This window comes from Ranitomeya variabilis, chromosome 6 (genome assembly GCF_051348905.1).
Source record: "Ranitomeya variabilis isolate aRanVar5 chromosome 6, aRanVar5.hap1, whole genome shotgun sequence".
Taxonomy (NCBI): domain Eukaryota; kingdom Metazoa; phylum Chordata; class Amphibia; order Anura; family Dendrobatidae; genus Ranitomeya; species Ranitomeya variabilis.
In genome coordinates this window covers 131,065,944-131,354,301 of record NC_135237.1, presented here as the reverse complement: position 1 = coordinate 131,354,301, position 288,358 = coordinate 131,065,944, and the positions used below count along the sequence as shown (strand labels likewise).

The window sequence follows — 288,358 nt, the reverse complement described above, 5'->3', positions numbered from 1 at the left end:
AGGAGAGCCAAGCAATCAACTTCTTACCTACACAAAAAAGTCTTCTACTAACAATGATCAAATGGGTAGATTTATTACTTCCTTCAACTCCACATGGACAGAGTACTAGAGGCCCTCAAGAAACAGTTACCTGGAGGAGATTAAAAAATCTCAAAGATTGAATTACTAGAAGCTACTATGTTGCCCCTAAAAAAACTTTCTTTATTGGTATGACAGGTCTCAGATGGGTTTCTTTTCAATGTGGCGATTATTCATTCACAATCACACACCATATTACATCTAAATCTGAGATGATTCGTGATTATGCTTGCTGCCCATGCAATCTTATTTATGTCAGTATGAGAACCCGCCAACTTAGAGTTAGAACATGAACGTCACATCCAAAATGCATAGTCTACCCTTAATTTGGAAAACCTAAAAAACATTCCAAGGAATTTCAAAACCCACCTTAACAGCAATCCAAAACATCTCAAGGTAAGAGAGATAGACAAAGTTCATCTAGGAATAAGAGGGGGGAATTACAAAAAAAGAACTTCTAAAAAGAGAATCAAAGTGGATATTTAATGATATTTAATTTACTTAATGAGATGTTGAGCTTCAAACCCTTTATTTAGAACACAAATTTTAGCTATTATTTTTTCATTGTATTTTTTTTTGTCTGGTGTTTGTTTCTTTGTTGTTTATTTTGGTGTTGCATATATTTTTGGACTCGCTTCTGTTTTGTGATTGTAGTGGTTCTCTACATGATAATTTGAGGACAGCTTATCCGGACTTAATATCGGCAGCAACTACTGTTCTTGATGGGTGATTCTTCCCTTTTTCTGTCTGTACCTGAGTAATTACGGGCTATTTTCAGTGTATGGAGACAAATATTCATGTGTGATATATTTCTTATTAATTCATTCTGCTTTTTAGCGGATATGATAGGTGCCAGTGATTTATATTGCTGATATATTACTCAATATCCTATGTATATTCCCTCAGTGGGTTATTATTATTTATTTTATTACACCATAGTAATTGCTAGTCTGCATGTCATTTTTTATTGGGCAAAACAAACATCATTATTAGTATTGATACTTTGGAAGTGTGGTAACATTATGGTATTATTCATGCTGCAACACATATTAATACTATTCCACCTTCCTTATGATGTATCATCACTTTATTACGATTCTAGATGATGTTATAATCATATTGGTTTTCTTCGCATAATACACTTTAAACATATTTATTCATCAGTATCACCAGGGCAGAAACATTATAATTTTTGTCTTATTTACTTCATTATTTCACTAGGATGCCATTTGTATACACTCTTAGATATCATGCAATATACATACTAAGCTCAATGACATATATTTTTTAATTTTATGCTATTATCAGATACTTATCTATAATAGGAAATAGGATTCTCTTCATGCATGTTTTATTTAATATTACTAAGAGTTTTTCCTCTTAGATATTGTCCTTTATATGAACAATTGTTAGTTATACCAAAATACAGTTGTGTGAAAAAGTGTTTGCGTCCTTCCTGATTTCCTATTCTTTTGCATGTTTGTCACACTTAAAATGTTTCAGATCACCAAACAAATGTATATATTAGACAAAGATAACACAAGTAAATAGAAAATGCAGTTTTTAAATGAAAGTCTGTATTATTAAGAGAAAAAGAAATCCAAACCTACAGGGCCCTGTGTGAAATGTGATTGCCCCTTAAACCTAATAACTGGTTGGGCCACCCTTATCGCAAACGCTAGATTGCAGTTGTTGCTGCTAACTGGCAATGAGTTTTGTACAATGGTCTGAAGGAGTTTTGGCACACTCATCTTTGCATTAGAGGGTTTCTGAGCATGAACAGCATCTCAATCGAATTAAGGTCAGGACTTTAAATAGGCCACTCCAAAGTCTTAATTTTGTTTTTCTTAAGCCATTCAGAGGTGGACTTTCTGGTGTGTTTTAGATCATTATCCTGCTGCATAACTCAAGTGCGCTACAGCTTGTGGTCAAGAGTTTTTGGTAGACTGCAGAATTCATGGCTCCATTTACTACAGCAAGTCTTCGAGGACCTGAAGCAGCAAAACAGACCCAGACCATCACACTACCACCACCATATTTTACTATTGGTATGATGTTCCTTTTCTGAAATGTTGTGTTACTTCTATGCCAGAAGAAATAAGACGTACACCTGCCATAAAGTTCAACTTTTGTCTCTTCAGTCCACAGAGTATTCTCCCAAAAGTCTTGGGGTCATCAAGATTTTTTCTGGCAAAACTGAGATGAACCTTTATGTTCTTGTGGATCAGATGTGGTTTTGCCTTGGAACTCTGCCATGTAAGCCAATTTTGCCCAGTGTTTCTTGGTGGAGTCATGAACTCTGACCTTATCTGATGAAAGTGTGGCCTGCAGTTCTATGGATGTTGTTGTGGGGTCTTTTGCAACCTCTTGGATGAGTCGTTGCTGCACTCTTGGGTTAATTTTCCCAGCAACTCCTGGGAAGGTTCATCACTGTTCCAAGTTTTTGCCATTTGTGGATAATGGCTCTCACTGTAGTTTGTTTTTTAAATGGCTTTTGCTCTACTTCATTCTGTCAGGCAGGTCCTATTTAAGTGATTTTTTGATTGAGAACAGGTATGGCAATAAATAGGCTTACGTGTGACAAGGGAATTTTAATGCAACTTCACAAAAATGTGATAAACCACAGTTAATTTATGGTTTAAATTGATGTATTTCACATACATTAATAAATGTTGATATTGTTGAATATGTTGGATTGTACTGCTCCTTCTTTATCTCTATAAGGCTTAAAGAGTATTCTTTTTAGTTCATGCTTTATTATTCCTTCTCCAGCCATACTGCTGAAACATTGGCCCAAAAAGTTCCAATTTTTTTCATTGCTCCAGGCAACAGAACCCAAAACTTCTATATCTTATTTATATGGTTTTGGGCATTTTAGAGCATACATTTCTTGTGTTTTGGGGTCACCAGATTTGGAGAAACCACTTGTTTTATTAGTTGGGTTCAGCTATTGAACTTATTGCATTTTAATTGTTTTATTGTAAACAACATAGATCTGTAAGCTATTCTCACGCTTGAAGAAATTGCATTACAAATTGTGTAGTGAATGATTTTACTCTTATTTCCGTGTCGGGAAAAAAAAACTAAAACCAAATATTTTTTAGGACCATATCTCTGGAATGGTGTGGCAGTTTAAAAAAAAAAAACCCTCCTAAAAATGACATACTAAGGAGAGCTGTGGAAATAAAATAAGAGCAGAAACTTCCCACTTCTAACTTGACAAGATCTATAAAGCCACAAACATGAAGGCTGGTGCAAACAAAAAGGGGTTATTGCTTGATGGCTAGAGTCGAATCTGATCTAGCAGCCATGTACAACTATCCCCCTTTAGTCTCCATGTTTTTATACAGAGCTGTAGCCTATCTGGATAAACTAATGTTAAGTAGATGCCTTAAGATCTAATTTTGCTTGTGTTTATATATTTAGCTGCTTTTTCTCCTGACTTGTAGAAGGCAGCTCAATGTTTTATTTGTCCACTGGGATAATGATAAATCGGTCACATTACACCGCCAGTGCACAACAAGCACTATACGCTCAATGATCCATTTCCAATACATCATCTACTCAATTAAAGTGTGTGTGATAGTTTACAACCTTCATTTAAATGAGCAGTAAATTCTGGCAGAGATCTGTAAATCAGCCACTGTTCATAGAAAATGGGAGAAGCTGATGTAAAACAACATCACATAAATGATGACATTTGAAACCATTGAGCTAATCATTCAATAGCCAGTGTATGCATGTATACAGCGTACCATACACCCTATTTAATGGGTGATTCAGTATGGAAATGAGATAACCAATGGTTAGATTTTCAGAAGCATAGTCTCCTATTGAAGGACACCAAACTCTTTAACATAGTATAATTTCAGCCCATTTTTTTAGGCTGAAATTTCCCCTCTCGGCTTATACTCGAGTCATTCCCAGGGTTCGGCAGGGGAGGGGGAGCGTGGGCTGTCTAATAATACTCACCTGCTCCTGGCGCGGTCCCTGCACATCCCTGGTTCTCTGGGCGCTGACAGTTTCTTCCTGTATTGAGCGGTCTCATGGTGCCACTCATTACAGTAATGAATATGGACCCGACTCCACTCCCATAGGAGTGGAGCCGCATATTCATTACTGTAATAAGCGGTACCATGTGACTGCTCAATACAGGAAGAAGCTGCCGGCGCCCGGAGAACCAGGGACGTCCAGGGACCGCGTCGGGAGCAGGTGAGTATGGCGGGGGCATTGCACGATATTCACCTGTTCCTCGTTCCACCGTCGGCACCACTGTGTCTTCTGCGCCCACTGCAGTGACGCTCCGGTCAGAGGGCACGATGATGCAATTAGTGTGCGCGCCGCCCTCTGCCTGAGCGTTAGTGCGGAGGACAGGGAAGACACAGTGGCACTCGGTGGTGGAACTGAGGACAGGTGAATATAGCAAGTGCCGGGGACCTGAGCAACGAAAGGTATGTGATTTTTTTTTTTTTAAATCGCAGCAACAGCATATGGGGCAAATATCTCTATGGAGCATCTTATGGGGCCATGTGCAGCGTTATATGGGGCATATATTTCTATGGAGCATCTTATGGGGCCATGTGCAGCATTATATAGGGCAAATATCTCTATGGAGCATCTTATGGGGCCAAGTGCAGCGTTATATGGGGCAAATATCTGTATGGAGCATCTTATGGGGCCATGTGCAGCATTATATGGGGGCAAATATCTCCATGGAACATTTTATGGGGCCATAATCAGCATTTGTGCGGCATTATATGGGGCAAATGTGTGTATGGAGTATCTTATGGGGCCATAATCAGCATTTGTGCAGCATTGTATGGGGCAAATGTCTCTATGGAGCATCTTATGGGGTCATGATCAACATTTGTGCAGCATTATATGGGGCATATTTTAATATGGAGCATATTATGGGGCCCCTTCATAAACTGTATGGAGCATTATATGGGGCGTATTTTGTATGGAGCATCTTATGGGGCCCATCATGAACTGTGTGGAGCATTATATGGGGCTCCTGATTCAATATGGATATTCAAAAACACTTAACCTACTGATGTCTCAATTAATTTTACTTTCATTGGTATCTATTTTTATTTTTGACATTTACCGGTAGCTGCTGCATTTTCCACCCTAGGCTTATACTCGAGTTATTAAGTTTTCCCAGTTTTTTTGTGGCAAAATTAGGGGTCTCGGCTTATACTCGGGTCAGCTTATGCTCGAGTATATACGGTAATTTACTGACAAGCAAAAGAAAATTGCAAGTGGGGTGAAATACAACTTTCAGCCATTATTTTTCGGTTTCATCATTACAACATTCCGTGAGGGGTTAAAAATGACCCAACAACATGATACTGTAGGTCAGTGTAATTTAAAGAATTCTGAACTTTAAAAAAAAATAAAAAAAATAATGCCTTTGTGTTGTTATTTTCCAAAACACAATACTTATTTATTTTCCACTGATGCTTGGCAGGCTGTAGGTTTTTATTGCTAATATTTTGGGTATATATGACTTATTTTCTTTAAGCAATTACTTTTTACGTTAAATAATTTTAGGTTTTGATATACTGGACTTTTACATACATGGCAATACAAACTATGCTTATTTTTAATTTTTTTATTTTTTGGAAAGTTTATTTAATTCATTTTAATATATATTTTAATATCTATATATATATATAATTGACTAAGGGGTACTTCTGTCTGTTTGTAAATTCCGTCTGTCTGTCATGGAAATCCCGGGTCGCTGATTGGTCGCGGCCTGCTGGCCGCGACCAATCAGCGACAGGCACAGTCCGGCTGCGAATTGGCCCCTCCCTACTCCCCTCCAGTCAGTGCCCCCTCCACACTCCCCTTCAGTCAGCGGCCACGTAGGGTTTTAGCACTCCATTACACGGAGTGCGTTACACCGTGGCATAGCACGGTGTAACGCAGTCCGTTAACGCTGCTAGTAACCCTGTGTGACCAACTTTTTACTATTGATGCTGCCTATGCAAAAAGATCTAATATTAAAAATGATAAAAAAAAATAAAAAATCATTATATTCTCACCTTCCGGCGCCTTTCCCGCTCCTTGCGATGCTCCGGCTCCAAGAATGCATTGCTGCAATGACTCGAGATCACGTAGTGGTCTCGCGAGATGATGAGGTCGCAGTCTGAGACTGCTACATGATCACGTGTTATTGCCGCAATGCATTCTTGGGACCGGAGCGTTGCGAGGAGCATCGCTAAACGCCTGGGCTGGATCCGGGGGCCGCCGGAAGGTGAGTATATAATTATTTTTTATTTTAATTCTTTTTTTAACAGGGATATGGTGCCCACATTGCTATATACTATGTGGTCTGTGTTATATACGACGTGGGCTGTGTTATATACTGCATGGCCTGTGTGATATACTACGTCTCTGTGCTATATACTTCGTGGGCTGTGCTATATACTGCGTGGCTGGGCAATATACTATGTGGCTGCGTGGCCTGTGTTATATACTACATGGGCTGTGTTATATACTACGTGGCCTGTGTTATATACTACATGGGCTGTGTTATATACTATGTGGATTGTGCTATATATTACGTGGGCTGTTATATACTGCTTGGGCTGTGCTATATACTACTTGGGCTGTGCTATATACTACTTGGGCTGTGCTATATACTACGTGGGCTGTGCTATATACTACTATACATATTCTAGAATACCCAATGCGCTAGAATTGGGCCACCATCTAGTATACATATACAGTATATATTTACTTTTTTTTTTACTTGAAGATGCAATTGCTTGCGCAATATACTGCAATACTTTAATAGCTGTAATAATTGTGTTGACAGGTCGGGACTATTGGTGTCATGTTGATTGACAGCTGGCTTCCTCCAGTTAGGCAGCACAGAGCCTCTGAGGTGTCTGATAGCAGAACTCCTCATAGGAAAGCTCATTTTACAAACTACACATCTTAATGAATGCATCTAGGGGTACAGTGAACATATTGACACCACATGTGTTTCCTAAAATTTTATACCATTGAGCAGTGAAGCAAAAAATTACATTTTTACCACTGTAATATTGTTTTAGCCCCAGATTTTACATTTTCACAAGGGGGAATAGGTAAAAATGACCAACTATTTTTTCTTCACAATATCTTGTGAATGTGGCAATACTAAATTTTTGGCTATACTGTACTGCTTGGCCACATGGTGAGACTCGGGAGGGATGGTGCGCTATTTGACTTTTAGAGAACAAATTTTCGTAAAATAGTTTGCGGGCTCCATATCAAGAGCCCCTAAGTGCCAGGAGAGCAGAATCCCCCCTCAAGTGATCCCAATTTGGAAATTATACCCCTCTGGAAATTTATCTACAGGTGTGGTGATGATTTTGCTACAAAAGGATGTTGCAAAGTGAAAATGCAAATATGCCATTGTAGTGCCCAGTACATTTTAGTGCCCAGTACATTGTGCCCAGCTTGTACTTCTGGGGATTCGCACCCCGTAAATTAAGTAGGCTCTCCTCGCTACTATAATGCCAAAATATGTGGATACTAACGGCGGTTTAGTCACACTATGGGGCTCAGGAGGTGGGGGCATTTGGACTTGGGAGTGCATATTTTGCTGAATTTCATTAGGTGGGAGCCACGTCACCTTTCCAGAGCCTTTGTGCTTCCAGTAATGTGGAAACACTCCATATTTTTGTTAACAGATGACGAACCTGAGTGAGGACTTTTTTTTGTGGGTTGAGTAGAAGCTTTTATTGATGGCATTTTGGGTACAGAACATTTTTGATCAGTTCACATTTAACCTGCGCCCTTCACTGAGCACTTACATTGGGGTTTCCATCTGAATCTACAAAATATGTGATTTGGATAAAACCCCCAAGGGATCCATTCACTAATGAGGCAGCAGAGTTACTCTGGACTCTGTGTGGCTTCTATTCGGCGGTATAAGGCTTTTAAGAGGTGCACACCTAAAATGACGAGCACTGTCATATCATAGGCCAGGCAGAAGTTCACATCTGCCTCATTATAGGGAATCTTCCACTGAGGGTTCATCTGAATCACGTATTTCAGAGATTTACATGGAAATCCTGGTGTATGCGCTGACCATAGAGCGTAGGATAAATGTGAGCCAAGCCTTACTTAGGGAGGCAGAATAAACAAATCCACAGCAGGTCAAGAATGTATTTTTTACACCGTTTCTCATGCGATATAAGTGACTAGAAGACTTTATTCTTCGGGTCAGTGCGATTACAGCGATATCAGATTTATATAATTTTTTATGCTTGGTTGTTGTCATACACTATAAAACACTTTTTATTTTCACAACAACGAGTTTTTGCATTGCCATGTTTTGAGAGTTATAACTTTTCTATATTTCTGCTGACAGTCAAGTGAGGGCTTTTTTTTTGCAGAACGAGTTTTCATTGGTATCATTTTCGGGCACATAACATTTTTTGATCACTTTCTATTCCAATTTTTGGTAGGCAGAATGAGCAAAAAACAGCAATTCAGGAATTGTTTTTGTTTTTTTTAATGCCCGTGTGGTAAAAGTGGTGAGACAGCTTTAGTCTTCAAGTCAGTACGATTACAGTGATTGTTTCAATAAAATTGTTTTTATTGTGTAAAAATGACAAAACATAAAAAAATGATATAGATGGGGTATCTATATCATTTTTTTATGTTTTGTCATTTTTACACAATAAAAACAATTTTATTGAAACAATATTGGTTTTGCATTGCTTTATTTTGAGAGCTTTTATTTTTTATTTTTGCACTCATTGAAAGTCAAGATGACGTTTTCAGCTATACCATTTTAATTTACATTGGACCTTTTGATCTTATTTTCTTCCAGTTTTTTCCCAGCGCTATGATGAAAAACCATACTTTTTTGCCACTTTTTTTTACAGCGTTCACTATAGGGGTTAACTAGTGGGACAGTTTTATAGATCGGTTCGTTCTGGACGCTGCAGTTTCAAATATGTTTCCGTTTTTAGTTTATTTTGTTTTTACATAAACGTGTATTTATTGGTGTAACATTTTTTTGTTCTTTCCTTTGTTTCGTTTTTTTCAATCATTTTTTTAATCATCTTCCTAACTTTTTTTTAAAACTTTTTTACTTAGTCCTTCTATGAGACATTAACTGTTACACAGCCAGGAGTGCTGCAGTCCCAATAGCAGGTATTTAAGCACCATCTATGTGGAATTAACACTGGATTGTGAGTTTGCAGATGTATTTAAGGTTTACATACACAATTGTTCACTTTCTTATGGTACTATCTAATGTATTTTGGTGTGACCAGTGCAACAATTGGTTATACCTATAACAGCCTCAGTATCTTCTATCCACACTTCATTCGCCTGCAAACAATAGATACGGGAATTGCGGCACCATCATATGGTCTCCCACTTTTTAATTTTTTTGTTTGTTTTTATTAAAATTTTTTATTGTTGACTAATAAAGATTAATTGTAGAATCTCTTGTATCCTGTGGTTGTTTGGTACAATCCTATCTATATGATTGCAGTCCTTCATGTACTGAACCTGATATAATGTCCATGTAATAAATGTAAAAAATTATTTTCATACTTTATGGGATACACTACAATGATGCTGTGTTTGTGGACTTCTATCTTGACATTAACTGTTAGTAGTCTGATCGCTGGTCTCATGCATTGCAATGCACAGGCACTGCAATGCATTAAACCTGTGAAATTACACAGGCAGATCGCCTGTTACACTCTGCCTATGGCTTTGTCAAACAAGCCACCATACCTGGTACATGAGGAGGTCACTGTTTATGTAGCGCCCCCACTGCCGCAGGGCCGAGGGGTACCCGGTACCGGGCCTGAGAGTCTCTGCTCTGGGGTTGTCACGGTGGCTAGGTCCGATCCGTGACACTGCCGTGGGGCGCACAGTAAACGGTGTGTCGGGTGTCGGTGGTGGTGGTGCGGTGCAGTAAATAACGAGGACACCAGGTTGCAGTCTCTTTACCTCTTTACTGAAGATCTCTGAGTCCACAGTCCAGAATACGGTTCACCAGGCTGCGCAAGTCCGGCCGGTCCGATGGCACCTCCAGAGTTCTCTTCACAGGTGGAAATCGGTGCCTTCCTTCTAGCGCTATGTGTTGCGGTCCTTCCCTGCTGTGCTTACGGAAAGTCCCCACAACCGTTGTGTCTGTTTCTTAAGTTCCCTCACAACTCGATTAAATGATGTTCTTCTAATCCTCCGTCCCTCCCTGATGTTCTGGTTGGGACGGCACCCGTTTGACGGGTAGGCTCGGAGCTCTTCCGGGACCCTAGAGTCGCCCCTCTCCACAAGGTGCCCCCCAAGACTTCATAGGTGATTTCTGTGAGACAGCCCGCCTTAGACTGACTGTCCTGCCGCTGTTTAGAGTATTGCTTGAAGCTGAATGTTATAATACTCCCTCGGCGTTCCGGCCACCGGTAGTGCGCCTCAGTAGGGTGTTGCTCCGGTCTTACAGCACGACCCCTACTGGTATTCTCCTATCGCTTGATCTCGTTTCTCACTCAGCACAATCTATCTCGCTTCTAGTCCTTTCTTGGGCACCGCCGCTACCCGGAGCAGGCGCGGTCCCGTTACGTTCGTTCAAGTTGCCAAGCCTCTGTCAGGATCCCACCCCTGACAGAGACCCTACTGTCTCTTCCTCCACAACACCCTCTGCCACCAGGTGTTGCTTCGTTCCAATCCAGTCAGCTTTCTCATCTAACTTCCTGCCTGACCCCCAGTTTACCCACTATGGTGGGGAGTGGCCTAATGAATAGAACCCTTAGCTCCCCCCGGAGGCCCAGCTGTGAAATGTATTGGTGTCTGTGATACCTGGTCAGATGAACTCCTTCAGTGCCATCAGACGCACCATGGCTCCCCATAGTGGCGGAGCCACAGTACTGCAACGACCAGGACTCTGGGGCGCTGCACTCCCCCCTGGTTAAACACAGTACTCCGGGACTGGGAAGAAAACAACAATACAAGTTAGCAAAAAGACATACAGTTTTGTTGAGTGCAATAACAATAAGTATACTTGAACAGACTTCCCTTTATGGGAGGTGAGGACACTTGAACGTTACAAACATGGTTAACATTATAAATTACAGGCTATAAATAACTCCTGTTACCCAACCGGGTATTCTACTAAGTGCAAAATTGTTGGACAATAATTTAACATCGCCTTTAAGGACATACACTCTGTATCCACTAAAGACCTTCCTATAATCACATTATAAGGTAAGTTAACTTTCTCATTCTCCTTTAAATCTGCAGGACCGCCTGTCCTATCGGCACCAGACCTACTGCCTCTCCTTTCGGTTACAGGACCGCCCCGTTCAGCCAGGGCCTACTGCCTTTTCAACTACTATACACCGTATAGAACATAACATTACTTTCAGTTTAAGAGCACTGAGCCATCTCTACATGACTCCTATGAGGACTCAGGGTTTACCTTCTATCCTAACTATCTGTTATCATTATCAAAACATTTTCTTTTGAACATTAAGCCTTCTCATTATCTTTCTTTCTATCATGCATGCTGGACACCACGTCTATCCCTACGGGCCCACTGCATCCTTCTTCTATCTTTCACTTTTTCTTTTCAGAGAACATCATCAGCATTTCTTCACAATTAACTAGTTGAATACATATAACTTTCTCGTGCAAACATTATCATCACTTTCCTTTTGTCAAAACATTATTGCTACTTGTCTTAAGCAATATCACGGTTTAAGCGCAACAAATGAACATCCCCTTTAGGAGGGGAACAAGTCTCTATGAGGTAGCATATCTTCTCAAGCTACCAGTCCATACTCAGCAAAGGTTCCAGTGTGGTATCTTCACAAAGAGTCCTTCTTTAAGTAAAACCAGTAAGAAGCCCCTTTAAGAAGTTGCAAACTATTTACAAGCAGTTTGTATCATGCACTGTTCATGATTCAGCAGTTCTTTTCAACAATGAGGAAACAGGAAACAAAAGCAAAAGCAGAGGAAGGGATCCCGGGTAAACAAAGGGATCCCTTTAAGAGTTGACCCTAGTCGGGCTTAAAGCAGCAAAAGGCAGGGAAACAAACAGTTAACTATGTACAGTTTCAGGTTTCCGAGGTTTAGTTGGATGGCTTCCAGGGCTGCACCTGGCACTTAACCCTTCTTGGCCTGGGAAGAGTGAGGTCCAGGGTTACACCCAGTGCTGGACAAACGCCGTTAATCCGTCTTGCATGTACTGTTAAATCATGCGCAGCGATGGAGGTCTGCGCAGCTTGAGTAGGGGCATTTGCTGCAGCAGAGGTAGCGGCTGCTGCAAGATCAGTCACTGGAATGGAATCAGCAGCTGTGGCACTAGCAGTCACTGGAGTGGTGTTGGTCGTCAGGGCAGGGTCGTCCTTCATACCTGCTTCAGACGTGGTCCCTCCGGTGCCGGTCTGCTCCGTCTCTGCTGGTGTCTGGAACGCTGGTTGCAGGGCCTTGCGCTGCGGCGTTGTCATCTCCGTTTGCAGCATCTCGCTTTCCAGCAGGGCCTTGCTTTCTGGCTTCGGAGCGCTGGACCTTCTTTCCTGCCCCGGACCAGACGAGGCTGCCGACAGATGTCTGGTGAGGCTCCCGTTGATGGTCTTCTTCCACCCAGCCTCAGTGCTCAGCTGCGTCCGCAGGAGTTGGTGGATCAGCTCGTCCGCTCCGGTCTGCAGGAATTCAGCATCAGCGGTGGAGGCCTGGTTGCGGTGCCCCTCCGGGTGGCTGGGGGAGTCCTCTGCTCCGACCCCACGCTCCGGCTCCGGGCAGCTCGCCATGGCGTCCTCCATGTCGCTCACTTCTTCTTCCCGCGGTCTCTTTCGTGGGCGGCTTCGTTTTCTCTGTCTCTGCCCACCATTGAGGATCAGGAGGCGGATCTCGGCTGCTGACGGACACGTCCTCAAGGGGCCGAGATATTTAGACTGGGCGGCCATTGTCTTTCGCGCTCTTCAGCTTGTTCACGCCCACTTCCACGCCCTTCTTCTTCTCCTGCGCTCTCCTTAGCGCTGTAATGGCGGCGGTTTTGGCGCGAACTTTTGGCGGCAAGTGACAATCCACAGTCTTTGCAATAAAGTACAGTCCAAGCATAATAAATCACAGTTCCAAGGCACACATGACCTGATTCTTCAGGCTTAAGTAGATCCTGTTCGTGACGCCAAGTTGTAGCGCCCCCACTGCCGCAGGGCCGAGGGGTACCCGGTACCGGGCCTGAGAGTCTCTGCTCTGGGGTTGTCATGGTGGCTAGGCCCGATCCGTGACCCTGCCGTGGGGCGCACAGTAAACGGTGTGTCGGGTGTCGGTGGTGGTGGTGCGGTGCAGTAAATAACGAGGACACCAGGTTGCAGTCTCTTTACCTCTTTACTGAAGATCTCTGAGTCCACAGTCCAGAATACGGTTCACCAGGCTGCGCAAGTCCGGCCGGTCCGATGGCACCTCCAGAGTTCTCTTCACAGGTGGAAATCGGTGCCTTCCTTCTAGCGCTATGTGTTGCGGTCCTTCCCTGCTGTGCTTACGGAAAGTCCCCACAACCGTTGTGTCTGTTTCTTAAGTTCCCTCACAACTCGATTAAATGATGTTCTTCTAATCCTCCGTCCCTCCCTGATGTTCTGGTTGGGACGGCACCCGTTTGACGGGTAGGCTCGGAGCTCTTCCGGGACCCTAGAGTCGCCCCTCTCCACAAGGTGCCCCCCAAGACTTCATAGGTATTTGTGTGAGACAGCCCGCCTTAGACTGACTGTCCTGCCGCTGTTTAGAGTATTGCTTGAAGCTGAATGCTATAATACTCCCTCGGCGTTCCGGCCACCGGTAGTGCGCCTCAGTAGGGTGTTGCTCCGGTCTTACAGCACGACCCCTACTGGTATTCTCCTATCGCTTGATCTCGTTTCTCACTCAGCACAATCTATCTCGCTTCTAGTCCTTTCTTGGGCACCGCCACTACCCGGAGCAGGCGCGGTCCCGTTACGTTCGTTCAAGTTGCCAAGCCTCTGTCAGGATCCCACCCCTGACAGAGACCCTACTGTCTCTTCCTCCACAACACCCTCTGCCACCAGGTGTTGCTTCATTCCAATCCAGTCAGCTTTCTCATCTAACTTCCTGCCTGACCCCCAGTTTACCTACTATGGTGGGGAGTGGCCTAATGAATAGAACCCTTAGCTCCCCCCGGAGGCCCAGCTGTGAAATGTATTGGTGTCTGTGATACCTGGTCAGATGAACTCCTTCAGTGCCATCAGACGCACCATAGCTCCCCATAGTGGCGGAGCCACAGTACTGCAACGACCAGGACTCTGGGGCGCTGCATTTGACCTCCGCGTGCCATTACAACCATCGTCTCCCCTCGATTTCATCATGGGGGTGCTGATGGGGTAAGAGAGGGAGCCCTCTCCCTCTGACAACCTTCCAAATCTCATGATAGCTATCAATTGCAGCATCTGGAGGGATAATCAGCCAGCAGCAGTGTGGGCACCGGCCCTGGCTGATACCACAGGAGCTCGGCTGCATATTTCAGCACCTCCTGCATGATCATGCTGTGATCGGTCAGAGAGAGGGAACCGATTAAATGGGTCCCTGCATCTCTGCCTGTGCTGCTCAGCTGTCAGTGACAGCTGTCGGCACGGAGCTGTCACTGTATGTTTTCACACAGTGACAGCTTAAAGTTGTGATGAACATAGCACGTCATGATGAGGGAACTGACACCAGCTCATGACATGCTATGTCCATCATTTGTTTTTAAGTGGTTAAAGCAAGCAGAGATCTTGAAAGAACTCTTAGGAATTGCTACATTAAGTGATTGACTGATACCTTAATACTTATTACATTAAAAATGATTACTGGAAACAGCCTAGAGAAATTCGCTTCTGTATGCATAGTTTGCTGTAATGCCCATAACTCCCATAAAATAATATTTAACGATAATTAATTAAAGTGATGAAACCACAGACAAGTATTTACTAGCAACTAAACAAACTGAGCAAACTGCCAAAGTGAAAGGAAAAAGTACACAAATTAATACCAAAACTAACCGTCAGTGTCAACATACAACATACTGCCTGCATACACAATAAGGAGTGTTTGATCTCTTTCAAAGAAATGAATCAGCACAAGTTACAAACACGTGTACATATGACGTTAAGAAACTGTCACTTTTTCTTTTTATTCCATGATTGGATTTTAAAGATTTTTTTCCCAAAACGCAATATAGTCTAACATTCACATCCTCCTTTTGAAAATCTACTTAGCTGGCTCCTATGAATTTTCCCCAAAAATGTATTTTCCGGAGTATAAATTCACAGAAATTTATAATCGGAATTGCTCAGAAAATACACGTGGGAGAGAAAAGAAACAGAGAGGACCCCGCTGACCATAAGACCATATTCTGTACAGAAGAGGGAGACTTACCCAATGATTCTGGAGATGGCAAACGACTCTGCCGTACAAACAGTCCTCCGCTAGGAACTGCTGATCTGTGATGGCCCAGGTACTGATGACCACTGTACAAGGTATGATAATCCGTAAGATGTGTCATACCTGCAGGGCATTATGGGGAAGCCCACATGACCACACAGAGCGTAATCTGGCTGCTCTCTGATCATTCAGCAGTGTGAAACGGTGCTGGGCAAGGGGTTTTTTTTGCAAACCATGAATCAAATGTGGGACTCTTGAGACACTGTTTCTATGGGCGTCACTGTACCAGTACTCACACGAAGCACTTCGTTAGACAGCTTAACTTAACGGCAGGAGGTACTTATGAAAATTCCAGAAGTAGGTTTATTTCCAATCTGAATTCTTGTAATTATGCACAATTACAGTTTGTAAAAAGGACAATTCTGAACCAGAATTGCAAAGACGTGATCCTCTTAATATGGCTGACATACATGGAGAAGAGGGGAGAGATTACTGACATCACAGCAGAGGAGACTGACAGGGAAAGAGACAGGACAAACTTCTGAGAGACAAGCCATGTTGCATAGCAATGTAACATCAACCATGCAATGACAATACAATACTGTATGACTCGCAAGTCGTGGGACATGACAGTTTGAACTCACATTAAACCACACATTTCAGGAAATTTACATCAAATTAAATTCTGCATTGATCAATCTACTCATCCCTTATATCAAGTGTTAAAAAAGAAAAGTTCCCTTTGTTTGTAGTTTTCATGGCTTTTTTTGGTCATAAAACTATCTATGGCATATTGATTTGGACATATTTTATCTGGTAACTATAAATCAGTAGCTGATGCCAAGTGCCAATATTTATTTTGACTCCATTTTGTGCTATTTAGACACAACATATCTTTTCTAGGCATTGAGTGGCACTGTTCTCTACCCTAGCTTTGTCGATTTGTATGACAGTTTACTAAGTTAAATCTGACGGATATCTATTCTTCAACTGAATCCTAAAGTTTCTATTTAGACCAATAGCAAATTTACATCAGATATTTTCAGAAACAGATTTCATCTGCTTTCTTTTTTTCAGTGTATTTACATGATAGCTCTTATCTACTGTTCAGCTGCTTCTGACAATTACAAGCCAATTTTAAATTCACCATATAAAGATAAGTTATATGTTAAGTGTCAGATTTAGTATTGCATTTGCGCCTGTTTTTTTGTCTTGTTTTTGGTGATTTTCTCCTGTTTTTCATTTGTACCTTACTCTTCTTTTAATTTGCACCTTCCTTGAAGCCTTTGGTATGTGTTCGCCTGTTTCTGGGTTTTTTTTCTTTACCATTGTGGGCAGGACTTGGGTTTTCCAGGTGTTTTTGGCTGATTCATCAATTGCAATTTTTTTTAAAAAAGTCGCAAAATGTTTGAGCAAATGTGTTCTAGTCCTTTTCCCCCAACCCAGAATAGTTTTATGTAAGTCTAACATTTTTGAAAAATTTGCCGCAAATACCAGATATCAAAAGAAAAAAAAGTAAATTAGGAATCGGGCCCTTATTATTGTAGAAAACATGTCTGCCGAGCTGCTACAATTAGTTTACTTTGTTTGAAATTTTATAAAGACTAATACGGCATAAAGAATAGATCACAAATTATGACTGAATGATACCAGCAAAAAATGTCATCTGCCCTGAAAGTATGTAAATTTATTATAGTACGCCATATTTAAAGGGAACCTGTCAGCAGTTTTGGCCGATATAAGATGTGGCCACTGCCTTTCAGGGCTTATATAGAGCATTCTATAATGCTGTAGATAGGCCCCCAGTCTGACCTGCAAGTGAAGAAAAATAAGTTATATTATACTCGCCAGGGGGGGCGGTCCTGTGCGGTCCAGTTCGATGGGTGTCGTAGGTCCTGGTCCGGCACCTCCCATCTTCTTGCGACACCGTCCTCCTGCTTCTTCATTGCTCCCCGGCATCGGTGCTCCTGTGCAGGCGTACTTATCTGTCCTGTTGAGGGCAGAGTAAAGTACTGCAGTGTGCAGGCGCCGGGGGCCTATCTGACCTTTTTCGGTGCCTGCGCACTGCAGTACTTTACTCTGCCCTCAACAGAGCAGAGAGGTACGCCTGCGCTGGAGAGCGATGAAGAAGCAGGACGGTGGCATCACAAGAAGATGGGAGGCGCTGGTCCCATCGGACCGGACCGCCCCCCCCCCGGTGAATATAATATAAGTAATTTTTCTTCACTTGCAGGTTGGACCGGGGGCCTATCTACAGCATTATAGAATGCTGTAAATAAGCCCTGAAAGGCAGGGCCATAACTCGTAGCGCCCAAACCTGGTGACAGGTTCCTTTTAGCCCAGTTTATTATATTCAGCCCATTTTGAGGGTTTTGTGTGAAATTATGTCCAATTTTCCCTTTTTTCTGCTTTTTTGTATTGTTCCAATACACACAAAGGAAATAAACATGTGTCTAACAAAACATGTGTTATTGCAATAATTTTCTCAGATAAATGCTTCCTTTTCTGAAACAATTTCAAGGGTGCCAACACATTCAGCTATGACTATAGTTATTTAGAGTGGAATTACTTGCTCTTTAAGATTAAACTGGTACAACACAATATTTTCTTTGTGAGAAGAGTATATCAGTGTCTCCTACATCAGAATCTATTCTAAGAGCTAATCGATCCAATGATCATTATATGTATTTATAGTAACATTACAAATTACTGAAATAGAAAAGCTTTGTGGTTTTGTGAATGACTCCAGGGAAAACTCTAACAATCAGATGATAGAATCATAAAATAGACCATACAAAGTCAGCTAATTCGTTTCCAAATGATTGCAATAGATACTGCCTTCATGAAGGAATAGTTTTAGGATAGAAGCCTATGTATTGCTTACATGTAAAATCTTTCAAAACATCAACAAATCTTTCAATTTTTTAAATGATCCATTACTGAGTGATAATTGGGAATAGTTCTCCTAGATAGAGACTCCTGCTTGCATGATAGTGAACAGACAAGTAGATTATACAAACTTTATTCATTGACCTTTTCTCCATTGACTACACCCTCTCAGCTTCTAAATCACCTATTTTATTGCATTGTACTGTCATGCATCTGGGTTCATACCCTTGAACCTTTGCTTTGCAGTTGACTTCTCTTTCCGACAAGCAGATACACCTTTTCTCCAGGTATTTAGTTTTCGCTATTCTTGTTTCAGCCTTTTTTGGGGTAACAGCTGTTTTCATTTACTAATTTGTCTGCCCTATCCCTTTCAGTTGTGGCTTTACTTTCCCCATGCTGATATTTACTGCTGGTGAGAGTGTCATTTGGATGTCCAGTCATACTGCTGTAGTTTAAGCCAGTCAGTGAAAGATGAGCTAGGGTTTATCTCTTTGCGGTTTATGTTCTTTTGTCTGCACCTATCTTCTGTTTCTTTTTAGGAAGTATGCGGCATATTCTCTAACAGTATGTACTTAATCCTTTATTTTGTATTTCATGGTTTGTTTTATCTACTCTGGGATCTCTCTCTATTATAGCACACTTTACCTTCTATAGGTAATTTGCGCTCTGCTCTGCCCTCCAGTTCTTTAAAAGGAACGTTAAGCACTCAATGGTCTTTCAAGTAGCATAGGTCCGAGTTGCCATCCTCTAGTCTGTACAGGAACCGGCAGGGTCAGTTGCAGTTTTTAGTGTTATCTATTTTCCTGAGTGAGTTGCCACACTATCATAACAGGTACCCTCTGGCAGCTGTCAATAAAGTGAACAAATCTTCCTGCAAGTGTTCTGTGCCTACAAGTGGATTTCTACTCACTGAGATATACAGTGTTACCATATCTTCCTATGCCTATAGCAACACAGTTTAGAACAGATATATTTGCCTGGAATATGCATTCAAAAGTTCATTATTCTACAGTATATTCCTAAGACAAATGAATCAGCTCAAAATTATCTTCTACAATTCTGTTATGATCCGGTGACCTTGGAGCCGCATGAGACGTTCTCTGGAGTAGGTGGTACCTGTACTGACCACAAACCCTAAACTGACACCGCAACTAGAAGTAGCCGTGGGGTGTACCTAACACATCCTAGACACCTCGACACAGCCGGAGGACTAAATACCCCTATAGATGGAAATGGGAATTCTATCTTGCCTCAGAGCAGAACCCCAAAGGATAGGCAGCCCCCCACAAATATTGACTGTGAGTATAAGAGGAAAGACACATGCAGGCAGAAAACAGGATTTAGCAAAAGAGGCACTTCTAGCTAAATAGAAAAGGATAGGACAGAATTCTAAGCGGTCAGTATTAAAACCCTACAAATATCCACAGCAGATAATACAAATATTCTACATCTAACTAAAGACATAGAATGTATATCTGCATCTCCAGAGAATCCAGCATGACTGAAAAATCCAAACAAAGTCTAAGCTGGACAAAAACACAATGAATTGCACTGAATTGTAAAGCACACTGCATGTGTGCTGCAGAGACAAAAAAACAGACACTTATCTTAGCTGAATTGACAGCAGGGCATAAGGAGCCAGACAGAGATGCAATCCCTCCAAAAACAAAGGACAACTGGCAAGGACTAATGGATCCTGCACACCTAAATACCTAGTAGAGCTGCAATCAGCAGAAACACCTGCCCTGGATTACAACCCAGAGACAACTGCACTACCACCAACAACCACCGGAGGGAGCCCAAGAACAGAATTCACAACACAATTCACTTTGTACTGGCCACCAAAGAGACTTAAAAGCTCACAGATATTCTCCCTATGCTTCTACAGCAAGCTTGGCCAATTAATTTTTCTGAGAGGCCACATGGGAGACCGTGATAGTTGCAGAGGGCAACCTATATGCTAAAACAAATTTTATTAGATTCTAATTTTACTATATTATTGTACTACTATTAATTTTATTGCTTACTATTGAACAGATCAAACCAATATAATGCACTGCTTTTTATAAAATCTATAAATAGCAGTAAATCTTACTGCTGCTGTTATTCAGCCCGTGTTCCATGAGCAACAGCTCCCCCAAAAACAATTCTGATGTCCCCACACATAGTAAGATGCTCCTAGACATTCCCTGACAAAGTATGGTGATCCCACAGCTCATATAGTATGCTGAATCCTACAGCCCCACTCACAGTATGATGCCCGCACACACAATGAGATGCCCCCCAACACAGCATGATACCCCCAAAGTCCCTCAATACAGTATGATGGCCCAACATACTATTTGCCCCACAACGGATGATTGACAATTAAAATAAAACATTACTCTTCTAGCCCCGTTCCACAGGCAAACTGCTTCAGTTTTTGCTCTGTGCAAACTGAGGCTCCACAGCAGGTGCGATCTAGTGACATCATCGCATCTGCTGCGCTGAAACTCTCAGTTGCACAGACTGAATGGTGAAAGAGGGAGTCGATGTCTCACTCTTCCACCGTTATATTCACTGGTATCTGTGTCATGATTCTCAATGGCGAGAGAACATAGCCCAGCATATATAAGAACTAGCTCTTGGAAGATGGAATCTAAACTGACCATGAACTAAACCTGCCGCACAATTAACAGTGGCCGGGTAGCGTGCCTACGTTTTATCCCTAGACGCCCAGCGCCAGCCGGAGGACTAACTAATCCTAGCAGAGGAAAATACAGTCCTGGCTCACCTCTAGAGAAATTTCCCCAAAAGGCAGACAGAGGCCCCCACATATATTGGCGGTGATTTTAGATGAAATGACAAACGTAGTATGAAAATAGGTTTAGCAAAATCGAGGTCCGCTTACTAGATAGCAGGAAGACAGAAAGGGCACTTTCATGGTCAGCTGAAAACCCTATCAAAACACCATCCAGAAATTACTTTAAGACTCTAGTATTAACTCATAACACCAGAGTGGCAATTTCAGATCACAAGAGCTTTCCAGACACAGTAACGAAACAGCAGCTGTGAACTGGAACAAAATGCAAAAACAAACTAGGACGAAAGTCCAACTTAGCTGGGAGTTGTCTAGTAGCAGGAACATGCAAAGAAAGGCTTCTGATTACATTGTTGACCGGCATGAAACTGACAGAGGAGCAAGGTTATATAGAGACTCCCACATCCTGATGGGAACAGGTGAACAGAGAGGATGATGCACACAAGTTCAATTCCACCAGTGGCCACCGGGGGAGCCCAGAATCCAATTTCACAACAGTACCCCCCCCTCAAGGAGGGGGCACCGAACCCTCACCAGAACCACCAGGGCGATCAGGATGAGCCCTATGAAAGGCACGGACAAGATCGGAGGCATGAACATCAGAGGCAGTCACCCAAGAATTATCCTCCTGACCGTATCCCTTCCATTTGACCAGATACTGGAGTTTCCGTCTGGAAACACGGGAGTCTAAGATCTTTTCCACAACGTACTCCAACTCACCCTCAACCAACACCGGAGCAGGAGGCTCAACGGAAGGCACAACCGGTACCTCATACCTGCGCAATAATGACCGATGAAAAACATTATGAATAGAAAAAGATGCAGGGAGGTCCAAACGGAAGGACACAGGGTTAAGAATCTCCAATATCTTGTACGGGCCGATGAACCGAGGCTTAAACTTAGGAGAAGAGACCCTCATAGGGACAAAACGAGAAGACAACCACACCAAGTCCCCAACACAAAGCCTCGCATAGCAGCGTGTTCAGGCACAGACAGATTAAATAAACGACCCTTAGGGTATTTACTACCCGGGATCAAATCTATGGCACAATCGCACTCCCGGTGCGGAGGTAGTGAACCAAGCTTGGGTTCTTCAAAAACGTCACGATAGTCAGACAAGAATTCAGGAATCTCAGAGGGAATAGATGATGAAATGGAAACCAAAGGTACGTCCCCATGAGTCCCTTTACATCCCCAGCTTAACACAGACATAGCTTTCCAGTCGAGGACTGGGTTATGAGATTGCAGCCATGGCAATCCTAGCACCAAAACATCATGTAGATTATACAGCACCAGAAAGCGAATAATCTCCTGGTGATCCGGATTAATACGCATAGTTACTTGTGTCCAGTATTGTGGTTTATTACTAGCCAATGGGGTGGAGTCAATCCCCTTCAGAGGTATAGGAGCTTCCAAAGGCTCCAAATCATACCCACAGCGTTTGGCAAAGGACCAATCCATAAGACTCAAAGCGGCGCCAGAGTCGACATAGGCGTCCGCGGTAATAGATGATAAAGAACAAATCAGGGTCACAGATAGAATAAACTTAGACTGTAAAGTGCTAATTGAAACAGACTTGTCAAGCTTCTTAGTACGCTTAGAGCATGCTGATATAACATGAGTTGAATCACCACAATAGAAGCACAACCCATTTTTTCGTCTAAAATTCTGCCGCTCGCTTCTGGACAGAATTCTATCACATTGCATATTTTCTGGCGTCTTCTCAGTAGACACCGCCAAATGGTGCACAGGTTTGCGCTCCCGCAGACGCCTATCGATCTGAATAGCCATTGTCATGGACTCATTCAGACCCGCAGGCACAGGGAACCCCACCATAACATCCTTAATGGCATCAGAGAGACCTTCTCTGAAAATCGCCGCCAGGGCGCACTCATTCCACTGAGTAAGCACAGACCATTTACGGAATTTTTGGCAGTATATTTCAGCTTCATCTTGCCCCTGAGATAGGGACATCAAAGCTTTTTCCGCCTGAAGCTCTAAATGAGGTTCCTCATAAAGCAACCCCAAGGCCAGAAAAAACGCATCCACATTGAGCAACGCAGGATCCCCTGGTGTCAATGCAAAAGCCCAATCTTGAGGGTCGCCCCGGAGCAAGGAAATTACAATCCTGTCCTGCTGTGCAGGATCTCCGGCAGAGCGAGACTTCAGGGACAAAAACAATTTGCAATTATTTTTAAAATTTTGAAAGCAAGATCTATTCCCTGAAAAAAATTCAGGCAAAGGAATTCTAGGTTCAGACATAGGTGCATGAACAACAAAATCTTGCAAATTTTGTACCTTCGTGGCGAGATTATTCAAACCTGTAGCTACACTCTGAAGATCCATTTCAAACAGGTGAACACAGAGCCATTCAAGGATTAGAAGGAGAGAAAGAGAGGAAGGCTGCAGTATAGGCAGACTAGCAAGTGATTCAATTATGAGCACACTCAGAACTAGAGAAAAAAAAAAAAAAATTTCAGCAGACTTCTTTTTTCTCTCCTTTCTCAGCCAATAATTTAACCCTTTTGGGCCGGTCAAACTGTCATGATTCTCAATGGCGAGAGAACATAGCCCAGCATATATAAGAACTAGCTCTTGGAAGATGGAATCTAAACTGACCATGAACTAAACCTGCCGCACAATTAACAGTGGCCGGGTAGCGTGCCTACGTTTTATCCCTAGACGCCCAGCGCCAGCCGGAGGACTAACTAATCCTAGCAGAGGAAAATACAGTCCTGGCTCACCTCTAGAGAAATTTCCCCAAAAGGCAGACAGAGGCCCCCACATATATTGGCGGTGATTTTAGATGAAATGACAAACGTAGTATGAAAATAGGTTTAGCAAAATCGAGGTCCGCTTACTAGATAGCAGGAAGACAGAAAGGGCACTTTCATGGTCAGCTGAAAACCCTATCAAAACACCATCCAGAAATTACTTTAAGACTCTAGTATTAACTCATAACACCAGAGTGGCAATTTCAGATCACAAGAGCTTTCCAGACACAGTAACGAAACAGCAGCTGTGAACTGGAACAAAATGCAAAAACAAACTAGGACGAAAGTCCAACTTAGCTGGGAGTTGTCTAGTAGCAGGAACATGCAAAGAAAGGCTTCTGATTACATTGTTGACCGGCATGAAACTGACAGAGGAGCAAGGTTATATAGAGACTCCCACATCCTGATGGGAACAGGTGAACAGAGAGGATGATGCACACAAGTTCAATTCCACCAGTGGCCACCGGGGGAGCCCAGAATCCAATTTCACAACATATCTGCTTCCTGGAGATATAATACACTCCTCAGTCCTCCATATAGTATAATACACTCCTCAGTTCTCCATATAGTATAATACACTCCTCAGTCCTCCATATAGTATAATACACTCCTCAGTCCTTCATATAGTATAATACACTCCTCATAGTCCTCCATATATTAAAATACAATGCTCAGTCCTCCATATAGTATAATACACTCCTCAGTCCTCCATATAGTATAATGTACTGCCACAGTCCTCCAAACAGTATAATACACTCCTCATAGTGCTCCATATAGTATAATGCACCGCCATTGTCATCCATATAGTACAATTCACTCCCCATAGTATAATGCACCCCATAGTTCTTCATATAGTATAATGTATTCCCCATAGTCCTCGATAGAGTATAATGCAGCCCACATATAGTATAATGATGCCACTCCAGTGTATAATGCAGCCACCCCACAGAATATATTGTAGCTCCCTGAGTATAATGTAACCCCCCAGAGAATATAATGCAGCCCCCTCATATAGTATAATGCAGCCTCTGCATATATGGTAGCCCCCTCATAGAGCATAATGCAGCCCCCCATAGAATATAATATAGCCCCTCCATAGAATACAATGCAGCCCTCCTCGTATAGTATACTGCAGCTCCCCATAGAATATAATGTAGCCCCCTCATAGAGTATGATGCAATTGCAGCGCCCCAGAGTCCTGGTCGTTGCAGTACTGTGGCTCCGCCGCTAAGGGGGGCTATGGTACATCTGATGGCACTGAAGGAGTTCATCTGACCAGATATCACATACACCAATACATTTCACAGTCTGGCCTCCAGGGGGAGCTAAGGGTACTATTCATTAGGCCACTCCTCACAGTCTGGTAAAACTGGGGGTTAGGCAGGAAGTTAGGGAGAAAGCTGACTGGGTTGGAACCAGGCAACACCTTGTGGCAGAGGGTGTTGTAGGGGAAGATTCAGAGGGGTCCCTGTCAGGGGTGGGTGTTGTGGATTCTGTTTGCGGGCTCCCTCTGGTGGTTACTGCTGGTACTGGGTGACTTTGGTGGGTTGCGGCCTTTGGTTTCCATCTGTCCATCAGAGGCTGGGTGTTTCCTATTTTACCTGGTCTCTCTGTCATTTCCCTTGCCGGCTATCAATGTGTTCAGATGTGCTCTGTTTGGTTCCTGCCTACCTGCTCCCAGATCTTTCAGGATAAGCTAAGTGCTGATTTTCAGTTGTTTGGTTTTTTGTCCAGCTTGCTTAGAATGTCTCTTTGTTAGCTGGTTGCTCTAGTGGACTGAGGTTCTCCCCATGTGCCATGAGTTGGCACATGGGTTCTTGTAATCTCAGGATGGTTTTTTTGATTAGGTTTTTTTGCTGACCGCTCAGTCCCCTTTTGTGTCATTCTGCTTTCTAGTTTTCAGCGGGCCTCTATTTGCTAAAGCTATATACATCATCTCTATGTATGTGCCTTCCTCTCATTTCACCGTCAATACATGTGGGGGGCAACTATATCTTTGGGGTTAATTCCTCTGGAGGCAAGTGAGGTCTTTGTTTTCTCTGCAGTACTAGTTAGCTCTTAGGCTGGTGCGTGGCGTCTAGAACCAACGTAGGCACGCTCCCTGGCTATCTCTAGTTGCGTTTGTCAGGCGTAGGGCAGCGGTCAGCCCAGGTTCCATCACCCTAGAGCTCGTCCGATATTTATTATACTTTGCTTATCCTGTGCTATCCCTAGCCATTGGGGATTCATGACAGTATAGCCGGCCCACAAAGTGTTAATTGTTTGGGCTGAAGCAGGAGGAATAGAAGTGTTCAAGGAAAATTTTTTTTTTTTTTTTTCCTTCAGAGTTTTGCTGCCTAGCCCTTAATTGCTGTCTAGCTGCTTCTTACCTCCTCTTAACCCTTGAATGGCTCTGATCTTAGCTGTTTATCATGGATGTCCAGAGTTTGGCTTCCAGCCTGAGTAATCTCGCGGCAAAGGTTCAAAACATACAGGATTTCGTTGTTCACACTCCCATGTCTGAACCTAGAATTCCTATTCCAAAGTTTTTTTCTGGAGATAGATCTACTTTCCTGAATTTCAGGAACAATTGTAAATTGTTTCTCTCTTTGAAATCTCGCTCCTCTGGAGACCCTGCTCAACAGGTCAAGATTGTTATATCGTTCCTACGGGGCGACCCTCAGAATTGGGCATTTGCATTGGCACCAGGGGATCCTGCATTGCTCAGTGTGGATGCGTTTTTTCTGGCATTGGGATTGCTCTATGAGGAACCTAACCTAGAGATTCAGGCTGAAAAGGCTTTATTGGCCCTCTCTCAGGGGCATGATGAAGCGGAAATATATTGTCAGAAATTTCGGAAATGGTCGGTGCTTACTCAGTGGAATGAGTGCGCCCTGGCTGCAAACTTCAGAAATGGTCTTTCTGAGGCCATTAAGGATATTATGGTGGGGTTCCCTGCGCCTACAGGTCTGAATGAGTCTATGGCTATGGCCATTCAGATTGATCGGCGTTTACGGGAGCGCAAACCCGTGCACCAGTTGGCGGTGTCTTCTGAACAGGCACCTGAGACTATGCAATGTGATAGAATTCAGTCCAGAAGTGAACGGCAAAATTATAGGCGGAAAAATGGTTTGTGTTTTTATTGTGGTGATTCAGCTCATGTTATATCAGCATGCTCTAAACGCACAAAAAGGGTTGATAAATCTTTTGCCATTGATACTCTGCAGTCTAAGTTCATTTTGTCTGTAACTCTGATTTTTTCACTGTCTTCCATTTCCGTCGATGCCTATGTGGATTCAGGCGCTGCCCTGAGTCTTATGGATTGGTCATTTGCTAAACGCTGCGGTTTTAGTCTAGAGCCTCTGGAAGCTCCTATTCCTCTGAAAGGAATTGATTCTACACCATTGGCTATGAATAAACCACAGTATTGGACACAAGTGACCATGCGCATGACTCCCGTTCATCAGGAGGTGATTCGCTTCCTTGTACTGTATAATTTACATGATGTACTAGTGCTTGGTCTGCCATGGTTACAAACTCATAATCCTGTCCTGGACTGGAAAACAATGTCTGTGCTAAGCTGGGGATGTCACGGGGTTCATGATGATGCACCTCCGATTTCTATAGCTTCATCTACTCCTTCGGAGATCCCTGCGTTTTTGTCGGATTATAGGGATGTTTTTGAGGAGCCTAAGCTCAATTCGCTCCCTCCCCATAGAGAGTGTGATTGTGCTATAGAATTGATTCCTGGCAGTAAGTTCCCTAAGGGTCGTTTATTTAATCTGTCACTGCCAGAGCATACTGCTATGCGGAATTATATTAAGGAGTCCTTGGAAAAGGGACATATTCGTCCATCTTCGTCCCCTCTGGGAGCAGGTTTTTTTTTCGTGGCAAAAAAAGATGGTTCCCTGAGGCCTTGTATAGATTATCGCCTTCTGAATAAGATTACAGTCAAATACCAGTATCCATTGCCATTATTTACTGATTTGTTTGCTCGCATTAAGGGGGCTAGGTGGTTCACTAAAATAGATCTTCGTGGTGCGTATAATCTGGTGCGGATAAAACAGGGTGATGAGTGGAAAACCGCATTTAATACGCCTGAGGGCCATTTTGAGTATTTGGTAATGCCTTTTGGACTCTCCAATGCTCCGTCAGTCTTTCAGTCCTTTATGCACAATATTTTCCGTGAATATCTGGATAAGTTTATGATTGTGTATTTGGATGATATTTTGGTGTTTTCTGATGACTGGGAGTCTCATGTTCTACAGGTCAGGAAGGTGTTTCAGGTTTTGCGGGCCAATTCTCTGTTCGTGAAGGGCTCAAAGTGTCTCTTCGGAGTCCAGAAGATTTCTTTTTTGGGGTACATTTTTTCTCCTTCTACTATTGAGATGGATCCCATTAAGGTTCAGGCTATTTGTGACTGGACACAACCTACATCTGTTAAGAGCCTTCAGAAGTTCTTGGGGTTTGCTAATTTTTATCGTCGGTTCATTGCTAATTTTTCCAGTATTGTTAAACCTTTGACTGATTTGACTAAAAAGGGTGCTGATGTTGCTGATTGGTCTCCTGCGGCCGTGGAGGCCTTTCGGGAACTTAAGCGCCGGTTTTCTTCTGCTCCTGTGTTGTGTCAACCAGATGTTTCACTTCCTTTCCAGGTGGAGGTTGATGCTTCCGAGATTGGAGCGGGGGCGGTTTTGTCACAGAGAAGTTCTAATGGCTCGGTGATGAAGCCATGTGCTTTCTTCTCTAGAAAATTCTCGCCCGCCGAGCGCAATTATGATGTGGGTAATCGGGAGCTTTTGGCCATGAAGTGGGCATTTGAGGAGTGGCGTCATTGGCTTGAGGGTGCTAAACATCGCGTGGTGGTCTTGACTGATCACAAGAATCTCATTTACCTTGAGTCTGCCAGGCGTTTGAATCCTAGACAGGCTCGTTGGTCGTTATTTTTTTCTCGTTTCAATTTCGTGGTTTCATACCTGCCAGGTTCAAAGAATGTGAAGGCAGATGCTCTTTCCAGGAGTTTTGTGCCTGACTCTCCTGGAGACACTGGGCCTGCTGGTATCCTTAGGGATGGAGTAATATTGTCCGCCGTATCCCCAGACTTGCGACGCGCATTGCAGGAGTTTCAGGTGGATAAACCGGATCGATGTCCACCAGAAAGACTGTTTGTTCCGGATGATTGGACCAGTAGAGTCATCTCCGAGGTCCATTCTTCTGTGTTGGCTGGTCATCCTGGAATATTTGGTACAAGAGACTTGGTGGCCAGGTCTTTTTGGTGGCCTTCCTTGTCTAGGGATGTGCGTGCCTTTGTGCAGTCTTGTGAAGTGTGTGCTCGAGCTAAGCCTTGCTGTTCACGGGCTAGTGGGTTGTTGTTATCCTTGCCCATCCCGAAGAGGCCTTGGACGCACATTTCCATGGATTTTATTTCTGATCTCCCGGTTTCACAGAAAATGTCCGTTATCTGGGTTGTGTGTGACCGCTTTTCTAAGATGGTTCATTTGGTGCCCTTGCCTAAGTTGCCCTCCTCCTCTGAGTTGGTTCCTTTGTTTTTTCAGAACGTGGTTCGTTTGCATGGGATTCCGGAGAATATCATTTCTGACAGGGGATCCCAGTTTGTGTCTAGATTTTGGCGGACGTTTTGTGCCAAGATGGGCATTGATTTGTCTTTCTCGTCTGCATTCCATCCTCAGACGAATGGCCAGACGGAGCGAACTAATCAGACCTTGGAAACTTATTTGAGGTGTTTTGTTTCTGCTGATCAGGATGACTGGGTTGCTTTTTTGCCACTGGCCGAATTTGCTCTTAATAATCGGGCTAGTTCGGCCACGTTGGTCTCTCCTTTTTTTTGTAATTCGGGGTTTCATCCTCGTTTTTCCTCTGGTCAGGTGGAGTCTTTGGATTGTCCTGGAGTGGACGTGGTGGTGGACAGGCTACATCACATTTGGAATCAGGTGGTGGACAATTTGAAGTTATCTCAGGAGAAGACTCAGCAGTTTGCTAATCGCCGTCGCCGCGTGGGTCCCCGACTTCTTGTTGGGGACTTGGTGTGGTTGTCTTCTCGTTTTGTCCCTATGAAGGTCTCTTCTCCTAAGTTCAAGCCTCGGTTCATCGGTCCTTATAGGATCTCGGAGATTCTTAACCCTGTATCTTTCCGTTTGGATCTCCCAGCATCGTTCGCTATTCATAATGTGTTCCATCGGTCATTGTTGCGGAGGTATGAGGTGCCTGTTGTTCCTTCAGTCGAGCCTCCTGCTCCGGTGCTGGTGGAGGGAGAATTGGAGTATGTTGTTGAAAAGATCTTGGATTCTCGTGTTTCCAGACGCAAACTCCAGTATTTGGTTAAGTGGAAGGGTTATGGTCAGGAGGACAATTCCTGGGTGGTCGCCTCCGATGTTCATGCGACTGATTTGGTCCGCGCCTTCCATAGAGCTCACCCTGATCGCCCTGGGGGTTCTCGTGAGGGTTCGGTGACCCCTCCTCAAGGGGGGGGTACTGTTGTGGATTCTGTTTGCGGGCTCCCTCTGGTGGTTACTGCTGGTACTGGGTGACTTTGGTGGGTTGCGGCCTTTGGTTTCCATCTGTCCATCAGAGGCTGGGTGTTTCCTATTTTACCTGGTCTCTCTGTCATTTCCCTTGCCGGCTATCAATGTGTTCAGATGTGCTCTGTTTGGTTCCTGCCTACCTGCTCCCAGATCTTTCAGGATAAGCTAAGTGCTGATTTTCAGTTGTTTGGTTTTTTGTCCAGCTTGCTTAGAATGTCTCTTTGTTAGCTGGTTGCTCTAGTGGACTGAGGTTCTCCCCATGTGCCATGAGTTGGCACATGGGTTCTTGTAATCTCAGGATGGTTTTTTTGATTAGGGTTTTTTGCTGACCGCTCAGTCCCCTTTTGTGTCATTCTGCTTTCTAGTTTTCAGCGGGCCTCTATTTGCTAAAGCTATATACATCATCTCTATGTATGTGCCTTCCTCTCATTTCACCGTCAATACATGTGGGGGGCAACTATATCTTTGGGGTTAATTCCTCTGGAGGCAAGTGAGGTCTTTGTTTTCTCTGCAGTACTAGTTAGCTCTTAGGCTGGTGCGTGGCGTCTAGAACCAACGTAGGCACGCTCCCTGGCTATCTCTAGTTGCGTTTGTCAGGCGTAGGGCAGCGGTCAGCCCAGGTTCCATCACCCTAGAGCTCGTCCGATATTTATTATACTTTGCTTATCCTGTGCTATCCCTAGCCATTGGGGATTCATGACAGGTGGGATCCTGACAGAGGCCTAGCAACCAGAGAGAACGTTACGGGACCGCGCCTGCACGATATAGCGGCGGTACCCTAAGAAAGGACAAGAAGCGAGGTTTATTGTGCTGAGTGAGAAACGAGATCAACGCAACAAGGAGAATACCAGTAGGAGTCGTGCTGTAAGACGAGGCAACATCCTATTGAGGCGCATAACCGGTGGCCGGAACGCCGAGGAAGTATAAAGCTCCAAGCCAAACTTCAAACCTACGGCAGGACAGTCAGTTACAGGCGGGCTGTCTCACCCAGACCCAGGAAGACACAGGGGGGTAACAACAGGAGTGGGGCGACGCTGGAGTCCCGGAAAAGCTCCGAGCCTCCCCGTCATACGGGTGCGTCCTAACCGTAAGATCAGGGGGACGTAGAGGGAGAACATCAGAATCGAGTTGTGAGGGAACACGAGAAACAGGCACAACAGTTGTGGGTGCTATCCCGTAAGCACAGCAGGGGAGGACCACAACACACAAGCGCAGGAAGGTAGGCACAGATTTCCACCTGCAAAGGGAACTCTGGAGGTGCCATCGGACCGGCCGGACTTGCGCAGCCCTGTTAACCGTATTCCAGATTGAGGACTCAGAAGCCTTCAGTAAAGATGTAAAGAGACTGCAACCTGGTGTCCTCGTTATTGACCGCGACCGGCACTACACCGCACCATAACATCAGCACCATACCATCACCTTTCATTGTGCGCCCCTCAGCAGGGTCACGGACCGGGTCTAGCCACCGTGACAACCCCAGAGCAGAGACTCAGAGGCCCGGTACCGGGTACCCCTCAGCCCTGCAGCAGTGGGGGCGCTACAACTTGGCGTCACGAACAGGATCTACTTAAGCCTGAAGAATCAGGTCATGTGTGCCTTGGAACTGTGATTTATTGTGCTTGGACTGTGACTTATTGCAAAGACTGTGTATTGCCACTTGCAGCCAGAAGTTCCCGCCAAAACCGCCGCCATTACAGCGCTAAGGAGAGCGCAGGAGAAGAAGAAGGGCGTGGAGTGGGCGTAGACAAGCTGAAGAGCGCGAAAGACAATGGCCGCCCAGTCTAAATATTTCTGCCCCTTGAGGACGTGTCCGTCAGCAGCCGAGATCCGCCTACTGATCCTCAATGGGGGGCGGAGACAACGAAAGCGAAACCGCCCACGAAGGAGAGAGCGGGAAAAGAACCAGGAAGAAGAAGTGAGCGACATGGAGGACGCTATGGCGAGCCACCCGGAGCCGGAGCGTGGGGTAGGAGCAGAGGACTCCCCCAGCTACCCGGAGGGGCACCACAACGAGGCCTCCACCGCTGATACTGACTTCCTGCCGGCCGGAGTGGATGAGCTCAGCGACCAACTCCGGCGAACGCAGCTGAGCACTGAGGCCGGGTGGAAGAAGACCTTCATCGGGAGCCTCATCAGACGTCTGTTGGCAGCCTCGTCTGGTCCGGAGCAAGAAAGAAGTTCCAGCGCTTCGAAGCCAGAAAGCAAGGCCCTGCCAGAAAGCGAGATGCTGCAAACGGAGATGACAACGCCGCAGCGCAAGGCCCTGCAACTAGCGTTCCAGACCCCAGCGGAGACGGAGCAGATCGGCACCGGAGGGACCGCATCTGAAGCAGGTATGAAGAACGACCCTGCCTCGCCAGCAGAGGACTTGCTGATAGGCCCCGTCATGGTACCCCCTCTCCCTGGGACCTATAGACTCTGGCGCCCTACACCCTGGGATCGGGCCACGGGTATGGAGCACTTCTTAAAGGCCCCGATCTCGCCGATCACCTTGCCGAGCGAGGTCTATGCGGAGCTACGGCCGCCAGAGCGAGAGTAAACCTCGATGCCATGGATATGTAAATAGTTAACTGTTTGTTTCCCTGCTTTTTGCTGCTTTAAACCCGACTAGGGTTATTCTTAAAGGGATCCCTTCGTTTACCCGGGATCCCTATTGCTTTTATTTTTGCTTTTATTTTCCTTTTTGCTCCCTGTTCACCCATGTTATAAAGACTACCTAATCATGGACGGTGAATGATTCAAAAAATAATATTGTAAATAGTTTGCACCTTCTTAAAGGTGCTCTCTACTGGTTTTATACAAGAAAAGGACTCTTTGCGAAGATACTGTTTTTGAAGGCATTACCGGAGTCCTTACTGCAAACAGACTTGCAGCTTGAGAAGTTGCACTACCTCATAGAGACTTGGTCCCCTCTTAAAGGGGATGTTCATCAAAAGCACTTAAAGAATGATGATGTTTTGAAAGAAAGTACTGATAATGCTGATATGTGAAAGTTAAGTGTAGCTAACTAGTTGATTGTAAGAAATGTTTAATAATGTTAATAGAAGAATGAGGACAGGAAGTGAACCCGTAGGGGTTAGTGGTGAGTCCTCTTAGGAGCCATATAGAGATGGCTCAGTGATCTTTAACTGAAAGAAAAATGATATGTTCTATACTGTGTATAGTAGTGGAAGGACAGTAGGCCCGGGCGGAAAGGGGCGGTCCTGTACAGAAAGGAGAGGCAGTAGGTCTGGAGCAGTTAGGACAGGCGGTCCTGCAGATTTAAAGAAGGAGAATGCATAAAAGTTAATTAGCCTTATAATGTGATTATAAGAAGGTCTTTAGTGGATTTAGCGAGTACGTCCTTAAAGGCAATGTTAAATTATGGTTCAAAGTTTTGCACTGAGTAGAATCCCCGGTTGGGTAAGAAAAGTTATTTATAGTCTGTTATTTAAAGTATTTAACCATATTTGTAACGTTCAAGTGTCCTCACCTCCCATAAAGGGAAGCTCTGTTAAAAAAGTTTACTTGTACTTGCATTTTCAAAATTGTATGTCTTTTTGCTGACATGTATTGTTGTTTTCTTCCCAGTCCAGGAGTACTGGATTTAACCGGGGGGGAGTGCAGCGCCCCAGAGTCCTGGTCGTTGCAGTACTGTGGCTCCGCCGCTAAGGGGGGCTATGGTACGTCTGATGGCACTGAAGGAGTTCATCTGACCAGATAGCACATACACCAATACATTTCACAGTCTGGCCTCCAGGGGGAGCTAAGGGTACTATTCATTAGGCCACTCCTCACAGTCTGGTAAAACTGGGGGTTAGGCAGGAAGTTAGGGAGAAAGCTGACTGGGTTGGAACCAGGCAACACCTTGTGGCAGAGGGTGTTGTAGGGGAAGATTCAGAGGGGTCCCTGTCAGGGGTGGGATCCTGACAGAGGCCTAGCAACCAGAGAGAACGTTATGGGACCACGCCTGCACGATATAGCGGCGGTACCCTAAGAAAGGACAAGAAGCGAGGTTTATTGTGCTGAGTGAGAAACGAGATCAACGCAACAAGGAGAATACCAGTAGGAGTCGTGCTGTAAGACGAGGCAACATCCTATTGAGGCGCATAACCGGTGGCCGGAACGCCGAGGAAGTATAGAGCTCCAAGCCAAACTTCAAACCTACGGCAGGACAGTCAGTTACAGGCGGGCTGTCTCACCCAGACCCAGGAAGACACAGGGGGGTAACAACAGGAGTGGGGCGACGCTGGAGTCCCGGAAAAGCTCCGAGCCTCCCCGTCATACGGGTGCGTCCTAACCGTAAGATCAGGGGGACGTAGAGGGAGAACATCAGAATCGAGTTGTGAGGGAACACGAGAAACAGACACAACAGTTGTGGGTGCTATCCCGTAAGCACAGCAGGGGAGGACCACAACACACAAGCGCAGGAAGGTAGGCACAGATTTCCACCTGCAAAGGGAACTCTGGAGGTGCCATCGGACCGGCCGGACTTGCGCAGCCCTGTTAACCGTATTCCGGATTGAGGACTCAGAAGCCTTCAGTAAAGATGTAAAGAGACTGCAACCTGGTGTCCTCGTTATTGACCGCGACCGGCACTACACCGCACCATAACATCAGCACCATACCATCACCTTTCATTGTGCGCCCCTCAGCAGGGTCACGGACCGGGTCTAGCCACCGTGACAACCCCAGAGCAGAGACTCAGAGGCCCGGTACCGGGTACCCCTCGGCCCTGCGGCAGTGGGGGCGCTACACAATCACCCCTCATAGAATATAATACAGCCCCCCATAGAATATAATGTAGCCCCCAGAGAATGTAATACAGCCCCCATAGAATATAATACAGTCCCCCATAGAATATAATACAGCACCCCATAGAATGTAATACAGCCCACCTCCCCACAGAATATAATACAACCCCCCATGGAATATAATGCAGCTCCCATAGAATGTAATACAGCCCCCCCATAGAATGTAATATAGCACAGCCCCCATAGAATGTAATACAGCCCAGCCCCCATAGAATGTAATACAGCACAGCCCCCATAGAATGTAACGCAGCCAGCCCCCATAGAATGTAATAAAGCCCCCCAATAGAATATAATGCAGCCAGCCCCCATAGAATGTAATGCAGCCAGCCCCCATAGAATGTAATGCAGCCAGTCCCATAGAATGTAATGCAGCCAGACCCATAGAATGTAATGCAACCAGCCCCCATAGAATGTAATGCAGCCAGCCCCCATAGAATGTAATGCAGCCAGCCCCATAGAATGTAATAAAGCCCCCCATAGAAAGTAATACAGCCATAGTGCAGCCAGCCCCCATAGAATGTAATGCAGCCAGCCCCCATAGAATGCAATGCAGCCAGCCCCATAGAATGTAATGCAGCCAGCCCCCATAGAATGTAATGCAGCCAGCCCCCATAGAATGTAATACAGCACAGCCCCCATAGAATGTAATACAGCACAGCCCCCATAGAATGTAATACAGCCCCCCCAATTGCCCCACAATCCAATTATCACTCATTGATATATTTAAAAAAAAACCACTCTCCTCACCTCTCCTCGTACCCTGCGCTGCTCCTGGCTCCGGTCTCAGCAGCTGCAGTCTGCCTGGCCACACAGCAGGTGTGCGATGATATGACGTCATCGTGCACCCGCAGTGTCATCGCAAGGCAGAGCGGGGAATGATGGGAGAGGGAGCGACAGCAGACGCTCTCTCCTCCATCATTGTATTCAACTGTACCGGCATCATAGATGCCGGTATAGTTGAATGTAGGGTGGGGCGGGTGATCGGGGGGGTGAGTCGTTGCTGGCGGGAGGAGTCGGCCCTGGCGCCGCTGATAGCAGCAGCGGCCCACTCCTGGCACCGGCCCCTCTGGCATTTGCCAGAAGTGCCCGATGGCCAGTCCGGCCCTGGTGGGTGTGGTGTCTTGGGAGAGGAAGTAATCCCATGTAGCTCCAAGGAGGAGTGGAGGACATTGCCTGGTGAAGAAAATGTCCAGCTTCACCGAATCCGTGAAAAAAAGTTTCCTTTATTCACAAAGTTAAACATGGAGGATACAAACTTCAGCACAAACCATATGGGTAAGAATCTCAATACGTTTCTGGAGACTAAGCTCCCTTAATCATGACAATTCGACATTGCCTGGTGCCTGCAGGTTGAGACCTGCAGCGGAAAGGACGTGGTTACCATTGATCTTTTTTATATTTTTTCCCTTAAGCCAAAAAGGCTCTGTTTTGTTTTGTGAACCCTGCCTTGGTGTTTGCTGACTCAAATAAAGCAGGTGCTTCACCACCAAAGTGTACCGTGTATACCTGAAGAAGCAGCTAAGCGTGTCAACCCCTCACAATCTGCACATTTGGTTCATGAATAACAGATGAGCGTTCAGAGCGAAGGTGAGGAGGCATTTGTAACCATTACAGGTTAATGCAAAAATACAGGATGCACATTGTCATGCCAGGGAACTAGCCTATGGTCGGAAACACATAATTACATCCCAGGTGAATGTCTCTTTTCTTGGATTAGATTACACAATGACGCAATATCTATACATAGATACATAATGTTGCCTAGCAAACAAGAAGATTCATTGAGTAAAGGAGCAGCAGATGCCTCTGCCTGAAGTTACATTTTTTAGAATTATCTGCTGTATTTAGATTAGGTGTATTCCCTTCATGATATGCTCTTTATTTCTCTCAAGACTTCCACTCATAGTGTGGGCCATAATATTAATTTATATAACTACAGCCATTGGATGACAACATTAAAGGGAACCTATCACCCCGTTTTTTTCGGTATGAGATAAAAATACTGTTAAATAGGGCCTGAGCTGTGCATTACAATAGTGTAGTTTGTGGACCCCGATTCCCCACCTATGCTGCCGAAATACGTTACCAAAGTAGTCATTTTCGCCTGTCAATCAGGCTGGTCAGGTCGGATGGGCGTGGCTTCTTCCCCCAGATATTGCGTAGTTTTCCGTTGGTGGCGTAGTGGTGTGCGCATGTCCAACGTCCCCAATCCTGCACGGGGGGGTGAAAATAGCAGCGATGTCCGTTATTCCATTGGTGGTCGGTGGGCGCGGCCATCTTCCTTTGGCCGCGCGTGCGCAGAAGCGGCGCTCTGCTGGCCGCGGCTTCAGGAAAATGGCCGCCGCGATCTCCATCTGCGCACGCGCGGCATCCCGCGGCCATTTTCCTGAAGCCGCGGCCAGCAGAGCGCCGCTTCTGCGCACGCGCGGCCAAAGGAAGATGGCCGCGCCCACCGACCACCAATGGAATAACGGACATCGCTGCTATTTTCACCCCCCCGTGCAGGATTGGGGACGTTGGACATGCGCACACCACTACGCCACCAACGGAAAACTACGCAATATCTGGGGGAAGAAGCCACGCCCATCCGACCTGACCAGCCTGATTGACAGGCGAAAATGACTACTTTGGTAACGTATTTCGGCAGCATAGGTGGGGAATCGGGGTCCACAAACTACACTATTGTAATGCACAGCTCAGGCCCTATTTAACAGTATTTTTATCTCATACCGAAAAAAACGGGGTGATAGGTTCCCTTTAAGCTTTACTGATATGGTTATTTTCAATGGATTACTGAAAATCCAAATATTGGACTTTTAATTAAAAAAAATCAACTTATTTGTGTCCCAAGTTCTATAATCTCAAGACAGCAATTATTAAACCTTCACCTCTTTACTAACCAGAATCCCGCAATGTCTGTCCTTTATTTCATCCTTCTTCTCTGCTCGATTTCTAAAATTTAACAAGGACAAAACAGAATTTATTATCTTTCCTTCATCTGTAAAAATATTAGTCCATGCCTTCATCATCTTCCGCCTCGACTATTGCAACCTCCTGCTCTGTGGCCTCCCTTCTAACACTCTCACACCACTCCAATCTATCCTAATCTCTGCTGCCAGACTAATCCACCTGTCCCACAGTTATTCCCCGACCTCTCTTCTCTGTCAATCCCTGCACTGGCTCCCCGTTTCCCAGAGACTCCAATTCAAAACCCTAACCATGGAATACAAAGTCATCCACAACCTGTCTCCTCCATACATCTGTGACCTCGTCTCCCGGTACTTACTTGCATGCAACCTCTGATCCTCACAAGATCGCCTTCTCTACTTTGATCTTATCTCCTCTTCCCACAATCGAATACAAGATTTTTCCTGTGCTTTCTCCCTACTGTGGAACTCTCTACCCCAACATATTAGGCTGTTGTCTATGGTGGAAACCTGGAAACCTGCAAAAGGAACCTGAAGACTTACCTCTTCCGACAAGCCTACAACCTGTACTAACCCTTGCTTCACTATACCGCTGCATGACCAGCTCTACCCTCACCTACTGTATCCTCACCCATCCCTTATAGATTGTGAGCCCTCGTGGGCAGGGTCCTCTCTTCTGTACCAGTCGGACTATTTAAGATTATAGTACTTGTCTTCCATTATTTATACCCTTTTTCACATGTAAAGTGTCATGGAATAAATGGCACAATAATAATAAGCAATAATAATAAGTATTGTCTACTCAAAAGGGTTTTTCGAGAGTTAGTCAGATATATCTGGCAACAGGAAATCTAAATAAAAAAGTCACACATTATTCATCTGTAAAATTCCCCACTGCTCGAAAGATGATTCATGCGTGGTCCTCGCTGTGTTATTTTTTTTACATCCTCATGTTCGTTGCAACCACAGCCAATCACTGGCCTCATCAGTGATGCTAGCATGAACAGCATGTCATCACAGTAATTGGCTACAAATGTATTGCATAGGCATGTCATCTCTGAAGTTCAATATTGTTACTATTTGTTATTTTATGGCATTTCCTGCTTCCAGATTAATTTGTAATATTCTCAAGACAATGCCTTAAAAAGTTCCGGAAGACGAAAACCATGTGCTAAGCTTGGCTTTTTGGTGGATATAAAACATACTGAGCTAATGTGTTCTATTCTCTCGTGCTGCCCCAGTATGCACTAGTGGATCGCCCCCAGGTGCAGGGCAATGGGGTACTCATACCAGGTCCCTCTGTCTCGGTTCTGGGGATGTCACGGTGGCCCGACCCGGTCCGTGGCCCTGCTAAGGGACACCCAATTAAAAGGCGGTGTAGTTTGTCAAGTGTTCGTGACGCCACCTGTGGTCTTCGGTCAGGGTGACCGACACTGCTGAGGGGTCCACTGGGGTGATGTTATAGCAGCTAGATGGTGTACCTTCCCACAGGTGAAGTATGTCCCCAGGGCTTCCCAGTAAGGTCGATGGTGATGATGTAGGTCGCAGTAAATAACGAGGACACAGGGTTGCAGTCTCTTTACCTTTTACTGTAGACTTCAGCGTCCACAATCCAGAGCACTGCTAACAGGGCTGGCTGAATCCGGCCAGTCCGAAGGCACATCCAGAGTTCCCTTTGCAGGTGGAAATCAGTAGCCTTCCTACTAGCGCCTGTGTGTTGTAGTACTTCCCTGCTGAGCACCACGGGATAGTCCTCACAACTCTCGTGTATGTTTCTGATATTCTTTCTCCGTCCCCCAGTTGGTATGGATAGGACAATCCGTATGATGGGGTAGGCCTGGAGCTATTTTATAGGGACCCTAGAGACGCCCCTCTCCCACAATTTGCCTCCGTTGTCTTCATTAGGTTAAAGGTTGGGCAGCCAACTTGGAATTAACTGTCCTGCCGTTGTTTGAAGTAATGCGTAGAGCCTATTACTCCCTCGGTGTTCCGGCCACCGGCTACGCGCCTCAGAAGGATGCCGCCGATCTCGGGGCAGACCCTCCTCCCGGTGTTATCTCCTTGTGCTGTGATCTCGTTTCTCACTCTCCACAGTATACTTCGCTTCTTGTCCTTTCTTAGGATGCTGCCGCAATGAGGTGCGGGCGCAGCTCCGTAACGTTCTATCTCTTGCTATGTCTCTGTCAGGATCCCACCCCTGACAGGGACCTCTGTCTGCAGCTCAGATGTTCCTCCTTCTCTCCCTGTCTGCCTGACAGGTCTTCCCTGGGTCTCACCCAGGCAGCTTCTCTCCTAACTTCCTATCCAACCCCCAGTTTTACCCGAGTGTGAAGAGTGGCCTAATAGATAGAACCCTTTGCTCCCCCTGGTGGTTGGAGTGTGAAGTGTAGTGTGTGACTGTGATACCTGGTCAGGTGAACTCCTTTAGTACCATCAGACGTACCATCACTCCCCCTGGTGGAAGAGCGACAATACTGCAACGACCAGGACTCTGGGGCGCTGCACTAGCCCAGACAATCCTTTTAATTCAGAGTACCCACAGTTCCAAGCATGTCTTAAAAACACATTTCTTTAGACTGGACTATCACTTCACCTCCCTAATCTAAATAATTATCCCCTGTTCTCTTTTCCTTGCACTAAGTAGCACTATGTACTGTATGTGTGCTTATACACATTCCGGTTGGTGACCCGTTTATGCAGTGTTATTTTACTGTCCCTATTTATTATCCTGATGGCTGGCCCTTAAATAACAAGTACTTTATTTTTTCCTCTTGGTATATGGTGAACTATGTGTTACTTTGTAATGTATTATGTTGTTTGTACAAGTTCCCTTTGAATTGTAAAGTGCTTCAGAATATGTTGGCACTATAGAGATACAATTTTGTTTTTTTATTATTATTATTATTATTATTATTATTAATCTACCATAGCCAACGTTTAAAAATTTCATAATGAAAATTTCCTAATTTTAGGAGTCATTCAAATTCTCAATTTTCATCATGTTCTCCTTCCTTTTTTCTGAAAAGTTTTTTTCACTTTTAGATTTAAGCTATGAAGTATGTGAACCAGTTATTGAAAAAAATTCTCCTCTGAGTCCTACCATGGTGTAACTCAAAATACATGTTTACAAGTCATTAGTACGCATAGTCCTCTAGACGTAGTGTAAAAAGATCATTAGAAAGAACTCTGTACTGTCCCCTCATATACTTCTACATTTTAATAAGATCACCCCTAAGTCTTCGTTTTTCCAAAGTGAATAACCCCAAGTTTAATCTGACTATGCCTATCGATCCTCGTTTTGCCCTTGATGTGACCTCTCGGCTCTGACCTTGCTTGGCAATCATTCCTACCATGGTACGGGAGCCTTTCCATGGTAGCATTTCACTGGGTCCTATTGTAAAACCAGATTCCTGTACAGGGGTTAAAGGGTATTGTGATTTCTCTGGAGTCTGCCAGATGGAGTGGCTTGTGCCACGTCAGTCTGAGGCAATCTTCTGAGCCTGTGGCCTCAGGCAGACATTACAGTATAGAAAACCAGAAAAAATTGGAGTACAAGTCCAGTAAAATATACCAAATTTTATTAGATTAAACAAATAACAAAACAAAACATGTCACAAGACTTTAGAGACACAAGTATATAGATTCAGTTACGGTAGGTAGCACAGACCAAAAACAAACAGTGCTGTCCATTACCAACGCCATATGTATACAGAAATCACTTGCATAATGCAAAAAAGTGTATAAGAGGAGACTGAGTCAGATGTAAAGTTTGTACAGAAAAGAGAGCCGTGCAGCCCTGTACACAGGCTGTCACCCACTTAGGTATATAGTCAGACCCATCCCAATGCTCTTACCTCAGTATTGGCGTCAGACCTGGACAGCACCGTTGCCCCAAAAGACATTACAGTATAGAGGTAAAATTATGTTCTCCTCATGAGCATCTATGCCTCTTTTAATTCATTCCATTATTTTATTTGCTTTGGTAGCAGCTGCCTGACACTAATCACTAAAGTGGAGTTTGCCGTTCACCCATACATCCAAGTCCTTTTCAGCAACAATTTTACCAGTGTTTTACAATTTAGTACATAATTATACATTTTATTTCCTCTTCCCAAGTGCAGAACCTTACATTAATCTACATTAAATTTCAATCGCCATCTGCAAATATTGCAATTCTACTCTGTATGCTTCCTACAAGGTCATTAATATATATGTTAAAAAGAAGAGGGCCCAATACTAACTGTTGTGGTACCTGCACTGTTAACTGTGACCCAATCCGAGTGTGTTCCACTGGGTCATGAGGTTATTCTTATTGAGATACCTCAGGATAGCATCTACCCACAGTCAAGGTTATACTTACCGACCTATAATTTCTAGGCTCAGTTTTTGTCCCCTTTTTGAATATTGACAGCGCATTTGCTATGCGCCAGTCCTGTGGTACAGACCCTGGTATTATGGAGTCTGTGAATATTAAAATTAATGGTCTGTCAACCACTGTACTTAATTTCTGCAGTACTCGGGGGTGTATGCCTTCTGGGCACAGGGATTTGTCTACTTCAGTGATTTTGAGGAGGCACCATACTTCCTGTGGAGAATTTAGCAGAGAATTTAGTGGAGAAGTTTGTGAAGAATTTCTAGCATCCGTGATCATGTCATCCGTCTTGGGATTTTCCTGTATAAATACTAAAGAGAAAAAGGAGTTTAGCATATTGGCCTTTCCCTCATCCTCTTCCACCATTTCACCCAAACTATTTTTGAGGGGGCCAACAATATCATTGATGGTTTAACCAAGTGACAGGTTATGAACATGATATCCCCAGACAACCTCTTTAAAAGTTGAGCTAAAATCTAAAAAAAATTAAGAAATTAAAAATATAAGGTATTTACGAATCACATAGGACATTATGGCTTGTGTGGATCCTATGTGCTTAAAACAGGCACAAAGTACTGACAAATCAAATACCTGCTGGTCACCTAAATCCTAAAGCACAAAGCCTCAAGTGATGATATTCTAACATAACAACACCACGCAGACCTACACCATAAAAAAGCATAAGCATATAAATTATGAAGCATTATCTGATATTTTGGCAGAAAAAAACCCTCAAGAAAATAATATCTGGATTCCGGAACATGAATAAGACCATATTAATTTAAATGGAACCTGTCATGTGAAAAAACGCTATTAACCTGCTGATATAGGGCTAATCTGCAGGTCAATGGTATTCTGAACCTGCCAGGCATCGGCACTTAGGGTACCGTCTCACAGTGGCACTTTGGTCGCTACGACGGTACGATCCGTGACGTTCCAGCGATATCCATACGATATCGCTGTGTCTGACACGCAGCAGCGATCAGGGACCCCGCTGAGAATCGTACGTCGTAGCCGATCGTTTGGAACTTTATTTTGTCGCTGGATCTCCCGCTGTCATCGCTGGATCAGTGTGTGTGACACCGATCCAGCGATGCGTTCGCTTGTAACCAGGGTAAACATCGGGTTACTAAGTGCAGGGCCGCGCTTAGTAACCCGATGTTTACCCTGGTTACCATTGTAAATGTAAAAAAAACCAAACAGTACATACTCACATTCCGGTGTCCGTCAGGTCCCTCGCCGTCTGCTTCCCGCACTGACTGAGTGCCGGCCGGAAAGCAGGGCACAGCGGTGACGTCACCGCTGTGCTCTGCTTTTTCTTTATGGCCGGCGCTCACAGTCAGTGCGGGAAGCAGACGGCGAGGGACCTGACGGACACCGGAATGTGAGTATGTACTGTTTGGGTTTTTTTACATTTACGATGGTAACCAGGGTAAACATCGGGTTACTAAGCACGGCCCTGCGCTTAGTAACCCGATGTTTACCCTGGTTACCCGGGGACTTCGGCATCGTTGGTCGCTGGAGAGCTGTCTGTGTGACAGCTCCCCAGCGACCACACAACGACTTACCAACGATCACGGCCAGGTCGTATCGCTGGTCGTGATCGTTGGTAAATCGTTTAGTGTAACGGTACCCTTAGACCCCTGCTGTTGGGAGGATATGAACTTTACTTATCCTGGCAGCATTCACATTGCAGTCATGGGGTTGACGCCGGCACAGGTTCAGTCATCGCTCTGTGTATTAATGGCAGCTGGCCCTAATTCTGAGCTGTTGTCAGTCAATGCCAGGGTATCGGTTACAGCCGCTACATAGGTGACTGAACTCGTGCCGGCACCAACCCCATGACTGAAACCTTAAATAGTGTTAATTTCCTCCCGACAGCAGGGGTCTAAGTGTGGGCACCGGGCAGGTTCAGAATGCTATTATTCTCCAGATTAACCCCATATCTGCAGGTTAATAGCGTTTTTTTCATTTGACAGGTTCCCTTTAAGGAAAGAATGGATTAGATTGCTTCCTTGATTATAGAAAGTGCCTCTGAATAATGAAAGGTTGGGCCTGATTGTTTGCTATGAGCACCTGCTCCACCTTTTTTGCACCAGTTTTCATAAGTCTTCCCTAATAGGGCAGATTTGCTAAAACTGTTTAATTGTTAGACTTTCTAATCTGAGATTATACAGTTAAAAGGGTTAAATTTAACACAGTGGCACATGCCGTTACTTAGGCTATCTAGTTTAAGGTCTAAGTTTACATCACCTACGTTCTTAGCATCCGCCCAGCAACTATGTTTGAAAACTTCAAATAAAGTTTTTAAAAGGAACCACTTGGCGGACCCATAGACTCTACTGGTGAAATATGCTTACATATGACCAGCTTTATGGTAGATATGTCATTTTAGTGGTATAGAAACGTGTGGGTGTGGTATGCTGTACTTTTCTACCATTCTACAAAAATAGTATACACAACACAAAAAGTAAGAATAGTTTAAGTTGGACCTAAAGTATATGAGTCAGCTGAGCGGTATATTTGAATACCATTTTGGGGAAGCTAAGACTGTGATGTGAATAGCCCACTAGTTGGCTCACTTTGCACTATTACAGTATTTTTTCGAACTATAAGACACACCGGACCGTAAGATGCACCTAGGGTTTCAGAGGAGGAAAATAGGAAAAAAATATGGTAAAATATTTAATAACATGTCTGCTGACACTGTTATGGGGGATATCTGTTGCTGGAGGTCCACAGGTTGTGCAATGCTCTTGTATGGGGACAGCAGTTTTGCACAACATGTGTGGCACTGCAGCTGTTGCCAAACTACAGCTCCCATTGTCCCAACCTGTCCAAGCATGATGAGAGTTGTAGTGTCGCAACAGTTGCACGGCCAGGTGACCCTGCAGTGGAATTTATAAATGGAGGCTCATACAAATTGTGATGACACAATAAACTTGGTATGCATTCTCAAACCAAGTTTAAGAACCCATGTAGCATTCGAAACGTGTCTGGTAATAGCAATTTACCCATGTTCCACCCTTTTTTCTACACCATGGACTGGTGCTATACATGTCTTTGATACTCATCTTATTGTAACAAATTTGGAATAAAGAATCGTATATTTTATCAAGCTTTGCAGCTCTGGGAGCTGGATCCTTCTTCCTTCTAGTATACACAGAAAGCTGCCCATCAGTGGTGTTGGCGGGGTTATACAGGGCTCAGCATTCTGAGCACTGCTAGATCTGCAGAAGAGAAAAATTGTGATTGTATCAAACTAACACTTTGCAGACCAGCAAATGGCACATCACTGGAATCAAGGTCTGTGACAGTACATCATGCTTCTCTCAGATTACATAGGACAAACCTGGTGACAGATTCCCTTTACAAATAGATATTAACATGCAGTTGTTCACTTTTGTACTAAATGACCTTGGCATGCTCTGGAAAATGATAATAATATTAGCATTTAATTACTGGCAAGAAATATAAAAATAAATTTAATTTCTAAAAAATATTGCAGTGGGGAGGTTTTGCAATTAATATATGTGTATTATTTATTCTATTACCTGTTTGGAGGAAATGTCATAAACAATTTCGCTGTAATGAGATAACAAGATGTTAGTATCAACAGAGAAGATGGCAAATAACATCTAATTAGTGAACTGAAGCTTGCAGCCAAGGCTAATACAATATTGTGTATGATGGGCAATGTTTTTATAAATGTCCACAGCTGCCATACTAGGAAATTATATTACTCATTCTTTGCGCAATATTGAGCTGACAACATAAACAATCAGAAAATCTTTGAGAGGTTCCTTGAGTGCAATCAGCCTAAATAGCTAAGAGTAAAAATTAATTGACTTCTGTACTTGTCAGAAAATGACGGCACAAACCAGATTTTTTTTATTTTACAAAATTCAAAATCTTTGCACCACATAAATTTTAAAAAATCTATGGAAATTTGGTATCGCCATAATCACGCTGACATGGAGAATCATGCTAAAGGGCCATTTTTACCACGCAAGGAGTAACGTAAAAACAAAAATAAATAGCAAAATTGCAAAAAACCCTTATATGACTATTCTAAGAGAGCGCTTACTGCTTGTGTTGGGGACACTCTCTTATCAAGGGGATTCAGTCACACAGGCACGATTTTCTCCATTAAACAGTCCATGCGGTTTATTTCACGTCATAAACCGCCATGTTACACATCACACACATAGTTCATAGTACACGGCTTCCTTCATTTGACAGACACTACTCCCGCCAGTCCTCTTCTGACCAGTTCTCGGGGTTGTCCGTGCGCCGTATCAATGTCTACTCACATAGCATTACACGAAATAAGGTTGCAGTCTCTAAACAAGTCAGACCTCACTTTGTCCAGTTACCGTTGGAGACCACACAGTTCATTAACTTCCATGGAACATCATAGGCACTAACAGTCTGTTCCACTGGCAGATACTCATCCGCCCATAACCTCCTTTATCTGGAGTTACCTTACAGGAGCTCCTGCTCCACACGCTGACTCCTCGTCAGTCCTCTCTCCCAGGGAAGCTGCCTAACTGGGATCACCGTCCCAGATCATGCCTTGCTCACCAGGCCACCCAAAAGTTCCAGACCCACAGAAGGATGGTAGCTTCCCCAACACAGTAGCCATCACAGGTTCTGCAGGACCATGGCCTCACCCTGTGCTCTTTAGGAATCCAGTCCTACTCCCAGGACATTCCAACACAGAGGCCATCCAGGTCCACGGCCTCTCAGTGTGCTATTCAGGACATTTGTCCACTCATAGGACCATCCAACACACAAGCCTTCAGGTATGTGGCCTCTCCGCGTGCTATTCAAGGATCCGGTCCACACACAGGACCTCCCAACACACAAGCCTTCAGGTCCATCCGGGACCTTACACACCAACCATGTGACCACACCTGTCACATTATATCACAGTAGCCACTCCCACAGGTGGGAGGTGTGTGTGGTTAGTCAGACCCGCCCAGCTCTCCGACTAACCCTATAAGCCTCCTTTTACAACTACACAAACACTTGTGGGACTACAGGTCCCAGAACAACAACATTACTGGCTTATAGCGCAGAGGATCTCCTCTGCGACACATACCGACCATTTACAATAATGCCGGTCACTTTCTCACTATCACAGTAACGCTTGCAATGGCTATGCACTCCCATGGCCTCTATACGCCTCCATGCATGTTCTGAGGAGAACATACAGTGCCCCCTAACTGTAACAGGGGTCACTGCATCACACTATGTTGACAGAAAAATAAAATAACTACGGTAATAGCTTTTGTAAGACGCCAAGGTAAAAAAGGAAATTTGAAAATCCTACCGGACTTTTAGGAGGTAAAAAAAATTAAAGCTAAGCTCTGATGGGCAACTTGCTATGGGCAACCAATTTTCTTTAAGACGGTTTTGATAAATGAGACCCAATGTGTCAGATTTTAAGATATAATAAATTGTTGCAATCTACCAGTAACCAGATATCCTGAATAACCGGCAATTCACTTCTGTCCCCAATGGGTCCTTTTCCGAACAACCATTTCTTTGATACAAAGTCTATTGTGACGTCACCACAACTCGATGTGGCCTATAAATATGCATACATTACTGTGGGACATCAGCACTATAAAGCTCATTCCCTTAACAATCACACATATATTATTGTGAAATCACATCATGGTTTAGATTTGCTGTGTCACTGCTTTCATTGTTCTACTGACACCAAAAAGATTTATTCTTCTTTGAAGTAACAAAAACACAAATCAATATGTCTCTAGTAGCTTTTACTGTTGAGTCATTTCTTATAATCCACTTTTATTTATTATGCTTGCTTATACAGCACCATCGTACTCCGCAGCGCTTCACAGACATTATCACTGTCCCCATTGGGGCTCACAATCTACATTCCATATCAGTATGTCTTTGGAGAGTGGGAAGAAATCCACCTAAACATGGGAAGAACATACAAACTCCTTGCAGATGTTGTCCTTGGTGGCATTTGAACCCAGGACCCCAGCGCTGCAAAGCAATAGCGCTAACCACTGAGCCACCCTTTACTGGAATTCAGTGACAACTAATACAGCCACCATTAAGCTCCAACTTAAAGGGGTTTTACCATGAGAGTATATGCATTCTGTGTTAAGGACTTTGGAAAAACAATACACTTTTCAAATACAATTCATCTTCCTATTACAGGCTGCTAATGACATAAGCAATCTATAAGCAGAATTCTCCTGTGGTTGAGCATGCGCTGATGTTTATTCTGTAGTAAATGGGTTATGTGCACACAGACTGATAAGCACCTATCTGGTGCATGCACACACAAACCAGCAGTCACAGTCACAATAGCGCTCATTATTGGGTATTGGCTATAGTACAGGCAGACAGCTGCATAGGACAACACTTTCTCCCTCACATAATTCACTGATTTCCTGTCTGGGCAGTATGATGAGCGCTTCTCACAGTGGGTGATAGGTGCTCCTCATAACCCACTTATTTCAGAATAAACATCTGCGCAAGCTCGACCACAGGAGGAGAATCCTGCTACTAGACAGCCTTGATCAACAGCCGCCTGTAATAGGAAAATAATGCAATTTTGAAAATGAATGGTATTTGCAAAGTTTATTGTTTTTCTAAGATCATTCGCAAAGAACGCATTTACTATCATGCATAAGATAAACCCTTTTAATTCCAGACACATGTTTTCCAATATGATAACTAATATAGCTTGTATAATATGCAAGAAATGGCGCATTGGACAAAGTGGTAGTATTGGGACTCAACTAGTACGTGTAACAATATTTGCTGAGCCATTGGTCATGTTAAAGAGAAACACATATGGGTGCCATGTCACTATTTTATAAGAATTTGGAATAAAGACAAGCTTTTTTATCAGCTGGACTCATCCTGCTTTTTTTTCATGTTAAAGAGTGCTTACAACTAGTGATGAGCGAGTGTGCTCGTTACTCGAGATTTCGGAGGATGCTCCGGTGTTCTCCGAGTATCTTGGGCGTGCTCGCAGATTATGTTTGTGTCTCCGCAGCTGCATGATTTCTGGCTGCTAGACAGCCTGAATAAACGTGGGGGTTGCCGGTTTGATAGGGAATCCCCATATGTATTCAGGCTGTCTAGCAGACACAAATCATGCAGCTGCGGACACAAAAACATAATCTACAAGCACATCCAAATACTCGGAGACCACACGAGCATGCTCCGAAATCTCGAGTAACGAGGATACTCGTTAATCACTACATACAACCTGTCGATCTCTAGATTTCTAGATCTTTATTTATTACAAAAATCACTACTTATTCCTCAGTCTAAACATTTTTTAGATATGTGATTAACCCCTTTACAACCCCATCTTTCGTTTTTTTTTGCTCCCATACTTCCAGAGCCATTTTTCCGTCAATATGGCCGTGTGAGGGCTTGTTTTTTATGGAACGAGTTGTACTTTTGAGTGACACCATTGATTTTACCATTTAGTGTCCTGGAAAACGGGAAAAAAAATCCAAGTGTGGTAAAATTGCAAAGAAAAAGTGCAATTCCACAATTTGTTATTTCACTAAATGCTAAAACTGACCTGCCATTATTATTATCCAGGTCATTACAAGCTTGTACAGTGAAGGAAATAATTGATCCCTTGATGATTTTGTAAGTTTGCCCACTGACAAAGATATGAACAATCTATAATTTTAACCCCTTCACCCCCAAGGGTGGTTTGCACGTTAATGACCGGGCCAATTTTTACAATTCTGACCACTGTCCCTTTATGAGGCTATAACTCTGGAACGCTTTGACGGATCTTGGCGATTCTGACATTGTTTTCTCGTGACATATTGTACTTCATGTTAGTGGTAAAATTTATTCGATATAACTTGCGTTTATTTGTGAAAAAAATGGAAATTTGGCGAAAATTTTGAAAATTTTGCAATTTTCCAAATTTGAATTTTTATGCCCTTAAATCACAGACATATGTCACGCAAAATACTTAATAAGTAACATTTCCCACATGTCTACTTTACAACAGTACAATTTTGGAACCAAAATTTTTTTTTGTGACGGAGTTATAAGGGTTAAAAGTTGACCAGCAATTTCTCATTTTTACAACACCATTTTTTTTTAGGGACCACATCTCATTTGAAGTCATTTTGAGGGGTCTATATGATAGAAAATACTCAAGTGTGACACCATTCTAAAAACTGCACCCCTCAAGGTGCTCAAAACCACATTCAAGAAGTTTATTAACCCTTCAGGTGTTTCACAGGAATTTTTGGAATGTTTAAATAAAAATGAACATTTAACTTTTTTTCACACAAAATTTATTTCAGCTCCAATTTGTTTTATTTTACCAAGGGTAACAGGAGAAAATGGACCCCCAAAGTTGTTGTACAATTTGTCTTGAGTACGCTGATACCCCATATGTGGGGGTAAACCACTGTTTGGGCGCATGGCAGAGCTTGGAAGGGAAGGAGCGCCATTTGACTTTTCAATGCAAAATTGACTGGAATTGAGATGGGACGCCATGTTGCGTTTGGAGAGCCCCTGATGTGCCTAAACATTGAAACTCCCTACAAGTGACACCATTTTGGAAAGTAGACCCCCTAAGGAACTTATCTAGATGTGTGGTGAGCACTTTGACCCACCAAGTGCTTCACAGAAGTTTATAATGCAGAGCCGTAAAAATAAAAAATCATATTTTTTCACAAAAATGATCTTTTTGCCCCCAATTTTTTATTTTCCCAAAGGTAAGAGAAGAAATTGGACCCCAAAAAATGTTGTGCAATTTGTCCTGAGTACGATGATACCCCATATGTGGGTGTAAACCATTGTTTGGGCGCATGGCAGAGCTTGGAAGGGAAGGAGCGCCATTTGACTTTTCAATGCAAAATTGACTGGAATTGAGATGGGACGCCATGTTGCGTTTGGAGAGCCCCTGATGTGCCTAAACATTGAAACTCCCTACAAGTGACACCATTTTGGAAAGTAGACCCCCTAAGGAACTTATCTAGATGTGTGGTGAGCACTTTGACCCACCAAGTGCTTCACAGAAGTTTATAATGCAGAGCCGTAAAAATAAAAAATCATATTTTTTCACAAAAATGATCTTTTTGCCCCCAATTTTTTATTTTCCCAAGGGTAAGAGAAGAAATTGGACCCCAAAAAATGTTGTGCAATTTGTCCTGAGTACGATGATACCCCATATGTGGGTGTAAACCATTGTTTGGGCGCATGGCAGAGCTTGGAAGGGAAGGAGCGCCATTTGACTTTTCAATGCAAAATTGACTGGAATTGAGATGGGACGCCATGTTGCGTTTGGAGAGCCCCTGATGTGCCTAAACATTGAAACTCCCTACAAGTGACACCATTTTGGAAAGTAGACCCCCTAAGGAACTTATCTAGATGTGTTTTGAGAGCTTTGAACCCCCAAGTGTTTCACTACAGATTATAACGCAGAGCCGTGAAAATAATTTTTATTTTTTTTCTCAAAAATGATTTTTTAGCACCCAGCTTTGTATTTTTACAAGGGTAACAGAATAAATTGGACCCCAAAATTTGTTTTCCAATTTGTCCTGAGTACGCTGATACCCCATATGTGGGGGGGAACCACTGTTTGGGCGTATGACAGAGCTCGGAAGGGAAGGAGCGCCATTTGGAATGCAGACTTAAATGGATTGGTCAGCAGCCGTCACGTTGCATTTGCAGAGCCCCTGATGTACCCAAACAGTACAAACCCCCCACAAGTGACCCCATATTGGAAACTAGACCTCCCAAGGAACTTATCTAGATGTGTTTTGAGAACTTTGAACCCCCAAGTGTTTCACTAAAGTTTATAGCGCAAAGCCGTGAAAATAAAAATTCTTTTTATTTTCACAAAAATGATTTTTTAGCCCCCAGTTTTGTATTTTCACAAGGGTAACAGGATAAATTAGACCCCAAAAGTTGTTGTCCAATTTGTCCTGAGTACGCTGATACCCCATATGTGGGGGGGAACCACTGTTTGGGTGCATGACAGAGCTCGGAAGGGAAGGAGCGCCATTTGGAATGCAGCCTTAAATGGATTGGTCTGCAGGCGTCACGTTGCATTTGCAGAGCCCCTGATGTACCCAAACAGTACAAACCCCCCACAAGTGACTCCATATTGGAAACCAGACCTCCCAAGGAACTTATCTAGATGTGTTGTGAGATCTTTGAACCCCCAAGTGTTTCACTACAGTTTATAATGCAGAGCCGTGAAAATAAAACATATTTTTTTTCCCACAAAAATGATTTTTAGCCCCCCAAATTTTTATTTTCCTAAGGATAACAAGAGAACTTGGACCCCATAAGTTGTTGTTCAATTTGTCCCGAGTACGCTGATAACACATATGTTGGGGTAAACCCCTTTTTGGGCACACGGGAGAGCTCGGAAGGGAAGGAGCACTGTTTTACTTTTTCAACGCAGAATTGGCTGGAATTGAGATTGGACGCCATGTCGCGCTTGGAGAGCCCCTGATGTGCCTGGACAGTGGAAACTCCCCAATTCTACCTGAAACCCTAACCCAAACACACCCCTAACCCTAATCCCAACGGTAACCCTAACCACACCCCTAGCCCTGACACACCCATAATTCTAATCCCAACCCTAATCCAAACGTAAATGTAATCCAAACCCTAACCCTAACTTTAGCCCCAACCCTAACTTTAGCCCCAACCCTAACTTTACCTCCAACCCTAGCCCTACCCCTAACCCTAACCCTAAACGTGACTGAAATACGTGGCACTGAAATACGTGGCACTGAAATACGTGGCACTGAAATACGTGGCACTGAAATACGTGGCACTGAAATACGTGATACGTGGCACTTAAATACGTGGCACTGAAACACGTGGCACTGAAATACGTGATACGTGGCACTGAAATATGTGGCACTGAAATACGTGGCACTTAAATACGTGGCACTGAAATATGTGATACGTGGCACTTAAATACGTGGCACTGAAATACGTGATACGTGGCACTGAAATACGTGGCACTGAAATACGTGGCACTGAAATACGTGGCACTGAAATACGTGGTACTAAAATATGTGGCACTGAAATACGTGATACGTGGCACTGAAATACGTGGCACTGAAACACGTGGCACTGAAATACGTGATACGTGGCACTGAAATACATGGCACTGAAATACGTGGCACTGAAATACGTGGCACTGAAATACGTGGCACTGAAATACGTGGCACTGAAATACGTGATACGTGGCACTTAAATACGTGGCACTGAAACACGTGGCACTGAAATACGTGATACGTGGCACTGAAATATGTGGCACTGAAATACGTGGCACTTAAATACGTGGCACTGAAATATGTGATACGTGGCACTTAAATACGTGGCACTGAAATACGTGATACGTGGCACTGAAATACGTGGCACTGAAATACGTGGCACTGAAATACGTGGCACTGAAATACGTGGTACTAAAATATGTGGCACTGAAATACGTGATACGTGGCACTGAAATACGTGGCACTGAAACACGTGGCACTGAAATACGTGATACGTGGCACTGAAATACATGGCACTGAAATACGTGGCACTGAAATACGTGGCACTGAAATACGTGGCACTGAAATACGTGGCACTATGACTGTCAGAAAATGTTCATTAAACGGTTAGGGGTGAGGTTAGGGGTAGAGTTAGGGTTAGGGTTTGGATCCCTTTATCACCTTGATGGTGGTGGGTGGCTTTTCAGTGTGTTTTCTGTTTTTTTTCGATAAAAATGCATGCGTTTTTAACGCAAACGCATGTGCTTAAAAACGCAAGAAAATACTGCAGGTTGTATTTCTGAAAATGAACGCATGCAGAAAAAAACCGCATGCGTTTGAAAACGCGACCAAACGCGTACAAAAAAACCGCATGCGTTTTCAATGTTAAATATAGGGAAAAAACGCATGCGTTTTTTTGTGCAAAAAACGCTGCAGACAAAAACGCAAGTGTGAAACCAGCGACGCTTTTTATAGCAAAAAAGTTTTTGCGTCTCCACATTTTGAGACCTATAATTTTTCCACATTTTGCTCCACAGAGTCATGTGAGGTCTTGTTTTTTGCGGGACGAGTTGACGTTTTTATTGGTAACATTTTCGGACACGTGACCGTTTTTGATCGCTTTTTATTCCGATTTTTGTGAGGCAGAATGACCAAAAACCTGCTATTCATGAATTTCTTTTGGGAGAGGCGTTTATACCGTTCCGCGTTTGGTAAAATTGATAAAGCAGTTTTATTCGTCGGGTCAGTACGATTACAGCGATATCTCATTTATATCATTTTTTTATGTTTTGGCGCTTTTATACGATAAAAACTAAAATATAGAAAAAATAATTATTTTGGTATCGCTTTATTCTCAGGACTATAACTTTTTTATTTTTTTGCTGATGATGCTGTATGGCGGCTTGTTTTTTGCGGGACAAGATGACGTTTTCAGCGGTACCATGGATATTTATATCAGTCTTTTTGATCGTGTGTTATTCCACTTTTTGTTCGGCGGTATGGTAATAAAGCGTTGTTTTTTGCCTCGTTTTTTTTTTTTTTTTCTTACGGTGTTTACTGAAGGGGTTAACTAGTGAGGCAGTTTTATAGGTTGGGTCGTTACGGACGCGGCGATACTAAATATGTGTACTTTTATTGTTTTAGTTTTTTTATTTAGATAAAGAAATGTATTTATGGGAATAATATATATTTTTTTATTATTATTATTTAGGAATTTTTTTTTTTTTTTTTTTACACATGTGGAAAAAATTTTTTTTTACTTTTTTACTTTGTCCCAGGGGGGGACATCACAGATCATTGATCTGGCAGTGTGCACAGCACTCTGCCAGATCGACGATCTGCTGTGCAGGGCTGCAGGCTTACCAAGTGTCTGCTCTGAGCAGACACTCGGTAAGCCACCTCCTTCCCTGCAGGACCCGGATGCCGCGGCCATCTTGGATCCGGGACCTGCAGCCAGGAAGGAGGTAGGAGACCCTCGCAGCAACGCGATCACATCGCGTTGCTCCGGGGGTCTCAGGGAAGCCCGCAGGGAGCCCCCTCCCTGCGCGATGCTTCCCTATACCGCCGGTACACTGCGATCATGTTTGATCGCGGTGTGCCGGGGGTTAATGTGCCGGGGGCGGTCCGTGACCGCTCCTGGCACATAGTGCCGGATGTCAGCTGCGATATGCAGCTGACACCCGGCCGCGATCGGCCGAGCTCCCCCCGTGAGCGCCGCTGATCGGTGATGACGTACTATCCCGTCGGTGGTCATACGGGCCCACCCCACCTCGACGGGATAGTACGTCTGATGTCAGGAAGGGGTTAAGGGTAGGTTTATTTTAACATTGAGAGATAGAATATCAAAAATAAAACCTAGAAAATCATATTGTATAAATTATATAAATTAATTTGCATTTTGCAGTGAGAAATAAGTATTTGATCTCTCTGGCAAAGACTTAATACTTGGTGGCAAAACACTTGTTGGCAAGCACAGCAGTCAGACGGTTTTTTATAGTTGATGATGAGGTTTGCGCACATGTCAGGAGGAATTTTGGTCCACTCCTCTTTGCAGATCATCTCTAAATCATTAAGATTTTGAGGCTGTCGTTTGGCAACTCGGAGCTTCAACTCCTTCCATAAGTTTTCTACGGGATTAAGGTCTGGAGACTGGCTAGGCCACTCCATGACCTTAATGTGCTTATTTTTGAGCCACTCCTTTGTTGCCTAGGCTGTATGTTTTGGGTCATTGCCTTACCCAGCCATAACCCATTGTTAATGTCCTGGCAGAGAGAAAGAGGTTGCCACTTAGGATTTTAGGGTACATGGCTCCATTCATTCTCCCATTGATGTGGTGAAGTAGTCCTGTGCCCTTAGCAGAGAAACACCCCAAAACATAATGTTTCCACCTCCATGCTTGACAGTGGGGAGGGTGTTATTTGGGTCATAGGCAGCATTTCCCTTCCTCCAATCACGGCGAGTTGAGTTAATGCCAAAGACCTCAATTTTTGTCTCATTTGACCACAGCACCTTCTCCCAATCACTCACAGAATCATCCAGGTGTTCATTGGCAAACTTCAGATGGGTCTGCACATGTGCCTTCTTGAGAAGGGGGACCTTGTGGGCACTGCATGATTTTAAACCTTTCCGGCGTAATGTGTTAGCAATGGTTTTCTTGGTGACTGTGGTCCCAGCTGCCTTGAGATCATTAACAAGTTCCCCCGTGTAGTTTTAAGCTGATCTCTCACCTTCCTCATGATCATGGATACCCCACGAGGTGAGATCTTGCATGGTGGCCCAGATCAATGTCGATTGACAGTCATTTTGTATTTCTTCCATTTTCTTACTATCGCAACAGCAGTTGTCTCCTTCTCACCCAGCGTCTTACTTATGGTATTGTAGCCCATTCTAGCTTTGTGCAGGTCTATGATCTTGTCCCTGACATCCTTAGAAGGCTCTTTGGTCTTGCCCATGTTGTAGAAGTTAGAGTCCGACTGATTAGTAATTGAGTCTGTGGACAGGATTCTATTATAAAGATGACTATGCAAGACAGCTGTCTCTAATGCTGGTAATGTGTTGATTAGGAGCGATCTTCTGATTGCTTGTGTTACACATAGCAGTGCTTCAGCTCTGCTATGTGTAGCAGAAATGCTCATCTGCTATGAATGCTGTTCGCAGGGCCCGGAAGCCATTAGTTGCAATTTGCACATGTGATGAATGGGGAGCACTGTCTGTGGAGATGTAAGACGGTGAGCCAGGCCTGGCGGTGGTACAAAAATTAACTTAATTTTTTTAACATGTACCCTTGCCACCTCCCTAATTTTTATGTGTTCCAAAAAATGCTGATCCAGCTACTTGGGAGAGGGAGATAAATATTCGGGATGCACAATTTGCACATTAGTGGGGGAGGGCTATAAATATTCTGGATGCAATTTGTGCACATTATCCCCCTCTTCCTGTTGTGTGCAAACTGTGCATTCAGATATTTATCCCCTCCCCCTTTAATGTGCAAACTGTGCATCCAGAATATTTATCTGCCCCCAGGGGTGGATAAAGGGTAGCCAGGGCCCCGGGCTGTTCAGACACTGTGGACCCCCCGGTCATGTGATGGGGTCATTTGATGGGGTCATGTGACGGGGTCATGCGACTGGGTCATGTGACGGGGTCATGTGACGGGGTCATCATATACCTGAACCAGATTATTCCAGAAAAATAGTTGCTGTGTGAAACTATAACCTGTCAAACATCCATTGATCTAGTCAATTTACCCTTCAGTTAGGAAGAAAAAAAAAACACAATACTATCACCATAAGTGCCAGTATTCACAGGAGATCTGTACTTAGTATGCTGTGTCTGTGTAGAGGTAATTCGGTGATCACCGGTGACATTGTGCACAAGACCTCTGCATATAGTATACAGTATATATAGTATATATATATATATATATATATATATAGTGTCAATGTATAGGTAACACTGACTCACCAGTGACGTCTCTAGGTGAAGTCCTTCATCTTTCATCCAGCACAGACCGCCATCACTTCATCCAGCCAGGACTCGTCTCTGCAGGAAATAACACAGTTATCTCGAGCTCCGCTTGCAGAACACATTACTTAATTTTTCCCAACTTCTACATTACACCACATGAATAAAAAGAGGCAACATAGTGTCACTCTACACAGTAACAGGAACGCCCCACCATTTAAAACAGTGTCCTCAAAAAATAAAATAAATACATCACTGCAGTAATAATATCCCTTAATTAGTCCATATGGTAATAATAATACCCCCCATCCTGGCCCCATATATCTCATTCCCGGCTCCAGCTATATGTTCTCCCATCCTGCCCTCATGAGTATCCATCCTGCCCCATATGATCTCCCCATCCTGCCCCATCAGTCTCCATCGTATCCATCCTACCCCATGATCCGGCACGATCTGTCTCCAATCCTGCCCCATGTCTTTCATTCTGCCCCGTGTCTCCAATCATGCCCCATATCTACATTCTGCCCATGTCTCCAATCCTGCCCCATCTGTCTCCAGTCCTGCCCCCAGTGTCTAGCATCTCTGCCCCCAATGTCCAGCATCTCTTCCCCCAGTGTCCAGCATCTCTGCCCCCAATGTGTCCAGCATCTCTGCCTCCAGTGTCCAGCATCTCTGCCCCCAATGTGTCCAGCATCTCTGCCCCCAATGTGTCCAGCATCTCTGCCTCCAGTGTCCAGCATCTCTGCCCTGTTGTGAATTCCGCTCTTGGGCTCCCTCCGGTGGTTATAAGTAGCATTTTTGTGAGTTCTGCTCTTGTGCTCCCTCCTGTGGTTTTGAGTGGTATGGCTGCTTCTTGGATTTAGCATCAGCAGCTGTTTTCACTGATCGTCTTTCTGGCTCTGCTATATTAGTCTGGCCTTTTCCCTAATTCAATGCCAGTTGTCAATTGTTGAGCTTGGAGTCATGGCTCGCTGAGGATTTCCCTGTCACTCTGACCATTTCAGCAAAGCTAAGTCCTTGCTTGTCTTTTTGCAGTTCACTTGTTGTGGACTTTGTTGTTTAGCACTTTCTATGTTTTGCTCATTTGTCCAGCTTATCAGTATGTATCTAGTCAGCTAAGCTGGAAGCTCTGGGCAGCAGAGTTTGCCCTCCACACCTTTAGTCAGGTGTGGAGATTTTTGCATTTCTCTGCGGTGGACTTTTTCTAGTTTTTATTACTGACCGCACAGTGTTCTGTCCTGTACTAATTCTTTCTAGCTAGTAGTGGCCTCCTTTGCTAAATCTTGTTTCATACTACGTATGTCATTTCCTTCTCCTCTCACAGTCATTATTTGTGGGGGGCTGTCCTATCCTTTGGGGATTTTCTCTGAGGCAAGATAGCTTTCCTGCTTCTACCTTTAGGGGTAGCTAGATCTCCGGCTGTGACGAGGTGTCCAGGGAGTGACAGGAACATCCCACGGCTACTGCTAGTGTCTGTGTTAAGATCAGGAACTGCGGTCGGTATAGTTACCACCTGCTCAGAGCTAGTCGCATGTCGCTCCTTAATCACCAGACCATAACACTGCCCCCAATGTGTCCAGCATCTCTGCCCCCAATGTGTCCAGCATCTCTGCCCCCAATGTGTCCAGCATCTTTGCCCCCAGTGTCCAGCATCTCTGCCCCAGTGTCCAACATCTCTGCCCCAGTGTCCAGCATCTCTGCCCCAATGTCCAGCATCTCTGCCCCCAATGTCCAGCATCCTGCCCCAGTGTGTCCAGCATATTGCCCCCAGTGTCTCCAGCAATCTGCCCCAGTGTCTCCAACATATTGCCCCCAGTGTGTCCAGCAATCTGCCCCAGTGTCTCCAGCATATTGCCCCCAGTGTGTCCAGCATTCTGCCCCAGTGTGTCCAGCATCCTGCCCCCAGTGTGTCCAGCATCCTGCCCCCAGTGTGTCCAGCATCCTGCCCCCAGTGTGTCCAGCATCCTGCCCCCAGTGTGTCCAGCATATTGCCCCCAGTGTGTCCAGCATATTGCCCCCAGTGTGTCCAGCATATTGCCCCCAGTGTGTCCAGCATATTGCCCCCAGTGTGTCCAGCAATCTACCCCAGTGTGTCCAGCATATTGCCCCCAGTGTGTCCCCAATGTATAATCTCATGCCCCTCCACCTGTCCTTTTGTATGTGTTGAGTTTGGCGCAGGGGATTTCTCATTTGCTATGTTTTATACCTGTTATTAGTAAATAAAGTTTTGCACGTTTGTAGATTCTGGACATCATGACTGCTTTCTTGGTGTGAATTTATTTCCAGGTAATGATTTTAGTAATAAAAACTGCAGTTATAGGAAGGTGATGGGTGCTCCCTAAATTTCCTCTTTTTACACGGGAATTCCTGTTGTGTGTAGTTTCAAAGGCAGAGAGTCTGCACGGCCTGCTATTCTGTTAAATTGCTTCTAGGTTTCTGACTATTGCATTGATGGTAAGTGCTATATAAATTTTAACACTAATATCTTTATTCCACTGCTCTTGAGTTGCATGACATGGTTTTATCTTCCATGTTATAAACTTAGGCAATTTTTCAGTTTTATCCAATTAAAGCTTAATAACTGTACAAAGTAAATACATGCACAGTTCACTTTCAAGCACATCTTGTTAAGAGTTTATGATCATTCCATTTTTTATTGTAATTTCAGACTGTGCCTTTCAGTTCATGATTAAGGTTTGGTCTGAACTCTTGAAAGAATTCACAATCCACCCAATTACTTCCATTAGAAGATGCCAAATTTTACACCCACTAATTTTCATACTTGTTGGGCTGCAAATATTCTGCCTGTCTGTTAAAATCAGTATCTAAAATTAATCTGTAGGATCAACCCTATTAAATCATCTCTAAGGGTATGAAGGTCATAGAAAGTAAAATAAAATTATATCTTGATATCTGCAATCTGATCTTATTCCAGAGAAATCCATTCTTTTCTAAATACATAAATGATCTGTTAAGATCTCTGGGCCAAACAAAGAGCTCCCCAAGAATCTGCCCCCAGATTCTCATCAGTGTGAGACATATAATGACTGACTGTCTGCTCTCCTGATCTCACTACAGAGCTGAGCCTGATTACAACCAACACTTCTTCAGCTTCCATCTCACAGGCAGCCAGTGTGGAGGAGAAACAGTATAGCAATGCTGACAGCACTATGAGAAGACAGCTACAACTGCAGATGTGTTAGTAATGAGAAAGGGAAGGTGCCGCATTTCATTTTTTGTATTAAAAATAATTGTTTATATAAACAATTATTTTTCATACAAATTTCCTTTTTTTAACTAACATTTTTTTTATTATTATTTTTTTTTCAGCCACTGGGCGCCACCATTTTGCTTTGCAGGAGTGTAAGTGAAGCTGCACGACACTTACACTCTGCAAATACGGCAGCCCTGGGCATAGGAGTCTGTGGTCGGCTCCCGACACTATACCTAGCATTATAAGCTGCTCCCTGCTGTGTTCTGGCCACACCCCCTGAGCCGTCCACATCACAGCAGAGGCAGGAGATCGGCGCCATCTTCCTGGAGCTCACACTGCCTCTGTGAGCTCCAGCTCCCAGGATAATCGCAGGAGCCCTGCAGCTATAGGAGGAGGAGGAGGAGGAGACCAAGGAGGGAGAAAGGACTCAGCAGGGAGCTGTAAGTATCAGTGGGGAGGGGGAGAGGTAATCTAATCCTATCCCTTGTGGTGCTGACTCTGAGCAGTGTATCTCCTCCCATGTGTGTTACTGTCTGCTGAGCTGTGTATCTAATCCTCTCCTGTGTGATACTGACTGAGCTGTGTATCTAATCCTCTCCTGTGTGATACTGACTGCTGAGCCATGTATCTAATCCTCTTCTGTGTGATACTGTCTGCTGAGCCATGCATCTAATCCTCTCCTGGGTGATACTGACTGAGCTGTGTATCTAATCCTATCCTGTGTGATACTGACTGCTGAGCCATGTATCTAATCCTCTTCTGTGTGATACTGTCTGCTGAGCCATGCATCTAATCCTCTCCTGGGTGATACTGTTTGCTGAGCCATGTATCTAATCCTATCCTGTGTGATACTGTGTGCTGAGCTGTATATCTAATCCTCTCCTGTGTGATTCTGTGTGCTGAGTCGTGTATCTAGTCGTATCCTGTGTGATACTGACTGAGCCATGTATCTAATCCTCTCCTGTGTGATACTTTGCTGAGACGTGTATCTAATCCTCTCCTGTGTGATAGTCTGCTGAGCCATGTATCTAATCCTATCCTGTGTGATACTGACTGCTGAGCCATGTATCTAATCCTATCCTGTGATACTGTGCTGAGCTGTGTATCCAATCCTCTCCTGTGTGATACTGTCTGCTGAGCCATGTATCTAATCCTATCCTGTGTGATACTGTCTGCTGAGCCATGTATCTAATCCTATCCTGTGTGATACTGTGCTGAGCTGTGTATCTAATCCTCTCCTGTGTGATACTGTTTGCTGAGCCATGTATCTAATCCTATCCTGTGTGATACTGTGCTGAGCCTTGTATCTAATCCTACCCTGTGTGATACTGTGCTGAGCCGTGTATCTAATCCTCTCCTGTGTGATACTGACTGAGCTGTGTATCTAATCCTATCCTGTGTGATACTGTGCTGAGCCGTGTATCTAATCCTCTCCTGTGTGATACTGTGCTGAGCCGTGTATCTAATCCTCTCCTGTGTGATACTGACTGAGCTGTGTATCTAATCCTATCCTGTGTGATACTGTCTGCTGAGCCGTGTATCTAATCCTATCCTGTGTGATACTGTCTGCTGAGCCATGTATCTAATCCTATCCTATGTGATACTGTGCTGAGCCTTGTATCTAATCCTATCCTGTATGATACTGACTGAGCTGTGTATCTAATACTGTCCTGTGTGATACTGCATGCTGAGCTGTGTATCTAATCCTCTCCTATGCACTCCTCTCCCCCGTTATGTGTGATCTATATGGCGGTATTATGTGAGATCTATATGGCGTCGTTATGTGTGATGTATATGGCGGTGTGATGTATATGGCGGTATTATGTGTGATCTATATGGCGATATGTGAGAACACTGGTGGTATTATGTGAGATCTATATGACGGTATTATGTGTGAAGTATATGGCGGTATTATGTGTGAAGTATATTGCGGTATTGTGTGCTCTGTATTATGTGTGCTCTATATGGCGGTATTATGTGTGCTCTATATGGCGGTATTATGTGAGAACACTATGGCGTCGTTATTTGCGATCTATATGATGGTATTATGTGAGAACTATAGGACAGTATTATGTGTGCTCTCTACGGCGGTATTGTGTGATCTATATGGCGGTATTATGAGTGATCTATATGGCGATATTATGTGTGATCTATATGGCGGTATTATGTGAGAACACTATGGAAGTATTATCTGCAGAAAGGGGACCCAATCTAGGGTGGTTCCGGTTGAGCAGCTGCACGCGGGTCTGGGGTAATAGAGGGGGCAGCATGACCTCCAGTTAGGTGCCTTCAGGGGAGGGCTGGTAAGGCAGCTGAAGAGAGGGGTCTCATGTTTATCGTTACTATATGGCTACATTTCGTTCCCAGCATCACCCTGTACTGCGCCTGTCACCTTGCTTTCACACATTTCCAGGACAGGATCTGAGGAGGGGATTGGGGTCTTTGCATGCAAAGTCTGGATCAGAACATGCCATCAATCAGCAGAAATGTTTCCTGGATTTCTGAGGAGACGGTCCATCCATGTGTATAAAAGACAGCACTGTATGTAAATCCCTGGCTGCTCCGCGCACTGAACATGGTGCATCCATACACCAGCACACTGCTCTCCTGAAATACTCTGTGCTGCTGTCACCCTGCTCCCTCCACCACATATCTCCCAGAATCCTTCCTGCCTGCCATCCTCGGTGACTGTCTACTTGTCAGTATAACTTTGCAGTCACCACAAAATGGCTGCACAGTGTGTTCCTGAATCCTCTCATCCCCTAGCAAACACCAGAAGGGGAGGAGAGGAGTGACATCACACCCATGTCAGCAGACTCCACCCATAATTACTGCAGTGCAGTAATGTGATCTAGTTGTACACTAGGTTTTTGTGAAATTTCATTAGCTGCTCCCCCTAGTGTTTAAAAGTGGAAATGCCAAACCTTTTAAAATTATTTTTCATATTTTACTAAATTAAAAACAAATGATAATATTTTTTAAGAAAATGTAAACATTAATTCTTTACATTTTTTCAATCGCTGGAAAAAAAAATTTTTTGATGGCACCTTCCCCGTTCAGCTCTCGTGTATTATGATAGCTATAATCATACACAGCTCTGCAGTGAGATCAGGTGAGCAGAAAGCAGCCATTACAATATTACATGCCTCACACTAGTAACTCTACCTTTTTAAAATAAGCACTGGAGGCAGATTCTTGGGAGATCTATGTTCGGCTATAGACCTTACAAGCTCATGTACATAAGAAAAACATGAATTTCTTTGGAATAAGATATTTGGTCACAGATAGGTATTGTTTTATTGAACTTTTTATGAACTGTATGTCAATTTAGATGGCTTAGACCACGTTTACATGTTCAGTATTTGGTGACTTTTTACCTCGGTATTTCCTACCCAAAACCAGGAGTGGAAGAATCAGAGGAAAAGTGTAATAGAAACACGTGCACCACTTTTGCATTTTTTTCACCACTCCTGGTTTTGTCTTACAAATACTGAGGTAAAAAGTCACCAAATAGTTAATGTGTGCACATGGCCTTGAGAGGATTGACCCTACTGACAAATTCCCTTCACGGAATACTTTTATAGGTTTAAAAATGATCACAATTGAAGTAGTTGCAAACTATGGTTTTATTTCATACACAGTACATTAATGATGAGGCTACTTGGCTTTCTTGCAAATTTATCTCTGTTTTGTGATTTCTGGTTTTGAAAAAAATGCTCAAGAAAATCACTTGAAAACCATGTAAGAAAACTGTCACATGTGGCCAGCAAATCTTTGGTAGATATTTCAACTAGCCAGTAGTTCAGGATTATCTTCACTATTATAAGATCATCCATTGATAGTGTCAAATACTACCACCATAGTGTCCAAAAGACAATCATATTATTATGAATTGTATGTGGGCCTAGAAAAAAAGTTGGAATCAGCCCTAGAACTTTGCGGTTTTTTTTAGCTATCCCAAACTTAGCTGAGCAGAATAGGGTTTCTTTGTGTCTACCGCCTTGCAGTCATGTTTGCTCATCTCTGACTTAAGTTCCGGTCTAGCTTAGACAAAATACGTGTCCAAAAAGGATAAAGGCAGCACTCCAAGGTCCAAAAGGATTTTATAGTTTATTGACACAAAGTCACGATGGTGATGTTTCGTTCCAAGTGAGGAACTTTCTCAAGGCCAAATTCATGTCTGTGAAACACGGTCTTCATGTGTCAGGACTCTGAACATTTTGATTACCTTTTGTGCATTACTGCCCTTTTCCAAGATGGCGTCTTTGGTCTCATGTGCACTGTGTCTTCCTGCTATATAACTCCACCCCAGCCTTTAGTCTGTGCTAGAGTATTCTGCCTTGCATCCAGCTCCTGACGACTCCCTGGCTTTGCACCTGCACCTGCTCCTGTGAACCTGTGTGGAGATCCTGCTACTCAGCTCTGAGTTTCTGCTGCATACATTGGTTTCCAGTAATCCTCCATCTGGCTGCTTGTGTTTGTTTCCATCTGCATTTGCTGGACATGTAAGCTGTTGCTGCTCTGCTTAAACCTGAGACTTTTACCCAGGCCTCCCTGGTTGTGCTAAGATATTATTTGAACTGCCTTATAAGCATATCTATCTGTGTTTGGACTACCAAGGACTTATTCGTGTCAAGTATCCTCAAGAATAATTGTGCTTCATAGACTTTCTGCTTGATTGCATTTTCCTCTGAAGTTTCCTATAGACTCTTAAGCTGCGTTTAATATTTACACCAAGTGTTGTGGACTTGAGTTTCTCTCTGCACCTGTTTGAATCACCGTGTGATAATATAGACTTTACTACTTATAAGACTGTGTCCTGTAGTTGTCTTGTTCCATGCAAAGAGTCTCCTGAGTTATCCCTTATAATCTTTACATCATGAGACCAACCATTAGTCAAACCTTAGCCAAACTCAACAACCTGACATATGAATTTACCATTTAGCAAGACTCTTTATTGCAGCCAATCACTGCTTACTATTCTACAAGGAATTCCCCATGTCTCCAATGAGGAATTTTGGGCCAGTATTTTATGTGGATTTGGCTGTAGAAACCAGATATAAAGTAGCTAGTAATCACACAGTATCTATATGTTTGCATTCTGCTGCTCATGTCAGACTTTGTTTTTTGCTACTAAATACTTTTTCCTATCTGAGCTATTACCAATATTGCTGGCTGGCTGTAAGGGTACTGTCACACAGTGCAATTTTCGTCGCTACGACGGCACGATCCGTGACGTCGCAGCGTCGTATGATTATCGCTCCAGCGTCGTAGACTGCGGTCACACTTTGCAATCACGGCGCTGGAGCGATGCCGAAGTCCCCGGGTAACCAGGGTAAACATCGGGTTACTAAGCGCAGGGCCGCGCATAGTAACCCGATGTTTACCCTGGTTACCAGCGTAAACGTTAAAAAAACAAACAGTACATACTTACATTCCGGTGTCTGTCCTCCGGTGTCTCAGCTTCTCTGCACTGTGTAAGCACCATAGCCGGAAAGCAGAGCGGTGACGTCACCGCTGTGCTCGCTTTCCGGCCGGCAGGCGCTCACACAGTGCAGAGAAGCTGAGACGCCGGGGACAGACACCGGAATGTAAGTATGTACTGTTTGTTTTTTTAACGTTTACGCTGGTAACCAGGGTAAACATCGGGTTACTATGCGCGGCCCTGCGCTTAGTTACCCGATGTTTACCCTGGTTACAAGCGAACACATCGCTGAATCGCTGTCACACACAACGATCCAGCGATGTCAGCGGGTGATCAAGCGACGAAAGAAAGTTCCAAACGATCTGCTACGACGTACGATTCTCAGCGTGATGTCTGATCGCAGTAGCGTGTCAGACACAGCGATATCGTAACGATATCGCTAGAACGTCACGAATCGTGCCGTCGTAGCGATCAAAATTGCACTGTGTGACAGTACCCTAAGGCTTATGTTTTCTTTGCTTGTGTATCTTACTTACAGTAACATAATTGAATATCCCTGTGCTTGCCTGGAAACCTGCCAGTACAAGCATAGCATCAGGAGTCAGTGCTAGATAAATAACAACAATTAATTTCCTGAACAAACACAACATGTTTATTTCCTTTCTGCTAAATAAGATAAGATGGGAAAACTGATCAAAGATACAAAACTTGCAGTGATTAACTCATCTTCAATAAAACCTGATCAGAAAGTCAAGCTTCGCACCTTGCCACAAATCTTACTCAGTGATTGGAGTAAGATTTATGCCGTAAGGAACGCTGCCTCTCATCATAACTTTGACGAAAGGGGTTCACCATCATCCCTTGACTTGTCAATGCTTTATAAGCCAAAATTCTGGCATAAAAGCTTTGATGATTCTGGTCCTATGTTTAAGATGCCTATGATACTGTCCTACGTTCCTCTTAGTCCATGTTCACAAGTTCAGTATCTGGTCAGTATTAGTAAACCAAAACCAAGAGTGGGTGAAAAATACAGAGGTGGTGACGGGTTTTTTATATTATGCGGGTGATGGAATCTTAGTAAACTTTTAAAAGTCATCATTCGTTAGAGTTTAGACACTGGACCTTTCAGGCTCTTGACCTTATCGTATTCCATTGCTCTATTTTATGAGCCCTCAAATGCACAAAGATCTTTTTTTCTATCAATTTCCACAAAAAAAATAATTGTGGCATGTTTCATCAGACTCAGTACATATGGAAGAACTCACTATCACTTCTATGGAAGAATATTTCTGTATCGGCAGAGGGCAGTTTCTGATGGAGTCTATATGGTGGTACATAATGCTCTGTGCACTGGATGCTTGTTTTCCATCCATCTCCATCCTTCTCTGGCCCTATGAAGCCAGAGCTGTCAATCAAATAAGAGGGGAGGTGGAAATTGGAAAACAAGAAGGTGTATATGAATGATTGACCCCTCTGTGAACCACTGAGCGGCGGGACTTAAACAGTTATTCTGTGCTGACAAAGTCCCTTTAAGACCTCCACATACATTTGGTTAAGGTTTTCTGAACCCGCTGATTTCAATGGGATCAACCAACCATGTTTCTGGGGTACTCACAACTCTCCTTCAACAGGTGATGTCGGCACATGAAGTAAAACGGCCGCTCCTTTGTCCTCCTGGGAGATAAATCTCGTAGAGCCAGGAGGACCCTCTGCTATGGCCCAATACAGATGCTATAAACAGAGATATATTATAACCAAGTGAAACTGTTTCATTATGTGTTTATATAATTACTACTTTACCACTAAAACTGAAACAAAGAAATACTGTAACAAACTGTACATGATAGGCGTAATTGACAGTCTGCGTGTTTCTTACATCTTAAAATCAAAGATTATTCTTTATTGAAATGTGAATTACAGCTTGGAAATCAACAGAAACTCCAAGTTAAAAAAAGATGAAAGGAAAAGATCTCAGCATGAGTTTCTTTATAACTTTATGTAAGCTCGGATAATTGACTAAGATTAACGAGAAACAATTAAATCCAGGTGTGATCTATATATAGGGATCTGTACCAGAAGGAAGCAGCTTGCAGTGCAGGGAGTTCTGATTCTGTATAATGGTGGCAAACAATGATGTGGTGCGTATACTGAGGCTACGTGCACATGCTGCGGAATGGTGTGCGGATTTTTCCGCACTGATTTTGGTAAATCCGCAGGAAAACAGCACTGCGGATTTACCGTGGAATTACCGCGTTTTTTCCCTGGTTTTTGTGTGGATTCCACCTGCGGTTTTACACCTGCGGATTCCTATTGAGGAGCAGGTGTAAACCGCTGCGGAATCCGCACAAAGAATTGACATGCTGTGTTTCCGCATGTTTTTTTCCGCAGCATGTGCACTGCGGATTTTGTTTTCCATAGGTTTACATGGTACTGTAAACTCATGGAAAACTGCTGCAGATCCGCAGCGTCAAATCCGCTGCAGATCCGCAGCAAAATCCGCAGCATGTGCACATAGCCTGAAACTTCTTGTTGTTCATTGAAGTCAACAGTTTTATGTCACAATCTAAAGCGCCATAGAGTTATGTTTATTGTTAATACACCTATGACGTGGAGAAGGTAGAGCATTAGAAAGGCCAGGACATGTCTGTTCTCACACCTGTAGGTTAGCTTCACACATTTCTGTAATCTGCTGCAGCTACAAGTTTTTATAGCATAATAAAAATAAAACATGAATCCATTGCGAAACTGATGCAAATTAATACATTTTAAAGCAAACATCCATTTAACATGAATGTTGCATCCATTTGCAAAAAAAAATCCAAAAATGTAAAAAAAAACTGTTTCCATAGATGTTAATGTTGTTCTTCTATTTTTTTTTATAGATTAAATTCAAAGCAAACCAAGCTATTTTGATCCGTTAAAAAATTAGATTCAATAGGAAATATGAGGGAGAGACCAATAATGATAAAGTGAATCAAATTAATAAATAACTTTTTTTGAAAAAAAAAAGATTAAAACTAAAAAAAAATTAATAATGATAATTGTCCCAACACAGAGGACACAATTGACACGTGTTGGTGGGTAAATGAAACGGGGGAAAAAAAACCCTAGAAGTAATAATCCAAGTAGAAAAGATAAAATGTAATCAATTAATAAAAATGGCATGCCAGGGGAAAATTGTATTGAATTAAAAAGTCAATCAATATATGAATGTATTACACTGTGTTCCAAATTATTATGCACAAAGAGTTTAGGAGTGATAAGGTTAGAATTTTTTTGTTTGTCATTTAAACTCATTGATGGTGATGTGTGTCAGGGCTCTTTACATCACTGAAAGCAATTGCAGATACCTGTGCAAATTAGTTTGGCAGGTGTGTCCAAATAAAGGCAAGACTACTTAAGAAGGCTGTTCCACATTATTAAGCAGCCTACATTTTTTTGCCAAAATGGGAAAGAAAAAGATGTGTCGGCTGCTGAGAAGCAACAAATTGTGGAATATTTAGGTCAAGGCATGACTACAATCAACATTGCCAAGAAGACACTTCATCATAATCATCGCACAATCAAGAAGTATGTAGCTGATTCCCAGCACACACGTGTGCGTGCTGATAAGGAAAAATTGAGGACTCTTTCCAACAGGCAATTGCGTAAGGTTAAAAGAGCAGCTGCAAAAATGCCTCGTCATAGCAGCAGACAAGTTTTTGAAGCTGCTGGTGCCTCCAACGTCCCGAGAACAACAAGATGCAGGGTCCTTCAGAGGTGCGTAAGCCATCCTGTCGACCACTTCTATCCACTGCACACAAGCAGAAATGGCTCCAGTGGGCCAAACGATACATGAAGACTGACTTCCAAACTGTTTTGTTCACCGATGAGTGCTGTGCAACGCTCGATGGTCCAGATGGATGGAGTGGAGGATGGCTGGTTGATGGACACCCCATGAAAACACGGCTAAGGCGCCAACAAGGAGGAGGTGGAGTAATGTTTTGGGCTGGAATCATGGGGAGAGAGATTGTCGGCCCCTTTATGATCCCTGAAGGGGTAAAGATGAACTCCCTAATCTATGTGGAGTTTCTAAAACAACACTTCCTGCCATGGTTCAAGAGGAAGAACCGTTCTTTCCGCAGCAAGATCATTTTCATGCATGATAATGCACCGTCTCATGCTGCAAAAAACACATCTGCATCTCTGGCTGCTATGGGCATAAAAGAGGACAAACTTATGGTGTGGCCACCATCTTCCCCTGACCTTAATCCCATTGAGACCCTCTGGAGCATCACCAAAAGGAGTGTCTATGATGGCGGGAGGCAGTTCACATCTAAGCAACAGCTCTGGGAGGGTATTCTGTCCACATGCAAAACAATTGAAGCAGAAACCATCCAAAAACTGACAAATTCAATGGACGAGAGAGTTCAGAAGCTTCTTTCGAACAAGGGGTCCTATGTGCAAATGTAACATCACCTAGAATAAAGTTTTCACTTGAAAACTGTTTGATTTCATTTTGTAATAAGCTGATAATGCTTATAACTTCACAATTGACCATTTTTTGTTCAAAATAAAAAAAAAAAGTTGAAAACTCTGCTGTGCATAATAATTTGGAACATGCATTTTGAGTGTTTATTTTTTTTTAAAAAGATACTGTTTTTATGGGCAGTTTGTTCCAAAACATTGCGATTATACTAGAATAGTAGATGACTGGAAAATAACAATGACTGCAATTCAGATAGGTAATTTAGAGAAAATATGAGGAAATATTATTTGCATAATAATTTGGAACACAGTGTAGTTACTAGATGGTGGCCCGATTCTAACGCATCGTGTATTCTACAATATGTATGTATGTACGTCGCGCTGTGAGTGGGGGTTAAATCCCATGCCAATATCGCTGATTGGTCGCGGCCGGCCGGGTGCAACCAATCAGCGAAGCGTGGTTCAAATCCCGCGCCAATTCGTGGCCAGACTGCGCCGGTTGCTGATTGGTCGCAGGATGTTGGGGGTTCGGGGCACAGGATGTCGGGGGTTCAGGGCGCAGGATATAGTACAGCCACGTAGTTTATAACACAGCCACGTAGTATATAGCACAGGCACGTAGTATATAGCACAGCCCACGTAACACAGACAGCCACGTAGTATATAGCACAGCCACGTAGTATATAGCAGCCACATAGTATATAACAGCCCATGTAATATGTAGCACAGCCCACGCAGTATATAACAGCCCACGCAGTATATAACACAGCCCACATAGTATACAGCAAAGCCACGTAGTATATAACACTGCCCACGTAATATATAGCACAGCCCACACAGTATATAACACAGCCCATGCAGTATATAACACAGCCCACATACCACGTATTTTATAACACAGCCCACGCAGTATATAACACTGCCCATGCAGTATATAACACAGCCCACGCAGTATATAACACAGCCCACGTAGTATATAACACAGTCCACGCAGTATATAACACTGCCCACGTTGTATATAACACAGCCCACGTAGTATATAACACAGCCACGTAGTATATACCACAGCCATATAGTATATAACACAGCCCACGCAGTATATAACACTGCCCACGTAGTATATAACACAGCCCACGCAGTATATAACACAGCCCACGTAGTATATAACACAGCCCACGCAGTATATAACACTGCCCACATAGTATATTGCACAGCCCACGTAGTATATAACACAGCCATGTAGTATATAACACAGCCCAAGTAGTATTTAACACAGCCCACACAGTATATAACACTGCCCACATAGTATATAGCAGCCACGCAGTATATAACACAGCCCACGTAGTATATAACACAGCCCATGTACTATATAGCAGTGTGCGCACCATATCCCCATTAAAAAAATAATTAAAATAAAAAATAGTTATATACTTACCCTCCGGCGTCCACCAAAGCTGTCCCGACCCACGCGATGCTGCCACCAGCTTCCGTTCCCAGTGATGCATTGCAAAATTACCCAGATGACTTAGCGGTCCCGAGACCGGCAGCAGCATCGCCCCCATTCGGTGGACGACGGAAGGTGAGAATAGCACAATTTTTTATTTTTTGTAATTATTTTTAACATTATAATAGGCATTATAATAGGCAGCATCAATAGTAAAAAGTTGGTCCAGGATGGGGCGACACACTGGCACTGGAGGGGAGTAGGGAGGGGGCACTGACTTGAGGAGAGTAGAGAGGGGCCAATTCGCGGCCGGACTAAGCCTGTCGCCTGCCGGCCGCGACCAACCAGCGACGCGGGATTTCCGTTACAGACAGACTGACAGACAAACAGATGGAAGTACCCCTTAGACGATTATATAGATAGATAATAGTGTATATCCATTCCTGGCAGCCAAAATGAAAGGGGCTCACCCATTAAACACACCCGACACGGGTTTCACAATGCCAGTCAGGGGCAGTCGAAAACATGCATAAATGGATATCAAACAGATGTCCATTCAATATATGTTGCACCCATTACAAGCTATGTAAACAGCAGTGTATCCAGTTAAAGGGGTTGTCTAGCCTAAAATGAAAAGTCTACAGTCACTCTGTGTGTACACTTGTATTGAGCGAGTCTGCGCCCACTAGACTGCTTCTGCCCAGGAGTATGCATATCTCATGCCTGACCGCCGTTACCGGGGCAGAGAACGGCCTATCTTTGCAGCGTACAGTGCGTGCGCTGGGAGGATTCACAAGTCTGAATTCACACCAAGTGACTGCAGAATTTTCATTTAAGGGTATGTTTCCACGTTCAGGAAACGCTGCGTGTTTGACGCTACGTAGAGCCGCAGCACAAACACGCAGCATCCAGATGTTACAGTATAGTGGAGGGGATTTTATGAAATCCCGTCTCCACTATGCGTGGTAACACACATCCGGCGGCCTTGCGATTCCGGACATGCGGCGCGTCTTTTTAGATCGCAGCATGTCCGTTTACCTTGCGGCGCCGCTGCGCCACCGCAAGGTAAAACACAGGGCCCTATGTGTGGGGTGCGATGATGCCGGATGTGTGCAATGAACACATCCGGCATCATCGCGTCTACAGAAGAGGGCGGAGCGGGTTTTGCGCTCCGTCCAAAGCACCGGCCATCCGGAATGTGGACACGTACCCTTAGACTGAACAATCCCTTTAAATACATTTTTGTCTGATTCAAGAGATATATCCAGAACACCACTAGCCTTACACATATGAGCAGTTACAAAACCATGCATGAGCAAGTGCAACACAAAACACATTATTTTATATATACGTAAATGAATAACCCTAACAATAAATAACGTAGACATATATGGTATTTCCATAAAGTTTCAGTCAGTGTCAGGAACACACATCAGGAGGATCTCCCATTGTATACCTCCTCCAGTGTACACTATCGTATAGTACAGTAGCATACGTTACCCAAAGCTACAATAAAAGCTTATAATGTGCAGTATTCTTTTTGGAAGGATGGATAGAACAGCGCAATCTGTTGGGTCATTATATACAACTGAAAAAATGTATCACAAATTATACCAGCCAGGAAGAGGGCAAAATAAATATACATTTTCTATTCCAACTATGGTAATGTTAACCCTAGAATGCGTGACGTCTGAAATATACACTTTCACATAACCCAGGCCTTTTAGGCCCTTGTGCAAATCATATGGAGAAACTCAAATAAATAACTTTCACAAGTTTATTTCAAAATTGCAAAGTAAGATATGAAAAAAGCACTGAAGTAGTTTTGCAGAAAATAGCAAAAAAGTAAGTATGCATTCTAGGGTTAAAATAAAAAAAAAATGTATAGCTGTTTGAATATGGGAGAGAAAAAAAACATATATAAATACGTTCTGGCTGCCAAACATTTGCAGTATCCACATTTTCAAACAGTTAAAGGGGTAATTGCATATTCAAATAGCCTCTTTAGTGATCTCTATTGTATGTAGCAATCTTAAAAATCAATATCAACCCTCTAACAAGTCTTGCCATATGGCTTAGGGTAAGATGGCAATCCAGACACTCCACTTCCGGATACGTATTTCAGGATGTTTGGCCCTCATCAAATGCAACAGATAATATAGGATTCACCATTCACTATAAGTGATGCCACAGCTGACCCCGCTCACGCTCCCTTTACCCAAATTTATGGGCATACAGCTCTTTTGAATACCTCAATGAGTCAGAGCCAGTTTATCTCTGCCTTGTCCATGCGGCTCCTGAAAAGAACAAGAAATATAATATTACAGTCTAACATCAAGCTTATTGGCCAGTGTGAAAAATTGCAAGAATTCTAATTTCTTTTTAGAACATATGATATTGCAAACATAAATTACCAATTTTCTTTGAAATACATTTCACACAAAAACCTGATTAAAACAACAGGTCATTTTCTGGTATCACATTCTCTTTAAGAACCTTATTGATAAAAATAAGTACTCTTTCTCTTCCAAAAATAGGACCACATTCTCTTTGCAACTTATGTTTGATGCCTTTGACGATCTGACTCTCAAAGTGAAATGATTTTTCTGATGACGCAAGATGAGCACTTTGGCTTAAATCTAATCAAGGGCTGTGACTTCTAAGTAAAATTTTGTAGAATTCCAATTAATGTAAAGCTTCTCTTTAAACCTGACCTAGAAATAAAAATGTTGCTGAAAAAAAATGCATGCTCGCTCCCAGAATGGCCTTCCAAAGGAGAACAAGAATTAGAATTACTTTGCAATATTATAAGCTTGAAATACATAATAATAATTCTTAACAATGTAGGTGTAGCAGTCAAAAAAAGAGGTGTAAAGAGAGAGGTGGTCTCATAAACTTAGTAACACCTTTGCTTTACTCAATAAATACTCTGGAGAATCTATCACTCCCTCTACGCTAAAAGTAGGTGCAAGGGTTAATTTTTAACATTTTGGGACTTTTTGTCTGTATACTGTAGCTCAATATTTTTTTTTAAAGAAGTGGGTAGGGCTCAGCAAAAGGGTGTGACCAACAAGACAAAAATGTTATAATGCACTCCATAAGATTTGGAAAAAAATTGTATCTGCAATTTATAGCTTTATTTATTGTAGTTTCTGAGGGAATTCATCAAGTCTAACGTTTTATAGGCCAGTCTTAAACCAAAAGCCTGCCGGAGTAATGTGCGCAATATTTACTAAGTGGCGAGCCTCTTAATAAACCTGGAACTTCTTTGTGCATTAGAGCATCTGTAAACCAGAAATTGAAATCTACACCAACTATGAGCTGGAGTAAATTTCAGCTGCAACTCAGTCCAGTATTCTATTGCGTATTATACTAAAATTGTCACACAGTGGTTATCTGCTCCCAATTTTTGGTAAACCCTGCTTTTTTTTGCTAGGGGATTAAGATTGGTTTTAGTTATTAGTTTTGAACCAAAAGCAAATCAGACGATTACAGCTTCAAGTCTCCTATGGGGACTAACAAGAAGAATGAGAAGTTAAAAAAAATGTTGTAAAAAATATGAAAAAAATAAATAGAAAAATATAAAAGTTCAAATCACTCCCTTTAAAAATAAAGATATTTAAAAAATACACATGCGGTATCGCCATGTTCGGGAAAGCCCTATCTATCAACATCTAAAAATAATGAGCCTGATGTAGGCACTGTGGACGATGTCTGACCTGTGATCCAGTGGTGTTCGTCTTTATAGGTTACTGTAAAAGTGCAGTCCGCCACAATTTTGTGCACTTGAACTGCTGAACAGAGGCCAAACGGAGTCCAGAGTAACTCTGATGCCTCACTATAATGAATGGATCCCTTGGGGGTTTCATCTGAATCACATCATTTGGAGATTTAGATGGAAACTGCAAACTAAGTGCTCAGCGTAGAGCGCCAGATAAATGTGATCCTAAATGCTATGTAAAATGTTCCCAATAAAAGTTTCAACTCAATCCACAAAAAAAAAGGAAGTCCCCATTCAGGTCCGTCATCTGTTAATGGAAATATAGGGGGCTTCCACATTACTGGTAGCACAAAGACTCTGGAAAAGCGAAATGGCTTCTTGCCTCTTAAAATAAATTCAGTAAACTCTGTGCTCCAAAATCTAAATACTCCCCTCCCTTCTGAGCCCCAGTGTGTCTAAACCACCTATAGCGCCCACATCTTTGGCATTTCTGTAGTGATGAGAGCCCTCTTAATTTACAGCAGCGAGTCTGCAGAAGCATGAGCTGGGCATAATGTATTGGTCACTACAACGTACTAGTCACTTCAACATACTGGTCACTACAATGGCAGGTTGCAGTTTTCACTCAGCAATATTCACTGCTGGGGTATCATTTCCAAAATGGGGTCACTTGTGAGGGGATTCTTGCTTTTCTAGCACTTATGGGCTCTGTATAAGGAGTACGCAAACTATTCTAAGAATTCAGTTGATTCATGTGAAGCATCTGAAGGGTTAATAAACTTCTTGAATTATGTTTTGAGCATCAAGAGGGGTGCAGTTTTCAGAATGGTGTTACTTTGGGGTATTTTCTGTCATATAGGCCCCTGAAAGTCACTTCAAATGTGAGGTGGTCCTTAAAAAAATGTTTTTGTAAATTTTGTTGTAAAAATTAGAAATCGCTGGTCAACTGTTAACCCTTATAACTTCCTAACAAAAAAAATTATGTTTCAAAATTTGCGCTGACGTATAAACTATTTTGTGTGACACGACTCTGCTTTAAGGACATAAAAGTTAACTGTTTGAAAATTGCAAAATTTTTAAAATTTTCGCCAGATTTCTTATTTTTTTCATAAATAAACGTAAGTCATGTCAAATAATTTTAACCGGTACCATGAAGTACAATGTGTCACAAAAAACTGTCTGAGAATCAGTGGGATACAATGAAGCATTCCAGAGTTATTACCACATAAAGTGACGATGGTCAGAATTGAAAAAATGGCCTGGTCAGGAAGGTGAAAACAGGCTTTGGGGTGAAGGGGTTAAAGGTGACAACTGATAGAATTTATCCAAGAATGGCATTTTGTGTAATTATTTTCTTAAAATGATGAACACCACAAATTTGATGGGCTCAAAAATCAAGGTCTGTCTAGAGCTGTGGATGTCTCTCATGTGACAAATCCTGAATTCTAGTTTAAACAGAACCTTTCAACTTTTTCAATACATAGGGTGGAAACTATGACAAAATGCAGCATGAAATATTTGAGCATTTGGCTCAGGACCCACAACAAAATCTGTGACAAAATGCTCAATATATTTCCCATCTTTAGGTTACAGGTGTACATACTTTTTAATGACATTATAAACTTAGAGTCAAAGGTGTTGGTTAGAACAAGGTTAGAAAGAAATTATTCCCTGGTTCGAGCTGCATCACTTATTCTAGACATTTCAGGGAAACGGGGATACATCATGAGTTGAGCAGTTCTTGATCAATAAACACAGCCTGAAGTGACCTAATTCTGTTCAAGAGGAAAAAAGATATTACTGTGGTATAAACACACCCGTTTCTCTTTGTAAGTAGGGAGTGGTCAGTGAGTCACCAGCTTTCAGAATACTAACTGCATACATTACTAAACAGATCTGACAAGTATGCTGTGTTTACTTTGAAAATCCATGATTATGATTATGGGAAACTCCAGTTTCACAGTGTGTACAGTAATCCCATGCACATTGAAAGTGTAAAGTAAGGCTATGTTCACATATGTATTTTTTTTTGCTATTTGCCTGTTCGGTCATAAGGGAAGGGAACATAGCCCGGTCCTGGAGCCAAGACAGGAACAACTTTTTTTTTTTCCCAGGCTCTCTAACCCTTCTCATTGGGTCCGGACAGCACAACATTCCCTTTCCCTGAACCCTACAGGTAGTATTCCAACCTTCCTCTCCCCTTTTCCCTCCCCATTCCCATAGCCTTCCTCCTTTTACCCTCCCCCTCTTTTCTCCACCTTCCCCTCCTCCCCTTTATCCACCTTCCCCTCCAATCATTTAGGCCCACTCCCCTTTAACATGCTACTATCTTCCATATTTTCCATTTCTCATGATTCTTTATAATTTTCTACATCTTACATTCACTCATTCACTTTATTTTTTTTCATAATATTTATTATATAATTATTGTTTATTTTTATATTTTATTTTTAGTTTCTATTTTCCATCTCATGTTTTGACACACACCTTTTCTCACAACTATCTATCATTTTCTTGGTCTTCTTCATACTTAGTTCTGTTGTTACCCTAAGAATCTCATTTTGCTCCCTTCCCTATTGTTAACGGTTGCTCCGTTCTTTTCCTACCCTCCATTTCCAATCCTACAGACTCATATATACTATCCTAAATTTCACATTATCATGAAGTACACATCAGTAACTACACCCATCTACATTCCCTTATAGTGTCACTGTCAACTACTCCAGCCACTCCCATCTGTGATGCTGAACCCACCCCTCTACACCGACACCCACACCACATGCTGTTTTGCTTCCTTGGTTACACCAACATCCCTTCCGGTGCAATGTACGGCATACATGATCCTGCAACCCCTCCCATTACTTGTGACACTGCACAACTACGCCGATGTCACACCCACCTGTGAGGCGACACCTTCGCCACTTCCGAGTTTGTAATTCACCCCTAACCAGAGTATAAATTTGCCAGGTCACAGTGAGCATCGGGATCGTGGCATTATGATTGTCATGTCTGTCTTTTATTTAATTATGTAAATTTTATTTGATCCCCACTTTTCTCCTTCTTGCTTTCCACCATATTTTTTTCATTTGTTAAATTATGTCCTGTATATTTTGTACATAGCCGTATTTAAATGTACCTATTGTGACCCCGACACGACTGTTCAAAATGGGTCGCCTCCTCTCGTCATATTCCTTACGGTGTCATACACATGATGCAGACTTTATTCACATGATTTGGAGGTGCCCGGTAGTTCTACTAGAAGAAGAGGGGACGGGAAGAAAAACATTAGACTCGAACAAAGAAGACCCAGGAAAACATACTCAGAAGGGAGGTAAGAACATTTCTAAAACAATCCACAGCGAGGAGATTGGAACAAAACTAAATTCTCTAAACTGCATGCTCGCAAACGCCAGAAGCCTGACAAACAAGATGGAAGAACTAGAAGCAGAAATATCTACAGGTAACTTTGACATAGTGGGAATAACCGAGACATGGTTAGATGAAAGCTATGACTGGGCAGTTAACTTACAGGGTTACAGTCTGTTTAGAAAGGATCGTAAAAATCGGAGAGGAGGAGGGGTTTGTCTCTATGTAAAGTCTTGTCTAAAGTCCGCTTTAAGGGAGGATATTAGCGAAGGGAATGAGAATGTCGAGTCCATATGGGTCGAAATTCATGGAGGGAAAAATGGTAACAAAATTCTCATTGGGGTCTGTTACAAACCCCCAAATATAACAGAAATCATGGAAAGTCTACTTCTAAAGCAGATAGATGAAGCTGCCACCCATAATGAGGTCGTGGTTATGGGGGACTTTAACTACCCGGATATTAACTGGGAAACAGAAACCTGTGAAACCCATAAAGGCAACAGGTTTCTGCTAATAACCAAGAAAAATTATCTTTCACAATTGGTGCAGAATCCAACCAGAGGAGCAGCACTTTTAGACCTAATACTATCTAATAGACCTGACAGAATAACAAATCTGCAGGTGGTCGGGCATCTAGGAAATAGCGACCACAATATTGTACAGTTTCACCTGTCTTTCACTAGGGGGACTTGTCAGGGAGTCACAAAAACACTGAACTTTAGGAACGTAAAGTTTGACCAGCTTAGAGATGCCCTTAATCTGGTAGACTGGGACAATATCCTCAGAAATAAGAATATAGATAATTAATGGAAAATGTTTAAGAACATCCTAAATAGGCACTGTAGGCGGTTTATACCTTGTGGGAATAAAAGGACTGGAAATAGGAAAAACCCAATGTGGCTAAACAAAGAAGTAAGACAGGCAATTAACAGTAAAAAGAAAGCATTTGCACTACTAAAGCAGGATGGCACCATTGAAGCTCTAAAAAACTATAGGGAGAAAAATACTTTATCTAAAAAACTAATTAAAGCTGCCAAAAAGGAAACAGAGAAGCACATTGCTAAGGAGAGTAAAACTAATCCCAAACTGTTCTTCATCTATATCAATAGTAAAAGAATACAAACTGAAAATGTAAGCCCCTTAAAAAATAGTGAGGAAAGAATGGTTGTAGATGACGAGGAAAAGGCTAACATATTAAACACCTTCTTCTCCACGGTATTCACGGTGGAAAATGAAATGCTAGGTGAAATCCCAAGAAACAATGAAAACCCTATATTAAGGGTCACCAATCTAACCCAAGAAGAGGTGCGAAACCGGCTAAATAAGATTAAAATAGATAAATCTCCGGGTCCGGATGGCATACACCCACGAGTACTAAGAGAACTAAGTAATGTAATAGATAAACCATTATTTCTTATTTTTAGGGACTCTATAGCGACGGGGTCTGTTCCGCAGGACTGGCGCATAGCAAATGTGGTGCCAATATTCAAAAAGGGCTCTAAAAGTGAACCTGGAAATTATAGGCCAGTAAGTCTAACCTCTACTGTTGGTAAAATATTTGAAGGGTTTCTGAAGGATATTATTCTGGATTATCTCAATGAGAATAACTGTTTAACTCCATATCAGCATGGGTTTATGAGAAATCGCTCCTGTCAAACCAATCTAATCAGTTTTTATGAAGAGGTAAGCTATAGGCTGGACCACGGTGAGTCATTGGATGTGGTATATCTCGATTTTTCCAAAGCGTTTGATACCGTGCCGCACAAAAGGTTGGTACACAAAATGAGAATGCTTGGTCTGGGGAAAAATGTGTGTAAATGGGTTAGTAACTGGCTTAGTGATAGAAAGCAGAGGGTGGTTATAAATGGTATAGTCTCCAACTGGGTCGCTGTGACCAGTGGGGTACCGCAGGGGTCGGTATTGGGACCTGTTCTCTTCAACATATTCATTAATGATCTGGTAGAAGGTTTACACAGTAAAATATTGATATTTGCAGATGATACAAAACTATGTAAAGCAGTTAATACAAGAGAAGATAGTATTCTGCTACAGATGGATCTGGATAAGTTGGAAACTTGGGTTGAAAGGTGGCAGATGAGGTTTAACAATGATAAATGTAAGGTTATACACATGGGAAGAAGGAATCAATATCACCATTACACACTGAATGGGAAACCACTGGGTAAATCTGACATGGAGAAGGACTTGGGGATCCTAGTTAATGATAAACTTACCTGGAGCAGCCAGTGCCAGGCAGCAGCTGCCAAGGCAAACAGGATTATGGGGTGCATTAAAAGAGATCTGGATACACATGATGAGAGCATTATACTGCCTCTCTGTAAAAATCCCTAGTTAGACCGCACATGGAGTACTGTGTCCAGTTTTGGGCACCGGTGCTCAGGAAGGATATAATGGAACTAGAGAGAGTACAAAAGAGGGCAACAAAATTAATAAAGGGGATGGGAGAACTACAATACCCAGATAGATTAGCGAAATTAGGATTATTTAGTCTAGAAAAAAGACGACTGAGGGGTGATCTAATAACCATGTATAAGTATATAAGGGGACAATACAAATATCTCGCTGAGGATCTGTTTATACCAAGGAAGGTGACGGGCACAAGGGGGCATTCCTTGCGTCTGGAGGAGAGAAGGTTTTTCCACCAACATAGAAGAGGATTCTTTACTGTTAGGGCAGTGAGAATCTGGAATTGCTTGCCTGAGGAGGTGGTGATGGCGAACTCAGTCGAGGGGTTCAAGAGAGGCCTGGATGTCTTCCTGGAGCAGAACAATATTGTATCATACAATTATTAGGTTCTGTAGAAGGACGTAGATCTGGGGATTTATTATGATGGAATATAGGCTGAACTGGATGGACAAATGTCTTTTTTCGGCCTTACTAACTGTGTTACTATGTTACATTACTGGAAAGAGGTGACGACACTACTAACATCTTTATTGTCGATTCCTGTCCCACCTTAGCCATTGACCTGCTTATTCGGGGTGTGGGATGCGGAAACTTGGGATCATTATACTTGGATCTTCCTTCGAGAGACACTCTTCATAGCACGGAAGGTGCTGGCGTTAAGGTGGATGGGTGGTTCCCCCCCGACTCTCAGGGCTTGGATAGATTTGGTGAATTCGATTATCCCGTATGAAAAAACACTATACCAAAATAGAGGATGTCCAGGTAAATTTGAAAAGATCTGGGGTAGATGGAATTCCTCTTATCATACTCTATAGTCTACACTGACTAGATATATGCGCGAGGAGGTGGATGGGTGGTTTTGGGGGCATCGTTTGCAGAGCAGGATTCACGTATGATTTTCCTTTTGGCGACTTACTATAGATGGTTAAAGTAGTTAAAGTTATATAATAGGTATTTTATAAGGTACTAGTGATTTAACATGCACAGTGTATTACCCCTATAAATTTTGGATAGGATATATCTCTGTAATTATTTGTATCCTATAGTATAATTTACAATGACAAATGCAAATCTGTGTAATGTTTGTTTTATTCTGAAATTAATAAACAAATTAAAAAAAAAAAAAAAAGTACCTATTGTACTGTTAAAAATCTGTTTAGTTTGCTACTATCTGCCATTTTCATGTGTATTTCTGGCTGCTGGTCTTTTTCCTCTGGTGCTGGGTTTGTCTTGGGTCAGGTGTTTGTATCACTCTTTATTAACCAGCAACTGCCTCCCAGTCCTTGCTGGACAACAGTGGTAATCTGCTTGAGCTCTAGCTTGGTGCTTTGCTTTGTGTTCTGTGTGTGCTATTTGTGCAGTTCTGGTACCTCTGGTTCTGCTAGCCTTAGTTTCTGTTTTCTATTGGTACCTGCAGCCGTCTCTGTGTTTTCTACTAGGAGGTAAACCGTTTTTGTACCCAGTACTTAGTTCTTTTAGGGAACCCCTTCCCCTTATCTATAGGTCTTCGCTTGAGATTAACCTAAGATCGTCGGTGGGACTATTCAAAGGAATGGGTCGCCCACTCCATCGTAGGGTTTCAGCCTACTCATAGTGCAGGGTCAGTTTTTCCCCTTCTACCTTAGTCCTGTGTTGCAGATCCGTAACATGTACACTGCTCAAAAAAATAAAGGGAACACTTAAATAACAGAATATAACTCCAAGTAGATCAAACTTCTGTGAAATCAAACTGTCCACTTAGGAAGCAACACTGTTTGACAATCAATTTCACATGCTGTTGTGCAAATGGAATAGACAACAGATGGAAATTTATGGCAATTATCAAGACACACTCAATAAAGGAGTGGTTCTGCAGATGGGGACCGCAGCCCACATCTCAGTACCAATGCTTTCTGGCTGATGTTTTGGTCACTTTTGTATGTTGGTTGTGCTAGCATGAGACGTACTCTACAACCCACACAAGTGGCTCAGGTAGTGCAGCTCATCCAGGAAGGCAAATCAATGCAAGCTGTGGCAAGAAGGTTTGCTGTGTCTGTCAGCGTAGTGTCCAGAGGCTGGAGGCACTACCAGGAGACAGGCCAGTGATGTTCGTCCTTCGTTTTCGAAGATGACCATGACTTCAGGGTTAGAAGAGAATTAGTAGTTATGGGTCCGGAGGTGGCTGATGAGTCCAATCCGGGCACTGAAGGTTCGCCCACATACTTGACATAAGGAAGCAGATGTGGTCAGTACACCAGATTCTACTTGTGCCTTGCGTACAGTGTGCTTTCTTTTTGCGTCAAAGATTTTCCTATCTTCAGCTGCACGTGGTCCTGAGGTGATCCTGCCGTGCCAACCTGGACGATCCAGGGCAAGCTCTTCCCATTCATTGGTGTTGACTTCCAGGTTTTTGAGAGACACCTTAAGGCAGTCTTTATAGCGCTTCTTCTGCCCCCCAACTGCTTGCTTTCCTTGGCACAGTTCTCCGTACAGCAGTTGTTTCGGTAGTCGGCTGTCAGGCATTCTAACCACGTGTCTAGCCCACCTGGCTTGGACTTTCAGCAGGAGAGTGTAAACGCTGCAGAGCCCAGTTTGTTCCAGAATTGCTGTGTCCAGAACATTGTCTTGCCACATAATGGGGAGGAGTCTGCGGAGGCAACTCATGTGGAAATGATTAAGCTGTTTAGCATGCCGGCTGTACACTGTCCAGGTCTCGCTAGCATAGAGAAGTGTGGTGAGGACCCCTGCGCAGTAGACCTTCAGCTTGGTTGGTAAGGCTGAGTCCCCTTCATTCCCAGACGTTCTTACGCAGTCTCCCGAAGGCGGCACTGGCTTTGGCGATTCTGTTATTAACCTCAGCATCTATGGTTACTTCATGGGAAAGTGTGCTGCCTAAGTAGGTGAAGTTATCGACTGCTTTGAGGTTTTGCTCCTTCACTGTGATACGTGGCTCCTTGTACAGTTTTCCTGGAACCGGTTGATACATGACTTTGGTTTTTCTAATGTTGATCTCGAGACCAAAACTGTCGCAAGCTTGCGAAAAACAGTCCATTTCATGCTGCATCTGCTGTTCCGTGCTAGCGTTAAGTGCACAGTCATCAGCAAATAATAATTCATGGATAACAGTCTCATGCACTTTCGTAACCGCCTTCAGGCATTTTGGTTTGAATAGCTTGCCATCAGTCCTGTACCTAACCTGGATTCCATCTTCACAGTTGTTAAAGGCATCACTTAACATTGCAGAGAACAGCATACTGAAAAGGGTTGGAGCAAGCACACAGCCTTGTTTTACGCTGTTTGTTGCTGGGAAAGCCTCAGATACGTCTCCATCGTTCAGAACCTTCACCATCATGCCATCATGGAACTGCCGGATGACTGAGATGAACTTGCTCGGGCAGCCGAATTTTGCCATGATCTTTCACAGGCCGTCTCTACCGACTGTGTCAAAAGCCTTGGTCAAATCAATAAAAGTTACATAAAGGTCACAGTGTTGCTCCTGGCACTTTTCCTGAAGTTGACGTGCTGAAAAGACCATATCTACTGTTCCACGTTTAGCACGGAAACCACACTGGCTTTCAGGTAATAGTCCTTGCTCAAGGTGATGTAAAAGGCGGTTGAGCAAGAGACGAGCCAATATCTTGCCCACAGTGGACAGAAGGGAGATGCCTCGATGGTTGTCACAAGATTGGCGATTACCTTTCCTTTTGTATATGTGAACTATGCTGGCATCTTTCATCTGTTGTGGAACCTGTTCCTTTGTCCACATATATTGAAATAGTTTGGTCACCGTTTGCATCAGAACAGGGCCTCCAGCTTTATATACCTCAGCAGGTATAGCATCATTTCCGGGTGCTTTTCCACAAGAAAGTTGTTTTACTGCTTTCCTGACTTCATCTCCACTTGGAAGAACATCAAGCTCCTTGTTGACTTCTACCTTGGGCAGGCGAGCAATAGCCTCATCATTGATATTGGCAGGGCGATTAAGAATATTATTAAATTGCTCAGCCCACCGTTCCAGAATTTGTTTCTTTTCTGTCTGCAGCTTAGTTCCATCAGCGTTAAGCAGAGATGAAGAGCTTGATGACTGGGGTCCATATACAGCTTTGAGCGCATCATAGAAGCGTTTCTGGTCATGGGTATCTGCATAGCCCTGAATTTCGTCGGCCTTCTTGCTAAACCAGATATCCTGCATCTCGCGTAGCTTGATTTGTACCTTTCTTTTTATGTTGGTAAAGGCACCTTTCTTAGCTAACGACGTGGGGTCATTTTGATACACCTTATACCGCTGATGTTTCTCTTCTAGGAGTGTCTTTATTTCCTCGTCGTTTTCATCTAACCAGTCTTGATTATTTCTGGCTGCTGATCCGAGATGCTCCAGAGCATTATTATAAACAGCATCTCTCAGAATTGTTCACTGTTCCTCAACGCCAATCTCCTCTGCCTGTAGTGTATTTAACAGTCTGCCATCAAGGTCATTGGCAAATTCCCTTCCAATTCTTTTATTTTGCAGCTTATAGATATTCAGCCTCTTTGTCGTTTTCTGCCCTTGGGGTCTCCTCGCAGGCAGGATGCGGAGCCTGCACTTAGACACAATGAAGCGATGGTCAGTCCAGCAGTCTGCACCGCACATGGCCCTCGTCACTCTAAAGTCCATCTCATTCCTTTTCCTGGCAATGATGTAATCAATGAGATGCCAATGCCTCGAGCGTGGGTGCATCCATGATGTCTTCTTGCGTGTGGGTAAGCGGAATAAAGTGTTGGTGATGACAAGATCATGTGTGGCACACATCTTGAGGAGCAGCAGGCCATTACTGTTACACTTGCCAGTGCAGTGTCTCCCAGTTTTGATGGTCTGTTCCCACTCTGGCATTAAAGTCTCCAAGTATAATGAGCTTGTCTGCCTGTGGGATTGCTGAAATAAGTGTGTCAAGTTCATAGTAGAACTTATCTTTAATGTCATCCGTATTAGTCATCATGGGAGCATAGGCACCGATCAGAGTCGCGTGTTTCTTCTTTGTAAGTGGGAGCTGAAATGTCATCAGACGGTCGTTGATGCCCTCCGGAAGCCTGGTATGTTTACGAGCAAAATGAGTTTTGATAGCAAATCCCATGCCTGCTTCTCGTTTTTCAGTGCTGCCTCGACCACTCCAGAAAAATGTATATCCACCACTATGCTCTGTCAATTGAACCTTGTCTGCCAGGCGTGTTTCGCTGAGAGCTGCTATATCAACCTTGTAACGAGCTAGCTCCCGAGCAACCAATGCCGTTCTTCTCTCTGGTCTGTCTGCCTTGGTATTATCCAGCAGAGTTCTCACATTCCATGTGCCAAGGTTGAGTACCATCATTTTCTTTTTCTTTATTGTGTGTCGACCACTGTATGGGAAACCCGCCAGCTGCGGTAGGCTGGCCAGGTGAAATGAAGCAGACTATGTTTGAGGCACCTTTTCTAGCCCCGTCCTCGATTGAGGTGAGCAGAGTGATCCTGAACAGGACTGCTCAGACACCCAGGAGGCTGCGGAACGCCACTGCTGCTTTGGTCCAGTGGAGAGCGACCATATAGCCTGGGCCGCCTGCGTGCAGGTTCGTGACTACAGCTTCTGCTTTGCCACTCTCCCATCGCCACAGGAGTTTTGATACGCAGTGGTTGAAGTCATTACTTGCCCTTGACTTGGTTTAAAATGAGGAAGAGTTGCGCAGTTGTCAACCTCACTCTCGCCCGTACCTATCGAGCCCCAGTGGCAAGAACGAGGCGAGACAACTGGAGATAGGTCAGGGTGCAGTGGATAGCCAGCAGTGTCCTATATGTGCCTCGCTGCGCCCTCTCAGCGCTCCACAACGCTGTGCTGGAAATCGCTTGTCTGTCCGTTGAATCTTGGTTTCTTCCGCACAGTCTGCCATACCCAGTCTTCACATGCAAGGGTAGGCAAACCCTTGAAAATCACTGTAGGTCTCAAAGAAGCCCAACAGCTACCCTCACCTGGTTTGGTCCGCCTGCCAAGGCGGTGTTTCGGGGTGTACCTGCTGCCACATGCTAGCAGCTACTTGGAGGTACAGGTGAGAGTTGAGCATCAGATGAGGACCAAAGATGGAACAGCTGTCCAAAAAGGACACGGCAAGCACCCGACCAGAGGTGCTACCTCTATCTAGATATCTAGATACCCCATATACCCCATATACAGACAGGCCAGTACACCAGGAGACATGGAGGGGGCTGTAGGAGGGCAACAACCCAGTAGCAGGACCGCTACCTCAGCCTTTGTGCAAGGAGGAACAGGAATGCACTGCCAGAGCCCTGCAAAATGACCTCCAGCAGGCCACAAATGTGCATGTGTCTGCACATACGGTTAGAAACCGACTCCATGAGGATGGTCGGAGTGCCTGACTGTTGTGAACTCTGTTTTCGGACTCCCTCCTGTGGTCGTGAGTGGTACTGTGTGAGTTCTCTCTTTGGGCTCCCCCTGGTGGCTCTTTTGTTATTCTGCGGGTCTGTGGCTGGGATCAGCTGCCTCGTCACCTGCTATTCAGGCTTTCTATTTAAATCACCTGGACCTTCATTTTTTGCCTGCTGTCGTATTCAGTGCTGGTTTTGTTCTCTCCTGACTTCATTCGTGATCTGGCTCTCCAAGAGAAGCTAAGTTTTTGCTAGTTCGTTTTTGTTCATCTTTGTTCAATATGTTTTCTCAGTATATGATGAGTTCAGTCCAGCGTGCTAATATGTGACCTTTTCGCTTGCTGGTAGCTCTGGGGTGCTGAGGTTCTCCCCTCACATCATTAGTTGGTGTGGGGGTTCTTGCATCCTCTGCGTGGATATTTTTGGATAGGGTTTTGTACTGACCGCATAGATTCTTTACTGTCTTCTTTGTATCTAGTGATTAGTGGGCCTCCTTTGCTGAACCTGTTTTCATTACTGCGTTTGTGTTTTCTCCTTTGCTCACCGTTATTATTTGTGGGGGGCTGTTCTATACTTTGGGGTTATTTCTCTGAGGCAAGTGAGGTCTTTATTTCTCTCTAGGGGTAGTCAGTTTCTCAGGCTGTGAAGAGACGTCTAGGATTTTAGGAACGTTCCACGGCTGCCTATAGTGTGTGCGGTTAGGATCAGGTTTGCGGTCAGTCCAGTTACCACAACCCCAGAGCTCGTCCTATGTTCAATTACTTAGCTGGTCATATTTGTGATCTTAAGCCACTAAGGATCATAACAGTACAGCAGGCCCGAAAGTGTTAAATGCATCGCAGAAGCGGGATAAGAGAAGTCATGAGTGCATTTTTTTTCTTTGCTGCAGGTTGTCTTGCTTCTCTCCTCCCCTTAATCTCTGGGTGGCTCTGAATTCAGCTGCAGACATGGATATTCAGAGTTTGACTTCTAATATGGATCAGCTTACTGCAAGGGTACAAAGCATTCAGTACAATGTTGTTCACAGTCCTATGTCAGAGCCTAAAATACCTATCCCTGAGTTGTTTTCTGGAGATAGATCTAGGTTTTTGAATTTTAAGAATAATTGCAAGTTATTTCTTTCTTTGAGACCTCGTTCCTCTGGTAATCCTGCTCATCAAGTTAAAATTATTATTTCCTTGTTACGTGGTGACCCTCAGGATTGGGCATTCTCCCTGGCGCCAGGAGACCCCGCATTGCTGAATGTGGATGCGTTTTTTCTGGCGCTTGGTTTGCTTTATGAGGAGCCTATTCTTGAGGACCAGGCAGAAAAGGCTTTGCTGACCCTTTCTCAGGGTCAGGATGAAGCAGAGATTTACTATCAGAAATTCAGGAAATGGTCAGTGCTTACTCAATGGAATGAGTGTGCCCTGGCAGCAATTTTCAAAAGGGTCTTTCCGAAGCCCTTAAGAATGTTATGGTGGGGTTCCTGTCATGAATCCCAATGGCTAGGGATAGCAAGGGACAAGCAAAGTAATACAAAATATCGGACGAGCTCTAGGGTGATGGAACCTGGGCTGACCGCTGCCCTACGCCTGACAAACGCAACTAGAGATAGCCAGGGAGCGTGCCTACGTTGGTTCTAGACGCCACGCACCAGCCTAAGAGCTAACTAGTACTGCAGAGAAAATAAAGACCTCACTTGCCTCCAGAGGAATGAACCCCAAAAGGTATAGTTGCCCCCCACATGTATTGACGGTGAAATGAGAGGAAGGCACACACATAGAGATGATATATATAGGTTCAGCAAATTGAGGCCCGCTGTAAACTAGAAAGCAGAACGATACAAAAGGGGTCTGAGCGGTCAGCAAAAAACCCTAATCAAAAAAACCATCCTGAGATTACAAGAACCCATGTGCCAACTCATGGCACATGGGGAGAACCTCAGTCCACTAGAGCTACCAGCTAGCATAGAGACATAATAAGCAAGCTGGACAAAAAAACCAACAACTGAAAATCAGCACTTAGCTTATCCTGAAAGATCTGGGAGCAGGTAGGCAGGAACCAAACAGAGCACATCTGAATACATTGATAGCCGGCAAGGGAATGACAGAAAGGCCAGGTAAAATAGGAACCACCCAGCCTCTGATGGACAGGTGGAAACCAAAAGCCGCAACCCACCAAAGTCACCCAGTACCAGCAGTAACCACCAGAGGGAGCCCACAAACAGAATCCACAACAGTACCCCCCCCTTGAGGAGGGGTCACCGAACCCTCACGAGAACCCCCAGGGCGATCAGGGTGAGCTCTATGGAAGGCGCGGACCAAATCAGTCGCATGAACATCGGAGGCGACCACCCAGGAATTATCCTCCTGACCATAACCCTTCCACTTAACCAAATACTGGAGTTTGCGTCTGGAAACACGAGAATCCAAGATCTTCTCAACAACATACTCCAATTCTCCCTCCACCAGCACCGGAGCAGGAGGCTCAACCGAAGGAACAACGGGCACCTCATACCTCCGCAACAACGACCGATGGAACACATTATGAATAGCAAACGATGCTGGGAGATCCAAACGAAAAGATACAGGGTTAAGAATCTCCGAGATCCTATAAGGACCGATGAACCGAGGCTTGAACTTAGGAGAAGAGACCTTCATAGGGACAAAACGAGAAGACAACCACACCAAATCCCCAACAAGAAGTCGGGGACCCACGCGGCGACGGCAATTAGCAAACTGCTGAGTCTTCTCCTGAGATAACTTCAAATTGTCCACCACCTGATTCCAAATCTGATGTAGCCTGTCCACCACCACGTCCACTCCAGGACAATCCGAAGACTCCACCTGACCAGAGGAAAAACGAGGATGAAACCCCGAATTACAAAAAAAAGGAGAGACCAACGTGGCAGAACTAGCCCGATTATTAAGAGCAAATTCGGCCAGTGGCAAAAAAGCAACCCAGTCATCTTGATCAGCAGAAACAAAACACCTCAAATAAGTTTCCAAGGTCTGATTAGTTCGCTCCGTCTGGCCATTCGTCTGAGGATGGAATGCAGACGAGAAAGACAAATCAATGCCCATCTTGGCACAAAACGTCCGCCAAAATCTAGACACAAACTGGGATCCCCTGTCAGAAACGATATTCTCCGGAATCCCATGCAAACGAACCACGTTCTGAAAAAATAAAGGGACCAACTCAGAGGAGGAAGGCAACTTAGGCAAGGGCACCAAATGAACCATCTTAGAAAAGCGGTCACACACAACCCAGATAACGGACATTTTCTGTGAAACCCGGGAGATCAGAAATAAAATCCATGGAAATGTGCGTCCAAGGCCTCTTCGGGATGGGCAAGGATAACAACAACCCACTGGCCCGAGAACAGCAAGGCTTAGCTCGAGCACACACTTCACAAGACTGCACAAAGGTACGCACATCCCTAGACAAGGAAGGCCACCAAAAAGACCTGGCCACCAAGTCTCTAGTACCAAATATTCCAGGATGACCAGCCAACACAGAAGAATGGACCTCGGAGATGACTCTACTGGTCCAATCATCCGGAACAAACAGTCTTTCTGGCGGACAACGATCCGGTTTATCCACCTGAAACTCCTGCAATGCACGTCGCAAGTCTGGGGATACGGCGGACAATATTACCCCATCCCTAAGGATACCAGTAGGCCCAGAGTCTCCAGGAGAGTCAGGCACAAAACTCCTGGAAAGAGCATCTGCCTTCACATTCTTAGAACCTGGCAGGTATGAAACCACGAAATTGAAACGAGAAAAAAACAACGACCAACGAGCCTGTCTAGGATTCAAACGCCTGGCAGACTCAAGGTAAATGAGATTCTTGTGATCAGTCAAGACCACCACACGATGTTTAGCACCCTCAAGCCAATGACGCCACTCCTCAAATGCCCACTTCATGGCCAAAAGCTCCCGATTACCCACATCATAATTGCGCTCGGCGGGCGAGAATTTTCTAGAGAAGAATGCACATGGCTTCATCACCGAGCCATTAGAACTTCTCTGTGACAAAACCGCCCCCGCTCCAATCTCGGAAGCATCAACCTCAACCTGAAAAGGAAGTGAAACATCTGGTTGACACAACACAGGAGCAGAAGAAAACCGGCGCTTAAGTTCCCGAAAGGCCTCCACGGCCGCAGGAGACCAATCAGCAACATCAGCACCCTTTTTAGTCAAACCAGTCAAAGGTTTAACAATACTGGAAAAATTAGCAATGAACCGACGATAAAAATTAGCAAACCCCAAGAACTTCTGAAGGCCCTTAACAGATGTAGGTTGTGTCCAGTCACAAATCGCCTGAACCTTGACGGGATCCATCTCAATAGTAGAAGGAGAAAAAATGTACCCCAAAAAAGAAATCTTCTGGACTCCGAAGAGACACTTTGAGCCCTTCACAAACAGAGAATTGGCCCGCAGAACCTGAAACACCTTCCTGACCTGTAAAACATGAGACTCCCAGTCATCAGAAAACACCAAAATATCATCCAAATACACAATCATAAACTTATCCAGATATTCACGGAAAATATTGTGCATAAAGGACTGAAAGACTGACGGAGCATTGGAGAGTCCAAAAGGCATTACCAAATACTCAAAATGGCCCTCAGGCGTATTAAATGCGGTTTTCCACTCGTCACCCTGTTTTATCCGCACCAGATTATACGCACCGCGAAGATCTATCTTAGTGAACCACCTAGCCCCCTTAATGCGAGCAAACAAATCAGTCAATAATGGCAGTGGATACTGATATTTGACTGTAATCTTATTCAGAAGGCGATAATCTATACAAGGCCTCAGGGAACCATCTTTTTTGGCCACGAAAAAAAAACCTGCTCCCAGAGGGGACGAAGATGGACGAATATGTCCCTTTTCCAAGGACTCCTTAATATAATTCCGCATAGCAGTATGCTCTGGCAGTGACAGATTAAATAAACGACCCTTAGGGAACTTACTGCCAGGAATCAATTCTATAGCACAGTCACACTCTCTATGAGGAGGGAGCGAATTGAGCTTAGGCTCCTCAAAAACATCCCTATAGTCAGACAAAAACGCAGGGATCTCAGAAGGAGTAGATGAAGCGATTGAAATCGGAGGTGCATCATCATGAACCCCCTGACATCCCCAGCTTAACACAGACATTGTTTTCCAGTCCAGGACAGGATTATGAGTTTGTAACCATGGCAGACCAAGCACTAGTACATCATGTAAATTATACAGTACAAGGAAGCGAATCACCTCCTGATGAACGGGAGTCATGCGCATGGTCACTTGTGTCCAATACTGCGGCTTATTAATAGCCAATGGTGTAGAGTCAATTCCCTTCAGAGGGATAGGAACTTCCAGAGGCTCCAGACTAAAACCGCAGCGTTTAGCAAATGACCAATCCATAAGACTCAGGGCAGCGCCTGAATCCACATAGGCATCGACGGAAATGGAAGACAGTGAAAAAATCAGAGTCACAGACAAAATGAACTTAGGCTGCAGAGTACCAATGGCAAAAGATTTATCAACCCTTTTTGTGCGTTTAGAGCATGCTGATATAACATGAGCTGAATCACCACAATAAAAACACAATCCATTTTTCAGCCTATAATTTTGCCGTTCACTTCTGGACTGAATTCTATGACATTGCATAGTCTCAGGTGCCTGTTCAGAAGACACCGCCAAGTGGTGCACGGGTTTGCGCTCCCGTAAACGCCGATCAATCTGAATGGCCATAGCCATCGACTCATTCAGACCTGTAGGCGTAGGGAACCCCACCATAATATCCTTAATGGCCTCGGAAAGACCATTTCTGAAGTTTGCAGCCAGGGCGCACTCATTCCACTGAGTAAGCACCGACCATTTCCGAAATTTTTGACAATATATTTCCGCTTCATCATGCCCCTGAGAGAGGGCTAATAAAGCCTTTTCAGCCTGAATCTCCAGGTTGGGTTCCTCATAGAGCAATCCCAATGCCAGAAAAAACGCATCCACATTGAGCAATGCAGGATCCCCTGGTGCCAATGCAAATGCCCAATTCTGAGGGTCGCCCCGCAGGAAAGATATTACAATCTTAACCTGTTGAGCAGGGTCTCCAGAGGAGCGAGATTTTAAAGAAAGAAACAATTTACAATTGTTCCTGAAATTCAGGAAGGTAGATCTATCTCCAGAAAAGAACTCTGGAATAGGAATTCTAGGTTCAGACATGGAAGTGTGAACAACAAAATCCTGTATGTTTTGAACTTTTGCCGCGAGATTACTCAGGCTGGAAGCCAAACTCTGGACATCCATGTTAAACAGCTAATATCAGAGCCATTCAAGGGTTAAGAGGAGGTAAGAAGCAGCTAGACAGCAATTAAGGGCTAGGCAGCAAAACTCTGAAGGAAAAAAAAAAAAAAATTTCCCTTAAACACTTCTTTTTCTCCTGCTTCAGCCCAAACAATTAACACTTTGTGGGCCGGCTATACTGTCATGAATCCCAATGGCTAGGGATAGCAAGGGACAAGCAAAGTAATACAAAATATCGGACGAGCTCTAGGGTGATGGAACCTGGGCTGACCGCAGCCCTACGCCTGACAAACGCAACTAGAGATAGCCAGGGAGCGTGCCTACGTTGGTTCTAGACGCCACGCACCAGCCTAAGAGCTAACTAGTACTGCAGAGAAAATAAAGACCTCACTTGCCTCCAGAGGAATGAACCCCAAAAGGTATAGTTGCCCCCCACATGTATTGACGGTGAAATGAGAGGAAGGCACACACATAGAGATGATATATATAGGTTCAGCAAATTGAGGCCCGCTGTAAACTAGAAAGCAGAACGATACAAAAGGGGACTGAGCGGTCAGCAAAAAACCCTAATCAAAAAAACCATCCTGAGATTACAAGAACCCATGTGCCAACTCATGGCACATGGGGAGAACCTCAGTCCACTAGAGCTACCAGCTAGCATAGAGACATAATAAGCAAGCTGGACAAAAAAACCAACAACTGAAAATCAGCACTTAGCTTATCCTGAAAGATCTGGGAGCAGGTAGGCAGGAACCAAACAGAGCACATCTGAATACATTGATAGCCGGCAAGGGAATGACAGAAAGGCCAGGTAAAATAGGAACCACCCAGCCTCTGATGGACAGGTGGAAACCAAAGGCCGCAACCCACCAAAGTCACCCAGTACCAGCAGTAACCACCAGAGGGAGCCCACAAACAGAATCCACAACAGGTTCCCCACGCCTGCGGGTCTGAATGAGTCAATGGCCTTGGCCATTCAGATTGATCGGCGGTTGCGGGAGCGCAAACCCGTGCATCATCTGGCGGTGTTTTCTGAACAGAAACCTGAGTCTATGCAATGTGACAGGATTCTGACCAGAATTGAACGGCAAAATCATAGACGTCAGAATGGGTTGTGCTTCTACTGTGGTGATTCTGCTCATGTCATCTCAGATTGTTCTAAGCGCACAAAAAAGTTCGCTAAATCTGTCACCATTGGTACTGTACAGCCTAAATTCATTTTGTCGGTTACTTTGACTTGCTCTCTGTCATCCTACCCTGTAATGGCTTTTGTGGATTCAGGTGCTGCCCTGAATCTGATGGATTTGTCATTTGCCAGGCGTTGTGGTTTTGTCTTGGAGCCTTTGCCGTTCCCTATTCCATTGAAGGGAATTGATGCTACGCCATTGGCCAAGAATAAACCTCAATACTGGACTCAGGTGACCATGTGTATGACTCCTACACATCAGGAGGTGATTCGCTTTCTTGTGTTATATAATTTGCATGACGTAGTCATGTTGGGTCTGCCATGGCTGCAGGCTCATAATCCAGTCTTGGATTGGAAAGCAATGTCTGTGTTAAGTTGGGGTTGCCAGGGAATTCATGGTGATGCTCCGTTGGTATCAATTGCTTCCTCTACTCCTTCTGAAGTCCCTGAGTTTTTGTCGGACTACCAGGATGTATTTGATGAGCCCAAATCCGGTGCCCTACCTCCTCATAGGGATTGTGATTGTGCTATAAATTTGATTCCTGGAAGTAAGTTCCCTAAGGGACGACTGTTTAACTTGTCTGTGCCGGAACATGCCGCTATGCGGAGTTATGTAAAGGAGTCTTTGGAGAAGGTACATATTCGCCCGTCCTCGTCCCCTCTTGGTGCAGGATTCTTTTTTGTGGCCAAGAAGGATGGTTCTTTAAGACCTTGTATAGATTATCGCCTTGTAAATAAAATCACGGTCAAATTTCATTACCCTTTGCCATTGTTGTCTGATCTGTTTGCTCAGATTAGGGGGTCCAGTTGGTTCACCAAGATAGATCTTCGTGGTGCGTATAATCTTGTGCATATAAAGCAGGGCAATGAATGGAAAACAGCATTTAATACGCCCGAAGGCCATTTTGAGTACTTGGTGATGCCTTTTGGACTTTCTAATGCCCCTTCTGTGTTTCAGTCCTTCATGCACGACATCTTCCGAGAATATCTGGATAAATTTATGATTGTGTATCTTGATGATATTTTGGTCTTTTCTGATGATTGGGAGTCCCATGTGAAGCAGGTCAGGATGGTGTTTCAGGTCCTGCGTGCCAATGCCTTATTTGTGAAGGGCTCAAAATGTCTCTTCGGGGTCCAGAAGATTTCCTTTTTGGGCTTTATTTTTTCTCCTTCTACTATCGAGATGGACCCAGTCAAGGTCCAGGCTATTCATGATTGGACTCAACCTACATCGGTTAAAAGTCTTCAGAAGTTCTTGGGTTTTGCTAATTTTTACCGTCGCTTCATCGCTAATTTTTCTGGTGTGGTTAAGCCTTTGACGGATTTGACCAAGAAGGGTTCTGACGTGACTAACTGGTCTCCTGCGGCCGTGGAGGCCTTTCGGGAGCTGAAGCGCCGATTTTCTTCGGCTCCAGTCTTATGTCAGCCAGATGTCTCTCTTCCCTTCCAGGTCGAGGTTGATGCTTCGGAGATTGGAGCAGGGGCTGTTTTGTCGCAGAGAAGCTCTGATGGCTCTGTGATGAAGCCATGTGCTTTCTTTTCAAGAAAATTTTCGCCTGCCGAGCGGAATTATGATGTTGGTAATCGGGAGTTGTTGGCAATGAAGTGGGCATTTGAGGAGTGGCGACATTGGCTAGAGGGAGCTAGGCATCGTGTGGTGGTCTTGACTGATCACAAAAATTTGATTTATCTCGAGTCTGCCAAGCGGTTAAATCCTAGACAGGCTCGATGGTCGCTGTTTTTCTCCCGTTTTGATTTTGTGGTCTCGTACCTTCCTGGTTCAAAGAACGTGAAGGCGGATGCTCTTTCTAGGAGTTTTGTGCCTGACTCTCCTGGAGTGTCAGAACCGGCTGGTATCCTCAGAGAGGGGGTAATTTTGTCTGCCATTTCCCCAGATTTGCGACGGGTGTTACAGGAATTTCAGGCGGATAGACCTGACCGTTGTCCACCAGAGAGACTGTTTGTCCCAGATAGATGGACCAGCAGAGTTATTTCCGAGGTTCATTCTTCGGTGTTGGTGGGTCATCCTGGGATTTTTGGTACCAGAGATTTGGTGGCTAGGTCCTTCTGGTGGCCTTCCTTGTCGCGGGATGTGCGTTCCTTTGTGCAGTCCTGTGGGATTTGTTCTCGGGCTAAGCCTTGCTGTTCTCATGCCAGTGGATTGCTTTTGCCTTTGCCAGTTCCGAAGAGGCCTTGGACGCATATTTCTATGGATTTTATTTCGGATCTTCCAGTTTCTCAGAGAATGTCTGTCATCTGGGTGGTTTGTGATCGTTTTTCTAAAATGGTTCATTTGGTGCCCTTGCCTAAGTTGCCTTCCTCCTCCGATTTGGTTCCGCTGTTTTTTCAGAATGTGGTTCGTTTGCATGGCATCCCTGAGAACATTGTGTCTGACAGAGGATCCCAGTTTGTGTCCAGATTTTGGCGTTCCTTTTGTGCTAAGATGGGCATTGATTTATCTTTTTCGTCGGCCTTCCATCCTCAGATGAATGGCCAAACAGAGCGAACTAATCAGACCTTGGAAACTTATTTAAGATGTTTTGTTTCTGCTGATCAGGATGACTGGGTGACTTTTTTGCCTTTGGCTGAGTTTGCCCTTAATAATCGGGCTAGCTCTGCTACTTTGGTTTCACCTTTTTTTTGTAATTCTGGTTTTCATCCTCGTTTTTCCTCGGGTCAGGTTGAGCCTTCTGACTGTCCTCGGGTAGATTCTGTGGTAGATAGGTTGCAGCAGATTTGGAACCATGTGGTGGACAATTTGACGTTGTCACAAGAGAAGGCTCAGCGCTTTGCTAACCGCCGTCGCTGTGTGGGTCCCCGACTTCGTGTGGGGGATTTGGTGTGGTTGTCTTCTCGTTATGTTCCTATGAAGGTTTCTTCTCCTAAGTTTAAGCCTCGTTTCATCGGTCCTTATAAAATTTTGGAAATCCTCAACCCTGTGTCATTTCGTTTGGACCTACCAGCATCGTTTGCCATTCATAATGTGTTCCATAGGTCTTTGTTGCGGAGGTTGTTATGATCCTTAGTGGTTGAGGATCACAAATTACTCCAGCAAGGTGACTAAACATAGGACAAGCTCTAGGGAGGTGGAAAACTGGACTGACTGCAAAACTGAACCTATCCAACCACACTAGAGGCAGCCGGTGAACGTGTCTAAAATCCTAGACGTCTCGAGCCAGCCTGAGGAACTAACTACCCCTAGAGAGAAAGAAAGACCTCTCTTGCCTCCAGAGAAATAATCCCCAAAAGATATAGAAGCCCCCAACAGATAATAACGGTGAGGTAAGAGGAAGGCACATACACAGGGGTGAAAGCAGATTCAGCAAAAGAGGCCCACTAATTCTAGATAGCAGAAAATAGAAAAGGGGTCTATGCGGTCAGTAAAAAACCCTTACAAAATATCCACACTGAGATTTCAAGAACCCCCACACCAACTAACGGTGTGAGGGGGAGAAACTCAGTCCCCTAGAGCAACCAGCAAGTAAGAAATCACATTTTAACAAGCTGGACAAAAAAACATGATGAACGCTGATAATCAGAAACTGAACAAACAAAAACTTAGCTTGTCTTGGAGAGACTGGGAGCAAGGTAGTCACCAGGAATCTGAAGAGCACTGAATACATTGATAGCAGGCAAGGAACTGAGTATCCAGGTGAGCTAAATAGGAAACCAACCAAGGATAACGAACCAGTTGATGAAGCCAACCTGCAGAAAGACAACACTACACAGTACCGCTTGTGACCACTAGAGGGAGCCCAAAAATAGAGTTCACAACAGTACCCCCCCTTGAGGAGGGGTCACCGAACCCTCATCAAGACCCCCAGGGCGAGCAGGACGAGCTGCGTGGAAGGCACGAACCAAATCGGCCGCATGAACATCAGAGGCGACAACCCAGGAATTATCCTCCTGACCATAGCCCTTCCACTTAACCAGATACTGAAGTCTCCGTCTAGAGATACGAGAATCCAAAATCTTCTCCACCACGTACTCCAATTCACCCTCGACCAGCACCGGAGCAGGAGGCTCAACAGAAGGAACCACAGGTACCACATACCTCCGCAACAAAGACCTATGGAACACATTATGGATGGCAAACGATGCCGGGAGATCCAAATGAAAAGACACCGGGTTAAGGATTTCCAAGATCTTATAAGGACCGATGAAGCGAGGCTTAAACTTAGGAGATGAAACCTTCATAGGAACATACCGAGAAGATAGCCACACCAAATCCCCAACACGAAGTCGGGGACCCACACAGCGGCGGCGGTTGGCAAAACGCTGAGCCCTCTCCTGTGACAATTTCAGATTGTCCACCACATGGCTCCAAATCTGCTGCAACCTATCCACCACAGAATCCACCCCAGGACAGTCAGAAGACTCAACCTGACCCGAGAAAAAACGAGGATGGAAACCAGAATTGCAGAAAAAAGGCGAAACCAAGGTAGCAGAACTAGCCCGATTATTAAGGGCAAACTCGGCCAATGGCAAAAAAGTCACCCAATCATCCTGATCAGCAGAAACAAAACATCTCAAATAAGTCTCCAACGTCTGATTAGTTTGCTCGGTTTGGCCATTAGTCTGAGGATGGAAGGCCGACGAAAAAGACAAATCAATGCCCATCTTAGCACAAAAAGTTCGCCAAAACCTGGACACAAACTGGGATCCTCTATCAGACACAATATTTTCAGGAATGTCGTGCAAGCGAACCACATTCTGAAAAAATAGAGGAACCAAATCGGAGGAGGAAGGCAGCTTAGGCAAGGGCACCAAATGGACCATCTTGGAAAAACGATCACACACCACTCAGATGACAGACATTTTCTGAGATACTGGCAGATCCGAAATAAAATCCATGGAAATGTGCGTCCAAGGCCTTTTCGGGACAGGCAAAGGCAAAAGCAAACCGCTGGCACGAGAACAGCAAGGCTTAGCCTGAGCACAAATCCCACAAGACTGCACAAAGGAACGCACATCCCGCGACAAGGAAGGCCACCAGAAGGACCTAGCCACCAAATCTCTGGTACCAAAAATCCCAGGATGACCCACCAACATTGAAGAATGAACCTCAGAAATAACTCTGCTGGTCCATCTATCCGGGACAAACAGTCTCTCTGGTGGACAACGGTCAGGTCTATCCGCCTGAAATTTCTGCAGCACTCGTCGCAAATCTGGAGAAATGGCAGACAAATTCACTCCCTCTCTGAGAATACCAGCCGGCTCAGAAACTCCCGGAGAGTCAGGCACAAAACTCCTAGAAAGTGCATCAGCTTTCACGTTCTTCGAACCAGGCAGGTATGAGACCACGAAGTTGAAACGGGAGAAAAACAACGACCAGCGAGCCTGTCTAGGATTCAGGCGCTTGGCAGACTCGAGGTAAATCAGATTTTTGTGATCAGTCAGGACCACCACATGATGTTTAGCTCCTTCGAGCCAATGTCGCCACTCCTCAAATGCCCACTTCATAGCCAACAACTCCCGATTACCAACATCATAATTTCGCTCGGCAGGCGAAAACTTTCTTGAAAAGAAAGCACACGGCTTCATCACAGAGCCCTCAGAGCTTCTCTGCGACAAAACAGCCCCTGCTCCAATCTCGGAAGCATCAACCTCGACCTGGAAGGGGAGAGAGACATCAGGCTGACATAAGACTGGAGCTGAAGAAAACCGGTGCTTAAGCTCCCGAAAGGCCTCCACGGCCGCAGGAGACCAATTAGTCACATCAGAGCCCTTCTTGGTCAAATCCGTCAAAGGTTTAACCACACCAGAAAAATTAGCGATGAAACGACGGTAAAAATTAGCAAAACCCAAGAACTTCTGAAGACTCTTAACAGACGTGGGCTGAGTCCAGTCATGAATAGCCTGGACCTTGACTGGGTCCATCTCCACAGTAGAAGGAGAAAAAATAAAACCCAAAAAGGAGACCTTCTGTACTCCGAAGAGGCTTTTTGAGCCCTTCACAAATAAAGCATTAGCACGCAGGACCTGAAACACCATCCTGACCTGCTTCACATGGGACTCCCAATCATCAGAAAAAAACAAAATGTCATCCAGATAAACAATCATAAATTTATCCAGATATTCTCGGAAAATGTCATGTATGAAGGACTGAAACACAGAAGGAGCATTAGAGAGTCCAAAAGGCATCACCAAGTACTCAAAATGGCCTTCGGGCGTATTAAATGCTGTTTTCCATTCATCTCCCTGCTTAATGCGCACAAGATTATACGCACCACGGAGATCTATCTTGGTGAACCAACTGGCACCCTTAATCCGAGCAAACAAATCAGACAATAGTGGCAAAGGATACTGAAATTTGACTGTGATTTTATTCAGAAGGCGATAATCTATACACGGTCTCAAAGAACCGTCCTTCTTGGCCACAAAAAAGAATCCTGCACCAAGAGGGGAAGAGGATGGGCGAATATGTCTCTTCTCCAAAGACTCCTTTATATAACTCCGCATCGCGGCATGCTCTGGTATAGACAAATTAAAAAGTCGTCCCTTAGGGAATTTACTACCAGGAATTAAATTTATAGCACAGTCACAATCCCTATGAGGGGGCAGGACACTGGACCTGGGCTCATCAAATACATCCTGGTAGTCAGACAAAAACTCAGGGACCACAGAAGGAGTGGAAGAAGCAATAGACACCAATGGAGTATCGCCATGAATTCCCTGACAACCCCAACTAGACACAGACATAGCTTTCCAATCTAAAACTGGATTATGAGCCTGCAGCCATGGCAGACCCAAAACGACAATATCATGTAAATTATGCAGAACAAGAAAGCGAATCACCTGCTGATGAACAGGAGTCATGCACATGGTCATTTGCGTCCAATACTGAGGTTTATTCTCAGCCAATGGCGTAGCATCAATTCCCCTCAGAGGAATAGGAAATTCCAAAGGCTCCAGGACAAAACCACAGCGCCCGGCAAATGACAAATCCATCAGATTCAGGGCAGCACCCGAATCCACAAAGGCCATAACCGAGTAGGACGACAAAGAACAAATCAAAGTAACAGACAAAATAAATTTAGGCTGTATAGTACCAATGGTGACAGGTTTAGCAACCTTTTTTAAGCGTTTAGAGCATGCTGAGATAACATGAGCAGAATCACCACAGTAAAAGCACAACCCATTTTGACGTCTATGACTTTGTCGCTCAATTCTGGTCAGGGTTCGATCACATTGCATAGACTCAGGTCCCTGTTCAGAAAATACCGCCAAAGGATGAGCAGATTTGCGCTCCCGCAAACGCCGATCAACCTGAATGGCTAAAGCCATAGAATCACTCAGACTTGTAGGCACTGACCATTTCCGAAATTTCTGACAATACACCTCTGCTTCATCCTGCCCTTGAGAGAGGGCCAGCAACGCTTTTTCTGCCTGATTCTCAAGATTAGGATCCTCATAAAGCAATCCAAGAGCCAGAAAAAACGCATCCACATTAAGCAATGCAGGATCTCCTGGCGCCAGAGAGAAAGCCCAATCCTGCGGGTCGCCACGCAACAAGGAGATAACAATTTTTACTTGCTGAGCGGAATCACCAGAGGAACGAGGTCTCAGAGATAGAAATAACTTACAATTATTCTTAAAATTCTGAAACCTAGATCTATCTCCAGAAAACAACTCAGGAATGGGTATCTTTGGTTCTGACATAGGGCTATGAATAACAAAATCCTGAATACTTTGCACCCGTGCAGCAAGATGATCCACACTAGAAGTCAGAGTCTGAACATCCATGTCTGCAGCTGAGCTCAAAACCACTCAGAGTTCAAGGGGATGAAAGAAGCTAGACAGACTGCAGCACAAAAAAAAAAAAATGTACTCAGGTCTTCTTTTAATCCCACTTCTGCGATACAAAAAACACTTTTTGGCCTGCTATACTGTTATGATCCCTAGTGGTTGAGGATCACAAATTACTCCAGCAAGGTGACTAAACATAGGACAAGCTCTAGGGAGGTGGAAAACTGGACTGACCGCAAAACTGAACCTATCCAACCACACTAGAGGCATCCGGTGAACATGTCTAAAATCCTAGACGTCTCGAGCCAGCCTGAGGAACTAACTACCCCTAGAGAGAAAGAAAGACCTCTCTTGCCTCCAGAGAAATAATCCCCAAAAGATATAGAAGCCCCCAACAGATAATAACGGTGAGGTAAGAGGAAGGCACATACACAGGGGTGAAAGCAGATTCAGCAAAAGAGGCCCACTAATTCTAGATAGCAGAAAATAGAAAAGGGGTCTATGCGGTCAGTAAAAAACCCTTACAAAATATCCACACTGAGATTTCAAGAACCCCCACACCAACTAACGGTGTGAGGGGAGAAACTCAGTCCCCTAGAGCAACCAGCAAGTAAGAAATCACATTTTAACAAGCTGGACAAAAAAACATGATGAACGCTGATAATCAGAAACTGAACAAACAAAAACTTAGCTTGTCTTGGAGAGACTGGGAGCAAGGTAGTCACCAGGAATCTGAAGAGCACTGAATACATTGATAGCAGGCAAGGAACTGAGTATCCAGGTGAGCTAAATAGGAAACCAACCAAGGATAACGAACCAGGTGATGAAGCCAACCTGCAGAAAGACAACACTACACAGTACCGCTTGTGACCACTAGAGGGAGCCCAAAAATAGAGTTCACAACAGGAGGAATGTGGTGCCTGTGGTTCCTTCGGTTGATCCTCCTGCCCCGGTGCTGGTTGAGGGAGAATTGGAGTACATGGTGGAGAAGATCTTGGATTCTCTTATTTCTAGGCGGAGGCTTCAGTACTTGGTTAAGTGGAAGGGCTATGGTCAGGAGGATAATTCCTGGGTTGTCGCCTCTGATGTTCATGCGGCCGATTTGGTTCGTGCCTTTCATGTGGCTCATCCTGATCGCCCTGGGGGTTCTGATGAGGGTTCGGTGACCCCTCCTCAAGGGGGGGCTACTGTTGTGAACTCTGTTTTCGGACTCCCTCCTGTGGTCGTGAGTGGTACTGTGTGAGTTCTCTCTTTGGGCTCCCCCTGGTGGCTCTTTTGTTATTCTGCGGGTCTGTGGCTGGGATCAGCTGCCTCGTCACCTGCTATTCAGGCTTTCTATTTAAATCACCTGGACCTTCATTTTTTGCCTGCTGTCGTTGTATTCAGTGCTGGTTTTGTTCTCTCCTGACTTCATTCGTGATCTGCCTCTCCAAGAGAAGCTAAGTTTTTGCTAGTTCGTTTTTGCTCATCTTTGTTCAATATGTTTTCTCAGTATATGATGAGTTCAGTCCAGCGTGCTAATATGTGACCTTTTCGCTTGCTGGTAGCTCTGGGGTGCTGAGGTTCTCCCCTCACATCGTTAGTTGGTGTGGGGGTTCTTGCATCCTCTGCGTGGATATTTTTGGATAGGGTTTTGTACTGACCGCATAGATTCTTTACTGTCTTCTTTGTATCTAGTGATTAGTGGGCCTCCTTTGCTGAACCTGTTTTCATTACTGCGTTTGTGTTTTCTCCTTTGCTCACCGTTATTATTTGTGGGGGGCTGTTCTATACTTTGGGGTTATTTCTCTGAGGCAAGTGAGGTCTTTATTTCTCTCTAGGGGTAGTCAGTTTCTCAGGCTGTGAAGAGACGTCTAGGATTTTAGGAACGTTCCACGGCTGCCTATAGTGTGTGCGGTTAGGATCAGGTTTGCGGTCAGTCCAGTTACCACATCCCCAGAGCTCGTCCTATGTTCAATTACTTAGCTGGTCAGATTTGTGATCCTAAGCCACTAAGGATCATAACACCTGACGTCCACAGATGGGGGTTGTGCTCACAGCCCAACACCATGCAAGACGCTTGGCATTTGGTACAGAACACCAGGATTGGCAAATTCGCCACTGGTGCCCTGTGCTCTTTACAGATGAAAGCAGATTCACACTGAGCACATGTGATAGACGTGATAGAGTCTGGAGACACCACGGAGAGCGATCTGCTGCCTGCAACATCCTTCACCATGACCAGTTTGGCAGTGGGTCAGTAATGGTGTAGGGTGGCATTTATTTGGAGGGCCGCACAGCCCTCCATGTGCTCGCCAGAGGTAGCCGACTGCCATTAGGTACCGAGATGAGATCCTTAGACCCATTGTGAGACCATATGCTGGTGCGGTTGGCCCTGGGTTCCTCCTAATGCAGGACAATGCCAGACCTCATGTGGCTGGAGTGTGTCAGCAGTTCCTGCAAGATGAAGGCATTGAAGCTATGGATTTGCCCGCCCATTCCCCACACATGAATCCGATTGAACACATCTGGGACATAATGTCTCGCACCATCCACCAACGTCACGTTGCACCACGGACTGTCCAGGAGTTGGCGGATGCTTTAGTCCAGGTCTGGGAGGAGATCCCTCAGGAGACCATCCGCCGCCTCATCAGGAGCATGCCCAGGCATTGTAAGGAGCTCATACAGGCACATGGAGGTCACACACACTACTGAGCATCATTTCCTTGTCTTGAGGCATTTCCACTGAAGTTGGATCAGCCTGCAACTTCATTTTCCACTTTGATTTTGAGCATCATTCTAACTCCAGACCTCCGTGGGATATTAGTTGTGATTTATGTTGATCATTTTTAGGTTTTGTTGCTCAACACATTCCACTATATAATGAATACAGATTTACAACTGGAATATTTAATTCAGTGATATCTAGGATGTGGGATTTTAGTGTTCCCTTTATTTTTTGGAGCGGTGTATTTTGCACACAACAGATGTCCCTGAGAAAGATCATTATTTGGTGAAAACATTGAACATATCTTTGTATTTTCTTTGGTACCTGATTATAATAAACACATTTGCAACTAGAACTTCCACTTTTGTCTCATTGGTGCTGAGGTCCTCACTACAACAATTCTTTTTCCCATCATTCAGATACAGGTTGAACTTAGTTTCATCTGTCCAGAGAATGCTTTTACAAAATTAGGCTGGCTACTTTAGATGTGTTTTGGCGAAGTCTAATCTTGCCTTTCTATTTCTGATTCTGATTAGTGGTCTGCACCTTGTGATGAACCCTCTGTATTTTTTGTATGACGTCTTCTCTTTATGGTAGATTTAGATACTGAAATACTTTCTTCATGGATGATTGTTGTGAAGAAGATTTTCTTCATCATGGTAAAGTATTAGGCCTCTTTCACACTAGCGTCGTGCACTGCACGTCGCTATGCGTCGTTTGGTTAAAAACCCCTTCCCGACCTTTGACGCCACGTAGGCGTCATGAAAGTCGGTGCCAATCTGACCCATGACGCCTATGTGGCGTCATGGAATGATCGCATCCCTGCAGATCGGGTGAAAGGGTTAACTCCAATTTCACCCGATCTGCAGGGACAGGGGGAGTGGTTCTTCAGCCCAGGGGGGGTGGCTTCACCCCCCCCCCGTGGCTACGATCGCTCTGATTGGCTGTTGAAAGTGAAACAGCCAATCAGAGCGATTTGTAATATTTCACCTAAAAAACTGGTGAAATATTACAATCCAGCCATGGCCGATGCTGCAATATCATCGGCCATGGCTGGAAACCCTGATGTGAGCCCCCTCCACCCCACCGATCGCCCCCCCAAGCCACCGATCTGTCCCGTAGTCCCCTCCGTCCTGGGCTCCGCTCCCCCGTCCTCCTGTCCGCTCCCCCCTGCTCCTATGCCACCCCCCCGTGCTCCGACACCCCCCCGTGCACCGATCTCCCCCCCCCTTATACTTACCGAGGCTCCCGGTCGGTCCGTCTTCTCCATGGGCGCCGCCATCTTCCAAAATGGCGGGCGCATGCTCAGTGCGCCCGCCGAATCTGCCGGCCGGCAGATTCGTTACAAGTACATTTTGATCGCTGTGGTAGGTTCTATCACAGCGATTAAAATAAAAAAAATAATAAATAAACCCCCCTTTATCACCCCCATAGGTAGGGACAATAATAAAATAAAGAAAATATTTTTTTTTCTTTTTCCACTAGGGTTAGGGTTAGAACTAGGGTTAGAACTAGGGGTAGGGTTAGGGTTAGTGTTAGGGTTAGGGTTAGGGGTAGGGTTACGGTTATGGCATGTGATTTGGCTGCGGATCCGCAGCGGATTGGCCGCGGATCCACAGCGGATTGGCCGCGGATCCGCAGCGGATTGGAATTCGTAGCAGTTTTCCATCAGGTTTACAGTACCATGTACACCTATGGAAAACCAAATCCGCTGTGCCCATGGTGCAGAAAATTCCGTGCAGAAACGCTGCGTTGTATTTTCCGCAGCATGTCAATTCTTTGTGCGGATTCCGCAGCGTTTTACACCTGTTCCTCAATAGGAATCCGCAGGTGAAATCCGCACAAAAAAACTGTGGAAATCTGCTGTAAATCCGCAGGTAAAACACAGTGCCTTTTACCTGCAGATTTTTCAAAAATCGTGCGGAAAAATCTCACACGAATCCGCCACATGGGCACATAGCCTTAGGGTTAGGGTTGGAATTAGAGTTAGGGTTGGAATTAGGGCTAGGGTTGGAAATAGGGTTAAGATTAGGCTTGTGGTTAGGGTTACGGATAGGGTTAGGGGTGTGTTGGGGTTACAGTTGTGGTTAGGGTTGGGATTAGGGTTAGGGTTGGGATTAGGGTTAGGATTAGGGTTAGGGTTGGAATTAGGGTTACGGGTGTGTTGGAGTTAGGGTTGTGGTTAGGGGTGTGTTGGGGTTAGGGTTGTGATTAGGGTTATGGCTACAGTTGGGATTAGGATTAGGGGTGTGTTGGGGTTAGTGTTGAAGTTAGAATTGAGGGGTTTCCACTGTTTAGGCACATCAGGGGTCTCCAAACGCAACATGGCGCCACCATTGATTCCAGCCAATCTTGCGTTCAAAAAGTCAAATGGTGCTCCTTCCCTTCCGAGCCCTGCCGTGCGCCCAAACAGTGGTTTACCCCCACATATGAGGTATCAGCGTACTCAGGACAAATTGGACAACAAAGTTCGTGGTCCAGTTTCTCCTTTTACCCTTGGGAAAATAAAAAAAATTTTGCTAAAAGATCATTTTTGTGACTAAAAAGTTAAATGTTCATTTTTTACTTCCATGTTGCTTCTGCTGCTGTGAAACACCTGAAGGGTTAATAAACTTCTTGAATGTGGTTTTGAGCACCTTGAGGGGTGCAGTTTTTAGAATGGTGTCACTTTTGGGTATTTTCAGCCATATAGAACCCTCAAACTGACATCAAATGTGAGGTGGTCCCTAAAAAAAATGGTTTTGTAAATTTTGTTGTAAAAATGAGAAATCACTGGTCAAATTTTAACCCTTGTAACTTCCTAGCAAAAAAAAAATTTGTTTCCAAAATTGTGCTGATGTAAAGTAGACATGTGGGAAATGTTATTTATTAACTATTTTGTGTCACATAACTCTCTGGTTTAATAGAATAAAAATTCAAAATGTGAAAATTGCAAAATTTTCAAAATTTTTGCCAAATTTCCGTTTTTTTTTCACAAATAAACTCAGAAATTATCGACCTAAATTTACCACTAACATGAAGCCCAATATGTCACGAAAAAACAATCTCAGAATCGTTAGGATCCGTTGAAGTGTTACTGAGTTATTACCTCATAAAGGGACACTGGTCAGAATTGCAAAAAATGGCAAGGTCATTAAGGCCAAAATAGGCTGGGTCATGAAGGGGTTAAAAAAACGCATCCTGCAAAAGTGCTTGCAGGATGCGTTTTTTCACCATTGATTTGCATTAGCGTCGCATTGCGACGCTTTGCCACACGTCGTAACCGTCGTGCGACGGTTGCGCCGTGTTGTGGCGGACCGTTGGCTGCAATAAACGTTACAACGTTTTTTGCTGCCGACGGACCGCCATTTCCGACTGCGCATGCGCGGCTGGAACTCCGCCCCCACCTCCCCGCACCTCACAATGGGGCAGCGGATGCGTGGAAAAACAGCATCCGCTGCCCCCGTTGTGCGGCGCATTCACTGCTAGCGTCGGTACGTCGGCCCGACGCACTGCGACGGGCCGAATACGACGCTAGTGTGAAAGTAGCCTTATGCGATTATCCACCACTGTTATCTTCCGTGGAAGTCCAGGTCTTTTTGAGTTCCCAAGTTCAACAGTGCACTTTTTTTTGCAGAATGTACCAAACTGTTGATTTGGCTACTCCTAATATTTCTGCTATCTCTTTGGTGAATTTATTTTTTACATCAGCCTAATGATGGTTTGTTTTTCTTAGATTGAGAGATCCTTTGACCGCATGTTGTGAGTTCACAGCAACAGCTTACAAATGCAAATACCACACCTGGAATCAGCTCCAGACCGTTTACCTGCTAAATTGATGAATGACTTATGAGGACATAGCCCATTTAACCCATTAACCCTTTAAGGACCAAGACACTTTGTAGGTTAATGACCGGGCCTCATTTTTTAAATCTGACCAGTGTAATTTTATGAGGTAATAACTCTAAAACACTTCAACAAATCCAAGTGTTGTTTCGTGAAATATTGTACTTCATGAGAATGGTAAAACTTGTTCGATAAGACTTGCGTTTATTCATGAAAATATCGGAAATGTTGCCAAGATTTTGAAAATTTCACAATTTTCAAAATTTTCTTTCTTATGCCCTTAAACCAGAGAGTTGTCGCATAAAATGGTTAATAAATAACATGTCCCACATGTCTACTTTACATCAGTACAACATTTGAAATATAATTTTTTTTAGGAAGTTAGAAGGGTTTTTGTTGATCAGCAAACTTTCGTTTTTCCAGCAAAATTTACAAAACCATTTTGTTTTGGGACAACCATTTGAAGTGACTTTGGGGGGCCTATTTGACATAAAATACCCAAAAGTGACACCATTCAAAAACTTGCATCCCTCAATGTCCTCAAAACCACACCGTGGAAGGTTTTTTTTACACAAATTTAAATTTAGCCCCAAAATTTTTATTTTCCCAAGGGTAACAGGAGAAAATGAACCTCATAATTTGTTGTGTAATTTCTCCCAGGTATGCCGATACTCCATATGTGGAGGAAAACTACTTGGCTCGAAAGAAAAGGAGTGCCATTTGACTTTTTTAGCACAAAATTGGCTGGAATCTGTCACGGTCAGCTGCGGCCGCCAATGCAGCCCAGCCCCATAGACGCCCCCAAGCCGGACAACCTCAGAAGGTGTGGGGCGCGCGTCCCCCGGGGACGAAATACGGACCCTTTAAACCACAGAGGGGGACCCGGGCCTACCCAAACTAGGGGAGGGCAGAGACCGGGGTTTTGTGGCAGCTGAGCATGTGGACAAAGAAAGAGACACGTAGGACTTGATTACACCGCACAACTTCAGGTATAGAGAAAGTAAAGTTTACTAAAGTAAAGTCACACAGTACATAAACAAAACATGACGATGTCAGGCTCCCGATTCCACACCTCCAGAAGGGTATCACCCAGTGGACCCCAAGGCACCAACAGATCACCGAGGCACACATAGGCAGGACATCAGGACCCAGGCAGGACATCAGGGTACACGAGGACATGAGTGCGCAGGCAAGACATCAGGATATAGAGAGGACATCAGGACATCTGGACTCAGGAAAGACCTCAGGACACAGGAATACTGGATAGACATCTGGGACACTGGCGTGGCAGCCCAGGTCATCAACTGGGACACTGGCGTTGCGCCCCAGGTCATCAGTTACATCAGGACATAGGACACAGGAAGGACATCAGGACATCAGGGAACACGAGGTCATCAGGATGCAGGTAAGACATCAGGACACACGAGAACATCAGGGTCCATGAGGTCATCAGGACATAGACAGGACATCAGGGTACAGACAGGACATCAGGACATCTGGACCCAGGGTCACCGGCAGACATCAGACAGGAGTCGTTCGGTTCCGGACATCCGACACGACCTACAGGCACCACCAGTCATCAGGCTCCAAGCTCCAGGCAGCGGTCATCAGGTTCCAGACTGCGGTCATCAGGCTCCAGGCATCGGACCTAGGAAGGAACTCAAGCGTGATGGTGCAAGCACCGCCGTACTGGACGTGAGCCAGAGAGGGTTAACACCGCATGATAGTCAGAGCACAGAGTAGTAGATGCTTAGTAGAAACACTGGTTTCAAGAGACTCAAAGTCACAGGGAGTGAGGCTCCAGATGCAGAGGGATTCCAGGAACATAATCACAGCAGACACAGTTCAGACAGGTTCAGGTACAGGACAGGTACAGTATCAAGGATTCGGGCCTGGATATACCGCCTCCAGGACAGGCGCCAGAACAGGACAAAACAGGAATCAAGGCAAGGACTTTGGTACCAAAACATAGACAGGAGAGGTGCAGGAACACAAACACACATAGCAAAGTTCAGGAGCTTTGTGAGTAGCTCAGTCCCCGCCCATAGGGCAGGGGAACGTTATATAGGAGCTGCCGCTCAGCAACTGGCTGGGGACAGCATTTCAAGTACACACCCTAACCAGGGGCTGGCTGGCAATTTTCAGCCTGGGGGGCAATCACAAGGCAGTGGCCCTCGTGTTGCGGTGGCCCTCCTTTTCCCTGCTTATATCTGGCCACTGCATTAAAGTAGCAGAGATAACAGGCTTTAAAAACAGGCTGGTACACAGATATGGGAACTGAACGGAGCTTGCTGCATAGATATGGGAGCAGAATCGAGCTTACTCCAGAGATATGGGAACAGAACGGAGCTTACTACAGAGATATGTGAGCAGAACAGAGCTTACTACCGAGATATGGGAGCAGAACAGAGCTTATTATAGAGATATGGGAACAGAACTGAACTTACTAGATTCAGAGATATGGGAGCCGAACCGAGCTTACTGCAAAGATATGGGCGCAGAACCAAGCTTACTACAGAGATATGGGAGCAGAACTGAGCTAACAACAAGGATATGGGAGCAGAACCAAGCTTACTACAGAGATAGGGGAACAGAACCGAGCTTACTACAGAGATATGGCAGCAGAAACGAGCTTACTACAGAGATATGGGAACAGAACCGAGCTTACTACAGAGATATGGACGCAGAACCGAGCTTAGTGCAAAGATATGGGAGCAGAACCAAGTTTACTACAGAGATATGGGAGCAGAACCGAGCTTAGTGCAGAGAAATGGGAGCAGAACCGAGCTTACTGCAGAGATATGGGAACAGAATCGACCTTACTACAGAGATATGGGAGCAGAACCAAACTTACTACAGAGATAAGGGAGCAGAACCTAGCATACTACAGAGATAAGGGATCAGAACCAAGCTTACTAGAGAGAGAATGGAGCAGAACCAAGCTTACTACAGAGATATGGGAGCAGAACCGAGCTTACTGCAGAGATATGGGAGCAGAACCGAGCTTACTACAGAGATAAAGGAGCTGAACCGAGCTTAATAAGTCTACTACATGGAAACAAGTCTGCTACATAGAAACTGGAGCAGAACTGAGATTACGACATACATACAGTACCATAATCTAGATTACTACATTGATAGAGTACCAGAACCAAGCTTATTGCTTAGATATGGTGCCATAACGGAGCTTACTTACAAACATACAACAATACAGCTACACAGTGCCTAGTACTATCACCACTACACAGAGAATTCATAATATTATAATATCACCATTACCTCTACATGAAACTACATTCTATACAAAGACCAATGATGCCACCATACACTCCCTGACAGAAGTTATGTCGCTTATCCATGTTATGTAAATAAAAGCTTATAACTTGATGTTAAATTCATCCATTGGTTGTATAAGTTATTCTTTTGAAAGCTGGAACCCTCCAAAATGTGATTTAGGTTAAGAAAATAAATTGTTATCAAAGCAGAAATATTGATCAGTTAATGGACACAGAATGGACAGATTTTGGCAAGACAACATTTTTGTTGCCCACAGACAAATAATTAACTTAAAATACAAATATATGTTGCATAACATTGATGAATGAAGTTGTGGTGCTCATCTACATTCTTTGGTTTTGTCTTCCAAGCTTCCTCTTTCATCCTTTCCCAAACATGCTCAATGATGTTCATGTCTGGTGACTGGGCTGGCCAGTCCTTGAGCACCTTGATCTTTTTTGCCTGGAGGAACTTTGTTGTAGAGATGGATGTATGAGATGGAGCACCATCCTGCTGCAGAATTTGACCTCTTTTATGATTTGGAATATAAGCGGTAGCTAATACTTCTTGATATTTTAGGCTATTGATATTGCCTTCCACCTTGCAAATGTTTCGCACACCCCCATACTGAATGTAACCCCAGACCATGATCTTTCAACCACCAAATTTAACTGTCTTCTGGGTGTATTTTGGATCCATACGGGCTCCAGTAGGTCTCCTGCAGTGTTTGTGGCAGCTGTGGTGTAATTCTACTGAAGAGAAATCCATCTTCTGCCACTTTTCCAGCGTCCATCTATTTAGCAGGCTGTGGGAGTTTGCAAATGCCACACGGTTTTTTATTTGCCTTTTGTTAGTGCTGGCTTCTGGGCACTGATTCGACCATGGAGGCCATTTTGAGACAGAATCCTACAAACTGTTCTAGTTGACACAGGTAAAGGTTTAGGTGTGCACTCAGCCTTAATATGGTGAGGTGCTGGTGTAACGGACCAATGGCCCAGAATAACAGTAAAAGTTAAATTCACTGCACTCTCTCTAGGTTTCTTATGCAAAGTCTGGTATAAATTTATTATACATAAACTGGGAGTGTAACAGAATATTACAGCATCTGCGATTTTCTATATACAACGTTTCAGCTCAACCAGAGCCTTTGTCACGTAATCGCTTGTTCCAGCTAAGATAGTGATACACAGAGAAGGCGGAAAGTCCCAGCGGTGCAATATAAGCTCTATTGTAATCTAAATGTCCGCCTATGGAAGATCCTGTCCAGTAGTGTGGACCTGCAGTGTCTGTTATGACAAGCGGCGCTCCCGCACCTTGCTAATGATCGGCGTGTCACGTGCGGTGAATTTAACTAGTTGACACAGGGACTTGAGGTGACCAGACCTGTTGGAGCTCTACTGCTGTGGAAGAGGGGCTTGCTTTGGATTTTCTAACCAACAAACATTCCTCGTGAGCAGTTGTCTTGCGGGGTCCGGGTAATCAGCTGTAGTCTACCCAGTACCCCCGTGACATCCAGTCTCTTCAAATCTTTTTTTTAATTCTTTGTACTTAACGCTGATACACATTAAAGGTGCCCGCCACCTCTGCAGTGGATCTGGTCTTCAGCCTCTTGATAATCCAGGCTTTGGTCGCAGGGTTTATTTTTGGCATGTTGTCAAGAGCTCAAGTTGCAGTGCAAATGAAGGTCTGGGGTGCTGGGTTTCTTTTTATACACACACACTAAATAACCGATCATTTACTGAGCACAGGTGAGGATGTAATCTAGGATTGGGTGCATTATATGACCAGGCGACAAAACTTTTGTCTTGCTAAAATCTGACCATTCTGTGTCCATTAACTGATCAATATTTCTGCATTGATGTCAATTTATTTTCTTAACCTAAACCACATTTTGGAAGGTTTCAGCTTTCAAAAGAATAATTTATGCAACCAATGGATGAATTTAACTTCTGGTTATAAGCTTTTATTTACATAACATGGATAAGCGACATTACTTCTGTCAGGGAGTGTACAACTTTTACTACTTGTATACTACAATACTGATCATTAATTTTAAAAAAGCACAACACTAAGTGCCATTGTATACAGGAACTCTGTATTTACGGTCAGTGTAAAGATATTACAGTGATCACTGGTGACATTATACACAGGAGATCTGTATAAGGTGTCAGTGTACAGGTAATACAGTGATCACCACTGCCAGTGACATTATACATAGGAGCTTTGTATATAGTATACAGTGTATAGTGTCAGTGTACAGGTAATACACTGACTCACTAGTGACGTCTCTAGCTGAAGTCCTTGATCTTTGCTTTTCATTTTCATCCAGCACAGACTGCCATCACTTCTTCCAGCCAGGACTCGTCTCTGCATAAAATAACACAGTTACCTAGAGCACGGCTTCCAGACCACATTCCCCACTTTTTCCCTTTCTTCTACACCATGTTCCAAATTATTATGCAAATTATATTTTTCTCAGATTTTCCTAAATGGTCGGTGCAAATGACAGTCAGTCTAATAAAAGTCATCAACCTTTAGAGTATACATCGAATTTTATTGGAGAAACCTCCCAATGATAACAGTATAATCTCCAAAATGAATAAAAACTCAAAATGCACTGTTCCAAATTATTAGGCACAGTAGAATTTCTAAACATTTGATCTGTTTTAAAGAACTGAAAATGATAATTTGTGGAATATGCAGCATTAGGAGGTCACATTCACTGAACAAAAAAGCTATTTAACTCCAAAACATCCTAACAGGCCAAGTCACATGTTACCATAGGAACCCTTCTTTGTTATCACCTTCACAATTCTCGCCTCCATTGAACTTGTGAGTATTTGGAGAGTTTCTGCTTGTATTTCTTTGCATGAAGTCAGAATCGCCTCCCAGAGCTGCTGTTTTGATGTGAACTGCCTCTCACCCTCATAGATCTTTTGCTTGATGATACTCCAAAGGTTCTGTATAGGGTTGAGGTCAGGGGAAGATGGTGGCAATACCATGAGTTTATCTCCTTTTATGCCCATAGCAGCCAATGACTCAGATTTATTCTTTTCAGCATGAGATGGTGCATTGACATGCATGAAGATGATTTTTATACCATGGAAGAAAGTTGTCAGTCAGAAACTCTATATACTTTGCCGAGGTCATTTTCAAACCTTCAGGTACCTTAAAGGGCCCTTCCAGCTGTTTCCCCATGATTCCAGCCCAAAACATTACTCCTCCATCTCCTTGCTGACGTTGCAGCCTTGTTGGGACATGGTGGCCATCCACCAACCATCCACTACTCCATCCATCTGACCACCCAGTGTTGCTCGACACTCATCAGTAAACAAGACTGTTTGGAAATCAGTCTTCATGTGTGTCTGGGCCCACTGCAACCGTTTCGGCCTGTGAACACTGTTTAGGGGTGGCCGAATAGTAGGTTTATGCACCACAGCAAGCCTTTGAAGGATCCTACACCTTGAGGTTCGAAGGACTCCAGAGGCACCAGCAGCTTCAAATAACTGTTTGCTGCTTTGTAATGGTATTTTGGCAGCTGCTCTCTTTATCCAATGAATTTGTCTGGCAGAAACCTTCCTCATTATGCCTTTATCTGCATGAACTCTGTCTGTGCTCTGTTTCAGTCACAAATCTCTTCACAGTATGATGATCACTCTTAAGTTTTCGTGAAATATCTAATGTTTTCATACTTTGACCAAGGCATTGCACTATTTAATGCTTTTCAGCAGCAGAGAGATCCTTTTTATTTCCCATTTTGCTTGAAACCTGTGGTCTGCTTTATAATGTGGAACATAATTTTTAAGTAGTTTTTCTTTAATTAGAATCACCTGGAAAACTAATGATCACATGTGTTTAAGATTGATTTCAGTGATCCATTGAGCCCTGAGACACAATACCATCCACGAGTTTATTTGAAAAACAAAACAATTAAATCTTTATGACACTTAAATCCAATTTGCATAATAATTTGGAACATGGTGTACACTAGACATCTGAATACAGAGGTGCACCCACAAAATATATAATTGGTTATTATGCAACCTCATAGATTGTAAGCTTGCGAGCAGGGCCCTCATTCCTTTTGGTATCTGTTGATCTATGTGTTTATTGTTATGCTTAATGTCCATTGTCTGTACAAGTCCCCTCTAAAATGTAAAGTGTTGGCACTATAGAAATAAAATTATTATAATTATTATTATTAACTGACCATTCGAAATATAAATTATAATCCACCACTGTGGACCCACTAACTATAAATAGCCACTTTCCCCATTTAATATATAAATTAATTAGCACCTGTACTCTTTCCCCCAATGCATTACCAGTCACTTCATCCTCAACGCCCTGCACTATGTACCACTCTAACCCTAACCCCGATTCATTATAGTTACATGCCCCTCCCACCCCAATTCATTGTCATGTCTTTCTCTCTCACTCTCTATTCATTATCAACTGCTCTACCCCACATTCAATACATCATTTACTTCCCCACCCTTAAAATTCATTATTTGTTCTTCCCCTAGATCATCATTTGCTCTCCCCACCCTCTTCAATTGATCATTTGCTCTCCCCACCTTCAATTAAATTGCTGTCCCCTGTCCCTCACACTGAATTTATAATTTTGCAGTCCCCCCACTTTAATTTGAAGTCCCCTTACTTCATTCATTGCAGTCCCCGATTACCCCCTCACTTCATCTGCAGTGACCCTTCATCATTTGCAACCCCCTATCCCCCTTCCATTTCATCATGAGCAGTCCCACATCAGACACACTTCATCATGTGCAGTCCTGCAGTCCCCTTCTCCCACTTCATCATGTGCAGTTGCAGCGCCCCAGAGTTCTGGTCGTTGCAGTACTGTGGCTCTGCCACTAAGGGGAGCCATGGTACGTTCGATGGCACTGAAGGAGTTCCTCCAATCAGGTATCACAGACACCAATATGTTTCACAGCAGGGCCTCCGGGGGGAGCTAAGGGTGCTATTCATTAGGCCACTCCCCACCATAGTGGGTAAACTGGGGGTCAGGCAGGAAGTTAGATGAGAACGCTGACGGGATTGAACAGAGCAACACCCTGTGGCAGAGGGTGTTGTGAAGGGAGAGACTGTAGGGTCTCTGCCAGGGGTGGGATCCTGGCAGAGGCTTGGCATTGAGAGAACGTAACGGGACCGTGCCTGCTCAGCTTAGCGGCGGTGCCCAAGAAAGGACTAGAAGCGAGGCAGATTGTGCTGAGTGAGAAACGAGATCAAGCAGAAGGAGAATACCAGCAGGGGTTTTGTTGAAAGAGGCAGCACCCTGCTGAGGCGCAATACCGGTGGCCGGAACGCCGAGGGAGTGGATTAGAATACAGCTTCAAGCCATACTCCAAACAGCGGCAGGACAGTCGGTCTCAGGCAGGCTGTCTACCACATATCACCTATGAAGTCTTGGGGGGCAATTGCGGGAGAGGGGCGTCTCTAGGGTCCCGGAAGAACTCCAGGCCGACCTGACAAACGGGTGCCATTCCAACCTGAATACAGGGAAGGGGTGGATTACAGAGGAACATCAAATCGAGTTGTGAGGGAACTTAAGAAACAGACACAACCGTTGTGGGGTCACTTTCCGTGAGCACAGCAGGGAAGGACTACAACACATAGCGCTAGAAGGAAGGCACAGATCTCCACCTGAGAGGAGAACTCTGGAAGTGCCATTGGACCGGCCGGACTTGCGCAGCCTGGTGAACCGTATTCTGGACTGAGGACTCAGAGATCTCCAGTAAAGAGGTAAAGAGACTGCAACCTGGTGTCCTCGTTATTTACCGCGACCTGCACCCCACAACTGCACCGCTACACCACCATTAGCACCACTTATTTCACCGGACGTCCCCCACTGACGGACAGGGCCACGGACCGGGTCTAGCCACCGTGACAACCCCAGGACTGAGACCTAGAGGCCCGGCTCCGGGTACCCCTCGGCCCTGCGGCGGTGTGGGGGCGCGCCGCAACTTGGCGTCACGAACAGGATCTACTTAAGCCTGAAGAATCAGGTCATGTGTGCCTAGAGACTGTGATTTACTGTGCTTGAACTGTACTTTATTGTAAGACTGTGCTGCGCCATTAGCCGCCAAAAGTTCCCACCAAAAGGCGCCGCCATTGCTACATCCAAGGGGAAGGAGGGCGTGTTATGGGCGGAGACTCCCAGTGTGGCGCGAGAAATGGCTACCGCCCCTGCACTTCTGGTTGCAGAGGAATGGCCTGCCCCAAAACGGAAGAGAAACACCCCTTGATATGCAACAGCGAGGGGCTGGGGACGGAGAAGCCCGACCTCGGAGAAATGGCGGAGTTAGGTGCATGCACTGCCACCGACTATCGGGCAGCGATGATGAACAGCGAGTGCCTGAGCGAGGAAGGAGCAGTTCCGGCCTGCCCTTCTTCACCAACGATGGACCGGAAGCCTGCGGACCCGACAGCGGGGCTACGTCCACCAATCCTGACTTCGGAGTTAGAGGAGGAGGAACTACAGCAAGCGGAGCCGAATCCGAGAATCCTATTGGAGGGGCCGCAGTCCGGGCTGCAGCCGACTCCAGCACCCTTGTTAATGGACCGGAGCGACACCGATGGAACCACATTAGGCGCAGGTATGGCCGACGTCCCTGCTCCCCTTCACGAGCCCGATTTCATGACCCACCTCCGTCTCAGTAGGGAGCGACTTATCTCGGCAGGGCTAATGGTGCTCTCCCCCGATGACCTGGAGAGGATGGTGCCACCGCTGTCGACTGGAGTGGGGGAGCCCGTGGATGTGAGCTTAGATGGAGTAGTTCTTCGGTGGGACACCCCCTGGTTTAGAGCAGATGGATCCCGGGAGAACGGGTCCACTCTTGCGGTGCTTACATGGGAACAATATAGACAGTGCTTGATTCTGCAGTGGAAAGGACGGAAAGGGACTGAGTCGATGGGCCCATCGAAAGTACGACAACCCCCCCAGACAGGGGATGACAGAGACGCGGTAAGGCGGGGCACTGTGTTGGCCTACCATGTAAAAAGGGGGTGGGGCCTCATACACGAGACGGGACTGGATACTGATGTTTTCGTTGCGCATTGTAACGTGAGGGCTCCCTGTTGTGGCCGAAGCGGAGAACCCTTACAAAAGGGGGATCCAGTGACCTACAGCCGCCACTTGAACCCACTCGGGTGGTATGCACGGAATGTTCGGCGGTGTATGTCTGGAGCCGCGGCACTAGCTACCCCAGACCTGGTCCCGGGAGTACCCGAACTTGTCACCATTGCAACGGTACGCCTAGTGGCAGCCCCAGAGTTGGCCAATCGAGTTCATCTGCATGTTCGAACCGCGGACACTGGCGCTACAGTGGCCGGGGTCCCGGAACCAAAGCCACCTGAAGAAGAATAAACCTCGGAAACCTGAAAAAATGTAAATAGTTTTCCTTTAACTGTTCCTGATTGTTTGTTGCTAAACCCGTCCAGGGTAAACTTTAAAAGGTGACCCCTTTGTTGACCCGGGGTCACTATTGTTGTTTTCCAGAAGTTTTACACAAACTGCAGTAATCATGGACTGTGCATGATTCAAACTTCCTTGTAAATAGTTGCACCTTCTTAAGGGTGCCTCCTACTGGTTTTAGTTAAAAGACACTTTGCGAAGATACCTTTCCTACTGGTTTTAGTTAAAAGACACTTTGCGAAGATGCCATTCCGGAGCCTTTGCGTGGACTGGTAGGCTGAGAAGACGAGCTACCTCAGAAAGGCTTGGTCCCCTCTTAAAGGGGATGCGTGGAATTGAACTTGAAAGCGATACTGTTTTAGAACGGTAATATGATGATGCTTTGAGAAAGAATGTAACTGTTTTACATGAAAAGTTATATGTGTTTAAATTGTTTGAATTGTGAAATCTGAAAATAATGTTTTGTGAAAGGAAAAGATGCAGAGAGCCCGCAGGGGTAGAAGTAGAGATCTGCGTAGTTGAAAGTAAAGAAGTAATGATGAAGGTGAGGATAGAAGGTAAACCCTGCGTCCCCATAGAAAGTTACTTTGTTACTAAGGACAGAAAGCGAACCCGTAGGGGTTAGAGAGTGAGTCCTTAAAGGAGCCGAGTAGAGCTGGCTCAGAGTTCTTTAAACGAAAGGAATGTTATGTCTATACTATGTATAGTAGCGAAAGGCAGTAGGCTCTGGCTGAACGGGGCGGTCCTGTAAAAGAAAGGAGAGGCAGTAGGTCTGGTGCCATAGGGACAGGCGGTCCTGCAGGTTCAAAGTAGGAGAATGTGAAGTTACCCTACCCTGTAATGTGATTATAGGAAGGCCTTTGGTAAACTAAGAGTGTATGTTTCTTAAAGGCAATGTTAATTTATTGTTCCAGAATTTGCACTAAGTAGAATACCCGGTTGGGTAACAGGAGTTATGTATAGCCTGTAATTTATAATGTTGACTATGTTTGTAACGTTAAAAGTGTCCTCACCTCCCATAAAGGGAAGCCTGTTCAAGTATACTTATTGTTTTGCACTCAACAAAATTGTATGTCTGTTTACTAATCTGTATTGTTGTTTTTCTTCCCAGTCCCGGAGTACTGTGTTTAACCAGGGGGGAGTGCAGCGCCCCAGAGTTCTGGTCGTTGCAGTACTGTGGCTCTGCCACTAAGGGGAGCCATGGTACGTTCGATGGCACTGAAGGAGTTCCTCCAATCAGGTATCACAGACACCAATATGTTTCACAGCAGGGCCTCCGGGGAGAGCTAAGGGTGCTATTCATTAGGCCACTCCCCACCATAGTGGGTAAACTGGGGGTCAGGCAGGAAGTTAGATGAGAACGCTGACGGGATTGAACAGAGCAACACCCTGTGGCAGAGGGTGTTGTGAAGGGAGAGACTGTAGGGTCTCTGCCAGGGGTGGGATCCTGGCAGAGGCTTGGCATTGAGAGAACGTAACGGGACCGTGCCTGCTCAGCTTAGCGGCGGTGCCCAAGAAAGGACTAGAAGCGAGGCAGATTGTGCTGAGTGAGAAACGAGATCAAGCAGAAGGAGAATACCAGCAGGGGTTTTGTTGAAAGAGGCAGCACCCTGCTGAGGCGCAATACCGGTGGCCGGAACGCCGAGGGAGTGGATTAGAATACAGCTTCAAGCCATACTCCAAACAGCGGCAGGACAGTCGGTCTCAGGCGGGCTGTCTACCACATATCACCTATGAAGTCTTGGGGGGCAATTGCGGGAGAGGGGCGTCTCTAGGGTCCCGGAAGAACTCCAGGCCGACCTGACAAACGGGTGCCATTCCAACCTGAATACAGGGAAGGGGTGGATTACAGAGGAACATCAAATCGAGTTGTGAGGGAACTTAAGAAACAGACACAACCGTTGTGGGGTCACTTTCCGTGAGCACAGCAGGGAAGGACTACAACACATAGCGCTAGAAGGAAGGCACAGATCTCCACCTGAGAGGAGAACTCTGGAAGTGCCATTGGACCGGCCGGACTTGCGCAGCCTGGTGAACCGTATTCTGGACTGAGGACTCAGAGATCTCCAGTAAAGAGGTAAAGAGACTGCAACCTGGTGTCCTTGTTATTTACCGCGACCTGCACCCCACAACTGCACCGCTACACCACCATTAGCACCACTTATTTCACCGGACGTCCCCCACTGACGGACAGGGCCACGGACCGGGTCTAGCCACCGTGACAACCCCAGGACTGAGACCTAGAGGCCCGGCTCCGGGTACCCCTCGGCCCTGCGGCGGTGTGGGGGCGCGCCGCACAGTCCCCTTACCCCCCACTTCATCATGTGCAGTCCCCTTACCCCCCACTTCATTATGTGCAGTCACCCTTACCCCCCACTTCATGTGCAGTCCATCTTACACTCCACTTTATCATGTGCAGTCCCCATTACCCCCACTTCATGTGCAGTCCCCCTTACCCCCCACTTCATCATGTGCAGTCCCCCTTACCCCCCACTTCATGTACAGCCCCACTCCCCCTTCATCATGCACAATCCCCCTTCATGTGCTGCCCCATTCCATCATGTACAGCCCCACTCTCCCCACTTCATCATGTGCAGTCTCCTTTATCCACTAAACTATCATGTGCAGCACCACTCCCCTTCATCATGTGCAGCCCCACTCCATGTACAGCCCCACTCAACCTTCATGTGCAGCCCCACTTACCCCCTCACTCCATCATGTGCAGTCTCCTTTAACCCACAAATTCTATCATGTGCAGCCTCCTTACACCCCCCACTTCATAACTTGCAGTTACCCACCATTAAATTTATTTTATAAAGAAAACAAAAAAGTTCTTCATACTTACCTCACCAGTCGCTCCCATGCAGTGCCTCTCTGCTCCTAGCATCCGGGTCATGTCGGCGTGTGCGTGAGGACGCCATCGCGCATGTCCAACAGCTAACCTGGAAGTATAAGAGAACATGAAGGGAGCAGTAGCTGCGCAGCCGTCAAGGTGACAGCCAAGCATAGCTCCTGGCCCCAGCGCAGACGTGTGTGCTAACTGTGATGCGGCTGTGTCTGCTGCCAGCCACGTCACAGTACAGCAGACATGGCTGCGCACAATTTGCTGTGTGGCTGTAGCCACCACCAGGCAGCCGGCCCTGAACAGCTGCTGGGGGAGCGGCCCGGGGGGCATTTGCCTCTTTGCCACCTGGGCCAGTCAGCCCCTGACCCTAACCCTGATAAAAGCAGGGGAGGTGTGGCCGCGCACGCCCTAAGCACAAACAGAAACCATTACAGCACAATCAGTGCAGGATCTGAGGCTCAAGGCACCTGACTGAGACTGCAAGCACTGACCCATGTGGAAAGTCATGCACCAGCTGCAAATGACCTCACAACCCACAGACAGCTTCTACAGAGGCAACCAGGGACCGCACATGAGGAAGGTAAAACAATAGAGAAGACTTAACCACCATGTACGGCTGCACAGCAGAGCAGGGAACTGAGAAGGCACCATTCAGGTAATAGCCATCAGTATCCCAGCTCAAATTAGGGGGAAAAGAGTAAAGGGTTAAAGCAAACATATGCATTGTCATGCCGAAAACCAGAAACAAACAGAACGGCATGACAGAATCATTAGCAGACGCCATGTTGCGTTTGGAGAGCCCCTGATGTGCCTAAACAGTGGAAACCCACAACCCCCCATAAGTGACCGCATTTTGGAAACTAGACTCCTCTAGGAATGTACCTACAGTAGATGTGAGCACCTTGAACCCCCAGGTGCGTCACAGAAGTTTATAAGGTGGAGCCTTATAAATAATAAAAAAAAATCACAATTTTCCCACAAACATGCCCTTTCAGCCCCAATTTTGTTTATTTTCACAAGGATAGCAGGAGAAAATGCACTATACAATTTTTTCTGCAATATCTCCTGAGTACATCAATAAGTCATATTTGGTCAAAATCTACTTTTGAGGCACAGTGCAAAGCTCAGAAGGGAAGAAGCGCCATATTGAAGTTCAGATTTTGTTAGAATGCTTTGATCAGTGGCGTACCACTAATGGCGGAAGACTACGTAACTGCTATGGTGCCCCGAGGGGTGAGGCCCACCAGAGTCGGACTGCAACAGCTGTGTGTTGTGCCGTGTGCCTTTAATTAAATGTGCATGCCGCCATCACTCTGTACCTGGCTCCTCCTAACTTCTCTTTTCTAGTCCTGCACTGCTCCCGGTTGAACTCTCTGGCTTGATTTGCATAAGGATGCCACACCTCCTGGCTGACGCAGTTTTCCAGCCAGCGAGAGCAGTGTATACTGGGCCCGACCTGAAGTAGTTGCACATGTGAGGGCGGCTACCGGCTGTTGGAGGCGGAGCGTGAGGAATTGGGGCTGTGTGGAGACGCAGGACGGTGAGCTGGGACTGGCGGTGAATTTTTTTTTGTGGGGGGGTACCATTCAGACTTTTGCTATGGGGCCCCATGATTTCTATGTATGCCCCTGAGTTTGAGGGTGCCATATATGGCAGAACTTCTGAGGTGGCAGAAGAGCAGAAACCCCCCATATCTGACCTCATTTTACAAACTATATCTCTCAATGAATTCATCTATGGGTTCAGTGAGCATGTTGACACCACATGTGCCCCACATTTATACCATTGAGCGATTAAAAAAGAATAAATAAATAATTACATTTTTTACATTTTTACAGCTAAAATGTTGTTTTAGCCCCAAAATGTTTCATTTTTATAAAGGCTAATAGGAAAAAATTGAATTCTCAGTTGTGCAATTTCTCCTGATTGCGCCAATACCCTACATGTAATCAGAAACTAGTTTTTAGGTTCAGTGCAAAGCTCAGAAGGGAAGGAGAGCCATATTATAGTGCAGATTTTACTGCTATCGTTTGCGGGTGGCATGATGACCCACTTTAAGGTCATGGTACCCCTGAGGTAGCAGACTCCCCCGCCATAAATGACAACATTTTACAAACTACACCTCTCAATTAATTCATCTAAGGCTGTGTTAGGGCTAGCGGAACGCACCGAGTATAGAAAGGAAACAACAAGGTGCGTTTGCAGCCCGGGGTCCACCGAGCAGAGATGTCTGCTGCAAAGTACACTATGTTCCAAATTATTATGCAAATTACATTTTTCTCTGATTTTCCTAAATGGTCGGTGCAAATGACAGTCAGTCTAATAAAAGTCATCACCCGTTAGATTATACATTGAATTTTATTGAAGAAACCTCCCAATGATAACAGTATAATCTCCAAAATGAATAAAAACTTAAAACGCACTGTTCCAAATTATTACGCACAGTAGAATTTCTAAACATTTGATATGTTTTAAAGAACTGAAAATGCTCATTTGTGGAATTTGCAGCATTAGGAGGTCACATTCACTGAACAAAAAAGCTATTTAACTCCAAAACCTCCTAACAGACAAAGTTACATGTTACCATAGGAACCTTCTTTGAGATCACCTTCACAATTCCTGCATCCATTGAGTTTCTGCTTGTATTTCTTTGCATGAAGTCAGAACAGCCTCCCAGAGCTGCTGTTTTGATGGGAACTGCCTCCCACCCTCATAGATCTTTTGCTTGATTATTCTCCAAAGGTTCTCTATAGGGTTGAGGTCAGGGGAAGATGGTGGCCACACCATGAGTTTATCTCCTTTTATGCCCAAAGCAGCCAATGACTCAGAGGTATTCTTTGCAGCATGAGATGGTGCATTGTCAGCATGAAGATGATTTTGCTCCTGAAGGCACATTTCTGCTTTTTATACCATGAAGGAAAGTTGTCAGTCAGAAACTCTATATACTTTGCAGAGGTCATTTTCACACCTTCAGGAACCTTAAAGGGCCCTACCAGCTGTTTCTCCATGATTCCGGCCCAAAACATGACTCCCCAACCTTGCTGACGTTGCAGCCTTGTTGGGACATGGTGGCCATCCACCAACCATCCACTGCTCCATCCATCTGGACCATCCAGGGTTGCTCGACACTCATCAGTAAACAAGAATGTTTGGAAATTAGTCTTCATGTATGTGTGGGCCCAATGCAACCATTTCTGCTTGTGAACACTGTTTAAGGGTGGCCGAATAGTAGGTTTATGCACCACAGCAAGCCTTTGAAGGATCCTTGTTGTGAATTCCGTCTGGGCTCCCTCTGGTGGCCTTTAGCGATACTGCGGGTCTGTAGCAGGGCTCAGCTGCCTCATTTCCTGCTATGCTGGTCCCTATTTAATTCCACCTGGACCTTCACTTGTTGCCTGCTGTCGTTGTATTCAGTACTGGTTCTGACCTCTCCTGGATTTCCCTTGTGACCTGTCTACTGCTGGAGAAGCTAAGTCTTGCTAGTTCTTTTGCTCATTGTTTCTTTGAAAATGTTTCTCAGTATATGATGAGTTCAGTCCAGCTTGCTTATATGTGATTTTTCGCTTGCTGGTAGCTCTGGGGTGCAGAGTGCGCCCCTCACATCGTGAGTCGGTGTGGGGGTTCTTGTACTTTCTGCGTGGATTGTTTTTGATTGTTTTTGTACCGACCGCACAGACTCCTTGCTATCTTCTGTCTATTTAGTGTTAGCGGGCCTCATTTGCTTAAACCTGTTTTTCATTCCTACGTTTGTATTTTCCCCTTAACTCACCGTTATTATTTGTGGGGGGCTGTCTAAACTTTGGAGTTATTTCTCTGAGGCAAGTGAGGCTTTGCTTTCTCTCTAGGGGTAGCTAGTTTCTCAGGCTGTGAAGAGGCGTCTAGGTTTTTAGGTAACGCTCCACGGCTGCCTTTAGTGTGTGTGGATAGGATCAGGATTGCGGTCGGTATAGTTTCCACATCCCCGGAGCTTGTCCTAATATTCAGGTTTACCTATCAGGTCAGTTTGGTGATCCTACCACCGGATCACAACAGTACAGCAGGCCAGTAAAGAGTTAATGCATCGCAAAAGAGGGATAAGAGAAATCCTGAGTTCATTTTTTTTTTTTCCTCTGCAGTGTGTCCAGCCTCTCTCCTCCCCTTAATTTCTGGGTGGTTCAGAATTCAGCTGCAGCTATGGACATTCAGAGTCTGTCTTCTAGTGTGGATTGTCTCACTGCAAGGGTACAGGGCATTCAGGATTATGTGGTCCACAGTCCTATGTCAGAGCCTAAGATACCTATTTCTGAGCTGTTCTCCGGAGACAGATCTAGGTTTTTGAACTTTAAAAATAATTGCAAATTATTCCTTTCTCTGAGACCTCGTTCCTCTGGTGATCCTGTCCAGCAAGTTAAAATTATTATTTCTTTGTTGCGTGGTGACCCTCAAGATTGGGCATTCTCCCTGGCGCCAGGAGATCCTGCATTGCTAAATGTGGATGCGTTTTTTTCTGGCGCTTGGATTGCTCTATGAGGAACCAAATCTGGTAGACCAAGCTGAAAAGGCTTTGCTGGCTCTCTCCCAGGGTCAGGATGAAGCAGAGATTTACTGTCAGAAATTTAGGAAATGGTCTGTGCTCACTCAGTGGAATGAGTGTGCCCTGGCAGCGATTTTCAGAAAGGGTCTTTCTGAAACCCTTAAGGATGTTATGGTGGGGTTCCCCACGCCTGCAGGTCTGAATGAGTCAATGTCTTTGGCCATTCAGATTGATCGGCGTTTGCGGGAGCGCAAACCTGTGCGCCATCTGGCGGTATTTTCTGAACAGAAGCCTGAGTCTATGCAATGTGACAGGATTCTGACCAGAATTGAACGGCAAAATCACAGACGTCAGAATGGGTTGTGCTTTTACTGTGGTGATTCTGCTCATGTTATCTCAGATTGTTCTAAGCGCACAAAAAACTTCGCTAAGTCTGTCACCATTGGTACTGTACAGCCTAAATTCATTTTGTCTGTTACTTTGATTTGCTCTCTGTCATCCTACTCAGTTATGGCTTTTGTGGATTCAGGTGCTGCCCTGAATTTGATGGATTTGTCCTTTGCCAGGCGCTGTGGTTTTATCTTGGAGCCTTTGCAATTCCCTATTCCACTAAAGGGAATTGATGCCACGCCATTGGCCAAGAATAAACCTCAGTACTGGGCTCAAGTGACCATGTCCATGACTCCTGCACATCAGGAGGTGATTTGCTTTCTTGTGTTACATAATTTGCATGATGTTGTCGTGTTGGGTCTGCCATGGCTGCAGGCTCATAATCCAGTCCTGGATTGGAAAGCAATGTCTGTGTCAAGTTGGGGTTGCCAGGGGATTCATGGCGATGCTCCTTTGGTGTCAATTGCTTCTTCTACTCTTCTGAAGTCCCTGAATTTTTGTCGGACTACCAGGATGTATTTGATGAGCCCAAGTCCAGTGCCCTACCTCCTCATAGGGATTGTGATTGCGCTATAAATTTGATTCCTGGTAGTAAGTTCCCTAAGGGACGACTTTTTAATTTATCGGTACCAGAACATGCCGCTAAGCGGAGTTATATAAAGGAGTCTTTGGAGAAGGGGCATATTCACCCGTCCTCGTCCCCTTTGGGTGCGGGGTTCTTTTTTGTGGCCAAGAAGGATGGTTCTCTGAGACCCTGTATAGATTATCGCCTTCTAAATAACATCACGGTCAAATTTCAGTATCCTTTGCCACTGTTGTCTGATCTGTTTGCTCGGATTAGGGGGGCCAGTTGGTTCACCAAGATAGATCTTCGTGGAGCGTATAATCTTGTGCGTATAAAGAAGGGCGATGAATGGAAAACAGCATTTAATACGCCCGAAGGCCATTTTGAGTACTTGGTGATGCCTTTTGGGCTTTCTAATGCCCCTTCTGTGTTCCAGTCCTTCATGCACGACATCTTCCGAGAATATCTGGATAGATTTATGATTGTGTACCTGGATGATATTTTGGTCTTTTCTGATGATTGGGAATCTCATGTGAAGCAGGTCAGGATGGTATTTCAGCTCCTGCGAGCCAATGCCTTGTTTGTGAAGGGCTCTAAATGTCTCTTCGGAGTCCAGAAGGTTTCCTTTTTGGGCTTTATTTTTTCTCCTTCTACCATTGAGATGGATCCAGCCAAGGTCCAGGCTATTTATGACTGGACTCAACCTAAATCGGTAAAGAGTCTTCAGAAGTTCTTGGGTTTTGCTAACTTTTACCGTCGCTTCATCACTAATTTTTCCAGTGTGGTTAAGCCTTTGACGGATTTGACCAAGAAGGGTTCTGATGTGACTAATTGGTCTCCTGCGGCCGTGGAGGCCTTTCAGGAGCTGAAACGTCGGTTTTCTTCGGCTCCTGTCTTGCGTCAGCCGGATGTCTCTCTTCCCTTCCAGGTCGAGGTTGATGCTTCTGAGATTGAAGCAGGGCTGTCTTGTCACAGAAAAGCTCTGATGGCTCTGTGATGAGGCCATGTGCTTTCTTTTCAAGAAAGTTTTCGCCTGCAGAGCGGAATTATGATGTTGGTAATTGGGAGTTGTTGGCAATGAAGTGGGCATTTGAGGAGTGGCGACATTGGCTTGAGGGAGCCAAACATCGTGTGGTGGTCTTGACAGATCACAAGAATTTGACTTATCTCGAGTCTGCTAAACGGCTAAATCCTAGACAGGCTCGATGGTCGCTGTTTTTCTCCCGTTTCGATTTCGTGGATTCATACCTTCCGGGTTCGAAGAATGTGAAGGCTGATGCCCTTTCTAGGAGCTTTGTGCCTGACTCTCCGGGAGTTTCTGAACCGGCTGGTATCCTCAGAGAGGGGGTGATTTTGTCTGCCATCTCCCCTGATTTGCGACGGGTGCTGCAGGAATTTCAGGCCAATAGACCTGACCGTTGTCCACCGGAGAGACTGTTTGTCCCGGATAGATGGACCAGTAGAGTCATTTCCGAGGTTCATTCTTCGGTGTTGGCGGGTCATCCTGGGATTTTTGGTACCAGGGATTTGGTGGCTAGGTCCTTTTGGTGGCCTTCCTTGTCGCGGGATGTGCGTTCCTTTGTGCAGTCCTGTGGGATTTGTGCTCGGGCCAAGCCTTGCTGTTCTGGTGCCAGTGGATTGCTTTTGCCTTTGCCTGTCCCGAAGAGGCCCTGGACGCATATTTCCATGGATTTTATTTCGGATCTTCCAGTCTCTCAGAGGATGTCTGTTATCTGGGTGGTTTGTGATCGTTTTTCTAAAATGGTCCATTTGGTGCCCTTGCCTAAGCTGCCTTCCTCCTCCGATTTGGTTCCACTGTTTTTTCAGAATGTGGTTCGTTTGCATGGTATTGCTGAGAACATTGTGTCTGACAGAGGATCCCAGTTTGTGTCTAGATTTTGGCGGTCCTTTTGTGCTAAGATGGGCATTGAATTATCTTTTTCATCGGCCTTCCATCCTCAAACGAATGGCCAAACCGAACGAACTAATCAGACCTTGGAGACTTATCTGAGATGTTTTGTTTCTGCTGATCAGGATGATTGGGTGACTTTTTTGCCATTGGCTGAGTTCGCCCTCAATAATCGGGCTAGTACTGCTACTTTGGTTTCGCCTTTTTTTTGCAATTCTGGTTTTCATCCTCGTTTTTCCTCAGGTCAGGTTGAGCCTTCTAACTGTCCTGGGGTGGATTCTGTGGTGGATAGGTTGCAGCAGATTTGGAACCACGTGGTGGACAATTTGACGTTGTCACAAGAGAAGGCTCAGCGCTTTGCTAACCGCCGTCGCTGTGTGGGTCCCCAACTTCATGTAGGGGATTTGGTATGGTTGTCTTCTCGTTATGTTCCGATGAAGGTTTCCTCTCCTAAGTTCAAGCCTCGTTTCATCGGTCCTTATAAGATTTTGGAAATCCTCAACCCTGTGTCATTTCGTTTGGACCTCCCGGCATCGTTTGCCATTCACAATGTGTTCCATAGGTCATTGTTGCGGAGATATGTGGTGCCGGTGGTTCCTTCTGTTGATCCTCCTGCTCCGGTCTTGGTCGAGGGAGAATTGGAGTATATGGTGGAGAAGATCTTGGATTCTCGTATTTCGAGACGGAAGCTTCAGTACTTAGTTAAATGGAACGGCTATGGTCAGGAGGATAATTCCTGGGTTGTCGCCTCTGATGTCCATGCGGTCGATTTGGTTTGTGCCTTTCATTCGGCTCGTCCTGATCGGCCGGGGGGCTCTGGTGAGGGTTCGGTGACCCCTCCTCAAGGGGGGGTACTGTTGTGAATTCCGTCTGGGCTCCCTCTGGTGGCCTTTAGCGATACTGCGGGTCTGTAGCAGGGCTCAGCTGCCTCATTTCCTGCTATGCTGGTCCCTATTTAATTCCATCTGGACCTTCACTTGTTGCCTGCTGTCGTTGTATTCAGTACTGGTTCTGACCTCTCCTGGATTTCCCTTGTGACCTGTCTACTGCTGGAGAAGCTAAGTCTTGCTAGTTCTTTTGCTCATTGTTTCTTTGAAAATGTTTCTCAGTATATGATGAGTTCAGTCCAGCTTGCTTATATGTGATTTTTCGCTTGCTGGTAGCTCTGGGGTGCAGAGTGCGCCCCTCACATCGTGAGTCGGTGTGGGGGTTCTTGTACTTTCTGCGTGGATTGTTTTTGATAGTTTTTGTACCGACCGCACAGACTCCTTGCTATCTTCTGTCTATTTAGTGTTAGCGGGCCTCATTTGCTTAAACCTGTTTTTCATTCCTACGTTTGTATTTTCCCCTTAACTCACCGTTATTATTTGTGGGGGGCTGTCTAAACTTTGGAGTTATTTTTCTGAGGCAAGTGAGGCTTTGCTTTCTCTCTAGGGGTAGCTAGTTTCTCAGGCTGTGAAGAGGCGTCTAGGTTTTTAGGTAACGCTCCACGGCTGCCTTTAGTGTGTGTGGATAGGATCAGGATTGCGGTCGGTATAGTTTCCACATCCCCGGAGCTTGTCCTAATATTCAGGTTTACCTATCAGGTCAGTTTGGTGATCCTACCACCGGATCATAACAGATCCTACACCTTAAGGTTTGAGGGACTCCAGAGGCACCAGCATCTTCAAATATCTGTTTGCTGCTTTGTAATGGCTTTTTAGCAGCTGCTCTCCTAATCCGATGAACTTGCCTGGCAGAAATCTTCCTCATTATGCCTTTATCAGCACAAACACATTTGTGCTCAGATACAGCCACAAATCTCTTAACAGTACGATGATCACGCTTAAGTTTTCGGGAAATTTCTAATGTTTTCATCCCTTCACCAAGGCATTGCACTATTTGATGCTTTTCAGCAGCAGAGAGATCCTTTTTCTTTCCCATGTTACTTGAAAACTGTGACCGGCTTAATAATGTGGAACATCATTTTTAAGTAGTTTTCCTTTAATTAGAATCACCTGGAAAACTAATTATCCCATGTGTTTAAGATTGATTTCAGTGATCCATTGAGCCCTGAGACACAATACCATCCACGAGTTTATTTGAAAAACAAAACAATTAAATCTTTATCACACTTAAATCCAATTTGCATAATAATTTGGAACACAGTGTAATTGGCGGCACTATATGGCGGTGTAAGCGAACTCTGTTAACTTCACAGAATCGCAAAGATATGAAAACACTGTACCCTGTTAACCTCAGAGGATCACAGCTACCTAACTGAGCAAAACAAAGAGTGGTCATGGAGACAGCATAGCACACAAACAACTCCTCACCGGAGGTGCCGGTATTCTAGGGGCTTATTTCAGCCGGGCCCTGAATCCAAGCATACAAAACTCCTCACCGGAGGTGCCGGTATTCTAGGGGCTTATTTCAGCCAACCCTAACCACATGCAGACATGACCACCAAGTAGCAAAGCTCATAGCATAGGTTGATACTAGCACATGGCTGTGTGGCCATGCGAACCTTATATAGCTGCAGCAGTCAAGGACCTTCCTAGTGGTCCAATTGGAGCTGCTAGAGGACCTGAGCATGTGACCCCTGACCTCCAATGAGAGATTCTCCCGTTGGCATGCTCAGTGTGTGCAAAGCAGGACTTAGTCCCAAAAAAGTCTGCTCGCCGCTGACCAGAGCTGGCTACAAAAGCAGAGCCTGGAAAGGCAGCAGTAACCCTTTGCACAGTATCAGGCTGAGCGAGACGCTGGGACCGATGTCTCCACTGAGCAGGCTCCACTGCGGCTGATGCAGAATGGGAGACCGCAGCAAACATGGCTCGAAATTCCCCCTGTGCAGCGGCGGGAACTTGACCCCTAACATTACCCCCCCTCCTAGGCCCCCCTCCTTGGGCCTCGCTCAAAGCGCAAAGGCTGCAATGAGCAGCGGAGCCCGAATGTGCTCCACAGGTTTCCAGGTTCTGTCCTCTGGGCCGTGACCCTTCCAGTCCACTAGATAATATTTCTTGCCACGTACCACCTTGCACCCCACGATAGAGTTCACCTCAAACTCATCCGTGGACGAACCCGATGTCCCGGCAGATGACTGGGAAAACCGTGACAAATAGACGGGCTTTAAGAGGGAAATGTGAAAGGTGTCGGAGATACCAAGGTGCGGAGGAATAGCCAAACCGTAGACCACAGGGTTGACCTGTTCCAGAGCCTTGAAAAAGCCTATGTAGCGAGGCTCAAATTTAGTGGACTCAACTCGCAGCCTGATGTTACTGGCAGAGAGCCACACTAAGTCTCCAGGAGCAAAGGTCGGAGCTGGGCACCGGTGTGCATCAGCAGAAACCCTCATTCTCTCCTTGGAGGCTCGGATAGCATCCTGTGTGCGGTCCCAAATGTCACGTGCCTCCACCGCCCAGTCTGCCACTCTAGAATCGGTGGATGACACAGGCATGGGCACAGGGACACGCGGATGCTGGCCGTAATTAAGGAGAAATGGAGTCTGCCCGGTAGAGTCAGCTACGGCGTTGTTCAAGGCAAATTCCGCCCAAGGTAGCAAAGATGCCCAGTCATCCTGCCTGGTGGAGACAAAATATCGCAAGTATGTGACCAGAGACTGGTTGGCCCTCTCTACCAACCCATTCGTCTCGGGATGATAAGCAGAAGAGAGATTCAGCTCAATGCTGAGTAAATGACAGAGCTCTCTTCAGAACCGAGACGCAAACTGAGGACCCCAGTCACTGACAATTTTGTCAGGCATGCCATGTAGACGGAAAACATGTTTGACGAACAACGCCGCTAAAGACCATGCAGAAGGTAACCGTGGAAGCGGAACCAAGTGCACCATCTTAGAAAAATAGTCGGTGACTAGCCAGATAACTGTACAGCTACGAGACTTGCGTAAGCCTACCACGAAGTCCATCCCGACCATTTCCCAGGGCCTGTCTGCCACCGGCAGGGGGTAAAGTAGCCCAGCAGGCCACTTCCAAGGAGACCGATTCTTGGCGCAGGAGACACATGCCCGAATATAGTCCCCGACGTCACGGGCCATATGCGGCCACCAGTATGTCCTCGCTAAGAGCTCAGATGTCCTCTTGGTCCCAAAATGTCCACCCACCCTGGACGAGTGAGCCCAAGAGAGAACCTCCGGTCGCAAATTAGATGGAACAAAAGTCTTGCCTGGGGGCACAGACTCTAGCGAAACCGGGGCCACAGTTCTCAGGCTCTCTGAAGCGACAATAAGCCGAGGCTCCTCCTCCTCCTCTGATGACACTACAGAGCGAGAAAGAGCGTCGGCACGAATGTTCTCCCCAGAAAGAAAATGGAGGGTGAAATGGAACCAGGAGAAGAACAGGGACCATCTAGCCTGGCGAGAATTTAGCCGCTGGGCTGTCTGTAAATACACCAAGTTCTTGTGGTCTGTGAACACTTGGAAGGGAAAACGAGCTCCCTCCAGGAGGTGTCTCCACTCCGAGAAAGCCAACTTCATGGCTAGCAACTCCCTGTCCCCGATGGAATAATTCCTCTCCGCTGGTGAAAAGGTCTTGGGGAAGAAGAAGCAAGGCTGCTTCTGACCCTGAGCATTCTTTTAGAAGAGAACTGCTCCAGCACCAACGGATGAGGCATCCACCTCCATAATAAATGGCTTATATACATCGAGGCAATGTAGGATGGGAGCGCTAGCGAAGTGTGACTTAATCGAGAGAAAGGCCTTAGAGACCTCCTCCGACCACAACTTGGGATTTGCTCTCTTCTTGGTGAGGGCAACCAAGGGAGCTACCAAAGTTGAGAAGTGGGGAATGAACTGGCGATAGTAATTAATGAGCCCCATAAAGCATTGCACCGCTTTGAGAGAATGGGGTTCCTGCCAGTCCATCACAACCTGTAGCTTGGCAGGATCCATAGCCAATCCCTGGGCAGAGATGATATAGCCAAGGAAAGGTAAGGACTCCTGCTCAAACACACACTTCTTTTTTAAAGATGGTGTTATGTTTGCATTAAGAATTTGTTGAAATTTCATTAAATCCATTCTTCTCTCTACCTGTGAATTGTTCCCCGTGCCATTGGCTGCAACACAACCTCAAAGAATGATTGATCCATTCCCATGCCTTATGGTTGGCAAGATGTTCTCTTCCTGAAATTCTGTGCCCTTTTTTCTCCACACATACCTTTGGTCATTGTGGCCAAAGAGTTTTATTTTAACATCATAGGTCTACAGGACTTGTTTCCAAAATGCATCAGATTTGTTTAGATGTTCTTTTGCATACTTTTGACGCAGAATTTTATGATGAGGATGCAGGAGAGGTTTTTTTCAGATGATTCTTCCATGAAGGCCATATTGGTGCAGGTGTCTCTGAACAGTAGAACAATGTACCACAACACCAGAGTCTGCTAAAGTTTTCTGAAGGTCCTTTGCATTCAAGTGGGGTTCTGATTTTCCTATCTAGCAATCCTACTGGCAGCTCTAACTAAAATTTTGCTTGGTCTTCCCGACCTTATCTTAACCTCCACTGTTTCTGTTAACTGCCATTTCTTAATTACATTTCAAACTGAGGAACGGACAACTTGAAAAAACACTTTTCTATCTTCTTATAGCCTTCTCCTTCTTTGTGGCCCTCCACCATGTTCATTTTCAAAGTGCTAGGCAGCTAGGGGTGTGTTAGAGTTAGGGGTGTGGTTAGGGTTGGGATTAGTGTTAGGGGCATGTTCGGGTTAGGGGTGTGGTTAGGGTTATGGTTAGGATTGGGATTAGGGTTGGGGGTGTGTTCGGGTTAGGGTTGGAGTTAGAATTGGGGGGTTTCCACTGTTTAGGCACATCATCAGGGGATCTCCAAACGCAACATGGCGTCCGATCTCAATTCCAGCCAATTCTGCGTTGAAAAAGTAAAACAGTGCTCCTTCCCTTCTGAGCTCTTCTGTACGCCCAAACAGGGGTTTACCCCAACATATGAGGTATCAGCGTACTCAGGACAAATTGCACAACAACTTTTGCGGTCCAGTTTCTCCTGCTACCCTTGGGAAAATAAAAAATTTGGGGCGAAAAGATCATTTTTGTGAAAAAATATGATTTTTTATTTTTACAGCTGTACATTATAAACTTCTGTGAAGCACGTTCAAAGTGCACACCACACACCTAGATAAGTTCCTTAGTGAGTCTACTTTCCAAATTGGTGTCACTTGTGGGGGGTTTCACTGTTTAGGCACATCAGGGGCTCTCCAAACGCGACATGTCATCCTATCTCAATTCCAGTCAATTTTGCATTCAAAAGTCAAACGGCGCTCCTTCCCTTCCGAGCTCTGCCATGCTCCCAAACAGTGGTTTAACTCCACATATGGTGTATCTGCGTACTCAGGACAAATTGTACAACAACTTTTGGGGTCCAATTTCTTCCGTTACCCTTGGTAAAATAAAACAAATTGGATCTGAAGTAAATTTTTTGTGAAAAAATGTTAAATCTTCAATTTTTTTTTTAAACATTCCAAAAATTCATGTGAAACACCTGAAGGGTTAATAAACTTCATGAATGTGGTTTTGAGCACCTTGAGGGGTGCAGTTTTTAGAATGGTGTCACACTTGGGTATTTTCTATCATATAGACCTCTCAAAGTGACTTCAAATGTGATGTGGTCCCTAAAAAAAAATGGTGTTGTAAAAATGAGAAATTGCTGGTCAACTTTTAACCCTTATAACTCCCTAACAAAAACAACATTTGGTTCCAAAATTGTGCTGATGTAAAGTAGACATGTGGGAAATGTAACTTATTAAGTATTTTGTGTGACATATCTCTGTGATTTAAGGGCATGAAAATTCAAATTTGGAAAATTGCGAAGTTTTCAAAATTTTCGACAAATTTCCGTGTTTTTTACAAATAAACGCAAGGAAATTTTACCACTAACATGAAGTACAATATGTCAGAATCACCGGGATCCATGCAAGCGTTCCAGAGTTATAACCTCATAAAGGGACAGTGGTCAGAATTGTAAAAATTTGCCCGGTCATTAACGTGCAAACCACCTTTGGGGGTTAAGGGGTTAATAGGATTTTTTTTATATAACAAACTGAAGTCCAATTTTTCCTGAGTCCACCAACAGACTATATGTGATCAGGAAGTATTGTTCAGGCACAGTAAAAAGCTCAGAAGGCAAGGAGCGCCATATTGAAGTGCAGATTTTACTGTTATGGTTTCCGGGTGCCATGACCCACTGGGAGAGCCCACGAGGTACCAGAACAGCAGAGCCCCCCATAAGTGACCCTATCTTACAAACTACTCCTCTCAATTAATTAATCTAGGGGTGCAGTGATCATATTGACATCACAGGTGTGTCACTGAATTTTATACCATAAGGCAGTGAAGAAAAAATAACTACATTTATACCACCAAAATTTGGCTTTAGCCCCAGATTTTACATTTTCACACAAGAAGTGGATAAAATTTGCACCATAATTTGTCCCACAATTTCTACTGAACGTGGCAATACCCCACAGGACTACTTAGCCATACGGAGTGACTCAGGAGGAACGGAGCAATATTTGCCTCCTGGAGCGCAGATTTTCCTAGAACAGTTTGCTGACTTCATATACAGAGCCCATAATTGCTAGAACAGCAGAATCCCCCCTCAAGTGACCCCATTTTGGAAATTATACCCCCTTTGGGAATTTATCTACAGGTGTAGTGATCCCATTTTGACTCCATGGGTAACAAGCAGCAATGAATGTGGCTGAGTTAAAATTGCAAACTGCCGTTGTAGTGACCAGTATATTGCAGTCACCAGTTAGTTACGCCCAGCCTGAGGTTCAGGAGACATGCACCCGTTAGATAGGTGGGCTCTCACCGCTTCAGAAATGCCAAACATGTGGTCAAGACACACTGTGAGGCTCAGAAGGGAGGTAGGCATTTGGAAGCACAGAATTTGCTGAATTTCTTCTGGAGGGTGAGGAGCCATTTCGCTTTTCCAGAGCCTTTGTACTACCAGTAACGTGGAAGCCCGCTATATTTCCATTAACAGATGACAGACCTGAGCGGGAACTTGCGTTTTTGTGGATTGAGTTGAAGCTTTTATTGGGAACATTTAACATAACATTTGGGATTACATTTATCCGGTGCTCTACCCTGAGCACTTACTTTGGGGTTTCCATCTAAATCTCTGAGTCACGTGATTCAGATGAAAACCTGAGGGATCCATTCACTATAATGAGGCAGCAGTGTTACTCTGGACTCCGTCTGGCCTTCTCAAAAGGGCACAAAAGTGTTGGCGTATGGCACTTTTATGCAATCCTAAAAAGACGGATATCGCCGTATCACAGGTCAGATTGCGTCCACAGTGCCTCCATCTGCCTCATTATAGGGAATCTTTCGTCCAAGGTTCCGCCTGAATCAATTTCAGAGATTTACATGGAAACTCCGGTGTAAGCACTCAGCGCAGAGCGCAGGATAAATGTGCGCCAAACCTTACTGTGATCTTTGGGAGGCAGAATGAAAAAATCAACAGCAGGTGAAGAATTGTTTTTGTTTTTTTTTTGTTTATGCCTTTCCTCGTGCAGTATAAGTGATTAGGCGACTTCTGCGGATAGGTGCGATTACAGCGATACCAGATTAATATGGGGTTTTTATGTTTAGCTGCTGTCACACACTAAAAGACTCTTTTTTTGCAAGAAGAAGTTTTTGTGTCGCCTTATCTTGAGAGCTATAATTCTTCCATGTTTTGACCCACAGAGTCATGTGAGGGCTTGAGACACATGACACATGTGAGACACATGACATTTTTTGATCGCTTTCTATTCCGATTTTTGGGAGGCAGAATGAACAAAAAAGGTCATTCAGGATTTTGTTTTTTTGGGGGGAGGGGTATGTTGTTCTGCGTATGGTAAAATTAATAAGACAGTTTTATTCTTCGGGTCAGTATGATTACAGGGATACCACAGTTATTTTTTTTGTGATTTGGTATTTTTGCACAATAAAAACTATTTTATAGAAAAACTAATTATTTTTGCATCGCTTTTTTCTGAGAGCTATAACTTTTTTATTTTTCTTCTGATGCACCTGTATGGTGGCTTGTTTTTTTGCAGGACAAGATGACGCTTTCAGTGATACCATGTTTATTTCTATCTGTCTTTTTGATTGTGTTTTATTCCACTTTTTGTGTGGCAGTATTATGATAAAGCATTGTCTTTTGCCTTGTTATTTTTTTTTTTATGGTGTTCACTAGGGGTTAATTAGTGGGACAGTTTTATAGGTCGGGTCGTTTTGAACGCGGTGATACCAAACGTGTACTTTTATTGTTTTTTTTTTTTTCATACAAATATTTATCAATAACTTTTGATTTTTTATTATTTTTACAAAAATGGATCAGATTGCACTCATCTGCAATTGTTTTCTCAGCTGAAATCTGACTGAATAAATTGCAGAATGTTGCGATTGTCCTCATATATCGGATGAGACTCACCAATGCAAGTCAATGGTTGTGAGAAAAAAATCACACAGCACACGGACCATGTGTGTGCAGTCTGATTTTTCATGCACCCATCTCCATGAAAACCCGACATTTTATCAGCCACATACAGAGAAATCACAGCGTGACTGTCAGAATATATACATGTACATAGAATAGAAAATTATAGATGGGTTAAAGAGGTTGGGTACATGAGTGTGCTTATCTTCCCTGTTACATAACAACACTGATGTGGTTAAATGGGTGTGTAATTTCCGCTGAAGATTTTGTTGTGAAATAATCACAGATTTCAGCCTTTGCATTGAACGTGAACATCTAAAACATAATGAATGTGCTGCAGATTTAGAAATCCACAACATACTTTGAATTCTGCCTGGATTTTTCTGTTAGGTGTGGATAAGGTTTTGAAAATCCGTGCACATTTAAATTCTCAGTCTCAGATTTTTGGTTCAAAACCGACAAAGAACATTTGTGATATTTCCACCATATCTCTCATCTTGTTTGGATACCTTATAAATTATAATGTAATCATGCTTCACAGTGCTGTTATTTTAATAATAAAAATGTTTTAGGCTCAGTTCAAGCTATTGTAAAGTCTTCCATTATTACTGCTATATTATTCATAATAGGTCTCTCAGGTTTCCTTTTTTATGCAAAAAAAGAATAGGGAATACACTATTGTAGGCAATAAAAGCACCAGGAACTGAAGGATACAGTCGCTAAGGCCAATATGAACATACTCTTATTTTGTTGGTGTTGGTGAACTAACCCTCAGCAAAACCATCAGTATATAATATAATAAATTACTATTCTTTACAGTGAGTATTTCAGGTAGCGACTAATTTTGTGTCTAGTATTGAATCTGGAGTCTGAAGCTGCATCTATTTCTTCTGTGCATGCCATATAATATTAATAAAGAGAGCTGTCAAGAAGAGTACACATGACATTTTCCAGGCACAGATTTGGCGTCACATGGCTTTGTTCAAGTGTAGATTTCAGTGCTGTCGACATTGCTTATTTCGGTGTCCCTTTACACTAAGGCAATTAGTGACAGTTCTGAGGAATTCATATTGAGGTTCAGACTGCAGTCACAACAGAAAGGAATAATTCCTCTTACCCACTGGGATTTGCCCCTCATTAGAGATCTTATAGATCTCCTGTGATTGGTTTAGAAGCTCTTGTTGACAGGGAAGAAACACAAAAAAGCGCCATTCATAACGCTTCTAGTTTTGCTTGATCCTCAAACCTCTTTGAAGAAAATAAAACGAAGATCTTCATATGTGATGTTTAGTAAAATATGGATTTGTGGAAATGTAACACATTGTTAAGATATAAAAATTTTCATGGAGACCAAAAAGATCTTACCACATCAAAATAGTCAGGATTCACTGTAAGCAATGTAACAAAGGAAAGGGAGGGTTTCTCACGAAGAGACAACAAGAGGATTGGACATTGAAAAATGAATCTGGACTTAATCGTAAAGTGTGGCTTATATATGGTTAACAGCTGAGAACACAACGGCTGGTGGGAAAATTCATGTATAAAGTCCCTCCTTAGCAGCATAGACATAAAGGGATTTTACTCATCTTAGCATAATCACCGCAAGCAAATGGTTACAATGAAGCCTAAACATGACATGCACATGTGATAGAAGAAGCTCCATTATTAGAAATAGTGCAGTAATCATGAATCTTTTTTACTTTCACGTTTTTTCAATATAGTATGATTTTCTAGTATCTCGCTGTGTAAGGGTTGGTCCCACTTACCCGGTTGTGTCATGACAGTGCCAATTGCCTCAGCTTTCAAATGGATCACAAGAAAATGAATATAAGTTGATCACAAGTTGTTAATTTACAGCCCTATGACCATTAACAATAAGCACTCAATTTACACTAAGTCTCTAAGAATCTGTTTTAACAAGAACAAAAGAAACGAATTCATGAATGAAGAATTCTGCATTTGGCACCTCTTCTTCCCAGGTGCTGTAGATAGCAGCGGGCAGGTAGACATTCGTAAGATACAGTTGTGGCCAAAAGTATTGACACCCCTTCAATTCTGTCAGATAATACTCAGTTTCTTCCTGAAAATGATTGCAAACACAAATTCTTTGGTATTATTTTCTTCATTTAATTTGCCTTAAATGAAAAAACACAAAAAGAATTGTCCTAAAGCCAAATTGGATATAATTCCACACCAACATAAAAAAGGGGGTGGACAGAAGTATTGGCACTGTTCGAAAAATCATGTGATGCTTCTCTAATTAGTGTAATTAACAGCACCTGTAACTTACCTGTGGCACCTAACAGGTGTTGGCAATAACTAAATCACACTTGCAGCCAGTTGACATGGATTAAAGTTGACTCAACCTCTGTCCTGTGTCCTTGTGTGTACCACATTGAGCATGGAGAAAAGAAAGAAGACCAAAGAACTGTCTGAGGACTTGAGAAACCAAATTGTGAGGAAGCATGAGCAATCTCAAGGCTACAAGTACATCTCCAAAGACCTGAATGTTCCTGTGTCTACCGTGCGCAGTGTCATCAAGTATTTTAAAGCCTATGGCACTGTGGCTAACCTCCCTAGATCTGGACGGAAAAGAAAAATTGACAAGAGATTTCAATGCAAGATTGTGCGGATGTTGGATAAAGAACCTCGACTAACATCCAAACAAGTTCAAGCTGCCCTGCAGTCCGAGGGTACAACAGTGTCAACCTGTACTATCTGTCAGTGTCTGAATGAAAAGGGACTCTATGGTAGGAGACCCAGGAAGACCCCACTTCTTACCCCGAGACATAAAAAAGCCAGGCTGGAGTTTGCCAAAACTTACCTGAAAAAGCCTAAAATGTTTTGGAAGAATGTTCTCAGGTCAGATGAGACAAAAGTAGAGCTTTTTGGGCAAAGGCATCAACATAGAGTTTACAGAAGAAAAAAAGAGGCATTCAAAGAAGAGAACACGGTCCCTACAGTCAAACATGGCGGAGTTCCCTGATGTTTTGGGGTTGCTTTGCTGCCTCTGGCACTGGACTGCTTGACCGTGTGCATGGCATTATGAAGTCTGAAGACTACCAACAAATTTTAAAGCATAATGTAGGGCCCAGTGTGAGAAAGCTGGGTCTCCCTCAGATGTCATGGGTCTTCCAGCAGGACAATGACCCAAAACACACTTCAAAAAGCACTAGAAAATGGTTTGAGAGAAAGCACTGGAGACTTCTAAGGTGGCCAGCAATGAGTCCAGACCTGAATCCCATAGAACACCTGTGGTGTGGAGAGATCTTAAAATGGCAGTTTGGAGAAGGCACCCTTCAAGTATCAGGGACCTGGAGCAGTTTGCCAAAGAAGAATGGTCTAAAATTCCAGCAGAGCATTGTAAGAAACTCATTGATGGTTACCAGAAGCGGTTGGTCGCAGTTATTTTGGCTAAAGGTTGTGCAACCAAGTATTAGGCTGAGGGTGCCAATACTTTTGTCTGGACCATTTTTGGAGTTTTGTGTGAAATTATCAATGTTTTGCTTTTTGCTTCATTCTCTTTTGTGTTTTTTCATTTAAGATAAATTAAATGAAGATAATAATACCAAAGAATTTGTGTTTGCAATCATTTTCAGGAAGAAACTGAGTATTATCTGACAGAATTGCAGGGGTGTGAATACTTTTGGCCACAACTGTAATGTCACCAGTCCCTGCTTCCTTGAGTTGTCTTACCAACATGTCACAATCTGGTATAGGCAGTCTAAGGGTACTGTCACACCGTGCAATTTTCGTCACTACGACGGCACGATCCGTGACGTCGCAGCGTCGTATGAGTATCGCTCCAGCGTCGTAGACTGCGGTCACACTTTGCAATCACGGCGCTGGAGCGATGCCGAGGTTCGCTGGTAACCAGGGTAAACATCGGGTTACTAAGCGCAGGGCCGCGCTTAGTAACCCGATGTTTACCGTGGTTACCAGCGTAAAAGTAAAAAAAAACAAACCGTACATACTCACCATCTGATGTCTGTCAGGTCCCTTGCAGTCTGCTTCCCGCTCTGACTGAGTGCAGCCGTACAGTGAGAGCAGAGCGCAGCGGTGACGTCACCGCTGTGATCTGCTCTCACTTTCTGGCCGGCGCTCACAGTCAGAGCGGCTGTCACACACAACGATCCAGCGATGACAGCGGGAGATCCAGCGACGAAAGAAAGTTTCAAACGATCTGCTACGACGTACGATTCTCAGCAGGGTCCCTGATCGCTGCTGCGTGTCAGACACTGCAATATCGTAACGATATCGCTAGAACGTCACGAATCGTACCGTCGTAGCGATCAAAATTGCACTGTGTGACAGTACCCTAACACTTTCTTTTAAAGCTCATGAAGACGAGCAATAGTATGAACGCCCCTAGTGCAACTCCCTACTGTACAAGAACATGACATAAAACTATTCAGGTTCTGATATTTTATGCAATGTGTCTGTCAGAAGGGTCATTTACTCAAGGCTCCTGTAATCAGCTGATTGCAAGAGGGGGTTCTGAGACTGACTCAGTTGTTATTGCTGGTGGAGATGATCATTATCTGATCATTTCTCTTGTTAAAAAAAATTACATGGAAAATTAGGTTTTCCATGAGCTAAGAATACTGGAAAATGTTTGCACACCAATGGTCCTCCACAAACTAATTTTTGGAAGTGGATCTTGGGTCGGTCAAGTGGCCTCCTCTATTAGCTCTCTTGATAGCCTGTTTTAATAGTTCTGGAGCATCTTATCTTAGTAGTCCTAATAACATTGTTTCTGCTGAAAAGGAAAATTTGGCAACTGGATTTCACCATTCCAACAGTGAGGCTATGTGCACACGTTGCATTATTTCCGAAGGCAAAACCTGCTCTCTTGGCAGTAAGAAACCTGCTGCCAAAAAGCAGGTTTTGCTAAGTTTTTGTTGCATTTTTTCCTACACTTTTGTCATGGAACATTTGCCCCTTGTGGATGCTGATAAAGGTTAGAGCAAAAAAAAATTTGATTCTACTTCACCAGGTTTTGGCACCAAAAATTCAGCAAAAGCAGATACCTGTGGTTTTTTGCACCACCGTTGCTTTCAATGGGTGAAAATCACTGAAAGAAGTGACATGCTGCATTCTGCAAAAAAAAGTTTTGCACAAAATACTGAGGACAAAAAACAAGGTGTGTGCATGAGATTTTTGAAATCTCATAGACTTTGCTGGTACTGTAAAACGTAGCTGAAAATTTGCATTAAAAAAAAGCTTAAAAAAGTAACGTGTGAACATAGCCTTATGGAGAATGTAAGTATTAAAAAAAAAATGTCAGTACTGCCTACTGGTCCTCTTTACTTCCATAAGCTCTAAGGCATGCACATGGGATCAATGCTACAAGATTGATCTGTAAAAAAAAACATTTTTCTGCAACAGGGCACCTTAAATGGAATAACCTGTCACAAAAGTGTACTTTTTATTTAAAAAACCGTTATAAAGTGACTATACACAGTGCTACACTGCTACTTTCTAAGCACATGTCCTTTTAACAAAGATAATGCTTTTCAATACATGGGAGAAAAAATGAAGCATCTGTAATCCAGAATTTGCAAGAATTGGCATGATATTTCAGATACAAATCTGGCAAAAATCAGGACTGTCCCAAACTGAAATGAGGTGGGTTTAGTTATGAAAAAAAGTTGGTGATCCCAACCTGTTTGGCCAGTTTCACACTTCAGACATTCACAGTCTTTGTGTGGACTGTGGGTCTCCTAAGGCTGTTGACTTCGGATCAGGAGACCCACAGTCGGTACACACATAGCAGTATGTGCTCAGATCTCAATTTTCAGACAATTAGAACTGACCTTATTGAGGGAATAAGGGACATTGCCAGGCGGGATGTCCCTGTATTACCAGAAGTAATCATGGCAAGTATGTAGATATGAAGCGTCCACGGTACAATTATACAAGAAAAGCCTATAAGGTAAGGTTGTGCACCTAATGCTATGTGCCCATGCTGCGGATTCGTTTGCAGATTTTTCCGCACCGTTTTTGCAAAATCCACAGGTAAAACGCACTGCGTTTTACCTGCGGATTTACCGTGGATTTCCTACAGTTTTACACCAGCGGATTCCTATTGAGGAGCAGGTGTAAAACGCTGCGGAATCTGCACAAAGAATTGACATGCTGCGGAAAATACAGCACAGCGTTTCCGCGTGGTATTTTCCACACCATGTGCACTGCCGATTTGGTTTTCCATAGGTTTACATGGTACTGTAAACCGCATGGAAATCAGCTGCAAATCCGCAGCGGCCATTCCGCTGTGGATCTGCAGCCAAATCTGCAACGCGTACACATAGCCTCACACTGTCATGTGCAGCTATACAATATGGAGCATATTAAAGGGACTGTCAGTAGGATCAACCCTCCTAAGCCATCTATATGGGCATGCAGGTCGCAGAAAACCAGTTAAAATGATACCTTGATATCTGTGATCTGATGTCTTATCCCAGAGAAATCCTTATTTTTCTTAGGCCAGTCTCACACGTCCAGATAATTCCAGTACCGGAAAAATCGGTACCGGAGTTATCCATGTCCGTGTGTCTGTGAGCTCACGTGGCACATCAGTGTGGCACACGTGCGGCAGCCGTGTGCCGCCTGTGTGCCGACTGAGTATGGGAGGTGGAGCCGCATATTCATCACTGTTATGAGCAGCACCACGTGACCACTCATACAGGACTAGCTGCGGCGCTGAGAGGAAGCATCGAGGGAGCTGGGTGAGTATTTTAATGCCAGCGGGCGGGCGCACAGGGGGTGGGAGGGGGGAGGTGACAAGAAACTTGATTTTAAAGACAAAAATAATTAAAAAACATTGATTTTTCATTCCTTCTCTCCAGCGAACGCTGCTGGAGAGAAGAAATGAATGGCGGCTTCAGCACCACAAGCTGGGGGGACAGCGCTTACTGTAGTGCTGTCTCCTGCACGGCACACGGACGGCACACGGACAGCATCCGTGTGCGGTACGTGTTTTACACGGACCCATTGACTTTAATGGGTCCGTGTGATCCGTGCGCTCCAACGAACACTGACATGTCTCTGTGTTTTTCAAACGGACACACGGTCGGTGAAAACACGCTGACATGTGCAGAGACACATTGATTTTAATGTGTCTACGTGAGTCAGTGTCTCCGGTACGTGAGAAAACTGTCACCACACGTAACGTACCGGAGCCACTGCCGTGTGAAACAGGTCTTATATGTAAATAAGCTATTAAGATCTATGGGTCGGTCACTGATCTCCCCAAATCTTGTGCTAAAAATCTCATGTTTTTTCATAAAGTTCATAAGCCAGTATGCTATTCCTATCTCCTATATATTTCATATTTCACCATTTTGGTGTAGATATGATCTTTTGATCGCCCGTTATTGCATTTTATTGCAGTGCTGCGGCGACCGAAAAAATTTAATTCTGGTGTTTTGACTTTTTTCTCATTATGCCGTTTAGCGAAGGGGTTAATTCTTTCTTATATTGATAGATCGGGCGATTCTGAACGCGGCAGTATCAAATATGTGGATGTTTGATTTTTTTATTGTTTTATTTTGAATGAGGCAAAACGGGGGTGGTTTGAACTTTTATTATTTTTAATATTAAACAGGGCATACGGGGATACCGTGGGGTCGGGAACACTCCCTCACACAGGGCAGCGGAGGGCACCGTGGGGCCGGTCACACTCCCTCACACAGGGCAGCGGAGGGCACCGTGAGGCCAGTCACACTCCCTCACACAGGGCAGACGTGGACACCGTGGGGCCAATCACACTCCCTCACACAGGGCAGCGGAGGGCACTGTGGGGCCGGCCACACTCCCTCACACAGGGCAGCGGAGGGCACCGTGAGGCCGGTCACACTCCCTCACACATGGCAGACGTGGACACCGTGGGGCCAATCACACTCCCTCACACAGGGCAGCAGAGGGCACTGTGGGGCCGGCCACACTCCCTCACACAGGGCAGCGGAGGGCACCGTGAGGCCGGTCACAGTACCTCAAACAGGGCAGAGGAGGGCACCGTGAGGCCGGTCACACTACCTCAAACAGGGCAGAGATGGATACCATGGGGCCGGTCACACTCTCTTAAACAGGGTAGAGGTCGGACACCGTAAGGCCAGTCACACAGGGCAGCGGAGGGCAGCGGAGGGCACCGTGAGGCTGGTCACACTACCTCACACAGGGCAGAGGCGGGCACCGTGAGGCCGGTCACACTCCCTCACACAGGGCAGAGGCGGGCACCGTGAGGCCGGTCACACTCCCTCACACAGGGCACTGTAGGACACCGTGAGGCCGGTCACATTCACACAGGGCAAAACTGGGCACCATGGGGCCGGTCACACGCCCTCACACAGGGCAGAGGCGGGCACCGTGAGGTCGGTCACACTCCCTCACACAGGGCACCGTGGGGCCGGTCACACTCCCTCACACAGGGCAGAGGAGGGCACCGTGGGGCCGGTCACACTCCCTCACACAGGGCAGAGGCGGGCACCGTGAGGTCGGTCACACTCCCTCACACAGGGCACCGTGGGGCCGGTCACACTCCCTCACACAGGGCAGAGGAGGGCACCGTGGGGCCGGTCACACTCCCTCACACAGGGCAGCGGAGGGCACCGTGAGGCCAGTCACACTCCCTCACACAGGGCAGACGTGGACACCGTGGGGCCAATCACACTCCCTCACACAGGGCAGCGGAGGGCACTGTGGGGCCGGCCACACTCCCTCACACAGGGCAGCGGAGGGCACCGTGAGGCCGGTCACACTCCCTCACACATGGCAGACGTGGACACCGTGGGGCCAATCACACTCCCTCACACAGGGCAGCAGAGGGCACTGTGGGGCCGGCCACACTCCCTCACACAGGGCAGCGGAGGGCACCGTGAGGCCGGTCACAGTACCTCAAACAGGGCAGAGGAGGGCACCGTGAGGCCGGTCACACTACCTCAAACAGGGCAGAGATGGATACCATGGGGCCGGTCACACTCTCTTAAACAGGGTAGAGGTCGGACACCGTAAGGCCAGTCACACAGGGCAGAGGAGGGCACCGTGAGGCTGGTCACACTACCTCACACAGGGCAGAGGCGGGCACCGTGAGGCCGGTCACACTCCCTCACACAGGGCAGAGGCGGGCACCGTGAGGCCGGTCACACTCCCTCACACAGGGCACCGTGGGGCCGGTCACACTCCCTCACACAGGGCAGAGGAGGGCACCGTGGGGCCGGTCACACTCCCTCACACAGGGCAGAGGAGGGCACTGTGAGGCCGGTCACACTCCCTCACACAGGGCAGAGGCGGGCACCGTGAGGCCGGTCACACGATGTGTGTGAGGAGGATACGTGAGCTGCGGGAAGCACCGGCGTGAAGGAGACACAGAGGAGACGTAAACACAGAAAGGTGACGAGTGAGGGCGCGAAAACGGGGCGGAGTCTGAGGGGAGGAGCCGCCACTGACAGGAGGAGGAGACACAGGCAGAGCCGCCACTGACTAGGGACACCGCGGAGACAGAGGAGGAGGCGGCGGCGCTTCTCAGGACAGGGGCGGAGAGAGCGGCGACCAGGGAACACGCTACATCCCCGTGCACACGTCCTGGTACACCGCGGGCTGCAGTGGGCGTGACGCCGCCATGTCTGCCTTCCTGTCACGCTGGGCTGCTGGAAAGTTTCTGAGTTGTCCCCCGCTGCCGTGCGCTGAGTGCACCGTGTGACCGAGGACGGAGCCCCGGGCTGTACGGCTGGAGAGAGTGCACCATGGCGCCGGGCACACGTCCTGTCAGCTGCTGCTGGAGGTAACACCGGACCCAGGACACGCAGGAGCCGCTCGCAGACACGGACATGGCACTACAATGTAGCGGACACCACTGACCGGAGCACGGGATCCTGTCCGCAGTACACGTCATATTCACGGTGACCCGGCCGGGTGTGTGCTGGGGATGGGCGGCCGGCAGAGCAGCAGCCCGGCCTCGGACGGTCGGACACGGGCGTACTCGGGGTCGGATATCCCTTCTAGCACCGGCCGGGGACCGATCAGGGGCCCAGCAGGGGTGGCCGCCTCCACCTCCTCCCCCCTGGCCAGGTACCCGTACACACACGCAGGACACTCGGCTGCAGCGGGCGGTGGAGCCGGAGGCTCGGAGCACACGCCGCCAACATTGGGTTCTCGGAGCCGATCTGTGGGAGGAATTCGCAGCCAGGCCCAGCTCGGTATACCGGGGGCAGCGAGAGACTCCGGCAGCAGCACACCCGAGGAGGGAGGCAGAGAGCGGGCACCCGGGGGAGGAGGCGGCGGCTCCAGGCTGCTGATCGGATCGCTGCCGTCTCACCTGTCCCCGCACCTCTTTGGAGGTGAGTAGTGACTTCACGTGAGAGCGATGACGACATAAAGGATCACGTGTCTGCTGAGCCAAACTTCAGTCCCCACACACAGCTGTTACCTCATACAGGGCAGACCTCAAGTGTGAGCGGATAGTGCTGCCCACTGGTCCATCTGTGAGCGGATAGCGCTGCCCGCTGGTCCAACTGTGAGCGGATAGTGCTGCCCGCTGGTCCGGCTGTGCGGGGATAGTGCTGCCCGCTGGTCCGGCTGTGCGGGGATAGTGCTGCCCGCTGGTCCGGCTGTGCGGGGATAGTGCTGCCCGCTGGTCCGGCTGTGCGGGGATAGTGCTGCCCGCTGGTCCGGCTGTGCGGGGATAGTGCTGCCCGCTAGTCCGGCTGTGCGGGGATAGTGCTGCCCGCTAGTCCGGCTGTGCGGGGATAGTGCTGCCCGCTAGTCCGGCTGTGCGGGGATAGTGCTGCCCACTGGTCCAACTGTGAGCGCATAGTGCTGCCCGCTGGTGCGGCTGTACGCGGATAGTGCTGGTGCGGCTGTGCGGGGATAGTGCTGTGCGCGGATAGTGCTGCCCACTGGTGCGGCTGTGCGGGGATAGTGCTGCCCGCTGATGCGGCTGTGCGCGGATAGTGCTGCCCACTGGTCCAACTGTGAGCGAATAGTGCTGCCCACTGGTGCGGCTGTACGCGGATAGTGCTGCCCGCTGGTGCGGCTGTGCGGGGATAGTGCTGCCCACTGGTCCAACTGTGAGCGGATAGCGCTGCCCGCTGGTCCGGCTGTACGGGGATAGCGCTGCCCGCTGGTCCGGCTGTGCGCGGATAGCGCTGCCCGCTGGTCCGGCTGTGCGCGGATAGCGCTGCCCGCTGGTCCGGCTGTGCGCGGATAGCGCTGCCCGCTGGTCCGGCTGTGCGCGGATAGCGCTGCCCGCTGGTCCGGCTGTGCGCTGCTCCACATTCATGTACAAGTGTCCTTATTAGCTTTTATGTTCTTTTAATTGGTTATAGAAACCCTTTTCCTATTCTCTAGTTTGGTGTCAGTGGACGTCAGCCCGTACAGCTGCTACAGGACCTGTCGCCAGTGATGTAACTATGATGGGTGCAGGATCTGCCGTGGGACCTGAAGTTTAGGAGGCCCAAAAGGCCGTTTAGGTCCATCTGGGAAGGCCAGTGCTACACCACTGCCTTTCATCCACACTCCTGCCTGAGGAAATTCTGCCAATATGGCTTTAAAGAAGGCAGAAAGGTCTTCATAACTCCCTCTAATCATTACTGCTATAGCTATGCAGATAAGAGTATTAAAGTCTCTGTGGTTAATCATTATAGGTTGTTACAGTTCTGAGGTCTCTCTGTTCTAAGCAGGTTTTCTGGCTTAGGAAAACCCCTGTTCCCTGGATGCAGTATGTCCTAAAAACAAACTGTGCTTTTCTCACTTTCCCGGGCTCCAGCACTGACTCTCCACCTCTGCTTCTCGTGTCTGTTATTGTCTGCAGCGCTGGTGTCACGTCGGCATCACTGCATCCAGTCTGTGAGGACTTCTGCTCTGCTAAAGTTAACGGCACGAGGCAATGAGTTCAGTGATTGGCTGCAGCTTTTCGACGTTATCGCTGCGGACAATGACAGGCCAGTGGAGCAGCGCAATAATCTCAGCACTGGACCTGGTGACGGTGAGTAAAACAGTGTTTCTCTTTAACTAACAGCAGCTGAGGATAACAGAAACTTCCTTCAAGGATATTTGGCAGAGGGGAAGATGCACATTGATGGATCACGTAAAAATAAAGACTAGTGGCTGTGGCAAACCTCTGACCCATGGAAGCCATGAATGGGGATTTCAGTAATGGACAGTTCCTTTGGCTACAGCTGCTTGTCTTCTGTGTTGGGGAGTATGAACACTGGTGTCCGCTGGCTAGTAGTTTTCCTTTCCTTGGTTACGGGAAGACTGCTCCATAGGTATGGGGAATCTGCATTCCTTGTTTATGGATGATATGGATGGAATTTTATCCCCAAAGTGAGAGTGTTGTAACCATAAAGTTTTCGTTAACTTTTTCCATTGGTCTAAAGTGAAATTCACAACTTGGGTCCTATTGCAAGTGAACTGTACATTTTGGGAGCTTAAGTGGCAGCAGCACATGGTAGTTATACACATTAGACTAGCGTTGGCTATACTTGTCTGCTTCTGTCCAGTCGCGATTAAAGGGGTTGTCAACTACTAGGACAACCCCTTCTTGAATTAAATGCTTGGCCCCAATAAAATGAAAAAACCTATACTCTCCTCCCTTGCCGCTGCTGTTCCAGCGGTGTTAGCACTCGCGGTCCCAGAGCTCTCGTGCGCTTGTTATGACACGTGGTGCCCGGCGCCCAATCAGCCCTGCGGTCACTGTCCGCTCCTTCGTACAAATTGAACATGAAGAGGAAGTCCGAGATCAACTGCAGCCCAGACTTCCTCTTCATGTTTAATCCGTAAAAAGGAGGGGGCATTGACACTAGGGCTGATTGGGCACCACGTGTCATTTCAAGCTGGAACGGCGCCAGCACGGGAGGTGAGTTTAGGCTTTATTTTATTGGGGCAAGCCAAGTTCAAGAAGTGATTGTTCTAGTAGTTGGCAAGCCCTTTAAGTACACATGCAAACTAAGCAGAGTGTATGGGGATGTTTAGCCGTCCTTAATCAAACAGAATATATGGTAACCGCTGGCTTTTTCTAAGCAACTTCCAAATCTTCGAATGCTTCTTAGACTTATGAAATCCCGGACTTGTATGTTCCCGGTATTGCTAAAAACACAGAAACCACGCCATTATAAAAGGTTTCCAACAGAGTTGAGCAAAAGACTTAGCAGGACTGGTTTAGTTTCCGTGTCGGTAATTTGTGGCTGCTGGAAAAAAGACCTGCTAACCTCGTACCTGGCGGCACATCTTGTGATTAGTAGATGTGCCGCAAACTCGTGTGAGTCACGCTGTAACAATGCCTGGGCCACTAATCAGAAGAGGCGCCACCACATAGGTGGAACAAAGGGCTCTGGTCTTGACGGTCGTGAACTACTGATGTGGCTGCTGGACCAGGATTTTGTGAGACTTTTTGCTACTCTAATTTCCAAGTATAAATGGGGTTTATTCGCGCATGTTCATCCAACATGGTGATTCATCCCACATCTCATTGTAAAGTCTACATGAAAAGAAAATTCTGATTTAAGGGACCTCCAGTGATCAGGAGAATAGGGGTCATCTCATGGGCATGCATGACTGCCGTTTTATCTATTTAATCCCAACCGCAGTGACACATAACATGGGATTAGATTGCTTGTCATAAGTGCCGTGGATTCCCGCAATCAAACTTTTATCATCTATCCCCTGGTTAGGTAATAACTAGTGCTGAGCGAATATACTTGTTACTCGAGATTTTCCGAGCACGCTCGGGTGTCCTCCGAGTATTTGTAAGTACTCGGAGATTTAGTTTTCAGCGCCGCAGCTGCATGATTTACAGCTGATAGACAGCTTGAATACATGTGGGGATTCTCTAACAACCAGGCAACCCCCACATGTACTTATGCTGGCTAACAGATGTAAATCATTCAGCTGAGGCGATGAAAACTAAATCTCCGAGTACTTACAAACACTCGGAGGACACCCGAGCGTGCTCGGAAAATCTCAAGTGCCGAGTATATATTCTCATCACTAGTAATAACTGCCTCTTATGGGAGAACCCTTTAGGGCACGTTCGCATGGGGCGAGCTAGCAGCACACGTAGCCAATGTGTTGTGTATAAAGTGTTAGGGTATGTGCACACGTAGAATGGTCCACTGCGGCTTTTTCCGCAGCGGATTTGATAAATTCGCAGGGCAAAAACACTTCGTTTTTCCTGCGGATTTATTGCGTTTTTTGTGCGGATTCCACTGCGGTTTTACACCTGCAGTTTTCTATTATGGAGCAGGTGTAAAACCGCTGCGGATTCCGCACAAAGAATTGACATGCTGCGGAATGTAATCCGCTGCGTTTCCGCTCGTTTTTTGCCGCAGCATGTGCACTGCGGATTGCGTTTTCCCATAGGCTTACATTGTACTGCAAACACATGGGAAACCGCTGCGGATCCGCAGCAAAATCCGCAGTGTGTGAACATAGCCTTATTCTTCCTGGGACCAGATAAATTGTGCCTGCGGTGGATTACGCATTACAATGGTTTGTCATGAGATCAATGAAAAGTAGTAAGATTGCATTATAATGAAATTGTTGGTATGGCGCTGTTGTAAGCATTGCATTTATTCTGGACGACACTATCAATCTATGTACAGCTTCAGCTCAGGTTATTGTTAGTAAACTGGAGCACAGACGGTCTGGTAAGTAAGCTGTGCTAAGACTCTCCGTGGCCGGCAGCCTGTCTGACAGAAATGAGGCATCATTAAGTGGCTTAGCACCTCCAGTAAACAAGGCCCAGCTCTTCGTTTCCCGTTACTTGTTTTCCTGATGTACTTGTTGATCTGAATTTTAAACAGTGTGAAGAGGAGTTTGGGCGATCGATCCTTGGGTGGTATTACTCAGCAGTGTTTGCTGTTAGAGCATGTGAAGCCTCAATGGAAAGATGTTTGTAATTTTTATATCTAAACAATTTAACAAAATGTTAATGCAGTATATTTGATTAAGGTTTTGAGAATTAGAACATTTTCCTTCCTCTTTTTGTGCATAAACCATGCACAAAAGGAGGAAGGAAAATGTTCTAAATTTCAAAACCTTACACCAATTTATTACATTAACATCACTTGATAAATCATCTGCCAATGTTCTCAGCCAGTCTTTGGTTGGAGAAGTCACCATTCCATAAAAAAAAAACAAAACAAAACAGTGGCCCATTAGACCAGTGCCATACATGTTAGCATCATCTCGGAGGCCAGTTGGCAGCAGAAATGGTCGCATGTCGTTGTGGCACATCTTTGCTCCAGGTGGGTAAAGAGAGATTGGCAGTGATCATTGAAGCATTGGTGCCAGAGCATCAGGGACATTATCAGCCAAAACGAACCTGTTACCTGATTTGTGTTGCCCAAACTATGAATCAGTGTGACTGCACAATTTCAGCCCGGTTTAATTTTCATGAAAACATAGCGGTGTTTCAAAGAAATTATCTTTCAATTTTCGGCCAGGGTCCAGGCTAGTCTGCTGCTATCCATACCCGGCTTCTCTCAGCACTGCAGTAGGTGATTGACAGGTCTCTCCCATAGCTTAAGACCAGTGCCTAGAGTGGCACTTGGAAAAGTTATCCAGGAATGGACCTTTAAAGTATATGCTTTCTGAAATGCCGGCGTGTTTCAGAGCAAAATATACCTGGTTGCACTTGTACAGCCTGTCTCTGATTCATGCTGCCTGTGATTTGGGCTGCATGAATCAGGTGACAAGTTCCCTATAAGTATTTTTTTTTATTAGTAAATGAAGAAGTTTTTGTGCCTGAGATGATTAATGTGTAATCATTTTTGTTAGTAATTGGTGTAAATAATAAGATCGACCTTTACCTCTTCATTTTGTGTCTGGACTTTTGTCATTTAATTCAGTATACAGTACATAGTTATCCTTGTAGTTTATGGATCGCTTAGAGGTGGCTCTCTCAGCCAGACCGCAGGACTCCTGACCAAAACTAAAAGTCTTGTAGGCATGTAAATAGCTATTGGCTCAGATCAGGAGACCTGCAGACAGGCTGGTATTTGCAATTGTAACAAAGACAAAAAAGTACTACTATAAACAGACACGATTGGGCTGGCAGAGGATTCATGAGCCGAAAGACAAGCTTCTGCCCGGATGCCAAATGCATATTGACATTATTGATCTCCAATTCATGTTTCCGCTGATTCTGCTGGTGGTGCGAACAAGTTAGCCAAAAACTGGATCAAAATACAGAATGTTAAGGCCTAAGATCTGTGACTTGTTTGAGGGCTCTTTTCGCTGCATTTCTCTTTTGAATTGGTGAAATGTGGGGAAAAAAGAAACAAAATGGTAATTCTTATGTTTGGCAAGTTCTACATTTAAATAAGTTGCCAAGAGCTAAAAAAAAAGAAACCCACCCAAATTGTCATTGCTCTGCCACTATAATGAAGCGTGAAAAAGAGAGAGAACGGTGTGAACAGAGTCTGTGTTGGATTCCTGCGCTGCGGTTTGTGTCCCCATGATGGTGTTCCTTGGATTGACCAGTGGACATGTGGCCAGTCACCAGATGCCGTTGTAATGACATAATTGCTGCAGCTATCAATGGCGACTGATGAAGCGTCTTCATACAATGGAGATAATAAAATGTGGCGAAGAATTTTAGAATTGAAATAGTTTTTGTCTCTCAGCGTTTAGTAATAATAATAATAATCTTTATTTATATAGCGCCAACATATTCCGCAGCGCTTTACAGTTTAACAGTTTCAAACACAACAGTCATAGGTATCATCGTTAACAATACAGTAATAAAGCAAAAATAAGACAAAATAAGACGACCCTGCTCGTGAGAGCTTACAATCTACAATGAGGTGGGGAGATACAAAGCACAGGTGTGTATTTACAATGGTGTATTTACAGTGATGGTCCAGCCATCTTCCGGGGGTGGGGGTAGATGGAAGTAGTGAATGGGTTACACACGCACAAAAACATAAAATGAGTTTGATTAGGGAACGTGATAGGCCGCTCTGAACAAATGTGTTTTGAGCGAGCGCCTAAAGCTATGCAAGTTGTGGATGGTCCTAATGTCTTGGGGTAGAGCATTCCAGAGGATTGGCGCAGCACGGGAGAAGTCTTGGAGTCGGGAGTGGGAGGTACGGATTAGTGCATAGGTTAGTCGAAAGTCATTTGCAGAGCGCAGAGGTCGGTTAGGCCGATAGACAGAAATGAGGGAGGAGATGTAAGCGGGTGCCGCACTATGGAGAGCTTTGTGGGTGAGAACAAGTACTTTGAATTGTATCCTGTAATGAATGGGCAGCCAGTGTAACGACTGGCGAAGAGCGGACACGTCCGAGTAACGATTAGCCAGATGGATGACCCTGGCTGCTGCATTAAGGATAGACTGGAGAGGGGAAAGTCGAGTGAGGGGGAGGCCAATTAATAGAGCGTTACAGTAGTCCAGACGGGAGTGGATTAGGGCGACAGTGAGAGTTTTTGTTGTCTCCATGGTTAGAAAAGGGCGGATTCTAGAGATGTTCTTTAGGTGTAAGCGGCACGAGCGGGCAAGACATTGTATGTGGGAGGTGAAGGAGAGATCGGAGTCAAACATAACACCCAGACAGCGTGCCTGCTGCCGGGGTGTTATGATGGTGCCACCCACGGAGAGGGAAATGTCAGATTTAGGGAGGTTAGTAGAAGGCGGGAGTAGAAGAAGTTCAGTTTTGGAGAGGTTGAGTTTCAGATCGAGAGCGGACATGATGTTGGAGACTACAGACAGTCAGTGGCGTTCTGTAGTACAGCGGGGGTAAGGTCAGGGGATGACGTGTATAGTCCAGCATAGTACCAGCATAAAGATGGTACTGAAAACCAAATCTGCTGATGGTCTGTCCAATTGGGGCCGTGTAGAGGGAGAAGAGAAGGGGGCCAAGGACTGAGCCCTGGGGTACCCCGACAGTGAGAGGAAGAGGAGATGAAGTGGAGCCAGAGAACAGAACACTGAAGGAGCGATCAGAAAGATAGGAGGAGAACCAGGAGAGAGCAGTGTCCTTAATGCCTAGTGACTGGAGCCTAGAGAGAAGGAGAGGGTGGTCAACAGTGTCGAAAGCTGCAGAAAGATCGAGGAGAATGAGCAGAGAGTGGTCACCGTTACATTTTGCTGTCAGAAGGTCATTGGTCACCTTGATGAGTGCAGTTTCTGTCATTTTACTGGAAAAATTAGTTTTACCATCGCTAATTTTAATCCTAGAGACAGCAGATTGAATATCCCTAACTCCCTGTAAGCTAAAAGGGAAAAATATAATTTGAACGTTCTCCAAATTCTCTTGTAGATGTTTAGATGACTTTGCCTGAAGTGCAATTTATGTTGTCTGCTAGAAATATCCCCATTCTAATCTCCAGTTTTAGACCAGTCAGGACATTTTCTACATACCAAAATACATATTTGTGCTTCTTTTAACAGAAATGTAGGTTTTATAAATAATCTTTTCTGACAGCAGGCTGACAAATAAAGACATCAGCTGATAATGACAGTCTGTTACCCCATCTGAGAGCTACATGATGTAGGGGCAGAGACCCTGATTCCAGCAATGTATCACATACTCGGCTGCTTTCTGCAGTAAAAATAAGTGTTTTATCTGCTGCAGATGTACTAGTTCTCTGATTGCTGATCTCTGTATAACCCCGCCCACACCACGCAGCATTCTGTGTACACTGTGCATAGGCAGAAGGTTGCCAATCAGTGGAGGGGGCTGGGTTATACAGAGCTCATGAATATGAAGAACTATGTGGCAGCAGGTTTACTAATCCACTAGTGATAATATTGTGCTGATAACACAGTAATGTTATCAAAACTATAGCAAGCAGCCCAGTAAGTGACACATCACTAGAATCAGGGTGTCTCTGTACATTATGCTGCTCTTAAATTAGGTGGCAAAAATCTAGGGAGAGATTCACTTTTAAGTATTTGGGGCCCTTAATATTTCATGATTCATTTTTAACAATATAATACAGTACTTGTCAAAAGTATATTGAAAATGTGCAGATATTTACAGTAATATACAGCAAGGGTGCCTCTGCTTTGCAGCCTAGAATCGGGCCGCAAAACCATCCAGAATTTTACCACAAATTTAGTCTATGGCGGTAAAGAACAAAGCGTGCCAAAAAAAGATTATTACAAAACTTCTGCAATTAGTGTTTAACGTCTTGCCTGGTGCTCAGCTGCAGGTACCCAAACTGTAAGGCTATGTGCATTCGTTGAGTGAATGGATGCAGATAGTTCAGCACCATTTCTGTATCTCTTGGCAAGAAAAACGCAGCTGCAAAAATGCTTGTTTTTGACTGATTTGAGTGGAGCACATGGTGAAAAACGCACAGAGAATTGATGCCGCAGATTAATTTCTGCACCAAATCTGCATATAACAAATAAGCAACGTGTGCATGACCCTTCAGGTTTCTCATTCACTTTGCTGGCATCAGGATTGCTTCAGGGTTTGCTAGTAAATCTGTATGGCAAAAACGCTCTAAGGCTACGTTCACATTTGCGTTGTGCGCCGCAGCGTCGGCGCCACAACGCAAACAAAAATGCAGCAAAACGCATGCACAACGCTGCGTTTTGCGCCGCATGCGTCCTTTTTTTAATTGATTTTGGACGCAGCAAAAATGCAACTTGCTGCGTCCTCTGCGCCCGGACGCGTGCGTCGCAGTGACGCATGCGGCGCAAAACGCAAGTGCGACGCATGTCCATGCGCCCCCATGTTAAATATAGGGGCGCATGACGCATGCGGCGACGCTGCGGCACCCGACGCTGCGGCGCAGACCGCAAATGTGAACGTAGACTTAGGGTAAGGTCACACAGGGTGTTTTTGCAACGTTTTTTTGCTTCTTTTTGTATGCTAATTTTCAGCTGCTTTTTACAGTACCAGCAAAACCTATGAGATTTCCGAAATCCCATGCACACACATTGGGTTTTTGTGTGATCAGTATTTTGTGCTTTGCTGTGTTTTTTTTTTAAATAGAGCATGTCACTTCTTACCGCATTTTTGCTGTGTTTTTTCAGCGTTTTTCACCCATTGACTTGAATGGGTGCTGAAAAAACGCAGCAAAAACGCAAGTATCATTATTTGCTGCATTTTTGTTGCTGAAAATTCAAGGACATTAGCGTGGACAAAGGGAAAAAAAAGCACCAAATATGCAACACAAAATGCAGCTAAATCTGCTTTTTTGACGCAGCTTCTTTCCTGCCAAGAAGATCAGATTTTGCTGCAGCGAAAAAAAGCAGCCTGTGTGAACTTAACCTTAATCTGCAATGTGTGCACAAGCCTCAATTTCACATATGCTGGCGAATCTGCAGCAAAATATGAACTTGTTACATGCAGATTGTGCTGTTGAATCAGAATAGTTTTCAACCAGGAGGCTATTTAGCTCAGGACACTTGTGGTCAGGCCAGTAGTCGCGGTTTGTATGCTGGCTGTGAAATACTGATGTGTGAAGCTAGACTTTAGAGTAGGGCGGCAGAGATGGAATGGGCAGGAGGGTTATATGATGGACAGCTGTCAATATAGTAGAGCGGATTCTCGGGTGACTTGGCCAGCAGGCTGTGGGGGTTGAATTTAGTATTTGGACACTACAGATTGTTTTTGAAGGCTGCATAGAAGCTCCGTGTGCACAAGGCTGTGGCTTCTACTCTGCTCATTGTACCTCAAGTGTGTTAGGAAGCATGAAGTTAATTCTGTATATTTGAATACTAATGTAGCACAGCCCACGCAGTATATAACACAGCCCACGTAGTATATAGCACAGCCCACGCAGTATATAACACAGCCCATGTAGTATATACGGTAGCGCAGCCCACGCAGTGTATAGCGCAGCCCACGCAGTGTATAGCGCAGCCCACGCAGTGTATAGCGCAGCCCACGCAGTGTATAGCGCAGCCCACGCAGTGTATAGCGCAGCCCACGCAGTGTATAGCGCAGCCCACGCAGTGTATAGCGCAGCCCACGCAGTGTATAGCGCAGCCCACGCAGTGTATAGCAATGTGGGCACCATATCCCTGTGAAAAAAATAATTAAAATAAAAATTAGTTATATACTCACCTTCCGGCAGTCCCCAGATCCAGCCCAGGCCTTTAGCGATGCTCGTTGCAACGCCCTGTTCCCAGTAATGCCTTCTGGCAATAACCCGTGATCATGTAGAGGTCTCGCGAGACCGCTACGTCATCTGGGGTCATTGCCGCAATGCATTTTTGGGACCGGAGCGTCGCGAGGAGCGGGAAAGGCTGGCGCGGGCGCCGGAAGGTGAGATTGTTTTTTTTTTTAAATTGTTATTATTTTTATCATTTATATGTTTTTACTATTGATGCTGCATAGGAAGCATCAATAGTAAAAAGTGAAGCGGTGTTTAAATCCCGCCCCAATATCGCTGATTGGTTGCAGCCGGCCGCGACCAATCAGCGACGCGGGATTTCCGTGACAGACGGAAGTTACAGACAAACAGACGGAAGCGGACCCTAGACAATTATATATATATATATACACTCACCGGCCACTTTATTAGGTACACCTGTCCAACTTCTTGTTAACACTTAATTTCTAATCAGCCAATCACATGGCGGCAACTCACTGCATTTAGGCATGTAGACATGGTCAAGACAATCTCCTGCAGTTCAAACCGAGCATCAGTATGGGGAAGAAAGGTGATTTGAGTGCCTTTGAACGTGGCATGGTTGTTGGTGCCAGAAGGGCTGGTCTGAGTATTTCAGAAACTGCTGATCTACTGGGATTTTCACGCACAACCATCTCTAGGGTTTACAGAGAATGGTCCGAAAAAGAAAAAAAATCCAGTGAGCGGCAGTTCTGTGGGCGGAAATGCCTTGTTGATGCCAGAGGTCAGAGGAGAATGGGCAGACTGGTTCGAGCTGATAGAAAGGCAACAGTGACTCAAATCGCCACCCGTTACAACCAAGGTAGGCCTAAGAGCATCTCTGAACGCACAGTGCGTCGAACTTTGAGGCAGATGGGCTACAGCAGCAGAAGACCACACCGGGTACCACTCCTTTCAGCTAAGAACAGGAAACTGAGGCTACAATTTGTACAAGCTCATCGAAATTGGACAGTAGAAGATTGGAAAAACGTTGCTTGGTCTGATGAGTCTCGATTTCTGCTGCGACATTCGGATGGTAGGGTCAGAATTTGGCGTAAACAACATGAAAGCATGGATCCATCCTGCCTTGTATTGAGCATCTTTGGGATGTGCAGCCGACAAATCTGCGGCAACTGTGTGATGCCATCATGTCAATATGGACCAAAATCTCTGAGGAATGCTTCCAGCACCTTGTTGAATCTATGCCACGAAGAATTGAGGCAGTTCTGAAGGCAAAAGGGGGTCCAACCCGTTACTAGCATGGTGTACCTAATAAAGTGGCCGGTGAGTGTATATATATATATATATATATATATATATATATATATATATATACACACATATACACATTTGATTTGGTGTGGCAATATTATGCAATGTTTCGCATCACAATTGTAAATACAATTGTTTTTTCGGAAGGAAAAAATTTAGCAGTCACTGTCGGGCAAACCTGAGCACTGCACTGTCTTCTCCAGCAGTCCCATGGACACGTAATAGGGCAGAGGTCAAGCGTGCACACCTTTACTCCATACAAGACAGCTGCAGCCCTGTTTTCAGGATCACTGGGGGTCTCAGAGGTCAGAACCCCACTAATTGTTTCCTTTTCCTATGGATAGGTCATAACTTGTTGTTTTGGGAAAAGCCTCTACATTAGAGTGTCACTGTAAGGATTACACGTGTATTTTATAGATGACTAGGCAGTCCATTAAAGGGAATGTCACCCCAAAAATCGTATATGAGCTAAGCCCACCGGCATCAGGGGCTTATCTACAGCATTCTGTAATGCTGTAGATAAGCCGACGATGTAACCTGAAAGATAAGAAAAACGAGTTAGATTATACTCACCCAGTGGCGGTCCCGGTCCGATGGGTGTCGCGGTCCGGGTTCGGCGCCTCCTAGCTTCATATGATGACGTCCTCTTCTTGTCTTCCTGCCGCGGCTCCGGCGCAGGTGTACTTTATATGCCCTGTTGAGGGCAGAGCAAAGTACTGCAGTGCGCAAGCATCGGGAAAGGTCAGAGAGGCCCTGCACCTGTGCACTGCAGTACTTTGTTCTGCCCTCAACACGGCATATAAAGTACACCTGCGCCGGAGCCGCGGCAGGAAGACAAGAAGAGGACGTCATCGTAAGAAGCTAGCAGGTGCCGGACCGCGACACCCATCGGACCCGGACCGCAGCGGGATCGCCCCTGTGTGAGTATAATACATAACCTCTCTCATCTTTCAGGTTACATCGGGGGCTTATCTACAGCATTACAGAATGCTGTAGATAAGCCCCTGATGCCGGTGGCCTTAGCTCATATACGATTTTTGGGGTGACAGGTTCCCTTTAAGAATATTTGCTTTCATGTTTTCGTCATAAACCGGAAGATGTTGTATTACTGTTTTCTATGTGGCTGTTCAAAGGTCGTGTTTGATTTTGCGTTTAGGAGACAATAAAAGCCCCATCACGTGAATATTTCTGTGATAGTTGTAGAGAAGATACATTTCTCTGCAAGGTCTTTTTGGCACAGGTCTCATTTCCTTTATGGATTCATGTTTCTGTTGATCTTCTTTGTAGCACTCAGACTTCCGTCAGGCTCGTTTCCTTTTAATCTTGCAAGTCTGGTTCACAAACTGTTCTGTAATTCCGCACAACTCCATCATCTGTGTCATTTTCATTGTAATTCAAATTTGGCATCAACACATCATTTTCAGGAATAGCTATTTGGAAAGACGCTTACTTCTGGCTGTTATTTCTAGATAAATGATGGTTAGCTTTTATATAATGCATATTCTGGACATTAGGGAACTAAGTGAAGATGACTGAGAGGAAATGATCATTCTGTTTCTGCAGTTTTGAGTTGGAAGGGCTGACCAATTCACATGCAGTTCTTTTGCCTTGTGTGTTTCATTACTCCCAGGCTTTATGGCTTGAAGAGAAGGAATAAGGGTTCATATGTAGTCATTGGTAGATAGTGTTACAATGACCTTTTGTTGTAGTTATTCATTGATTTGTCTACAAAGACATTAAACCTATAGAAAAAGACTAGACAAAGTTTATTTCTGAATGCTGTCACAGGTTATTTACTGCACTAAAAGTATTTGTCCCATGTCCTGAAGTAGGACAGCACCGCACTCTAGCCTCCTGGCTTCCTGGTCGCTGCGGGGGCTGGCGCTCCTACCTGAATGACAGGTTGCTATTCTGCCTGCCCAAACTTTGCACTTCCCATGCTGCTGTATGAGCAGCGTTGTCTCTGCAGCATCCGAAGCACACTAGCACTGGCGGATGGAATTAGGCGCTAACAGCGCTCTCCAGCAATCCCGGCTGTCCAGTGTTTACAAGAGCTTGTAAGCCCTGCGCAGATTCGGCCTCCACTGCTAGACCACAGCAAGTGGCTGGTTTCCCTGGTGTAGTGCAGTGGGGTTGGTTCAGTGTGACACAGTGGCCACAGGAAAAGTTCACAGCAAACGTTTTTAGGCCACGTGCACACGTTGTGGAAAGTGGTGCGGATTTTGCCGTACTGATTTTGGTAATTCCGCAGGTAAACCGCACTGCGGAATTACCGCAATTTTTTTTTTGCGGATTTTGTGCTTATTGCACCTGCGGTTTTACACCTGCGGATTCCTATTATGGAGCAGGTGTAAACCACTGCAGAATCCGCACAAAGAATTGACATGCTGCAGAATAAACAAGGCTACGTTCCCGCTTGTTTTTTTTCATGCTGCGGATTTTGTTTTCCTTAGGTTTACATGGTACTGTAAACTCAAGGAAAACTGCTGCGAATCCACAGCGGCCAATCTGCTGCGGATCCGCAGCAAAATCCGCAAAAAAATCCGCAATGTGTGCACATACCCTAAATGTCCACACTCACACAGTGTACAGCACATGGTATCCTCCGGATCGCAGCCGGGAAGCAAAACAGTCCATGGGAGTCCGGTTGCCGAGGGTGATGGCCCCACCGTGTCACGCTGCGAGGTGTCAGGAGTTCGCTCTGCTGGCTCTGTGTTAACTCACACAGGCTGAGCTTTTGCAGAGCCGACTGCTCCACAAGTTGCAAACTCCAAACTGACACACCCAAACCCTTCCTGCAGGTTTTTTTTTTCTAACCTGGAATCTGTGGTCATGGGCCACTTATAAGACCCCGCCTGGAGGAAACGGACCGGCCCCACTACCTTCTTGCAGTCCATTTAAAAAATAAAAGCCCATAACGGGTTTTCTTGAAAATGCCTTGGTGAAATAGCTTGACCAGGTTCACACTTAGGGTACTGTCACACTCTGCAACTTTCCAACGATCGCGACCAGCGATACGACCTGGCCGTGATCGTTGGAAAGTCGTTGTGTGGTTGCTGGGGAGCTGTCACACAGACCGCTCTCCAGCGACCAACGATGCCGAGGTCCCGGGTAACCAGGGTAAACATCGGGTTACTAAGCGCAGGGCCGCGCTTAGTAACCCGATGTTTACCCTGGTTACTAGCGTAAAAGTAAAAAAAAAAAAAAAACGTACATACTCACATTCCGGTGTCCTTCAGGTCCCTTGCCGTCTGCTTCCCGCTCTGACTGAGTGCCGCCGTAAAGTGAAAGCAGATCACAGCGGTGACGTCACCGCTGTGCTCTGTACTGCCTTACGGCTGGGAGTCAGTCAGAGCGGGAAGCAGACGGCAAGGGACCTGAAGGACACCGGAATGTGAGTATGTACTTTTTTTTTTTTTTTACTTTTACGCTGGTTACCAGGGTAAACATCGGGTTACTAAGTGCGGCCCTGCGCTTAGTAACCCGATGTTTACCCTGGTTACAAGCGAACGCATCGCTGGATCGCTGTCACACACAACGATCCAGCGATGACAGCGGGAGATCCAGCGACGAAAGAAAGTTCCAAACGATCTGCTACGACGTACGATTCTCAGCGGGGTCCATGATCGCAGTAGCGTGTCAGACACTGCGATATCGTATGGATATCGCTGGAACGTCACGGATCGTACCGTCGTAGCGATCAAAGTGCCACTGTGTGACAGTACCCTTAAGGTACCTTCACACGAAACGACATTATAACGATATCGCTAGCGATCCGTGACGTTGCAGCGTCCTCGCTAGCGATATCGTTTAGTTTGACACGCAGCAGCGATCAGGATCCTGCTGTGATGTCGCTGGTCGCTGAATAAAGTCCAGAACTTTATTTGGTCGTCCGATCGCTGTGTATCGTTGTGTTTGACACCAAAAGCAACGATACCAGCGATGTTTTACACTGGTAACCAGGGTAAACATCGGGTAACTAAGCGCGGGGCCGCGCTTAGTAACCCGATGTTTACCCTGGTTACTAGCGTAAAATGTAAAAAAAACAAACAGTACATACTCACATTGCGTCCCCTGCAGTCTGCTTCCTCCTCTGACTCAGCACCGCAAAGTGAAAGTGAAAGCAGCACAGCGGTGACGTCACCGCTCTGCTCTCACTGTACGGCGCTCAGTCAGTCAGGAAGTGGACGCAGGGGGACGTGAATGTAAGTATGTGCTGTTTGTTTTTTTTACATTTTACGCTGGTAACCAGGGTAAACATCGGGTTACTAAGCGCGGCCCTGCGCTTAGTTACCCGATGTTTACCCTGGTTACCAGGGGACCTCGGCATCGTTGATCGCTGGAGAGCGGTCTGTGTGACAGCTCTCCAGCGACCAAACAGCGACGCTGCAGCGATCGACATCGTTGTCGCTATCGCTGCAGCGTCGCTTCGTGTGAAGGTACCTTTACTTTTGCTTTGCCTCCTGACTCACAGGCATCCTGCTGTGAATACAAGCCACTCCAGCAGGTCAAATAGGACTCTGTCTGCTTCCTGGGGGATATATATCGACACCTAGCATGTGATCCCCTCACTGCCTCAGCTCTAAATGGCAGTGAGCTCTAAACAAGAGTCTTAAATTTTATCTCAAGACTTCAAATTTTAATGAATAGTCAATTGAAAAAGTGCTTGTTTTAGCTATAGTTATCTGATAATGAAGATGGAAATTGCTTTTTAACAGCCTTGGCTAAGGCCATTTTCACACACCAAGATTTTGATGCAAGTTTGTAGCTCAACATTGGGAAAACAAGAGGCATAAATCCCCCTATAATGCTTTTCCTGTTTTATGTTCAACTATTCGCTTTGGCTTCCATGCAGAATACTAGTGGCCTAAGGGTATGTTTCCACGGTCCGGAAGCTCTGCGCTTTGGACGCCCCCCCTTTATACGCGCAGTGATTCCTCATGTGTTCATTGAACACATGCGGAATCACCGTATCCTAAAAATAAACTGGTATTTATCTTGCAGAGACGCTCCGTCTCCGCAAGATAAATAGACATGCTGCGATCTATAAAGACGCGCCACATGTCCGGATACGCAGGGCCGCCAGATGCGGCCCTTCGCACATAGTGGAGACGGTATTTCATAAAATCCCCTCCACTATGCTGTAACATCTGGATGCTGCGGCTGTGCGCAGCGTCCAATCCGCAGCAAATCCTGAACGTTTCCTGACCGTGGAAACATAGCCTAAGGGTATGTGTCCACGTTCAGGATTGCATCAGGATTTTACGCAGGTAAAATCCTGACCAAATCTGCACCTGAGGTCACTGGCAGGTCACCTGCGTTGTTCGTGCGTTGTTTCAGCATTGTAAGGACATGCTGCGTTCTTAAAAGACGCGCCGCATGTCCGTTTCCGTGGGTATGCCGCATGCGTCATTTAATGCATAGTGGAGATGGGATTTCATGAAACCCCCTCCACTATGCTGTAACATCTGCACGCTGCGTGTTTGACGATGCGGCTCTATGCAGCGTCAAACACGCAGCCTTTCCTGAACGTGGAAACATACCCTAACGGTTTATCCACATGGCCACAGTATGAAAGGTTCTCTTGCATCCCCCCACCCCAAAACAGGTTTCACTCTCCACTTATATATTTACTATATAGCAAATAAACTGTTAAAGCGTCATCATCACAAAGATATAATCCGCTTAAAAACAATGACACAGGTTTTACATTGTATGTTCTTTTTTGATTCAGCCAGACCCAGTAATGTTGGTGGGGAAACGTAGGTTGTTTGTCCTTATGTGGGCTGTATGTAGAGAGTGCAGGACAGCCAGCCTAATCTAATAGTATGGACACATATCCGTGCGACTGGCACCTTATACTAAGCATCCACCACCCTCAAAGCTGTGTGAGTGTGTGGTTGTTCTTCACTATTTTCTATTTGTACCCCATATATCACTAGGACTTGACTGCATCCTGTATTACACTGATATTGTAACCACGTATTGGTATATATGGCTGCTCTTTGATGCAAGATCACTATAGCTGTTAACTATAACCACAGTTCTTCTCTTATGCTCGTACCATGCAATTTTTTTTTCTTAATATTCCTAAATTTACTGGTATTTTGTATTTGCATTTAAACTATGGGAACTTAGAAATATTGCAAATCTGTATTATGAAATGCTCTAGGGTTAGTTCATGTGATCTGTGTGGAGCATCCATTTCAGATTCTTTATGTAAAAAAAAACAAAACAAAAAAAAACCTTACATCATGCTGATATTATAGAGAAGACGTAACATTTATTTGGTCACTTGAAATACACACAATCAACATACAGACAACTGTGCTGAACTGATATATCCCTCACACTTTAATCCTGATTGAAACTGCCTATCAGCGGAGGTTGGCACCCTACAATAAGCACGAGATAGGCACCCTTGGTTATCAGTTAATCTCTAGGGATTTCTAGGGTGAGCCGCCGCGCAGTGGGGGCGCCATATCCGCTGAACAGTAGGGTGCCAACCCCCGCAGTTAGGCAGGCTGTTCATATCAGCAGGGAACAGTTTTAGTGCGGTATTATATGTGTACTAGATGGTGGCCTGATTTCTAACGCATCGGGTATTCTAGAATATGCATGTCCACGTAGTATATTGCACAGCCCACGTAGTATATTGCCCAGCCACGTAGTATATTGCCCAGCTACGTAGTATATTGCCCAGCCACGTATGTCACCGGTTAAAAAATAAACATATACTCACCTTCCGAGGGCCCCTTGTAGTCCTGTCGCCTGTGTGCGGTGCACGCGGCAGCTTCCGGTCCCAGGGTTGGTATGAGTGCAGGACCTGTGATGACGTCGTGGTCACATGACCGTGACGTCATGGCAGGTCCTTTTCGCATACCATCCTTGCCACCGGAACCTGCCGCTTGCATGGAGCGGTCACCGGAGCGTCGCGAGGAGCGGGAAAGGCGGCGGAAGGTGAGTATATAATGAATTTTTTTATTTTTTTAAATTATTTTTAACATTAGATCTTTTTACTATTGATGCTGCATAGGCAGCATCAATAGTAAAAACTTGGTGACACAGGGTTAATAGCAGCGGTTATGGAGTGCATTACCCGCGGCATAAAGCGGTCCGTTACCGCTGACATTAACCCTGTGTGAGCGGTGACTGGAGGGGAGTATGCGGGCGCCGGGCACTGATTGCAGGGGAGTAGGGAGGGACTAATCGGACTGTGCCCGTCGCTGATTGGTCGCGGCAGCCATGACAGGCAGCTGGCGAGACCAATCAGCGACGTGGGATTTCCGTGACGGAAGTTGCCGACAGAAAGATGGAAGTACCCCTTAGACAATTATATATATATATATATATATATATATATATATATATATATATATATATATATATATATATATATAGATTATGCACTTTTGCACTTTTTGTTATCATGTCATTCACTCCTTTTCACACTGTTTAATGACTGCTATGCATCATTTCTCCATTGGCAATTGCTGTCCGTTTCATCTTCCTGTCATGTCTAAGGCTACGTTCACATTTGCGTTGTGCGCCGCAGCGTCGTCGCCGCAACAAAACGCATGCGTCGTGCGGCCCTATCTTTAACATTGGGGCCGCATGGCGCCGCATGTACATGCGTTGTCATGCGTTTTGGTGCGTCGTACGCCGCACCTGTCAGGGCGCGGCAAACGCAACATGTTGCATTTTTTTTGCGGCGCTGACTTTTTAAAAAACGCATGCGTCGTGTTTGCGTCGCTTTTGCGTCGTCGATGCGCCTTTTTTCCCATTGATTTGTATTGACAACGCAGACGACGCAAGTACTTGCGTCGTGGTGCGTTGTACGACGCATGCGTTTTCCAATAAATATGCAAAACATTGTATAGATTTTGGGGGGGCGCATGCGGCGCAAAATGCAGCGTTTTTTGTTCAAAACGCAACTGCGTTTTTGTTTGCGTTGTGCGTTGCGGCGCCGACGCTGCGGCGCACACCGCAAATGTGAACGTAGCCTAAATGGTGGTTTATCAGACTCGCTTTTTTTTTAGGTGATACATAGGAGATTTAGGGACAGCCACCGAGGAGCGGGGGCGCCTATCTCATGCTAATTGTAGGGTGCCAACCTCCGCTGATAGGCAGTTTCAATCAGGATTAAAGTGTGAGGGATATATCAGTTCAGCACAGTTGTCTATATGTTGATTGTGTGAAATTCATGATTTTAAAGTGACCAAATAAATGTTAAGTCTTATCTATAATATCAGCATGATACAAAGTTTTCTTTTTTTTAGCTTTTCTTGATTTTATGACCTTATTTTGCCTATTTTCTTCAGTTTTTTCAAAACACAAACAAACAAAAAACGTAGCCAAAAATAGTGTAGCAGTAATGGACACGATAAGATAAATCTCACAGAAGCCAATATAATCAATGAGTTATAATCTGTGACTGATCTGGCTCTGCAGGTATTTTAACTTTTCAGTTCTTGTTCATTGCTTTCTCTGTTTTCATATACTATGACCTGATTTCCATTGTCATTCTAATGGATTCCAGTTAATCTGGAGAATTCCCCGATGAAATCTGCAGCAGTACTATTGTGTTCTAGTTATTGCTATTATTTAGCTTTTTCCTGCATCCATTGATCAGAAACTAATGCCGTGTAATTATCATAAGGCTGACGCTGGTATTATAATTTGTTCCCATATCTTCCAGTAAATCACCCAGTGTTGTGGTTTATAATGTGTTACTTTCTTGCAGTGTGTTGTATTATTTTCCTCTAGTCTGTCGTTGGCATAAATAACGCACTATTGTACGTGATAAATATATATATATATAGTCCATATGACAAAGAAGAGAAGGTAGCACTCACCGATCCTTAAAATGGTTTGTCCCTTAATCAGCCACAAAATAAAACCTTCATGGCTCGGGGGGTGTGAAGATAGGAGTGTGCAGGTTCTGACGACAGCCGATTCGCGCTGGTATAGCGCTTCTACGGGTAGACTGGCTATACCAGCGCAAAACGGCTGTCGTTAGAGCCTGCACACTCCTATCTTCACCCCCCCGAGCCATGAAGGTTTTGTTATGTGACTGAATAAAGGACAAACCATTTTAAGGATCGGTGAGTGCTACCTTCTCTTCTTTGTCATATGGACTGAATTTCAATGTTTTTTTAGAGGAGCACCCGAGATCCGGAGGCTATGCTCCACAGCCAGTACTGTGTGGTTTCATCAAGCTGAAATCCGCTTCCTGTTCATACTATGAGCCCTGGTGGTAAATACTTCTCAGCTTGCATTTTATTCTTTACAGATAAACGACTGGTTAAAATGTAATTGGATCCTTATCTCGCAGTTATGTTATTGTCTTGTTCTTTAGACCAATTGACAACCCTTGGATTCTAGTTTAACAGCTGTGACCTCAAGTCTGGGGGGAATTTTGCTGAAAATGAACCTTGCGCTTTACCTACAGTAAGCAAATCTGTGCCTGACAATGTTAACCCTTCTGAGTCTGTTACTATGAGTTGTAATGAAACCAGTAAAACTGAAGAAAAAAACTCACCAGGAAGAAGTTTTTCTTTCTAGTTTAAAAAGTGACTCATTCATGAACCCAGACAGACCCTATAATGGTCAATGGCTTTCCTCTGCTTCTGTTTGCACCATTATTGAACAAATCCGTGTTGGAAATTAACTCTGCCTGCCAAATGAAGTCTGAATGGAAGTGTGAATGCAGCTTTACCCAAGAGGCATATGTGTGCTTACTGCTGTCCGGGAGCCAGTTACGATTACAGATTAGCGAACCTTTTAAGGTTCAGATTGGCGAACGTCCCAATGTTTGTCGAACATATCTGAACCCCATTGTGGTCAATGGGAGGCAAAACCAAACACATAGACAACACCTTCAGGGGTGCCAAGAATTGCTCAAATTAGGGGCAGTCCCCAGGAAAAGTGGCGTGTACACCTGTTACTGATCAATGTTTAAGCCAGAAATGCTGATCCAAGCCCCGTCCCATGCATCCATGCTGCACAAGTATACTAGTTCTACTCTGGGTCAGTTGGGTAATTGTAGAGTTGTGACACGGAGGGGAAACGAGGGTGATTGGGGTGCCACCTCTGAAGAATGTACGGTGTGTAATGTTAAGGTTGAGGAAGAGGAGATGTCACTTGAAGCAGCGCTTGACATCGACTGGAGCACATGCTCTTTCTGGCCCTCCTCTACAACGCGCACCGCTTAGAAAAGGAGTCTAGTAGTCCATCCAGTAACAGATGTTGTCAGTGGTCTTTGGATAGCACGAGAAGGTGTTTGTTCAGTAGTTCAGTAGAGCTTTCAATAACATCCCAACCCCCCCCCGTACACATTTTTCCGTCAATATGGCCATGTGAGGGCTTGTTTTTTTGCGGGACGAGAGGTACCTTTGAACGACACCATTGGTTTTACCATGTCGTGTACTAGAAAACGGGAACAAAATTACAAGTTCGTTGAAATTGTAAAAGAAGTGCAATCCCAAACTTGTTTTTTTTTTTTTTTGGCTTTTTTGCTAGGTTCACTAAATGCTAAAACTGACCTGCCATTATGATTCTCCAGGTCATTATGAGTTCATAGACACCAAACATGTCTAGGTTCTTTTTTTATCCAAGTGGTGTGAAAAATTTTTCAAACTTTGTTTAAAAAAAAAAAAAAAAAAAAAGCAAAAAAAGAAACTGCGCCATTTTCCGATACCCGTAGCGTCTCCATTTTTTGTGATATCGGTTTGGGTGAGGGCTTATTTTTTGCATGCCGAGCTGTCGTTTTTAATGATACCACTTTGGTGCTGATATGATCTTCTGATCGCCTGTTACTGCATTTTAATGCAGTGTCACAGCGACAAAAAAAAAATAATTTTGGTGTTTTGACTTTTTTCTCGCTACACGGTTTAGCGATCAGATTAATCCCTTTTTTATTGATCAGGCGATTCTGAACGCGGCGATACCAAACGTGAATGTTTGATTTTATTTTTATTGTTTTATTTTGAATGGGGTGAAAGGAGGGTGATTTAAACTTATAATGATGTAATATATATATATATATTTATTCGGACTCCCATGACAGCACTACGAGAGAGGGGATCCGCCCTTCAGGAACAGGAAACCTACAGATACAAAAGGGCGGCACCTCTCCCCATGCATCAGTTGGTTTCCTGTTCCTGGAGGGACAGGATCCTACAGATGAAATTCCTCGATGGAAGGAAGAACTACTCCATACGTTAGATCAGAGGTCCCCAACCTTTTTTGCACCAGGGACCGGCTTTAAGCAAGACCAGTTTTCCATGGCCCGGTGGGGGTGGGGCAGGGGCGGGTCTTTGGTCATATGGGGGTGGGGTTATGGAGGGATGGAGCTTAGTGCATACTTATCATATAATTATGACATTTATAATGAGAATGTGATTCAACTTACCATAGGTTCAGAATGAGTGGGAGCACCATGCTTGTTTCCCTGGTGCTCTGCACCATTATTGCCCCATAGCTGTGCCATATAGTGCTCTGCACCATTATTGCCCCATAGCTGTGCCATACAGTGCTCTGCACCGTTTATTATTGCCCCATAGCTGTGCCATACAGTGCTCTGCACCGTTTATTATTGCCCCATAGCTGTGCCATACAGTGCTCTGCACCGTTCATAATTGCCCCATAGCTGTGCCATATAGTGCTCTGCACCGTTCATAATTGCCCCATAGCTGTGCCATATAGTGCTCTGCACCGTTCATAATTGCCCCATAGCTGTGCCATACAGTGCTCTGCACCATTATTGCCCCATAGCTGTGCCATACAGTGCTCTGCACCATTATTGCCCCATAGCTGTGCCATACAGTGCTCTGCACCATTATTGCCCCATAGCTGTGCCATACAGTGCTCTGCACCATTATTGCCCCATAGCTGTGCCATATAGTGCTCTGCACCATTATTGCCCCATAGCTGTGCCATACAGTGCTCTGCACCATTATTGCCCCATAGCTGTGCCATACAGTGCTCTGCACCATTATTGCCCCATAGCTGTGCCATATAGTGCTCTGCACCATTATTGCCCCATAGCTGTGCCATACAGTGCTCTGCACCATTATTGCCCCATAGCTGTGCCATATAGTGCTCTGCACCATTATTGCCCCATAGCTGTGCCATACAGTGCTCTGCACCATTATTGCCCCATAGCTGTGCCATACAGTGCTCTGCACCATTATTGCCCCATAGCTGTGCCATACAGTGCTCTGCACCATTATTGCCCCATAGCTGTGCCATATAGTGCTCTGCACCATTATTGCCCCATAGCTGTGCCATACAGTGCTCTGCACCGTCCATTATTGCCCCATAGCTGTGCTGCTGCTGCAATAAAAATAATAAATGACATACTCACCTCTCTTGCTTGCAGCTCCTCAGCGTCCGGTCCCGGCGTCTCTCCGCACTGACTGATCAGGCAGAGGGCGGCGCGCACACTATATGCGTCATCGCGCCCTCTGACCTGCACAGTCAGTGAGGAGAGACGCCGGGAAGATGGAGACAGCGCCCGGCGTGTGGAACGAGGACAGGTGACTATGTAATACTTACCTGCTCCCGGCGTCCCGCTCCTTCCCCCGGACAGCTGGTCTTCGGTGCCGCAGCTCTTCCTCTGTCAGCGGTCACCGGCACCGCTGATTAGAGAAATGAATTATGCAGCTCCGCCCCTATGGGAGGTGGAGCCGCCTATTCATTTCTCTAATGAGCGGTCCCACGTGACCGCTGTACAGGGGAAGAGCTGCTGCACCCGGAGACCGTGGGACGGGCAGGGGGAGCGTCAGGATCGCTGGGACTAGGTAAGTATGCCTCAGCGCCCTCTCCCCCTCACCCGCCGACCCCACCGCCGACCGTGACTCGAGTATAAGCCGAGGGGGCACTTTCAGCCCAAAAATTTGGGATGAAAATCTCGGCTTATACTCGAGTATATACGGTAGCTGTCAGCGGCGCCACGGACCGGCTGAAAGACCCCAACGGCCCGGTCCTGGTCCGCGGACCGGCGGTTGGGGACCTCTGCGTTAGATGTTAGGAGATGCCTGTTAGAATATATCACAGTCACGAACGCTTGGAAGAGAGAGGATGCGTTTTTTTTATCCTTCCAAGGTCCTAGGAAAGGGCTTAGAGTTTCGAAGTGCACACTAGCGAAGTGGATTAGGGAGGCTATCTCTCTGGCTTATACTGCAGGTGGAGGTCCGGCTCCGCAGAATCTGAGGGCGCATTCCACCAGGGCCATGGCTACATCCTGGGCGGAAAGATCTGGAGTGTCAGTCGACCAGATATGTAAGGCAGCTACGTGGTCGTCCCCTTCCACCTTTTTTAAGCACTACCGGTTGGACTTGGGGTGCTCCTCTGATCTCACCTTCGGGTTAAGGGTGCTACAAGCTATAGTCCCTCCCTAAGGTAGTTTTACATCTCTGTAATTCTCTCGTAGTGCTGTCATGGGAGTCCGAATAAAGCATTAAGCTACTTACGGGTAGCGGCATTTTTCGGAGGCCCATGACAGCACCCTTAGTTCCCTCCCTATTCACGTGGGGGTTGCACTTCCTATAATGTACATAATGAGATATATATAGATCTCACGTGGGGCATTTGCAATAGATTAATTTTGTATCTAAACTGTATATAATATTTGTGTGCTACTAACCGCGGTAGTCCTCTCAGGCTCTAATATACAACTGATGCATGGGGAGAGGTGCCGCCCTTTTGTATCTGTAGGTTTCCTGTTCCTGAAGGGCGGATCCCCTCTCTCGTAGTGCTGTCATGGGCCTCCGAAAAATGCCGCTACCCGTAAGTAGCTTAATGCTTTTTTTAAAACTTTTTTATATATACAGTATCTATATCTAGCAGCACGTTGGCTCAGTGGTTAGCACTGCAGCCTTGCAGCACTGGAGTCCTGGGTTCAAATCCCACCAAGGACAAGATCTTGGGTTTCCTCCGGGTTCTTTGGTTTCCTCCCACACTTTAAAGACATCAGGCATGGGGAATTTAGATTGTGAGCCCCATCGGGGACAGCGATGATGATGTCTGTAAAGCGCTGCGGAATATGTCAGCGCTATATAAAAATAAAGATTATTATTAATATACACTCACCGGCCACTTTATTAGGTACACCATGCTAGTAACGGGTTGGACCCCCTTTTGCCTTCAGAACTGCCTCAATTCTTCGTGGCATAGATTCAACAAGGTGCTGGAAGCATTCCTCAGAGATTTTGGTCCATATTGACATGATGGCATCACACAGTTGCCGCAGATTTGTCGGCTGCACATCCCAAAGATGCTCCATACAAGGCAGGATGGATCCATGCTTTCATGTTGTTTATGCCAAATTCTGACCCTACCATCCGAATGTCGCAGCAGAACTCGAGACTCATCAGACCAAGCAACGTTTTTCCAATCTTCTACTGTCCAATTTCGATGAGCTTGTACAAATTGTAGCCTCAGTTTCCTGTTCTTAGCTGAAAGGAGTGGTACCCGGTGTGGTCTTCTGCTGCTGTAGCCCATCTGCCTCAAAGTTCGACGCACTGTGCGTTCAGAGATGCTCTTAGGCCTACCTTGGTTGTAACGGGTGGCGATTTGAGTCACTGTTGCCTTTCTATCAGCTCAAACCAGTCTGCCCATTCTCCTCTGACCTCTGGCATCAACAAGGCATTTCCGCCCACAGAACTGCCGCTCACTGGATTTTTTTTCTTTTTCGGACCATTCTCTGTAAACCCTAGAGATGGTTGTGCGTGAAAATCCCAGTAGATCAGCAGTTTCTGAAATACTCAGACCAGCCCTTCTGGCACCAACAACCATGCCACGTTCAAAGGCACTCAAATCACCTTTCTTCCCCATACTGATGCTCGGTTTGAACTGCAGGAGATTGTCTTGACCATGTCTACATGCCTAAATGCACTGAGTTGCCGCCATGTGATTGGCTGATTAGAAATTAAGTGTTAACAAGAAGTTGGACAGGTGTACCTAATAAAGTGGCCAGTGAGTGTATATCTATAATATAACGCTGAGAGCGGCACTCTGTCCTAAGCCTTTATAGACTGCGCCGGCGCAGTCTGGACCCCACAGAGTGACGCAGCCCAGGAGATCGCGGTATGCGTAAGCACTGAACGCATGCTGCGATCTCCGACGGAGAAGTAGGGACATGCCAGGAGGGTGAGTATGCAATATTCACCTGTCCCCGTTCTACCGCGGTGCGCCGCTCTGTCTTCCGCGTCCTTTGGCTGTGACGTTCAGGTCAGAGGGTGCGATGACGTGGTTAGTGCGCTCCCTCTGACTGAACAGTCACAGCCAATGGACCCGGAAGACAGAGCGACGCGCAGCGGTGGAATGGGGACAGGTGAGTATCACAAGTACCGGGGGCCTGAGCCAGTGGCAACTCCGGCACCTGACCCCCATAGCGCGTCGGTGTCCCCACCTGCTCAGGCCCCCGACACTCTGCGCCCAGCGACGAGAGGTAAGTATGTCATTTTTTATTTTTATTTTTTTTAATCGCAGCAGCATACGGGGCATATTATGCTATGGAGCATCTCATGGGGGCCATCAACCTTTATGGAGCAGCATATGGGGCATATGGATAGGAGCAGCACATGACCGCATAGGGGTCCAGGATGGGAGCACCGCGTGACAGAATGGGAGCAGCACATTACAGAATGGGGGCGCAGGATGGGAGCAGCACATGACAGGATGGAGACTATATACCAATATAAATGCTCGCCACACGGGAGTAGAACGGGTTCAGTAGCTAGTGTGTGTGTGTGTGTATATTTACTGAATTTTGCCATTTTTGAGGAAAATGCTTGGTAATCCGAATGTACAATGTTCGTGCCGAATTTGAGAATTGCGAATGTTTTCATCTCTAGTTCTGATTAGGGTTGAGCGAAACGGGTCATTCATTTTCATAAGTCGCCGACTTTTGGCAAAGTCGGCGTCTCATGAAACCCGACCCGATCCCTGTGTGGGGTCGGCCATGCGGTACGCGATCTAGGCGCGAAAGTCGCGTTTCGTATGACGCGTTTAGCGCCATTTTTGCAGCCAATGAAGGAGCGGTAGAGTGCTGACGTAGGTGTTAGGGGGCGTACACAACAACAGGCATTTTTTTTCGCGTGCATTACAGCGATGTGCAAAGTGTAAAATGAGCGTTCTGGGAGCGATGTGGAAAATCAGCGTTTAGGGAGAGAGAGAGCGAGAGAGCGAGCGAGAGGGAGAGAGAAAAAAATATTTCTTCATTGGGTTTCGGCCAAAACCCGACTTTTCACGGTGGCCGGCCGATTACACTCGACTCGACTTTTAAGACAGTCGGGTTTCACAAAACCCGACTCGACCCTAAAAAACTAAAGGTCGCTCAACGCTAGTTCTGATCACTTTGACAATTATTTTTTTGTTAATCTATTCTGAAATGTGATTTCGCTCTTTAGGGACATTTATTTTTGAAAATTTGTTATATTCTTTCCCATCATTTTATATCCTAAATTCAATAATTTTCAGATACTTGCCTATCTGCAAGATGGTTTGTCTGCTGACATAACGCTGACATGATGCCAGTCTCTATTTCCGGGACAGGGGTATAACATTACTGCAGCAGGTTGTGGTTAGAATTTAGTATGACTTATAAAAACTAACTGTTTAGCTTCTGGACTATACAGTGCCTACAAGTAGTATTCAACCCCCTGCAGATTTAGCAGGTTTAATAAGATGCAAATAAGTTAGAGCCTTCAAACTTCAAACAAGAGCAGGATTTATTAACAGATGCATAAATCTTACAAACCAAAAAGTTTTGTTGCTCAGTTAAATTTTTATAAATTTTAAACATAAAAGTGTGGGTCAATTATTATTCAACCCCTAGGTTTAATATTTTGTGGAATAACCTTTGTTTGCAATTACAGCTAATAATCGCCTTTTATAAGACCTGATCAGGCCGGCACAGGTCTCTGGAGTTATCTTGGCCCACTCCTCTATGCAGATCTTCTCCAAGTTATCTAGGTTCTTTGGGTGTCTCATGTGGACTTTAATCTTGAGCTCCTTCCACAAGTTTTCAATTGGGTTAAGATCAGGAGACTGACTAGGTCACTGCAACACCTTGATTTTTTGCCTCTTGAACCAGGCCTTGGTTTTCTTGGCTGTGTGCTTTGGGTCGTTGTCTTGTTGGAAGATGAAATGACGACCCATCTTAAGATCCTTGATGGAGGAGCGGAGGTTCTTGGCCAAAATCTCCAGGTAGGCCGTGCTATCCATCTTCCCATGGATGCGGACCAGATGGCCAGGCCCCTTGGCTGAGAAACAGCCCCACAGCATGATGCTGCCACCACCATGCTTGACTGTAGGGATGGTATTCTTGGGGTCGTACGCAGTGCCATCCAGTCTCCAAACGTCACGTGTGTGGTTGGCACCAAAGATCTCGATCTTGGTCTCATCAGACCAGAGAACCTTGAACCAGTCAGTCTCAGAGTCCTCCAAGTGATCATGAGCAAACTGTAGACGAGCCTTGACATGACGCTTTGAAAGTAAAGGTACCTTACGGGCTCGTCTGGAACGGAGACCATTGCGGTGGAGTACGTTACTTATGGTATTGACTGAAACCAATGTCCCCACTGCCATGAGATCTTCCCGGAGCTCCTTCCTTGTTGTCCTTGGGTTAGCCTTGACTCTTCGGACAAGCCTGGCCTCGGCACGGGAGGAAACTTTCAAAGGCTGTCCAGGCCGTGGAAGGCTAACAGTAGTTCCATAAACCTTCCACTTCCGGATGATGCTCCCAACAGTGGAGACAGGTAGGCCCAACTCCTTGGAAAGGGTTTTGTACCCCTTGCCAGCCTTGTGACCCTCCACGATCTTGTCTCTGATGGCCTTGGAATGCTCCTTTGTCTTTCCCATGTTGACCATGTATGAGTGCTGTTCACAAGTTTGGGGAGGGTCTTAAATAGTCAGAAAAGGCTGGAAAAAGAGATAATTAATCCAAACATGTGAAGCTCATTGTTCTTTGTGCCTGAACTACTTCTTAATACTTTAGGGGAACCAAACAGAATTCTGGTGGGTTGAGGGGTTGAATAATAAATGACCCTCTGAAAAAACTTTTCCCAATTTAAAAAAAAAATAAACAAAGAAATAGCATTCTTTTTTGCTGCAGTGCATTTCACACTTCCAGGCTGATCTACAGTCCAAATGTCACAATGCCAAGTTAATTCCAAATGTGTAAACCTGCTAAATCTGCAGGGGGTTGAATACTACTTGTAGGCACTGTAAGTAGCAGAGCTTCTCAAACTGTATGATAACCCACTAGTTGTTGGGGTGGCACAGCACCCTAGGTGGTTTGGACCGATATATCCTAAGCTACATAAGGCTGTGTTCACAAGTTGCATTTTTGCAGCGTTTTTTTAATGCAAATTTAAAGTTGCGTTTAACATACCCAGCAAAAGCTGTGAAATTTTAGAAATCTCATGCACAGTTTTTTTTTTTTATCATGACTGAATTGGAAAACTGCAGCATGTTAATTGTTTGTGTATTGCAGTGTTTTTTTCACACATAGAAAGCAATTAAATAAAAGGGCAACAAAAAAAGGTTGCCATCAGTTTTTGCTGTGTTTTTAGTGAAAAAGGCAGGTTCAACAGGATGTGAAACCCATGTATTTTTGTGATTTTCTCAAGTTTAAACCAAAATGTCTTGGTCTCCTCAAGGCAAGGCATTTAGGATTAGAACTAGAGATGAGCGAATTTGATTGGGTCAGGGCTTATTCTGCAAGCTATAGCGCTTACCGAATAAGTTGAGCCTGTGTGTTGGGCTCTCCATGTATGTGTCCTGCCTGTCACACAGCCGCGACACCTGCAGCTGCGGAACCGAACAGCTGATCAGCCAGAGCGCTCCAGGTATTTGGGTTCTCTCTTCAACTTATTCGGTAAGCACTATAGCTTTCTGAATAAGCCCTGACCCGATCAAATTCGCTCATCTCTAATTAGAACAGTTTAATTAAATTTGTAAACAAAGAAGTCTGACCATTGTGTGAAATTGAACAATAGCTGACCAATTCAATGTGTGAAAGAAAACTGTGCCGACCTACAAAATGCTCTGCTAATATTTTAGGTAAACTATTCCCTACCAAATGCTCTGTTAGGGTACCGTCACACAGTGCAATTTTGATCGCTACGACGGCACGATCCGTGACGTCGCAGCGTCGTATGATTATCGCTCCAGCGTCGTAGACTGCGGTCACACGGTGCAATCACGGCGCTGGAGCGATGCCGAAGTCCCCGGGTAACCAGGGTAAACATCGGGTTACTAAGCGCAGGGCCGCGCTTAGTAACCCGATGTTTACCCTGGTTACCAGCGTAAACGTAAAAAAAACAAACAGTACATACTTACATTCCGGTGTCTGTCCCCCGGCTACCCGCTTCTCTGCACTGTGTAAGCACAGCGGCCGGAAAGCAGAGCGGTGACGTCAGACGTCACCGCTGTGCTCGCTTTCCGGCCGGCAGGCGCTCACAGTGCAGAGAAGCTGAGACGCCGGAGGACAGACACCGGAATGTAAGTATGTACTGTTTGTTTTTTTTACGTTTACGCTGGTAACCAGGGTAAACATCGGGTTACTAAGCGCGGCCCTGCGCTTAGTTACCCGATGTTTACCCTGGTTACAAGCGAACACATCGCTGGATCGCTGTCACACACAACGATCCAGCGATGTCAGCGGGTGATCAAGCGACGAAAGAAAGTTCCAAACGATCTGCTACGACGTACGATTCTCAGCAGGGTCCCTGATCGCTGCTGCGTGTCAGACACTGCGATATCGTAACGATATCGCTAGAACGTCACGAATCGTACCGTCGTAGCGATGAAAATGGCACTGTGTGACAGTACCCTAAATGTTTTGGGTAACCTCTTTTTTCAGACTTTAAAAAAATGTTTCCACTAAATAATTTGACCAAATTGCCCTTTTTTTTTTTTCAAAAAAATGTTAATAGTTTGACATGGGTATAGTAATAACCTGGACTGCATGCCTCCCATGGGGCTCCATGACTCAGGAGTGATCCTAGGCCCAGTTCATTGTATAAGGAGTTACATTTTTTGGGAGCTGGGAGTGATTTGTGTGAGTAAAAGTAGGGAAGGGGAATGAGTGGTGGGGGGGGGGTTGAGGGTCTTTTTTGGATTGGTTAGCGGGAAGGACTGATGTGAGGGCTAGATAGGTTAGGGTCACGAAAAGGGCAGGCATTCTACACCTGACTTACATCTTCACATGGGCGAGGAACTTACATCATGGACTTAGATATGTGACACCTCTTTTGAATGTGGCGGATGTTCGTTAAAAGGTATGTGCTGGTGATGGAGTGATTAGTTTGAGTTTGGTCTATGATGGTAGGGAGAGATCTGAGGACATGGCGGCAGAATTTTTTCTGATGGTTAGACGAGGAATGGGAACGTTATCGCCTCATTCCTTGAACCCCTCATAACTGGTTGCAAGCTTTTGCTGTGTTGGCTAGTGTGATAGACTGGAAGACTCCTGATAATTGTTCGGCTCTTTTTTGCTACTTAGACTCGATAGGGGAGGTTTACTGCACTTCTTCTGGCTGTACATTATGGCTACGTTATGATGAACAATTTAGGCAGTGGAAAGCGATTCTAGTGGCAGCCCCAAAATAGTCATCACAATCCTTTCCTGAGAGTTCTGGAGGTGCTGCCAGTAAGTACCAGGGTTGTGGAATTGGTATGCCAAACCTCCGACTACTCAATTTCCTTGACTTCTGACTCGATGACTCCGACTCCACAGCTCTGCCTCGTTACTGAGCATGTATATAAAGTGAAGCACAGATTTATCTCCGCTAAAAGCAGCGATCCTTACATTAGGAATAGAACAGATATTTATAGGACATTTTCCCAAATTATGAAAACTTTGTGTCATTAACATGTGTGTTACTATTAGTGTTACTACTGTTTCATTTTACCATACATGTTTTCTATGCTTTATTGATTTTAGGTTTGATTGAATTAAGCCCATTAAAAGGGGTTCCCCAGGGAATACAAAAAGCTTGCATAGAACAAGTTTTATAAATAAATTATTAAATGACTCTTTGTGAAATCTCACAACTCTTATCTAAGACGTCAATCACTATAGTACATTAAAATGGTCTTGTTATACTGGCATAAACTTGTCCTAGTTGTAACATTAATAAGACATGTGTATAGGAAGCTCTGCTATTGTGACCTGAGAACTTATGACATGTACTGTCAAGCTATTTCAGGTCGCAGCAGACTCTTCGCATTCAGAAAAACAGGGTGGACGTCAGATGCCTCTTAACTCCTCACTGTTCGTATCTCTATTAGGTCATATTGACTGAGTGGACAGCAGTGTGAGCAGCCTCTCCTTACCTCAGCACTGTTGGTATCTCTAGCAGTAGATCAGATTGACAGGGTGCACATCAGTGTAAGCGGCCTCTTCTTATTCTGCACCATTGGTATCTTTACCACAATTTTTTTCCTACACATGAAAAGTGGGTGTTGTGTTGGCTCTTATAAGCTGACAAGACCTTTTTCAGTCTAGTTATTATTTGCTGCATTATGGCCGCTGTGTCTCTGCTGCCATCTGTCTCTTAAACATTCATTGTTCTATGCGAAGAATTCAAATACAATTTGTCATATTTGCAGAGTTTGTCTCTGTGTATTGAGTCTTATTTGTAACATTTGGTCTTTTAAGCATTTAATTACCATTACCTTTTTTTTTTAAAACACACACTGGTCTTGAATACGTGTGTCTGTTATGAACAGAATATTAAATGTTCAGTCCAATTTAAAATTGGAACATTGTTAGAAGTTTTATTTTTTTTCTATATTCTCTTAGGCTATGGGTACTGACAGCAAAAGGCTGCTAAAACTCTTGACAGATTGCATGCTAGCTTCAAGTTTTTCACAACTTTAAAATTAAATCTATGGGAGAGGAGAAACCTCAGACCAAGAATCCAACGGTGTGATTTTTGTTGTTCTGCACTTCGCCTTTTAACGTTGGCCTAAAAAAAACTAAGGAGAATTGCAAAACTTGAATATAAACAATTTGAACAGACAATGCACACGTGGTTGGTGTCTGGGATTCTGTAGCCGGTAGCATGACTGTGTAAACAATCCGATCTACTACTTAAACATTGTTACAATTGTTAGATTGTTAATGCAGCCAGACTTGTTTTAAGGTTGTGACTGTGTGTTTGTCTGCTAGATAAATTGGAATTTCCAATTTCTCTAAACTCTCTCCAGGATAGCACCACAGGAGGATGAGGCAGAAACCTCTTTCTCAGAACTAGCGATAGAATAAACAATGATTCCAGAATGGTAAGGGTACCGTCTCACTATACGATTTACCAACGATCACGACCTGCGATACGACCTGGCCGTGATCGTTGGTAAGTCGTTGTGTGGTCGCTGGGGAGCTGTCACACAGACCGCTCTCCAACGACCAACGATGCCGAGGTTCGCTTGTAACCAGGGTAAACATCGGGTTACTAAGCGCAGGGCCGCGCTTAGTAACCCGATGTTTACCGTGGTTACCAGCGTAAAAGTAAAAAAAAACAAACCGTACATACTCACCATCTGATGTCCGTCAGGTCCCTTGCCGTCTGCTTCCCGCTCTGACTGAGTGCCGCCGTAAAGTGAAAGCAGATCACAGCGGCGACGTCACCGACAGACAGAGAAAGGATTCAAAAGGATCTAGATAAGCTTTAACAATGGGCAGCAACTAATAGAATGGTATTTAACAGGGAGAAATGCAAGATTCTACATCTGGGCTAGAAAAACAAAAATTACATCTACAGAATGGGAGGCATAGAACTAAGCCACAACACGTGTGAAAAAGACTTTGGCATACTTTATAGCAGCAAAAAAGGCAAACACCGTTCTAGGAGGTATTAACCCCTTCACCCCCAAGGGTGGTTTGCACGTTAATGACCGGGCCAATTTTTACAATTCTGACCACTGTCGCTTTATGAGGTTATAACTCTGGAACGCTTCAACGGATCCTAGCGATTCTGACACTGTTTTCTCGTGACATATTGTACTTCATGATAGTGGTAAAATTTCTTAGATATAACTTGCGTTTATTTGTGAAAAAACGGAAATTTGGCGAAAATTTTGAAAATTTCGCAATTTTCCAACTTTGAATTTTTATGCCCTTAAATCACAGAGATATGTCACACAAAATACTTAATAGGTAACATTTCCCACATGTCTACTTTACGTCAGCACAATTTAGGAACCAAAATTTTTTTTTGTTAGGGAGTTATAAGGGTTAAAAGTTGACCAGCAATTTCTCATTTTTACAACATCATTTTTTTTTTAGGGACCACATCTCATTTGAAGTCATTTTGAGCGGTCTATATGACCGAAAATACCCAAGTGTGACACCATTCTAAAAACTGCACCCCTCAAGGTGCTCAAAACCACATTCAAGAAGTTCATTAACCCTTCAGGTGTTTCACAGGAATTTTTGGAATGTTTAAATAAAAATGAACATTTAACTTTTTTTTACACAAAATTTATTTCAGCTCCAATTTGTTTTATTTTACCAAGGGTAAGAGAAGAAATTGAACCCCAAAAGTTGTTGTGCAATTTGTCCTGAGTACGCCGATACCCCATATGTGCGGGTAAACCACTGTTTGGGCGCATAGCAGAGCTCGGAAGGGAAGGAGTGCCATTTGACTTTTCAATGCAAAATTGACTGGAATTAAGATGGGATGCCATGATGCGTTTGGAGAGCCCCTGATGTGCCTAAACATTGAAACCCCCCACAAGTGACACCATTTTGGAAAGTAGACCCCTTAAGGAACTCATCTAGATGTGTGGTGAGCACTTTGACCCAACAAGTGCTTCACAGAAGTTTATAATGCAGAGCCGTAAAAATAAAAAATCATATTTTTTCACAAAAATTATCTTTTTGCCCCCAATTTTTTATTTTCCCAAGGGTAAGAGAAGAAATAAGACCACAAAAGTTGTTGTGCAATTTGTCCTGAGTACGCCGATACCCCATATGTGGGGGTAAACGACTGTTTGGGCGCATGGCAGAGCTCGGAAGGGAAGGAGCGCCATTTGACTTTTCAATGCAAAATTGACTGGAATTAAGATGGGACGCCATGTCGCGTTTGGAGAGCCCCTGATGTGCCTAAACATTAAACCCCCCCACAAGTGACACCATTTTGGAACTTATCTAGATGTGTTTTGAGAGCTTTGATCCCCCAAGTGTTTCACTACAGTTTATAACGCAGAGCCGTGAAAATAAAAATTCTTTTTTTTTTTTCGCAAAAATGATTTTTTTAGCCCCCAGTTTTGTATTTTCACAAGGGTAACAGGATAAATTGGACCCCAAAAGTTGTTGTCCAATTTGTCCTGAGTACGCTGATTCCCCATATGTTGGGGTAAACCCCTGTTTGGGCGCACAGGAAAGCTCGGAAGGGAAGGAGCACTGTTTTACTTTTTCAATGCAGAATTGGCTGGAATTGAGATCGGACGCCATGTCGCGTTTGGAGCGCCCCTGATGTGCCTAAACAGTGGAAACTCCCCAATTCTAACTGAAACCCTAATCCAAACACACCCCTAGCCCTAATCCCAATGGTAACCCTAACCACACCCCTAACCCTGACACACCCCTAACTCTAATCCCAACCCTAACCCCAACTTTAGCCCCAACCCTAACCCTATCTTTAGCCTCAACCCTAACCCTAACTTTAGCCCTAACCCTAGCCCTAACCCTAACGGAAAAATGGAAATAAATACATTTTTTTAATTTTATTATTTTTCCCTAACTAAGGGGGTGATGAAGGGGGGTTTGATTTACTTTTATAGCGTTTTTTATATCGGATTTTTATGATTGGCAGCCGTCACACACTAAAAGACGCTTTTTATAGCAAAAAAGTTTTTGCGTCTCCACATTTTGAGACCTATAATTTTTCCATATTTTGGTCCACAGAGTCATGTGAGGTCTTGTTTTTTGCGGAACGAGTTGACGTTTTTAATGGTAATGTTTTCGGACACGTGACAGTTTTTGATCGCTTTTTATTCTGATTTTTGTGAGGCAGAATGACAAAAAAACAGCTATTCATGAATTTCTTTTGGGGTGGGCGTTTATACCGTTCCACGTTTGGTAAAATTGATAAAGCAGTTTTATTCTTCGGGTCAGTACGATTACAGCGATACCTCATTTATATCATTTTTTTATGTTTTGGTGCTTTTATACGATAAAAACTATTTTATAGAATAAATAATTATTTTGGCATCGCTTTATTCTGAGGACTATAACTTTTTTATTTTTTCTTTGATGACGCTGTATGGCGGCTCGTTTTTTGCGGGACAAGATGACGTTTTCAGTGGTACCATGGTTATTTATATCCGTCTTTTTGATCGCGTGTTATTCCACTTTTTGTTCGGCGGTATGATAATAAAGCGTTGTTTTGTGCCTCGTTTTTTTTTTTTTTTTCCCCCTATGGTGTTCACTGAAGGGGTTAACTAGTGATATAGTTTTATAGGTGGGGTCGTTACTGACGCGGCGATACTAAATATGTGTACTTTTTATAGTTTTTTTCTTTATTTAGTAATTTTTTTTATTTTTTTTTTTTTACACATGTGGAAATTTTTTTTTTTACTTTGTCCCAGGGGGGGACATCACAGATCGGTGATCTGACAGTTTGCATAGCACTCTGTCAGATCACCGATCTGAGCAGGCACTCGGTAAGCCACCTCCCTCCCTGTAGGACCCGGATGCCGCGGCCATCTTGGAACCGGGACCTGCAGCGAGGAAGGAGGTAGGAGACCCTCGGAGCAACGCGATCACATCGCATTGCTCCGGGGGTCTCAGGGAAGCCCGCAGGGAGCCCCCTCCCTGCGCGATGCTTCCCTGTACCGCCGGTACACCGCGATCATGTTTGATCGCAGTGTGCCGGGGGTTGATGTGCCGGGGGCGGTCCGTGACCGCTCCTGGCACATTGTGCCGGATGTCAGCTGCGATAGTCAGCTGACACCCGGCCGCGCTCCCCCCGTGAGCGCCGCCGATCGCGCTTGACGTACTATCTCGTCGGTCATACGGGCCCACCCCACCTCGACGGGATAGTACATCCAATGTCAGAAAGGGGTTAAAAGAAGCATAGAGTCTAGATCACGTGAATTAATTATCCCCCTCTACTCCTCCTTCATGCCTCATCTGGAATACTGTGTCCAGTATACTGTGGTTCTGGGCACCGCATTTTAAAAAAGACATTGAAAAACTGGAGCAAGTTCAGAGAAGAGCTACCAGGGTGGTGAGTGGACTGCAAAGTAAAGGTACCTTCACACGAAACGACTTTGTAACGATATCGCTAGCGATCCGTGACGTTGCAGCGTCCTGGCTAGCGATATCGTTTAGTTTGACACGCAGCAGCGATCAGGATCCTGCTGTGATGTCGCTGGTCGCTGAATAAAGTTCAGAACTTTATTTGGTCGTCCGATCGCCGTGTATCGTTGTGTTTGACAGCAAAAGCAACGATACCAGCGATATTTTACACTGGTAACCAGGGTAAATATCGGGTTACTAAGTGCAGGGCTGCGCTTAGTAACCCGATGTTTACCCTGGTTACCAGCGTAAAATGTAAAAAAAACAAACAGTACATACTTACATTCGCATCCCCCGCCGTCTGCTTCCCACACTGACTGAGCGCCGCAAAGTGAAAGTGAAAGCACAGCGGTGACATCACCGCTGTGCCCTGCTACTGCCGGCGCTCAGTCAGTCAGTCAGTGCAGGAAGCGGACGCCGGGGGACGCGAATGTAAGTATGTACTGTTTTTTTTACATTTTACGCTGTTAACCAGGGTAAACATCGGGTTACTAAGCGCGGACCTGCGCTTAGCAACCCGATGGTTACCCTGGTTACCCGGGGACCTCGGCATCGTTGGTCGCTGGAGAGCGGTCTGTGTGACAGCTCTCCAGCGATCAAACAGCGACGCTGCAGCGATCGGCATCGTTGTCGCTATCGCTGCAGCGTCGTTTCGTGTGAAGGTACCTTAAGTCCTACAAGGGATGGTTAAAAGATCTGGGAATGTTTAGCTTGCAAAAAAGACTAAGAGGAGACTTAATAGCTGTCTACAAATATCTAAAGGGATATCAGTGTAGAAGGATCATGCTTATTCTCATTTGCACAAGAAATCATGAGAAGCAATGGAATGAAACTGAAAGGGAGAAGATACAGATTAGATATTAGAAAAACTGTTTTGACAGTGAGATTGATCAATGAGTGGAACAGGCTTCCATGAGAAGTCTTCAAACAGAGGCTGGACAGATGTCTGTCTGATGGTTTAGTGAATTATGCGCTGCATTGAGCAGGGGGTTAGACACAATAACCCTGGAGGTCCCTTCCAACTCTAACATTCTATGATTCTATGACAACTTCTGCCATCAGGGGATCACAAAGTACGAAGATCTAAAGTCAGTCTCAGCCTGGCCCTCTTCATCCAGACAGATTCTAGATTTCCTACAAGATAGTTTGGAAAAAAGCCTAAAACCTAGTACTCCACTCCACGTCCAGGTTTCAGCCTAAAGTTTGTTCTTCGATCAAAGCTTGGCGGATCACCGTTGGATAAGGCGTTTCAAGACTACAGCTTCCCATGTATGCCCGAGAGTGACCAGCCTAATCTCATCCTGGGATCTGACTATCTTCCTAATACGACTAAGGCCGGCGTCACACTCAGCGTAAGACAATACGGTCCGTTTTTTACGGCCGTAATACGGAGAAATGGTCCCAAAATAGTGATCCGTATGTCATCTGTAGGCAGGGTGTGGCAGCGTATTTTGCGCATGGCATCCTCCGTATGTAATCCGTATGGCATCCGTACTGCGATATTTTCTCGCAGGCTTGCAAAACCGACATCTAATGGATTTATGGCCTCAAATGTTCGTTAAAACATATATACAGTATATATATATATAAATATATATATATGTATGTCATTGATATATACACTCACCGGCCACTTTATTAGGTACACCATGCTAGTAACGGGTTGGACCCCCTTTTGCCTTCAGAACTGCCTCAATTCTTCGTGGCATAGATTCAACAAGGTGCTGGAAGCATTCCTCAGAGATTTTGGTCCATATTGACATGATGGCATCACACAGTTGCCGCAGATTTGTCGGCTGCACATCCCAAAGATGCTCCATACAAGGCAGGATGGATCCATGCTTTCATGTTGTTTACGCCAAATTCTGACCCTACCATCCGAATGTCGCAGCAGAAATCGAGACTCATCAGACCAAGCAACGTTTTTCCAATCTTCTACTGTCCAATTTCGATGAGCTTGTACAAATTGTAGCCTCAGTTTCCTGTTCTTAGCTGAAAGGAGTGGTACCCGGTGTGGTCTTCTGCTGCTGTAGCCCATCTGCCTCAAAGTTCGACGCACTGTGCGTTCAGAGATGCTCTTAGGCCTACCTTGGTTGTAACGTGGCGATTTGAGTCACTGTTGCCTTTCTATCAGCTCGAACCAGTCTGCCCATTCTCCTCTGACCTCTGGCATCAACAAGGCATTTCCGCCCACAGAACTGCCGCTCACTGGATTTTTTTTCTTTTTCGGACCATTCTCTGTAAACCCTAGAGATGGTTGTGCGTGAAAATCCCAGTAGATCAGCAGTTTCTGAAATACTCAGACCAGCCCTTCTGGCACCAACAACCATGCCACGTTCAAAGGCACTCAAATCACCTTTCTTCCCCATACTGATGCTCGGTTTGAACTGCAGGAGATTGTCTTGACCATGTCTACATGCCTAAATGCACTGAGTTGCCGCCATGTGATTGGCTGATTAGAAATTAAGTGTTAACAAGAAGTTGGACAGGTGTACCTAATAAAGTGGCCAGTGAGTGTGTGTGTGTGTGTGTGTGTGTATATATATATATATATATATATATATATATATATATATATATATATATTATAACATACACACATACACAGTGGGGCAAAAAAGTATTTAGTCATTCAGCAATAGTGCAAGTTCCACCACTTAAAAAGATGAGAAGATGAGAGGCGTCTGTAATTTACATCATAGGTAGACCTCAACTATGGGAGACAAACTGAGAAAAAAAAATCCAGAAAATCACATTGTCTGTTTTTTTATCATTTTATTTGCATATTATGGTGGAAAATAAGTATTTGGTCAGAAACAAACAATCAAGATTTCTGGCTCTCACAGACCTGTAACTTCTTCTTTAAGAGTCTCCTCTTTCCTCCACTCATTACCTGTAGTGATGGCACCTGTTTAAACGTGTTATCAGTATAAAAAGACACCTGTGCACACCCTCAAACAGTCTGACTCCAAACTCCACTATGGTGAAGACCAAAGAGCTGTCAAAGGACACCAGAAACAAAATTGTAGCCCTGCACCAGGCTGGGAAGACTCAATCTGCAATAGCCAACCAGCTTGGAGTGAAGAAATCAACAGTGGGAGCAATAATTAGAAAATGGAAGACATTCAAGACCACTGATAATCTCCCTCGTTCTGGGGCTCCATGCAAAATCCCACCCCGTGGGGTCAGAATGATCACAAGAACGGTGAGCAAAAATCCCAGAACCACACGGGGGGACCTAGTGAATGAACTGCAGAGAGCTGGGACCAATGTAACAAGGCCTACCATAAGTAACACACTACGCCACCATGGACTCAGATCCTGCAGTGCCAGACGTGTCCCACTGCTTAAGCCAGTACATGTCCGGGCCCGTCTGAAGTTTGCTAGAGAGCATTTGGATGATCCAGAGGAGTTTTGGGAGAATGTCCTATGGTCTGATGAAACCAAACTGGAACTGTTTGGTAGAAACACAACTTGTCGTGTTTGGAGGAAAAAGAATACTGAGTTGCATCCATCAAACACCATACCTACTGTAAAGCATGGTGGTGGAAACATCATGCTTTGGGGCTGTTTCTCTGCAAAGGGGCCAGGACGACTGATCCGGGTACATGAAAGAATGAATGGGGCCATGTATCGTGAGATTTTGAGTGCAAACCTCCTTCCATCAGCAAGGGCATTGAAGATGAAACGTGGCTGGGTCTTTCAACATGACAATGATCCAAAGCATACCGCCAGGGCAACGAAGGAGTGGCTTCGTAAGAAGCATTTCAAGGTCCTGGAGTGGCCTAGCCAGTCTCCAGATCTCAACCCTATAGAAAACCTTTGGAGGGAGTTGAAAGTCCGTGTTGCCAAGCGAAAAGCCAAAAACATCACTGCTCTAGAGGAGATCTGCATGGAGGAATGGGCCAACATACCAACAACAGTGTGTGGCAACCTTGTGAAGACTTACAGAAAACGTTTGACCTCTGTCATTGCCAACTAAGGATATATTACAAAGTATTGAGATGAAATTTTGTTTCTGACCAAATACTTATTTTCCACCATAATATGCAAATAAAATGATAAAAAAACAGACTGTGATTTTCTGGATTTTTTTTTCTCAGTTTGTCTCCCATAGTTGAGGTCTACCTATGATGTAAATTACAGACGCCTCTCATCTTTTTAAGTGGTGGAACTTGCACTATTGCTGAATGACTAAATACTTTTTTGCCCCACTGTATGTGTGTGTATATATATATATATATATATAATTCAGCGCGATATAGCATTAAAGCCGGTAATTCAATTGCCGGCTTTTCATTTCTCCTTCCCAAACCCGACAGGATATGAGACATGGTTTACATACAGTAAACCATCTCATATCCCTTATTTTTTTTGAATATTCCACACTACTAATGTTAGTAGTGTGTATGTGCAAAATTTTGGCGCTGTAGCTGCTAAAATAAAGGGTTAAATGGCGGAAAAAATTGGCGTGGGCTCCCGCGCAATTTTCTCCGCCAGAGTGGTAAAGCCAGTGACTGAGGGCAGATATTAATAGCCTAGAGAGGGACCATGGTTATTGGCCCCCCCTGGCTACAAACATCTGCCCCCAGCCACCCCAGAAAAGGCACATCTGGAAGATACGCCTATTCTGGCAGTTGGCCACTCTCTTCCCACTCCCCTGTAGCGGTGGGATATGGGGTAATGAAGGGTTAATGTCACCTTGCTATTGTAAGGTGACATTAAGCCAGGTGAATAATGGAGAGGCGTCAATTATGACACCTATCCATTATTAATCCAATAGTACGAAATGGTTAATAAAACACACACACATAATTACAAAGTCCTTTAATGAAATAGACACATGTTGTTGTAATATTTTAGTAGACTCTTAATCCACCTGAAGACCCTTGTCACCTGGAACAAAGTTACAAAAAAACAAACAACAATATTCCATACCTTCCGTCGTTCTGTCCCACGTTGTAAATCCATCTGAAAGGGTTAACTAATTTTACAAGCAGAAGCCTGTTAATGCAGCCGCCCCTGCCTGTAAAAACCCGGGAAATGAATGGATTGCACGGGACTGACCTGCAGTTACCTTGAGTCGCGCGGTGAGGCGCCCTCTGCTGGATGTCCTCATATGAACTCTTGCGTGGGAACTTTTCCAAGGCTCCAGACGGCGGGGGTCTGAGCGGTGAATGCTGTAGTGTGCGGGGGGGGGGGGGGGGGGGGTCTGCAGGGCTGTGCGGTGGTGGTGGTGGCGGCGTCACTATGTGCAGGCATCGTCCGATGGGACTACAAGTCCCATCGGGCTCTGCCTGCTACAGTGACAGTAAGTGACACATTAGCCAATAATGGGACGTAGTAGTCCCATCATCCGGCTAATGTGTTGAATGTTAAAAAAAAAAACACATACACATATACAGTACATACATACATACAACACACACCATGTGACATGTAACATAACATGTGACATCATGCAACATGTGGCGACATGCAACATGCAACGACATGCAGCATGCAACATGCGATAGCATGCGACATGCGGCAACATGGGATGACATGCGACATGTGATGACATGCGACGACATGCAACATACAACATGCAATGACATGCGGCGATATATACAACATGTGATGACATGCGACATGTGATGACATGCGACATGCGATAACATGCGGCAATATGCGATGACATGCGACATGTGACGACATGCAACATGCAGCGACATGCGACGACATGTGACATGCACCATGCGACATGCACAATGCGATGACATGCGACATGTGACAACATGCGGCGACATGCACCATGCGACATGCACCATGCGACGACATGCAACATATGACATGCAACATGCGATGACATGCAACATGTGACATGCGACGACATGCAACATGCGACAACATGCGACAACATGTGACATGCAACCTGCGATGACATGGAACATGCGACGACATGCAACATGCAGCGACATGCAACATGCGACGACATGCAACATGCAGCGACATGCAACATGCGATGACATGCAGCATGCGACATGCGATGACATGCAACATGTGACATGCCACATACAGCACGTACATACAACATACATATAGACATACAGTACATATAACATAGATTACATACTCACCATCACTTGTCACCTTAATCCCCGAAGCCAGTGTCATCTGTAAAAAATATTAAAATAATAAACAAACACTACTCCCTGATCCGCAGAAATTCAATTAAAACGAGTGTCCCTCGACGATCTCCCGTAGAGAGCAGGAGCATCAGCTGATGTGACTACTCTCCAGGGGCTCCAGGAATACAATGATGGGAGGTATCCTTCCACAATGTATTCCTCACAATGTATTCCTACGCCCCTGTGAGAAAATAGTCCCTAGTCTCACTTATGGCATTGCTGTGTGAGAAGTTTTCCCAGGCAGCAATTGCCATAAAGTGAGACTTTGTCCTAAGGTAACCTCTGTGATGCACTGCAGGAGCCATTGTCTTCTGTCAGTGAGTCACTGAGGGTCCTATAGAGCAGTGACATCACCCGATGTCACTGTTCTATAGGGGAGACCGTCGTGGGACACTCATTATTAATTGGACTACGGCGGACAGGTAGTATACGGTTTATTATTTTACGTTTTTTGCAGGCGCTGAAGTATGGTCAGTATGGTGAAATGAAGAATATTAAAATACTTTTTTCCTAATGTGTGTGTTTTATTAACCCTTTATTACTATTAGATAATGGATAGGCGTCTTATTGACGCCTCTCCGTTATTAATCCGGCTTAATGTCACCTTACGATAGCAAGGTGACATTAACCCCTTATTACCCCATATCCCACTGCTACACAGGAGTGGGAAGAGAGGGGCTAAGTGCTGGAATTGGCGCATCTTACAGATTCGCCATTTCCGGGGCAGCTGCAGACTGGTATTTGTAGCCGGGGGGAACAATATCCATGGCCCCTCTCTAGGCTATGAATATCAGCCTGCAGCTGTCTGCGTAGCCTTTCTGGCTATAAAATATAGGGGGACCCCACATCATTTTTTTTTGGGGGGTCCCCCTATTTTAATAGCCAGTAAAGGCTACGCAGACAGCTGCGGGCTGATATTCATAGCAGGCTACAAATATTGGTCCCCGGCCGTCGGCTTTCCCCCCTCTGGTGCAGAAAATTGCGCGGGAGCCCACGCCGTTTTTTTCCGTATTTTTAATTAGACGCTCATTAAGGCCTTTTTCACACTTTGCGTCGGTACGGGTCCGTCGCTATACGTCGGGCCTACGTACCGACACGTGAAATTTGTGCACGACGTGGGCAGCGGATGCAGTTTTTCAACGCATCCGCTGCCCATTCTGAAGTCCGGGAAGGAGGGGGCGGAGTTTTGGCCGCGCATGCGCGGTAGAAAATGGCGGACGCGACAGACAAAAAAAGTTCACTTGAACGTTTTTTTCGTGCCAACGGTCCGCCAAAACATGACGAATCCGTTGCACTACGGACGCGGCGTGTGGCCATCCGTCGCGATCCGTCGCTAATACAAGTCTATGGGTAAAAAACGCATCCTGCGAGCACATTTGCAGGATCCGTTTTTTTCCCAAAAAGACGGATTGCTAAAAACACAAGTGTGAAAGTAGCCTTAGAAACATCGGCCTTTCTATTATATATCTATGGATATATCGATCTATAGATATATTTATAGATAGATATATCTATAGATACATAGATGTATCTATCCATATATCTGGCTGCTTTCACACATCAGGTTTTTGCCGTCAGGCACAATCCGGCGAGTTTTGAAAAAAACGGATCCTCTTTTTCCGCCGGATCCGTTTTTTTCTCATAGAGTTGTATTAGCGCCTGATGGCCACACGTTTCATCCATTTTTCGCCAGATCCGTCAAAAAAGCTCAAACACATACAGAGGAACGGTTTTTCTGTCCGGCGAAAAAACCCACAGCGATGGATCCAGCGAAAAACGTGTGAAACAGATGTGAAATGATGAATCCGTCCTCCGAATCCATTTTTTCATGCATGTTTCCATTCGAATCATGCACATTTTCCGTTTATTTCCAAAAACTGCATCAAAACTGCGCAAAAAACGCACCAAAATCAGCATCAAAACCTGGTGCGGTTTTGATGCAGTTTTTGGTGCGGTTTTGATGCAGTTTTTGGTGCGGTTTTGATGCAGTTTTTGGTGCGGTTTTGATGCAGTTTTGATGCAGTTTTTGGTGCGGTTTTGATGCAGTTTTTGGTGCGGTTTTAATGCAGTTTTTGGTGCGGTTTTGATGCAGTTTTTGGTGCGGTTTTGATGCAGTTTTTGGTGCGGGTTTGATGCAGCTTTTGGTGCGGTTTTGATGCAGCTTTTGGTGCGGTTTTGATGCAGCTTTTGGTGCGGTTTTGATGCAGCTTTTGGTGCGGTTTTGATGCAGTTTTTGGTGCATTTTTATGCGTTTTTTAGGCAGTTTTTGGTGCGTTTTTTGTGCGTTTTTGATGCAGTTTTTTTGTGCGGTTTTGATGCGTTTTTGGTGAGGTTTTTGCGTGGTTTTGATGAATTTTTAAATTTGCTTTTGGTGCGGTTTTTGCGCGGTTTTTATGCGTTTTGGTGCGTTTTTGAAAGCTAAATAAAGATGTATTATTGAACAAAAAAAAAGATTTGTGATGTCATTATTGTCCAACCTCCTCTTTTACATTTGTCCAACCCACACTCCATTACACACACAGATAGATAGATGATAGATGAAATGGATACAGATCTACATATAGATAGATCTATAGATGCATACATCTATCTATTCATATATCTATCTATAGATATATCTGGATAGATATATCTATTGATAGATGTATGGATAGCGTAGGGTGTGTGTCCACTGTCCGGATTACATTCGGATTAGCTGCAGATTGGATGCTGCGTACTTGTAGTCCCATCGGATGATGCCTGCACACACACACCCCAAAAGACCCCCCGCACAGCCCCGCACACACCCAAACAGCCCGCAGACCCAGCACACACATACACACACAAACAGTTACCGCCCACACACTTCCCTCCTCTTGAACTGCAGCGTTTCTCGGACCCACATCCGCATCTAAACTGCAGATCTTTTTTACATCTGCGGTTTTGCTGCGGATGTGCCTGACTCAATGAAAGTCTAAGGGTGCAGAAACGCTGCAGTTCCGCACAAAAGAAGTGACATGCTGTGGGAAAAAAAAGCTGCGTTTCAGTGCAGCTTTTTCCGCAGCATGTGCACAACAAGTCTGCGGCTCCCATAGACTTACATTGGTTGTGCACTACACTGCGGATTTGATGCAATTCTGTGTGGCAAAAAACGCTGCGGATCTGCAATCAAATCCGCAACGTGTGCACACAGCCTTAGCATTTAGTGAACCTAGCAAAAAAGCCAAGCAAAAAACAAGTGTGGGATTGCACTTTTTTTTACAATTTCATCGCACTTTGAATTTTTTTTCACATTTTCTGTTACACGACATGTTAAAACCAATGGTGTCGTTCAAAAGTAGAATTTGTCCCGCAAAAAATAAGCCCTTACATGGCCATATTGACGGAAAAATTATGGCTCTGCAAAGAAGGGGAGCGATAAACGAAAACAAAAAAGCTCCAGGGGTGAAGGGGTTTAGAAACATGTATCTATGGAAATAGACATAGATATATAGATATATCTGTATGTATTCATCTATCTATTTATCTATCTATCCATCTCATATCTATCTATCATCTATCTATCTATCTGTGTGTAATGGAGTGTGGGTTGGACAAATGTAAAATAGGAGGTTGGACAGAAATGACATCACAAATCTTTTTGAAGATAGAGGGGGGAGAGGAGGGAGGGGCTGGGGTGTGTTTTGGAGTGGGTGTGCCAGGTGCAGAGTTATAGGCGAGTGCAGTGCATCATGGAACTTGTACTATTAGAGCACAGTAACTCAGGAGAAAGGAAGTTGTCGATTAACCCCATGAGAGCTGGATCCAGCACTAAAGATGTGCTGCAACAGCATGATAAAAGGTAATATTGCTTAAATAAACACAGTGGATGATTTCAGTGGCACATAATAGCAAGATTTATGAAAAAAAAAAGTTATAGTAGTGGACAACTTCTTTAATGGAGCAAAGTGTTAAGACTATTGAAACCAGAATATATCACCCCCAGAAAAATTTACTGCTCACTCTAGTAGGGCTGTATCTATCTCCTGGGCTGAAAGGCTAAGCGCTTCCATCGAGCAGTTCTGCAGAGCCGCTACATGGTCCTTGGTCTATACCTTCTCTTAACATTGTAGACTAGACTTAATGTCCATTAAAGGGAATCTGTCACCATATTTGACCTATCTAAACTGTTAATATGGGCATACAGGTTATAGACTGCTGAAAACAGTCCATACCTCTGTCTGATATCAGCTGTTGCTGAGAAATCCTCTTTTATCACTTTATATAAATGATATTTTCAGGCTCTGGGGAGGACCCTGTGTGGAATATAACATTGCCTCCAGGGATTATTTTACGTTAAGGGGTGTAACCAGTGTGACGTGTAATGGCGCGCTCCTGATCTCACTGCAGAGCTGTGTGTGACTGACACATCTGCAGGTTCCTCTCCACTTCCAGCTGGCAGACAGGGTTGTAATATTGTTGCAGTACAGCAGAGCTGAGAGGGAACCAAAAATGTGTTTGCAAGAAGACAAATTTTATTTCTGTTGTTTTGGTTACTTCTCACTGATAACTCTTCCCCAGAGCTTGTTTTAAATATAAGGGAGAGTTATCGTCAAGGCAGTGTCCTCCCCAGAGCCTGGAATAGGTCACTTGGTATAAAGTGATAAAAGATGATTTGTCAGCAGCAACACAGCTGATGTGAGACTTACAGGCAAGACTGTTTTCAGCAGTGTATAACCTGTATGCCCATATTAATAGTTTAGATAAGTCAAATGTGGTACCAGATTCCCTTCAAAGATTTGGCCTTTGAGAGAGAAGTTCTCCCGGCTATTGGCCCTCCCTGACATTATTTGTTTGTATTTTTCCTGTGATGCTGTTGTGGAGGGTGATTGAAGAAAATAGAATTAGACTTACCAGTTAGGCTACTTTCACACTAGCGTTAACTGCATTACGTCGCAAATGCGTCGTTTTGCCGAAAAAAGGCATCCTGCAAAAGTGCTTGCAGGATGCGTTTTTTCTGCATTGACTAACATTAGCGACGCATTTGCGACGCAATGACACACGTCGCAACCGTCCTGCGACGGTTGCGCCGTGCTGTGGCGGACCGTCGGGAGCAAAAAACGTTACATGTAACGTTTTTTGCTCCCGACGGTCCGCTTTTTCCGACCGCGCATGCGCGGCCGGAACTCCGCCGGAACTCCGCCCCCACCTCCCCGCACTTCCCCGCACCTCACAATGGGGCAGCGGATGCGCTGGAAAAATGTATCCGCTGCCCCCGTTGTGCGGCGGGGACAACGCTAGCGTCGGGGACCTCGGCCCGACGCTAGTGTGAAAGAAGCCTTAGGTACTCTGTTTCTAAGAACTCTTCATGACAGCTGGAATAATTCTCACCCTTCTGTTTTTTTTTCCTTTCATCACTTTTTATTCAGTGTTGAATATTTGACTCATACCTTGGTTCATCATTGTTTTCCAGAACTAATCAACTAATGATGAAGGCAGTCAACTCTACATTTACTTGTATTTTGGATGCTGTGTGTATTGCTTGATCTTGGAGCGGTAGTACCCATTACAGTGAATTTCTCACCTAACGGTGGTCATGTCGAGAAATTGAGTCAATACATGGAACAATATTACTGATGTCATGCATGGGTAGGAGTATGAACAATCCCAGATCAGTGATATAAGTTGACTCTAATTATGTTCAGGCTTTAGCAGTTATGGCACCTGCATGACTTCTCTTTTAATTTATCACTGAACGAACGCTCCAAATCCAGACAAAGAAAGTTGGAAAGGACTAGTAGAAAGATGTCCTGGTGAAGAGAGCGGATATTGTACCGTAAGGAACAAAACTGCATGAAATGATGGAGGTGGAGAGGGTACGCTTTTATAACACTTAGGGAGTTTTTGAGCAGATATTAAGTTGAGTTAGATGTCTGTGCACATGAGCGTGGAAATTGTATGGTCTGATAAAATTTGAAGAATGACAAAAAAATATTTATGGGTGCTTTATTCCAATGTTTATCACGCAGATAGACCTTTGAGTTACAAAAGTGATGGAAAACAACTTTAATGGCTTTGATTTGCTGAGCCACTGTGCAGCTTATGATTGTGATTTGTCCTGCTTTAAAGAAAAATAGAAAAATGTGTTTTTCAGAAAAATAAAAAAATGTGTTTTTCCTTTATTCTTATGTGTTATAACCCAAGAGCATCAATCAGCTAATGGCCATTTAATCTGCTGGGTGACTCAGAAGACTCCATACAAGAGGAATAGTGGACCTCATTTATCAACAGAAAACAATTTGTCCTTCTTGGCCAGCCAAGCAGAACTTTCATTTCTTCACCTAAGTAGTTTGAATGCTAAAGCTTAAAAGAATGTTAAAACAAAATGCAAAAAAAGAAGAAATGATGATGGCTGGATCAGCTTTTTCTATTAATTTGTATAGGACCAAAACTGCTGCCAAAGTTTCCTAGACACAGAAAAATAAAAACGAATTGTCCATGAGTGTGAACCCAGTATAAATGTGCGATATAGTGAATATTCTTCATCCCTCCTCATCCATAATACAAATGTACTGAATAGCTATTTTCGGGCTTGGCATTCTTTCCTCAGTAGAACAGTGGCACAAACTACCTTGATACAAAGATATAACTATGTTGATGTTGCCATGATTTGAATCCTTGCTTCCAAGCAGTGGCAATGTGGAGGAACTAATAGTCTTCTCTATGCTGTGCTGATGTCTTCTGGCCCTGACTAACTGCGTGATGAGGCTGCCAGTTCAGGTCAGGAGTCTTGCGGGTGTAGGCACTGCGGTCCATAGTTATATTGTGAATGTGGGACATTTAAAATCAGCCTTAAGATATTGTCTTTATCAAGCGGTTTCAGACTGGAATCCTCCTGAAAAAGCATGAACATGGTGCAAAGCAATATAAAAAACAACATTGCTGTGCATATGTTCTGTCTTTTGCTACTCTTAGCAGCCCCAGTGTTTGTCAAGCCGTTAACAGAATCTGTCCGGCGGATTCCACTAAGAAGCCACGTGCCACCATTGCGGAAAGTACAAAAGTCGTCTGCAAAGAGGCTTCAGGAAAATAAACGCTGGCATCTTCCTGTAGCGGCTTAGCCTAAAAACATTCTGCACCTCTACTGCTGGGAAAAAACAAGCTACGTGCACCAACTCATGGGGTATGGCTGGGCAGATTTATCAATGTGTTTGAGCGCAGATGATGTGAGAACTGGGCACAGTAAATTGGCGAATACTAGTTAAGCGGAGTGCCAGTATAGAAAATAGTTGGAAGATGATTTTAATGACATGGGTAAACAATCCTTTTATCTTGAATTTCTGGAATCTTTTCCTCCGATCACATTATTTTACTGTAAACAAAAACCTTTATTGCAGTGAAAGCTGGCTTTTCTATTTCTACTTTTCGTAGTTAATGTTCTGCTATTAGTGAGAATGATCTCTAATATCTATAATTATGTTGATTATTTTTTTCTTTGGTAATATAATTCTTCCAAGCGCAGAAGTCTCATAGGCAGTTATCAGCCCACAGAGAGATCCCAGCTGGCGATTGTTTGTTTTCTAAAAGCCAAATGTGGGTTTTAAATGGCTGCCAGTGCATCGCTCCGTAATGGATCTGGTGTTAGATTTTCAACTAAAAATATTTTTCATCTTGTATAGATCGTTTCATAATTCTACATTTGTGACATTGAATAGATACTTTATCTATTTAAAAGTTAAATGGATTAAACTGTCTGTGCAGAAGACTGGGGGGGGGATTTTTTTGTTACGACTGCAAATCTTTTTATTTTTTATTTGTAATATTTTCAAAAGTCAGCCTATTTCAGGTATGGGGTATTTTTATTTTTTTTAATTTTTTTTTCAGACAGTTTTCCATTTGCTTATCTAAAGGAGACCTGGGGGGAGGAAATGTCAAAAATCGGAACAAAAGAACACAAAAAAGCTTGTAAAATGAATGAAAGTCTTGATATGCAAGCCAAAACACTGAAAAATGCATACGCAGCCTAAGGCTATGTCTCCACGTTCAGGATGGCCGGCGGTATCGCCGCAGCGGCGAAGCCGCTCGGCACTAAGCCCCGCCCCCTTTCTGGGACGCGATCATGCCGGATGTGTTAACTCTTCACATCCGGGATGATCGCTCTGTCCCATAGGGCCCTGTGATATGCCTTGCGGGGACGCTGCGTCCCCGCAAGGTGTACGGACATGCTGCGATCTGAAAAGACGCGCAGCATGTCCGGAGTCGCAGGGCCGCCGCGTGCGGGTTTCCACGCATAGTGGAGACGGGATTTCATAAAATCCCCTCCACTATGCTGGAACATCTGGACGCTGCTTGTTTGACGCTGCAGCTCTGCGCAGCGTCAAACAAGCAGCGTTTCCTGACCGTGGAAACATACCCTTAGGCTACTTTCACACTAGCGTCGTGCACTGCACGTCGCTATGCGTCGTTTTGTAGAAAAAACGCATCCTGCAAAAGTGCTTGCAGGATGCGTTTTTTCTACATAGACTTGCATTAGCGACGCAGTGCAACGCATTGCCACACGTCACAACCGTCGTGCGACGGTTGCGTCTTGTTGCGTCGGACCGTCGCTACCAAAAAACGTTGCATGTAATGTTTTTTTGGTGCGTCGTGCCCGCCTTTTCCGACCGCACATGCGCAGCCGGAACTCCGCCCCCGCCTCCCCGCACATCACAATGGGGCAGCGGATGCGTTGAAAAACAGCATCCGCTGCCCCCGTTGTGCGGCACTTTCACTGCTAGCGTCGGTACGTCGCAACGACGCAATTCCTCGTGCATCGTACGACGCTAGTGTGAAAGTAGCCTAAGGGAGATATGCTTATAATAAATTTTAATTTAATTACAACTTAAAGGGGTTGTCCTTTACACACACAACCCTTTCTTAGTCTCTATATTTCCCCAATGTAAAATAATATCTATACTTGCAGTTGCCTTTCCAGCGATGTCTGTGCCTTCTCTCCCTTGACTTTGTCATCTGAGCCCTACAGTAAATCAGCGGACGCTTTAGGCTACTTTCACACTAGCGTCGGGCTCGGCCCGTCGCTGTGCGTCGGGCCGACGTTCCCGATGCTAGCGTTGTCTCCGCCGCACAACGGGGGCAGCGGATGCATTTTTCCAGCGCATCCGCTGCCCCATTGTGAGGTGGGGGCGGAGTTCCGGCCGCGCATGCGCGGTCGGAAAAGACGTTTACGACGGAGCAAAAAACGTTGCAAGCAACGTTTTTTGCTCCCGACGGTCCGCCACTGCACGACGCATCCGTCGCACGACGGGTGCGACGTGTGGCAATCCGTCACAATGCGTCGCTTAATGTTAATGGTGAAAAAACGCATCCTGCAAACACTATTGCAGGATGCGTTTTTTTCGGCAAAACGACGCATTGTGACGGAATGCAGTTAACGCTAGTGTGAAAGTAGCCTTACTCTTCATTCAGACAAAACGGACGCCCGGAAGAAATTAGATCGGCTGCTCTCTGACGTCCTCCGAATGTCGTTTATGTCTGATGAAGGTGAGAGTGAAGCGGCCTCTGATTGACTCAGGGCTCACATGACATAATGTCATGGGAGAGTAGATACAGACATCGCTGGAAAGGCGTCTACATCGGAGGCAAGTATAGTTGTTATTTTTAGTGATGAGCGAATATACTCGTTACTCGAGATTTCTCGAGCATGCTCAGGGTTCCTCCAAGTATTTTTTAGTGCTCGGAGATTTAGTTTTTTTTGCCGCAGCTGAATGATTTACATCTGTTAGCCAGCATAAGTACATGTGGGGGTTGCCTGGTTGCTAGGGAATCCCTACATGTATTATACTGGCTAACAGATGTAAATCATTCAGCTGCGGCAAGAAAAACGAAATCTCTGAGCACTGAAAAATACTCGGAGGACCCCCGAGCGTGCTCGAGAAATCTCGAGTAAAGAGTATATTCGCTCATCACTAGTTATTTTACATTGGGGAAATATAATGTTTGAGAAAGGATTGTCTGAGTAGTGGACAACCCTGTTAAAGATGCCACAGTGTATTTTTTTTTTTATTCACTTTACACTTAATATCTTGGTTTTCTGCAAGGTCTTTATTTTTAATATTTATAAGGCCGGATTCATGTTTGTTTCTGATGCAGTTTCCCAATAGTGGATCCAAAGATGATGATAATAATAATAATTTTATTTATATAGCGCCAACATATTCCGCAGCGCTTTACAAATTATCCAAAATAAGCATAAGTATAAAGGAAATGAATAAAGTAACATTTTATATTTATGTACACATACATATACAGCCGGTGAAATACGTATTAAAGACATCCCCAATCCGTTAAGTAAATACAGATGCTTCTCACAAAATTAGAATATTATCCAAAAGTTAATTTATTTCAGTTCTTCAATACAAAAAGTGAAACTCATAGACTCATTACAAACAGTGATCTATTTGAAGTGTTTATTTCTGTTAATGTTGATGATTATGGCCTAAAGCCAATGAAAACACAAAAGTCATTATCTCTGTAAATTAGAATAAGCAACAAAAAACACCTGCAAAGGCTTCCTAAGCATTTAAAAAGGTCCCTTAAAGGGAACCTGTCACCCCCAAAATCGATGGTGAGGTAAGCCCACCGTCATCAGGGGCTTATCTACAGCATTCTGTAATGCTGTAGATAAGCCCCCCGATGTTACCTGAAAGAGGAGAAAAAGAGGTTATATTATACTCACCCAGGGGCGTTCCCACTGCGGTCCGATCCGATGGGCGTCTCAGGTCCGGTACAGCGCCTCCCATCTTCATTCCATGACGTCCTCTTCTGGTCTTCACGTGGCTCCGGCGCATGCGTACTTTGCCCTGTTGAGGGCAGAGCAAAGTACTGTAGTGCGCAGGCGCCGAGCCTCTGACCTTTCCGGCGCCTGCGCACTGCAGTACTTTGCTCTGCCCTCAACAGGGCAGACAAAGTACGCCTGCGCCGGAGCCGCGGAGTGAAGACCAGAAGAGGACGTCATGGAATGAAGATGGGAGGCGCTGTACCGGACCTGAGACGCCCATCGGAGCCGGACCGCCCCTGGGTGATTATAATCTAATGTCTTTTTCTCCTCTTTCAGGTAACATCGGCAGCTTATCTACTGGTGAGAATTTCATGTCAATAGCTCCTTTAGAAATATATTTACTTAGAAGATTGGTGATGTGTTTTGAAATACTTTTATCACCCGCTGTATATACACTGCTCAAAAAAATAAAGGGAACACTAAAATCCCACATCCTAGATATCACTGAATGAAATATTCCAGTTGTAAATCTTTATTCATTACATAGTGGAATGTGTTGAGAACAATTAAAACCTAAAAATGATCAACGTAAATCACAACTAATATCCCACGGAGGTCTGGAGTTGGAATGATGCTCAAAATCAAAGTGGAAAATGAAGTTACAGGCTAATCCAACTTCAGTGGAAATGCCTCAAGACAAGGAAATGATGCTCAGTAGTGTGTGTGGCCTTCATGTGCCTGTATGATCTCCCTACAATGCCTGGGCATGCTCTTGATGAGGCGGCGGATGGTCTCCTGAGGGTTCTCCTCCCAGACCTGGACTAAAGCATCTGTCAACTCCTGGACAGTGTGGTGCAACGTGACGTTGGTGGATGGTTTGAGACATGATGTCCCAGATGTGTTCAGTCGTATTCCGGTCTGGGGAATGGGCGGGCCAGTCCATAGCTTCAATGCCTTTATCTTGCAGGAACTGCTGACGCTCCAGCCACATGAGGTCTGGTATTGTACTGCATTAGGAGGAACCCAGGACCAACCGCACCAGCATATGGTCTCACAAGGGGTCTGAGGATCTCATCTCGGTACCTAATGGCAGTCGGGCTACCTCTGGCAAGCACATGGAGGGCTGTGCGGCCCTCTAAAGAAATGCCACCCCACACTATTACTGACCCACTGCCAAACCGGTCACGCTGAAGGATGTTGCAGGCAGCAGATCTCTCTCCACGGCATCTCCAGACTCTGTCGCGTCTGTCACATGTGCTCAGTGTGAACCTGCTTTAATCTGTGAAAAGCACAAGGGCACCAGTGGCGAATTTGCCAATCCTGGTGTTCTTTGGCAAATGCCAAGCGTCCTGCACGGTGTTGGGCTGTGAGCACAACCCCCATCTGTGGACGTCGGGCACTCAGACCATCCTCATGGAGTCGGTTTCTAACCGTTTGTGCAGACACATGCAAATGTGTGGCCTGCTGGAGGTCATTTTGCAGAGCTCTGACAGTGCTCCTCTTGTTCCTCCTTGCACAAAGGCTAAGGTGGCGGTCCTGCTGCTGGGTTGTTGCCCTCCTACTGCCCTCTCCATGTCTCCTGGTGTACTGGCCTGTCTCCTGGTAGCGCCTCCAGCCTCTGGACACTACACTGACAGACACAGCAAACCTTGCCACAGCTCGCATTGATGTGCCATCCTGGATGAGCTGCACTACCTGAGCCACTTGTGTGGGTTGTAGAGTCTGTCTCATGCTACCACGAGTGTGAAAGCACAACCAACATTCAAAAGTGACCAAACATCAGCCAGAAAGCATTGGCACTGAGATGTGGTCTGTGGTCCCCACCAGCAGACACACTCCTTTGAGTGTGTCTTGATAATTGCCAATAATTTCTATCTGTTGTCTATTCCATTTGCACAACAGTATGTGAAATCGATTGTCAATCAGTGTTGCTTCCTAAGTGGACAGTTTGATTTCACAGAAGTTTGATTTACTTGGAGTTATATTCTGTTGTTTAAGTGTTCCCTTTATTTTTTTGAGCAGTGTATATTCGTGTGTTTGTGGTCAAACCACTGCCTTAAACACTGTAGATTCAACTAAAAGCGGGACTGCACATTCACCGCCATGACTGTTATTTTTAAGTAACAAACTAGCTAACAGCTCCATTTTTTTTCCTTGTTGACTAGTTAAATGTTGCTAAATGGCTGCTCTATACAGTTTGCTTTAAATGTTCCTTGCTACTTTTTTTTTTCTTTTTAAGTCAAATTATCACTTTTAAACTTCTGCTTTCATTGTAATCCCTTGTGTTTTCAACCACAATGCATTTTGAGAATAGGTGTTTCCTGTTTCTGCACAAATGTCTGTTTACAGTTTTGTTTTGAAACCAAAAATGACATTTTTCTAGATATTTGGTTGTGAAGACATTAATGTATTTTATTGTGTAACGGCAGGCTAGTTTACAACTTAAATATTTTCTTATGAATGGGAAAAAAAAATTAAAACTAATATCAAAAACAATGATAACCATTCCATTGAGGTTGCAGGGCTGTGGTAGTAACCTGGGATTTTACACATAATAATTTTTATTTCTATTGTGCCAACATATTCTGCAGCATTTTACAATTCAGAGGAGACTTGTACAAACAATAAAAGACATTACGTAATAACAATCATCACGTAAATCAACAGATACAAAGAGGAGTGAGGACCCTGCTCGCAAGCTTACAATTTGAGGAAATAAGGGAGACAGGAAAGGTGGATGGTAACAATTGCTTGTATTGTACGGTCCAGCCATCAATAAAATAAATATGGTGTTCACGCAATGCTCCATGACCAGGTCACTAACCAGTATGTGTATGGACACAGAAGGCTATTAAGTGCATGTAGGATGTGTGGACAGAAGCTACAGGGGGGGAAGCGGCCGGTCCTGATTTTGAAGAAAATGTTGTATGGGCAAAACTGGGATAGTTAGATAAGTATGTTGAGGCAAAATGCGTTTTTAGGCCACGCTTAAAACTGTTGGTATTGCGGATTAATCGGTGTCCTGGGTAGTGCAGTCCAAACAATTGGCTCCGTACCCCGAGAAGTCTTGGATAAGAGAATTGGAGGTTCGGATTATTAAGGATGTTAATCTTAGTTCATTAGCAGAACGGAGTGCACGGGTAGGGTGATGAACTGAGACTAGGGAGGAGATTTATGGTGGTGTTGAAGCATGGAGCGCTTTGTGGGTGAACCTTATGAGTTTATATTGAACTCTATATTGGATGGGCAACAAATGCAATGACTGGCATAGGGTAGAGGCATCGGTGTAATGGTTGGTAAGAAATATGATCCTGGCTGCTGCATTCAGGACTGATTGGAGAGGGAAGAGTTTAATTAAAAGGGAGACAGATTAGTAAAGAACTGCAATAGTCCAGACGAAAGTGAATAAGAGCAACAGTAAGAGTTTTTGCAGAGTCAAAGGTAAGAAAAGGTTGAATTCTAGAAATGTTTTTGAGGTGCAGATAACACAAGCGGGCGAGTGATCGGATGTGAGGGGTGCAGGAAATTTCTGAAACAAGTATGATCCCAAGACAGAAGACATGTTGCTTTGGAGTAATGATAGAACCACACAAGTAAAGGGTAATATCGGGCATGGGTAGGATAGTGGAGGAGGAAACACAAGGAATTCAGTTTTTGACACGTTCAGCTTCAGATAGAGGAAGGACATGATACTGGAGACAGTTGAAAGACAATCACTGGTGTTTTGTAATAATGCAAGGTTGATGTCAGGAGTAGCTTTGTATAATTGGTTGTCATGAGATGTACTGAAAACCGAATCTACTGATTGTTTGCCCAATTGGGCAAACAATCCTTGAGGAACCCCAACAGTAAGGGTACCTTCACACGAAGCGACGCTGCAGCGATAGCGACAACGATGCCGATCGCTGCAGCGTCGCTGTTTGATCGCTGGAGAGCTGTCACACAGACCGCTCTCCAGCGACCAACGATGCCGAGGTCCCCGGGTAACCAGGGTAAACATCGGGTTGCTAAGCGCAGGGCCGCGCTTAGTAACCCGATGTTTACCCTGGTTACCAGCGTAAAAGTAAAAAAAACAAACAGTACATGCTCACCTGCGCGTCCCCCGGCGTCTGCTTCCTGACACTGACTGAGCTCCGGCCCTAACAGCAGAGCGGTGACATCACCGCTGTACTTTCACTTTAGGGCCGGCGCTCAGTAAGTGTCAGGAAGCAGACGCTGGGGGACGCGCAGGTGAGCATGTACTGTTTGTTTTTTTTACTTTTACGCTGGTAACCAGGGTAAACATCGGGTTACTAAGCGCGGCCCTGCGCTTGGTAACCCGATGTTTACCCTGGTTACCAGTGTAAAACATCGCTGGTATCGTTGCTTTTGCTTTCAAACACAACGATACACGGCGATCGGACGACCAAATAAAGTTCTGGACTTTATTCAGCGACCAGCGACATCACAGCAGGATCCTGATCGCTGCTGTGTGTCAAACGAAACGATATCGCTAGCCAGGACGCTGCAACGTCACGGATCGCTAGCGATATCGTTACAAAGTCGTTTCGTGTGAAGGTACCTTAAGAGGAAGAGGAGCCAGCAAAAGATACAGTGAAGGAGCGGTCAGGGAGGAAGAAGAACCAGGAGAGAGCAATGTCCTTGCGGCTAATAGACTGGAGCATAGTGAGGAGGAGCTGGTGACCCATGATGTTTAATGCTGCAAAGAGATCCAGGAGAATCTGCATGGAGTAGTGACTATTTAATTAGTAGATCATTAGAGACTTTAGTGAGGACAGTTTCAGTAGAGTGTAAAGAGTGGAAACCAAATTTTAGAGGGTCAAGAAAAGTTATCCGAGAGAACTGATTAGATGAGAGTAGACCAAGCGTTCCGGGAGTTTAGAGATGAAGGGAAGATTAGAGACAGGTCTATAGTTAGCAGCACAGATTTAGTTGAGGAATGGTTTTTTAAGTAATGAATGCATGCTGGAGTGTTTAAATGAGGAGGGAAACATGCCTTATGAAAGAAAGAGGTTGAATTTGAGGGAATAGGGTCACTGGTGCTAGTAGTGGGGAGAGACGATACAAGGAGCCTAATTATTTCTTCATTGACTGGTTCAAAGAGGGAGAGTGAGCTATGTGCAGTGGGGGAGAGAGGATAGTGCATAGTATTAAGGGATTGGGAGAAAATCTCTTGTCGGGTATGGTCAATTGTTTGTTTGGCCAGATCGTCAGCACTGAGGCCTGTGGTCAGGGTGTAAATTCTTGGTTTGAGGTAGGAATGAAAAGTGTCTAAGACATGTATAGGATTGTTGGATTGTGAGGTGATGAAGGTGTTGAAGTAGGTTTGTTTGGAGAGGTGAAGGTGAAGGGCAGAGTTGTTTGTTTTAAGCATAAACTTATGATGGATGAAATCTTCTGCCAGATTGGATTTTCTCCACAGACGTTCGGCGCACCTGGAGCACCGCTGTAGGAAACGTGTTTGCAGCATTTTTTGGACATAGAGCATGTCACTTCTTTCAGCGTTTTTGCTGCTTTTTTTCAGCGTTTTTCATCCATTGACTTGAATAGGTGTTAAAAAAACGCTGCAAAAACGCAGCAAAAACACAGGTATCATTATTTGCTTCGTTTTTGCTGCTGAAAATTCAAGGACATTAGCATAGACAAAGAGAAAAAAAAAACGCACCAAATACGCACCTAAATCTGCGTTTTTGACGCAGCTTCTTTCCTGCCAAGATCAGGTTTTGCTGCAGAAAAAAAAAGCCGCAAAAATGCCCTGTGTGAACTTACCCTAAGATATTTTTGTACCGTTGCAGATTGTCTGTGCAAGATTGCTTGTGGAACATCTGCAGCATAATATAGTACCAGCTACACCAATGAGATTACAACAAATGTCATCTGCACGGGGCTGAAAATGTTTGCTTGAAAATTGGCATGCGTTGTGGTTTAAAGGGAGTCTGTCAGCAGGATTTCACCCCGAGCTTTATATGTGCATGTAGCTCTATAATAATAATTTTTATTTCTATAGTGCCAACATATTTTGCTTACAATCTTTCAAAGACAAGTCCATAATATATTTTACATGACCTGTCTGTTCTTCTGTTACTGAGAAATTAGGGTTTGAATTGATAAAGCAAATTGCTAGGGTAGATCTGAAGCCTCTGTCACTCCACCTCTATTTCCTGGTGAGCATCGGCTCCTCCTGCTTGACTGATGGCGCTTTTGCCTGAAGTCACACAACATAGAAGCTGTTAGTCAAGCAGCAGGAGGGGGTGGTGCTGGGTGCGGAGTAGAGCTGGAGTGACAGAGGCTTCAGATCCACAAATAGCTCATCAGTCTCATTTGCATATTGATTTAAACGCTGATTTCACAGCAACAAGGAACAGACCGGCCATGTAAAGGTATTATTGGACTTGTCTATGAAAGAGCAGCATGCACACTTAAATAGTTTGAGGGTGAAATCCCGCTGACATATTCTATTTAAAGGGAACCTGTCATGCAAAAGAAATATGGTATTAACCTGCAGATATGGGGTTAATCTGGAGGTAATTGAACCTGCCCGACGTCGACACTTAGAGCCCCGTTGCTGTAAAGAAATAAACTTTATTCCCCCTGGCAGCATTTGGCTTTCAGTCATAAGGGTTGGCCGGCACAGCATCAGTCACTGCACAATGTATAGGAAGCGGCTGCTGTAACGCACCCTGACAATAACTCACAGCTGACTCTGCAGGTTGGTAGTGTTATTTATTTATTTTTTTACATGACCAGTTCCCTTTAACATCTAGAATGTGTCATCTTTGCAATGCAAAGAGTTATAACTGTTGCACATAAGCTGATAATTAAGCTGCTTACATGCCACCATAGTCTAGCAGTCACCTTAGCTGTTTTTTGAGGAGCAGCGAAAGGGGGGGACAGGTACATCAAGGAGCTTGGGGAACAGAGCCGCCCCCTCCATCTATCTGGTTCTGAATTACTAGGTAGCAGACGTCTGGTTAGGAAGTGGCTCTGCTCTGAATAGATTCACTTCCCCATGGTTTTAAGTTGTGTGCAGTAACAGAAGTTTTAATTCTTGGTCAGTGAGCTGCTTTATACATTTTTTCGTTTTTTTACAGTGGTTATTGTGCATCTGTTGGTGCCATCCTTCTAGCTGTCAGTTGGTGCCCTGCAGCCTGGCATACCGTCATTAGTAGTTTAACTCCCTCACCACTTGCTAATCGGCTCACAATAGTCCACTGGACTTACATTCATGCCTAGCCAGCCCTTCTTCCTTTGATGTGAGTGATGTGCGCAGTGTCCACATACCACTGACATCTCCGGATTACACTGCACAGTGTAGACATGACACATGCCATTTATTTTGCTCATTTGTGCTCCATGAGCTGCTAATCATCCTTTACCATGCCAGCATAATTAGGGCATAACCAGTCTTGACTAATCAGACACCTCAAGTATCCATATGGAAACTACCATTAAAAGGGTCTGTTTGATCCGCCATACCCCTGAAGAATAACACTTTATTCCAGTTCTGCACATTTCCAATACATCTGTTACTGTAAGTTCTCATTTATAAACCATTTGTTGGCTGCGACCATAAGAGTTGTGAGTGGCCCTAGGATGTGAATGAAAGCCTCAATCTTCATTTCTCACACCTGTCATTGACTGCACATTAGATAGATGTAAAAGCATCCCAGCAGATGTAATGGTCATCAAATGCCATGTTGCCACATGAAGACAGATGTACTGGTGACCTAATATATATATTGTATCCAGGCTGTGACCGCTGAGCCGTGAGAGGAGCTCTGCGCTTGTCCTTGTCCTAGCTGTGCTCCTTTCCCTGTCGTGACAGATGAAAGGGTGCGTACAATACTGCAGCTACATCCATGTTCCTGCACTAACGTACCACTTGCCAAGAACAAATCACAAAGTTTAACATGACATTTTGGTTTCCTGGTTACTTAAGTCACAGAAGTTTTTCTTTTGCTGTGATAAAGCATAAGTTGATTTGTAAATGGGAAAAGCGCTATGATTGCACTCTGATATAAAGGTTAGGAAAATGTGTACACGTGCTATCGACCCTTTACAGATGGCTCCATGCTTAGGATTGCTGCTTGTATTCCTGCACAGATGGGACCCTGCTTTCCATTATTCTGCATATGGGGGTTTTCTCCAGTAGTTCCACTCAGAGGAAACCTACTTCACATGACATTTATGCTGGATCCATTTTCAGCTACTGATACATTTTGATGGACCCCATTGTCTGTAGTAGAATCTGTAATGTTTGTGTTATGTGGTTGGAAATATTTCAATATTTTAGTGTAAAAAAAGAAAACAAACAAACAAAAAAAACAACAAAAAACAGTTACACCAACAGACTCCATTAAAGTTAGTGTGAGCAGAGTCTTACAACTAGCTAGGGAATATATTGGGAAGAACAGAGAAAATAGTATACATGTTAAAAATAAGACCAGAATTCCACCCAAGCCTCCTGGACTGCAGGTTACAGAAAGTAAAAAGGCTTTTTGTTGTTGAGAAGCCACAAATACAAAAACTATTGTACAAACCACTAATGGGAATATGTATAAAACACAGTCCAGACCAATGCATGGGTTCTGTGTCCAATCCTCAGTGTATTGGACATAATCCATATACAGATTGTATGCAGGCTCTTCAAGATGTGAATCTTTATGTAGAGAAAAGTCCTGTCTTCTTGACGGGGTGGCAGTATATTTTGTCAGTGCAGCTTTCCCCACAGTCTGACCAGCACTTCTGTCCATACAATGGCTGTTGGTGAAGGAGCAGTGACCAGACCTATCTATCAGTCTCATTTATTACAAAGCACCTTTATCCCATGAGGCATTTTGCAGCTGGGCTAGGCTGATGGTCTGGTTTCATGCTCCTCCATCAGCAGCCATTGTATGGATAGATGGAGTGGTCAGTTGGTGAGGCTAGTGGCCAACCACTTTAAGGATGTTACCTCCTTCAGCATCTTCTTGTGTTTTTGTGGGTCATCATGTATTAGGTGATGCTGTGTAAAATATTTACCTTATATTTTAATCTAATTGCTAGAGATGAGTGAATGGATTTGCAGGATCCTGGTCCAGCAGCCAGGTCAGTAATCTGTGGCCGCTGGACGGGAACCCTGCGATCCTCATTGTACCTTCCGGCATCCACAGCTCATTTTGTTGAGTAGCTTTCCTGCTGCGATGATATGTGCATCACACCGCAACAATAACATTGGGCCAGGCCCGCTAATCAAGAGGAGATGTAGATGCCATAGGGTAATTTGGAATACTGACCTGGCGGCTGGACCCTGGGTCTTGTGAATCGGTTCACTCATCTCTGATTGCTCAAAAAACTGTGAGATCTAGAAATGACAGACAAATTTGATTTTCAGGCCCATTTTGGAGACATGAGTACAATGTGCATCATTGCCCTCCTCTATTAATTTTTTTGGTTTATTATCCTTTTAATTGACAGATAATTGGGTGGCCTTCACCTGCCTTTTCACGACCTGTAGCTTCTTGATTAGGCTTTATTTTATGGCATTACAAAGATTACAAATAGATCAAAACTAGCACTTAGTATTCTTGATTATTGGGTTAAAACATACTAACTGTTTCAGTCTCTAAGCATATGCCTGGTCTTTATAGATGATGAATAATGCGCTTGGTATAATTAACTATTTATCTCAGTTAGTAAATATACCCTTGAGGAGGCCATAGTGAAGATGCACACTTTCTGCATAGCCACTACACTAGGATGAAAGTGCTTTATGAAGGCTCAAAGTAAAGGGAGTTAATTGACTGAGAAATCTCCAGGACCTTTACAGTCAAGAAGTGTTGAGTTGCTCATACACATTAGATAGCTGCCGGCCAAATTGCTCTTTTGACTGCCCCATACACGTGAGCGCTCCCCCCTCCCGAATGTTCAAGTACAATGTGCCAGCTGCTACACTTGTGTTTTTGAGCTTCCTTTGAAGCTTGTTCGCATGTATGTTAATTGATTTTTAATACATTTATTGGGAAAAAGAGACTCTGCCGTCTATTTACTAAAGAACAGGGCTGATTTATTGTCAGACGAGAATTTCATGTTGCATCTCCTGGTGACGTGTTCTGATATTCCTTCTGTGAGATCATACTGTACACAATGATTTCTTGATAAAGTCTGTAATGTATGTTTTCTGTTCAAACACAACATTATCCCTGCCTATAAGGCTCAGACCCCTCAGCTTTTATTAAGACCAGGAGTGGGCAATTAATTTTGCCATGGGGCCACATGAGAAATTGGGATGGTTTTAGAGGGCCGGACTAATATAATTACCGTATTTTTCGGACTATAAGACGCACCGGACCATAAGGCGCACCCCAAATCTGGGGTGAAAATTGCAGAAAAAAAGATTTTTTTTATAAGATGGGGGTCCGTCTTATTGTCCGAATTTACAGTATCTTAGGCTACTTTCACATTAGCGTCGTGCACTGCACGTCGCAATGCGACATTGCAGCGCACCGACGCATACTGTGGAAGCGCCGCACAACGGGGGCAGCGGATGCTGTTTTTCAACGCATCCTCTGCCCCATTGTGAGGTGCCGGGAGGAGGGGGCAGAGTTTCGGCCGCGCATGCGCGGTCGGAAATGCTGGACACGACGCACCAAAAAACGTTACATGCAATGTTTTTTTGGTGGCGACGGTCCGATGCAACCGTCGTATGACGGTTGCGACGTGTGGCAATGTGTCGCACTGCGTCGCTAATGCAAGTCAATGGAGAAAAAACGCATCCTGCAAGCACTTTTGCAGGATGCGTTTTTTCTACAAAACGACGCATAGCGACGTGCAGTGCTATGAAGGCTGAAGGTGGCAGAGCAGGGTCACAGGAGGCATGGTGTCGGCAGAAGTGGGGTGATGCGGTGTGGCGTGCACCTGAGCAGGGTCCCTTCCTGCTTAGGTGGGCGACTCCACGGCCTGGTGTCCATGGGGGGGTTGAGCAGTGGTGTGGCGACGGCAGAGGTGCGGCATGGCGTGCACAGGGTCCCTTCCACCGGTGAGGTGACGCAGCGGCCTGGAATGCAATGTGAGCAGCAGAGCCAAGTTGAATATCGGTGGCGGCGGCCATCTTCCCGAGGCCGCGCGTGCGCAGATGGAGTGCTCTGCTTCACGGGGCATCAGGAAAATGGGCGCGAGAGGCCGCTCATGCGCAGATGGAGATCGCGGCGGCCATTTTCCTAAAGCCGAGATCTAAATCTGCAAACTCGGCTTCAGGAAAATGGCCGCCGCGATCTCCATCTGCGCACGTGCTGCCTCCCGCGGCCATATTCCTGAAGCCCCGTGAAGCAGAGCACTCCATCTGCGCACGCGCTTCCTCGGGAAGATGGCTGCCGCCACCGATATTCAACCCGGCTCTGCTCCTCACATTGTACAGGGCCGATGCGTATCAGCTCAGGGCCTTCACTCCAGCCGCCAGCGGTCCTCAGAAGCGTCTGGCGGCTGGCCGAGCGGTGCCGTTGGCGGCTGTCAGAAGTGACAGCCTGCTGGCGGGCCGTTTAAAATCATCAGGCGGGCCAGATGCGGGCCGCATCTTGCCCAGGTCTGCTCTATCCCCTGATGACACCAGGTCTCTGGTGAAACATGTTGGGGAGACTTAGGGCACTTTTTAAATTAACATTGGTCAGATGTGTATGGTTAACTTGAAGGAAATAAGGTAGTGGCCGCACCGAGAAATCCCTATAAACCCATATTACAGGGCAATGGATTAAGGAGAAGAGTACTATAATTATGATCAGTAAGGCTACTTTCACATTAGCGTCGTGCACTGCACGTCGCAATGCGACGTTGCAGCGCACCGACGCATACTGTGCAAGCGCCGCACAACGGGGGCAGCGGATGCCGTTTTTCAACGCATCCGCTGCCCATTGTGAGGTGCGGGGAGGCGGGGGTGGAGTTCCGGCCGCGCATGCGCGGGCGGAAAAGACGGGAACGAAGCACCATAAAACGTTACAAGCAACTTTTTTGGTGGCGACGGTCCGACGCAACACGACGCAACTGTCGCACAACTGTTTCGATGTGCAGCAATGCGTCACACTGTGTCGCTAATGCAAGTCAATGGAGAAAAAACGCATCCTTCAAGCACTTTTGCAGGATGTGTTTTTTCTCCAAAACGACGCATAGCGACGTGCAGTGCACGACACTAGTGTGAAAGTAGCCTAAGACATAACGATATACCTGATCTGCTCCTTATGCACACTGCCCTTTGTAAGGTTTTAATTACGGTAATCCATTCCTTTTAAATAGTGTATTAAAAGTGGATATTTATGGCCTTTAGATGGGGATTTCTGTTGCCGTTGGCAAATTGTAATTAATGGTTGCATATCCTATACTGACCAGCAATTTCTTGAGTGAAAAATTGTCAGCATGCCGATGGCATCCGAAGGCTATCAGATTTTTCTTCACTTTCGTACACTTGCATTGCTGTCTGTCATCCGACACATGGATCAATATCTGACATGTCCCTGTGATTTTGCACGGACCACTCAGTCCAAGGGAATAAAATCTGACGTGAACAGCCCCCCCCCCCCCCCCCCCCCATACTGTCATAGGTATGACTGCTATCCATGGAAAAAACTGAACGGAGCTCTTTTAGTAATGCATTTTGTCTACCGTGTGATGACATTGCATAATAGAGGAATTATGGCCCTTCCATCCTCTGCCACCTGGTTATTATATAGGGTGCCTAATATATAGGTATTGTATTAGAAGATGACTGCTATATTGTAAGCCCAATTTCCTAGGGATTTTCAGAGTTTATTGTTAATGTGTAAAGTCACTGCCACAATGAAAACGATATTGTGTAAGATTATATGTGCAGTGTGGTCTCTGGCATCTTACCCTGATATTTTAACGAGTAAAGCCAGCAGTCCCATAATTTAGTTAGCATTTACTTGTATCCTGCAGACATCTGGCACTATACAGCATTTCTAGTCTCTTTTCTACACGCAGGTAATGTCAGCCGAGGTGGCTCAGTTGTTATGTGGATGGATTATTTCCATTTTTCCCTAATGTCGTGCAGTTTGCTCGTCGATCCCATTCATTCTTCCCACAACAGATGTCTGGTGCTGCAGCGCTTATTACACTGAAGTATTCAATAGCTCTTCACTCACACCTACCACTCGTCTGGTGACAAACCATTATAGGATTTTGGAGGAGTTTATTATCTTTGCAGCTCGCATGCTTAGTAAAGCTCCCCGTCCTATGGCACATGACAAATTCTTCACTCGTCCTCCCATCACATAAAGGATTAGACTCTTCTGTGCCACTTTAGCTCTGATAATCTGGTTTAACAGGTGTCATTAGCGATGAGGACTCCTGCAGTCTGTCATTGCCTCAGTAATAACACATGTAAGGTGCAAGCACGTCATGCACATATGCCACGCACAATGGCGCTGACAGCCTGTCTCTCCAATTAGGAATAGATATGTGGCACAGTTACCTCAATAAGTAAAAATGGAAAACCGGAGGCGTTGCATAGAAAGTAGACTGTGTGTATGTATGTGTGGGTGCGTATATAATATAAATTCACCCCAGTGTATATTCATTATACATAATGTTATTACAAAACCAACTGCTGATTCTTAGACAATATGTAATCTTGATCAAGGAGAAAAATGTTACATTTGTGACCATAATTGGATTTATTATAAAGTAAAATCTGTTCCAGTCATATTCAATACTAAATTAGTAGTGGTGGGTTTATGTTCATAATGTATATTTTGTAAAATGTGGACTTTCACTTACTAAAGCTAGGACTACGCTGAGACTTTCTGTAGCACTACTGAGCAGATCTGCAGCCTATGGGAACACAATGGCTTGTATGGAAACTTGTGGACTGCATTTGATTAGTAAGTTACATATTAAGAGTAAAAACTGACATTCACACTACATGAAGTTTCACTAGAGGTATAATTTTCTGTGAAGAATTTGAGATAACAAACTTTTTTTTTTATAGTACAAAATACATGGTGCCTTGCAAAGACCATGTGACAGAAGGTGACGATTATCTGTGCTACAGTCATATGGCTAAATGTTGTGATATGTCTCCTTTGCTCCAAAATTGAGAAGACGCTGGAACAAATGGAAGCAGAAAAAACTTCCTGATATTAATAGGAGTAATAGATTGTGATAATGATGAGTGAATGTTTTTTTTTTTTTAACATGGTTTGGAATCTTTTGTCACCACTTAGATAAAAACCTAGATATGTTTAGTGTCTATGAACTCGTAATGACCCGGAGAATCAGAATGGCCGGTCAGTTTTAGCATTTAGTGAACATAGTAAAAAAGCAAAACAAAAAAACAACTGTGGGATTGCACTTTTTTTTGCAATTTCACCGCACTTGGAATTTTTTCCTAATTTTCCAGTTTGCGATATGTTAAAACCAATGTTGTTGTACAAAAATACAACTCGTCCCACAAAAATAAACCCTCACATGGCCATATTGACCGAAAAATAAAAAAAAGTTATGGCTCTGGGAAGGAGAGGAGCGAAAAACGAAAACGCAAAAACGAAAATACCTCCCCAGTCATGAAGGGGTTAAACGTCCATTCTTGTTGTAACCTCTGTAATCCAGGTACAGGCACTGTATGCCACTGATCAAACATGAGGCTCCTGGGACTGAAACCTGTTGTGATAATAGTGACCGGGCTTGTTACATTGTATCAGAGCTCTGTAACATCATTTGCAAAGGTGTATGTTTAAGTGAATGACTTTTGATGTGCTCTCGTGAGAACCCGTAATTGGTATAAATTATTTTATTATCTGCTGTGACAATGTTCAGGGATTTGTAATAGTTTCATTATGTATTTTGAGAGAATTAAACAGAAGCTAAATAACCTGAATGATTATTCATGAGTAGATATTTGGACTCTGAAATACAGTAGATCAGTCTTCTGGAGCATTAGGTTCTAAAGTGGTGGAATGGGCGCAGATTGTTGCTGGAAACTTTAGGATTTGCTGCAGATTTTTCATTTTCGAACAATAAACTAGCAGCTAAACATCAGATCATGTAGCATTTGTGCATGACATAAGTGCCCAATGACCTAAATTCAGGAGATGTTGGCGAATGAGACATTTTATGGTAATGAGTTAACATGCTAATAGGCTTAGATAGATAATGCGGGATTGTCCATGGGGAGGGGGAGTATAAACACAATATTGGTTGCGATTTATGAAACTTGGAGCTACAAAAAATGGAGAAATGAGCCATTGTGTGTCAGCACACTGCGAATAATGAACTCATAAATTCCACTATTGCTAGTCATATAAGAGGCAAGGTGCTTAGTTTATTTACCGGTAGGTTTTGTGTTTTTTTTGTACTTGTTTAGCAGTAGTGGAAGTTGTGTTCATTGTGACCCTTTTTTTGTCCTTTTATAATTGCATTGGAGGGTGTTGGCCCCTCCTGGGCTGTGCATCTTAACCAAAAAGATTTTATTATGAGCTACACCTCTGCCTTCCCCATTTACTTTGGAGTCCTGGCTGGACACGTGGAGAGGTTAGCCATTAGTTATGGACCATCCAAAATGAGGTCACCTTGTCGTTGTTGTACTTTTATACTTGAAACTCTGTATATGTATGTACTTGTATAAGTAAGTCTGTAGTTTTAAGTGCTTGTTCCCTTTTGGACAATTTCTACTTATTAGTCGTGTCCTTTAAAGAATGAACTCGCCACTAAGGGCCTCCGTACATATTAGTCTGTTAGCCAAACTCACAAATATCGAGGCTTTCGGACAACTAATGTGCTTGGGGGACTCCCGTCTGGCTTGCGACAGATGTCGGGGGACCAGAAGGACCTAGCATTTCAGATTTCAGCCTGCCTTTTGTTTTTTAAGAGATAAGCTGCTGTCACAGTTGTGTGGAAGCGCTCCTCTCATAGACAGCGCAGGAGTGCAGAAAGAATGCAGGGGAGACTATTTGTATCCGGTGTATTTAGGAGTAGACTTCTCCTTCCCCTCCTGCTGTAGTTAATGGCAGGCTGCTGTGTGCTCCTCCATAGTCAGCCTGTCCATCACTGCCCCCAGGGGTGAATGGTGTGTACCTGTATTTCGTATTTTCTTTCAGCATTAATATTAGCCATTTTAAACCAATATTTTGTCATTTTCACCACTAGGACTTTGGACCTATAAAATGCTGACAGATCCTCTTGGATTATTACAATGTGTATGTTGGAAAAGTATTGTAAGTAGAGAGTGCTCAGTGATTGGTTTATCGTCATTGGGCCGCCGGCTAATGGTTGTAGTATGCGAGTTCCTATGTACGCACCGCTGAGAAGATGCCCAGTCATGTTGTGAAGATAAGCAGACATTTCATTGTAGCATTAATGTGCCCCAGAGCCGCACTGCAGACTTTGGCAGGAGCTCAGAACACCATCAGTGTGACGGGTAAGGAAACAATCTGCTTCATTTCATGCTAATTTCTTTTAGCACACTGTAAGGTGTGCATTGGATTACTCGCCTGAAATCTAATCTTTCCTTACAATTTCTAGGAAAGACAGAGCTTGCTGTAAATCCTTCACTTTTAGGTATGAATAATATGTGAAAAATGAGTGAGCTTTTACCTTGCCAGTAAGGAACAATGAAAATCAGAAAGTGCATATAGCAGTTGAACTATTTTTTTTTCATTCACTTGGGTATTTCTGCAGCAGACAGCGATATTTACCGCTGCGATATCACTGTGAATGCGGTGCAGATAAACTCCATATTTTTCCCTGTGCAATGCAACAATGTCCCCCATCTTGACTGTCTCCATGTTGGCATTAAGAAAAAAACAAACAATTTCTTTTCACCAGTCCTCGCTCCCACAAGGAGCAGCATCCATTTTCTTCTCCATTGTCCGTGCCGGTGGCCAGAGCAATGCAGTGACGTCATTGTACCGTCTGCGGTGAGACTCTGATGTCAGCTGCTGGCCTCCAATAGGCCCGTGGCTTGTATAGGTATAGCGCTGCAGGGAACTAGTTCACTCTGCAATACATTTCAACTGAACTGGTGTCCGAGAACACAGATGCTTGCACCGTGGGCTCCTTTCCTCCACAGGCCCGGTCACAGGTACACCCTCTGCAACTGCAATCATTACCCAAAAGGACCCTGAGCCAGAGACAGATGGAGGACGTAAGCAACTCCTTTTGCCACACCTCTCCCTCTGACATAGACCAGTTTATCTACTTTTGGTATGTGTCTCGCATTGGAGCTGGATTTACAGTTACACTGTTGAGTACTGCTATCTGATGCCATGAATGCCTACTTCTGAATGTGTGCTAAGTAAAGACAGGACATCAGAAATTCCTCATGTCTGCGTGTGTTGTGTATGGGAGACAGTATAGCTTCTAGTTTCTACCCACTGTCCCAGACAGAAGTGGAAAATTGAGTGCCTGCAGAGTGGAAAACTGGTAAAAATTGCAGGGTTCAAATGGCCAGAAATATTGTCTTTTCTTGTGTATAGACTTGACTACTTGACTGCTTATTAAAACTATAGGAACTCTTTAAGCATTATTAAAGAAATGATGAAATGCGGAGCTGCTCCATCTTCTATTGATTTGAAAAGGAGGCGGATGTGTAGTACCTGGCCGCGGCCACTGTCAGAAGATGGAGCAGCTCCACAACTGAGCATTTCCAGCCGTCCCTCGTGGGCCGATCAGACATTGATGATTTTTCCTAAGGACAGGTCATCAATGATAATGTAGAGGACAACCTCTTTTAACGGTTTCTGTCGCTCGTACAGATTGCTTTTGAGAGAGTTGTGTGCATGCAATTTATTTCCTCAGATTTTATGGGTCTGTTAAAGTATCTGGAAATTTGTGCAATTATTCAACAGATTTGTGCCGGGGGAAAAATAAAAAAAGCCCTGTGTCTACTCAGTCCCCTTTATGGTTGACCATGTAGTCTTGCAGCTGTTTCCCTGCTATTGAGTGAATGTAGAGGGAATCGGTGGAAAGTCCGCAGCAGCACATAGGATTAAAAGCCTAAGCCTGATGACCGCTGGTTGTGAACACGGCGTGAAACCTCCATTATTAACCTAAAGCTTGTTTTACGGGAAAAATATAAGTGAATCACTGTGTTATCAATGCTAAATATATCACAAAATCCCTTGAATGAACCAGTGCTGCTGCTGCACTAATAATGGAGCTTTTATTAATGGCAGTGAATACCTGTACATGCTCCTATTTGTCTTCATGTCTGGTGCGCCCCCACGTTCTGGCAGGATGAATCACTCTTTTGCTCATTGGTCCCTGCAGGAGGCCCATGTCTTCCATTCAGCACAATGTTCCAAGACGCTTATTATAAAGCAATGACATGTGGCCGCAGCGTTTAATGCCATGATCAGAACTTCACAGAACACACAAGGAAAGGCAATGTAATCGTATTGCATCATTGTAATGATCTCTCTCCATTTAATGTTTCAGCCAATGAACATGTGGAAAACATTTAATTTCATCAGGTTGCCCAAAGTTTGAAGGTAATCTTCAGAATATTAGGGAATGTAATAATTTGCAGGTCGCTTACAAACATTGCTCCTGTACTCTTTTTGAATATTTTTTTTATTGGGCATGACCGTGATGGGTCATCATATATCCCTGTTGTCTAACAGCAAATTATCGACTGCTATTGCACTTGCTGCCCAAATTGCCAAGTGAACGTAAGCATATACCCGAATGTTTTTGAGAAGGGGTTGTCAGAGTATATAGTAGTGATTGAGAAGGGGTTGTCGGGAGTACAGTGCCTTGCAAAAGTATTCGGCCCCCTGGAGCTTTTCAACCTTTTCCCACATATAATGCTTCAAACATAAAGATACCAAATGTAAATTTTTGGTGAAGAGTCTGTAACAAGTGGAACACAATTGTGAAGTTTAATAAAATTTATTGGTTATTTAAAATTTTTGTGGAAATTCAAAAACGGAAAAGTGGGTCGTGCAATATTATTTGGCCCCTTTACTTTCAGTGCAGCAAACTCACTCCAGAAGTTCATTGTGGATCTCTGAATGATCCAATCTTGTCCTAAATGCCTAATGATAATAAATATAATCCACCTGTGTGTAATCAAGTCTCCGTATCAATGCACCTGCTCTGTGATAGTCTCAGGGTTCTGTTTGAAGCACAGAGAGCCTCATGAAGACCAATGGACACAACAGGCAGGTCCGTGATACTGTTGTGGAGAAGTGTAAAGCCGGACTTGGATACAAAATGATTTCCAAAACTTTAAACATCCCAAGGAGCACTGTGCAAGCGATCATACTGAAATGAAAGGAGTATCATACCACTGCAAATTACCAAGACCCGGTCGTCCCTCTAAACTTTCATCTCAAACAAGGAGAAGACTGATCAGAGATGCAGCCAAGAGGCCCATGATCACTCTGGATGAACTGCAGAGATCTACAGCTGACGTGGGACAGTCTGTCCATAGGACAACAATCAGTCTTACACTGCACAAATCTGGCCTTTATGGAAGAGTGGCAAGAAGAAAGCCATTTCTCAAAGATATCCATAAAAAGTGTCATTTAAAGTTTGCAACAAGCCACTTGGGAGTCACACCAAACATGTGGAAGAAGGTGCCCTGGTCAGATGAAACCAAAACTGAACTTTTTGGCAACAATGCTAAGCGATATGTTTGGCGTAAAGGCAACACAGCTCATCACCCTGAACACACCATCCCCACTATCAAACATGGTGGTGGCAGCATCATGGTTTGGGCCTGCTTTTCTTCAGCAGGGACAGGGAAGATGGCTAAAATTGATGGGAAGAGGATGGAGCCAAATACAGGACCATTCTTGAAGAAAACTTGTTTGCGTCTGCAAAAGACTTGAGACTGGGACGGAGATTTGACTTCCAACAAGACAATGATCCCAGACATAAAGCAAAATTTACAATGGAATGGTTCACAAATAAATGTATCCAGGTGTTAGAATGGCCATGTCAAAGTCCAGACCTCAATCCAATCTAGAATCTGTGGAAAGAGCTGAAAACTGCTGTTCACAAACGATCTCCATCAAACCTCACTGAGCTCGAGCTGTTTGCCAAGGAAGAATGGGCAAGAATTTCAGTCTCTCGATGTACAAAACTGATAGAGACATACCCCAAGCGACTTGCAGCTGTAACCGCAGCAAAAGGTGGCACAACAAACTATTAAGTTAAAGGGGCCGAATAATATTGCACGCCCCTCTTTTCAATTTTTGAATTTCCACAAAAATTTGAAATCTAATATATAAAGCTGTATGTGTGTATGTATGTATGTATGTATGTATGTATGTGTGTATGTCCGGGATTGGCATCTGAACCGTCGCAGCTACAGGCACAACATTTTGCACAGTCACACGTCTGGACCCTGAGAGCGTCAAAGCTATGTTGTGAGGTGAAATTTTAACCCCGCGCTTTCCAATTCACCAAACAATTTTGCCCCTATCTACATAATGGGGGAAAAAATGAAAGGAAAAGTGTTGGAGGCAAATTAACAGCTGCCAGATGTGAACAAGGGGGACTTAAAGAATGACAGCGATGGCGCCAAAGAGTATATACTGTACAGTTGCTAAGGTGGGGCCCCGACATGGGATAATCACCACACCACCACGGGGATATGAACACACACACAAAATGCGCCACACACTACCACGTGCTCGAACACATATACCACCCTCAGCGCACATTTCACCACACATACACCAACCTCGCCACATAAAAGTAGAAACACAAAAGTCGCCGCTCAAAACTCGCCACGCGCAAAACTCTCCACATGCAAAACTCGCCACACGTGCAAAACTCACCTCATGGAAAACTCGCCACACGCAAAACTTGCACACGCAGAAAAATTGCCACACGCAGAAAAATTGCCACATGCACAAAAGTTGCAACACATGCAAAAGTTGCCTCACACAAAACTTGCACATACTCAAAAGGCACCACACATAAAACTCGCCACGCGCAAAACTCGCCATGCGCAAAACTTGCTGCACACAACTTGCTACACTAACCTGTCACATGCAACGACACAAAAAGTTGCTACACGCATGTCGCCACACAACTCATCTCACAAAAGTCCCTACATGCATGTCGCCACACGCAACTCAACACACACAACTTGACACACGAAACTCGCCCTAAAACACACACAAGTCTGGTATTATCCTTCAAAAATAAAAATCTGATTAATAAGCTGACAAACTACAAGAGCAACAAATGTACCATATAGGAATCCGGCAGCTCTCAGTCACATGACCAGTCTATTATGTGTATGTGTGAGCTAATATATACTGCCAGGGGGTGGGCTTCCTGTTGGCTGGGGATTTATCAGGCTGCCATTTTAGCTTACAAATACTGAGGTAAAAATACTGACCAAATAACGTGTGAACGAGGGCTAATACAGGAGGAGATGACATACAGATATATACTATATACAGGAGGAGATTACACACAGGTATATACTATTTACAGGGGAGATGACACACAGGTATATACTATATACAGGAGGAGATGACACACAGATATATACTATATACAGGAGAGATGACACACAGGTATATACTGTATAGAGGCGGAGATGACATACAGGTACATACTACATACAGGAGGAGATGACATACAGGTATATACTATATACAGGAGGAGATGACACACAGGTATATACTATATACAGGAGCAGATTACCTACAGGTATATAGTATATACAGGAGGAGATATGACATACAGGTATATGCTATGTATAGGAGGAGATGACATACAGGTATATACTATATATAGGTGAGATGACACACAGGTATATACTATATACAGGAGATTACATACAGGTATATCTAATATATAAAGCTGAATGTGTGTGTGTGTGTATGTATGTATGTATGTATGTATGTCCGGGATTGGCATCTGAACCGTAGCAGCTACAGCCACAAAATTTTGCACAGTCACACGTCTGGACCCCGAGAGCGTCATAGGCTATGTTGTGAGGTGAAATTTTAACCCCGCGCTTTCCAATTCACCAAACAATTTTGCCCCTATCTACATAATGGGGAAAAAGTGAAAGGAAAAGTGTTGGAGGCGTCGCAGCTACAGGCACAAAATTTTGCACAGTCACACGTCTGGACCCTGAGAGCGTCAAAGCTATATTGTGAGGTGAAATTTTAACCCCGCGCTTTCCAAGTCACCAAACAATTTTGCCCCTATCTACATAATGGGGAAAAAATGAAAGGAAAAGTGTTGGAGGCAAATTAACAGCTGCCAGATGTGAACAAGGGGGACTTAAAGAATGACAGCGATGGCACCAAAGAGTATATACTGTACAGTTGCTAAGGTGGGGCCCCAACATGGGATAATCACACCACCACGGGGATATGAACACACACACAAAATGCGCCACACACTACCACGTGCTCGAACACATATACCACCCTCAGTGCACATTTCACCACACATACACCAACCTCGCCACATAAAAGTAGAAACACAAAAGTCGCCGCTCAAAACTCGCCACGCGCAAAACTCTCCACATGCAAAACTCGCCACACGTGCAAAACTCGCCACACGCAAAACTTGCACACGCAGAAAAATTGCCACACGCAGAAAAATTGCCACATGCACAAAAGTTGCAACACATGCAAAAGTTGCCTCACACAAAACTTGCACATACTCAAAAGGCACCACACATAAAACTCGCCACGCGCAAAACTCGCCATGCGCAAAACTTGCTGCACACAACTTGCTACACTAACCTGTCACATGCAACTCGACACACAAAAAGTTGCTACACGCATGTCGCCACACAAAACTCATCTCACAAAAGTCCCTACATGCATGTCGCCACACGCAACTCAACACACACAACTTGACACACGAAACTCGCCCTAAAACACACACAAGTCTGGTATCCTTCAAAAATAAAAATCTGATTAATAAGCAGACAAACTACAAGAGCAACAAATGTACCATATAGGAATCCGGCAGCTGTCAGTCACATGACCAGTCTATTATGTGTATGTGTGAGCTAATATATACTGCCAGGGGGTGGGCTTACTGTTGGCTGGGGATTTATCAGGCTGCCATTTTAGCTTACAAATACTGAGGTAAAAATACTGACCAAATAACGTGTGAACGAGGGCTAATACAGGAGGAGATGGCATACAGCTATATACTATATACAGGAGATGACACACAGGTATATACTATTTACAGGGGAGATGACACACAGGTATATACTATATACAGGAGGAGATGACACACAGATATATACTATATACAGGAGAGATGACACACAGGTATATACTATATAGAGGAGGAGATGACATACAGGTACATACTACATACAGGAGGAGATGACATACAGGTATATACTATATACAGGAGGAGATGACACACAGGTATATACTATATACAGGAGCAGATTACCTACAGGTATATAGTATATACAGGAGGAGATGACACAGGTATATGCTATGTATAGGAGGAGATGACATACAGGTATATACTATATACAGGAGATGACACACAGATATATACTATATATAGGTGAGATGACACACAGGTATATACTATATACAGGAGATTACATACAGGTATATCTAATATATAAAGCTGAATGTGTGTATGTATGTATGTATGTGTGTATGTCCGGGATTGGCATCTGTACCGTCGCAGCTACAGCCACAAAATTTTGCACAGTCACACGTCTGGACCCCGAGAGCGTCATAGGCTATGTTGTGAGGTGAAATTTTAACCCCGCGCGTTCCAATTCACCAAACAATTTTGCTCCTATCTACATAATGGGGAAAAAGTGAAGGGAAAAGTGTTGGAGGAAAATTGACAGCTGCCAGATGTGAACAATGAGGACTTAAAGAATGAGAGCGATGGCGACAAAGAGTATATACCGTACAGTTGCTAAGGTGGGGCCCCGACATGGGATACTCACCACACACGGGGATATGAACACAAACACAAAATGCGCCACACACTACCACGTGCTTGAACACATATACCACCCTCAGCACACATTTCACCACACACACACACCAACCTCGCCACATAACAGTCGAAACACAAAAGTCACCACTCAAAACTCGCTACATGCAAAACTCGCCATATGCAAAACTAGGCTCACGCAAAACTCGCCACACGTGCAAAACTCACCTCATGGAAAACTCACCTCATGCAAAACTTGCACACACAGAAAAATTGCCACATGTACAAAAGTTGCACCACATGCAAAAGTTGCCTCACACAAAACTTGCACATACTCAAAATGCACCACACATAAAACTCGCCACGCGCAAAACTCGCCATGCACAAATCTTGCTGCACACAACTTGCTACACTAACCTGTCACATGCAACTCAACACACAAAATGTTGCTACACGCATGTCGCCACACAAAACTCATCTCACAAAAGTCGCTACATGCATGTCGCCACACGCAACTCAACACACACAACTTGACACATAAAACTCGCCCTAAAACACACACAAGTCTGGTATTGTCCTTCAAAAATAAAAATCTGATTAATAAGCAAACTACAAGAGCAACAAATGTACCATATAGGAAATACGGCAGCTGTCAGTCACATGACCTGTCTATTATGTGTATGTGTGAGCTAATATATACTGCCAGGGGGGAGGGCTTCCTGTTGGCTGGGGATTTATCAGGCTGCCAATAGCAACCAATCACAGCTCAGCTTCTATTTTGCTACAGTTAATTAACCTGAGCTCTGATTGGTTAATATAGGCAACAAAGACATTCTCAGTATAACAAAGCTAATATATGTTGTGAAATGCTTCTATTTGCTTAGTTTTTGCCTTTTAATAATTACATTTCTATCTATTTGTTTTGTGGTTTTTGTGTGCAGAATAAATTTTTGTTAACACATTCTATTTTGCTAACAGCAGTCATTAACCCGGGCGAAGCCGGGTAGTACAGCTAGTCTAATATATAAAGCTGAATGTGTGTATGTATGTATGTGTGTATGTCCGGGATTGGCATCTGCACCGTCGCAGCTACAGCCACAAAATTTTGCACAGTCACACGTCTGGACCCCGAGAGCGTCATAGGCTATGTTGTGAGGTGAAATTTTAACCCCGTGCGTTCCAATTCACCAAACAATTTTGCCCCTATCTACATAATGGGGAAAAAGTGAAGGGAAAAGTGTTGGAGGAAAATTGACAGCTGCCAGATGTGAACAATGAGGACTTAAAGAATGAGAGCGATGGCGCCAAAGAGTATATACCGTACAGTTGCTAAGGTGGGGCCCCGACATGGGATACTCACCACACATGGGGATCTGAACACAAAATGCGCCACACACTACCACGTGCTTGAACACATATACGACCCTCAGCACACATTTCACCACGCACACACCAACCTCGCCACATAAAAGTCAAACACAAAAGTCACCACTCAAAACTCGCAACGCTTAAAACTCGCTACATGCAAAACTCGCCATATGCAAAACTAGGCTCACGCAAAACTCTCCACACGTGCAAAACTCACCTCATGGAAAACTCACCTCATGCAAAACTTGCACACAGAAAAATTGCCACATGTACAAAAGTTGCACCACATGCAAAAGTTGCCTCACACAAAACTTGCACATACTCAAAACGCACCACACATAAAACTCGCCACGCGCAAAACTCGCCATGCACAAATCTTGCTGCACACAACTTGCTACACTAACCTGTCACATGCAACTCGACACACAAAATGTTGCTACACGCATGTCGCCACACAACTCATCTCACAAAAGTCGCTACATGCATGTCGCCACACGCAACTCAACACACACAACTTGACACATGAAACTCGCCCTAAAACACACACAAGTCTGGTATTATCCTTCAAAAATAAAAATCTGATTAATAAGCCGACAAACTACAAGAGCAACAAATGTACCATATAGGAATCCGGCAGCTGTCAGTCACACGACCTGTCTATTATGTGTATGTGTGAGCTAATATATACTGCCAGGGGGGAGGGCTTACTGTTGGCTGGGGATTTATCAGGCTGCCAATAGCAACCAATCACAGCTCAGCTTCTATTTTGCTACAGTTAATTAACCTGAGCTCTGGACAAGCCCGTGAAGCTGCTGTGCACATTTGTGACTGGCACATTTTCAGGAGAAGTTTTTTGCCTTTAAGTGTATGTGTAGATGTAGTGTGTACAAGAAAATCTGTTGCATACTTCAGTAGCGCTACTGTGGATCAGGTTTTTGTAACAGTGGATGAGAATATGCGGCACTCGCCAGTTCGAAAAAAAGTGTGATAGTCCCTTATTCCATACTTTGGGAAATGGACAAAGATGAGGCGTGCAGGTTACAAAGACATGCGGGGAGAGGCAGAGTGGACGACGGCCATTTTGCTTTACAACGCTTCAACAGGTCCACGTGTGTAATTACTTCAGGTCATTCAGTGCATAGTGAGAAAAACTGTTATAAATCAAAATACATAGAAATGTACAGTAAGATATATATTAATTACCTTTTAACAGAAGTATTGTATATCAAAGCAAAGGAAAATAGACAGATCTAGTCTGTCATTTTATCCCATGGGACCTTGTGCATTGGACTTCATGTTCCATCTAGCTTCATAGGAAAAACGATTACGGTATATCTTTAAAAACTAGATTTTGTGAAAACTATCGTTCCATTACATGAGGCAAGGGTTCGATAAGACTTATAAACACATGCAGGAAAAGCACAATTCTGATCCAGAGACCTTGTGCTTTGCAGGTCTTGAAGTGGTTAATTATCCATCTCAAGGTGGTAACCACAACAATATTTTACTTAGACATGACGCTAGATGGATCATGAAGACCAATGCGCCAGGTCCCATGGGATTAAATCACAGACTAGATCTGTCTATTTACCTCTGATATACGATTCTTCTGTTAAAAGGTGATTAGTGTGTAGAGTAGAGCTTACCGTATATTTCTATGTATTTTGATTTAGAACACTGTTTTTCTCTCACTATATACTGAATGGCCAGCCCTTTGAAAAGCAGTGACCTGAAGTAAAACTTAGTTACGTGAAACAGCTGTAGTCCTCTCTGCCTAACCTGCACGCCTCATCTTAGTCCATATCTCAAAGTATGGAATAAAGGACTATCACACGTTTTTCAATCTGTTGAGTGCCGCATATTCTCTTCCCCTGTTTTCAAGTTCTGTACATTTCTGTGCAGTTCACCTAACACCGTTCGATGAGCTGCTTTAGCTCTGATTGTGGGTCTGCCATCCTTCCACAGGACTCTGATGATTTGCTAGTGCTGTTACTTTTTCTATGGTCTATTGGCATATTTTCTGGTTTGAAATCCACAGATTGTCAATTTCTGCAGCAGATGGCAAGGAGGTACAGTGGTGTTCAAAAGTCCTGCATAGGCATAGGATAAATAGATTTTTCAAGTTTTAAACGTTTTCTGTCTAATATCTTCGATGCGAATACGGCATATTATATATGGTTTTGTTCAGAATACAATTTTGCATTCTCTCCCTGTAATATTTTTAGCTTTTGAAGCAGTTTTGCCTGAAATTATTGCAACAATATGGGAATTGAAAGCACAACTAAATATTGTACAGCTTCAGATCCAAAATTAGCCAATCACAGATGAGGTTCTTGTGACCAATCATAACCTGGATATGGCAGCCAATCACATTGCATTACATTGCATCACATCTGCTGCTTTGTTTGTTTGTTTTATCTGTTGGTCTATCTAGTGAATCATACTGTAGAGTTTTATGATGGGAGCCTTCAGATTTTTGTCAACGGAGGATCGTGTGCGAGTTGTGGTGCTACATGAAGAGGGTTATACTGGCCCCCAGATCGCAAGGAAGGTCGGCTGTAATCAGAGTACAGTCGTAAGAATTTTGCAGAAACATAAGCAGCTTGGAATTACCCAGGACAGGCCCAGATCTGGTCGGCCCAGAAAGTCAACTAAAAGGGAGGATAGAGTACTGATAAGAACATCCCTTGCCAATCGAAAGCTCACCTCTCCTCAGCTTCTGCGAGAATGGCAAGAAAAGTGCAATATTGAGGTAGCAACATCAACTGTTAGGACGAGATGTTTGGAAGCAGGATTGAGTGGGTGCAAGGCCCGAAAGAAGCCATTGATGACAGTCATACAAAGACAAAGGCGAAAACTGTGGGCATTGAAATATTTAAAATGGAGGAAGGAGGAGTGGGAAAAAGTGCTATTTAGTGATGAAAGCACTTTTTGCATTTTAGGAAATGATGGCAAGTGTTATGTGAGAAGGTTCCCACATGAAGAGTACAAGCCAGAGTGTTTGAGCTTCTCTGTGAAACATCTGATGAAAGTAATGGTCTGGGGCTGTATGGCAGCCAATGGTATTGGAAGAACAAGGTGGCTACTATTGACTGGCCAGCTCAGTCCCCGGACCTCAATCCAATTGAAAATTTGTGGCACAAGGTATCATTAGAGATATCTAGAAAACAGCCAAGGACCAAGAGTGAGTTGATTGAGGCTCTGATACAGGCCTGGAACCACATCATCACTCGTGAACATCTGCAGAAGCTTGTTCACTCAATGCCACAGAGATGCAAGCTGGTGCTCAAGAGCAAACGCTGGCCAATAAAGTATTAGAAGCTAAAGATGCACTCAAAAGGCCCTTTTCAGCACTCTGAATTAAATAAAAAATAATAAATCTTAAAAAGTAAAATTTAAGTCTGTGTGAACTTGCATTGGAAGTTAATGAACTTAGAAACCTGTTCACCATTCTACACACTGTACTGGTGTAGGTATGGTTATGCTGTAAAAAAAATATCAAAAATGCGCATACCATAACAATTTATACACTTGGGACATTCAAAAATGAGTATGGCATACAATGAGGGATTACAAAAACATATATGTTCCACCAGTTTCACTGTAGAGATTCAGAAGTATGAAACATATAGTTTTCTTCACGCCTATGCAGGACTTTTGAACACCATTGTAAATGTGCAGCAGCAGCACTGTAGCTTTTCTGCTGGGAAAGGTCTCTAGGGCCTTATGGGGGTGTCCCAATGTTACAAGTAATCACCCATCCACAGGATAAATGATAACTTGCGGATCCCTGGGGTCCTATAAATGTACAGGCCCTTACTGAACGGACTTCCCAGTAGCTGTTTTTGGCAACTTTCACCATCCTAACTAGTTCCATTTTGTACTTTTTATCTTGCAAAGTTTGTTTCCTTCTTTTTCATACTTCTGAGTGTGTATTGTGTAAGCAAAGCCGGGATGATCTATGTAGAGCTGCTGATTTCCATGTCAAAGAAATTATTAACTTGTCTTCTTAGGGCTCCATAATAGGCAGTGTATAATTTAGGAGAACCATTCACTAATGATCTTGACTGTGGGTTAATTGCCTTACTAGTGAAACTGCCTTTTATAAATTGCCAAAATGTTGTCATCTCTCATTCTGTTGTGGCAGTACATTATTAATGAGTTTAGCTTTGCTTTCCTGGCCATTCAGCTCTGTTGAATTTACTTTGGGAACAGAGGCTCTCTTCTCAATCTTCGCTTTGCCTGTATGTTCCTAAAATCCTTCTCTGTAGAACAGTGTGAGCTGGGGAAGGGTAGCCTTTCATGTCTTAAGCTTGATTTTAGATGACACACCAAAATGTAGTTACTAAAGTTAATGATACAATTTTTTGACCTGAAATCTTTGTATTGTAGTATCCTTATCTTTGGGCAATCCCTATGATAGATGGGTCCCTATAGGGAATATATTGTTTCTTCTGGCTGGTTCCCTACAATCTGCTTTACTTTGTGGAGATAATGATAATGATAATGATTCTTTAATACTGTGTTTAGCAGTGTTCCCTTGGTTTACTTGTTAGCTCCTATTTACCAACATTTATCAAATTGTGCTCTGCTTGGTGTAATTTTTATTTAATTTTAATTGGGAATCTATCTGGAAGTGCGGTAAACGTTGAGAGGCTGTTAATGGGGTATTTTCACTTCCTTTTGTAGTGTCTAAATTTGCATCTTGGCTCTGGTTTCTCATAAATGGGCATGAATCAAATATATATATATATATATATAGTGAGGGGAACCATATGAGAGGATCGTTATTTACCCCCCAGAATGTGCTTAGGACCATACTGAAGCACTGGAGTGCATTGTAATCACTGCCACGGCTGGTGTTACCATGCAAAATAAAAGTGTGGACTGGGTCAAGTTATTTGACCAAGTCCATTGAAGAAAACATGTATTGGTCTTTTATGTTTGGAGATCTGTAGGATGGTAGTGGGACGGATCTCCCCTTCCAGTCCAGGTCTTACAAGTGGCCCAAGGCCACGGTTTTCATACGTTCCCATAATCAGGAAGTATCAGTTCTTTGGACCCAGAGTATCTTCACTAAACCCAAAGTGCTGCGTTCTAATCATGCAGGTAAATGCAGAGGTTTTCACTGAACAATGTGGATTTACTGCATTCAGTATACACTCACTGGCCACTTAATTTCTAATCAGCCAATCACATGGCGGCAACTCAGTGCATTTAGGCATGTAGACATGGTCAAGACAATCTCCTGCAGTTCAAACCGAGCATCAGTATGGGGAAGAAAGGTGATTTGAGTGCCTTTGAACGTGGCATGGTTGTTGGTGCCAGAAGGGCTGGTCTGAGTATTTCAGAAACTGCTGATCTACTGGGATTTTCACGCACAACCATCTCTAGGGTTTACAGAGAATGGTCCGAAAAAGAAAAAAAATCCAGTGAGCGGCAGTTCTGTGGGCGGAAATGCCTTGTTGATGCCAGAGGTCAGAGGAGAATGGGCAGACTGGTTCGAGCTGATAGAAAGGCAACAGTGACTCAAATCGCCACCCGTTACAACCAAGGTAGGCCTAAGAGCATCTCTGAACGCACAGTGCGTCGAACTTTGAGGCAGATGGGCTACAGCAGCAGAAGACCACACCGGGTACCACTCCTTTCAGCTAAGAACAGGAAACTGAGGCTACAATTTGCACAAGCTCATCGAAATTGGACAGTAGAAGATTGGAAAAACGTTGCTTGGTCTGATGAGTCTCGATTTCTGCTGCGACATTCGGATGGTAGGGTCAGAATTTGGCGTAAACAACATGAAATCTTTGGGATGTGGTGGAACGGGAGATTCGCATCAGGGATGTGCAGCCGACAAATCTGCGGCAACTGTGTGATGCCATCATGTCAATATGGACCAAAATCTCTGAGGAATGCTTCCAGCACCTTGTTGAATCTATGCCACGAAGAATTGAGGCAGTTCTGAAGGCAAAAGGGGGTCCAACCCGTTACTAGCATGGTGTACCTAATAAAGTGGCCAGTGAGTGTATATCTATATATGTATGTGGAAATTTTCGTTAAATCCCATCCACTGTGCTTGTACTGTACATCGCAGTGTTTTGAACGCAGCGTAAGTGCGCTGTGTCCAAACCTGATCGCGGACATGCAGCCTTAAGGTGTGAGTGTGTTTTGTTTGGATTTCACACGGGGGGTGCATGTGTCAGCGGCACAGGACTTTATTTATGTATTCCCCCCCCCCCCCCCCCGCGATCCGGAGCTGGGCGATTTCATGTGTGCAGTTTTTGGACAATAATGGACATTTACTTAACTTGCCTGGGTCACTGTCTCACTAAATTCACTGACTGAAACGCCGCTGCTTACAATTTCTATATAGTACCCAACCAGCCCTCATTTATGCCCTATTTATGTGGGACCAATACCAACTATAAGTGGACAGAACAGTAGTGATGAGCGAATATACTCGTTACTCGAGATTTCCCGAGCACACTCGAGATTTCCCGAGCACGCTCGAGTGTCCTCCAAGTATTTTTTAGGGCTCGGAGATTTAGTTTTTCTTGCCGCAGCTGAATGATTTACATCTGTTAGCCAGCATAAGAACATGTGGGGATTCCCTAGCAAACAGGCATCCACATGTACTTATGCTGGCTAACAGATGTAAATCATTCAGCTGCGGCAAGAAAAACTAAATCTCCGAGCCCTAAAAAATACTCGGAGGACACTCGAGCGTGCTCGGGAAATCTCGAGTAACGAGTATATTCGCTCATCACTACAGAACAGCTATTGAAAAGTTTGTTCTGTGCCTATACAGCATGAATGTTGTCGGCAGCAGTACATCCCCTGTTGCATGAGGGATGTGCTGCCAACAGTGATTTAATGCCCTACAAGAATCATCCAATCAGATAACCGACAAATATTTTGCTGGTTCAGTAGCTAATCTGCAGCATTTTTGCATGGACTGATAATCCGTAATGATCGATGTTGCCTCCTCCTTTGCCGATTATTCGCCCATGTATATAGGCCTTAGAAAGAATTTGTCATCAAGTTTTTGCTACCCCGTCTAAGAAAAGCATGATGTAGGGGCAGAGACCTTGATTCCAGCAATATGTAAATTATATTGATGCAGTTTTGCTGCAGGGTACCAAGGGTACCAAGTATTTGGGGTAAACGTTACTGAAAGTGGAAAACCCCTTTAAAACGTCAGTCTATCCTGGGACTATAAATTTCTCATATTTTGCCACAGATCTGAGTAGAGAAGGCAAACGGAAAGCACCAGGCAGGGCAAATGTACATGAGAAATATATAGTTATTTTTTTGTTTCAGGGAGAAGGGTCGCCTTAAGTGTTCAGTGTTCCAATATTCTGCATTAAGCATTGAGATTAAAGGGAACCTGTCACCCCCAAAATCGATGATGAGGTAAGCCCACCGTCATCAGGGGCTTATCTACAGCATTCTGTAATGCTGTAGATAAACCCCCAATGTTACCTGAAAGATGAGAAAAAGACATTACATTATACTCACCTGGGCGGTCCCGCTGCGGTCTGGTCCGATGGGCATCTCCGGTCCGTTCCGGCGCCTCCTATTTTCATTCCATGACGTCCTCTTCTGGTCTTCACGCCGCGGCTCCGGCGCAGGCGTACTTTGTTGAGGGCAGAGCAAAATACTGTAGTTCGCAGGCGCCGGGCCTCTCTGACCTTTCCGGCACCTGCGCACTACAGTACGTTGCTCTGCCCTCAACAGGACAGACAAAGTATGCCTGCGCCAGAGCCGCGGCGTGAAGACCAGAAGAGGATGTCATGGAATGAAGATGGGAGGCCCCGGACCTGAGACGCCCATCGGAGCGGGACCGCCCCTGGGTGAGTATAATGTCTTTTTCTCCTCTTTCAGGTAACATCGGCGGCTTATCTACAGCATTACAGAATGCTGTAGATAAGCCCCTGAAGACGGTGAGCTTACCTCACCATCGATTTTGGGGGTGACAGGTTCCCTTTAATGCATTGTCAATGTAATGATGGAGCGAGGGACTTCTGTAAGATGCGAATGGTAAAGTTGTTTTCTTTTTTCCCTTTTTTTAAAATGTATAACTGAGAAAAAATAGCAGTGAATGTGCGCATTAATTATTATTTTTAATAAAATTGTGCATTGTCTAACCTATACAAGACAAAGGGATGATTATAATCTAAATAACGTGACACTAGTGACTCAGATTAGTTTCCTAAAAGATGCCCCCACTTTACATATAACAAAAATGGTTTTATTTGCAATAGTCACTGTGGTTTTGCTCACCAGGTCAGCCTACATACAGTGCCTTAAAGATTGTTTTTTGCTAGGAAGGGATCATACATTTTCTTGTATCGTGAAGGTCAGTGTTGTAAGGTTATACAAGCATTAACGTAATCCTGTCTATATCCATTGTAAAGCCGGCTACGTGCCGGATAAAAGTACAACATTCATTATATGTGTTGACTGGCTGCAAGAGTTACTGCAAAACAGCAGCTCAAACAGTGGTCATAATTAAATGTAAAAAGGATGAATATGACGGGAGCCGCAGCAGCAGCGATATTGTGTTCTTACACCCATGTGCCTGACACTAACATACTGTCCAATATTCGTTTATGGCCTGGTTCCAGCTTATTCCAAAAATGTCTGATACAGTGAAGGCATTAATTATTTGATCCCTTGCTGATTTTGTAAGTTTGCCCACTGGCAAAGACATGAACAGTCTATAATTTTAAGAGTAGGTTCATTTTAACATTGAGAAAGAATATCAAAAATAAAATCCAGAAAATCACATAGTATAAATTTATTTGCATTTTGCAGTGAGAAATAAGTATTTGACCCCCTACCAACCATTAAGAGTTCTGGCTCCTACAGACCAGTTAGACACTCCTAATCAACTCGTTACCTGCATTAAAGACAGCTGTTACATAGTCACCTTTATAAAAGACTCCTGTCCACAGACTCATTAATCAGTCAGACTCTAACCTCTACAACATGGGCAAGACCAAAGAGCTTTGTAAGGGTGTCAGGGTCAAGATCATAGACCTGCACAAAGCTGGAATGGGCTACAAAACCATACGTAAGATGCTGGGTGAGAAGGAGACAACTGTTGGTGCAATAGTAAGAAAATGGAAGAACTACAAAATGACTGTCAATCGACATCGATCTGGGGCACCATGAAAAATCTCACCTCATGGGGTATCCTTGATCATGAGGAAGGTGAGAGATCAGCCTAAAATTACGCGTCGGGAACTTGTTAATGAGCTCAAGGCAGCTGGGATCACAGTCGCCAAGAAAACCATTGGTAACACATTACGCCAAAAAGGTTTAAAATCCCACAGTACCCGCAAGGTCCCCCTGCTCAAGAAGGCCCATGTGCAGGCCCGTCTGAAGTTTGCCAATGAACACCTGGATATGGATGATTCTGTGAGTGATTGGGAGAAGGTGCTGTGGTCAGATGAGACATAAGTTGAGGTCTTTGGCATTATCTCAACTCGCCGTGTTTAGAGGAAGAGAAATGCTGCCTATGACCCAAAGAACACCGTCCCCATTATCAAGCATAGAGGTGGAAACATGTTTTGGGGGTGTTTCTCTGCTAAGGGCACAGGACTATACCGCATCAATAGGAGAATGGATGGAGCCATGTACCGTAAACTCCTGAGTGACAACCTCCTTCCTTCTGCCAGGACATTAAAAATGGGTCATGGCTGGGTCTTCTAGCAAGACATTGACCCAAAACATACAGCCAAGGCAGAAAAGGATTGGCTCAAAAAGAAGCACATTAAGGTCATGGAGTGGCCTAGCCAGTCTCCAGACCTTATCCCATAGAAAACTTATAGGAGGGAGTTGAAGCTCCGAGTTTCCAAGCGGCAGCCTCAAAATCTTCATGATTTAGAGATGATCTGCAAAGAGGACTGGACCAAAATTCCTCCTGACATGTGCGCAAACCTCATCATCAACTACAAAAAACGTCTGCTGTGCTTGCCATCAAGTGTTTTGCCACCAAGTATTAAGTCTTGTTTCCCAGAGGGATCAAATACTTATTTCTCACTGAAAAATTCAAATAAATTTATATAATTTTTACAACGTGATTTTCTGGATTTTATTTTTGATATTCTATCTCTCAATGTTAAAATTAACCTACCCTTAAAATTATAGATTGTTCATGTCTTTGTCAGTGGGCAAACTTACAAAATCAGCAAGAGATCAAATACCGTATATGCTAGAGTATAAGCCGAGAATTGCAGCCCATTTTTTTTTAGACTGAAATTGCCCCTCTCGGCTTACTCGAGTCATTCCCAGGGGTCGGCAGGGGAGGGGGAGCGGCAGCTGTCTAATCATACTCACCTGCTCCTGGCGCAGTCCCTAAACGTCCCTGCTTTTCTGGGCGCCGACAGCTTCTTCCTGTATTGAGCGGTCACGTGGTTCTCCACATTACAGTAATGAATATGGACCCGGCTACACTCCCATAGGGGTGGAGCCGTATATTCATTACTGTAATGAGCGGTACCATGTGACCGCTCAATACAGAAAGAAGCTGCCTGCGCCCAAAGAACCAGGGACGCGCCAGTAGCAGGTGAGTATATAAAGGGCATTGCGCGATATTCACCTTTCTACGTTCCACCGTCGGCGCCGCTCCGTCTTCTGCGTCCTCTGCAGTGGCTCAGGTCAGAGGACGCGATTAGTTTGCGTGCCGCCCTATGCCTGAACAGTCAGTGCAGAGGACGCGGAAGACACAGTGGCGCCGACGGTGGAAAGTGGACAGGTGACTATAGCAAGTGCCGGGGGCCTGAGTGACGAGAGGTGAGTATGTGATTTTTATTTATTTTTTAATCGCAGCAACAGCATATGGGGCATAATAGTCTATGGAACATCTTATGGGGCCATAATCAGCATTTGTGGAGCATAATACGGGGCAAATATGTCTATGGAGCATCTTATGGGGCCATGTGCAGCATTATATGGGGCAAATATTTCTATGGAGCATCTTATGGGGCCATGTGCAGCATTATATGGGGCAAATATTTCTATGGAGCATCTTATGGGGCCATGTGCAGCATTATATGGGGGCAAATATCTCTGGAGCATCTTATGGGTCATAGTCAACATTTGTGCAGCATTATATGGGGCATATTTTAATATGGAGCATCTTATAGGGCCCATCATAAACTGTATGGAGCATTATATGGAGCATTATATTGGGCTATATTTTGTATGGAGCATCTTATGGGGCCCATCTTGAACTGTATGGAGCATTATATGGGGCTCCTGATTCAATATGGACATTCAAAAACATTTAACCTACTTAATTTTACTTTTATTGGTATCTGTTTTTATTTTTGACATTTACCGGTAGCTGCTGCATTTTCCACCCTAGGCTTATACTTGAGTCATTAAGTTTTCCCAGTTTTTTGTGGCAAAATTAGGGGTCTCAGCTTATAGTCGAGTATATATGGTACTTATTTCCTTCACTTTAGATGCAGATCCTACGCTTGCTTGAGTCCTCTTTATTAGGAAAATGAATCCCATCTTGGTTAATTGAGACATTGCTATTTTTGTAACTGGAGAAAGTGGTGAACGCCCCCCCCCCCCCCCCCCCACCTATCTATGAGACTCATGCCCTATAATGTGGCTCTTCCTATAGATGGCTTTTTATAATATTGGAATTTTTAATTAATCCACACTGGTCTTCATAAACTCCTTCTTCTCTACAGTTCCTGGACAGACTTATATGTTTACCTGGCACAAGGCCATTTACTGTTCCTGACTAGCGGCACTCAACAGATTGCATTGCCTTATATTGGGGTCTGTTGGGGTCACCTGTCATGCTGCACGATGCACTGTTAATTCTCAGCAAATGTGATAAATGTTTGACTGAAGCTTCACACCGAGCTTACACAAAGTACCGTCTATTCATCAAATTCAGAATGATAAAAGCCTTTCTGCAACCAGTAATTTTTGACAGTCATCAGCTTTTCATAAGAATTATTTTTTCACTGAAACTCTAAAGTCCATCTGGCTTTTGGAAATCCTTTTTCAAAGCAATTTTTACATTTTCTAGATAGTAGAATGCTGTATTTTGTCATCCAGTCTGCTTATTTTGTTGCATTCGCTGCCCTCCTACGCGGTGCCAATCTTAATAAATCTACTCTTATACATTGTCTGGTGGCTTTCTCTTAAAGAACCCGGGAACGGTCGGCCGAACGAGCTCTCCTTGTGTATGGGTGAGATGGCTGCTGGCTGAAGGATCGCTCCGCGACAGCCATCTTATGTGTAAGGCGGCCTTTACAGCTGTAAGGCGTATTGCTAGTCTGGCACTACGTTCTTAACCTCGTATACTGTGAGTACATTGTAGCTGTGCCAGTATTACTATTCGCCTTCTGACTAAAGGATTGCAGCGCGGCGGCATTTTATCAATGTGGAGCAACACTTGTGTAGCTGCATTTCTATGGTTTTGCGTTCTGTAAGGCGGGTTCAGAAGATCATATGAAAACTTGTCCATTTTTTAGCCAGAAAAATGGTGTTTCTTCACACCCATGTGTCATCTGTATGCCTATTTTTTTATATTTATCGTTTACAGTTTAAAAAACTTTCCTATGTAATCTTTGCATCCATTAAAAACTAATGCCGTACAGTTGGTGTCATATATAACGTCTGCATTTTTCACACACCCCTTGAGTTTAGGGGTGAATATTATTCAATAAACAGAACAGCCTGCGTCATTTTTTTCTCCCCACTTGGTGGTTGTGAAAAAAACACTGGTCTGAACTAGCCCCTTAGGTCCGTTTTTCACATTGAGCGGGAAATCATCCGTCTGAACGAGGCCTTGGTAATGCTGGGTTGACCCTGCTCATGATTCCATCGTGTAGGCATTGACTGTTTACTGTAATATCATCTTAATAAAATGCTCTCAGGATTTATTTTTTTCTTTAACGCTTCTCATTATGCTGCTTGAGAAGTTGCATAAAAGTTGGCAGGCAGAGAACATACATTAGTCTCAGAACTCCACGTCCCCGTCTGGCTTTTTTCACTACTGAGTTCTTGCCAGTAAAACTGGAGAACAATCAATCCTCAGGGAAGCAAAGGAATTCCCCTTTCACTCAGAGGAGTCTAAGAGGAATTTAGGTTAGCAGACTCTGGAGGTTACCCCACCAGGCTCTTAACTCTGAAATATGTAAAGGGACTGCTTATCAGCCCGAAGCCCAGGGGTACGCCATTGCATTATTGGATTTCCCTCTACCTGCATTGTTCTACAGCAGGGGTAGGGAATTTTTTTTTTCCTTTCTTCTTCCAAGAGCTATTTGTATACTTATACCATCCTTCAGTACGAGTCATGCGCTAACTCTGCCCACAAAGTGCGTCCTGGCACTGGTGTCAAGATGAAATCTTTCATTGCCCGCACCTTATCATTCAGTAGCGAGCACTGTATGTGCGTGCTCACATGGTAGGAAGAAATTAGTGGGCCGGCAAAATGCAGCTGCTGGCCCAAGCACTGCGGTCCTCTGGAATCTGCCTGGGGGCCAAATAAAAGGTCATCGAGAGGCGTAAACGGCCCACAGGCCTAAAGCTCCGCACCCCTGTTCTATACGGACTTTGCTTCACATCATGAATGCTGACCCATCATCACCATGGGATCCTTCCTATGACCTGGGTGATGGCATCGTCTACTAGTCACTGACAAAATATCTTGATTGCAACTGTGACCGCTATGTTGGTTTTCTTTGCAATGGCTGCTCGGAATTCGAAAGGGAAGTCTTAAAGTTTCAGCATGAGTCACAGTAATGCCACGAGTTCACCATGACTCACAGGTGACACTGTCACGATGGAGACCTAGCTTAGTGACATTTTTGTGAAAATTAGAATTTCTCCATGTAAAGTATCAAGTAAATGCCATAGTTTGTGTATGCAATAGATATGTACGGCAGATCATCCATGCATGTAGTGGCTCCCTGGCTCCCTTGGGGAGCCCTTACTGAGTAAAACATTAGGCTTCAGCAGCTCTCTACTTCCTATTCATATTTTATATTTGTACAATTTGTTACACACAACCCTATAGTCATTTCTACTTGTCTGCTCACGTTTTAAAAGGGGCTTTCTGCAATTAATAAGAATGTAAGGAACAGCACGGATTGGGTTAAAAAATACAGCATGGATTGGGTTAAAAAATACTTGTAGTTCTCTCACCACCCAAGGGGAATTATAGCTTTGGGGTTTTTTTTTTTTTTTTTTTACATCTTGTTACATGCTCTTCTTCGTATTCATGCCTTGCTTTTCACATCCCATACATGTTTTCTTGCGATCACAATATTAGAGAGTAAATCTGTGACCTCTCACTTTCTGAATTATTGATGAAGCATGTGATGATCCATTATCTTTATGATGCTGAGTGTGTTTCTGGCAGATGTCCGATCTTCTACAATTTTGGTTTTCTTGATATTGTGCATTCTGTAATTAATAGAAACCAAGATTCTGTGTTTTACTCTTAAAGGTCTGGCATCTAAAATCTGATTTGAGATGACATTTTTACTTTGTTACTATGGAAACCACATTGGTCTGGAATTTTTTTAATAAGATGGAGGTAAGACGGTTGAATATTGTTGACAGGATTACCATGGATACCAAGGTATTAAAATGCACTTACTTGGCAGTTTAGCAAAAATAGTTATAGGTCCATAATGCTGACGTGTATGGTGGAAGTTTCTGCTGCTCTAAGCTTCCCTCCAGCTAGAGGTCAATCATCACTCTCCCCAATTCACCAAATACCAGATTTGGATAGTCAGAGTTCAGGAGGGGGACACAAAATAGATACTTCCCACTTATGTAACAACATCTTTTTGGTAGAATAGGAATCTTAAAGTGCTCACTTTTAGGTGCAGTTTATGCAAACTCTGCCCCTTTTCAGGTCAGAATGTTCCTACATGTGCTGAGATAGTTTCGGAAAGTTTTGCGCAGTCTTTGTAAATTTGTGACTGTTGGCAACTGCAGGCGATGGATTCTGAGGGGCGCGATTCATTAAGATTGGAGTTGGGCAAGCCAGTCTTAACGAAGGGATCACTCTCGTATGATGCGCTACATTTATTAAGGGGCACCTAATGTATCGGCCTGTAGTATGTGCCTCCTTGTGTCACCCAGAAATGCTATTCTAGTTAGGGGCTGAAGTGGCATTTCTGGTGTAAGTAATGGCAGCACTTTTGCTGAATTTGGCAGGTTGGGGCATGCACGACTCCTCTTCAGCTCCGCACGTTTTAGAGGAACTGAGCTACTTAAAATTGGCCTAAAAATGACAAACGTTGTAATTTTTTTTTTTTTTTGCTGTGCTTTGTCTTGAGCAAAAGATTTGAGACTTTTCCAAATGTTTTATGCCAGTATTCTGAATCGCTCACAGAGTATAATCACCTCAGGAGAACTTGCAACCCGAATGTGTCTTTAGCTCCTCCCCCTCCATAGACTATTATAAGCAGCAATTGTCATCTCCATTTTCAATAATAGGCAAATATACATTCACTTTCCACAGGTTTTTTACAGATTGTAACTGTTTGGGATTACAAGAGAAATTTGCTTCTTTTTGCTAATGGATTTCTCCAAGATGCATTACAAAGTTGCCTATTTTAATATGCACTATTAATTTATTGAATAAAAATTGAAACACCAGTTTCTCCTTAATATTTTTAATTTATTAAAGTGTATGAAAGGCAGATCAAAAATTCATGTATTCAACATTCACATCGCACTCAGTGCGGTAGTATTTGTGTGTATAGTATATAATAAATTTTATTTTGTGTTAATTTTCACTGTTCTTATGTCTCTTGAAAGGGGGTTATCCATTGCTTAAATGCCATATTCCCCCAATGTCTAATACAAACGCCTTATAACGCCTCCAATTCCTGTGCCGTTTTAGTGATGTTGGCAGCAGTACTCCCAGGGCTCAAGTTACATAGTTATTAGTTGTGAGCGAACGTGCTCTGATAAGAGGTTATCCGCTCACGCTCCTGTGCTAACCGAGTGTCTTCGGAGTGCTCAAAAAATCTGTTTGAGTCCCCGTGGCTGCATGTCTCGTGGCTGTTAGACAGCTGCAACACATGCAAGCATTACCTGTTTGTTAGGCTATCCCTGCATATGTTGAGGCTAGTGAACAGCAGCGCGACATGCAACTGTGGGGACTGGAACATTTTTCTAGCATGCCAAAGACAGTCGGATAACACCCGAGCATGCTCAGATAACACCTTATCCGAGCCTGTTATGCCGCGTTAGCCCTGCGGACAATCAGTGGCAACTATTGAGCTGCTTTCTCTCACTTTCTTCAGGGGGAGGTGTCGGCATTGGAGCTCATTAGCTTTCCACCAAGTGAACTCACAAGGCGTGAAGTCACTGGAATAGTGCCAGTATGGGAGGGGAGTATAAGGCGTTTTACATTGGGGAATGTGGTATATAAGGAAGGATTGTACGATTAGTTGACGGCTTCTTTAAAACCTGTGCTGCATGTAGTGTAATCAGGAGTATAAAGGTTTTCGTTCCTCTACCTCGTACAATGAGGTTCTTTCGTGACACCTTTCACTCAGAATTGGCAAGATAGATCTGGATTCACATTCTGGAAAAACCAGTTACCACTGAGACATTAATGACTTTCATCGAGGTAGCCAAACAAAGCAAACTGTGAAGTTCAGTTTTATCCAGAGCTGTCCTAGAATAAAATGGGGAAACCCATATATCCTGAATGTTACTTCACCACATCGCAATACTGATATACAGTATGTGATAAATCCGTGCAGGACTAATCAAGCTTTTGATGCTTTTTTCCTAAGTGTTGAGAACAACCCCATAAAATTTGAGAATTAGAGAAATGTGTGCTAAGGCGGCCCCTCCCATGGTGCTCTGTGGGCTTCTAGAGAATTTCTTGAGACTGTACTGCCCATCCCAACAACCATATTTATGAAACTAATTCACATTTCTTATTGAGCAGCGATGCCCCTGCTGTCATATCTGTAATGTTGGTGTAGTTTAGTGCCAATATTGTATCTCTCAGTAAATGGCACTTTCTTAAAGGTGCGTGACTGAGAACTTCCCTCGTCCATCTGCGATAGGAGCAGCTCGGATAATTGTTATTTAAATGCCTCTGTTCACCACTGATACTGATACTTTAAATGGCTGAATTGCTCTACATGAACCTGGGTCCGATGTTGTTTGATTTTTTAAATTAATGAAATGGTTGTATTTCCTAATGGGCTTTTCGTTTCAGTTCTTGTGGCATGTATGAATTAATCCACTTTCCATATTTTGTTGCTTCATCTTCAATCTCTACAGATTGATTTAAATGGAGACATGGCTTCCATTGTACCCTGGATGCTGGGAATATGGTGATTGAATACACTCAAAGCAGGAATAGCGTGTGAGGATTTGTATCCTAATTGCAGGAAAAGGAGAGTAGTACAGAGCAGGAATAGTTTGCGATAAAAGGAGTGTGAGCAATCCTGAACCAGTCCATCCCCCAGCCACACAACAGCAGCAGCATTACCTGGATCTCCTGGATCTTGTGATGAAGGTATCCCCCTATGGTCTTGTGCGCTCTGTTTCCTTACTGGTTTTATCTATGACGATGATATTAACATAGTAACATAGTTAGTAAGGCCGAAAAAAGACATTTGTCCATCCAGTTCAGCCTATATTCCTATATTCCATCATAATAAATCCCCAGATCTACATCCTTCTACAGAACCTAATAATTGTATGATACAATATTGTTCTGCTCCAGGAAGACATCCAGGCCTCTCTTGAACCCCTCGACTGAGTTCGCCATCACCACCTCCTCAGGCAAGCGATTCCAGATTGTCACTGCCCTAACAGTAAAGAATCCTCTTCTATGTTGGTGGAAAAACCTTCTCTCCTCCAGACGCAAAGAATGCCCCCTTGTGCCCGTCACCTTCCTTGGTATAAACAGATCCTCAGCGAGATATTTGTATTGTCCCCTTATATACTTATACATGGTTATTAGATCGCCCCTCAGTCGTCTTTTTTCTAGACTAAATAATCCTAATTTCGCTAATCTATCTGGGTATTGTAGTTCTCCCATCCCCTTTATTAACTTTGTTGCCCTCCTTTGTACTCTCTCTAGTTCCATTATATCCTTCCTGAGCACCGGTGCCCAAAACTGGACACAGTACTCCATGTGCGGTCTAACTAGGGATTTGTACAGAGGCAGTATAATGCTCTCATCATGTGTATCCAGACCTCTTTTAATGCACCCCATGATCCTGTTTGCCTTGGCAGCTGCTGCCTGGCACTGGCTGCTCCAGGTAAGTTTATCATTAACTAGGATCCCCAAGTCCTTCTCCATGTCAGATTTACCCAGTGGTTTCCCGTTCAGTGTGTAATGGTGATATTGATTCCTTCTTCCCATGTGTATAACCTTACATTTATCATTGTTAAACCTCATCTGCCACCTTTCAGCCCAAGTTTCCAACTTATCCAGATCCATCTGTAGCAGAATACTATCTTCTCTTGTATTAACTGCTTTACATAGTTTTGTATCATCTGCAAATATCAATATTTTACTGTGTAAACCTTCTACCAGATCATTAATGAATATGTTGAAGAGAACAGGTCCCAATACCGACCCCTGCGGTACCCCACTGGTCACAGCGACCCAGTTGGAGACTATACCATTTATAACCACCCTCTGCTTTCTATCACTAAGCCAGTTACTAACCCATTTACACACATTTTCCCCCAGACCAAGCATTCTCATTTTGTGTACCAACCTCTTGTGCGGCACGGTATCAAACGCTTTGGAAAAATCGAGATATACCACGTCCAATGACTCACCGTGGTCTAGCCTATAGCTTACCTCTTCATAAAAACTGATTAGATTGGTTTGACATGAGCGATTTCTCATAAACCCATGCTGATATGGAGTTAAACAGTTATTCTCATTGAGATAATCCAGAATAACATCCTTCAGAAACCCTTCAAATATTTTACCAACAGTAGAGGTTAGACTTACTGTCCTATAATTTCCAGGTTCACTTTTAGAGCCCTTTTTGAATATTGGCACCACATTTGCTATGCGCCAGTCCTGCGGAACAGACCCCGTCGCTATAGAGTCCCTAAAAATAAGAAATAATGGTTTATCTATTACATTACTTAGTTCTCTTAGTACTCGTGGGTGTATGCCATCCGGACCCGGAGATTTATCTATTTTAATCTTATTTAGCCGGTTTCGCACCTCTTCTTGGGTTAGATTGGTGACCCTTAATATAGGGTTTTCATTGTTTCTTGGGATTTCACCTAGCATTTCATTTTCCACCGTGAATACCGTGGAGAAGAAGGTGTTTAATATGTTAGCCTTTTCCTCATCATCTACAACCATTCTTTCCTCACTATTTTTTTAAGGGGCCTACATTTTCAGTTTTTATTCTTTTACTATTGATATAGTTGAAGAACAGTTTGGGATTAGTTTTACTCTCCTTAGCAATGTGCTTCTCTGTTTCCTTTTTGGCAGCTTTAATTAGTTTTTTAGATAAAGTATTTTTCTCCCTATAGTTTTTTAGAGCTTCAATGGTGCCATCCTGCTTTAGTAGTGCAAATGCTTTCTTTTTACTGTTAATTGCCTGTCTTACTTCTTTGTTTAGCCACATTGGGTTTTTCCTATTTCTAGTCCTTTTATTCCCACAAGGTATAAACCGCTTACAGTGCCTATTTAGGATGTTCTTAAACATTTTCCATTTATTATCTGTATTCTTATTTCTGAGGATATTGTCCCAGTCTACCAGATTAAGGGCATCTCTAAGCTGGTCAAACTTTGCCTTCCTAAAGTTCAGTGTTTTTGTGACTCCCTGACAAATCCCCCTAGTGAAAGACAGGTGAAACTGTACAATATTGTGGTCGCTATTTCCTAGATGCCCGACCACCTGCAGATTTGTTATTCTGTCAGGTCTATTAGATAGTATTAGGTCTAAAAGTGCTGCTCCTCTGGTTGGATTCTGCACCAATTGTGAAAGATAATTTTTTATCTTGGTATATATTGGTATACAGTCTGTAGCAGATAATAGCCAGTATTTACCGCCCCATATTTGAATATATTATTATTTATTATTATAGCGCCATTTATTCCATGGCGCTTTACATATATCAATATTGCACATAGAATCCCCTTTAAAACTTAGCTTTTAATATTATCAGAATAAAACCCTGACCCAAAACAAACCTTGGTTAGATAACCAATAATAAAATACCACCAATAGGTAACCTGTTGAGGTGCTACAATACAGCCTACTACTCACCACTGCCATGCTATTCATCTTCATGGCATGCGGCAACATCGGCCACCACACTATCTCCTCCTGATGAACCGTGTAAACGGGGAAACGCGTCGGGGTGATGTCGGCACACGCTAAGTGATCTCCTGTCATTTTATATCACCATACTTTGGTCTGCTATTCTGGTCCCCATTGGATCTGTTATCTAATTGATATAGTATATCCATGATAAACAGGGGACGGATATGGTTATTTTTTGACCCAAGTTTTTGTTGTGACATGGTTCGCTATTGAGCGATGTGCTGCAGTCTAATTATTAATAATATCCTAAGTGGGGGTGTTTGTTAATTATTGTTCGGGTTTTTTTGTTCCACTTTTTTTCACCACTGCTCTCTACTATTTTGTTTTCCCACCTATATTGATAGGGATTCTATAGGGAAGTTAGGGATAGCCTACGTTGAGTGGGGGCGCCAAATAATCGATTCTTAGGGTGCCAACCTCCACAGCAAGGCAGTGGTGAGTAGTAGGCTGTATTGTAGCACCTCAACAGGTTACCTATTGGTGGTATTTTATTATTGGTTATCTAACCAAGGTTTGTTTTGGGTCAGGGTTTTATTCTGATAATATTAAAAGCTAAGTTTTAAAGGGGATTCTATGTGCAATATTGGTTTTCAATAATCCCCATTACAATTGTTATCGCTTTACATATATCATAACTTTTTCAGTGTAGCCTGGTATACTCGCCATACAGCCTCATCTGCAGTATCACACACATACAGGAGGCTTTTTGGTACTACTTAGTTATGAATTATGGTAGTAAGTAATTTATATATGATAGTATAGAATGAGCTCATGCACCAAAGGAGGATGCTTCTTATCATGGGACTGGTCTAATGATATTTGTTTATTTCCTCCTAATTATACATAACTGTGGGCCTGTATATTAACCTCATGCAATAATACTAGTCACTTCACATTATAAAGAGCTTATAATAATGTTATAATGCTTATAAAGACAGAACTGCTTCAATACTGCGCTGACTTTTTCTTTTAAGCCTTCCAATGTATTTAAATTCTCCTTGAGATCTTCAATGTATCTTTTCTTGTTAGCGGAGATAGATTCCTTACAACACGCAGTTTGATTTATTGGAACGCTACCTGTGAGCAACTGACCCAAACGTAGGACATGATTGAATAGCTCTGTGGTTCTAATCGTTTTGACCTTGTGTTTCTGTCATACTAAAGTCATCTCCGATCTTTTTACTTTAGTTTCATTGGTTTTAGGATGACTTAGAATAGTGAAAGTTCTGCAATGGTGGATAAACTAGTTTGTGGGTTCTTGTAAGTATCCTACCTCTGACACTTAAGCAGCCATTTCAGCACAAAATGACTGTTCAAACAAAGCACAACACCTTGTAAAGTACATAGCCCAAATAAAAATTGTACTTTGTGTCCAAATCCAATTCTACATTTGCCAAAAATCTTTATTCAAATAAGCAAATGAAGTGTTTTGTTTTACTTGGCCATGCCATGGTGCGCTGCAGTGCATCTTCCCATCTACTTGTTTTATATCGATCTCCGCCCTTATCAGCTGCTGTGATGCCAGAGCTGTCAATCATAAGAGAGGGGGTGGGGGGGCACAGATGGAAAGCATGTGGCTGTAACTGCATTGAACTGCTCTCACGCCAAGGGTACACTGTGAAGATTTCTGGTAAAGCAGACACAGAATTGAACACTAAGGTACGATTGTATTAGGGCTATGTCCTGTACAAGGCGCGATGCTTGGTTTGAACAGTCACACAGACACAGTAGGGTTGAACTGTAACAGAGATGTAGCCGAAAGAGTTCTAGGAGCAATCCATAGCAGCTGTACGGCATAGGTGTGAGTCCATTGCAGTCAGGTCTGATCTCGGGTCAAGGCCACTTCCAAAAATTGATTTTTGCACTGCTCTAACTAAATGCTGTGCTGCCCAGCGCCCATCACACGGGCTCACTGGCATCTGACCTCACACTCCGCATCTCCATGTGTCATCTGGCACTTAGATAACTTGCATTCCCGCCAGTATATACATTACCATATCTACCTCTGTCATTAAACATGTAGTCGTGCAGTGCCTGAAGTAAGACATTAAGCCGCACTTACCATAGAATGGTATAACAAAGCACACCGGCCATTAGTGACTTCACCCATGGTCACAGGTCAACCATACATTAGTAGAAAGGGTTCAGCGCTCAGTAGTTATCATTGGCGCTCCCCCTTACAGCCATAGTATTCTTATTTCCCAACATCACAGAAAAACTAACTAGGCCTTTATCATAGAGAAGTCAGAAGTTGTGAACAATGATGTTCTAGGCACAGAGACCCCAACTTGTAATAATGACGAGGGGGCTGTTTGTTGTACTTTGCTTAGGCTACTTTCACACTTGCGTTTTTATCTGCATGCGTTTTTAAAAAAACGCATGTGTGAAAAAACGCATGTAAACGCGGTAAAACGCATGCGTTTTTTAGACGCATGCGTTTTTATAGAAAAACACAAGAAAACAAGAAAAAAACAAAAAACCCTAACCCTAACCCTACCCCTACCCCTAACCCTAACCCTAATCTGTGGCCACGCATTTAAGTGCCACGTATTTACGTGCCACGATATTTCAGTGCCATGTATAACCACGTAGTTATAGTAATTTTAATACGTGGCAATGAAATACGTGGCACTTAAATACGTGGCACGTGGCATAAGTGGCACTGAAATACGTGGCACGTGGCACTGAAATACGTGGCACGTGGCACTTAAATACGTGGCACGTGGCATAAGTGGCACTGAAATACGTGGCACGTGGCACTTAAATACGTGGCACGTGGCACTTAAATACGTGGCACGTGGCATAAGTGGCACTGAAATACGTGGCACGTGGCACTTAAATACGTGGCACGTGGCACTTAAATACGTGGCACGTGGCACTTAAATACGTGGCACGTGGCATAAGTGGCACTTAAATACGTGGCACGTGGCATAAGTGGCACTGAAATACGTGGCACGTGGCACTTAAATACGTGGCACGTGGCATAAGTGGCACTTAAATACGTGGCACGTGGCATAAGTGGCACTTAAATACGTGGCACGTGGCATAAGTGGCACTGAAATACGTGGCACGTGGCACTTAAATACGTGGCACGTGGCATAAGTGGCACTTAAATACGTGGCACGTGGCATAAGTGGCACTGAAATACGTGATACGTGGCACTTAAATACATGGCAATATGACTGTCAGAAAATGTTTATTAAATGGCTAGGGGTGAGGTTAGGGGTAGAGTTAGGGTTAGGGTTTGGATCCCGTTATCACCTTGATGGTGGTGGGTGGCTTTTTAGTGTGTTTTCTGTGTTTTTTCTATAAAAACGCATGCGTTTTTAGCGCAAACAAACGCATGTGCTTAAAAACGCATGCGTTTACATAGACAGCAATGCATTTTTTTGCCGCGAAAAAACGCATGCGTTTTTTCGCGGCAAAAAAACGCGCAAGAAAATACTACAGGTAGCATTTTTGAAAATGAACGCATGCAGACAAAAAACGCATGCGTTTGAAAACGCGAACAAACGCATGTGCAAAAAAACGCAAGCGTTTTCAATGTTAAATATAGGGAAAAAAACGCATGCGTTTTTTGTGCAAAAAACGCTGCAGACAAAAACGCAAGTGTGAAACCACCCTTAGTCTGTCATTTTTTTCCCTAATCCCTCCTAAATATGTACAGTATATTATATAGTGCAAGTGTACTAAAAATCGCTGTACCCTCAGGTTACTGGCTCTCCAGGCTCATACGACCCGCTCTTCAGCTTTGGTTCACGCTGTACGGGACGGTGCATCTTTTTCAGTGTAAGCCTATGGGACCCAGAACCTGGCTGCATAGACTTACATTGAGAAAGCGGCTTCCGCTCCACACATTCTCCGCTGTGCAGCTGGTGTATCTTCAGGTCACACGGGGAAAGAGGCCGATTGGGAAGTATTGTAATGCACTCATACACATAGATGATTAGAGCGGATCTTCTTTACCATTGTCTGTTACCGAGAAGACGGTCCTGACTATTCGTGATCACAGCATGGCTTCTGATATGGGACATGTTAAAATGAGCAACTTGTGTATTACTTTTATTGTTTGCTTCATCACTGGATCCTCCTAACCCAGATACTGAAATGTTCAGGAATGTCTTTGACCGCATATAAATTTACTAACCATGAATTTAGCGACTCGTACAGAGGGCGACATAAGTCAATGTAGTAAATAGTCTCGCTCGGTCTAGTAATTGTTGCAGATAGATGTCACGTAGACACAATACCGGTGTAATGACTGTTTTTCTTGGCTGCTTCTTCAGGCTGCATTGTCCCCCAAGGGCAATCACAGATGTGGACATTGTTCCTTCTGTGAATTCCATGTCACCAGTGGGGTCCTACATATAGGGGCAATTGAGCACCCGGTGATGGATTTCATTACCTGTAAAACGAACCATGTTGTATATGTCCTTTTCTGTCCATGTAGATTTTATTACGTGGGGGAAACCGTACGTCCCATGTATGTGCGTTTCTGGGAGCATTACAGGTCAGTCAGAACGGGCAAAGGAGTGCCAAGATTGATTATGCACGTAAGAGAGGTACATGGGGGAAATCCGGGAGCTCTCTCCTTTGCAGGCATTGAAAGGGTCCGCTTACCAGCGCGGGGCGGAGATTGGAATAAGCTCCTCCTCAGACGCGAGTCAAAGTGGATAATGCGCACTAACGCAATGGGACCGACGGGGTTCAACGATAAGTTGGACATGTCGGTTTTCCTGTAATTACCAAAAGGGGTTTAGTAGCGGCATCGTCGGACATTGGTAACGAAGGAGCGTTTTTTATTTATTTATTTTTTTATACTAATGACTCATTCGCAGGATTGAAGGTCGCTAATGGGGTAGATAGAAAATGAATAATTGTTGTTCTCGTTATTTGTGCTGGTTATACTAGTTAATGTATAAGATTTATGGGTGCTCTACACAGTTTTAATCGTGTTTTAGTGTTTTGTTGTGATTTGTATCTCATGGCCAGGTGGGAGGAACCGGGTATGGGAGGAGTATGCCGTGGCCGGAGCATATGATCTTCCCTCCCGGCGTCCTTCCACATACAGACCCGTAAGAGCGCGAAACGGCCGTCGTCTTCACACTGCTCACAGGAGCTCCTTGTTTACTCTCCCGGCCATGATATTTTAATGAACATTTAATAAAGCAAAGTCGAGCTTCAGATTGGTGAGTGCCCTCCTTCCTTTCTTATGCAATGCACTGATTTTCATGTGATTTCTGGAGGAGCACCCGGTAGCATGTGGTGGAATTTGGACTGCTTTTCTGCATGAAAGCACTTGATGTGCACAGAGGCTGAAGGTGTCCAAGTGGAAGGTAGTGCCATCCCTCTTTTTTCTTTTTCTTTCGTCAAATAAGTCAGTGTAGTAAATAGACTCGCTCGGTCTAGTAATTGTTGCAGATAGATGTCACGTAGACACAATACCGGTGTAATGACTGTTTTTCTTGGCTGCTTCTTTAGGCTGCATTGTCCTACACTATTGTGCCTCTTGTTCTTCCAACTTACAACATTAAAATTAACCCTTTACTGAGCTGATGTTTTTGTTATAAAAACGACTATGAACAAATAACCAATACTAATATTGGTGGCTAAGAATAGTGTATTCCCAGATGGCCCTCTCCAGTTGCCTATAACCATGGCGCATGCTCATTACTAGTTTCACCATATTCTGCCATAGCATTTCCCTATTGTCTTGCTTGTTCTCATGCCTCCAGGATGGGTGTTAACATTGTTTTCCAGGTTCTGAATATTGATGGCCAATACATCATAGTCCTATTCACAGCAGCAAAGCTGTATATATTACTATAGATGGCGTGTAAGAGGCTGCAATGATCACAGAATTTTGGAACCTCTTCAATCGGATAATCGGCGGGTCTGAGGCTCCCTTCACCCAATCACATATCAGTGACCTCCATATTCTGAACCTGGAAAAGCCCCTTTATACAGAGTGTAGTATGACTTTGTATAATCTGTTTTTACCTTGTATAAGGCACCACACCGAATTAGGAAAGTTTTTCATGTCCACTACAGAGAAAGTCTGAAGTCTTAGTATTCATTACGTAGTCGCAGATAAACTGCAGAGTCATTATTCCGGATATTAAATCTTGCCCTATCACAGAGCACAGGAACAACAGTTTATATCTTTCTTTCATTAATTTCTTCTACTATCATCGCTCCATCTCTCCTGTCTGTTGTCTCACCAGCCTCCTTTACTCTTGAGTTTGGCATAAAACATGGGATAACTTCAGTAAAAACTGATAGACGATTAGTGTAAAAGAGAACAATGAAGTGAATGCCCAATAATGTAAGGTCCAAATGTGGTTTACTTCCAGTGACTGATGGCAGTAATGGAGATCACAAGGGGAAACAAATCTCCCACAACTGCATCTGCAGACCTCCGGATCTGTGCACTTTTGCTATCTGTAAAATGGGCCTCCTCTCCTGTTGCCGATTTACCTCACCATACCTTCCCCAACGTCTCTATAAGCATTAGACTTAAGTTGATGGAAAAATGAAGATTTTTAACTATAACCAAAGTTTGTTGTGTTGGACTACTCAGTGGCTGATCTTTTTAGCCGGCTGATGATCCATTTGTCATCAGATTGAAAGACACTGCCATTTTTCAGTTTTTCAATTTATAGGATCATGAAAGATCTTTCCATTAAAAAGCGTTTCCAGATATATTTTCCATCCTTATGTTGTCACTGATGATGTGCAGTCAAATTAAACAATGGTGCTGATCAATGTGAACTAAAATGTGTAGACTGCAATGGTAAAGCCGTCGTTCCCAAGACCATCGTTGGGTCAACAATCAACTTCTCTCTGGTCACTGGAATGGGGATGGCTACTTTAAGATATGTTAGGCACATGATTTTGGCAGGTTCCGCTCCTATTAGTTTTACCTTCCTCACAGACTCAATGGAGCTCTTGGGGTATGTGACCATGTTAAGTATTCATTGCAGATATGTCTGCATCAAAATCGAAACACTGCATAAAATTCATGTTTTTGCTGCATTTATTTTGCTTTTTTATGCATTTTTCCCCCCATTCTAATGAATGGGTGAAAAATGCTACAAAAACGCTGAAAGAACTGACATGCTCCAGATATAAAACTCCTTCAAATCTGCAAGAAAACAATAAGCAGCATGTGACCAGACCTGTCCATCTGCACCTGCAATTAGAACATCCGGTTTCCAATATGAAGTGTTTCTCAGCTGGCGGAGGCAGATGGACAGGTCTGGTCACATGCGTCTTCATCAGCGGAGTGCTGCAGAGTCTGTGATAAGACCGCCTTAACTGCAGGCGCACAACCTGTAATTCTTATATATTTGGAAGTGCCACAAAATCGTGTCCTCAACACATTTACTAGAGTTGAGTCGAATCCTTTGAGGGTACACAGAGGAGGTCAAAAACAGTGTTTCAACTAGAAACCACTAAGTTTTCATTTTTGGGGGGAATTTTGGGTACAGTTTCTTTTCTTTTTCTTGAGATTTTTTCTTCGTGTTCTTTGCAGCCTTTTGATTGGACAGTACTTAGTTTGGAGCGGTTTCCTGCAGAATCCACTTATTTATTTTTTTAAAGGTTTTGTTTTCAATTTTAACACAACATCAGGATCCACTTCTAAGAAGATTTTGGAGTGGAAACTGAGCAGTAACTGCACGTTTGGATGGTTTATGCCCAATTTTTTTTTCAAAAACAGTGTGCACATACACTTTTTTTTTTGTAGGATTTTGGAGAGGATTGGGTCCTAAAACTCTGTACATATAGCCTTAGGCTAGGTTCACATTGCATTAGGGCAATCCGTTTAGCGCTAGCGGATTGCGCTAACGCAATGTTTTTTTAGGGGCCGCGTTAGGGGTCGCATTAACGTCCCCGCTCTCGCAGATCCCCGATCTGCGAGAGTGGGGAACGGACCTCGGGCGCGCCGCGGACGCTGCATGCAGCGTCCGAGGCGCGCTACAAAAGAACGGCACATCGCTAGCGCGAGCCGAAAAAAGGCACGCGCTTGCGATGCGCTAGAGGGAAACTTCACATTGCTGTCAATGGGCACGCTAACGGACCCGTTGCACGGCGTTAATTGCGACATTTTCGCCGTGCAACGCTGTCCGTTAGCGTGCACACATTAACGCAATGTGAACCTAGCCTAAAGGGTATGTGCACATGTTAAATATTTTAAGTAGATTTTTTTTCACTAAAAACTTTTTTTTTGCAGGAAAAACAGTGTATACGACTTGCGTGTTTGATGAGGTTTACATGTGGTTTTTTTTAAACATTATTTTGGATAAAAACTCCTGCATATTAGGACAAACTCTTTGGTTAAAATACGCAAGGGAAAAAAAAATGAATTTTCATGAATTTGAATTTTCATGAATTCTATCCGTTTGCTCAGACTGAGAAATTAAATTTTTCATCATTTGGAAGCAAATGGGAAGCTTGTCCTTTGGATCAATGCACTTATTTCTGTTAATGTTGGTATTTTGGCAGGGGGGAGACACAGAGGCGTTTCATGACAAAGATAAAATCGGCCTTTGTCCCCTTTTTCCTTACAGCAGGGGCACCTCAGTGGCTTCCTATGGAATGGGCAGCACGGTGGCTCAGTGGTTAGCACTGCAGCCTTGCAGTACTGGGGTCCTGGGTTCAAATCCCAACGACAACAACAAGTTTGTACGTTCTCCCAGTGTTTGTGTGGGTTCTCCAGTTTCCTCCCACACTGCTAGGGAATCTAGATTATGAGCCCCAATGGGGAGATTGTCGATAATGTCTGGAAAGTGCTGTGGAATTAATGGTGCCATATAAGTGAATAAAAATGTACTTCCAAGTCCGAAATGATGGATTTTCTTCATCATAACTGGCATTCATAAATATATCTGCTTCATTTAAGATCATAATTAGATTTTAAACTTTTAAACTTGTATTTAGTGTTACAATTCGATGATATGACAAAGGTGTCCGTGGTAAATGTAATTTCCCTTTGACTATATAATTAGCAGCAGATATACACCTTGGTTTTCTGTCGACATCACTGTATAGCCTATGACACTCTACAATATATTGTAGCATCTATTATATCTTATCAGTTTGTGTATGTATTATATTTCTCTATTATATGTACACTTATTTAATTGATTTCTTTTTTTTTTTTTGCAGGTTTCAAGTGCCCAGTATGCTCAAAATTCATTCCTACAGATGAAATGGATTTGCACCTTGTTATGTGCTTAACGAAACCGAGAATAACATATAATGGTAAGTGCAACACAATAGTAATATACACGAATTCAGAAGAATCTGTCACCAGAGAGCAGGTGTTACCCTTCAGTGTCGCCCCCTCCGAATTCCCATTTGGAGCCCTGCTAAAATATGCATCATAAATGTTAGTTTAGCATTATTGATTGTCGGGACGAATCCACCACATCTTGGGCTGTAGGTGGGGGAGGGTGTAGTAAACCTCTGGCTTCTGTATATCTTGGTCATATGTTAAAAGCAATATTCTATTCCTATCACTGACATTGATCCCCAGGACATGCCATGAATGTCTGCTAACATGTGGATCTTACCTCGGAATCCACATCTAGGATAGAGGTCCCCAACCCTCTTCATGCCTAACCTGCAGGTAGCTAATAACCAAATAATTCTCCCTCATAGTCTTAACAATCTGGATAATATCTATAGATGGTGTATAAATAAGTTATTGTACACTTGGGTTCAATTGAAAGATTGACATCTGGATCTATGTCCATTATGATGTGCTGATGATGAGCTTCATAACCTGTAGATAGCAACCCTAACAAGTCTAATGTATAAAAAAAATGTGCAGTCTTCATTGAAATTCTTAGTGGAGTCTCTGAGACTATACAATCTATGAAATGTTTAATGGAGTGGAATAACCCACTAGTGTTATAGATGTGCTGCAGTCAAGAGCATGTAATCCTCATGGGTAAATGATCCAGAGCTTTACTACTCTCCCAGCTATAGATATGTGCGGCATCATACCAGGATGGCATGTCATTGATCTGGATAATTATACCATTACTCCCAATCCTTCAGTCTATACAGTGGCATGTAAAAATTTGGGCACCCCTGGTCAAAATTACTGTTATTGTAGACAGTCAAGCAAATTGAAATGATCTCTAAAAGGCATTAAGTTAAAGATGACACATTTCATTTGTATTTGAAGCAAAAATAATATATATTTTCTTTTACATTTTAAAAATTACAAAAAGAAAAATAAGCCGATGCAAAGGTTTTGGCACCCTTTGAGATTTGTGTTCTCAGATAACTGTGACCAAGGTTTCAGACCTTAATTAAACTGTTATGGTAATGGCTTGTTCACTATCATTGTTAGGAAACACCAGATGATGCAAATTTCCCAGCTTTATAATAACCCAGCCTCCTCTAACCTTATGCCAAAAAACAGCAGCCGTGGGTTTTTCGAAGCAGCTGCCTAGCACTCTGAAAATGAAAATGATGGAGGCCCACAAAGCAGGAGAAGTCTATAAGAAGATAGCAAAGCGTTTTCAAGTTGCCCTTTCCTCGGTTTGGAAAGTAATTAAATGGCAATTAACGGGAACAGTGGAGGTCAAAATAAGGTCTGGAAGACCAAGGAAAATTTCAGTGAGAGCTGCTTATAGGATTGATTTCGAAGCAGAACCCCTGATTGACTGCAAACGACCTTAAGAAAGATTTAGCAGACTCTGGAGTTGTGGTACATTGTTCTACTGTTCAGAGACACCTGCACAAATATGGCCTTCATGGAAAAGTCATCATAAGAAAACCTCTGCTGCGTCCTCTCCATAAAATTCAGCATCAGAAGTATGCAAAAGAACATCTAAAGAAGCCTGATGCATTTTGGAAACAAGTCCTGTGGACAGATGAGGTTAAAATAGAACTCTTTGGCTTTGGGGTTGTTTTGCAGCCAAAGGCACAGGGAACATTTCACGTGTAGAGAGAAGAATGCATCAAGAATTTGTTGAAATTTTATTGAATCCAAACATAACACCATCTGTAAAAAAGTTGAAATTGAAAAGAGGATGGCTTCTACAAATGGATAATAATCTTAAACACATGTCAACATCCACAATAACTACTTCAAAAAGCGCAAGCTGAAGGTTTTACAATGGCCCTCACAGTCCTCTGAACATCTTTGAAAATCTGTGGCTAGACCTCAAAATAGCAGTGCATCTAAGACGACCCAGGAATATCACAGAACTGGAAAAATTTTCTCAGGAAGAGTGGATGAAAATCTCTGAAACAAGAATTGAAAGACTCTTGGTTGACTACAAAAAACGTTTACAAGCTGTGATACTTCCAAAAGGCGGTTCTACTAGGTACTAACCATGCAGGGTGCCAAAACTTTTGCACTGGCCAATTTTCCTTTTTGTAGTGTTTAACATGGTTTAAGGTGAAAATATATATAATTAATTCTGACCTGACAACAAATAAGATTGTACATTATGGATGGATATGGAGATGTTGTGCCTTCTGTGACTTAAAGATTTCTGCTTCATTTCACCAGTGTCCTAATAAGAAAGTGAAAAAAATAACATTTGTTTTTGGTGAATAAAACTAATTTTATGAAAACATGTACTGTAGACAAAGCATACACATAACCCGCCCAGAAAACTGCTGCAAAAAACACACAGCAAAAATGCCAAAAAAAACAGGCATTTTAAAGGCAGCGTTTTTACTACCAAAAGAGCTGGTTTTGGCTGCAGAAAAAAGTACGGCAAAAAAACTGTATGTGAACATAGCCTTACCCTGTTTTAGTAGTGTAGGGACATATGTAAAGACAGTCTATTTTAAGGATTGTTTTTACATATCTATTTGTTTTAATAGCGATTATTTGTGATTGTCACCTTTCTTTGTTATATTTCATATTAAGAATTCCAATGATTGCAAAGTAGAAACCTACAATAAAAAGGCGCTATTTTCTGTGAACTTACCAGTGTCTAGTTCCCTTTTAATATTGTATGTGTCGGCTCTGTGAAGAGAAAAGCCGCTTTCTATAATTCGCTAAATTGTGATACCCTTCTTTGGTGCTACCCATAGTTTTACATAAATGTGGCTGACACAATGATATTTTTTGATTGACTGGTAAGCCTCCCACAAACCCTACACAGAATATTTAAGTCCCGTACCCAGTGCATTATCACCAATCCTGGGAAAATGAACAGCGTATGTAAGTGTGGGGGGGGGGGGGGGGGGGGGTCATCAATTATATAAAACTATAAAGGTTGGGAAACTTCTGTTTCGTTGGTGAATTTAATTTACCGCAAGTGTCTTATGTACACAGTTGTCCTTCATTGTGAGTTCCCCGCACCTGTTGTGTCCTGGGAACCATTTCTACAAGGGTCTATTCACACACCATGGTAATAGTGCTGCCAAAATTCACATCATTGCAGTATCTATTTACATAGGGGTTTTGTTGCGTATTGCGCTGACACAGTTGTGTAGAAACTGACAAACTGTTACATAACAGGTAGGGAATAAAGGGAATCTGTCAGCAGGTTTTTACTAAGTAATCTGAGAACAGCATGATGTCAGGGCTGAGACCTGATTTCAGTGTTGTCACTTATTGGGCTGCTTGCTGTAATTTTGATACAATCCCGGTTTTCTCTGCTGCAGATCTGGCAGTGCTCAGAAAGCTGATCTGTGTATAGCCCCGCCCACACCACTGATTTGCCGCTTTCTGTGTACACTGTATGACAGCGGCCAATCAGTGGTGGGGGAGTGGTTACATAGAGCAGTTGACTAGAAGGCAGGAGGCTTGTAGTCCTATAGTGAGAATCTCCTACTGTTAAAACACTGATTAAATTGAAACTGCAATACAGCCTAGTAAGTGACATTGCTGGAATCTGGGTCTCTCCCGTTCTATCATGCTGACATCAAAAACTTGCTGACAGATTCCCTTTAAATGTTTTATGATGGCATGTAAGAAAATGCAAGGGTGCAATGGGCGACATGTAGAGGGAGGGTGATGTGGCTTGAGGGCAAGGACGATGTTTCTCTAGGCTAAGATCAATAATTATGAAAGCTACAGTGAAAATATCTGTATAGCACTGTAATAGGTCACTTCTAATGTCTGCCATTTTTATTTCTCTGGTGACTAAACCTCTTTGCATTAAATTCTTGATCACTATCTGTAGTTCTGTTGACCTTTAAAGAAACAAAAACAAAAAAAAACCTTTTAGCTTGAAAATCTTGATATGCGAGCTATATAGCGTGCCTCACGTTTTGGTGAAGTCAGCTGTCATCTTTCAGAATAAGCTTTTCTTGAATAATCTAAATGCCAGTGGAAATTACTCATAAGACAAGTAGGCTGAATAATCGGAAGTTACAGAGAAACTGATGGGTACAGTTCCTTATTCCCGCCACCACTCCTGTCCCTTCCACTCGATTCTGACGAGTAAACTTGGAGCCCCATTATCGTGGTCAGTGAGGATCCCAGCAGTCAGACCGCACCATTCTGCAGCTTGTCACCTATGTGACAACGGTAAATGCTGGCAATAACCCTTTAGGACACTTATCCATAGCATGTATTGGAGTGTAAGTGAAAGCGGGAGTAATACAAACTTTCTGTTTTGAGTCCAAGACACTGTTGATGTCTCATGACTTTCACTTGTGGGTGACATGGTCGGATCCTGATTATTTCATGTGCTGATTGCTTCACCTCATTTAGCCTGTAGCACAATCCAATATCAAGGCTGTGGGGAATATCACATTTCCAGTAATTGCCTTGCAGACCCCATGCTGTTTTCTTTGAATGGCCTGCAGACACCAGTTGTTACATAACAGCCTGTGATCAGGCAGATCCTAAAGTGCCAGGGAGTTAAGGTACCGTTACACTAAACGACTTACCAACGATCACGACCAGCGATATGACCTGGCCGTGATCGTTGGAAAGTCGTTGTGTGGTCGCTGGGGAGCTGTCACACAGACAGCTCTCTCCAGTGACCAACGATCAGGGGAACGACTTCGGCATCGTTGAAACTGTCTTCAACGATGCCGAAATCCCCCTGCAGCACCCGGGTAACCAGGGTAAACATCGGGTTACTAAGTGCAGGGCCGCGCTTAGTAACCCGATATTTACCCTGGTTACCATTGTAAAAGTAAAAAAAAAAAAAAAACACTACATACTCACATTCTGATGTCTGTCACGTCCCCAGGTGTCCACAGGGTTAAAACTGCTTTCGGCAAGAGCGCTGCTAAAGCACGCGCTGCTGCCGAGAGCTTCCCTGCACTGAATGTGTCAGCGCCGGCAGTAACAGCGGTGATGTCACCGCTGTGCTCTGCTTTACGGCCGGCGCTGACACAGTCAGTGCAGGGAAGCTCTCGGCAGCAGCGCGTGCGCAGCGCTCCTGCCGAAAGCAGTTTTAACCCTGTGGACGTGACAGACATCAGAATGTGAGTATGTACTGTTTTTTTGTTTTTTTTTAAACTTTTACAATGGTAACCAGGGTAAATATCGGGTTACTAAGCGCGGCCCTGCGGCCCTATTTGGGTCATAATTATGTGTTGCACATATGGCATTATACCCCTTTTGGGATTACTGTTGAATTTGTCTACATTAGGCATGTTTTGCCCCTGCTTATACTCTCATATACAGTGTTTATCACTCTTGTTACTGCCTTGAGTCATATACACACACTGTGTTTTTTTTTTTGTTCGGTCCAGGTGTCCCACCTATTGTTGTTTGTGGTGCTCACTGGCTTTTATTAAAACATGTAATATTATTAAAATAAATCATTTATCTTACTTTGTGGCTCTTATATGTTCTGTAGGGCTGGTATCTACCACTGACCATATGGCGGTAATATCAATATTGGTCTTTAATATAGAGATTATTTTCAGCAACAGCACGGCCATCTGCTGAGGTTCTCCTCCACTATTAGGCTATGTGCACATGTAGGAAAAGAGGTGCAGAATTTTCTGCACAAAATCCGCATCTCCTGGCAGAATCCGCAGACGCTACGGATTTTTATCATGGAGGGGGGTGCAGAAACGCTGCAGATCCGCACAAAAGAAGTGACATTCACTTATTTGAAAGCTGCAGCAATTCCGCACTGATTTTTTCACACCATCTGCACAGCATTTTTTTATCCCATTGAATAACATTGTACTGTACATCACATTGCGGATCTGCAGCGTTTCTGCGTGGAAAAATCCGAATCGTGTGCCCATAGCCTTAGGGTGCGTCACATAGTTATAATCAAGGTTACCTAGTTAGGGGCCCACTCAGAAGCTTCGCCCCTGAACCAAAACCCTAGCTACGCCTCTGCCCCTTTACATTGGTATATATCTGCCATCTTGCATTTATTAGGGGTATGTTTCCACGTTCAGTATTTGCTGCGGAATGGATGCTGCGTACAGCCGCAGCGTCCAGTCCACAGCAGCCAGATGTTACAGCATAGTGGAGGGGATTTTATGAAATCCCATCTCCACTATGCGTACAAAGACGCAGGTGGCAGACCTGCCTATACGCACATGTGGCGCGTCTTTATAGACCCCAGCATGTCCTTATCTTGCGGAGACGCTAGATAAATAGTACCGTTCTATGTATAGGATGCGGTGATTCCTCATGGTTCAATGAACACATGCGGAATCACAGCGCGTTGAAAAAGCCAGCAGCGCTTTGGACTGGGCGGGTGTCCGCTGCGTCCAAAGTGCTTGGAATACGCCACATGGAAACATAGCCCAACAGAGCTTAACAGATTTGAGCTCAGATTCCTGCTATGCTCAGGATGCCAACCTTTAGTATTCTGATCTTTAACGTTTACTTTTTGTAAAACATAACTTTGCAGTTCTCTAGATCCCCATGAAAGCTCAGCCATGTGCTAGTTATAGTGCCTGTTGTACTTAAATACAAAAATATTTAGAATTGAGAGTCCTCAGTGGTTGATACATTTTAATGGCTAACTGAAAAGGTAACACATATTTATACACAACAACTGTTTATCACTTATCACTCTTCCATAATGACAGTTCTGTGTTGTGTATAAATGTGATTCATCAGAATTTGCTTTAGTCTTTCCCTGATGAAGAGACCTGAGTAGTCTCAAAAGCTTGCAATTTGTTACCATCTTTTCAGTTAGCCATTAAAAGGTATCAACCACGGAGGACTCTCAATTCTAAATATTTTCCTATCTACTGGCTAAGGGTACTGTCACACAGTGGCACTTTGATCGCTCCGACAGCACGATTCGTGACGTTGCAGCGTCGCTTGATTATCGCTCCAGCGTCGTAGACTGCGGTCACACTTTGCAATGCACGGCGCTGGAGCGATAATTTCATGACGTAGTTGCGATGTAGAAGTCATACAGGACATTGGGAATATCGTGCACACCTTTGTTACACGCTGCGATCATGCCGCCACAGCGGGACACTTGACGACGAAATAAAGTTTCAAACGATCTGCTACGACGTACGATTCTCAGCAGGGTCCCTGATCGCAGTAGCGTGTCAGACACAGCGATATCGTAACTATATCGCTGGAACGTCACGGATCGTGCCGTTGTAGCGACCAAAGTGCCACTGTGTGACAGTACCCTAACACAGTACCAAGATATTTATCTTTCCTGTACTTAAATACTGTGACCCCATCGCCCATTCACTATTTCACATGTATAATCCCTGCCTGTCACACTGCAGCCGTGCTGTCTGGGTGACTCTGCAGATGCAGCTGTGATCATAGGACTTCATTAGGTAGGAAATTTCCTCTTCTTGAGCAGGGTGAAAGTAGCAAGAAAAAACGATTAGAATAACAATAATTAAAACAATGAGACACAAGAAGAGGACCTATGAACACCCCATGTAAGTGTAATTTAAAAATAAATCGGTCTAACCTTATAAATAGAGAACAACTGACCCCTACAATGGTTGTGTTCGGAAATAACAGCAGTGACTTGTTTTAGTAATTCTGTTAAAACAAACCTCTGGGAAGTGAGATCACTGTGGGTACCCATCAGAGCTGAGCAAAAAGTTATTGCCATTAACCTAAAAAATCATCCCTGACAATATATCATACCTTCAACTGACTCTATGCTTGCTACCAAACCAGGCTGTCGCTGCAAGATCTGGTACAATCTTTCCTACCAGAGGTGGTACAAGACACCTTACGCTAGGCTTATATGTTGAATGTTAAATGGCAGTGCTATACATCAGTCTTGTAGTGTCAATTAAAGCTTCATGTACACAGGAGAGTCTGTTTATTCTACGTGATGTATATGCAGCAGTCTGGTTCCTATGTGATGTACATTCACCAGTCTCTGGGTCTCCTATATGATGTGCACTGCTCCAAAAAATGAAGGGAACACTAAAATCCCACATCCTAGATATCACTGAATGAAATATTCCAGTTGTAAACATTCATTACATAGTGGAATGTAGTGAGAACAAAAAAAAAATAAAAATGATCACCGTAAATCTCAACTAATATCCCACGGAGGCTTGGAGTTGGAATAATGCTCAAAATCAAAGTGGAAAATGAAGTTACAGGCTGATCCAACTTCAGTGGAAATGCCTCAAGACAATGAAATGTTGCTCAGTAGTGTGTGTGGCCTCCACTTGCCTGTATAACTTCCCTACAATGCCTGGGCATGCTCCTGATGAGGAGGCGGATGGTCACCTGAGGGATTTCCTCCCAGACCTGGACTAAAGCATCTGGCAACTCCTGGACAGTCTGTGGTGCAACATGACGTTGGTGAATGGTGTGAGACATGATGTCCCAGATGTGTTCAATCGGATTCAGGTCTGGGGAACAGGCGGGCCAGTCCTCAGCATCAATTCCTTCATCTTGCAGGAACTGCTGACACACTCCAGCCACATAAGGTCTGGTATTGTACTGCATTAGGAGGAACCCAGGGCCAACCGCACCAGCATATGGTCTCACAAGGGGTCTGAGGATCTCATCTCGGTAACTAATGGCAGTCAGGCTGCCTCTGGCGAGCACATGGAGGGCTGTGCGGCCCTCCAAAGAAATGCCACCCCACACCATTACTGACCCACTGCCAAACCAGTCATGCTGAAGGATGTTGCAGGCAGCAGATCGCTCTCCACGGCGTCTCCAGACTCTGTCGCGTCTGTCACATGTGCTCAGTGTGAACCTGCTTTCATCTGTGAAGAGCACAGGGTGCCAGTGTCGAATTAGCCAATCCTGATGTTCTGTGGCAAATGCCAAGCATCCTACATAGTGTTGGGCTGTGAGCACAACCCCCATCTGTGGACGTCGGGCACTCAGACCATCCTCATGGATTCGGTTTCTAACCGTTTGTGCAGACACATGCACATTTGTGGCCTGCTGGAGGTCATTTTGCAGGGCTCTGGCAGTGCTCCTCCTGTTCCTCCTTGCACAAATGCTGAGGTAACGGTCCTGCTGCTGGGTTGTTGCCCTCCTACGGCCCCCTCCACATCTCCTGGTGTACTGGCCTGTCTCCTGGTAGCGCCTCCAGCCTCTGGACACTACGCTGACACACAGAAAACCTTCTTGCCACAGCTCGCATTGATGTGCCATCTTGGATGAGCTGCACTACCTGAGCCCCTTGTGTGGGTTGTAGAGTCCGTCTCATGCTACCACGATTGTGAAAGCACAACCAACATTCAAAAGTGATCAAAACATCAGCCAGAAAGCATTGGTACCGAGATGTGGTCTGTGGTCCCCACCTGCAGAACCACTCCTTTATTGAGTGTGTCTTAATATTTGCCAATAATTTCCATCTGTTGTCTATTCCATTTGCACAACGGCATGTGAAATCGATTGTCAAACAGTGTTGCTTCCTAAATGGACAGTTTGATTTCACAGAAGTTTGATTTACTTGGAGTTATATTCTGTTGTTTAAGTGTTCCTGTTATTTTTTTGAGCAGTGTATATAGCTGAATCTGTTTCTCCTATGTCATATGTAAACAGCAGTCTGTCTCCTATGTGATGGTATACATTGTGACTGCTGTATATGTATCACATAGGAGATGCAGACTCCACTGTATATGCATCATATATAGCAGTCTCAATGCATCCTATGATGTTTATACAGCAGAGTCTTGTCTCCCATGTGATGTATATACAGCAGTCTGTGTCTCCTATTTCAGTGTATCTTGTCTGATGTATATTCAACTCTCCAAAATCCAGATTCAGGAAACCACATGGTGCAGTTCTTGTTTTTCCTAGTGTTTTTTTTTGTTTGTTTTAAAAGTACCTGTCACAAAAAAATTAACCTTCTTCTTTATTTTAATATATTACTGGTTACAAAAAAACACAAATTGTAAATACAAGCAATTAAAAAAAAAAAAAAAAATCAGGAAAGGACTGTTAATAACGTTTTGCCCAAACGCATGTTAGTGCTGACGCCATTGTAGTGATATAGGCACTTTCTGGTTTGGGTCCATTTTTTTTACTTTATATATTGTAATCATGTTAATCTTATTCTGATAGTTATGCACTTTGCATCTTAATCCATGATCCACACGTTTCTATTCAAGTAATGTATCATACATGTTAAACGGACACTTCCTTATCCACCATTACCGCCTGCTGTATTATGAATATGCATTTGCTTACATCATATCTTGCAATGGCAACATTGTAAAATATTAGCAGTGCATATTTTACGTATTGTACTGTATTCCTGTGTTTATCATCTGTCATATTTTTCCCCATTTTGGTTCTGTTTTTAAACTCCTGTATCTTCATTGTTAAACATGTTGTTTATCAAACAAAGAACATATTTTCTAATTTTGTACCCTTTAACCCAATTCTTTATAGGTTTACATTATTGGTGAATAGCCCATGCAGCATATTACAGAGCTTTTCAGATAATTGTACACTTACTTTTGCTCCTTGAAAAAGAGGCAGATACAGTTGAAACCAGAAGTTTATACATTATATAAAAAGACACATATGCATGTTTTTTTCTCAATATCTAACAATAAATCAGAATAAACATCTCCTGCTTTAGGTCATTTAAGATTACCATAATTATTAATATTTGCCAAATGCCAGAATAATGAGAGAGAGAATGTTTTAAGGCATTTTTATTACTTACTGCAAAGTCAAAAGTTTACATACACTAAGATTACTAAGCCATTAAACAATTATGATGTCATGTTTTTGGAAGCTTTTGAAGTTTTTTGGCAACATTTGAGTTAGAGAGACACACCTGTGGATGTAGTTTAATGCACACCTGAAACACACTGCTTCTTTGTGTATCATCATGGGAAAGTCTAAATAAATCAGCCAAGATATTAGGAAGAGAATTGTGGACTTGCAAAAGTCTTGCTAATCCTTGGGTTCAGTTTCAAAATACCTGAAGATGCCTCGTTCATCTGTACAAACAATTATATGCAAGTACAAACAAGATGGGAATATCCAGCCATCATACTACTCAGGAAGGAGGTGGGTTCTGTGTCCCAGAGATGAACGTCTTTTGGTCCGACATGTGCATATCAACCCAAGGACAAAAGCAAAAGACCTTCACACTGCTTCTTTGTGTATCATCATGGGAAAGTCTAAATAAATCAGCCAAGATATTAGGAAGAGAATTGTGGACTTGCAAAAGTCTTGCTCATCCTTGGGTTCAATTTCAAAATACCTGAAGGTGCCTCGTTCATCTGTACAAACAATTATATGCAAGTACAAACAAGATGGGAATATCCAGCCATCATACCGCTCAGGAAGGAGATGAACGTCCTTTGGTCCGACATGTGCACATCAACCCAAGGACAAAAGCAAAAGACCTTGTGAAGATGATGGCGGAAGCTTGTAATATTGTGTCAATATCCACAGTGAAACGAGTACTGTACGAGGACCTACAAACCTGAATCAGTTACACCAGTTTTCTCAGGAGGAATGGGCCCAAATTCTGACCAGCTATTGAGAACCTTGTGGAAGGAGATCCCAAACGTTTGACCCAAGTCATTCAGTTTAAGGGCAATGGTGCCAAATACTAATGAAATGTGTGTAAACTTTTGACTTTGCAGTAAGTAATAAAAATGCCTTAAATCATTCTCTCTCTCATTATTCTGGCATTTGGCAAATATTAATAATTCCGGTAATCCTAATTGACCTAAAACAGGAAATGTTTATTCTGATTTCATGTCAGATTTTGAGAAAAACATGCATATGTGTCATTTTATACACTGTAGGGTGTGTAAACTTCTAGTTTCAACTGTACACGTTGAAGAGCTGTAATTCCTAAACCCTTAAGGTACCGTCACACTAGGCGATATCGCCAGCGATCCGTGATGTTGCAGCGACCTGGATAGCGATATCGCTGTATTTGACACGCAGCAGCGATCTGGATCCCGCTGTGAAATTGCTGGTCGCTGCTAGAAGGTCTGCACTTTATTTGGTCGCTAGGTCGCCGTGTATCGCCGTGTTTGACAGCAAAAGCAAGGATACCAGCGATATTTTACACTGGTAACCAGGGTAAACATCGGGTTACTAAGCGCAGGGCCGCGCTTAGTAACCCGATGTTTACCCTGGTTACCAGCGTAAAAGTTAAAAAAACAAACAGCACATACTCACCAGCGCGTCCCCCAGCCTCTGCTTCCTGACACTGACTGAGCGCCGGCCCTAAACTGAAAGTGAAAGCACAGCGGTGACGTCACCGCTGTGCTGTTAGGGCCGGAGCTCAGTCAGTGTCAGGAAGCAGACGCTGGGGGACGCGCTGGTGAGTATGTGCTGTTTGTTTTTTTTAACTTTTACGCTGGTAACCAGGGTAAACATCGGGTTACTAAGCGCGGCCCTGCGCTTAGCAACCCGATGCTTACCCTGGTTACCCGGGGACCTCGGCATCGTTGGTCGCTGGAGAGCGGTCTGTGTGACAGCTCTCCAGCGACCAAACAGCGACGCTGCAGCGATCGGCATCGCTGTCGCTATCGCTGCAGCGTCGCTTAATGTGACGGTACCTTTACTCCAATTAGGATGTGATTGCTGCCAGATTAAAGCTGAAAGTTTGCCGTTTAAGCCCATAATGATGATATATCTGTGTCTTGAATGTGTTTTGGTGAACGACTAAAATGCCAAAACTTGTGTCACTGTCCAAATAATTCTGGACCTGACTGTGTGCCTTACAGTGCAGTGTAGAGTCATCATTTGGATTCCTGGTAAGCAAATCTTGTGTCTAGTGACATCTAGTGGAAGACTGAAACATTTACCACAAGGAGCAGAACTTTGAAAGTTTACATAAAGAATTGTTAATTGAGAGAATCTTTATTCTTCTGTTTCCTTCAAGTATATTCTACTAGGGACTTCCGTGATCTGATGCAGGAAAAACTAAATGTCCCAGCAATTTTAATGTGGTTGCCCTATGGTGTTAGAGCAGTGTCTAATGACAACGAGCAGAAATGTGACCGTCCAATATCACTGGGACTAATGAGAGTTTAAAGGGAACCTGTCATCCCCAAAATCGAAGGTGAGCTAAGCCCACCAGCATCAGGGGCTTATCTACAGCATTCTGGAATGCTGTATGTGATGGTGTGATATGCTATGTGGGTATCATTTTTGGGTATATTTCTATTTTACTTATTTTCATGGTGTTCTCTTGTAGAAGGAGTTATTTGCTAATTGATGAATGGCTGTTGCTGCCATCTGATATCAGCCCCCACAGCACTGTATTGTTTGCTAATATGCTAATGACATGTTGACCTAGCTTGTTGAAACAATGAACCCCTGAGACCTTCCCCCTCCTGACCTGTGAATGAGGAGGGAGACTTACCATATATACTCGAGTATAAGCTGAGATTTTCAGCCCATTTTTGGGGGCTGAAAGTCCCCCTCTCGTCTTATACTCGAGTCATACCCAGGGGTCGGCGGGGGAGCGGGGGCTGTCTAATAATACTCACCTGCTCCTGGCACGGTCCCTGGCGCCCCAGCTTCTTCCTGTACTGAGCGGTCACATGGTACCGCTCATTACAGTAATGAATATGCTGCTCCACCTCCCATAGGGGTGGAGCCGCATTTTTATTACTGTAATGAGTAGTAACGGTGACCGCTCAGTACAGGAAGAAGCTGCGGCGCCAGGGATGCAGGGACTGCACCGCGCCAGGAGCAGGTGAATATAATGGGGAGGGGGAGCGCTGCGCGATATTCACCTGCTCCCTGTTCCGGCGCCGCTCCGTCTTCTGCAGTGACGCTCAGGTCAGAGGGCGTGATGACGTGGTTAGGGCGCGCCCTTTGCCTGAACGTCAGTGCAGAAGACGCTGAAGATGGAGCGGCGCCGGACCGAAGTCAGGTGAATATTAAGTGTCGAGGCCTGAGCAACGAGAGGTGAGTATGTGAATTTTTTTTTTTTTTATTGCAGCAATAGCAAATGGGGCAAGTGTCTGTATGGAGCATCTTATGGGGCCATAATCAACGTTTGTGCAGCACTATATGGGGCATGTGTCTGTATGGAGCATCTTATGGGGCCATAATCAACGTTTGTGCAGCACTATATGGGGCAAATATCTTTATGGAGCATCTTATGGGGCCATAATTAACGTTTGAGCTGCATTATATGGGGCAAATATCTTTATGGAGCATCTTATGGGGCCATAATCAACATTTGTGCAGCATTATATTGGGCAAATGTGTCTATGGAGCATCTTATGGGGCCATTATTAACTTTTATGCAGGATTATATGGGGCATATTTTAATATGGAGCATCTTGTGGGTCCATCATAAATTTTATGGAGCATTATATGGGGCTCCTGATTCAATATAGATATTCAAAAACACTTAACCTACTGATTTACTTTTATTGGTATCTATTTTTACTTTTGACATTTACCGGTAGCTGCTGCATTTCCCACCCTAGGCTTATACTCGAGTCATTAAGTTTTCCCAGTTTTTTGTGTCAAAATTAGGGGGGGGTCAGCTTATACTCGGGTCGGCTTATACTCAGGTCGGCTTATACTCGAGTATATACGGTAAATATCAGGGAGGTAAGACACAGATGAGCCCTGTGTGGAATGATGTGTTCACAGCATCTCCGAGAGAAAGAAGAGTATATGGACTATGCTATCCTCTGTCTGCTGGATTGTTGGACTTTTATCCTGTTACTGAACTGCATTCGTGTCCTGGACTGTTTTATCCTTTGTGTGGTGGATCGTATATGGACCTTTCGTATTTTTGCCTAAATAAAGGTCTTGGGATTGTTCACTCTTCCCTCGCTCTGTTGATTGTGTGGTACCAGAGAAGGACCCCGTGACACTGTAGATAAGCCCCCGATGTATCCTAAAAGATGAGAAAAAGAGGTTAGATTATACTCACCCAGGGGCGGTCCGGTCCGATGGGTGTCGCGGTCCGGCGCCTCCTATCTTCATCAGATGACGTCCTCTTCTTGTCTTCACCCTGCGGCTCCGGCACAGGTGTACTTTGCCTGCCCTGTTGAGGGCAGAGCAAAGCACTGCAGTGCGCAGGCGCTGGGCCTCTCTGACCTTTCCCGGCGCCTGCGCACTGCAGTACTTTGCTCTGCCCTCAACAGGGCATATAAAGTACGCCGGAGCCGCAGCGTGAAGACAAGAAGAGGACATCATCGTCAGAGTGGATCACTCCAATATAGTAGTGCCTACAGATGAAGACCAAAGGTGTTCACAAAGCCACCCGAACATATAACATTCAAGTATAATTTTATTAATCAAAATTTTTAAATTATACATACAAAATAGGATTTTAAAGAGGATCAAGTGACTAGGACCACATAGCATTGTTCTATCTGTTATTATGTATACTAAAGCAAAGTACTAGTGCATGTAAAGGGCGAGTAAAGTAGATAATTGCATCTGAAAGAAGTATGTTTAATGCTGACCCATAATATATGTAGTGTAGGGTTCACCGCAAACTCCATGATGTGCGTTTTGCGTAAAAAAAAATGCTTTCTCAAGGGCAGTGTGTTTTGTTTGATTGTGCTACAGCAGTGATTTTGCCAGTTAATGGACTAAACCTCATGTGCAAACTTTTTTTTTTTTTTTTCTACACAGATCATTAACTTTGTAAAGAAAACAAACTTTGATTATGCAGATAAGCTGGCAAGTTCTCAAGCTCTTCACAGTAAACTCTTCCCAAAGCCTTTCCCTTGGCCTTGACTGACAGTTTCCCCTTTCTGCCACAGTATTTCACTACCTTCAGCATAAAAATCCTGCGAATGTGCCAAGTACCCCCTGACTGATGTGCTGCGCATGTCACTGCCCCACAGCCGTGAGAATACCATGTGGGGGATGGGTAGGGTCCACACAGCTTTCCTGGTGGTTTCCATGCCAAAACCCCTGACATTACAGAAGGGTAGAGCCCTTAATAAAGGCCAGCAGAGAGGCACTGAGGATAGTTACTAGGGAGAGCCATAGTATTGGCTGGGACCACACTCGCCTGCTCATTTGAACAATTCATTAGTTAGCATTGCAGAGACTAATTCTATCTAAAGCCAAAAAGTACCTCAGCTGATATGTTTTAGTTCCTCACTTTTTGTGGATGTTTCTCCAGTGACCATGAAGCTCAAGACAGTTTTCCTTTTAAGACTCAATTTACATTTTAGATGGCTTTAGGGGATTATGAAATTGGGAATCTAGTTTGTCTACAAGAAGGATTTGACCACTTCTTTGAGACAGGTTGTTAATGTAAAAAAATATATAAAAATTACTTTCCGGTCTGCCGCCGCTCGTTTGTACCCTTTCTTGTGTCCCTATGTATCTCCTGGATTCTTCTTCCAGCAAGGGCATGAGGTGACATTGGCTGCGGTGGTCCCTTTACCCTCCTTCTCACCCCCCCCCCCCCCGAAAGAGTCAGGAGACCATCAGGGGACACCAGCAGGAGGGAGCCAAGGAGCATCAGTAGTCCACGTTGAATATCTTTTTTTTTTATTAAAAGGATTATTTATACACCACCATTGGGATAATTGGTAACCTGTCTCACAGTAGTGGGCAGCCCCTTCACAATAAATCCCAGCCCCACCACTCCTGGCAAATATCACAGCAGCATCAGAACTTACAAATGGGCTCATGTTTAATATGGATGTGTAAAAGTGGCTGTAATACTAGGAGTGTTGTGAAATGGAGCATGGTAAAACTGTATCATGGAGCTTGGATGGTATGTCAGCGGTGTAACATGGGGCCGATGTTTTCTCTTTTTCAGAGGATGTTCTTGGCAAAGATGCTGGAGAATGTACAATATGTCTGGAGGACCTACAGCAAGGGGACACAATAGCAAGATTGCCCTGTTTATGTATATACCACAAAGGGCAAGTATTCTGTATTTGTATGTTGGGTTCTTTCTTTTATCCTTATTTTGTCATTTAATTAAAAGCTTCCATCCCTTTTTTGTTAATGCTGTTAATGTCTGTCATTACTAACTCCTGTTGCGGCCATTCCACAGTCTGACTGCTCTAACTGGAAAGAACCCTTTCTTTAGCTGCTGGAATCACCTTTCCTCTCTCTGGTCTGTAAGGTTTTAGGAAGGGATAATCATGTGCCAGTCCTTTATATTCATCACACATGTATTTATACATAGAAATGAGATCTCCTCTTTTTTCTGTTTTAAACCAGCCCAACTTTTCTAACCTCACATCATAGGTAAAACCTTCCATCCCTTCTAATATTCAGGTTGCATGCCTTTTGAACCAACTTTAGCTTTCTAGTATTTTTTTTTTTTATTTATTTGAAGCTGAAAACTGGATTTCATATGCAGTATGTGACCTTATAAGGGGTATTTGAGGGAAAATATTACAGTGGGAACACGGGTTTAAATATCTCTTTTTATACATCCTAATGTTTTATTGGCTTTTGTGGCTGCTGCCTGACATTGAGTACTGCTGCTCAGCTAACTGGTAACCAGAATATCCAAGTCCTTCTCCTGTTCTGTAGTCCTGAGTATACTCCCATTTAATGTATATTAAGCAATACTTGGTGCATTACTCTACATTTATCAACATTAAACTTCATCTGTCAAGTGTTTGCGCATTCGGACTTCTAATCCAGATCATTCTGTAATATTATACTGTGAAACTCTGTTTTTATCATACAAATGTTTGTGTCATCAGGAAAGACTGACACTTTACCCTCAATCCCATCCAAAGATCATTACAAAAGAGGTTAAAAAGAAATGCTCCTAGCACAGATCCTTGTGGTCCCATTTACAGCAAATTTGTTTCCTGTCCTTTAGGTGAAGTTTGCATTAACGAGTAACAAAATATTCCTTCCATCCAGAAAATTCTGACATCTTCCATCTGTATTAATCTATGTGTCCAATTTTTACATCCGTATATATTAAGTTTTTAAAATGTAAATGGTCAAATAGTTTCCTATATTACTACAGTATTGTGAAATCTAGTGAAAATCGCAGTCTCCTTGAAGGTCAGCATTGTACCTAAGCTTCAGAGGAGTACCAAGATGGCAGCAATGGGGGGGCCTGCAGCAGACCGCCAGTTGCATTTGTAACACATCAGGGTCCTACAATTGTATCAATTCCAACACCACTATTAAAAATTGATAGTGGCATTTAAATGGTTAACAGCCATACTCCGGCCTAGGCTGTCCAAGATAGATAACTGCTATTTAATATAACCGATATCTGCTGCGTATGGAGAGCTCTCAGCTCCTGTGCCTCCTCCACAAATAATCCCACCACAATCACATAAATTTACATATTTATTGATGAGGGAACATGCTTGGATAAGGTGTTAGCCGAGTATCTGGGGCATGCTCGAATAATATGTTCGAGTCCCTGCGGCTGCATGATGTGCGGCTGTTAGGCAATCCCCGCATGTGTTGTAGTGGTCTAACAGCCTCAAAATATGCAGCCGCAGGTACTCTAACGTATTTTTCGAGCACACCCAAGATACTCTTATAACATCCGAGCATGCTCCGATAACACGTTATCAGAGTGCGTTCCCTCCTCACTAGTGATATAGCATTAAAGGGTTAAACACTTCGCAGTTATGTTCGGTATCCCCAGTTACCATGACATAGTTCCAGTCTACAAAACTGAGCTCTTCCTTTAATCCAGTGAATTTCACTTTTTCTAAAATTCCAGATTTTTTCATTTCTTCTTTGAAATGTTTATTGAATATTCTAGTCATTGAAACTTACCTTATTATGGTCGCTGCATCCCAAATGCTGCCTGTCCTGTAGATCTGAAATTGTATCTGGAAGAACCCGATCCAGCAGATTACCTCCCCTGGTTGGTTCATCTACCAGCTGCGAGAGGCAATTGTCCTAACTGTATAAGAACTTTCAGCTTTTAGCGCAACCAGAAGATTCTGTGTCCCATTGAATGTCTGGACAGTTAAAGTACCCATAATAAGGACCCTATTATTATTTTCTGCCTTTTTAGTTTGTTGCAGCATTTCATCCTCTACCTGTTCAGCTACATTAGGAGGCTTGTAGCAAACTCCAATTAGCAGCTTTGCATTATTTCATCCCCATGTACATTTACCCATACTGACTCTAAACAGGTCTCAAGTTGGATTTACTAAAAATAAGCACCTTTCCTTTTCTTCTCTTTCCTGTCCTTTCGGAATGTGTTGTAACATTTGTCACCCAGTCATGGCTCTTGATCAGCCAGGTTTCCGTATTGCCTACCACATTACAACCTTTGGCCGACATTACAGTCCACATTTCATGCATTTTGTTTGCAAGACTTCTTGCATTTGCAATATGTCTTTTTACTGACCTGAGATGTAATGGAATAGGGACACCCTGCTGCATCCAACACACAGTGACAAGTCAGATTTGAAAAAATTGGCTGGTCACTAAGGTGTCAATACTTTTAGAACATTTATTATTCCTAGTCTCTTCCCTACTTTCTTGCATGTCACAACCCCCTCTAAATCCTCATTGACTCCTACTATCTCTCCCTCTGTCTGCTCTATCCCCTTTTTGTACAACCACCCTTTCACAGATCCTAACCATTTTTTCCCCCAGCACAGCTGCACCCTCCCCATTGAGGTGCAGCCCGTCCCTAATATAGAACCTGTAGCTGATAGACAAGTCACCCCTGTTCTCCATGAACCCAAATCCTTTTTTCCTTCACCAATTTTTAAGTCACTTGTTTAATTTCCTAAGCTCCCGCTGTCTTTCTAGTGGCGCTCATGGCACTGATACCCAGTCACTTACCTCTGTGTCCTGATCTCCCCACCTCCACCCTCCTGAATATCACTGGCCTCAGGCAGAGCCGCTCAGTGAGCTCTAAACTCCTCTCCTCGGTTCTCCTGAGTGTTGCAAGCTGCACAATTAGGTCCACGATCTGGGCTTCAACATGCTGACATCAATCGCAGATATATTCACCCTGAAACGTCTGTTCAAGGCATGCATACATCTCAGAATACACACACTTGTTAGCATTGTCATTGAAGCACATATTAAATGGGGATGAACACTACAGGCAATATCAAACGACGCAAAAAACAAAGGAAACACCTCTCCTTAGTGCCACATCTTCTTGTTTTGTGCTAAGGTACTGCGTTAAATTGTGCAATTGCAATTAATTGCAGTCCTTGCTCCTCTTCCAAGTCACTGGAACTTGTCTTGTGTCTGATCGCTGTTTTTCTCTATTATAGGTGCATAGATGAATGGTTTGAAGTCAATAGATCCTGTCCGGAGCACCCGTCAGACTAGACACCGGTTAGCCCGTATGATAGGTAAATCGCACTTGTCTATTTGGCTCTTGTCAAAAGAAATAGGGCTATCTTAACCCTGCTGTGGAACCATGAAAAAAATCACGGCTTTGGTACCATGGGGTCTATATGACCCCAGGCTCAAAATTGTCGTATTTCATTAAAATGAATATGCTGGCTGTTCAGAATAATCAAGTTTTATTCTGTCTTCATTTCAGAACACAGTTATGAAATCAAACGTACCTTTGGAGTGATTTATTTGTCATCATCAAACACAAACTGAAATTTATACCAAAATGCTGTACTAATAACAAAAAGTATTCAAATTCAATAAAAAAATGCACAATAACTGCAACTGTGTGGATTTTAGTAAAAACATAATGACAACGAATGATCTTGCAATAAATTTAGCCCTTGCATTCACTGCATGTCATAGTGCCATGTTCTTTACACATGAACTTCTTGCAGTCATTGCAAACAAATCTCGTCTTTTTGTCCTTCAATTGAGGACAAAGGTTTGCGCTGTCCTGTAACACTGCTGGTGTCACTTGGAAGTGACTAGCCATTGTTTATTTACAATTATATTACAAAACCTGTGAAAATATATATAAAAAAAAAAATGTCAGACAATAAAGGTACTGTGGGGTCAGGAAAGTCCCAAAGACAGAAAATTGAAAATAACTGTGAAACAAAATTGAAAAACAAATTCAAAATATCATCAACATACCGTATATACTCGAGTATAAGCCGACCCGAGTATAAGCCGACCCCCCTAATTTTGCCACAAAAAACTGGGAAAACTTATTGACTCGAGTATAAGCCTAGGGTGGAAAATGCAGCAGCTACCGGTGAATTTCAAAAATAAAAATAGATGCTCCATACCGTTCATTATGGCCCCATAGCTGTGCCATATAGTGCTCTGCACCGTTCATTATTGCCCCATAGCTGTGCCATATAGGGCTCTGCACTGTTCATTATTGCCCCATAGCTGTGCCATATAGTACTCTGCACCGTTCATTATTGCCCCATAGCTGTGCCATATAGTGCTCTGCACCGTTCATTATTGCCCCATCGCTGTGCCATATAGTGCTCTGCACCGTTCGTTATTGCCCCATAGATGTACCATAGAAAGCTGTGCCATATAGTGCTCTTCACCGTTCATTATGGCCCCATAGCTGTGCCATATAGTGCTCTGCACCGTTCATTATTGTCCCATAGCTGTGCCATATAGTGCTCTACACTGTTCATTATTGCCCCATAGCTGTGCCATATAGTGCTCTACACTGTTCATTATTGCCCCATAGCTGTGCCATATAGTGCTCTACACTGTTCATTATTGCCCCATAGCTGTGCCATATAGTGCTCTACACTGTTCATTATTGCCCCATAGCTGTGCCATATAGTGCTCTACACTGTTCATTATTGTCCCATAGCTGTGCCATATAGTGCTCTACACTGTTCATTATTGCCCCATAGCTGTGCCATATAGTGCTCTACACTGTTCATTATTGCCCCATAGCTGTGCCATATAGTGCTCTGCACCGTTCATTACTGCCCCATAGCTGTGCCATATAGTGCTCTGCACCGTTCATTATTGCCCCATAGCTGTACCATAGAAAGCTGTGCCATTGCTGCTGCTGCTACAATAAAAAAAAATGACATACTCACCTCTCTTGCTTGCAGCTCCTCAGCGTCCCGTCCCGGTGTCTCTCTGCACTGACTGATCAGGCAGAGGGCGGCGCGCACACTATATGCGTCATCGCGTCCTCTGACCTGCACAGTCAGTGCGGAGAGACGCCGGGAAGACAGAGCGTCGCCCGGCGTGTGAAATGCGGACAGGTGAATATGTAATACTTACCTGCTCCCGGCGTCCCGCTCCTTCCCCCGGACAGCTGGTCTTCGGTGCCGCAGCCTCTTCCTCTATATGCGGTCACCGTTACCGCTCATTAGAGAAATGAATATGTGGCTCCACCCCTATGGGAGTGGAGTCCATATTCATTTCTCTAATGAGCGGTCCCACGTGACCGCTGAACAGGGGAAGAGCTGCGGCACCGGAGACCGTGGGACTGCAGGGACAGCGCCAGGAGCCCGGAAGCAGGTAAGTATGCCTCAGCGCCCTCTCCCCCTCACCCGCCGACCCTGACTCGAGTATAAGCCGAGAGGGGCACTTTCAGCCCAAAAATTTGGGCTGAAAATCTCGGCTTATACTCGAGTATATACGGTAAGCAGAAATGTTACTTGAAAATACATAGAAGCTCAATGTCTGAGATTGACCAGTTTTAGAAATATTTCAATTTATTCAGCGCTGGGGTCTATATGACCCCATAGTTCCACAGCAGGGTTAATCAATGGTAAAGTAGACAGAATGACATGATTTATTATTTAAAAATGACAGCTGGGGGGACTTGGCTTTCTTTGGATAAGACCTCTCTCTACTAGACCTACACAAGTCTTATAGAATTATAGGAGCCCAATCTAAGAACACGCTGTTAAACCAACAGTACTAACATTCCCCTGGGAAGTCCCAGCTGACTTCCCCCTTCCCCTACAGAAGTAAAGATTTGTGCCCCCAACTCCCCTTTGACAGCGACCTCCCTCAGTAGTCACATCAATACTTTCCCCAAGTAAGAATTTAACTCTTTTTATATCTAGCTAGAAACCCCACCCCGCCATAGTTCCTCAAGAGTCACAACAGAAGCTCCTACTTTTTGAGGAGTCACACCCCCTTCCTTTTTTTTTTTTTTTTTTTTTTTTTTTTAGTTTCATGCCGTTTTTCCTCGCGTTTGAGACCACTCTTTCAAGGAGAAATTAAATTTGATCATACAGATTTGTGTTTAAAGCACCCACCTTTCTAAATTCGGCTGGCTAACACTTTAGTGCAATTCACACTTAAAGGGAAGCCAACATCAGAAAACTACCTACTACTTAATTCAGGCTTTTGTTGGGATTCTATGTATTTTTTAAATAATTTTGGCAATGGTTTTTCTTTTCCAATATCTCAATATTTATTAAAAAAAAATAGACAGAAGCAGGATTAGAATGACTGATAACACCTCTGTGCACAGCTGATAATACAGGATCCACTAATCAGATTAGAAGTCCCTTCAAAATGACCCTTGTACAAGCACATTAGATGGTTCAATTCAAATATAGTAAGTTTATTGTGGCTAGGTACATATGTTGTTTCCTAAAACAGGAGGTTAGTCTAAAAATAGCCCAAGTGCCTAATGTAAAAATTGCAAGATTTCAATTTGTTTTTTATTGTTTGTTTTTTTTAAATAGATTGCAGTTAAAACATTGCCAAAAAATATATTTAACAACCATATATTTCTTTTCTGATGCTGGATTCCCTTTAATGGCCAAAGAACACTTTTGGTTGCTGCAGGCAGAGACTGTGTTTGGTAGGCAAACACCGTTCATGTTGTATTCTCCTTTAATATCCTGTATCACTCTTGTTAAAATGGTGGTATTCAAATAGAAACTGCTCGTAAAGTTTCATAGAATTGTAAAAACAAGTTTGTTTGGTTCTTGCTAAATCTTGTACCTATGTTGTATAATGTATCAAGAGAATGGAAACAAGGAACAGAAACTGCATTTACATCTCTGCTAAATTATTATGTATAGCTCAATGTGAGTATTCTCAATGGAGAAAAAAGTCACAAAGATGTGATTAGAGATCGATATCGATTATTTTTCATTATTAGAATCTGAATTTTGTTAAAATCTAAGACGGACCAATCACCTAAAGTGAAAGGACATTTCTAGGACATGATTCTGCCTCCTGGTGACACCTGGTATTACAGCAATCTTCTGAATTTAGTTTTATTTTCAATTGTTGAAGCAGAGTTTTTATTACTGGTTGACATATATATATATATATACAGTATATTATATTTATACTAACCATATGTATATATATATTTATTTTTTTCCGATAGCTTTATTATCCAGCTCATAAGAAGAGAATTTCCTAAGGAACAGATATATCCATCTGCTGTGACTATCCTGAGAAGGGGCATTATAGGCCTCCCTGCCTTAGACTTTCATGTTGCTGGGAATCTAGATTCAGTGAAGATGAGAACCTATAGATTTCCTCTGAGATCAGTGTGCCAAACGTTCACTATGGAAGGATGCACACAGGGATTTTCAAAATGCTGCACATCCTGTTGAAGACTACGCACTTGTGCCCCACCATTCCTGTTAATGAACGATACATACTGTAGGCCAAAGTTAACTCTTGTCCCTGCATTCACCTTTTTTTTATTGACCTATACAAGCCAGGAGCCAGTAAGACATTTTTTTTTTCTGGACTGAGCCGGGCTGAGAACATCTCTAAAACTATTTTTCCTTTTTTTTTTATTGTCAGTCTATATATTTTCCTTTTAGATGCCAAAATCCTAACCTTTCATGGTTTTTATGGTACAGACCCATTTTTATACTTTGAGAAGACAAAATGTGAAATAGTTCTTGTTTTTTGTTTCTTTGCCCCCTAATACAGGACTTGCCATATCCACCATTTTTGTGTGTCTGTTCAGTGTCTACATATGCGGACTTTCGCTAGATGCCTCCAGAAGTTGATTTCCATACTAAAGCATAACTTCCTACCAATTAACCCTTTCATCTCCGAGCCACAACCTGCATCTGAGAGGTGATATTTGAGGTTTTTTTATTTTTTTTTACATGTATATTTAGTCAGGGAACATAAGCCATCAAAGTGCCATTAAACATAAAGCAGTTGGTATGTTTACATCCGTAAAATGCTCGTAACCCATGCAAAAGACAATGCTGTCCATGTGATATCGGAGCAGAGCTCTAAGTGAACCTGAAACAAAACACATTGTTACAGTGCTTGTAAAAGTCTAGGTAGGGATCAGAGTAGCAGAAAAATCATGTCCAAAGCAGAACAACAAAAACCCAAAAAACCCAGCTGCAGCGTGTGAACACAGCCTTGGAAAGTTACAAATTCAAACACAACTAATGAAACCTGCCACAAATATTTGGTACTCGTGCCTGCACTATTATGGCGCACAGGACTCCATTGCTTGGGATAGTCCTGTGCTGAAAATAGCCTATGTAATGATTTTGTTTATGCAAAGTTTAAGGTTTTTTTTTTTTTTTTTTTTTAATTCCTTCCAGATTAAATAAAAGCATGAGTAACATAGTGATGTTGGGTTTTGCTGTTTTTTTGGGGGGGGGGTTTTTGCTGCTTTTTTTATGAAAATGTTAAGCTGTGCTTTACAGTACCAGCAAAGGCTGAGATTATATAAATCTAATGCACACAGTTTTTTTTTTCCTGACTGATTTGGAAACTGTTTTAGAAAGAAGAAGCGTGTAAGGCTACTTTCACACTAGCGTCAGTACGGGGCCGTCGCGCTGCGTCGGCCCGACGTACCAACGTATACTGTGAAGAAAATGCCCAACGTTGGCAGTGGAAACAGTCTTAGACGCTTCCGCTGCTTCATTGTAAGGTATGGGGAGGAGGGGGCGGAGTTTCGTTACATCTAACGTTTTTTTGTGGCGGCGTTGCGCCAAAACACGGCGCAACCGTCGCACGACGGTTGCGACGTGTGGCACTGCGTCGCAATGCGTCGCTAATAAGTCTATGGAGAAAAAACGCATCCTGCAGACAACTTTGCAGGATGCGTTTTTTATCCACAACGACGCATTGCGACGTGCAGTGCACGACGCTAGTGTGAAAGAGGCCTAAGGGTAAGTGCAGAAACGCAGGTATCAGGTTTTAATCAGTGATCAGACTGTAGGAACACGTCCCAACTGGTAATCTAATGACATTGTCCAATCAGTGATCAGACTGTAGGAACACGCCCCAACTGGTAACAATCTAATAACATTGTCCAATCAGTGATCAGACTGTAGGAACACGCCCCAACTGGTAACAATATAATGATATTGTCCAATCAGTGGAAATCCAAATCGAATGAACAGCGCTCCAGCCGGGTGTAATATTAATGTAGAAAAAGTCTTTATTCAGCTATGATAAAGCCAGTGATCATGGCTGAATAAAGACTTTTTCTACATTAATATTACACCCGGCTGGAGCGCTGTTCATTCGATTTGGATTTCCTATAAATACCCAGGAGGGTTCCCTGGACATGGAACGGGCGCCCCAATAAGTGAGTGCTGTCAGACACTTTTTTATTTTGTACATTGTCCAATCAGTGATCAGATTGTGGGAACATACCCCAACTGGTAACAATCTAATAACATTGTCCAATCAGTGATCAGACTGTGGGAACACGCTCCAACTGGTAACACGTAGTGATGAGCGAATATACTCGTTACTCGAGATTTCCTGAGCACGCTCGGTGTCCTCCCGAGTATTTTTTAGTGCTCAGAGATTTAGTTTTCGTCACCTCAGCTGGATGATTTACATCTGTTAGCCAGCATAAGTACATGTGGGGATTCCCTAGCAACCAGGCAACCCCCACATGTACTTATGCTGGCTAACAGATGTAAATCATCCAGCTGAGGTGATGAAAACTAAATCTCTGAGCACTCGGAGGACCCCCGAGCGTGCTCGGGAAATCTCGCGTAACACGTATATTCGCTCATCACTAGTAAGACTCTAACGACATTGTCCAATCAGTGATCAGACTGTGGGAACACGCCCCAACTGGTAACAATCTAATAATGCACTTCTTGGAGGAATAACACAGAAGCCGCACTTTGCAAATATGCTCCAGAATTGTTTTTTATGTGAAATAAAAATCTGTACTAAAACCAAGAAGCGCTACTAGGTCTTCTTTACAGAAGTAACTAAAGATTATTTTTCTGCACATGATATGAGTAATTGAGCTGTTTTTCAGTATTTAGTTGAAAACTCTCCTGGAGTGGAATAATACATTGAACGTGGAGATGTAGAGATTAGTGATGAGCGAATATTCTCGGTACTCGAGATTTCTCGAGCATGCTCGGGTGTCCTCCAAGTATTTTTTAGTGCTTGGAGATTTAGTTTTCAGCACTGCAGCTGAATGATTTACATCTGTTAGCCGGCATAAGTACAT

General features: G+C 44.2%; 1 protein-coding gene across 1 annotated transcript; it reads left to right on the top strand.

Moving 5' to 3' along the window:
• The first annotated feature begins 149,842 nt into the window (after positions 1-149,842).
• ZNRF2 (zinc and ring finger 2) lies at positions 149,843-287,730 on the top strand. The gene is made up of 5 exons (XM_077269004.1): positions 149,843-150,925; positions 260,910-261,005; positions 277,859-277,964; positions 281,280-281,360; positions 285,275-287,730. Exons 1-4 carry the CDS (start codon positions 150,514-150,516, stop codon positions 281,335-281,337), a joined length of 672 nt encoding a protein of 223 aa, XP_077125119.1. The 5' UTR covers positions 149,843-150,513; the 3' UTR covers positions 281,338-281,360; positions 285,275-287,730.
• The last annotated feature ends 628 nt before the right edge of the window (positions 287,731-288,358 follow it).

What these genes read in the sequence shown, in the direction of transcription:
- ZNRF2 (XM_077269004.1), top strand. Translation starts at nt 150,514, where the DNA reads ATGGGCGGCCGGCAGAGCAGCAGCCCGGCCTCGGACGGTCGGACACGG. An exon ending in ACCGAGAATAACATATAATG is followed by an intron (nt 261,006 to 277,858) that starts GTAAGTGCAACA and finishes TCTCTTTTTCAG; the next exon opens with AGGATGTTCTTGGCAAAGAT. An exon ending in TTATGTATATACCACAAAGG is followed by an intron (nt 277,965 to 281,279) that starts GCAAGTATTCTG and finishes TCTCTATTATAG; the next exon opens with GTGCATAGATGAATGGTTTG.